The sequence below is a fragment of the Salvelinus alpinus genome, chromosome 8, assembly GCF_045679555.1.
Source record: "Salvelinus alpinus chromosome 8, SLU_Salpinus.1, whole genome shotgun sequence".
Taxonomy (NCBI): Eukaryota; Metazoa; Chordata; class Actinopteri; order Salmoniformes; family Salmonidae; genus Salvelinus; species Salvelinus alpinus.
The window spans coordinates 56,179,028-56,441,317 of NC_092093.1; the positions used below are offsets into that span (position 1 = coordinate 56,179,028).

The window sequence follows — 262,290 nt, forward strand, 5'->3', positions numbered from 1 at the left end:
GCATTTGGAAAGTTTGAGGTGAGGGAGCAAGAATTGTTAACATTGTTAAGTATATAGCTACAGTAGCTGTATCGAATTCTCCCTTAGCTAGCCAGAGAAATGTTGAGCAACTTGAGCTAACTTAGCTGATCGAATAATTTACTTTATGGTGTGAAAATTAGCTGGCTAACAAAGTCACAAGCTAACGTTACAACATCAGATGAGGTAACGTTAGCTCGAGGAACCAATTAAGTTGGCTATAGTGTTAACTGGTATACAACTCCTTGCCATTTCTCAAGCTGTAACGTTTGTTGCTCACTGGACACTGGTAATATGTGTGAAATGTTAACTAGCTAACAAACAAACTACTATCTATAAACTAATGTTTTCCATCTGTGGTTAATTTTCAGAATGAGAGAATTAGGTGAAAATGAGGCGTTGCTTGTTAACAAGTGGATTCAGGGATCAAGTGTAGCTGGAGCTGGGCCTGGCTTAAGCTGGAAGCCACTATAGAGGTGAAAGGGACACCATACACTTTTCCTCTTTCTCACTTTTTCAATAAGGTGGATTAAAAGGGATATGCCAGGTGTACCCTCTGCCTGAAAGAGATAAATTATGCCAACAAAGGGTATCATGCTCTACTGGCACATCGTAGAACAGATGTACACAGTCAGAAAGTGTACAATGTAATAACACGCAGTGTAGCCCAAAGATATTGCTTTTGTTGTGTTGAACTTCACATACTGTAACACTTTTGTGAGTATTTTATGTTTTACTCAGTGAACGTTATATATTTGTTTTGTTTTTACTTTTTACCCCTTTTTTGTGATATCCAATTGGTAGGTAGAGTACTGTCCCATCGCTGCAACTCCCATACGGACTCGGGAGAGGTGAAGGTCGAGAGCCATGCGTCCTTAAACAAGACCCAGCGAAACCGCACTGCTTCTTAACACACTGCTCGCTTAACCCGGAAGCCAGCCGCACCAATGTGTCAAAGGAAACACCATACAACTGGCGACCAAAAGCAGCATGCATTTACCCAGCCCGCCACAAGGAGTCGCTAGAGCGTGATGGGACAAGGACATCCCGGCTGGCGAAACCCTCCCCTAACCCGGATGACGCAGAGCCAATTGTGCACCGCGTCATGGGTTTCCCTGTTGCGGCTGGCTACGACACAGCCTGGGATCAAACCAGGGTCTGTAGTGAAACCTCTAGCACTGCGATGCAGTACTTTAGACCACTGTGACTATAATCGTAGTCACTGTAATAGAGCAGAAATAGAATGGATGTTTGTACTTTAAGATGTTTTTTTCCCAAGTGCAATATTTAGTGTGTGTGTGTGGTCACATGCGTTCTATTATAAAGGCTGTCATGTCTAACTGCAATATCAGTGTATTGTTTATTCTGTGGACTTGAGTGTCATTTGCGATAAAGTCTAGGCAACAAATAACATTTGATAGCTTTCCTTAACATTTTTAGCTATGAGTTAGGTTCACATTAACCACATTTTAGTTTACACAGAGACTGATCATGTCGATAATAATCTTTGTTGTTTAATTAGTACACAGTTTAAACCTGCATTTCAAGAAGGGATCCAGCCTGAAAGTCACTAGACTAGACTTCATTTTAAGCAGCATGTTTCTGTGCAAAAAAAATGTGTCACCTTTTTGGGCCCTCACCAGTTTGCATCCCTGAAGATGACTTCCCAAACAAAGTACAATTTCTTTAACTCCTCGACTTTAGAAGGTCATAGCTCAGCTTCTGTATGTTATAGAGACAACCAAATATTTCCCCATGTGCATCAGAGTTGTGCCTTTCTCTGGCTGTTTCTGCTTGTTTTCTAGCCTAAAGCATTGCGGATGTATGCGTTGTTTTAGATCAGTGTAACAATTGTGAATTGTGCCCTTCAAATCAAGGAAGGTCCCGTGCCCCCCCATGAAACGTTGGCACGGCATAGGGAACCCCTGTACTAAGATACTTAGTCTAATAATGCATATGCTCTGACCTTGAAGGTTCTTGTTCTCCCTCTTCATGGTCTCTAGATGATCCAGAGATTCCTCATAAGAGTTCTTGAGTTTGAAGAGTTCAGTGCTGAGAGATCTGGCCTCTTTCTGGGAGCTTTCCAGCTCAGTCTGAGCCTCTTCAAACTTCTGCTTCCACTCAGCCAGGACCTGGAAACGTAAGTGGTTTCAATACAGTATATGATTAGGATAAGATGTACTTTATTGTCCATTAACTTACAGAAGAAAGACACTCACAACCCAAGCCCCTGAGACACACAGGGGCAGGAAGCAATGGGTCAGCCGCAGTACTGCGCCCCTGAAGCAATTATAGGGGGTTAAGTGCCTTGCTCAAGAGCACAACTCTAGACGATGGTACGATGATATCAGCAAACCTCCGGTTACCAGCTCACTTCTCACCAGGTTTTCCAGTCTGATGTTGCTGGCCCACTTCTCTAACCACTAGGCTACCTGCTGCCCCTATCATGTACTATAATGAAGGCTAATAGGACTTGAGTATACCATTTATTTTCTTACCTTGTCGAAGTTCCTTTGCTTTTTGTCCAGAGCGGCAGCAGCTGCATTGGATCTCTCCACATCCACCATGAGATCTTCAATCTCATTCTGGAGTCTGTGTTTAGTCTTCTCCAGGGAGGAGCATTTAGCATTAACAGCTTCCACAGCTTCCTCTGCATCCTGCAGACGCTGAGCCAGCTTCTTCCTGGATTGACATAGATGAGAAACATTTAAGACATCTGCCTTTTTTCTGTCTGATTTTTAATGATTGTACAGTGCATTCGGAAAGTATTCAGACCCCTTGACTTTTTCCACATTTTGTTACGTTACAGACTTATTCAAAAATGTATTAAATTATATATTGTCCTCATCAATCTACACACAATAACCCATAATGACAAAGCAAAACAGTTTCTTTTTCAATTTTAGCAAATTTCTTACAAATTAAAAACAGAAATAACTTATTTACTTAAGTATTCAGACCCTTTGCTATGTGACTCGAAATTGAGCTCAGGTGCATCCTGTTTCCATTGATCATCCTTGAGATGTTTCTACAACTTGACTGGAGTCCACCTGTGGTAAATTCAATTGTTTGGATGTAATTTGGAAAGACACACACCTGTCTATATAAGGTCCAACAGTTGACAGTGCATGTCAGAGCTGAAACCAAGCCATGAGGTTGAAGGAATTGTCTGTAGAGCTCCGAGAGAGGATTGTGTCGAGGCACAGATATGGGGAAGGGTACCAACAAATATCTGCAGCATTGAAGGACGCCAAGAACACTGTGGCCTCCATCATTCTTAAATGGAAGACGTTTGGAACCACCAAGACTCTTCCTAGAGCTGGCAGCCCGGCCAAACTGAGCAATCGGGGGAGAAGGGCCTTTTGTAGGTAGGTAACCAAGAACCCGGTGGTCACTCTGACAGAGCTCCAGAGTTCCTCTGTGGAGATGGGAGAAACTTCCAGAAGGACAACAATCTCTGCAGCACTCCACCAACCAGGCCTTTATGGTAGAATTGCCAGACGGATGCCACTCCTCAGTAAAAGGCACATGACAGCCTGCTTGGAGTTTGCCAAAAGGCACCTAAAGACTCTCAGACCATGAATAAAAGATTCTCTGGTCTGATGAAACCAAAATTGAATGCCAAGCGTCAAGTCTGGGGAAAACCTGGCACCATCCCTACGGTGAAGCATCGTGGTGGGATGTTTTTCAGCGGCAGGGACTGGGAGACTAGTCAGGATTGAGGGATAGATGAACGGACCAAAGTTCAGAGAGATCCTTGATGAAAACCTGCTCAAGAGCGCTCAGACCTAAGACTGGTGCGAAGGTTCGCCTTCCAACAGGACAATGACCCTAAACAAACAGCCTAGACAACACAGGAGTTGCTTCGGGACAAGTCTCTGAATGTCCTTGATTTGCCCAGCCAGAGCCCGGACTTGAACCTGATCGAACATTTCTGGAGAGACCTGAAAATAAATGCGCAACGACGCTCCCCATCCAACCTGACAGAGCTTGAGAGGATCTACAGAGAAGAATGGGAGAAACTCCCCAAATGCAGGTGTGTCAAGCTTGTAGCGTCATACCGAAGAATTCTCAAGGCTGTAATCGCTGCCTAAGGTGTTTCAACGAAGTACTGAGTAAAGGGTCTGAATATTAATGTAAATCTGATGTTTCAGTAATTGTTTTGTTATTAATTTCTAAAAATCTGTTTTTGCTTTGTCGTTATGGGCTATTGTGTGTAGATTGATTAGGGGAAAAGACAATTTAATCCATTTTAGAATAAGGCTGTAACGTAACAAATTGTGGAAAAAGTCAAAGGGTCAGAATACTTTCCGATTGCACTCTATATCACGTAATACAAGTATCATTCATGTACTTTTGTGTGTCACTAATTCAGCCAATGTTGAATAGCCTTAAAAGTATGAAAACATCCTTACTTTGCATCTTCAAGCTCCTCGGTCTTCTGGATGGCATCGGTTTCATACTTGGTTCTCCACTGAGCCACTTCAGCATTAGCCTTGGACATGCCACGCTGCAGCTCAGACTTGGCCTCCTGCTCCTCCTCATACTGCTCCCTCAGCAGGTCTGAGTCATGGCGAGCAGACTGCACTGCATGGGCAAGTGCGTTCTTTGCCTGGTAAGGACATTTTGTAAAGAATCAAATTATGCCGGAGGTTAAATGAAGTTGATTATTGACACTGCATTTTTAGTATAAATACCTTGACTTCCTCCTCCAGTTGTCTCTTGAGGTCTTCAATCTGCTGAACGTTGGACTGCTTACCTCTGGTCAGTTGGGAGACCAGAGAGTCCTTCTCCTCCAGCTGTCTGGCAAGTTCACCTGTTTTAATGCAATTCTAATTATTTCAAATTATATTACTTATTTGGTTATTTGTTGTTGCTGTTCATGTGAATGTCCAGGTTTTTAGTTAATATACCATTCTCAGTTTGAAGCTTTGCTTTCTGCATGGTGAAATCATTGATGGATCGCTGTCCTTCCTCAGCTTTCGTTCTGTATTCACTCATCTGGTCCTCCAGAGTGCGGCACATTTTCTCCAAGTTTGTCTAAAAACACATTTGTTTTTTGAATGACAGAACACCTTCACTAGATTACATCTTTAAAAAGCATGTACAGATAACAATTTTTTTTATTTCTTAGTGATACCACATACTTTGGACTTCACAATCTGCTCCATGTTGGAGACCACATCATCCAACTCCAGCCTGAGCTCACTCTTCTCCTTCTCCAGCTTCTGCTTCACTCTCTGAAGGTTGTCAATCTGCTCTCCCAGGTCAGCCACACTGTCAGCATTTTTCTTCCTCAGAGTGGCAGCTGTAGCCTCATGCTGCAGAGTAGCCTCTTCAAGGTCTCTGCGCACCTTCTGGAACTCAGCCTCCCTCTTCTTGTTCATCTCAATCTGAGCAGCAGTGGCTCCACCTGCCTCCTCCAGTCTCTCACTGATCTCCTCCAGCTCTCTGGCCAAGTCTGCCCTCTGTTTCTCCACCTTGGCACGGGCAGCTCGCTCAGCCTCAAGCTCTTCCTCCAACTCCTCAATGCGGGCCTGAATTGGAGGGAATTACGATTTACAGAACAAGTGTCAAGTGTACAATGGTGGAAAGAGTACTGAAATATCCCTCTCAAGTAAAAGTAAACGGTAGATCATTTAAAAAGTACTCTGATTACTTCATTAAGCTTGATAACCTTAGCAAAATTAGCTAATTATCTGAATGTTGTTACACATAATTTCCATGCATTAAATTGAAAAAGTACTCGAGAAAATTAATGTACAGTAGGATCTAAGTTAGTTTATTTTATGAGTTTCAACAAGGCAACATTTTAAAATAAATTAAACATGCAAAGCAATTAAAATCAGGGGTGTAAGGATTACTTAAATATTTTACTTAAGTAGAATACTGTTACACAACATTTTACTCAACTAGAATAAAATTACTGACTTTGAAAAATACTTGGAAAAGCTACTCAATTGCATTAACGAGAGTAGTTGTAATTCGTTACTTTACAACTCTGCAAGTGTAACAGAAAGATTCCCTTTTCAATAATGCTATTGAAATACCTGCAGCTCCTTCAGTTTCTTCTGGAGTTGGGCACTCATGGCCTGCTCATCCTCAATCTTGCTGTTGAGTTGGCTCATTTCAAAGTCCTTCCTATTGAGAAGAACATGCTTTTTGAGAAAGCATTTTCTACTGAATAATATTCTATAAGCATTTTTTGATCTGTGATCTTACTTCTTCATTCTCTCCTCCATTTGTTGCTTGTCGTTCTCCAGGTCCATTAGGCTCTCCTGGGTCAACTTCAAGTCTCCTTCCAGCTTTCTTTTGGCTCTCTCAAGGTCCATCCTCACCTTCTTCTCTTGCTCCAGAGACCCTTCAAGCTGATGAAGGATATATCAAACAATATTCTATTGTAGCCTATTTTAGAATATTACTTATTTGTTGTAATTTTTATGAATTCCTATTTGGTACTCACATCATCAACTTGCTGTTCCAGTTTGGCTTTGGCCTTGGTCAGCGTGTTGACCTTGTCCTCCTCACTCTGCAGGTCATCCAACGTTTGCTGATGAGCCTCCTGCAGAGCCTTCTTCTCCTTGGTCAGCTTGGCAATGATTTCGTCCAGAGCTGCCATCTCTTCAGTCAGGTTTTTAACCTAAGGAAACAATGTCATTACGCTTTCATCCAAAACAATCAATTGGAGTTTTAACAATGAATGAATGAAGAACAACTTTTACCTTGTTCTCTGTGGCATGCTTTTCCTTCTCCACTTTAGCCAGAGTGAGCTCCAGATCATCAATGTCCTTCTTGAGTTCTGAGCACTCATCTTCCAGCTTCCTCTTCTTAGCAGTCAGCTCTGAATTCATCTCCTCCTCATCCTCCAGTCTTTCTGTCAGCTCTTTGGCTTTGGCCTCAAGCTGGATTTTGCTCTTGATCAGACTCTCACATCTCTCTTCAGCATCACCAATAGTGTCTTCTGACTGTGAATGTGTCAATATATTGTAAGTATATCAAATTCTCCAAAGCTCAGAAGTTTGTTTGGTGGCAAAATATTTGGAGACTACAAATGCTCCACTGATTGTACATACCTATTTAGCAAATCATGTCTCCTCTTTCTCTGTTTTTACATTTCTCTAGTTAACTAAGGCAATTTTGACAAAGGATGTGAGTGCAGAAACGTAACTGTAGTGCAGTTAAAGTTACTCACAGTTTGGACAGCTATCTGCAGGTCATTCTTCTCTTGGATAAGGGAGACCATCTTCTCTTCCAGCTCTTTTCTACGGGCTTCACTTTTAGCATAAGCCTCTTTAAGCTTCAGGAATTCTTCCTTCATGTTGGCCATCTCCTTCTCAGTCTCTGCTGACTTCAGCAGAGGTTTAATCTTGAAGTACATCTTCATCCAGGGCCAATTCTTGACACCCATGAAGGCACGAATGTTCCATTGGATCACAAGCAAGGCATCCCTGTGAAATGGAATAGAAGTAGCTTTTTATACACCCTTTTCCACCTCCACCATATTGTCTGCAGAAGTTGTATCTATTCTTATTCCAACCTGCGGTCAACGATTTTCTGGAACTCAATTCTGGCAAGAAGACCACGTGATCGGGCCTGCAGGCCAGTGATGATAAGGGCGAGACGGTCATCTCTCATCTCCTCAAGGGTACCCAGGAGACCAGCCTTGAAGAACACCTAATGATACACAAAGGCCATAATGTGGTGGTTGGATCGTCTTGTATTTCGTAGGATTGTATTTTTCTGCCAGTTGACCACAAATAACTTGAATGTGTTATCCCCATGTTTATAGTCATGTTTAGATTGTTTATGTCTTGCCTCTGTGCGAAAAAGCCACAAATTGACCATAAGGTGGCCCTAGAATGAGAAATTGATTTTACAACCTCAAACCCAGCATGTTGACCAAGATTTAAAACATTTGGCACAGTCTATCTCAAACAGTATGTGCACAATGCTTTTAATATTTTATATGTAGCCAGATCTGGATTTACTACATGGTGGCGCTACACCAAGTATATATTTGTATCTCTTGACTTGATCCATTTAGCCTAGAGACAGATGATATGTAGTTAGCATGATCAGTGGTATATCGGCAAGTGACATTGCTCCGGTTGACCTGATGGTGTTGTATTCGTAATATCATGCTTGGACCCTGTAATTGCTGCTATTGTTTTTCATCTATTTAGAGAACTTACCTTAGTGTGTCCTAATCTGTACTGGGTGTGGTCAATGTCCAGAGAGCCCAGCAGTTTTTCTGCTGCCTTCATGTTGTCAATGAACTGACCCTCAGGGATAGCATTTGGATTGAGGATGCGGTATCTGAATTTAAATCAGAAAGCCATTATCTTCAAAAATGGAACACCTGAATAGGTAAACAGTTGAATTTATGCATAATAAAAGCATAATAATTTGTACCTTTGTTTGAAGTCAGCATACAGGATCCTGTTGGGGAAGCCCTTTCTGCAGATCCTGATGCCTTCCAGCACACCGTTACAGCGCAGCTGGTGCATGACCAGAGGATTCTCCATGGCCCCAGGAGTCTTGGTCTCGTTGGGGATGAGGCAACGCACAAAGTGGGGGTGAGTAGACCTCAAGTTGGTCATGAGTTTACCCAAGTTCTCCTGTGAGTATGTCAAATGTAGAATTTTCCATAAATTACTTTCAGTACCTCACGAGTCATAACAGCATTTAATGCTAACATGCCAATCCACAACAAACTGACATCTCAAATTTAGCGCAAATATAATACATTTGTTATTTTCTGCCAATTGAAAACATCAGAAGTATATTGATTTAAAGTCAGATTTACCCTGTGCAATGCAGACACAGTCTGGAAGGAAGAGCCTTTCTTCTTCTTTCCTCCAGCCGCTTTTTCTTCAGCACCTGGATAATAATGATATCAATTAAATATATTATTGTCATGTACATTTGTATTTATTTTGGTGGTTTGTAGTCTTTGCCGATAAAAACACATAGTACCTCCTTCTGCTCCAGCATAGCTCACAAAGAGGTTAGCCAGGAACTTAAGACTTGACTTCTGGAACAGTCCGACCACAGTCTCATTCAGCGGGTCCTTGTTCTTCACCAGCCAGTTACCAATGTTGTAGTCAACAATGCCAGCATAGTGAACCAGGGAGAAATGGGCCTCTGGTCTACCCTTAATAATCCTAGGCTTCTGGAAGCATGCATTTTTGCCCAGATGGTTCTCATACAGCTTAGCTTTGAATGTAGAATCACTGGCCTTGGGGAACATGCACTCCTCTTCAAGGATGGACATGATACCCATGGGCTGAAAGGGAAAAATAAATGAATACTAAGGCAAAAGAATAGTGAATAAATATGAGAATAAATTGTTGTTGAAGCACATTTAGGAAGATTGCCCTTGTGATGTTTGAAATCATAAAGATTCAATCATATATATTAAACTTCTGCGAAAATGAAGACACCAACCCTTTCAATGAGGTCAATGCAGGCAGCCAAGTCCATGCCGAAGTCAATGAACTCCCAGACGATGCCCTCTTTCTTATACTCTTCCTGCTCCAGCACAAACATGTGGTGGTTGAAGAACTGCTGCAGCTTCTCATTAGTGAAGTTGATGCACAGCTGCTCAAAGGTGTTGAACTGAAATAGAAGTTTACAGTTACTTTATTTTGTCAGCTGTAATGTTTTAGATGAATCGTTTCATGACGTGGCTTTTCATCAAATCACTCACATCAAAGATCTCAAAGCCGGCAATGTCCAGCACACCAATGTAGTGCTGGCGAGCGTTCTTTGTGTCCAGAGTAAGGTTGATTCTTATCACCATCCAGAGGAACATGTTCTCGTAAATTTTCTTTGACAGTGCACCAATGGAGTAGTACACCTGCAAAATATTGAGAAAATAATTTGCCAAAACGTAGGCTCCACATAAACGCATAGGGACAGTTTCCCAGACACAGATCAGGTCCTGGACTAAATAGCATCGTCAATGGGGAATCACAGGCATGAAAATATTAGCAACTCTAAACAGAAGTTTTATGCTCAAAATTATTATCTCCTGGAAATGTACAACTTTCTTGAGACTCACCTGGTCGACACTCTGACCTTTGGTGACCCACTCATTTCCTACTTTGACCCTTGGGTGACACAGCCCCTTGACCAGGTCAGCAGAGTTCAGGCCCATCAGATATGCGGCTTTGTCAATATCTGGAAAGGCAAAGTTTTATGGTTGGAGGAGGCAATCTGACCGTCAGATTTTTCAGACATTACTTTATGTTAAAGTGAGAGGTTTTTAATCGGTGCTCACCCTCAGTGCCATCTGCCTCTGCTTGCTCCTCCCGCTGCTTATTCTTGAACTTCAGGTTGCCGTAGTGCATGATGGCCCCAGTCAGCTTATAAATGCCATTAATCTCTTCTTGGGAGAATCCAAGCACATTAAAGGCATCCTAGTTTCGAAATAAAAGCCATTGTTTTTGTATTGGAGAGAGAGAGTTGGATACAAGTGGATTATTACCACATACAGTGAGTGTACAAAACATTAGGAGCACCTGCTCTTTCCATGAAATAGACTGACCAGGTGAGTTCAGTGAAAGATTTCATCCCTTATTAATGTCACCTTCGATCGGTGTCGATGAAGGGGAGGAGACAGGTTAAAGAAGGATTTTTAAGCCTTGAAACAACATGGATTGTGTATGTGTACCATTCAGAGGGGGAATAGACAAGACAAAATATTTAAGTGCGTTTAGGACGGGGTATGGTAGTAGGTGCCAGGCGCACTGGTTTGACTGTGTCAAGACCTTCAACTGCTGCTGGGTTTTTCACACTCAGCAGTCTTCCGTGTTTTTCAAGAATACCCAAAGGACATCCAGCCAATTTGACACTACTTTCAGAAGCATTGGATTCAACATGGGCCAGCATCCCTGTGGAACGCTTTTGACACCTTGTTGATTCCATGAGTCCATCCTCCAACAAATTGTAGGCTGTTCTGAAGGCAAAAGGGATGCAACTCAATGTTAGGAAGGTGTTCCTAAGTATTTGACACAGTGTATACAGTATGAACATGTTTTACTCACATCAGTAGCCATTAGTTCATCTGCATCATTAATGGAAGTTACAGTAATCTCTCCTTGGGAGATGAAGGCGTAGTCATAGGGATTGCTGGTGATGAGTAGCATCTCTGAAAATAATCGAACAGCACAGTTTAATTTGTGTTCAGGCTGTGGAATAGGCCATAACATAACATACTATTAGGAAAGTTGGCATTATACAAAAAGAACAAAACAACAGTAATATTATAAATAAACAGGATGGCAAATTAGTCCTAAAACTGCACCTGGAGATTGTTTTTCGTGCATCAAATGTCAATGTTGTGTGCTTAAATGGCATTTAAATAATTGAAACTTTCTCATGGACAAAGGAAATGTTACTGCATAAATTACAATACATTATGTTGTGAGTTTTACGGTTGTGAATGAGGGGTAGCACACTGCATGCGCTGGCTGCACCATAAGAATTTGATTGGAATTCATCAGAAATTCTCAGTTTAATTCAGAATGGACCTCAAGCCCGCTCAGCACACAGTTTGATGATTTAATACTCACCCAGCAGTTCTGGTTTCTTTTGGGACAGGATCTGGTAGAAGATGTGATAGTCTCTCTCAGCCTTGAGCTGGAAAGTTACACGTGACTTCTCCAGAAGATCTGATCAGTATTGAAAAGTGCTTTTGGTATTAATGTGTTTCCTGTCAAAGAGATCTGTTCAATTCTGAGCAAATATACTATTGTACTCACAAGTCTCAATGTCAGCAGACGAAAGCTTTCCACTGACTCCAAAATGAATTCGGATGAATTTACCCTGTAAGTTATTGTCAAAAGCAGAGATTAATGAGCACACCAGATCTGGGTTCAAGTAGTAGTTGTTTTCTTTTTGAATACCTCCGGTGTGCTTGATTGAGCTTGAATGGCTTTAAATCCCACCTATCTGGTAGGCTCAATTAAACACTGAAAGTATTTGAAATAAAACAAATACTATTTAAACCCAGATCTGTTGCATACATACAGTCCCAAATGGGAAGATTAGCTGATGGACCCGAGGAAGATTAGCTGACGTCATGACATCAACTAATGGGAATCCTAATAAAAGTATTATCCTAATAAAATTCAAATACAGAAGATAGTGGATCAGATTAACATTTATGATAAGATTTGAATGGTCTTTGACTGCAAACAAAGACCAAACTTACGAATCGAGAGGAGTTGTCATTCCTGATGGTCTTGGCATTACCAAAAGCCTCCAGGGCAGGATTGGCCTGGATGATTTGATCCTCCAGCGTCCCCTAGAAACCAACATCCATACAGTGTGAAAATGCTGCAATGAACACCAAATACTCCATGAATAAAAATTGATTTTGTCATCTAATCAAATGGCTTTCCAGACTATTTGCATTGCCCCCCACTCCTCTCTCCCACTCTTTTTCAACCCTGCTACTCTCTGTTGCTATCATCTGTGTATAGCCACTTTAATAACTCTTCCTACATGTACATATTACCACATCTAACCGGTGCCCCCGCACATTGACTCAGTACCGGTACCCCCTGTATATAGTCTCACTATTGTTATTTTACTGCTGCTTTTTAATTACTTGTTACTTTTATTTCTTATTCTTATCTGTATTTTTTTAAACTGCATTGTTGGTTAGGGGCTCGTAAGTAAGCATTTCACTGTAAGGTTTACACCTGTTGGATTCTGCGCATGTGACTAATAAGATTTGATTTGATTTGATATGCTCAACCAGCCATGAAAAATGTTTAGTTTAGGATCGATAATGATGAACACAGGGCTTGACATTAACGCTTGTCCGCTTGCCCGGGGCAAGTAAAACAAATTTTAAAAAATTGGTTGGACAAGAAGAATATAGATTTAAGTTGTCCGTATTGGACAAGTAAAAAGAATCACTGAAAAATAAATCACAATGTGTGTCATCATGGATCAGTGTCCTCTGGATGCAATGTGTTGCACACTGTTCTCCCAATCTCTGCAGAGCAAATCAGAGTATAATTATTGTAGGCCTTCGTTGACAGGCATGAGCGGTCTTTCGATCATGCAGTCGTGAGAAAGCCACATTGCTAGTTAGTGAGTTATTTGCGCAATTATACCAACATTTTGGTCGGCAATGAAAATCCTGGAAGGGTCATGTTGTTTGCATCACCTGCATCTGCAGTGGGCCTTTGCCAGAGGAGAGAGAGAGACATTTGCGCAGTAGGTAAAGTAATTTTCTGTTTACTGTTTACCTTTTTTTCTTCTGCAGCGCTTTTCTTTCCACTGACAGCAGCAATGCTGGCAAAGTACTGAATGACCCTCTTGGTGTTCACAGTCTTTCCAGCACCGGATTCTCCACTGGGATTGAAAATACAAACGTCTCAGAATTTATCTTAATTATAAATAGCCTCAAATCAATATAACCTTTGGTTGATGTACTTACGTGATAAGAACAGACTGATTTTCCCTGTCTGTTGAAAGAGAAGTATCAGTAAATGTGTCATCACACAAAAATCTTTTGATATGTCAATGTAAATGTAAAGTGATATTTTACCTGACAACATGTACTGGTAGGCATTGTCAGAGATGGAGAAGATGTGAGGAGGAGCTTCTGTCCTCTTCTTGCCTCTGTATGCATTGACAACAGACTGATCGTACACTGGCAGCCACTTGTAGGGGTTGACAGTGACACAGAACAGCCCTGAGTAGGTCTGTGGAAGACGAGGGAGATGCAGATTTAGTTTCATTTGAATGAATGTTTGATTTAATGGAGATATTAGCAGGCAGGCATGACTTACGTAGATCATCCAGGCTGCGTAACGCTCTTTGAGGTTAAACAGCACAGCAGGCTCGTGCAGGAAGGTGAACATCGCCATGTCCTCAATTTTATCAAACTTTGGCGGGTTCTGGGGGTGAACGTCATCCTCCTTCACAGTAACAGTCTGAAAGATGGGCAATTTAAATGATTTTGTGTCATTTTCAAGGTGTAGAGGTATTCACTTTTGAGACAAATTGTAACTTGATTTTTCACAAGTTATTAATTGACATGTAATGCCTGAAGTTAAAGATCTCAAGTTAGAATTCTGCTCTTAGTTTTATATATACAGTTTATAACAATGTGGACACCCCTTCAAATTAGTGTATTCAGCCATACCCGTTGCTGACAGGTACATAAAATCGAGCACACAGCCATGCAATCTCCAGTAGAGCTCAGTGACTTTAAACGGGGGGATGCCACCTTTCCAACAAGTCACATTTTTGCCCTGCTAACGCAGCCCCGGTCAACTGTAAGTGCTGTTATTGGGAAGGGGAAACGTTTAGGAGCAACAACAGCTTATCGCGAAGTGGTAGGCCACACAAGCTTACAGAACGGGACCGGCGAGTGCTGATGCGGGTAGCTCGTAAAAATTGTCTGTCCTTGGTTGCAACACTCACTACCGAGTTCCAATCTTCCTCTGGAAGCAACATCAGCACGAAAACTGTTCTTCGGGAACTTCATGAAATAGGTTTCCATGGCTGAGCAGCCGCACACAAGCCTAAGATCACCATGTGCATCGCCAAGCGTCAGCTGTAGTGGTGTAAAGCTTGCCGCCATTGGACTCTGGAGCAGTGGAAACACGTTCTCTGGAGTGATGAATCAGGATTCACCACCTGGCAGTCCAAATGACGAATCTGGGTTTGGCGGATACCAGGAGAATGCATAGTGCCAACTGTAAAGTTTGGTAGAGGAGGAATAATGGTCTGTTTTTCATGGTTCGGGGTAGGCCCCTTAGTTCTAGTGACTGGACATCTTAACGGTACAGGAAACAATGTCATTCTAGATGATTCGGCGTTTCCAACTTTGTGGCAACAGTTTGGGGTAGGCCCTTTTCTGTTTCAGCATGACAATGCACAAAGCGAGGTCCATACAGAAATGGTTTGTTGAGATAGGTGTGGAAGAACTTGACTGGCCTGCGTAGAACCCTGACCTCAACCCCATCGAACACCTTTGGGATGAATTGGAACGCCGACTGCAAGCCAGCGCTAATCGCCCAACATCAGTGCCCGACCTCACTAATGCTCTTGTGGCTGAATGGAAGCAAGTCCCCGCAGCAATATTCCAACATCTAGTGGATAGCCTCCCCAGTGGACTGGAGGCTGTTATAGCAGCAAAGGGGGGACCAACTCCTTATTAATGGCAATCATTTTGGAATGAGATGTTCGACGAGCAGGTGTCCACATACACTACATGGCCAAAAGTATCTTTTAAGAACAATTTTAATAGTAAAATATTTACCTTTCCAAACTCAGTATCAACGGTGACTTTAGCCCCATCTCTGCTGGTGATTGTGGCCTTGACGTACTCAACCTCAGGGTCTGGCACATAGCACTCTCTCTTTATGTCAAAGGGTCTAGTCTGGCATTCCATACGCTCCTTGTCTGACTTACGCAGATAGGAAGCTGCGCCGCCAAACTCTGCCATCAACGCGTCCCCCATTCTTAAACCTGTGCAGGCAGAAACAGAGCATTGAATGCAGTATGAACATTATTTACACACAGTACCAGGTTTAAATTAATGCTGACCCCAAACTCTGCCGTCAACATGTCACACATTCTTAAATTTGTGGCACATAGCTTTGAATGCGCACAGTGGGGTTCGAAGTTGTTGACACCCTTGACTGTAGAAAATTAATTATATTATTTTTTACTGAAACAATTGCACAGAGGAAGAGATTTTGTTTAACAAGTGATATTTTTCCCTCAAAAAGGTAGGAGTCAAAATGATAGACACCTCCTAAAGATTCTTATAAATGAAGTAGTCAAAAGTTTAGTAATTTGTCCCATATTCCTAGCATGCAATGATTAAATCAAGCTTGCTACTCTACAGACTTGTTGGATGCATTTGCAGTTTGTTTTGGTTTTATTACAGATGATTTTTTCTACAATAGAAATTAATGGTAAATAATGTATTGTGTCATTTTGGAGTCACTTTTATTGTAAATAAGAATATAATATGTTTCTAAACACTGCAACATGAATGTGGATGCGACCATGATTATGGATAATCCTGAATGAATCGTGAATAATTGTGAGTGAGAAAGTTACAGAGGGTCCAAGATCATACCCCCAAGACATGCTAAACTCTCACCATTACCAATAACAGGGGGGTTAGCATGTATGTATGTATGTACAGGGATGGAAATTAAGCTAGGCTGGAAGTCTCCAGGATGCTAGCTGTTCCCATAGACATCCAGTCATTCCGCTAACGAAAGTTAGCAATTTTCATACTGAACGCAGAGACATAAAAAATGTATCCACAAGTTCATCTGACTGGGGAAGTAGATACAAGGCCTCACTGACAAAATCCATAACTATCCCTTTACTTTGGAACCAGTTTTGAAACATACATAAAGTGATACTAGTATCCAATATTCCAATTTATTTAGGTCTTTGGGGAAAATGTTTGGGACCGACTTAAAAAAATTAATTTAGTGAAGTATTAAGGCAAAATCAAAGGGCTAACTTACAGCCCTTTGATTTTGCCTTAATACTTCACAAAATTCATTTTAAAAACTCACTCCCAAACATTTTCCCCAAAGACCTAAATAAATTGGAAAATTGGATATTAGTATCACTTTATGTATGTTCTGTATATGAGCAGTATACTGTGCCAGCATGGCAGACCAATAGAAATGTAAAATATATGGAGTGGCTGTGGATCTGACTTTTTCAGGATTTTTTGTCCACTGCGCTAAAACATCTGGAGCTTCCCGAAGCCTCTGCGCATGTGCAGATCACGTCCTGCGCGTATGCAGAGAACATGCTACTCAGGCGAATGGTCACGGTGCTTGTTATGTGATCTTGCAGACACTGATTCAGCTTTGATCTAACTTTATTATTAAACATGCGCCATTCGCTTGAGTAGCCTGTTCTCTGCTCATAAAGTATAGAATATACACATTCGCAGAATGGGATCCGCACATGCGCATAAGCTTCGGAAAGCGCCGGATCTTTGAGTGAGGCCGAAAAAGTTGGATTCGCAGCCACGGCCTAAAATAATAGCCTAAAAAAGACATGAGGGTCGAGGCAGAACACCAGTAGGCTACCAGATTTAGAATCCTAGATTGATAAGACTTTATCTGAACAATATGAAGGTCAGCAAACCAATAGCACATTGAAAATAAACCAAAACATGTGAGGTTCACAGCAGACCAAAAGTAGCTAGGTCCACTATAGCTCAAATCTACAGCTTGTGTTAGTGATGACACTGACTACATGTAATTACTGTACGGGAAAGACGTATTATGCATCATATACAAGTTGACTAGATGAGTAGACAACAAAATAAAACATTAGTATAAAAATGTATAGTTTTCATGGAACACATTTAAAGACTTAATGCAAACCACTAAGAGGCGGGTTGTAAAACGTATATTTAAAAACCTATATACTAATAGAAGACTATTAGTCTTACCTGTTCTTGGTCACACCTTGAATACGTTTGGTGGAAAGGATCTCTACTGAGAATGAAATAGACAAATACAATGACCAAAATCAATCAACTGAACACTTATGTGTGGTAATGACTATTGTTAGGTCCTGTGATGATAATCTTTGCCCTCCTCAGCAGACTGCCTCTATATGCTTACCTTCAGGATGTCCAGTGCCTTGTGTCTCCCCCTGGTCTGTCTCCCCTGGTCTCCATCACTCTTTATAGAGTGTTGATCAGCCCTATATGGAGATGGGCCATCTATTGTAATAAATTAGTCTGATTATTTTAGAAGATCTGTATTTGGATGTAGAGGGTGTGTTTCTCAGACCAATGAGGTGGGAGGAGGGGAGCAAAATCCCACGGTGCATGTATAGCATCACCTTTTGCTGTAACTCCTTTTTTGGAATGTCACTTTACGAGATGGCTACATGACGACGTTAGGACATTTCAGAGACTATTTTTGCACCCTCCTTTATAGAGCAGTTTCAGGCACCATGTATATCCAACACTTATCAATCTGGTATGTTTGAGCATTGGAAATCCCTTGCATCTAGTGTTTTGGTGCAATATGTCAGCAATGCCAGTAAGGGGAAGTAGTCTTTATGAAGATTCATTTTTTGAGTTTTGCATTTTATGTTCTAGTAAATGTTTGGCAACAAAGTAGGATGTCTCTTATGAACAATTTTGTTGTTTGCGGGATGTGATTGCTTAAGGTCATTGAGATGACATGTTAGTCTTGCATGGTGTGAAATCATTGCAAGACAACTGCAGCTGTCCTCATTTGTTCACAAAGGCAAGGTCACTGTCCTATGTATTGTCGCCGAGATTCCCGTCTACTGTAAGCATAACCCTAGGCCCCATCTTGTTGACGTGGCATTGTCTACTTTTTATCCTTGAGGACAAATATAAACCTGTGAAATTCTTATTGGATTCCTTCTACTGTGGCCCTCACCATGTGACATTGTAATAGCTGCAACCTTTTCACATAAATATTTCCAGGCCACAAATTGAACACAAGCCACCTTCCTCAAGCAACTCATGTTGGGGGACTCAACATCAACATCAAATAAAATTGTATTTATCACATGCTTCGTAAACAACAGGTGTGGATTAACAGTGAAATGCTTACTTACATGAGTTGTTAACAAAACTTACACCCAGGGCGTCGAACTTACACCCAGGGCGTCATGCCTAAGTTTGAAAGAAAGAAAGATATTTTTTATTTTACAAATAATTATTTAGTGCTCCTTCAAGAAAAATGTGTCCAACAGTCCAGATACTCGTAAAACTTTCACTTTCAAAGACAATATCACATTTAAACCTTGGTAAATATCCTTTTATAGTTTTACCCCCTTATTTATTAGCATATTTCGTGTAAAGTATGGATCAACTCAGTCTTAATACAATTCTATTCTCACAAAAACATTTCATTCTATTCCATTCTCTCCCTTTAAATTTCCATTAGACTAAGTGGATATTTGATAAGGTGCTGAGACAAGGGGCATGGGGTCTTAGATTTGTAAGTGCCACACTTTTAAAGATCAAGATAGCTGTCAGGGCATCATGTACAATATGGGGAAAGTCAAGCTGTTAAGGTGATGATGTAGGGGTGACATAGCTGGAAAGTGTGTTACCTCCTTCAAGACCTGTGCATTATAGTATACTGGAGGCCTTTTGACTCTTTCAACTTCACACCTTGCTTCAGCCTTGAGGTTCTGCAATAGCTTCCAAAGCTGAACATACCATCTCCTGCCCTTCAATGACTTGCTAAGGGTCCCATTCCCAGCTGTCGTGTGTTTGTGTGGAGGGGAGAAGGGGTGGCTGTGCCCTCCACTGCCGTCTCAGTGTGTGTGGTGTGGGCTGCCGTCTCAGTGTGTGTGGTGTGGGGCCTGGTGGCTGGGTAAGTGTGTGTGTGTGTGTGTGTGTGTGTGTGTGTGTGTGTGTGTGTGTGTGTGTGTGTGAGGTCTTGCTATATGGTGTCAATTCCTGAATGGGTTTTAAGGGGGTTATTTGAATCTTGCTTGATGTACTTGAACACATGAACTCACCTTAACCTATTCTCCTGTCATCCTTTGTCTCCATAGAATGACAGACTGCCAGTCCATCTCCACGGCTCCCCCAGGCTGAGACCATCTCTTTCCTCACCAAGGCACGTGGGCTCCCTGACAGGGAGTGAGTGAAGGAGGTAGGCTAGTAATGCAGGAGCAGCCTCCACAAACCTTCTAACAAGATAATCAGCACTGACCAAGGTAAGTCATAATGACATTATCTGTAACTCGTACATAACTGTCAGTATGCGGTATTCAATGTGTAGGTGCAGGGATTTCATATTTTAAGAAATAAGTGTAGCTATTATTATCAAATTGGAAATTAGTGAGTGTCATGGTCTGTATCCCAAAGACGGAACAAAAAGCCTTTATTTTACAGGACCTTACTCCCATTTTGTTTTTGGTATAGATAATTTGTTGTGAGTTCTGATAACTTACCAGTAGTGGCATTAGAAGCCAGTAAAGAGGTGGATAATAGTTCAGTTTATTTTCTACCTTCCCCAAGTGGACAACATTGGAAGTACAGGGAGAACATTCTGAGTCTGCAGCCCAGGAGGTCACTTCACAGTCCCTGTACTTTCACCCTTACTGTAGGAAGGGTAACAGATGAAATATGACCTTCTTTTTGTTCAAGTATTAGTTATTATTTTTTAAAGATTTTTATTAAAGGTAAGTATAACACTTTTCAAAACTATACTGAACAAGAATATAAACGCAACATGCAACAATGTCAACGGTTTTGTTGAGTTAAAGTTCATATAAGGAAATCAGTCAATTTAAATAAATTCATTAGGCCCTAATCCATGGATTTCACATGACTGGGCAGGGGTACAGCCATGTGTGGGCCTGTGAGGGCATATGCCCACCCAGTGGGGAGCCAGGCCCAGCCAATCAGAATGAGTTTTCTCCAAACAAAAGGGCTTTATTACAGACGGAAATACTCCTCCGTTTTATCAGCTGTCCGGGTGGCTGGTTTCAGATGATCCCACAGGTGAAGAAGCCGGATGTGGAGGTCCTGGGCTGGTGTGGTTACACGTGGTCTGCGGTTGTGAGGCCAGTTACTTGGACATACTGCCAAATTCTCTAAAACGATGTTGGAGGTGGCTTATGGTAGAGAAATTAACATCAAATGATCTGTCAACAGCTCTGGTGGACATTCCTGCAATCAGCATACCAATTGTACGCTCCCTCAAAACTTGAGGCATCTGTAGCATTGCGTTGTGTGACACAAGTACACATTTTAGGGTTGCCTTTTATTGTCCCCAGCACAAGGTGCAACTGTGTATTGATCATGTTGTTTAATCAGCTCCTTGATATGCCACACCTGTCAGGTGGATTGATTTTCACGACAAAGGAGAAACGCCCTCTTATTATGGATGTAAACAAATTTGTGCACAAAATTTCAGAGAAATACGCTTTTTGTGCTTATGGAACATTTCTGGGATGTTTTATTTCAGCTCTTGAAACATGGGACCAACGCTTTACATGTTGTGTTTGTATTTTTGTTCAGTATATTTCATGTAAAATAAATTGTATATGAATCATCAAAACATTTACTACCATGAAAGTCCTTAAAATATGGTTAAACATACACGCAGAACCTAGGCTACTATAAAATAATCAATTACTTAACAGCTTTCCAAAATACAGGGTATTCATCAGAACTGCTCTGTGACGTAGTAATATTATCCTGTGATTACTTTATTGGTGAATTATTAAACAAACTAATTGGTCAATTAAACTTTTGCAGTTCACCATCAATAAACCAAGTTATTGAATACCAAAACTGTTTTCAGTGAGAAGTTAGGGCTGGTCAAAAGCCGAAAAAGCCAGGAAATTCAAAAAGCATCACAGCTCAACCTCACCCATGCAATACCAAGGTTTTCCAGCACACAGCTGTGATACTTGCTACATTAAAGTGTAGAATACTACTACTATTAGAGTAGGGGTATTCAAATCCATCCTTCCTGTCACGTTCCTGACCTTATTGCCTTTGTTTTGTCTTTATTTAGTTGGTCAGGACGTGAGCTGGGTGGGTATAGTCTATGTTCTATCTTTCTAGGTTAGGTTTGTCTTATTGGCCTGATATGGTTCTCAATCAGAGGCAGGTGTTTTACGTTGTCTCTGATTGGGAACCATATTTAGGTTGCCTGTTTTCACTATTGGTTTGTGGGTGATTGTTCCTGTTCGTGCGTTCATGTGTTCTATGTTCACTAGTTCAGGACTGTAGCTTCGTTGGTTTTCGTCTGTTTATTGTTTTTGTTCGTATTGAAAAAGTATTCCAATAAATATGGAAACGTACCACGCTGCGCTTTGGTCCTCCTCTCTTTCCACCGATGAAAGTCATTACACTTCCCTGGAGGTCTGCTGGTTTTATGTTGTACCTGATAATTAATTGCACCCACCTGATGTCCCAAGTTAAAGGGAAGAATTAAAAATAATAATAATAATTTAAAGCAGAGGATCTGGCTATGAAGTCCAGATTTTAATTAGAATGTACTAGAGCATACTACATAAAAAAGAAATATTGAATGAATAGACATGCATAATAAGTTTAAAGGTCCAATGCAGACATTTTTATATCGCAATATCAAGTCATTTCTGGGTAACAGTTAAACACCTTTTGATTGTTTTCAATTAAAATGGTCAAAAATAGATAAATAAAGCTTCTTAGAAAATAGTAATTTTTTAAGCAAGAATTTATCTAGGACTGTCTGAGAGTGGTCTGAGTGGGAAGGGGAAAACTGAAAACTAGTTTACTGTTGCCAATGTCAACAGGCAGGCCAAAACTCCATCCCACCAATACACACTGACATTTCAGCTCTTACACTAAAAGGGCATTATAATTGTAACAATTGTACAGTATAATTCCAACCTCATAGTGTGGAAATATATATAAAACACAGGAAAATATAGTTTTTGACTGCACTGGGCTTGAAGAGTAAATACTATTGTTGTGAGTAGTGTGGGCCTATAGGATTTGCATCTTCAAATCAAATTTTATTGGTCACATACACATGGTTTGCAGATGTTAATGCAAGTGTAGCGAAATGCTTGTGCTTCTAGTTCCGACCGTGAAGTAATATCTAACAAGTAATTTAACAATTTCACAACAACTACCTTATACACACAAGTGTAAAAGAATGATTAAGAATATGTACATATAAATATATGGATGACCGATGGCCGAAACGGCATAGGCAAGATGCAGTAGATGATATAGAGTACAGTATATACATATGAGATGAGTAATGTAGGGTATGTAAACATTATATAAAGTAGCATTGTTTAAGTGATTAATTGTTTAAGTGATATATTTATTACATCCAATTATTAATTATTAAAGTGGCTAGAGAATGTATGTTGGCAGCAGCCACTCAATGTTAGTGATAGCTTTTTAACAGTCTGATGGCCTTGAGATAGAAGCTGTTTTGCAGTCTCTCGGTCCCAGCTTTGATGCACCTGTACTGACCTCGCCTTCTGGATGATAGCGGGGTGAACAGGCAGTGGCTCGGGTGGTTGTTGTCCTTTATGATCTTTTTGGCCTTCCTGTGACATCGGGTGGTGTAGGTGTCCTGGAGGGCGGGTAGTTTGATATGTTGTGCAGACCTCACTACCCTCTGGAGAGCCTTACGGTTGTGGGCGAAGCAGTTGCCGTACCAGGCGGTGATACAGCCCGACAGGATGCTTTCGATTGTGCATCTGTAAAAGTTTGTGAGTGTTTTTGGTGACAAGCCAAATTTCTTCAGCCTGCTGAGGTTGAAGAGGCGCTGTTGCGCCTTCTTCACCACACTGTCTGTGTGGGTGGACCAATTCAATTTGTCCGTGATGTGTACGCCGAGGAACTTAAAACTTTCCACCTTCTCCACTACTGTCCCGTCGATGTGGATAGGGGGGTGCTCCCTCTGCTGTTTCCTGAAGTCCACGATCATCTCCTTTGTTTTGTTGTAGTTGAGTGTGAGGTTATTTTCCTAACACCACACTCCGAGGGCCCTCACCTTCTCCCTGTAGGCCGTCTCGTCGTTGTTGGTAATCAAGCCTACCACTGTAGTGTCGTCTGCAAACTTGATGATTGAGTTGGAGGCGTGCATGGCCACGCAGTCATGGGTGAACAGGGAGTACAGGAGAGGGCTGAGAATGCACCCTTGTGGGGCCCCAGTGTTGAGGATCAGCGGGGTAGAGATGTTGCTTCCTACCCTCACCACCTGGGAGTGGCCCGTCAGAAAGTCCAGGACCCAGTTGCACAGGACGGGGTCGAGACCCAGGGTCTCAGCTAGAAAGCATTGTTTAACGACTAATTACCAAAAAAACATTCAACAATGATATTACTCATAGTTACATTTTAATTAGCGTCTTTCAAAAGTGCAATGAAGAACTGAATAGAGAAGCATCAACAGAAGCAGAATACAGGTATGGTTGTGATTGAATTATAAGCCTTAATATAGGAGGTGCCTTTAATAATGGGAGTGTAGCTGTTGCTATCTCTCAAGTTGCTGGTTTGTGTGGTGTTGGTTTGGTTCACTATATTTAAACAAAATCTCAAATTTACATGTAAATGGCATGTAATAGAAGGGTCCAGACATTTTTTTTGCTATTTCACTTGGTTTCGAGAAACTTACCACTGTGCTGCGCAGGCTACTGGGAGAAACAGCACAGCTGGTAGGGGAAATCGCTCTATTCGCACAAAATCGCACAAAATGGAATATAACGTTGCTGAGTGCTTTTCTCTGATTGAGATGGACAGATTGTGAGGTACATTGATATCTGAGATTAGATAGTGGTCTATAAAAATGTCTGTTCACTGAAATTTGGTCACAGATAAATAAAGCAATTTAAGATCATTACTAATAATAATTACTACAATATTACTACAATATTCGTCCTTGAACGAAAGCATCACTAAAGGTGAATGGAGGGAATGTATTAATTATTTCAAGTTTACTATAACCAATGCATGCTTGTCAAGGCCATAGAGAGTAAACATTTCTGAGAAGCATTCACTTGGAGAACCAGCTGGTGCGTGTGATTGAACCGTAGTTGAGGATGGGAATGCGGATGCTAAGCTTGAGGGCAGGAGGCTACAACAGCAAGCAAATAGTTAAGTTTTAGGTCAGGGGTTAATAGCTGCAATGCCACCTTTTAGCACCATCTAAAAGGAGGGACTGCTTCAAAGTAAGTCGTTGAAGCCTTAGAAAGGTAAAGGGGGATACCTAGTCAGTTGTACAACTGAATGCCTTCAACTGAAATGTGTCTTCCGCATTTAACCTAACCCCTCTGAATCAGAGAGGTGTGGGGGACATCCACGTTAACTGCCTTGTTCAGGGGCAGAACGACAGATTTTTACCTTGTCAGCTCGGGATTCGATCCAGCAACCTTTCGGTGACTGGCCCAACGCTCTAACCACTAGAAGACCTCTTCACTGAGTAAATGTGGTTGTTTAAAAACAATGGATGAAAAAGAGACCATGGTTTCAATGGGACCCCTGCTTAAATAAAGGTTAAATTAGGTCTCTTGCCTTGTTTGAACCTACTGTAAGAATGTCTTAATATATCTTAAGTAATTAATGGTGCTGTCTAAAGTGTTCACGCAACCGTAGTATGCGGCTTAGGGAATTGGGAACAGCCCCCAGCTGTTCAGACCAGACTCCTCTTCCAATCAAACTGCCTTACCACACACACACAAGTCACACTCTGTTGCAGCGCTCCGTAACTTCATGCTTGTGTGGCCTTATTCATCTGTGCTTCCCCTATTGAAGGAGCAAGATGGCCTGCTGCCCCACTCTCACCTTTCTTTTAATGAATATGTCTGATCTGATTCCATTCCTGTAGGTGCAGCTCCACTGAGGACCGGAATTCTTATTGAAATCCTTATCATGAGGTGGGTCAACTTTACAAATCCTGTATTAGCCTGTTAATATGGATAGTAATACATAATGTGTGTTATTCCCTTTTTTGCTCATAAAGAAGGCGCTAAACATGGTGTCCGACATTAACATTTTTATTGAATTCTGGGTGGGGTTAATTCGGATTGCTTTGGCTGGACTGAAAGAATTATGAAAGTACCTTTTTCCATTACTTCCATGCTTCTCTCTACTAGTGTTACAGTGTATACTGGGAGCACGGTAATATCACGGTACCAAAACGTCATGATACTTCAAACATTGCAGAATACCTTAGTACCGTTTCATATTTTTCAGCCCTACTGATCTAAAGAACCTGCCTGGCGCCTTTTATTAAATGTTTATAAAGTCAGTTTTGTTTATAAATTCTGTTGAATTTAAGCAATAGCCACTAGTCCCCCGCACATTGACTCTGTACCGGTACCCCCTGTATATAGCCTCGCTATTGTTATTTTACGGCTGCTCTTTAAATATTTGCTTTTTTTATTTTTTTACTTATCTATTTTTTTGCTTAGCACATATTTTTCTTAAAACTGCATTGTTGGTTAAGGGCTTGTAAGTAAGCATTTCATTGTAAGGGCTACACCAGTTGTATTCGGCGCATGTGATAAATAACATTTTATTTGATGGTCTCTTGTATGCGCAGGTTGCATTCCCTACCAGCCCTCACTCACCTGCTTCTCTCCACTCTTCGTGCACATTTATTCCTCCGTCGGTTAAAAAAATATTTAATTTAGCAGTGGGGATGCAGACCCAGACCCTGCTGAGTCTTCTGCTGTTAGATTTGTACATGTGTTACATTGGAGCAGCGAGCAAAGCAAGCAATGTTGATACATTGTATAATTTCATCGCCTGTTTTAACCAAGAGCACAGGCCAATCTGAGTAGACTTTGCAAGTTCACTGTCGTGCAGCCTCTGAGTGTCAGAGAAGGACAATGGAGCACCGCTTCACAACAGCCATGCTTCCAGCTTTACAGCAAAGAAGATGGCTTGTCTCTAGTCTAAACGGTTAAAAACAATATGACCCATATGACAAAAATATGACCCATAATACCGGAGATGACTTTTTTTTATATATCTATCGGCATTCGCACGCATTTTTGAACATTTCACAAACCATGTTGCGGGCCGTTTTAAACTAATCCCGGGTAGATAATTATGGGTTTAATAACAAACAACGTTGTTCAGTCATGTTACCTAGTTAACAACCTGGTAACTTGTTGATTGACACAGGAAGAAAGGAAAAGTGTCTGCTAGTCATGAGATGTGCTTCAGACCCCTTGACTTTTTCCCAAAAAATGTACATTACAGCCTTATTCTCAAATTGATTAAATACATTATTTTACTCATTAATCTACACACAATACCCCATAATGACAATGCAAAAAAAGGATTTTAGACAACAGAAATGCCTTATTTACATAAGTATTCAGACCCTTTGCTATGAAACTCAAAATTGAGCTCAGGTGCATCCTGTTTCCATTGATCATCCTTGAGATGTTTCTACAACTTGACTGGATTTGGAAAGGCACACACCTGTCTATATAAGGTCCCACAGTTGACAGTGCATATCAGAGCAAAAACCAAGCCATGAGGTCGAAGGAATTGTCCATAGAGCTCAGAGACAGATCTGGGGTAGGGTACGAAAAAATGTCTGCAGCATTGAAGGTCCCCAAGAACACAGTGACCTCCATCATTCTTACATGGAAGAAGATTGGAACCACCAAAACTCTTCCTAGAGCTGGCCGCCCGGCCAAACTGAGCAATCGGGGGAGAAGGGTTTTGGTCAGGGAGGTGACCAAGAAACCGATTGTCACTGACAGAGCTCCAGAGTTCTTCTGTGGAGATGGGAGAACCTTCCAGAAGGACAACCATCTCTGCAGCACTCCACCAACCAGGCCTTTATAGTAGAATGGCCAGACGGAAGCCACTCTTCAGTAAAAGGTACATGACAGCCTGCTTGGAGTTTGCCAAAAGGCACCTAAAGGACTCTCAGACCATGAGAAACAAGATTCTCTGGTCTGATGAAACCAAAATTGAACTCTTTGGCCTGAATGCCAAGTGTCACGTCTGGAGGAAACCTGGCACCATCCCTACGGTGAAGCATGGTGGTGGCAGAATCATGCTGTGGGGATGTTTTTCAGCGGCAGGGACTGGGAGACTAGTCAGGATTGAGGGAAAGATGAATGGGAGCAAAGTACAGAGAGATCCTTGATGAAAACCTGCTCCAGAGCGGGGCAAAGGTTCACCTTCCAACAGGACAATGATCCTAAGCACGAAGCCAAGACAACGCAGGAGTGGCTTCGGGATGTCCTTGAGTGGCCCAGCCAGAGCCCGGACATGAGCCCGAACGAACATCTCTGGAGAGACCTGAAAATAGTTGTGCAGCGACGCTCCCCATCCAACCTGACAGAGCTTAAGAGGATCTGCAGAGAAGAATTGGAGAAACTCCCCAAATACAGGTGTGCCAAGCTTGTAGCCCAAGAGGACTCGAGGCTGTAATCGTTGCCAAAGGTGCTTCAACAAAGTACTGAGTAAAGGATCTGAATACTTATGTAAATGTAATATTTTAATACGATTGCAAAAACTTATAGAAACCTGTTTTTGCTTTGTCATTATGGGGTATTGTGTGTAGATTGAGGGAAAAAAATATTGAATCAATTTTAGAATAAGGCTGTAACGTAACAAATTGTGGAAAAGATCAAGGGGTCTGAATACTTTCCGAATGCACTGTAGGTCTAATGTAAGCCTAAACTATATACAAATTATAAATATATAAATTTGTTTCTTGTGCTCCTTAAATTCTGTTTGTTGCTTAATGTTTTAAAAGTTTGGAGTTGAGTAATGTCATTGTTGTGTGTGTGGGAGAGAGAGAGTGGCGTGTGTGTTTCTGAGAGGGAGGGAGGGAGGGAGAGAGTGGTGTGTGTGTTTATGAGAGGGAGGGAGGGAGAGAGAGGGATATGTATGTTTATATGAGGGAGGGAGGGGGGGAGAGTGGTGTGTGTGTTTCTGAGAGGAAGGGAGAGAGCACTGTAAGGTAAGGAGGGAAAGTGTGTCTGAAGAATAAAGAAGCTTTCATGCAATTTTCCCTTACTGACAATGACATGCAAATCATGATGCATATATATTCATTCCTCCAGCCAAATGTTTTTTTATTTGTTTTATTTAACCTTTATTTAAATAGGCTAGTCAGATGAGGACAAATTCTTATTTACAATGACGGCCAAACCCGGACGACGCTGGGCCAATTGTGCGCCGCCCTATGGGACTCCTAATCACAGCCGGATGTGATTCAGCCTGGAACACAGGTAGGCCTTTGCAAATATGAGCAAATCAGCCATTCTATGCAGCATTCTATTATACAGTGAACAGTGGGAAGTTAAATTCAATGTGTTGTATTGAGTAGAAGTGTGAATTTCAGTGACAGATTTTTTGAGAACGTTTAGAAAACGGGAACCAGTGTCCAGGGGACATAGCCAACAGGATGCTATGCCACTGATCTTTGATGATTTTATGTGTGTAAATTCACTTGCCACATAATTGTCGCTGTGTTGATTTCTTTCAAGAGAAAATCAACAAACGCTAAAACTCTAGCGCCTTTTTGTCAGTAGATAAAGATACTCCATGGATGTAATGTTGGGTCACATGCAAATATGATCTAATATTAATCAAATTCTCATGAAACCTCACAAATCCTAAGTTTTAGGCAAACAAAATATATTGTTCATCGGTGTGGGTAGTAGTTTCACTTTCTGTCTAATTAGGTATTTTCTGAACGATGTACCTGTCCATTTAGGGTAGTTCCCAACCTTTTTCGGTTACTGTACGACCAACTGAATTTTCCTCTGCCAGAATACTACTGAAGTACCCCCTAGTGCATTTTAACAGTAGGCCTATGGTCTCATGAGTCTTCCCAAGTACCCACTGTGGATAGGCTAAGTACCCCCAGGGGTCCTAGTACCCCTGGTTGGAAGCCACTGATTTAGGGGACACAATTTGGCTCAGGAACACCGCCAGAGATGTTTGTCTATTTTCCTGATCCTCTGTGGGGTAAATTATCAGTATATTCTATGAAAACCAGTGTTTACTTAATTTTGTTAAATAATAGTTGATTTCATGCTTATAAAATGTCTGGAATTCCTGTTTGTAATAGAAAAAAGCAAAACACAGAAGGCCTATTTTAACTTGACTTTATTCTTTATTCTGCTCATGTTACATGGAGAATATAGAAAACTATATCACTATAGTCAGGAGATGTTCAGTAAGGTCCATCCGAGAGCTTCACTCTTCATCATGACATTTCTGACAGAAGATGGATAAAGGTTCAAAGTGAATTAACTATTGTGAACACTAAAAACATTCTTAGAATATTCTGTGGGTCATCAACTATAAATGAAACAATGGGACACCTTGTTTGAGTTTACAGAATACACTACAAACATCATGCATTACACAAACTGTTTACTAGTAAATTAAAGATTTTACAAAAATAATGAAAGAAGCAACGATGTCTAGTGTTTATCTAAGTAAATGTCTAGTATTTATAAGTAAATAAAAATGCGTTGCTTGCCATCACAGTAAGTCACCACCAATAAATATTATGCTTTTGAAAAAACATTTTTTAACCCATGACAGGAAATATTATTCAAATGTATAGAATATAATAGAATAACACTTTATAGGTAGTCGTATGGTTATTGGACATCAAATACTTACAAAGCTATTGATGTTGGGGCCGTCGTCATACATGACAAATGAAAACCAATATCATTATTTTGATGGAAAGAACTGACCTGGGAGCCGACATCACAACTCTTGGCCTCACTCTTCATCCTTTCCTTTCTGTGACAGAGAAGATGGATTGATTATGAGAAAATGGTTTATACTGTGACCTCTGGTTGAAATTTTACAGTTGGGAATTTCAACAGGTATAGTTACTTAGTAACAATTTAACAAATAATTAATGTATTACTTATTTTCTTCAGGAATCAATGGGTGAATATAGAGAATTGAAAAGACCATTAAACAGATTCCCAGATCCCAGACTTTAGCTTTGAAGCTATTTAAGGTTGAGGATTTTGCCATACATTACAAATGGGAATCTGGTTAATTATAACCATTACAACTATGTATATTAAAAAGGTAACTTCACTGACCTTGGAGCCGGAATCACGACTCTTGGCTCTCATCTTGTTAACCTGAGACTCAGCAATATCAGCCCTCTCCTCTGCCTCATCCAGTTCATGCTGAATCTTGCGGAACTTGCCCAAACTGGAATTGGCTTGTTCCTCCTGTGAATAATGTTAAATATGAATGTTAAAAATCCTGTGAATAATGTTAAGTTTCTTGCAAACAACAATTTGAGAATTACAGATTCATCAGTTGGATGATGGAACGTTTTCTACTTACAGCCTCCTCTGAAGTTCTCTTGTAGGATTTGACCTTCAGCTGCAGTTTGTCCACCAGGTCCTGAAGACGGGACAAATTCTTACGGTCTTCCTCAGTCTGTAGCCAAAAAGAAAGGAAAAAATTGTCATTTGTGTGTCTTCAATTTATTCGTAGCATGTTAATAGTGCATTGTCAAATTAAAATATATGATGTACCTGGTAGGTGAGCTCCTTGATGCGTCTCTCATATTTACGGACTCCTTTCACAGCATCACTGCTCCTCCTTTGCTCCATTTCCACTTCACTCTCTAGCTCCCTCACCTAGAAAGACATGATGGATGTTAACACACTACTTCCAATTACGTTGTTATTACACTGCTTTTAATATTAAAGCTAGAAATATGAAAAATGATTTGGAATTAATAGAAGATTATGTAGCTGGGCCTCAGACACTTACTCTGGACTCCAGCTTCTGGATCTGCTTCTTGCCACCTTTCATGGCAATTTGTTCAGCTTCATCCAGGCGGTGCTGCAGGTCCTTGATGGTCTGCTCCATGTTCTTTTTCATGCGCTCCAGATGAGAACTGGTGTCCTGCTCCTTCTTCAGCTCCTCTGCCATCATGGCAGCATCGGTAATGGCCTTTTTGGCCTTTTCCTCAGCGTTTCTGCACTCCTGCACAGCTTCCTCCACTTCATTCTGAAGCTGGGATGTGTCACCTTCTAGCTTCTTCTTCTGGCTCAACAGGCTGGTGTTCTACACATATATATGACAAATTACTTTTAATATAACCTCAACAAGTCTCAAATCGCAGACATTTTAAGGAGAACACAAATTGTTATCTATTACCGTCTTACCTGTGAGTGCAGGAGCTGAACTCTTTCACTAACATCCAGCAGTTCCTGCTCAGCCAGTTTGCGGCCTCTCTCCGTCTGCTCCACCATGGCTCTCAGCTCATCCAGTTCAGCCTGCATCAGGTTGTTGCGTCTCTCTACAATAGCAATGTTCTCCTTCAGGTCATCATTGCCACGAAGAGCATCATCCAGCTGCATTTGAGAATCCTGTAGAGAGAATTGATTTTACTATATTTATTGTTTTACAGTGTGGTTTGGCTTTTTGTGAAGGCACAAGCAATATTTTTAATTCACAATGGTGTGGAAGTATTACCTTCAGATGGGAATGAAGACCCTTAAGTTGCTTCTGGGCCTCTGCTGCCTGCCTGTTAGCCTGGCTGAGCTGGATCTCCATCTCATTGAGATCTCCCTCCATCTTCTTCTTCAGCCTGAGAGCTTCATTCCTGCTGCGAGTCTCTGACTCCAGGGAGCTTTGCAGGGTATCCACCACTCTCTGCTGGTTCCTCTTATTCATCTCCATCTCCTCATCCTTCTCCACTAGCTTCCGTTCAATGTCAGCTTTGACCTGATTGAACTCCAGCTGTGCTCTCATGATCTTGCCCTCCTCATGCTCTAGGGAGCCCTATGAGAACACAGCCACCCATAGTTGAGAATATTTTACAATTCAATTCTGGTACTTTCACTATCAGTAAATGTTTTCTATTCTTACCTCAGCTTCCTCTAGAGCTGACTGTATCTCAGCCTTCTCCTGCTCCAGCTGTTTACGGATCTTCTCCAGCTCATGGATGCTCTTTCCCCCCTCACCAAGTTGCTCAGTCAAGTCAGAAATTTCCTCTGTGGAAAAATATAATTTTACATAAATCTTTTTGTGACAACTGGTAGGGTTGGGCTGTATCCAGATGTTCATACCGGGGTATACGGTATTACCGTTGGTGTATATTTATTTGGCACATCTTAGATAGTTACATTTATAGTATTGAAAATCATAACGTCGGTATTTCAAAATACCCCGGTATACAGTACATATGGAAAAACACCCAAGCCTAATAACTACAATATTTTTGTGATCTCTATAACATATTGATCTTTAATTAACTAAGTTATATAGGCAATAATGCACATGCTCTGACCTTGAAGGTTCTTGTTCTCCCTCTTCATGGTCTCTAGATGATCCAGAGATTCCTCATACGAGTTCTTGAGTTTGAAGAGTTCAGTGCTGAGAGATCTGGCCTCTTTCTGGGAGCTTTCCAGCTCAGTCTGAGACTCTTCAAACTTCTGCTTCCACTCAGCCAGGACCTGGAAACGTAAGTGATTTCAATACGGTATATTATTAGGATAAGATGTACTTTATTGTCCATTAACTTACAGAAGAACGATGCTCACAACCTAAGCCCCCGAGAAAACACGGGCAGAATGCAATGGGTCAGCCGCAGTGCAACTCCCCTGGAGCAATTATAGGGGTGAAGTGCCTTGCTCAAGGGTATGTAGGATGATGACAGCAACCTTCTGGTTGTCGGCTAATTCAACGCCAGATTTTCTCATCTGAGCTGGGATTCTCTAACCACTAGGCTACATGCTGTCCCTATCATGTACTATAATCAATCAAATGTATTTTTAAAGCCCTTCTTACATCAGCTGATGTCACAAAGTGCTGTACAGAAACCCAGCTTAAAACCCCAAACAGCAAGCAATGCAGGTGTAGAAGCACAGTGGCTAGGAAAAACTCCCTAGAAATGCCAGAACATAGGAAGAAACCTAGAGAGGAACCAGGCTATGAGGGGTGGCCAGTCCTCTTCTGGCTGTGCCGGGTGGAGATTATAACAGAACATCGCCAAGATGTTCAAATGTTCATAGATGACCAGCAGGGTCAAATAATAATCACAGTGGTAATGAAGGCTAATAGGACTTGTCTACAATTTATTTTCTTACCTTGTCGAAGTTCCTTTGCTTTTTGTCCAGAGCGGCAGCAGATGCATTAGATCTCTCCACATCCACCATGAGATCTTCAATCTCATTCTGGAGTCTGTGTTTAGTCTTCTCCAGGGAGGAGCATTTAGCATTAACAGCTTCCACAGCTTCCTCTGCATCCTGCAGACGCTGAGCCAGCTTCTTCCTGGATTGACATAGATGAGAAACATTTAAGACATCTGCCTTTTTTCTGTCTGATATTTAATGGTTGTATATCAGGTCATCTATGTATCATCATGTACATTTGTGTGTCACTAATTCAGCCAAGGTTGAATAGCCTTAAAAGTAAGAGAAAGTAAGAAAGAAACCTTGCTTCTTTTTTTTGTCAGCTTCAATATTGCAAATAGATTGTGGCTTCTATCAATGTAATTGTCTGCATACTTTCCAATCCCCCATATATATTTTTTTATAAAGATATATTATTAAATGTATATATTTTTTAAATATGTGTTCGTTTATTATTTTCCCCAAACCCTACCATCCCTCCCCTAATTGGAGTAAACTAATGGACGACAACAACAACACTCTTACTTCCATCTTATACATACTATATACATTTTACAGACGCAGTATATTTTACATGAGTTATCTTTTGTTTGTTTTTAGTCCCATTCTTCAGCTACCCTCAACCCCTCCCATCTATCTCTGAACACCATACAGTTGTGATGTTTCACAAAAGTTCTGAACCTTTCTTTCTATTCTCTTAGTTTCTACAGATTGTAAATTAAAGATAACCATTTTTGCTAAGTGTATTATTATTTTATTGATCGATTGACTATGACTTTTCAGATCACCCAGCAGTGCTATTTGCAGAGTTAACCAGGTAAATGTTGCAATTCTTCAGCCATTTCTGAATCTGTATCCCCCATATATATAAGATTCTATTGGTTACAATACTTTTGTATAATAATTTAAATTAAGCATCCTTACTTTGCATCTTCAAGCTCCTCGGTCTTCTGGATGGCATCAGTTTCATACTTGGTTCTCCACTGAGCCACTTCAGCATTAGCCTTGGACATGCCACGCTGCAGCTCAGACTTGGCCTCCTGCTCCTCCTCATACTGCTCCCTCAGCAGGTCTGAGTCATGGCGAGCAGACTGCACTGCATGGGCAAGTGCGTTCTTTGCCTGGTAAGGACATTTTGTAAAGAATCAAATTATGCCGGAGGTTAAATGAAGTTGATTATTGACACTGCATTTTTTGTATAAATACCTTGACTTCCTCCTCCAGTTGTCTCTTGAGGTCTTCAATCTGCTGAACGTTGGACTGCTTACCTCTGGTCAGTTGGGAGACCAGAGAGTCCTTCTCCTCCAGCTGTCTGGCAAGTTCACCTGTTTTAATGCAATTCTAATTATTTCAAATTATATTACTTATTTGGTTAATAGTTGTTGCTGTTCATGTGAATGTCCAGGTTTTTAGTTTATATACCATTCTCAGTTTGAAGCTTTGCTTTCTGCATGGTGAAATCATTGATGGATCGCTGTCCTTCCTCAGCTTTCGTCCTGTATTCACTCATCTGGTCCTCGAGAGTGCGGCACATTTTCTCCAAGTTTGTCTAAAAACAGATTTGTTTTTTGAATGACAGGACACCTTCACTAGATTCCATCATTAAAAAGCATGTACCGATAATGCATTTTATGATTGCTCAGTGATACCACATACCTTGGACTTGACAATCTGCTCCATGTTGGAGACCACATCATCCAACTCCAGCCTGAGCTCACTCTTCTCCTTCTCCAGCTTCTGCTTCACTCTCTGAAGGTTGTCAATCTGCTCTCCCAGGTCAGCCACACTGTCCGCATTTTTCTTCCTCAGAGTGGCAGCTGTAGCCTCATGCTGCAGAGTAGCCTCTTCAAGGTCTCTGCGCACCTTCTGGAACTCAGCCTCCCTCTTCTTGTTCATCTCAATCTGGGCAGCAGTGGCTCCACCTGCCTCCTCCAGTCTCTCACTGATCTCTTCCAGCTCTCTGGACAAGTCTGCCCTCTGTTTTTCCACCTTGGCACGGGCAGCTCTCTCAGCCTCAAGCTCTTCCTCCAGCTCTTCAATGCGGGCCTGAAATGGTTGGAATTCAAATGTTTTGGTAAGAACAAAACATAAACAAGTGTAACAAAAAGATGACCTTTTCAACAATACTATTAAAATACCTGCAGCTCCTTCAGTTTCTTCTGGAGTTGGGCACTCATGGCCTGCTCATCCTCAATCTTGCTGTTGAGTTGGCTCGTCTCAAAGTCCTTCCTGATAAGTAAAGCACACATTTTAGAGCTTTCTGTAAAGGAATTATTCATTAGATTTTGTGGGTTGTGATCTTACTTCTTCATTCTCTCCTCTAGTTGCTGCTTGTCGTTCTCCAGGTCCATTAGGCTCTCCTGGGTCAACTTCAAGTCTCCTTCCAGCTTTCTCTTGGCTCTCTCAAGGTCCATTCTCACCTTCTTCTCTTGCTCCAGAGACCCTTCAAGCTGATAAAGGATATATCAAACAATATTCTATTGTAGCCTATTTTAGAATATTACTTACTTTGTTGTCATTTTTTATTTCCTATTTGGTACTCACATCATCAACTTGCTGTTCCAGTTTGGCTTTGGCCTTGGTCAGCGTGTTGACCTTGTCCTCCTCACTCTGCAGGTCATCCAATGTTTGCTGATGAGCCTCCTGCAGAGCCTTCTTCTCCTTGGTCAGCTTGGCAATGATTTCGTCCAGAGCTGCCATCTCTTCAGTCAGGTTTTTAACCTAAGGAAACAATGTCATTACGCTTTCATCCAAAACAATCAATTGGAGTTTTAACAATGAATGAAGAACAACTTTTACCTTGTTCTCTGTGGCATGCTTTTCCTTCTCCACTTTAGCCAGAGTGAGCTCCAGATCATCAATGTCCTTCTTGAGTTCTGAGCACTCATCTTCCAGCTTCCTCTTCTTAGCAGTCAGCTCTGAATTCATCTCCTCCTCATCCTCCAGTCTTTCTGTCAGCTCTTTGGCTTTGGCCTCAAGCTGGATTTTGCTCTTGATCAGACCCTCGCATCTCTCTTCAGCATCACCAATAGTGTCTTCTGACTGTCAATGTGTCAATATATTGTAAGTATATCAAATTCTCCAAAGCTCAGAAGTTTGTTTGGTGGCAAAATATTTGGAGACTACAAATGCTCCACTGATTGTACATACCTATTTAGCAAATCATGTCTCCTCTTTCTCTGTTTTTACATTTCTCTAGTTAACTAAGGCAATTTTGACAAAGGATGTGAGTGCAGAAACGTAACTGTAGTGCAGTTAAAGTTACTCACAGTTTGGACAGCTATCTGCAGGTCATTCTTCTCTTGGATAAGGGAGACCATCTTCTCTTCCAGCTCCTTTCTACGGGCTTCACTTTTAGCATAAGCCTCTTTAAGCTTCAGGAATTCTTCCTTCATGTTGGCCATCTCCTTCTCAGTCTCTGCTGACTTCAGCAGTGGTTTGATCTTAAAGAACATCTTCATCCAGGGCCAATTCTTGACACCCATGAAGGCACGAATGTTCCATTGGATCACAAGCAAGGCATCCCTGTGAAATGGAATAGAAGTAGCTTTTTATACACCCTTTTCCACCTCCACCATATTGTCTGCAGAAGTTGTATCTATTCTTATTCCAACCTGCGGTCAACGATTTTCTGGAACTCAATTCTGGCGAGAAGACCACGTGATCGGGCCTGCATGCCAGTGATGATGAGAGCGAGACGGTCATCTCTCATCTCCTCAAGGGTACCCAGGAGACCAGCCTTGAAGAACACCTAATGATACACAAAGGCCATAATGTGGTGGTTGGATCGTCTTGTATTTGTACGAATGTATTTTTCTGCCAGTTGACCATAAATAACTTGAATGTGGTATCCCAGATTTATAAAACTTAGTAGTCATGTTTAGATTGCTAATTTCCTGACTCTGCGAAAATGGCACAAATTTACCACAAGTTGGCCCTGTAATGTGCAATTCATTTTACAACTTCTGTCCCCGCATGACTGAGAGTAAAAAAAAAAAATGGGCGCGTTTTTTAAAAACATGTACAGAAAGTCTATCTCAAACAGTATGGCCACAATGCTTTTAATATCTTATATATTGCCAGATATGGATCTACTACATGGTAAATATTTGTATCTCTTGACTTGATCCATTTCCCCTAGAGACAGATGATATGTAGTAAGCATGATCAGTGGTATATCATCAGTTATTTCAAGAGGCATTTCTCAGGTTAACCTAGTGGTAATATACTGCTTGGACCCCGTAATTGCTGCAGGTCCAACAGGTCTTATTGCTTTTCATCTATTTAGGGAACGTACCTTAGTGTGTCCTAATCTGTACTGGGTGTGGTCAATGTCCAGAGAGCCCAGCAGTTTTTCTGCTGCCTTCATGTTGTCAATGAACTGACCCTCAGGGATAGCATTTGGATTGAGGATGCGGTATCTGAATTTAAAGCAGAAAGCAATTATCTTCAAAAATGGAACACCTGAATAGGTAAACAGTTGAATTTATGCATAATAAAAGCATAATCATTTGTACCTTTGTTTGAAGTCAGCATACAGGATCCTGTTGGGGAAGCCCTTTCTGCAGATCCTGATGCCTTCCAGCACACCGTTACAGCGCAGCTGGTGCATGACCAGAGGATTCTCCATGGCCCCAGGAGTCTTGGTCTCGTTGGGAATGAGACAACGCACAAAGTGGGGGTGAGTAGACCTCAAGTTGGTCATGAGTTTACCCAAGTTCTCCTGTAAGTACGACAAATGTAGAATTTTCCATAAATGACTCCCAGTACCTCACGAGTCATAACGGCATTTAATGCTAACATGCCAATCCACAACAAACTGACATGTCAAATTTAGCACAAATATAATACATTTGTTATTTTCTGCCATTTGAAAACATCAGAAGTATATTGATTTAAAGTCAGATTTACCCTGTGCAATGCAGACACAGTCTGGAAGGAAGAGCCTTTCTTCTTCTTTCCTCCAGCCGCTTTTTCTTCAGCACCTGGATAATAATGATATCAATTAAATATATTATTGTCATGTACATTTGTATTTATTTTAGTGGTTTGTAGTCTTTGCCGATTAAAAACACATAGTACCTCCTTCTGCTCCAGCATAGCTCACAAAGAGGTTAGCCAGGAACTTAAGACTTGACTTCTGGAACAGTCCGACCACAGTCTCATTCAGCGGGTCCTTGTTCTTCACCAGCCAGTTACCAATGTTGTAGTCAACAATGCCAGCATAGTGAACCAGGGAGAAATGGGCCTCTGGTCTACCCTTAATAATCCTAGGCTTCTGGAAGCATGCATTTTTGCCCAGATGGTTCTCATACAGCTTAGCTTTGAATGTAGAATCACTGGCCTTGGGGAACATGCACTCCTCTTCAAGGATGGACATGATACCCATGGGCTGAAAGGGGAAAATGAATGAAAATAAATGAATACTAAGGCAAAAGCATAGTGAATAAATATGAGAAATAGTTGTTGAACACATTTAGGAAGATTGCCCTTGTGATGTTTGAAATCAGATTCAATCATATAAATTAAACTACTGCGAAACTGAAGACACCAACCCTTTCAATGAGGTCAATGCAGGCAGCCAAGTCCATGCCGAAGTCAATGAACTCCCAGACGATGCCCTCTTTCTTATACTCTTCCTGCTCCAGCACAAACATGTGGTGGTTGAAGAACTGCTGCAGCTTCTCATTAGTGAAGTTGATGCACAGCTGCTCAAAGGTGTTGAACTGAAATAGAAGTTTACAGTTACTTTATTTTGTCAGCTGTAATGTTTTAGATGAATCGTTTTATGACGTGTCCTATTTATAAAATGTACATCAAACACTCACATCAAAGATCTCAAAGCCGGCAATGTCCAGCACACCAATGTAGTGCTGGCGAGCGTTCTTTGTGTCCAGAGTAAGGTTGATTCTTATCACCATCCAGAGGAACATGTTCTCGTAAATTTTCTTTGCCAGTGCACCAATGGAGTAGTACACCTACAAAATATTGAGAAAATAATTTGCCAAACGTAGGCTCCACATAAACGCATAGGGACAGTTTCCCAGACACAGATCAGGCCCTGGACTAAAAAGCATCGTCAATGGGGAATCACAGGCATGAAAATATTAGAAACTCTAAACAGAAGTTTTATGCTCAAAATTATTATCTCCTGGAAATGTACAACTTTCTTGAGACTCACCTGGTCGACACTCTGACCTTTGGTGACCCATTCATTTCCTACTTTGACCCTTGGGTGACACAGCCCCTTGACCAGGTCAGCAGAGTTCAGGCCCATCAGATATGCGGCTTTGTCAATATCTGGAAAGGCAAAGTTTTATGGTTGGAGGAGGCAATCTGACCGTCAGATTTTTCAGACATTACTTTATGTTAAAGTGAGAGGTTTTTAATCAGTGCTCACCCTCAGTGCCATCTGCCTCTGCTTGCTCCTCCCGCTGCTTATTCTTGAACTTCAGGTTGCCGTAGTGCATGATGGCCCCAGTCAGCTTATAAATGCCATTAATCTCTTCTTGGGAGAATCCAAGCACATTAAAGGCATCCTAGTTTCGAAATAAAAGCCATTGTTTTGAATTGGAGAGAGAGAGTTGGATACAAGTGGAATAAATCAAAATCAAATCACATTTTATTTGTCACATGCCCTGAATACAACCTTGCAGTGAAATGCTTACTTACAAGCACATACAGTGTTCATGAACATATTTTACTCACATCAGTAGCCATTAGCTCATCTGCATCATTAATGGAAGTTACAGCAATCTCTCCTTGGGAGATGAAGGCGTAGTCATAGGGATTGCTGGTGATGAGTAGCATCTCTGAAAATAATCGAACAGCACAGTTTGATTTGTGTTCAGGCTGGTGTATAGGCCATAACATAATATAGTGTAAGGGCCCCCCCTCCCGACCAGGGCGCACCCCACAGTTTGGGAACCGCTGGTCTAAGATCCCTCCCAATGTGTTATCCAATGTCATTTTAGAAAAAGGCTCAGTGTCGTTGTCCTCACAAGGATTTTGATAAACAAAATCTCTTTCTCTGAGCAATTTAATTAGTATAAAATGTATATAATTTTTAAAAAATGCACAGTATTTGTATTATTTATTTTATACAGTATTTGTTTTGCTCATCTTTATCATGGGATCCAATAAATCTGTAATCAGAAGTTCTCAGTTGAGTTCAGAATTAGACCTTAACCCTGCTCAGTAGTGTTTGATGATTTAATACTCACCCAGCAGTTCTGGTTTCTTTTGGGACAGGATCTGGTAGAAGATGTGATAGTCTCTCTCAGCCTTGAGCTGGAAAGTTACACGTGACTTCTCCAGAAGATCTGATCAGTATTGAAAAGTGCTTTTGGTATTAATTTGTTTCCTGTCAAAGAGATCTGTTCAATTCTGAGCAAATATACTATTGTACTCACAAGTCTCAATGTCAGCAGACGAAAGCTTCCCAGTGACTCCAAAATGAATTCGGATGAATTTACCCTGTAAATTATTGTCAAAGCAGAAATGAATGAGCACACCAGATCTGGGTTCAAGTAGTATTTGTTTTCTTTTTGAATAGGTGTGCTTGATTGAGCTTGCGTGGTGTAATGGAACTGATGGAATAGTCCCAGAAGTTTAAATCACACCTTTCACACTCTAGGCAGGCTCGATCAAACACAAAGTATTTGAAAGAAACAAAGAACAAATTGTATTTAAACCCAGGTCTGTTGCACACATACAGTCCCAAAGGGAAGATTAGCTGATGGACCCAAAGAAGATTGAATTGGAGAATCGCTTTTTGGATCGGGGCTACAGCGTTCAGGTCCTGAAAGATGCAGGTATAAGGGCTGGATTACTTGACAGAGAGAACTTGTTACGAAGAGGAGTGCCTCGTGATACATCAGAGAGAGTGTATTTTGTTACAAAATACAGCACTGAAGCAGAGAACATTAAAAGAATCATTAAAAATAATTGGGGAATCATCCAAAGTGATACGCTACTACGCCAAGTCTTTCCTGAACCACCAGTCATAAGCTTTAAGAGATGTCCTACCCTAAATGACAAATTAGTCCACAGTTATCTTCCGGGTGACTCTCAAAAAACTTGGCTTGACCACAAACCCAAGGGCTCTTTTAAATGTTACCAGTGCAACCATTGCAGTAATATTGCACAGAAAAAGTATTTTGTTGACACATTACATTTTTACATTTAAGTCATTTAGCAGACGCTCTTATCCAGAGCGACTTACAAATTGGTGCATTCACCTTATGATATCCAGTGGAACAACCACTTTACAATAGTGCATCTAACTCTTTTAAGGGGGGGGGGTTAGAAGGATTACTTTATCCTATCCTAGGTATTCCTTAAAGAGGTGGGGTTTCAGGTGTCTCCGGAAGGTGGTGATTGACTCCGCTGACCTGGCGTCGTGAGGGAGTTTGTTCCACCATTGGGGTGCCAGAGCAGCGAACAGTTTTGACTGGGCTGAGCGGGAACTGTACTTCCTCAGAGGTAGGGAGGCGAGCAGGCCAGAGGTGGATGAACGCAGTGCCCTTGTTTGGGTGTAGGGCCTGATCAGAGCCTGAAGGTACGGAGGTGCCGTTCCCCTCACAGCTCCGTAGGCAAGCACCATGGTCTTGTAGCGGATGCGAGCTTCAACTGGAAGCCAGTGGAGAGAGCGGAGGAGCGGGGTGACGTGAGAGAACTTGGGAAAGTTGAACACCAGACGGGCTGCGGCGTTCTGGATGAGTTGTAGGGGTTTAATGGCACAGGCAGGGAGCCCAGCCAACAGCGAGTTGCAGTAATCCAGACGGGAGATGACAAGTGCCTGGATTAGGACCTGCGCCGCTTCCTGCGTGAGGCAGGGTCGTACTCTGCGAATGTTGTAGAGCATGAACCTACAGGAACGGGTCACCGCCTTGATGTTAGTTGAGAACGACAGGGTGTTGTCCAGGATCACGCCAAGGTTCTTAGCACTCTGGGAGGAGGACACAATGGAGTTGTCAACCGTGATGGCGAGATCATGGAACGGGCAGTCCTTCCCCGGGAGGAAGAGCAGCTCCGTCTTGCCGAGGTTCAGCTTGAGGTGGTGATCCGTCATCCACACTGATATGTCTGCCAGACATGCAGAGATGCGATTCACCACCTGGTTATCAGAGGGGGGAAAGGAGAAGATTAATTGTGTGTCGTCTGCATAGCAATGATAGGAGAGACCATGTGAGGATATGACAGAGCCAAGTGACTTGGTGTATAGCGAGAATAGGAGAGGGCCTAGAACAGAGCCCTGGGGGACACCAGTGGTGAGAGCACGTGGTGCGGAGACAGATTCTCGCCACGCCACCTGGTAGGAGCGACCTGTCAGGTAGGACGCAATCCAAGCGTGGGCCGCGCCGGAGATGCCCAGCTCGGAGAGGGTGGAGAGGAGGATCTGATGGTTCACAGTATCAAAGGCAGCCGATAGGTCTAGAAGGATGAGAGCAGAGGAGAGAGAGTTAGCTTTAGCAGTGCGGAGCGCCTCCGTGACACAGAGAAGAGCAGTCTCAGTTGAATGACTAGTCTTGAAACCTGACTGATTTGGATCAAGAAGGTCATTCTGAGAGAGATAGCAGGAGAGCTGGCCAAGGACGGCACGTTCAAGAGTTTTGGAGAGAAAAGAAAGAAGGGATACTGGTCTGTAGTTGTTGACATCGGAGGGATCGAGTGTAGGTTTTTTCAGAAGGGGTGCAACTCTCGCTCTCTTGAAGACGGAAGGGACGTAGCCAGCGGTCAAGGATGAGTTGATGAGCGAGGTGAGGTAAGGGAGAAGGTCTCCGGAAATGGTCTGGAGAAGAGAGGAGGGGATAGGGTCAAGCGGGCAGGTTGTTGGGCGGCCGGCCGTCACAAGACGCGAGATTTCATCTGGAGAGAGAGAGGAGAAAGAGGTCAAAGCACAGGGTAGGGCAGTGTGAGCAGAACCAGCGGTGTCGTTTGACTTAGCAAACGAGGATCGGATGTCGTCGACCTTCTTTTCAAAATGGTTGACGAAGTCATCAGCAGAGAGGGAGGAGGGGGGAGGAGGGGGAGGAGGAGAAGGTGGCAAAGAGCTTCCTAGGGTTAGAGGCAGATGCTTGGAATTTAGAGTGGTAGAAATTGGCTTTAGCAGCAGAGACAGAAGAGGAGAATGTAGAGAGGAGGGAGTGAAAGGATGCCAGGTCCGCAGGGAGGCGAGTTTTTCTCCATTTCCGCTCGGCTGCCCGGAGCCCTGTTCTGTGAGCTCGCAATGAGTCGTCGAGCCACGGAGCAGGAGGGGAGGACCGAGCCGGCCTGGAGGATAGGGGACATAGAGAGTCAAAGGATGCAGAAAGGGAGGAGAGGAGGGTTGAGGAGGCAGAATCAGGAGATAGGTTGGAGAAGGTTTGAGCAGAGGGAAGAGATGATAGGATGGAAGAGGAGAGAGTAGCGGGGGAGAGAGAGCGAAGGTTGGGACGGCGCGATACCATCCGAGTAGGGGCAGTGTGGGAAGTGTTGGATGAGAGCGAGAGGGAAAAGGATACAAGGTAGTGGTCGGAGACTTGGAGGGGAGTTGCAATGAGATTAGTGGAAGAACAGCATCTAGTAAAGATGAGGTCAAGCGTATTGCCTGCCTTGTGAGTAGGGGGGGAAGGTGAGAGGGTGAGGTCAAAAGAGGAGAGGAGTGGAAAGAAGGAGGCAGAGAGGAATGAGTCAAAGGTAGACGTGGGGAGGTTAAAGTCACCCAGAACTGTGAGAGGTGAGCCATCCTCAGGAAAGGAACTTATCAGGGCGTCAAGCTCATTGATGAACTCTCCAAGGGAACCTGGAGGGCGATAAATGATAAGGATGTTAAGCTTGAAAGGGCTGGTAACTGTGACAGCATGGAATTCAAAGGAGGCGATAGACAGATGGGTCAGGGGAGAAAGAGAGAATGTCCACTTGGGAGAGATGAGGATCCCAGTGCCACCACCCCGCTGACCAGAAGCTCTCGGGGTGTGCGAGAACACGTGGGCAGACGAGGAGAGAGCAGTAGGAGTAGCAGTGTTATCAGTGGTAATCCATGTTTCCGTCAGTGCCAAGAAGTCGAGGGACTGGAGGGAAGCATAGGCTGAGATGAACTCTGCCTTGTTGGCCGCAGATCGGCAGTTCCAGAGGCTGCCTGAGACCTGGAACTCCACGTGGGTCGTGCGCGCTGGGACCACCAGGTTAGAGTAGCAGCGGCCACGCGGTGTGAAGCGTTTGTATGGTCTGTGCAGAGAGGAGAGAACAGGGATAGACAGACACATAGTTGACAGGCTACAGAAGAGGCTACGCTAATGCAAAGGAGATTGGAATGACAAGTGGACTACACGTCTCGAATGTTCAGAAAGTTAAGCTTACGTTGCAAAAAATCTTATTGACTAAAATGATATAGTACTGCTGGCTGGTGAAATAGGCTAGCTAGCAGTGGCTGCGTTGTTGACTTTGTTTGAAAGTGTAGCTGGCTAGGTAACCTCTAACTGGCTAGGTAACCTCGACAATTACTCTAGACTACACAATTATCTTGGATACAAAGACGGCTATGTAGCCAGCTAAGATCAAACAAATCAAACTGTTGTACTGTAATGAAATGAAATGTAATACTACCTGTAATACTACCTGTGGAGCAAAGCGGAATGCAACTACTCGCTCCAAACCAAACCGGAAGTGCGTATCGTAGAGGGAGAGGCAATAGAAGTGTTGTTTCTTGTATTATTGTCTTTTGTGTCTTTAGAGGACTGCTTCACCTTAATGTCCCCTTTCCCTTTTCTTCTGTCCTTATTTTGTCCCACTTTGTCCCTTCTTTGTCCCTTCTTCTCTTCTGCCAACTAGACACTCCTTGTTAGCTAGCTAGCTTCTTTCAGGAATGTCCCTAGCAACTGCCTAGCAACATTTAAACAACTTAGCTAGCTAAGAAAACGGTATAATTTTATGAAAAATTGTTACTTTTTCAAAAGCCTTTCTTCTTTGTTTGCTGCTTGTTTGGTCTCCTATTCAGTTTGCAGTTTTCTTTAGATTTTTTTCGATGTACTTTACTCTAAAAAAACATTTAAATTTCAATATTTGTAGGAGCTCATCTTTTCAGCTGCTGCTGCTTAATTTGGAACTCACACTGACACAGCTTCTAAAATGGAGTATTACCTCAAGCATTTTATTAACTGCAAAACCACTCATGTCATCTATAGACTGGAATGTCCACAGTGCAAGGTGTTCTACATTGGACGGACAAAGAGACGCCTTCAAGATCGCTTGGCGGAACACAAGTACGCCATACGGGTAGGCAATGAAGACTACCCCATGGCAAGGCACTACAAGTCCTTACACCATGGTAACCCTGCCTCCCTACAAGCTATGGGTATTGATCATGTTCCGGCCTCTATTAGAAAAGGGGACCGTCTTAAACAGTTAAACCAAAGGGAAAGTTTTTGGATTTACAAACTACAGGCCACTAAGTACCCTGGTTTAAATGAAGATATGGATTTCTCACCCTTCCTGTAGGGTCGTGATGGATCCATTTGCTGACATTTTGCTCAATTGCCCTCTAGCTATGTTTGGACTGTTGTTCATGTTTTGCTGTGGTCTGGAGTACTGTGGAATATATTGCTTTCTTGTTCTGGACACTTCTCCCAGTCATGGTTAGGGTTGGAACTGCCTCTCTGGGTGTTCTGATGCTTCTAGCTTGGAGTTGTATGCTCATGATAACATAGCTACAGTATTTCACCTTTTCATGTGTATATTATTGCTTACTAGGTGTGTCCAATTTGGTAACCACTCCCTCTTCTAATTAGGGCTAATTGGAAAAGCCTTTCAAAAGAGGACATTGTATTCTTCTTTTTCTGTACTCCCTGACGAAGGCCATGCAGCCGAAACGCGTCGGTTTTTAAACAACTTTGTTTCTATTGAACATGCCATACTAATAAAGGCATTTTAATTAATTATATGAAGAGTGCCTTGGTCCTCCTTTCTTTTTGAAGATTAGCTGACATCATGACATCAACTAATGGGGATCCTAATAAAAAATGTATCCTAATAAAATTCAAATACAGAAGATAGTGGATCAGATGAACATTTATGATAAGATTTGAATGGTCTTTGACTGCAAACAAAGACCAAACTTACGAATCGAGAGGAGTTGTCATTCCTGATGGTCTTGGCATTACCAAAAGCCTCCAGGGCAGGATTGGCCTGGATGATTTGATCCTCCAGCGTCCCCTAGAAACCAACATCCATACAGTGTGAAAATGCTGCAATGAACACCAAATACTCCATGAATAAAAATGGATTTGGTCAACATATGCTCATCCAGCCATGAAGAATGTTTCATTTGGGATCGATAATGATGAACATTTGCATTCTATTTACCTTTTTTTCTTCTGCAGCGCTTTTCTTTCCGCCGACAGCAGCAATGCTGGCAAAGTACTGGATGACCCTCTTGGTGTTCACAGTCTTTCCAGCACCGGATTCTCCACTGGGATTGAAATATAAATGTTGATGTCTCAGAATTTATCTTAATCTTAAATAGCCTCAAATCAATATAACCTTTGGTTGATGTACTTACGTGATAAGAACAGACTGATTTTCCCTGTCTGTTGAAAGAGAAGTATCAGTAAATGTGTCATTACACAAAAATCTTTTGATATGCCAATGTAGATGAAAAGGAAAAGTTATATTTTACCTGACAACATGTACTGGTAGGCATTGTCAGAGATGGAGAAGATGTGAGGAGGAGCTTCTGTCCTCTTCTTGCCTCTGTATGCATTGACAACAGACTGATCATACACTGGCAGCCACTTGTAGGGGTTGACAGTGACACAGAACAGCCCTGAGTAGGTCTGTGGAAGACGAGGGAGATGCAGATTTAGTTTCATTTGAATGAATGTTTGATTTAATGGCGATATTAGCAGGCAGGCATGACTTACGTAGATCATCCAGGCTGCGTAACGCTCTTTGAGGTTAAACAGCACAGCAGGCTCGTGCAGGAAGGTGAACATCGCCATGTCCTCAATTTTATCAAACTTTGGCGGGTTCTGGGGGTGAACGTCATCCTCCTTCACAGTAACAGTCTGAAAGATGGGCAAATTAAATGATTTTGTTTCATTTTCACGGTGTAGACGTATTCACTTTTGAGACAAATCCAATCTTGAGATTGCACACAATGTTGAATTTTCACAAATCAACCATTTACATGTAATGCCTGATTTGCTTAAAAGTTAAAGATCTCAAGTCAGGATTCTGCTCTTTGTTATCTCTTGTGAGAAGAATGTTTATAGTCAACAGTAAAGCACATAACTTATATCAGTTTATAACTAACTGTTCATCAATCATAGAGTTATCCTAGTAGAAAATGTATTATCTTGTGATTTTCTCCAGGTCATATATTTTCAGAAATGCTTTTCACCAAAATATTTACCTTTCCAAACTCAGTATCAACGGTGACTTTAGCCCCATCTCTGCTGGTGATTGTGGCCTTGACGTACTCAACCTCAGGGTCTGGCACATAGCACTCTCTCTTTATGTCAAAGGGTCTAGTCTGGCATTCCATGCGCTCCTTGTCTGACTTACGCAGATAGGAAGCTGCGCCGCCAAACTCTGCCATCAACGCGTCCCCCATTCTTAAACCTGTGCAGGCAGGAAAAGAGCATTGAACACATACATATGTATATATTACACACAGTACCAGGTTTGAGTTGGAATAATATCATGTATTTGTTGTGGATATGTATGTATTTGTGTATGTATTATTAGGTTACATTTGCTAAACTACAGATTTACATGTGGCTGTCTTCTCACTGTTGCCAAGGTTTGTTGTATGTTAGGATTCTCATAACAAACTGTTCTCAAACTTAAAGCTGCAATATGTCACTTTTTGTGCGACCCAACCAAATTAACATAGAAATATGTGTTATAGATATGTCGTGATCATTGAAAGCCAGGCTAGGAAGCGGTATATCTGTTCTATATGCGCTATTTCTATGCTTCCTGTTCTTAAGTTTAGTTTTTGTGTATTTTACTTTCGGTTTTGTACAACAGCTTCAAAAAGCTGAAAATATAAATATTTGTGGTTATGTAAAAGTTATTTCACATCGTTTTAGAAGGTACAATGATTCTCTACACTATACTTGTAAATTAGCCTTAATACTTAAGTTATTATTTAAATTGGTCCCAAAAATGTTACCCACAAAGACCTAAATCAATTGAAATATTAGTTTCACTGTATGTATATACTGTTTATATGAGTAGTATTCTGTAGCATGGCAGACCAATAGAACTTTTAAATAATAGCTTAAAAAATCATGTCGAGGCAGAACACCAGTAGGCTACCAGATTTAGAATCCTAGATTGATAAGACTTTATCTGAACAATATGAAGGTCAGCAAACCAATAGCACATTGAAAATAAACCAAAACATGTGAGGTTCACAGCAGACCAAAAGTAGCTAGGTCCACTGTAGCTCAAATCTACAGCTTGTGTTAGTGATGACACTGACTACATGTAATTACTGTACGGGAAAGACGTATTATGCATCATATACAAGTTGACTAGATTGAGTACAGACCAAAATATAAAAATGGCATTAGAATAAGAATTTGTTAATAGTTTTCATGAAACACATTAAAAGACTTCACACAAACCACTAGGAGGCATGTTGTAGAACCTCTTTTAGAGGATTATGATTCTTACCTGTTGTTGGTCACACCTTGGATACGTTGGAAAGGATCTCTACTGAGAATGAAATAGACAAATATAAAGACCAATATCAATCAACTTGCCAGTTTAAATGTGGTAATGACTATTGTTAGGTCCTGTGATGATAATATTTGCCCTCCTCAGCAGACTGCCTCTATATGCTTACCTTCAGGATGTCCAGTGCCTTGTGTCTCCCCTGGTCTGTCTCCCCTGGTCTCCATCACTCTTTATAGAGTGTTGATCAGCCCTATATGGAGATGGGCCATGTCAGGACAAGAATTAGACTGATTATTTCAAAAGATCTGTATTTGGGGCTAGAGGTGTATACCTCTTTTGACCTATCAGGCTCGTTCTAACAACAGGCTATTCCAGGGTGGACAGAGGAGGGGAGAAATTGGCTGCATTGAAAGCCCACTTGATCATAGGGCAGTCTCAAGCACTGTAGTTATCTAAAAATGCCAAGCATGTATATTTGACCAATGGGAATTAATCCAATTATATATTTTAACGTGCAATGACACAAAGTAAGTTAGTTCCAAAAACAGTTTGAAACCATAAGTAATGTATGTCCATTATTTGTTAAGAAATACCCGGTTATGCTCATTGTGAACACTTGGGGGGGGACACGAGAAAGTGTTGTTGCAGTGCGTAAACTCACAATAGGGTTCTTATGACAAGTGCAGCTGTCTTTTGTTCACCAAGACAAGGTCACTCTTCTATGCATTGTAACAGCTACTGAAGTATTAAACTAGACCTCATCTTGTTGACGTGACATAGTTTCCTTCCCTTTGTCCTTGATGACAAAAATAACCCTGTGAAATTGTTCTTTGGGTGTACAGTTTATGAAGAGCCCATAATTCAATTAATTTAAGCCACAAATGGAGCAAAGTATGAAAATGTATGCACTTATGCACTGACAGCCATCTTGACCTTTAACAGCATGTTACTACAAATCTTCAGACCTTATTATGCCCCTTGGGTCAGCACCTTACATACTACTCTACACAGACGTTTCTAACCTGATTAGTCAGCACCTTACACAAGTTATTTAAAACATTTAACATTTTGAGTCCCCCTTGTTAAAACTAGCATGAGTTTCTTGAAAGTGACATGTACAGGTAACTGCCAAAATATCCAGTCGTTCTGGATAAGAGCGTCTGATAAAATGTAAACTGCCAAAATAAAGGAAACGCCAGCATAAAGTGTCCTAATAGGGGCGTTGGGCCACAACAACCTGCCAGAACATAGATTCTACAAATCTCTGGAACACTATTGGAGGGATGCGACAACATTTCTTCCATGAAAAATGACATCATTTGGTGTTTAGTTGACGGTGGTGATAAACTCTGTCTCAGTCGCTGCTCCAGAATCTCCCATAAGTGTTCAGTTGGGTTGAGATCTGGTGACTGAGACACACACAACCTTTAAATCCCCTATGCTCCTTTGAGACCCCTCTTTCAAAGTCACTGAGATCTTTTCTTCTAGCCATGGTAGCCTAAATAATGGGTAACTGGGCATTTTTAATACATGACCCTAAGCATGATAGGGTTTTAATTGCTTAACTAACTTAGGAAACACACCTGTGTGGAAGCACCTCCTTTCAATATACTTTGTATCCCTCATTTACTCAAGTGTTTCCTTTATTTTGGCAGTTACCTGTACATGTCACTTTCAAGAAACTCATGCTAGTTTTAACAAGGGGGACTCAAAATGTTAAATGTTTTAAATAACTTGTGTAAGGTGCTGACTAATCAGGTTAGAAACGTCTGTGTAGAGTAGTATGTAAGGTGCTGACCCAAGGGGCACAATAATGTCTGAAGATTTGTAGTAACGTGCTGTTAAAGGTCAAGATGGCTGTCAGTGCATTAGTGTGAAGCTGTCTACAAGTTGTCTACGAGGTGATAATACTGTATAAGTGGTTGTCATCACCAGAGAGAGTTTCCCTCCTTAGACCTCTTCAGGAGCACATAGAGGAGCACCTTTGACTCCTACAATTTCACACCTTGTGCATTCAGCCTTGAGGTTCCTTACTTTACTTCCACATGCTACTCCTCAATGACACTGTTAGGTGTCCAATTCCCAGCTGTCGGGAAATTAATTCCTGTCACTACAGGAGGGAACACATACTGATAATGACAAAACAGTGAGTTTTTACCCTAAAACAATATCAGTAGATGGTTAAAAACAAATTATGTTCTCTATCTCTCTCGAAGATGGATTTCAAAAGAAGCAACGTATTGTAAGCCAAGACTATCACTATTCTTTACCATGAGGATAATGTAACACCCTGCAACCCATCAGCTAATACATTTCAAGCCTATAAAATCGACCATGACCCACAACCCTCAAATGTTTGAATTAAGCAGTAAGGCCCAAGGAGGTGTGGTATATTGGCCATATACCACAAACCTCTGAGGTGTCTTATTGTAATTATAAACTGGTTACCAACATAATTAGAACAGTAAACAAGTAATTTTGTGTCATACACATGGTATATTTAATCAAGAAGGCCCAGGTGTGTGTAGTATATGGATAATATACCACAGCTAAGGGCTGTTCTTACGCAGTGCTGTGGGATATTGACCATATACTACAGGGTGCCTTATGGCTATTATAAATTGGTTACCAACGTAATCAGCACTAAAAGCAGTAAAAATAAATGTTTTGTCATACATGTGGTATACGTTCTGATATACCACGGCTGTCAGCCAATCAGCATTCAGGGCTTGAACCACCCAGTTTATAATGTCTAGTATACCATGGCTTTCAGACAATCAGCATCCAGGACCCAAACTACCTGGTTTATAATATAAAATATATGCAATTTAACAGACGCTTTTATCTACAGCAACTCAACGTGCGTATGCTCCCGGGAATCTAACCCCCCATTCTGGTGTTGCAAGTGCCATGCTCTACCAACTGAGCTACAGAGGACCACACTCCCTCTCATCAAGCTCCTTACTTAGTCTCAATACTTGAGCAGTCTATTCTAGGCTCAACCTTTCTTTATACGTCCCCATTCTCAGCTGTCCAGTCTTCTCGTGTTATCAACACTGTGTTCTGTCTGTCAGATAGAAGGAATGATGGCTGGACACCTTACCACTGTTCTGCTGTGTAACATGATTCTCCTTTGCATTTCAAGGACTGCACTATCTTTAGGATGTCCATGCATCTGTTGTGACACAAAGGTCGTTGAAAACTCACTCAACTCATATCTCAGTGTTTGTCATTGTCCTTGCATTGCTGTTAACGCTCTGATGCTATTGGGCTTGTGCTATTCCCATACTGTAGATGCTTTAACAGAAAAAACTGTCATCGAAATGTGTTGCACTATAAATGTAACTGATTGTTGGTTTTAGAATGATTTTGAAAGCTGAGCTTAAAGTTAAGATTGCAAGAAAGGTTGTTGTTTATCACTTGCATTTCTGTGTAAACCCGATACAATAGTGGACCTCCTTGTACAGTAAAGTAGCTATCTACATTTGTTCATTGACTGGCAAATTGTTTACTCTGTCACCCCGCAGATATTGAATATTAGACAGTTTTGCCGAATTTTGTCACACTTAGTTTTTTATTTGTGTGGTAACTGAAAACTCCCTTTTGAGTTGCTGGCTGTTTTAAAGTGTTGTACTACAGTATGGCTTACTAACAATTAACAGGATAACATAAGTGTCCTGTTTGGACTCAGGCAGTTACTGTGTAGTATTAACCTTATTTGTATCCATCATCAATCTCTCCTCCATGTGACTCACAGATGCAGGTCCAGCCTCTTGCATTGGGAGACCTCCTGCCAGGGACACCAAACAAGACCACATACAAGAGATGGTAAGACGTTATCAATCTTTAGTAGCATTAAATTGTTCACTATTACAGTGTCTATTGTTTTATTTACTCCTAATTAGATTTGTTATGTCTTTAATTTCTGTCTTTTGATACCATGAACGTACAGATGCGCTGGTTAACAAGTTACCTTTTCTGCTCACGTCACACTGCGGCAGCAAGCACAATTGCTAGTTTTATTTCCATCTATCGTTGCAAGCTAGTTTTGAAGAAAATACATTCAATTATTTTTATAGAATTTACCGTAGAACGTTAGATATTTATTTAATTCCCATCGGGACGGAGGATAACTTTTAAACCAGCTGATTTGTGTGATAAACTTTTATTTATTTTTCTCAATTTGATCTTACATCTCACTTTTCATCTCTTTCAGCTAATTCATTTTGCTTTCAAGTTCCTTCTCCCCTCTACATCTGTACATCAGCTCATTTCAAGTTCCTTCTCCCCTCTACATCTGTACATCAGCTCATTTCAAGTTCCTTCTCCCCTCTACATCTGTACATCAGCTCATTTCAAGTTCCTTCTCCCCTCTACATCTGTACATCAGCTCATTTCAAGTTCCTTCTCCCCTCTACATCTGTACATCAGCTCATTTCAAGTTCCTTCTCCCCTCTACATCTGTACATCAGCTCATTTCTAAATATTCTATCTGATTGTTGTCTCCATGTCTTCTAAACTTTAGATTGGACCCTTATAAATGTACTCTTTGTAACCGAATACAGTTCAGGTACCATTAACAGTTTTTAATGGGTAGGCCTCTAAGTAGCCTATGTAAAACAATTGCTCTTGTTTAGATTTTTTTAAATTGTATTACTTTTTATTTTTATACTTTATCCATGCATTTCTCCATAGAATTTGTAGGTTTTTCTCTGTTCAAGCTGTTGCACTACTTTGCTCATTTATATCTGCTGTAAGACTTTCCTCTATCAATAATTATTCTGTTTGATATACTGTATGCATCCATTATCATTTATAAAAAATAAAATAAAAAAGCTATATTATTTTGTATTTTACTAGGCAAGTCAGTTAAGAAAACATTCTTAAAGCTGGTGTACAAAACCAAAAGTAAAAGACTTTACTTGATTTGAGGGGTAACCCCCCCCCCCAAAAAAAAAAACCGCAACCCTGCTGCACATGGGGATATCTTCAGTTGGTCTTAAAGTGGAAATATGTAACTTTTTCCCCGACCTGACCAAATTCACATTTGTTATAGATCTATCATTCTGCTTGAAAGTCTAAGAAGCAGTAGATCAGTTCTATGTAAGCTATTTCTATGCTTCCCGTTATTAAGTTTTGTTTTTTGGTCTTTTGCTTTCGGTTTTGTACAAGTACTTCAAACAGCTGAAACAACAATATTTTTGGCTATGGAAAATATATTTCACAGCGGTTTAGATGGTACAATGATTTTCTACCCTATTCTGTCACATAAACTGAAATTAGGCAAACTATTAGAATTATAGCAACCAGGAAATGGCGGTGCGATTTCTGCATAGTGCAACTTAAAAAATATGGGTCCCTGGGGGGAAAAGGGACCCCTGATTAACTGATGTATCTGTAACCTACGAAATGTTGTGTTTGCTAGAGATTAAATCATTCATATTTTTTCAAGCCAATTCCAATTTGGGAAAGTTTTGCAAGATTCACATTTACTTATTTTCCACCATAATTTGCAAATAAATTCATAAAAAATCCTACAATGTGATTTTCTGGATTTTTTTTTCTCATTTTGTCTGTCATGGTTGAAGTGTACCTATGATGAAAATTACAGGCCTCTCTCATCTTTTTAAGTGGGAGAACTTGCACAATTGGTGGCTGACTAAATACTTTTTTGCCCCACTGTATATGATGAAAGGTTTTCCAATCAATGTTTGATTTAATTGAGATTTCAGCAGGCAGGTCATTACTTACGTAGATCATCCAGGCTGCGTACAGTAGATCTCTCTGAGGTTAAACAGCTCAGCCGGGCTCGTGCAGGATGGTGAACATCGCCATTATCAAACTATGGCGGGTTCTGTTGGTGGCAGTCAATCTCCTTCACAGTAACATTCTAAAAGAAGAATAAATTATGTTTCCACAGTTTATGTTGTCTCCAGCTTGAGCAACCTATTACTTTAAATGATATTATCAATTCAATCAACAAATGTTTTGTTTCATTTTTAATATCAGTAAAAGGAAAAGTGCATAACTCATTATACAGTGCCTTCAGAAAGTATTCATACTCCTTGACTTATTCCACATTTTGTTGTTTTACAGCCTGAATTCAAAATTGATTAAATATTTTTTTTAAATCTCACTCATCTACACAGAATACCCCATAATGACAAAGTGAAAATGTGTATATCTAATTTACATAAGTATTCACACCTGAGTCAATACATGTTAGAATCACCTTTGACAGTTATTACAGCTGTGAGTCTTTCTGGGTACGTCTAAGAGCTTTGCACACCTGGATTGTATAATATTTGCATTATTCTTTTTACATTTCTTTAAGCTCTGTCAAGTTGGTTGTTGATCATTGCTAGACAGTCATTTTTAAGTCTTGTCGTAGATTTATAAGCCGATTTAAGTCAAAACTGTAACTAGGCAACTCAGGAACATTCAATGTCGTCTTGGTAAGCAACTCCAGTGTGTATTTTACCTTTTGTTTTAGGTGTGTTGTGTTGGATTTGCCCCAAATATAACGTTTTGTATTCAGGACAAAGTAAATTTCTTTGCCACATTTCTTTGCAGTTTTACTTTAGTGCCTTTATTGCAAACAAGATGCATGTTTTGGAATATTTTTATTCTGAATAAGGGTTTTTCTAAGTCCCTGTCACGACTTCGGCAGTCGACGTCACCGGCCTTCTAGCCATCGCCGATCCACTTTAATTTTCCATTTGTTTTGTCTTTGTCTTACACACCTGGTTTCAATCCCCCAATTACTTGTTCATTATTTAACCCTCTGTTCCCCCATGCTGGTTTGTGAGTAATTGTTTATTGTATTGTGGTCCGTATTGTGTGGCCTTGTATTTACGACTTGTATTGTGATATATTTTGAGTAAAATTGTTTTCTTTACCTATATCTGCTGTCCTGCGCCTGACTCATCTCACCAGCTACACACAGACGCTTTACAGTCCCTTTTTGTGGCAGCTGACCAGACAACTGAACAGTAGTCCAGGTTCAACAAAACTAGGGCCTGTAGGACCTGCCTTGTTGATAGTGCTGTTAAGAAGGTAAAGCAGTGCTTTATTATGGACAGACTTCTACCCATCTTAGCTACTGTTGTATCAATATGTTTTGAGCATGACAGTTTACAATCCAGGGTTACTCCAGGCAGTTTAGTCACATCAACTTGCTCAATTTCCACATAATTTATTACAAGATTTAGTTGAGGTTTAGGATTTAGTGAATAATTTGTCTCAAATACAATGCTTTTAGTTTTAGAAATATTTAGGACTAATTTATTCCTTGCCACCCACTCTGAAACTAACTGCAGCTCTTTGTTGAGTGTTTCAGTCATTCCAGTCGCTGTAGTAGCTGACGTGTATTGTGTTTAGTCCTCGCATACATAGACACACTGGCTTTACTCAAAGCCAGTGGCATGTCGTTAGTAAAGATTGAAAAAAGCAAGGGGCTTTTCTTCCCCAGCTGCCCTGGGGAATTCCTGATTCTACCTGGATTATGTTGGAGAGGTTTCCATTAAAGAACACCCTCTGTGTTCTGTTAGACAGGTAACTCTTTATCCACAATATAGCAGGGGGTTAAAGCCATAACACATACGTTTTTCCTGTAGCAGACTATGATCGATAATATAGAAAGCCGCACTGAAGTCTAACAAAACAGCCCCCACAATATTTTTATCATAAATGTCTCTCATCCAATCATCAGTCATTTGTGTAAGTTCTGTGCTTGTTGAATGTCCTTCCCTATAGGCATACTGAAAGTCTTGTCAATTTGTTTACTGTAAAATAGCATTGTATCTGCTCAAACACAATTTTTTCCAAAAGTTTACTAAGCGTTGGTAACAGGCTGGTTGGTCAGCTCTTTGAGCCAGTAAAGGGGCCTTTACTATTCTTAGGTAGCGGAATTACTTTTGCTTCCCTCCGGGCCTGGGGCACACACTTTCTCGTAGGCTTAAATTGAAAATATGGCAAATAGGAGTGGCAATATCATCCGCTATTATTCTTAGTCATTTTCCATCCAAGTTGTCAGACCCCGGTGGCTTGTCGTTGTTGATAGACAACAATAATTTTTTCACCTCTTCCACACTCACTTTACAGAATTCAAAATTACAATGCTTGTCTTTCATAATTTGGTCAGATATACTTGGATGTGTACTGTCAGCTGCTGGCATGTCATGCCTAAGTTTGCTAATCTTGCCAATGAAAAAATCATTAAAGTAGTTGGCAATATCAGTGGGTTTTGGGATGAATGAGCCATCGGATTCAATGAGTTGGCTTTTTTCCCAAAAATGTAATTTAAGGTGCTCCAAAGTTTTTTACTATCATTCTTTATGTCATTTATCTTTGTTTCATAGTGTAGTTTATTCTTCTTTTTGTTCAGTTTAGACACATGATTTATCAATTTGCAGTACGTTAGCCAATTGGTTGTGCAGCCAGACTTATTTGCCATTCCTTTATCCTCATCCCTCTCAACCATACAATTTTTCAATTCCTCATCAATCCACAGGGATTTAACAGTTTTTACAGTTATTTTCTTAATAGGTGCATGCTTATTAGTAACTGCAATAAGCAATTTCATAAATGTGTCAGGTGCAGTGTCTGTTTGCGCCTCATTACACACCACAGACCAACAAATATTCTTTACATCAACAACATAGGAATCACTACAAATTGTATTGTATTACCTCTTGTACTCTATATTAGGCCCAGCCTTTGGAACATTGGTTTTCCTAGATATGACTACTATATTGTGATCACTACATCTGATGGATCTGGATACTGCTTTCAAGCTAATTTCTGCAGCATTAGTAAAGATGTGATCACGGCAGGTAGCCTAGTGGTTAGAGCATTGGGCCAGTAATTGGAAGGTTGCTGGTTCGAATCCCCGAGCTCACAAGGTAAAAATCTGTCATTCTGCCCCTGAACAAGGCAGTGTTCCCTGGTAGGCTGTCATTGTAAATAATAATTTGTTCTTAACTGACTTGCCTAGTTAAATAAAGGATAAATAAAATCAATATGTTGATGATTTCATTCCTGTACTGCTTTTAACTACCCTGGTAGGTTGACTGATAACCTGAACCAGGTTGCAGGCACTGGTTACAGTTTGAAGCTTTTTCTTGAGTGGGCAGCTTGATGAAAGCCAGTCAATATTTAAATCACCCAGAAAATATACCTCTCTGTTGATATCACACACATTATCAAGCATTTCACACATGTTATCCAGATACTGACTGTTAGCACTTGGTGGTCTATTGCAGCTTCCCACCAGAATGTGCTTTCAGTGAGGCAGATGAACCTGTCGCCATATTACTTCAACAGTATTTGAGATCTTTACAGATCTAAGCTTTACAGGAATGTGGTTCTCAATATCAACAGCAACACCACCACTGGCATTTCTGTATTTTCTGTAAATGTTATAACCTTGTGTTGCTACCAGCGTATTATCAAAGGTATTATCTAAGTGAGTTTCAGAGATGGTCATAATATGAATGTCATCTGTTACTAGCAAATTATTGATTTCATGAACCTTGTTTCTTAAGAGGTGTTAACGTGGGCTATTTTGAGAACTTTTCTACTGGGATTGCTTTACTGGTTTTCATTGCTTTACTGGGAAGCTTAGCAGAAGTAGATATTCTCATGTTATTTATGTTAGTGCAGTGTGAGCTGCACACAGTGGACTTCCTACTAGGGCACACCGCTTCAGTGCTAACAGTATAACTCTGGTTCATAGGCACATCATTACTGCATACAAAAGCTGTAGGATCAGCAGAGAGATTCAGGACAGTTAGAGGGACATAAATTAGGTTACTTACATTGTGTTTACCAACTTCCCTGGTATAATGTACATTTGCTGAAGCATCATGACAACTCAGCGTCACAATGGTAGGGTTTAACTGAGTTGGGCTTGGGTCATTGATAAGTCATTGTCCCAACGCAGCCTTATAATGCTGTGAAAGGATCCAGGAACCCAAATGATTTGGGTGGATCCCATCCTCCATATAAAATGTGTTTTGTTTCCAAAAGGTATCAAAATTGTCAACAAAAGTTACACCCATTGTGCTGCAATAATCACGTAGCCAGTTGTGAAGAGAAAGAATCCTGCTAAAGCGTTCAATTCCACGATTCAGAGAGGGCACAGTGCCAGATATGATCAGAGAGGTCACAGTGCCAGATATGATCAGAGAGGTCACAGTGCCAGATATGATCAGAGAGGTCACAGTGCCAGATATGATCGGAGAGGTCACAGTGCCAGATATGATCAGAGAGGACACAGTGCCAGATATGATCAGAGAGGACACAGTTCCAGATATGATCAGAGAGGACACAGGACCAGATATGATGGGTCTTTTATTAGTGTCTAGCAGAGAGTCAATCAGCTCTTTAAAATCCAGTTTCAACTCTTCAGAGCTGCCCTTCATAATATCATTAAAACCCACATGGACTACTATACAATCAATTTCCATGTAACGACATAGTACATTCGGGAGCAGCTTAGTAATGTAATTTACTCGAGCTCTAGGATAGGACATTGTTTTTGCACCAGGAATGGTCACATTTCTTACCATGGAGCTGCCCAAAATCACGGCTGGCGAGCAGTACGAGGAAATCCACCCACTCCCACGCTTCACAGGATTCGGAGAACCCTTTATGGACGGGTGAGAGGCAGGATAACTTGAGCCCGTTGCTCCCTGCGCCTGGTGCAGGCCTCCGACAGATGGAGAAGCCCCGCTCGATCCAGGGCAGGGACGGAAGGTTGCTGACTTGGAAATCGTAGGAGTAGGCACTGTGGCCGCAGACACAGGTTCCACGGCTCGTGACATGTGACCATCGTTGATTGTCTTGCTCCTCTTGCTGTGCTCCTTCGACTCTGCTATCAGATGGGGAAGCTCCGGGCAACACCGACCAGTCGGATAACGACAAACGACGAGGCGGAGATGCATCCAACAACCGCAAACGCCGTCCAGCCACCGGCGTAGAAAAGGTAAACATTCCACTCTGCGTTTTCCCCAGTTTCTTACGTAGGTTTGCGACCTGCGTGATCAAGGAAGGCACCTCAAGCCTATGATCCCCGGCAAGCAAACAATTTCCACATTGGAACTGAGTGATCCGGGTTATCCCGTAACGAAGTGTAGTAGTGTTCTTTCTTTTATTTCAGTGAATAGATTGAATTGGGGCCATTGTCAAGAGTGTGTGCCTACACTACAATCTTAGGGTGGAAGTTTACGATTCTTACCTGTTGTTGGTCACCCCTTGTTTGGTGGAACAGATCTCTACTGAGGATGAAATGGACAAATACTTCAGACCAACATCAGTCAACTGACCAGCTATGTATTTTCTGATTTGTGCCTAGTGATGTGTCAATGATAGTTGTTAGGTACTTTAATGTTTATCTTCCTCTGCAGACTTCTTCTACCTTCAGGATGTCCGTTGCATTGTCTATCTCCAGGCCTTCATCCCTCTTTATAAAGAGTGTTGTTCAGCCCTATATGGAGAGGGCCATAAAAAAGTAGTCCTCCTCCCATCTTGTTTACATGTCATTGTTCCTTCCTTTTATCCTTGAGGACAAAGATAAACCTGTGAAATTGTTTTTGGATTCCTTCAACTGACCATGAGGCACTTCAACGTGCGTGACTGTCTGGGCCTCACCATCTGACATTGTAATAGCTGGGGCCTGTTTGCAAAGGACTCACATAAATACATCTTGGCCATACATGAAAGAACACTTGTCACCTTCCTCAAGCAACTCATGTTAGACTCCATTTACCTTATGAGATGTTAACAAAACGTCCACCCCAGGGCATCATATAGAAAATATTGTTAATTTTACACATAATTACGTCAAATTTGATAAAATTTACTATCAGTGGCTCCTTTAAAAAAAAAAATGGGTGGATTACGCCTCTGCTTCCACCATGACAGATACCATTAGGGCTGGGCGATATGGCAAATAAATTATCACGATATCTATATATTTTTTCATTCGATAACGATAATTATCACGATATTAATCAAATCATGTTTAAAAGGTGCATGTCTGCTTTAAACTCAAGAATGCCTGAACAAACCGTGGTTAGAGCGTTGGGCCAGTAACCGAAAGGTTGCTAGATCAAATCCCAGAGCTGTCAAGGTGCAAATCTTGTCTTTCTACCCCTGAACAAGGCAGTTAACCCACTGTTCTCCGATAGGCCGTCATTGTAAATAAGTTGTTCTTAACTGACTTGCCTAGTTAAATAGGGCATAAACGCTGTCAGTGATGACTGCTTCGGGCAAACATCCCTAGATTGGCTGGTGCTTGAGGGGCGTTTATAAATACCGTGGCGCAAACTCAAACTTCCTGCATGTTCCAAAGAGTGATTTTGTTTCAGATGTTGAAAAATGTTTGTTGTATTACCAGACTTCGTAGCCACCTGTCTACGGCACAATTTGCACCGAACATTGCTCTGCTCTTTGTCGGACTTCAAAAAGCCAAACCACTTCCAAATTACTGAAACAGTTTAACCCTTTTTATCAACAATTTCTTTGTTGGAAGCTGCTCCTTCTCCATGGCTATCACTGCCACTGTTTTCGCCTACCACACAAATTTTTCATAGTTAATAGTGGCTACTCCATCACTCGAGGTGCTAAGTGGTTTTTAGTGGGCGTATACCTCTCCACGTGCATATTGTCACTTCTCCGCACGTTCCTGCTGTGTCACAGAGGTGAAATGGACTGCTGTACCTAATTATTCTATATCGACATTATCTCTTTAGCATCCTCTGATTAATGTATGCATTAACTCAATCTTGGTTACGACACTGATATTAACAAGTTATAGATGATCATTCTGTCTCTGGAGATAGGTGGGGATGTGCTAAATAACTTACAAGCGTAGATAAATCTGGCCATTCAAATAGTTTAAATTGAGCCAAAGTCAACATTATCCGGCCATATGACAATGGATAACATATTTTATAAAGTAATATAACTATGTAACTGCTTCCTGGGTAATGTAATAATACATTATGGTGAGAAACTATTTGACCTTTTTGATAAGGAAATACTTTTTGTTGGGGGGGTGGGGTGTTTCGATTGACAACTACCCAGATAAGTGCAACAGACATTGTGACTGAGACACGATGGCTGTGGTAAGACATTAGTGAAAGTGTGAAGCTGTCTACAAATGGATATATGTAGTGGTTGACACAGCTGGAAAGGAACTTATACACTTTTAGAAAAAAAGGGTATTATCTATAACTTAAAATGATTATTCGACTGTCCCCATATGAGAACCCCCCCCCCCCCCCTTTTGGGTTTCATGTGGAACTGTTTTCACAGACGGTTCTATGTGGAACCAAAAATGGTTCTCCTATGGGGACTGCCGAAGAACCCCTTTGAAACCCTTTTTTCTAAGAGTGTACCTTTTTCTAAGAGTGTTCTGTATCGTCTTCTGTAAACCATTAAAGCCATTTTGACAACTTCACACCTTGCACCTAGCACATACCAGTCTGTGTCCCTCAATGATTTGTTAAGGGTCCCATTCCCAGCTGTCTTGTGTGCGTGTGTGGAGGGCATTTGAGTCTTGCTTAATACACTTGATCAAATGTTCACTTACACTTATGGAAGGGGGTAAAGGGATTGTCCACCCAAATTAGGTTTCCTTAACTGGTAAGCAGTGTATGAACAAGGTAAAACCATGCTTTGGTTTTGTTTAACTAGCCATTGTCTCAAAATGCATTTCTGGCCCAAAATGCAAGTAAATAACCCCGATATTAGGAAACCAATATGTACATTTGTAATTTGGGTGAACTATCCCTTTTTGGGGTTATTTGAGCCTTGCTTGATGTACTTGAACACATGGACTCACCTTAAACTATTCTCCTGTCATCTTTTGTCTCCATAGAATGACAACTGGCTGAGATCTCTTTCCTAACCAAGGCACGTGGGATCCCTGACAGGGTGAGTGAAAAAGGAGAGGATGTGTAGTTGGCTAGCGTAGTGATGCAGGGGTAGCCTCCAATCCACACCAGGGTGCTGTGTGGGCTCTTAAAATGAGTTCCAACAAAATAATGTGTTGGCTAAGCATTTTTATCTCACTGAGACTTTCACCAGATTGAAAAACAAACAGAATTTATTGAGGTACTATTCAGCATGCGCTATTGCTTTCCAGAAGCATAGATCATTCCTCAGATATGATATGAAGATACGTTTGGCCATGTAGTGTATGTGGACACCTGCTCGTCGAACATCTCATTCCAAAATCATGGCCATTACTATGGAGTTGGTCCCCCCTTTGCTGCTATAACAACCTCAAATCTTCTGGGAAGGCTTTCGACTAGATGTTGGAACATTGCTGTGGGGACTTGATTCCATTCAGCCACGAGCATTAGTGAGGTTGTGCACTGATGTTGGGCGATTAGGCCTGGCTCGCAGTCGGCGTTCCAATTCATCCCAAAGGTGTTTGATGGGGTTGATGTCAGGGCTCTGTGCAGGCCAGTCAAGTTCTTCCACACCGATCTCGACAAAGCATTTCTGTATGGACCTCGCTTTCTGCACAGGGCCATTGTCATGCTGAAACAGGAAAGGGCCTTCCCCAAACTGTTGCCACAAATTTGGAAGCACAGAATCGTCTAGAATGTATGCTGTAGAGTTAAGATGTCCCTTCACTGGAGCTATGGTGAAGCGTGATTCATCACTCCACAGAGCGTGTTTCCACTTCTCCAGTCTCCAATGGCGGCTAGCTTTACACCACTACAGTCGACGCTTGGCATTGAGCATGGTGATCTTAGGCTTGTGTGTGGCTGTTCGGCCATGGAAACCTATTTCATTAAGTTCCCGACGAACCGTTCTTGTGCTGCCGTTGCTTCCAGAAGCAGTTTGGAACTCGGTAGTGAGTGTTGCAACCAAGGACAGACAATATTTTACACTCTACACGCTTCAGCACTCGGCGGTCGCGTTCTGTGAGCTTGTGTGGCCTACCACGTCGCGGCTGAGCCATTGTTGCACCTAGACGTTTCCACTTCTCAATAACCGCACTTACAGTTGACCGGGGCAGCTCTAGCAGGGCAGAAATTTGACGAACTGACTTGCTGCAAAGGTGGCATCCTATGACGGTGCCATGTTGAAAGCACTGAGCTCTTCACTAAGGCCATTCTGCCAATGTTTGTCTATGGAGATTGCATGGCTGTGTGCTCGATTTTGGCACTGACTAAAATACAGTAGAATAGAATACAGTATATACATATGAGATGAGTAAAGTAGTATGTAAACAGTATTTTAACATTATTAAAGTGACTCGTGTTCCATTATTAAAGTGGCCATTCCAAGTCTACGTATATAGGGCAGAAGCCTCTAAGGTGCAGGGTTTCGTAACCGGGTGGTAACCGGCTAGTGATGGCTATTTAACAGTCTTATGGCCTTGAGACAGAAGCTGGTTTTCAGTCTCTCGGTCCAAGCTTTGATGCACCTGTACTGACCTCGCCTTCTGGATGATAGCAGGGTGAACAGGCCGTGGCTCGGGTGGTTGATGTCCTTGATGATCTTTTTGGCCATCCTGTGACATCGGGTGCTGTAGGTGTCCTGGAGGGCAGGTAGTTTGCCCCCGGTGATAAGTTGGGCAGACCTCACTACCCTCTGGAGAACCCTGCGGTTGTGAGCAGTGCAGTTGACATACCAGGCGGTGATACAGCCTGACAGGATGCTCTCAATTATGCATCTGTAAAAGTTTGAGAGTTTTAGGGGCCAAGCCAAATTTCTTCAGCCTTCTGAGGTTGAAGAGGCGGTATTGCGCCTTCATCATCACACTGTCTGTGTGGGTGGACCATTTCATATCGTCAGTGATGTGTACGCTGAGGAACTTGAAGCTTTGCACCTTCTCCACTGCGGTCCCGTCGATGTGGATAGGGGCGTGCTCCCTCTGCTGTTTCCTGAAGTCCGCGATCAGCTGTTTTGTTGAGTGTCAGGTTATTTTCCTGGCACCACTCTCCCAGGGCCCTGACCTCATCCCTGTAGGCTGTCTTGTCATTGTTGGTAATCAGGCCTACTACTGTTGTGTCATCTGCAAACTTGATGATTGAGTTGGAGGTGTGCGTGGTCACGCAGTCATGGATGAACAGGGAGTACAGGAAGGAGCTGAGCACACACCCTTGTGGGGCCCCTGTGTTGAGGATTAGCGAAGTGGAGGTGTTGTTTCCTACCTTCACCACCTGGGGTGGCTCGTCAGGAAGTCTAGGACCCAGTTGCACAGGGCGGGGTTCAGACCCAGGGCCCAGAGCTTAATGATGAGCTTGGAGGGTACTATGGTGTTGTGAGCTATAGTCAATGAACAGCATTCTTACATAGGTATTCCTCATCCAGATATTCTTAGGTAGCGGATTTACTTTTGCTTCCCTCCAGGCCTGGGGACACACACTTTCTAGTAGGCTTAAATAGAAAATATTGCAAATAGGTGTCGCAATACAGTCCGCTATTATCCTCAGTAATTTTCTATCCAAGTTGTCAGACCCCGGTGGCTTGTCATTGTTGATAGACAACAATCATTTGTTCACCTCTTCCACACTCACTTTACGGAATTCAAAATTAAAATGCTACAATGTCTTTCATAATTTGGTCAGATATACTTGGATGTGTAGTGTCTGCGTTTGTTGCTGGCATGTCATGCCTAAGTTTGCGAATCTTGCCAATGAAAAAATCATTAAAGAAGTTGGCAATATCAGTCGGATTTGTGATGAATGAGCCATCTGATCGTGGTCTATAGCAGCTTCCCACAAGAATGGGCTTTAGGTGAGGCAGATGAACCTGTAGCCATATTACTTCAACAGTATTTAACATGAGATCCTCTTTAAGCTTTACAGGAATGTGGTTCTGAATATAAACAGCATTGGCATTTCTGTCTTTTCTGTAAATGTTATAACCTTGTATTGCTACCACTGTATCTTCAAAGGTATTGTCTAGGTGAGTTTCAGAGATAGTCAGAATATGAATGTCATCTGTTACTAGCAAATTATTGATTTCATGAACCTTGTTTCTTAAGCTACATATGTTAATTCTTATGGCTGCAATCGCGTTAACGGGATGATATGACAACAGCCAGTGAAAGTGCAGGGCGCCAAATTCAAACAACAGAAATCTCATAATTAAAATTCCTCAAACATACATGTATCTTATACCATTTTAAAGGTAATCTTGTTGTTAATCCCACCAAAGTGTCCGATTTCAAATAGGCTTTACAGCGAAAGCACCACAAACGAGTATGTTAGGTCACCACAAAATCACAGAAAAACACAGTCCTTTTTCCAGCCAAAGACAGGAGTCACAAAAAGCAGAAAGAGATAAAATTAATCACTAACCTTTGATGATCTTCATCAGATGACACTCATAGGACTTCATGTTACGCAATACATATATGTTTTGTTCGATAAAAGCTCATATTTATATTGCGCCATGTTCAGAAATGCCTCCAAAATATCCGGAGAAATTGCAGAGGCACGTCAAATAACATAAATACTCATCATAAACTTTGATGAAAGATACATGTTTTGCATAGAATTAAAGATACACTTGTTCTTAATGCAACCGCTGTGTCAGATTTCAAAAAGCTTTATGGCAAAAGCACAATATTCAATAATCTGAGAACAGCGTTCAGCCACAAAAGGAAGCCATACAGTTACCCGCCAAATTGTGCAGTCAACAAAACTCATAAAAAGCATTATAAATCTTCACTTACCTTTGCTGATCTTTGTCGGAATGCACTCCCAGGACTCCCACAAGAAATTTTCGTTTTGTTCGGTAATGTCCATCATTTATGTCCAAATAGCTATTTTTGTTAGCGTGTTTGGTAAACAAATCCAATGTCAGAAAGCGCGTTCACTAAAAGCTGACGAAATGTCAAAAAGTTCCGTAACAGTCAGTAGAAACATGTCAAACGATGTATTGAATCAATCTTTAGAATGTTTTTAACATAAATCTTCAGTAACGTTCCAACCAAAGAATTACATTGACTTCAGATATGCGATGGAACAGAGCTCCCTCTCATGTGAATGCGCATGGTCAGAGCATGGCCAGGTCATGGTAGACCTGACTATTTCCTGTCTCCTTCGGCCCCACTTCACAGTAGAGGCATCAGACAAGGTTCTACAGACTGTTGACATCTAGTGGAAGCGTTAGGAAGTGCAAACTCATCCATATCCCACTGTTTGTTCAATAGGGGCTGTGTTGAAAATCTACCAAACTCAGAATTCTCACTTCCTGTTTGGATTTTTTCTCAGGTTTTTGCCTGCCATATGAGTTCTGTTATACTCACAGACATCATTCAAACAGTTTTAGAAACTTCAGAGTGTTTTCTATCCAATACGAATAATAATATGCATATATTAGCAAATGGGACTGAGGAGCAGGCAGTTTACTATGGGCACCTCTGTGCACCTTTCACCCAAGCTATGGGCTATTTTGAGCACTTTTCTTCCGGGATGCTTACTTGTTTTTATTGCTTTACTGGGAAGCTTAGCAGAAGTAGATATTCTCATGTTATTTATGTTAGTGCAGGGTGAGCTGCACACAGTGGACTTCCTACTAGGGCACACCGCCTCAGTGCTAACAGCATACATCTGGTTCATAGGCACATGATTACTGCATACAAAAGCTGTAGGATCAGCAGAGGCATTCAGGACAGTTAGGGGAACATAAATTAGGCTACTTACATTGTGTTTACCAATGCCTCTAGTATTATGTACATTTGCTAAAGCTTTTTGACCACTCAGTGTCACAATGGTAGGGATTAACTGAGCTGGGCTTGGGTCATTGATAAGTAATTGTCTCCACGCAGCCTTATAATGGTGTGAAAGGATCCAGGAACCTAAATGATTTGGGTGTATCCCATCCTCCTTATAAAACGTGTTTTGTTTCTAAAAGTTATCAACATTTTTAACAAAAGTTACACCCATTGTGCTGCAATAATCACGTAGCCAGTTGTGAAGAGAAAGAATGCTGCTAAAGTGTTCAATGCCACGATTCAGAGGGCACAGGGGAGCATCGCTGGGGAGTTTCTTCCATTATTTTCTGAAAATTCTCTCAAGCTCTGTCAGGTTGGATGGGAGTGTCGCTGCACAGCTATTTTCAGGTCTCTCCAGAAATGTTTGTTGGAGTCCGGGCTCTGGCTGGGCCACTCGAGGACATTCAGAGACTTGTCCTTAAGCCACTCCTGCGTTGTCTTGGCTGTGTGCTTTGGGTCACTGCCCTGTTGGAAGATGAACCTTCGTGTCCGGTCTGAGGTGCTGAGCACTCTGAAAAACATCCCCACAGTTTGATGCTGCCACCACTATGCTTCATCGTAGGGATGGTGCCAGGTTTCCTCCAGACGTGACGCTTGGCATTTGGGACAAAGAGTTCAATCTTGGTTTCATCATACCAGAGAATCTTGTTTCTCATGGCCTGAGAGTCCTTTAGGTGCCTTTTGGCAAACTCCAAGCGAGCTGTCATGTGCCTTTTACTGAGGAGTGGCTTCCGTCTGGCCACTCTACCATAAAGGCCTGATTGGTGGAGTTCTGCAGAGATGGTTGTCCTTCTGGAAGGGTCTCCCATCTCCACAGAAGAACTCTGGAGCTCTGTCAGAGTGACCATCGGGTTCTTGGTCACCTCCCTGACCAAGGCCTTTCTCCCCCGATTGCTCACTTCTTCCATTTAAGAATAATGGAAGCCACTTTGTTCTTGGGGACTTTCAATGCTGCAAAAATATTTGGTACCCTTCCCCAGATCTGTACTTCAACACCATCCTGTATCGGAGCTCTACGGACAATTCCTTCGACCTCATGGCCTGGTTTTTGCTCTGACATGCACTGTTAACTGTGGGACCTTATATAGACAGGTGTGTGCCTTTCCAAGCCATGTCCAATCAATTCGTAGAAACATCTCAAGGATGATCAATGGAGACAGGACGCACCTTAGCTCAAAAGGTGTGAATACTTATGTAAATAATATATTTCAGTTTTTATTTTTAATACATTTGCATACATTTCTAAAAACATGTTCTCGCATTGTCATTATGGGGTACTGTGTGTAGATTGATGATAATTATTTTTTTAATCCATTTTAGAATAAGGCTGTAACGTAACAAAATGTGGGAAAAGGGAAGGGGTCTGAATACTTTCCCGAATGCACTGTACATCTGTAATTGAGCTGTTCTTGTCTATTAATGTTCTGTATTATGTCATGTTTCATGTTTTGTGTGGACCCCAGGAAGAGTAGCTGCTGCTTTTGCAACAGCTAATTGGGATCCTAATAAAATACCAAATATGTCTGGAGAAAACCAGGCACATCTTGTCACCCGTCTAACACCACACCTACCGTGAAGCATGGTGGTGGCAGAATCATGCAATGGGGATTATATACAGCAGCAGGGACTGAGAGATTGGTATGGATAAAGGGAACAATGAATGGAGCCAAATACAGGAAAATCCTTAATGAGAACCTGCTTCAGAGGGCAAACGACCTTAGACTGGGGCAGTCAAAGCAATGCCGGAATGGCTTCAGAACAAGAACATGAAAGTCCTTGAGTGGCCCAGCCAAAGCCCAGACTTGAATTCCATTGAAAATCTGTGGAAAGACTTGAAGATTGCTGTTTACCTCCGCTCCCCATCTAACTTAACAGAGCTTGAGAAAATCTGCGATCCAGATGTGCAAAGCTGATACAGACATACCAAAGATGTCTCAAAGCTGTAAATGCCACCAAAGGTGCTTCTACAAAGTATTGACTCAAGGGTGATAGTTCTATTTTTCATTTTCAATACATTTGCAAACATTTCTAAAAACATGTTTTCACTTAGTCATTATGGGGTATTGTGTGTAGATGGGTGAGAAGAAAACAAATATTGAATCCATTTTGAGTTCAGGCTGTAACACAACAAAATGTGAAATAAGTCGAAGGGTATGAATACTTTCTGAAGGCACTGTGTACATCGAAAAGTAATATACTTCCTAAAAATACTATTTAAAATTGAATTAAAATAGCTAATTGTTTTGCTTTTAGTTTGAATAAAGTGTCAACTATATTGTGTTTTAATCCTACGGCATAAAGATACTTGAAGCATAATATGGTAGCTTACTGCATGTGATATGACAATGGTGTCTTCTGCTTAATGTACATTAGATCCAAGTCATGTTTATAATTTTTGAACTAGTACACTATTACCAGATTGCCCAAACATGGTTAGTTGGATTCCTGGGTATTCCTAGGGAATGAGTGGGTTTCATGGTCTGTGTCTCAAAGACTAAGAAAAGAAAGCCTTGATTTTACAGGCTTTCACTTCAATGTTTATGTTATCTCTTTTGTGTTTTTAATTCAATATACAAAATAGTGTATGTTATCAGTTGAAGACATTCAGTTGTACAACTGGCTGGGTATCCCCCTTTCCCTATCTTAATGCTTACACAATGCATGAGTTCTGATAACTTACCAGTAGTGGCATGAGAAGCCAGTAAAGAGGTGGGTAATGGTACAGCTTATTTTCTACCTTCCCCAAGTGGACAACATTGGAAGTACCCAGGAGGTCACACAGTTTTCACGCTTACTGTAGGCGGGGGAAACAAGAAAGGGAAAGGGGGATACCTAGTAAGTTGTCTAACTGAATGCATTCAACTGAAATGTGTCTTCTGCATTTAACCCAACCCCTCTGAATCAGAGAGGTGCGGGGGGCTGTCTTAATTGACATCCACATCTTCGGCACCCGGGGAATAGTGGGTTTAATGCCTTGCTCAGGGGCAGAACGACAGATTTTTACCTTGTCAGCTCGGAAGTGTTAGTTGTTTCCTTTTTTTAAATTTAATTTTGAATTACAAGTAAATAAAACATTTTACTCCTTAGTGGGAAATGGAGGTTCCTGTATTTACCATCTGCAATAATATTTGGTTGATCAGTACAGTAATGTAATTAATTCCAAATATGAATAAAGCATAAAACTGTTTCAGTAGCCTACATGTCTCATTCATATTTGTGCATTGATGTGACACACAAAATGAAAACATGTATGGTGTCTTTATACAGTAAGATATGTAGCCATGACCTCTTGCTTAGGTTAGTTGTCCACCATTTATAGTTATAAACCTCCCATTGACATTGACGCGCCTAAAACAGTTGGCCTTTATGTTGAAACAGACGTCATGTGTTTGAAAGGGTAGCAAGGCTCTTCTGAGACACTTGTTTCATGCTTTGACACTCCCTCCAGTGTTATGGCAAGGTACAGCAATATGGCAAGACGAAAATGATTTTTATTTTACTAGGCAAGTCAGTTAAGAACAAATTCTTATTTACAATGACGGCCTACACCGGCCAGACGACGTTGGGCCAATTGTGCGCCGCCCAATGGGACTCCCAATCACGGCCGGTTGTGATACAGCCTGGAATCTAACCAGGGTGTCTGTAGTGACGCCTCAAGCACTGAGATGTAGTGCCTTAGACCGCTGCTCCACTCGGGAGAAGTCACTTTGATATTTCTGCAGTGACGCATGGGAGTGAAGTAGCCCAGGTATGGGCTAATTTTACAGTGGTAATAATTACATTGACCTCTCAGACTGAAGTGGATCCCTTGCAAGTAGAACTTGTGTTTTGCATGCAGAAAAGCAAGCACAAATTCAAAGGATCAATGCAAATAGGAGACGTGCGCGCGCACACACAACCGTCAAAATATGCTAACGAATTTGACAGAATTGATGAATTCCCCAGCCCCATACCTCAACTGGTGGTGGAGCTGCACGTTTTAATGAATGATCCTTTAGGATTGTTTAAAGTGCTAGTTAAGATTCAGCTTCATCCTAGTACTGTATCAAAGCACCACAGCATTTTCAATTTAACTGCTTTTGATTATTGGCAGAAAAATAACAGCTTCTACATTTACATTTATGTTATAAAATCTGAGAGAGAAAATGTCATCTGATGTCAGAATCCTAAAATATTCAAAACAATTGAATATAGATAAGGGCATTTTACCTCCAGTGGCTAACGAGAGCAGCCTAGCTTGTTCTGAGTAGCCTAATTGCTGTGGAGAAGTATTTTTATTTGCTGTAGAGGAGCCTGCTAATAATAGGACCTGATTCACGTCACGTCTGCAAGTAAAGACAATAATCAAACACTCCCATGAAAGTCCACAATTCCTCATAATATGGTAAATACACGCAGAACCTGCTACAATAAATAACATACACAAAATGCTTTATTGTTGTGAATAGTGTAGGCCTATATTGATTGCGCTTGTCCAATTCATTTAAAGTTATCTTGAATATATGATTAGCTAACTCATTAGGGAAGGGATTTTGTTACCTGAAGAATGCAGAAATGCAACATGTCCTGAACAATTCTTTCCTTTGCAATCACGATGTGATGACAGATACTGTGCTCAGAGCACTGGCCTCTCTTTATAAAGAGCACTGGTGTAACTTTTAGTGCTGGTATCTCAGGAATCCCACTGCCTCAGTTATTGCAGTTGAGTGACTTTGATTTGATTCATTAATTGCTTACAGTTTACAGAAAAACCGATGAAATGCATAATTTACATAATAAAAAAATTGCATCGAAAATAGTGTGTGTGTATGCCAAAGGTAGAATGTGGGATGTAAAGAATAATGAGGCGTAGGCCTAGCTGTTGCTGTCTCACAAGTTGATGGATTGTGAGGTGTAACCTTAGCTGGGACGTTCCACAATCTTTATCGAGGGTGCCAATAATTTTGTACCTGACTATGTGTAGGAGGTGTCTTAAATAATGGGGGTGGGGGTGTAGCTGTTGCTGTCTCTCAACTTGATGGTTTGTGAGGTGTAACCTTAACTCTGTCTTATTTACACCACATTGTTTCCCTTCCTTTGTCCTTCGGTACAAATATAACCCAGTGAAATTCCTGCTGAGTGCCTTTCTCTGATTGAGGTGGACAGTTTGTGGAGTACATTGATATCTGATCTAGATTAGGTGCTATATGTTTTATCAGAGATGAATTCTACCACCTGCCTTATTGTCCAGGTCATGGAAATGAAACTCTTTTTGAAAAATTAGCTTTTAGAATTGGAAAATATTCTCTCAGCTTCATGTCAAAATGTGTAGCATAGCAGGAAACAGCAGGGGGGGGCTTGCTCGAACCTTTCGGGGGGCTCGTGAAACGCCACTGTCTCTGATGACTAAATTACGGTAGATAACGTTAGCTAGCATTTGCATTTACATTTACGAAAAACGTAACATTACATACATGGCTACCGGTAGGTAACGTTCAAAGACACAGCTCACAGTGAGTGAATATATATTTTTGGGGCATAACTTAAATTCCTTACTGTCATCTCTGCAGACCATGACTAACGTCCGATAACCATACAACGTCTTGAGTGGCACCTTTCGAAATCCCCATTTCTCATTGGTTCCTTTTGAAACTCCCACTTTTCCTGAGAGATGTTTGATATGGACCCCAATCTGGGTTAAAGAGACCTACATCTCCGCTAAAACCATTGACACCTGCGTGCCGTTTTCAAGGGATTGTTAAATGTTAACTATTTGGTTGTAATATAACCTCTTGAAGAGCATAGTCAGACCTACACATTTCAGATTATTCCATGCAAAAATTATTGCGCACATTGAACTCTATCATGAGAGTTATACAGCAAGTAACTGCATGCTATTCGTGATGAGTAAACATCAATGATCATGTCATTTCAGATACGGATATCTCTCAATATTGGCCATCATTGATTGGATATTTGAGTGATATAAAAAGTTAACTATACTTGACAAGTATGAGTGATTTTGCTAAATTTCCCATCTTTTGTCGGCTCTGCCTGTCAAGCAGCAGAAGGGCGCATTTGCAGTGGTAACGTTACTGTTAGCTGATGTTTACTTTGCAAGCTACCGGTAGAAACTTTGTACAGTTGGCTAATAGTGGTAAGTGGACCTAATGTAGGCCTACCTAGCTAAGTTAGCTAAAATGTTCCCCTTTTCAACATTGTGTTTAATTACGATTGCTGCTGACACATGATATAAGGCTACATTGTTTGATGGACCACATCAAATAGCTAGCTATCTAAAAGATCACGTCAGTATGGCTAGTTAACAAGCCAACTTTCAGGAGATAAACTTGCCATCTATAGTGGTGATGACAGTAGACTGACAACTTTACCAGGACGAGGATTTGCCGATGTCAAGCTATTTCCCAAATCCTGTAATCTCTGATGAAGCAAACTAAATGAAGTTGTTTGCTTAGCTTCACGTATCTGAAATTACATGATCATTAATGTTAACTGATCATGAATAGCATATAGCTAGCTACTTGCTGTATAACTCTGATGATGGAGATTGTTTTGCATGGAATAATCGGAAAAATGTGTAGTTCTGACTATGCTCAATAGATGAGGATATTATAACCAAATAGTTCTAACATTTATTTAACAATCCCTTGAAAACGGCCAACCTGGTCTCAGAGCATTTCGTATTATTCTGTACGTAAATCCGAGACACTCAATCTAGTATGATATGATATGTTATGTTTGGCATGGTTACATACAGTGGCGATTTTAGCATGTACATCTCGGTGGGGCAAAAAATAATAATTGTGGGATGCATGCCAGCAAAGCCACTACACAACACTAAACAATACATTAATTGCACTATAACTGTGACAAACGGTGCCCACAAACTGTTAGGGCCTAGATAAACCTGTCCCAACAGCAGTCCATAAGGGGACGACATGCAGATAAGAGGCAATCCAGAATTTCGAATAAGACATTAATGAGCGAGCTAGGACGGACATAGTCAATATAATTATTTGTTCAGCACTTTTGAAATGTACAGCAACAGAATTCAGAACATGGGCCGTTCTTACAGTGTTCTCCCTGTACACCAAGTCAGAACCGTAGGATAAATAAAGGAGGCATATAAGCAGGCAATGAAAGCTCTTACAATATTCGATGGTTACATTTCTCAAAAACAGGTTATAGGCTACATGTGCACCACCAAATCAGAACAGTAGGTGAAATTAAGAGGTGAAAGTAGACCAAATTATTAGGGTGAGGCACATGGGCTACTAACAGCTTACTACACAGCATACACTAAGTATTACTTTCTTAGCTACAGTATACATATCTCCCTGGAATATTACGCCATTTATGCAGCAGCATACAATACATTTTGGGACTTACCTTGCTGTGCTGTGCTCACTTGAACAGGAAGGCGGCGCGGCGGTCCTTCGTGGGCAAAATTTGTCATCAAACTTTGTCATCAAAGTCTGGCATTCTCTGGATTTATGGTGCTTTCAAGACAACTGGAAACCAGAGGGGGAAAAAAGGTTGATTCATGATGACGTCAGATCTTCAGGTCGTAGCTGTAGAAAGAGGCCCGAGTTCCCGAATTTACAATTCCGAGTAGGATGAAAGTTCAAAACGTATCAGCACACTATTCTCATGCTTAATTTCAAGGTCAAAATACGCATAAAGGGAAAAGTACATTAAAAGGGAATTATGTTTTGTGAAGTAAATAAGATATTGCCATTCCTGTCGGACAAATAATAACATTAAAATGACGTTGCTGTTTCAAGTTTTATTAGTCATATGTACAGGATACACATGGTATAGGTATACACTGTCCAACAAAATGCTTACTTGCAGGTTCCTTCCGACAATGCAACAACAATAAGAAATAAAAAAAATAAGAATTTGAACATAAAGTCATTGGCTCAGTAGAACAGAATAAACATTTTAGCATAAGTATAATACAGGAAGGCACATTTTATATTTACACATGTATCAGGGAAGGGGTGATTGGGGGGCAAGTGTTTAAATCGTGCAGTATTAGCAATAGTACATAGTAGTCTGGTAGCAGCAGTTGTGATGTGTGTGTCTGATGGCTTGTAGATAGAAACTGTCTCTAAGCCTGTTGGTGTCAGACCTCCAGCTTCAATACCGTCTGCCCAACAGTAAGGGAGTATGAACAGCTCATGGCTGGGGTGTGTTGGACTCCCTGGATGGGAGCATGGTGATGGTGATGTACTGGGCCGTCTTCACCACCCGCTGGAGAGCCTTTCGGTCGTGGACAGAGCAATTCCTGTACCAGGCCGTGATGCAACTGGTCAGTACGCTCTTGATGGTGCAGCCATAGTATTTGGAGTAGACCCCGGATGGCATGCTACATTTCTTCAGCCGCCTGAGGAAGTAGAGGCGTTGTTGCGCCCTCTTGACAAGAGGGGTGGTGTTGTTGGTCCATGTTAAGTCATCGGTGATGTGGACGCCGATGAACTTAAAACTGCTGACTCTCTGCTGCAGTCCCGTTTATGTGGAACGGGGCGTTCCCTCTACTTCCTCAAAACAACAATCAACTCCTTTGCTTTGCTGACTTTGAGGGAGAAGTTATTGTCCTGGCAACACAATGCCAGTTCACTTACTGTCACGAATCCCACCGAAGATGGTGCCTCTTCCTGTTCGGGCGGCGCTCGGCGGTCGTCGTCACCGGCCTACTAGCTGCCATCGATTCTTTTCCTTTTTTGTTTCTGTTAGTTTGGGCTGATTGGGTGCACCTGTTTTGAGTTTAGTTTTGTGGGTAGGCTATTTAAGGGCAGTCAGCCCGCTGGCTGTTGTGCGGGCTTGTTAATCTGTTATTTGGTGTTGGATTGTTTAGTGGATTTATTATTTGTTCTGGACAGTTTAGTCCTGTGTTTTTGGACTCGTTTTTTTCATGCGCCCGTGTGTTTAGGGCATGATCGTTTTCCCTGTCTACTGGAAAATAAATACACGTTCTTGAATCCCTGCTCTCTGCGCTTGACTCCTCCACCCAGTACTCCTAGCAGCTCTGACACTTACCACCTCCTTAAAGGTTGACTCGTTGTTGTTGATTATCAGGCCTACAACCGTTGTGTCGTCAGCAAACTTGATGGAGTTGATGTTGTGCAAAGCCACACAGTGGTGGGTGAACAGGGAGTACAGCAGAGGGCTGAGGACAACCCTGGGGGGACCCCTGTGTTAAGGGTCATTGTGGAAGAGGTGTTGTTGCCAATCCGCACAGCCTGGGGTCTGCCCGCCAGGAAGTCCAGGATCCAGTTGCAGAGGGTAGGGTTCGGACACAAAGCTAAGAGCTTGGAGGGTACAACAGTGTTGAATGCTGAACTATATTTACTCTTTTGAGAGTTTTCCTCACGTTTCCTCACGTCAACCTTGGGAGAGTGAAAACACCTAGTCGTCCGGAGCAGCGAGAGTCTTCCTGGATGGGTCGGTATTGTCTGCCTCAAAGCGAGCATCGAATGTGTTCTGCTCGTCTGGGAGGGAGGCTTTGGTGGGAACCACACAGCTGGATTTGCCTTTGTAGTCCATGATAGCCTTGTAGTCCTTGCCACATGCGGTGCGAGTCTGAGTTGTCAAACATCGATTCAAGTTTGAGTTTGTATAATTTTTTTGCATCCCTAATGGATTTGCGGCACTCGTACCATCTTTATCAGAAACACTTTGAAAAATCTCTACGTTGTTTTCTGGGGGGAAAGGTGTGCATAACAAAAAGTAAATTATACAATCTTAAAACCAATATACAAGATCAATAGGATGATCTGTTAGCTTCCTGACGACAAGACCCTCTTCATCCATCAACACAGACAAGACACACAACAACCCATTGTTTACTTAACATTTTATTTTCGATTCAATCAGGTTATTAGAGTTATTAACAATTACATTGCTGTTATTGCTTAATAGATCATCTTAAGGACCTAGCAATGTCTAACAACGTATTACTGTTGTCAAGTTATTCATAGTTATTATCATCATTAATAATATCCATATTATTATTAGATTTGTTTAGTGCATTTTAAATAAACTACCAAAGACCTGCAGCGGGAGGTGTCTCTTTTCCCCTTCCTAACTCCCCAACTTCAAGCCCCATTCAGCCCCCCCCCCCCCCCCCCCACACACACCTCTGCCCAGAGAAGGTTCTGGAGCAGATCCAATCAAAAACCTGTCAAAAAAACCATCAAACAGCTAGGTCCTCAATGTTTCAAATAAACATACAGTACCAAATCCTGGCAACAAGGTGCCTGGCAACAAGGTTCCTGTTATGCACGTCACCATCACTCTATTATAGTGAGTTCCTGTATTCTAAAAAGAGAATAGCCCAGGTCTGGAAACAGCCCTTAGGCCTTCCCCCCCTAGCCTAGGGCCAAGATGCTTGTGGAGATCTGAAAGGATCAGAAAGGTATAAGCAATATCGTAATAGCTTCACCATGCTGCCTGATAAGCTGGATGGATTGTTTGTACCTAGCCAATCCTTTCAGATCAGTGCCTAAGGGGTGGGGGCTTGGGCTGGTTTCTGGGCACGGCTATAATTCAATGCTGCAAACTCTTCAGGGCATTGCCCCACAATAATATTTAGCGTAGAACTGATATAATATATAAATGTGTGTCCATTTTCTACCATACATTTCTATCTACCCAAGGTTTTCAGCTCTGAATGCACAGGCACACTCCCTATGTCTTCAGTGAAGCCCAGAGGAAGACAGGTCTGACAGCCCAGACGATCAAGATGAATGACCCATAAACAGTACTGGCTCCAAGTCACATCTGGAAATTGAATTCATATCATTTCATCACATCCAACCAAGTCTGTGGAACTACAGTACATTTAAATGTTACTTTCTCTATCTTTTTTTATTAAACTGATTGTAAGGACTCTTGGGTTTGGGGAGGGAGCCTATTAGTATTTATTTAATGCAAGTTCAAAGTTTCACCAAACTACCCTCAAGTGTAACGTTTGCTCAAAGAATCTTCAATTAATATAATTTCCCCCGATGTCTTTAAGAGCAGTAGACAAAATTGCCCTCATCTTGTCTTAGTACGATGTTTTTGCACAATACAAAGTACCCTTCCAAAAACTTCCAGAAACAAAACTACTGTTTTTTATAAATAGATAACCTAGCATTCATAAAGTTAAAGAAACTAAGTTGTAGGTATTTACAGGACCGTTTCCATAACATTCCTGCCTCTGCCTCCGTGAGCTGTGTGTGATGCCATACTCTGCCAGATAATACACAAATCAAAAGGGTCTCTCTGATGGTGGCAGTCGGGAGCATGGGCAGAAAGCATCTGCTCCCTTTACTGACACACAGGCCTTATGGGAAAGGTGAGGGGGGTGGGGGTCCCTTCAACCACCCTCCTTCATTGGCTCGGCACAACCATTTTCAGCAGACAGCTGACCCTCTTGTTCCTCTCCCATCTTCCTCTCCGCGACCTGCTGACACTCTGGGCTGGCGTTATGACATGCTAGGTCTCTGGGTTGGGGGTGGCCAGCAGGGGCACGTTGTCCCTCCTCCTCCGGCCCAGCGAGGGGCGTCGGTACTGCTCCCCGTCGGCCAGCGTCTGGGGCAGCGGTTTCCTCTTGCTCTCGGGCAGAAGCAGGATGGAGAGCACGGCCAGCAGAGCCAGGGAGGAGTACACCACATGGTGAAGGAAGTAGCCATAGTGGTTGCGCAGGTCCATGAGCGGCGAGGTGAGCCGACCCACACAGCCCAGGGCCAACACCGTGCCCACGCCAATGCCCCTGGACGAGAGGCAAAAGTTCAAAGGTTAGTGATCTCCAAGAGGAAAGATCAGGGAAGAGAGATAACATGAGGATCAAGCCAAAAATGACACCCATTAATATGAATATTAGGCCTAATAATACGTCTAATATACGGAACAAGCCTAGATGGGGAAGACTCGTGTGACAGTCTATGAGTTGCTGGTCCTTACCTGATGATGGTGGGCATGATCTCTGCTGTGAAGAGGACACAGAGAGAGGCAGCCGCCTGGGAGGAGAAGAGACCCATCACTGAGAACACAGTGATGGCAGCCTCACTTAGATCTGAGAGAATGATAGGAGGGAGAGTTAACTTAGGACTGAACTCCACAGACTGGCTGACGATTACATCTGAAACTGAGACACGACTTTGACTTTACTGCCACGGCAGTGTCCTTCATGAACTGATATACCACCATTCAGCCACAAGGTGGTGCCATGCAAAAAATAACCTGTGCTTCCTGTATTCAATGTCAATTGAGAAAATGATAGAGTCGTAACTACTTCATGACACGTGGTCTCCTATGAACTGAATTACATTTACCCTCTATGTATTCCAGGTGAGGACTATCTATGTGTATTCTATCTATGTGTATTCTATCTATGTGTATTCTATCTATGTGTATTCTATCTATGTGTACCTAACTATGTGTATTCCAGGTGAGTAGGTAGAATTTGGCCCCTAAATCTGTGTATTCCAGGTGAGGGGTAGGTAGAATTTGGCCCCTAAATCTGTGTGTTCCAGGTGAGGGGTAGGTAGAATTTGGCCCCTAAATCTGTGTATTCCAGGTGAGGGGTAGGTAGAATTTGGCCCCTAAATCTGTGTATTCCAGGTGAGTAGGTAGAATTTGGCCCCTAAATCTGTGTATTCCAGGTGAGTAGGTAGAATTTGGCCCCTAAATCTGTGTGTTCCAGGTGAGGGGTAGGTAGAATTCGGCCCCTAAATCTGTGTGTTCCAGGGGGGTAGGTAGGTAGAATTTGGCCCCTAAATCTGTGTATTCCAGGTGAGGGGTAGGTAGAATTTGGCCCCTAAATCTGTGTGTTCCAGGTGAGGGGTAGGTAGAATGGCCCTTAAGCACTGACACAGGATTATATGTTTTAGTGGATGAAAACATATCTGATCCTATATCAGTGGTTAAGGGACTATTTCTACAAAGCATTATGCCAATCCGTATTTGAATCAATTACAAAGTGGCCACCCCATCTCTGTTTTGGTAAAAAGCTGAGGGATAGGCCTGGATAAATGTAACCACTCAAATGCATAGACAGAGCTATGAATGCAAGGACTGACCATCAGTGACATCAACATTATAGTTTTAACCATGTTTTAAGGTTATACAGTGATTGTTTACAAACATTGAAGTAAAACAAGCTTATATTTTGGTTTCTGATGGGGTATAACAGTTGAACTAAGCTCATGAGGCATTTTAGTTATATTCTTCAAGAATCAATGGATATAAATCATAAATTTACAAGTCCAAAAATGGGTGTAGTAAATAAGGATTCTACCTTGAACGTCAACTTACACTCCATCAGTCCGAGGAGAATCAGAGATGCCAGCCCCGTCATCGTCATGGCGAGGAGCAGGATACCACGTCGACCACACCTGTTCACGGTTGCCCATAACAACAGCCAGGCCCCTCCTCCCGCACAGACAGAGAGTAGATAGGTCCAATAGAAGCTGGGGGCAGTGCCTCTGACATCACCGCGGAACGAGCTGTAACAGTGACTAATGCCATGGGAAATGAACCTGACAGACAACGGGAGAAGATGGGGAGGGAGAATCATGGTCTGATTGGCAACTACTGTATGAATCCTATGGGTGCCAACCTGTAAATGTTGATAGAAGCCAGGGCAAACCTTTATATTACACTATATGTAGCATATATACTACTATGTTTGGTTACCAAAATGTCGTTACATCTTATTAGTAAACGGTGTAGTTACTGTGTAGAAACACAAAGAAGTTAAACTTTCATGTACTGTATTTGTAATTGTATTTCTTATGGATCCCCATTAGCTGTTGCCAAGGCAGCAGCTACTCTTCCTGGGGTCCAAACACATTAAGGCACTTACATATAAAACAAAATATAGAACAGTACATCATATAACATTATTACACCACTGTATATCTACTACTGGTAGACCTACTACTATTACTATGTGTGTAGCTAATTAAAGTCTGACCAAACATATGAGGGCAAACTTCAAACAGCACAGTTAGGTGACTTACGAGGTGAAGCCGAGCACACATATATTTTTCCAGATGTTCCTGCTGTGTACGAGCTCTGGGAAGGACAGGTGTGGGCGAGTAGAGGGAGATAGCTCGGAGTCCAGCTCTGAAATAATGACAACACCACAAGTCACACTGGAGGCATCAGCAGAGAATAGTTTTTCTAATAAAAGTCATAAACCTCATGAAAAGACCCACACAAAAAGACAAAATGGTTCCCACACACCTGTGAAGCTCTCGTCATCCCTCCCTCTATCTCTTCTTTCACTGAAGGAATTCAGATCAGCTGATCTCTCAGAGAGGAGGAGCCAGCGAGGAGACTCAGGAAATACCCCTGGAATACTGAAACAAAACAAACATTTTCATGTCATTTTCTCCGAGCTTCCTTCTAGGTTGAAGATAACAACAGTTAAGACAAGAGGGTTGTAATTAAGCTATAAGGCATGAGAATCCAGGGATTACCGTATGATAACTCCTGATTAAGGGCTGTTCTTAGGAAGAATTTTAAATAATGGGACCGGCAATGCTAGTTAGCTTCTACGTGGAATTATTAGGTTCTTCAACCTAGGATCCATACCAAGCTATTCTCTCCCCTGGAACAGCAAAGTTCATATTTCATTTGCTCAGTGTTCAATTTACTATTTGCAATAAAAGGTCATGAGGAATGTGGGAGGAACACTGCACCTTGAAGCCAAATGCTAATGTATTCTGACTTGAGTTAATGGCTGAAATCAATACAAAGCCGGGATGCTCTCAGCAAGTCAGTTTGCATTTACTTCTTTAATGAAATGACTACCATATTCCCCTTCCGTTGTCCATAAGCTACTATCCCCCAACACACTCACTCACCCATAGGTGAGGAACAGAGAGAGAGGTAAGCTACTATCCCCCAACACACTCACTCACCCATAGGTGAGGAACAGAGAGAGAGGTAAGCTACTATCCCCCAACACACTCACTCACCCATAGGTGAGGAACAGAGAGAGAGGTAAGCTACTATCCCCCAACACACTCACTCACCCATAGGTGAGGAACAGAGAGAGGGGTGCAGCCCCAGTTCCAAGTAAGCCTCTCCAGGACTGGTAACCCAGAGCAAAACCCAGCAACAGCAGCTCCCCAGCAACTGTAGTTAGTCCTGCCACCATGGTGACTAGCAGACGTAGTGAGGGGTCACAGAGTTCAAGACCTGTCAATCAAACACAAGACAAAACAATGAATGATTACAGACACACCGCTGAACAATTAGTAAACAAGTTTGGTCTTTAAGTATACTCAAAATAGTTTTAAGATGCTATTGCCTGTGTGGTGTCAGGTTTCAAAAGCTTAGCAGTGGTCATGGCAGTAGTCTTTTGATGCTATTGTTAGAGCCTTTTGTACTATGGCTCTGTGTTTTGACCAATCATGTGACGTGCCTGGATTTGAACTTTTATTTTTTTGATCAAACTGTCCCTTTTTTCTCTCCGTATGTCAGATGGTCCAGCACCATCCTCAGGAAATTGCTTTCATTTTTGGAGTTATTCTCATTTCTGGATAAGGCTTGAAATACAGAATAAAATCATGATATGTCATATGACTGCGCAATACACATGGCCCTAACTATGACACCAGTATCTGAGACTACTCACGTGTGATGTAAAGGCCCTAACTATGACACCAGTATCTGAGACTTCTCACGTGTGATGTAAAGGCCCTAACTATGACACCAGTATCTGAGACTACTCACGTGTGATGTAAAGGCCCTAACTATGACACCAGTATCTGAGACTACTCACGTGTGATGTAAAGGCCCTAACTATGACACCAGTAGCTGAGACTACTCACGTGTGATGTAAAGGCCCTAACTATGACACCAGTATCTGAGACTACTCACGTGTGATGTAAAGGCCCTAACTATGACACCAGTAGCTGAGACTACTCACGTGTGATGTAAAGGCCCTAACTATGACACCAGTAGCTGAGACTACTCACGTGTGATGTAAAGGCCCTAACTATGACACCAGTAGCTGAGACTACTCACGTGTGATGTAAAGGCCCTAACTATGACACCAGTAGCTGAGACTACTCACGTGTGATGTAAAGGCCCTAACTATGACACCAGTAGCTGAGACTACTCACGTGTGATGTAAAGGCCCTAACTATGACACCAGTAGCTGAGACTACTCACGTGTGATGTAAAGGCCCTAACTATGACACCAGTAGCTGAGACTACTCACGTGTGATGTAAAGGCCCTAACTATGACACCAGTAGCTGAGACTACTCACGTGTGATGTAAAGCGTGAGGTAGACACCGGCGCTAGCAGCAGCCAGGCAAAAACGCATGACAATAAAGAATGGGGGAGTGGTAGAGACGCACACAAGCACGCCAAATACCACTGAGAGGGTCAGAGAGGTGAGTAGTGTCTTCAACCTGCCCAGTCTGAGGAAAACATAGAGAAGAGAAGATACAAAGCTCTGTTTTAGTCGTGCATAAGCACTGGCCGGTTTCATGGAAATTAAATCCAGATATAGGCCTCTTAAAAACAGGTTTAAAAACCAAGTTAACAGTCCTGGTTTATGGAGTCCAAGAATAAAGCAAGTAAATAACCAGGGTCATTTCCATGTAAATACATAGTTATTTAGGGACATCTAGTCTAGAGTCTAGAAGTATATGGAAACAGTGTTCATTCAACCACATTTCTTGATTCAAGTGCAGCCCAGGCCTGAGTCTGGATTCAAGTGCAGCCCAGGCCTGAGTCTGGATTCAAGTGCAGGCCTGAGTCTGGATTCAAGTGCAGCCCAGGCCTGAGTCTGAAACTGTCGTCGAAAGCTTAATTCGATGATCTTAATGAACTGAATCGTGTTGGCTAATTACATTTGCTTCATCTCACTTTAAATCCTGAAGAGGTCTCCTCCCCCCACTCTAACCCTTTGTATTTCTCAGCTCGTCTCACCTGTCAGCTGCAAAGCCCAGTCCCAGGCATCCTGTCAGAACGCCCAGGATGAAGGACACCTCTTCGACTGGAACCAGCCAGTACTGACCACACACCAAATCCCACTGGGAGAGGAGAGGAAAACAACGAGGTGGGAAACCAACAGAAGAATACAGAAAGGGAAGAGACAGTTAAACATTTTATGTTATGCACAACAACTCCATCGTTAGGACATTTTTCCAGATCATACAGAAAAAGTCATTTCAACCAAACTACAGTATATTTAAATGTAATTTCAAATATTTCCTTTAAGTGTTTGTTATGACTTGTGCGTGACTTTGTTATTACATCTGAAGAGCTCTGCATTTTCTACTGTTGAAAGCTAAGTGATTATAATTATCTACAGAGATAGCATCGTTTTTTGGGCAGTCAGGAAGCTGCTGCTAACAATACCTTATGTCATTGGAACCTATGCAGGGACGCATAAAAGCCTGTCAAATACTATCACTCATCCTCACTGGTCGGCATAGCTGCACTGTATAGTAACCTCACAAATGAGAGCATAGCAAAACGGCACAAAAACAAGTTCACAAACTGCCCAAACCGGTTCTAAACATGACTCGAAAGCATTATAATGCCCTTGGCCAAAACCTTTGCCTTGCATTTTTTTCCCCCTCTTACAGTAAACGTCCTCATGTCAAAGGAGCATATAGGCTGACATGGTGTTACAAGGCAGCTGCTTAAAGGTGCTTAGTTCAGTATTCCACTGAAGCCTTATTGAATAAAGGCGTGTACTGATCAGAGCTTTTCTGGCCTCCGTGAGAAGTCGCTGAAGAAGCACCGTGGTGTTATACTGGTGGATCATGACATGGTAAAAATACACTCTGAAACCAACCACTGACTCAGGCCTTGTGTCTATGAAAAGAGTAACTGAATGATATTCCTGCCGTCTATAGGTGCATGGAAACCGCTGCTGTAGTCTGTCTCTTCAGTTAGAGTGACTCCTTGAGACCAGTGTATGTTCAGTTAACCACAGAGGGCAACAGGCCCACAGAACAGTTTACAGAAGAAGCATTGGGTATGCCATCCGCGTCACCACGCATTGGAATTCAAAACAAATAGAGCGTCGGTCCACAGCGCGCCGAATGAGAGCTTAAGACCTCCGTAGAAAAATTGGGTGTGGTGGACATTTGTCAAGAGTTCTGCCAAAGACATTAGGCCTGGTGCGTCATAAGGCATTGTAGAACAAGTACACACATCAGTAAATGAAGAAAGGCAGGATGAGTTTGGTTGTACATTTCCCATTACCTCCCTCTACGTGACTGTTTATAACATAGGCCTACTTCATCAAAGCTGTGTTAATAGTGAAAGCGTTTTTTACCGTTGCCGTGAATTTGACAGTTACTTACTGGCAGCTCATTGGCAAGTAAGTTTCCGTTTAAAAAAAAATATTACAGTACACCTACTGTAATCTAATTACGGTATCAAAGCAAGTACCGTGTAATGACACACAGTACACTACTGTAAAATGTATTGTATTATACCGTAAAAAAAAGTAAATACAACTGTAATCGGAATGAATGGATCAATGGATGAAATTCATTGAGGGGAGGGGTTTGTATTTCACAGTATTTTTATGTAATTACAAGGGATACACATTACAGCATATCTATAAATATGTGGGGTAATATATCACTTGAACTTCTTGAGGCCTTAACTTATTCGGGATCGGTGTCTCATCCACAGGACGGTTGAGATAATGTAGGCTAATGCGATTAGCATGAGGTTGTAAGTAACAAGAAAATTTCCCAGGACATAGACATATCTGATATTGGCAGAAGGCTTAAATTCTTGTTAATCTAACTGCACTGTCTAATTTACAGTAGTTATTAGTGAAACAATACCATGCTATTTTTTGAGAGTGCACAGTTTTGAACTTGAAAAGTTATTAATAAACAAATTATGCACATTTGGGCAGTCTTGATACAAAATGTTGAACTGAAATGCAATTGTTCATTGGATCAGTCAAACATTGCACGTACACTGCTGCCATCTAGTGGACAAAATCTGAATTGCACCTGGGCTGGAATAATACATTATGGCCTTTCTCTTGCATTTCAAAGATGATGGTACAAAAAAATATATAATCTTTTACCAAATCTAATGTGTTATATTCTCCTACATTCCTTTCACATTTCCACAGACTTCAAAGTGTTTCCTTTCAAATGGTACCAATAATATACATATCCTTGCTTCAGGGCCTGAGCTACAGGCAGTTAGATTTGGGTATGTCATTTTAGGCAAAAATGTAAAGAAAGGTGCGGATCCTTAAGAGGTTTTAACAAAGGCTTCCAAACTGACAGTGACTACAGGGCAAATCAGACCAAAAGAACATGTTAAAATGCTCAACCATTTCATGTTTTAAGACTTGCTGCCACTCCAATTATGTCCCCTATACAAATTGATGGGGCACTATAACCACATAGGAGTTAAATTGGTACAGCATTCTCACTAACGGGTGCTACAAATATAGCCTCTTACAAGGCACGCCTCAAAATATGGTAATGAGTCAGAAACAACAATACCATGTACACACTTTTGGTCAAAAGGTTTTTGGCACTCCAAAGATACGGTACGTTACTGTATTCTGTTGGGTGGATTACAGTACCATTCTAAATACAGCCATTCTTACCCAACCCACAACATTTTCCCATAATGCACCATAATTTACATTACGCTGCAGTTAAATATTTCAGAGTATTTTACTAATGCTAATACCAAAAATCACTGTATAAATTACAGTTTTCTGTTACAGTGCATGTAAGGATATCAGAACTTCACTGAAGAATGCATTATATCATTGTTAAACAATCATTCCCTGTTCCACTAGGAACCACTTGGATTCTGAGACCGCGAATTACAAACTAATCAAGAAAACAATGAAGCCGACAAAGTTCCTTGAGGTACCTCAGTAACAATGTTAATCCTCAATCCTTCTGTGACGTTGTAGTCCCAGCCAGCTTCACAGTTTTCCACCCCGGACTGGGTACCGTTGATATACTGCTTGCACTGAGACAGCCCCCCGCTGTCCCCCACTCTGCCCCCCTTCTCCCAGGGCAGGGAGGTGTTAAGGATCTGGGCGGCGGGCAAGGGTCCCGGGAGGCGGCAGTGGTGGGGTGAGGTGAGGGTAAGCAGGGCGTCCGAGGAGAGAAGGAAGGCCAGGAAGAGATTGGGCAGGATGGAGAGACCGATGAGCATCCTCTGCTTCTTCCTCCCCAGGGCCAGGACCATCACCTCCCCTGTGGGAGTCAGCGAGGGGGGAGGTGGGAGGGGGGAGGGAGTGGGAGAAGAGGGGAGGGAGGAAGGGGGAGGCGGACAGGGGGAAGGGGAGGGGACGGGGGACTCAGGTGATGTCATGACTGAGGGCCAGAGAGGCTGTGGTCACTTCTTAGACAGACTGGGAAATATGGGAAATATCTGTGGTGGGAAAACATACACAAATATTAACAAGCTTGGATTTACCATTGCTACTTTCTCCAAAAGATACTATTAGCTACAGTATACAGTTCACCTGCAGAATAAGAAGAAATAGCTCCGTGAATAGATCTGCTTTCTTATTTATCTACAGACTTGAACAGTCAGTTTTACAACTGTTTACATACTTAATTAATCATAAAGCCTGGCAAAATGATATCTCCAATCAATCCCTTAAAAGAGTCTAGAGGGAGCAATGCCAACCGCATGACATAATGTTTAGCCAATTATTCAATTGGTGGACATACCCATTCTATTAGTTTGTTTTTTTTAAGACACGTTTTTATCTGTAGCAGGACTATACACGTGTAAGAAATACGTTGTACAGTTATATTTTATAGCCCAAGATCATGGAAGGTTTTTGGACACGTCTATACTATCCGCCATAAGGGCATGGTCCATTATACTGGCAAGGCCATGAACTAGGCTACTGCTAAAGGAATGAAGTTACATAATAGGTTTTTCAGACAGGGGAAAGTACTGCATTGAAGGAAAAGAGCCAACGCATATTTTAAGAGGTAACACAGAGCAACACACACAAAGCACCAGAAAATAAAAATTCCTAACATTATTGTGTAACATTGTAACATGAATAAAACTGACATGGTGGTGACATAATCGGTTACTGAAACAAACGCATCTGCCCGGGGCAGACAGCAAAACACATTATTTTGTAAATAAACAATATTGTCACAGGCTGTGTGGCATGGGGACAGTTGCAGCAAAATTAATGACGTACCCCCTTTCCAGTATTATTATAGTCGTCGGATATTATAATAAATCCACTGGGTTAACGATTGCCCATTGTCACTTTCCAACGTCCGTTTAGGTAAAGCCAAAACATTGAAGGGGATAAAGGGAACAGTTCCGAATTGAGTTGAAATTTCACCGCATTCCCTTAACTCTTCCTATGCGTCTTCTCTCTGCCGGCTTTGGCTATTATTCCATCCTGTGACATATAGGCTTCTGTCCCGGGGTGGTGTTATATGAAGCACTGGAAACTAAAGTCCTGTCAGAGAAGATAGCGCAGGGCTTCAATTGACACCCACTGAAACCTACTTTAGGAAGCAATCCGTTTTGCTGTATTGGCAGAAAGGTTGATGCTCGACTTCTACCGTCCCTGATTTCTAACGTTGTTGCTCGACCGAAATATATGTCCGCCGACATGAAACAAAGAAATTAAATATTAAATTATTATTTCTGACATCATCTTAAAGGGGACGGGTCACATAACTGCTGGCTGGCTGAACAAGGCGAACCGATCATTTCTGTCTCTGGGACAAAGAGGGGGTGGAAACTGCATTGGTAGAAGCGATCTCCAGACTCGTGAAAAATCGGGTGTAATCGTTGAGGAGACGTCCCCAGCTTTCACTGCAAATTGAGTCATCTACCGCATGGTGGGGCCATACATCAAAAATGTGAATGTTTAATTTTTAATGCGCACATATCCAGTAAAAAAATGTGGGATTACATAATAAAAACAGTTTAATTGCATAATTTCTTTAAATTGTTTATTCATTTATTTGCCAAGTATATTATTTATTCGATGACATCCACAAATGAACTGTGAGAGCCTTTAATATAATTTCCCTCCAAAATGCAGTTTTGGAGCGAAACGCAATAATAAAGTCAAGATAGCAGAGTAGGCTCTTTCAACAATGAGACCAACGTTGAGGAAGGTGGTCTTGATCGCGCTGTTGGGCCGGGACCAGCCCCGCCGAAAGCGCAGGTCCGTGTGGGTCCAGAAATGGTTAACCCCTTCCCTCTCCCATTAACGTCAGTATGATACACACCTGGCATGGTACATCAGGTGAGCAGGAGCACTTATTAAGGTTATATGACATACAGTTAGTATGATAACAAAGGGAAAGGTTAACCTAGGGTCCATACAAATAGTACAGTTTACCACCATGTTCACTGCCCTGACAAAATACAAGTGGAAAAAAAACTAATTAGGAAGAGAATGTGTTTTTTCTTTCATCTTGTCTTAGATCTGCAAAGGTGTAGGGAAGAAATAAGCAGATTAAGTCTAAATGAGATATTAATAAACAACTGACTGAAAACATAATTTAATAAGTATTCAAGTACAGGAAAGAACATGACAGGTACAGTGGGGAGAACAAGTATTTGATACACTGCCGATTTTGCAGGTTTTCCTACTTACAAAGCATGTAGAGGTCTGTAATTTCTATCATAGGTACACTTCAACTGTGAGAGACGGAATCTAAAACAAAAATCCAGAAAATCACATTGTATGATTTTTAAGTAATTCATTTGCATTTTATTGCATGACATAAGTATTTGATCACCTACCAACCAGTAAGAATTCCAGCTCTCACAGACCTGTTAGTTTTTCTTTAAGAAGCCCTCCTGTTCTCCACTCATTACCTGTATTAACTGCACCTGTTTGAACTCGTTACCTGTATAAAAGACACCTGTCCACACACTCAATCAAACAGACTCCAACCTCTCCACAATGGCCAAGACCAGAGAGCTGTGTAAGGACATCAGGGATAAAATTGTAGACCTGCACAAGGCTGGGATGGGCTACAGGACAATAGGCAAGCAGCTTGGTGAGAAGGCAACAACTGTTGGCGCAATTATTAGAAAATAGAAGAAAATAGAAGAAGTTCAAGATGATGGTCAATCACCCTCGGTCTGGGGCTCCATGCAAGATCTCACCTCGTGGGGCATCAATGATCATGAGGAAGGTGAGGGATCAGCCCAGAACTACACGGCAGGACCTGGTCAATGACCTGAAGAGAGCTGGGACCACAGTCTCAAAGAAAACCATTAGTAACACACTACGCCGTCATGGATTAAAATCCTGCAGCGCACACAAGGTCCCCCTGCTCAAGCAGGCGCATGTCCAGGCCCGTCTGAAGTTTGCCAATGACCATCTGGATGATCCAGAGGAGGAATGGGAGAAGGTCATGTGGTCTGATGATTCAAAAATAGAGCTTTTTGGTCTAAACTCCACTCGCCGTGTTTGGAGGAAGAAGAAGGATGAGTACAACCCCAAGAACACCATCCCAACCGTGAAGCATGGAGGTGGAAACATCATTCTTTGGGGATGCTTTTCTGCAAAGGGGACAGGACGACTGCACCGTATTGAGGGGAGGATGGATGGGGCCATGTATTGCGAGATCTTAGCCAACAACCTCCTTCCCTCAGTAAGAGCATTGATGATGGGTCGTGGCTGGGTCTTCCAGCATGACAACGACCCGAAACACACAGCCAGGGCAACTAAGGAGTGGCTCCGTAAGAAGTATCTCAAGGTCCTGGAGTGGCCTAGCCAGTCTCCAGACCTAAACCCAATAGAAAATCTTTGGAGGGAGCTGAAAGTCCGTATTGCCCAGCGACAGCCCCGAAACCTGAAGGATCTGGAGAAGGTCTGTATGGAGGAGTGGGCCAAAATCCCTGCTGCAGTGTGTGCAAACCTGGTCAAGAACTACAGGAAACGTATGATCTCTGTAATTGCAAACAAAGGATTCTGTACCAAATATTAAGTTCTGCTTTTCTGATGTATCAAATACTTATGTCATGCAATAAAATGCTAATTAATTACTTAAAAATCATACAATGTGATTTTCTGGATTTTTGTTTTAGATTCCGTCTCTCACAGTTGAAGTGTACCTATTATAAAAATTACAGACCTCTACATGCTTTTTAAGTAGGAAAATCTGCAAAATCGGCAGTGTATCAAATACTTGTTCTCCCCACTGTATGTGTGTTGTAAAAATAAAATAATGTGTAGCCTGTAATCTGTAAGAGAACAACAAGAGCATGTATTTTTGGCACAACTGCAGACAGATACAGGGGAACTTCAGACATGGCCATACAGAGAGAGAGGGCAGGGCTCAGGAGATCTGAGGTACAGAGAGGAGTGGAGGAGAGGTGTGTGTGTCTCTCTGTCTGAAAAAAGAAAATAATATGTAGCCATAACACAGCTAAACAAACAAATGGCCCCTGGACGTCATGGACCAGTCGATGGAACATACGTTCACAAAAAGTTTCAACACCCTGGTTTTCAAGTGGTTTTAAATGAAATAAATAAATTCACCTTTAGTCTCGTAAAAGATCAACAAGAGCATCTGTGAATTCTCCGGTGTATGAGTTTCAATTCTGTCAATTCAGAAATGTATGTAACACTAATAATGAATGTTATCCTAAGACTTTAAAAACAAATGACTTTATGAATTGACTGAATTTAAACGGAACTGACGTGTGTGAAAAGAAAGGTACAATGAGAGAGGTCAAAACAACACCCAGACAACTCCTCTTCCTGTCCTTCCTGTCCTTCCTCTCCTCTTCCTGTTCTTCCTGTCCTTCCTCTCCTCTTCCTGTCCTTCCTGTGAGCTGGTCGGCTAAATTGACTCCATCTCTGAAAGGAAAGAGAAAAACAACACATACAAGCTTAACATAATAGAACACCATAAAAGGTGAGATTTATGTTAACTAAATACTGCTTGTATAGTGTAGTTAGAGGCATAAATATAGGAACAGTGCGGTAAAGTTGGTAATACTCGCTGTTTACTCATGGAATTTATATTTCAGATCAAAAGATGAATATGACAGGCAAATATTTAGACAGCAAACTGTTTTAGGATATTTTCTAACCCAGAAACAACAGCTATACATTTGCCTCATATTAATCCTTTGATCTGAAATACCAACTAGCCTACATGAGTATACTGTAAAAATGACCTACTTTACTTCACTGTCACAACACTTATGACAGTACCTGTGATGTGGAGAGAGAAAAAATTTACCATTGAACTCGGCTTCGAAAAGCAGCTGATACATTTTAACCTTGACTGCTGCTTTTCTTTGCTGAGGCAGCCTCTTCAGTGTTGGCACCAGGGTCATGGCAAAGAGGGTCTCTTCATCCTCCTTCCTGTGAGCATCAGGTTGGGCTGCATCCCTCTCGACGGCTTGGAGGAGCCTCTGCTGAAATGAGTTGAGTGGATCTGGGGGCTGGTACCTCCGATGACGCCTGGTGTGACGTTGTTCCTCTTCATTTCTCTCTCTGTTTCTCTCCACAGCCACATCCTGTTCAACGGGGTCCTCAGTGGTCACTTCCGTGAGGCTCATAATAATCTCAGGTGGTCCCAGATCCAGAGGTGCTTCCTCCATTTCATCATCTTCCATGGCTGCACAGGTGGTGGTCATACTCGTGGATGATGTAGACGTTGTAGAGGGTCTCGCTGCACCGGTGGAGGCGATGGTCGCACTTGTAGGTGACGTTGAGGGTCTTGATGCACCGGTGGGGACAACACTTGTGGGTCTGACTGTAAAATTGACACTCGTTGCCATAGGCACAAGACATGGATCCAGAAAAGAAAGAATGTAGCAGAAGCGCCAAGGCTGCTGGCCTGAAGCTGCTGACCCAGACCTCTTCTTCTCTTTCTCTGCCCTTCTCTCTCTCTGATACCTGTCCCTGAGTCCTCTCCACTTCCTCCTACAGTCTTCTTCTACATAGACATGGATATGATAAGCCAAACCATTACCTAGCATAACTATAGTTGTTAGATAGTAATCATGGACATGTCACCTACTGTACAAACGGTTATCTGACCAAATTATCAGGGGTGCAGTAGTATCTACCATTTCTATTACTATTTATCTGACACTCACACTCTTTCAAAGATGATTATTTGGTAAAGTTATCAGGGGTAGTAACTAGCATAATTTATATGACTATTTCTTTCACACTCACGCACCTCATTGGCTAGGTTAGCTAGCCACGTCTAGCACAAGCTCACTACTAAACTGACCTGGCAATCCTACTATCGTAGACACTTGTCTCCGAGCAGCATTTTTTTGTGTTTATGTCCCTGTAGCTGTCAGCAGTTGTGTCAAAAAGACACGGTTTTGAGGATACTGCGAAAATGATTCTCTCCTCCATGTGTCCAACCGCATGCGATCATCTGCAAAAGATACTTGCATCAGTATAGTTGCCTAGCTGCGCAAAGCGTTAGGGGAAGGTTTCGCTGGCCGGGATTTCCTTGTCCCATCGCGCTCTAGTGACTCCTTGTGGCGGGCCGGGTGCCTGCAAGCTGACACCGGTTGCCAGCTGGAAGGAGTTTCCTCCAACACATTGGTGCGGCTAGCTTCCGGGTTAAACGAGCACTGTGTCAAGAAGCAGTGCGGCTTGGCAGGGTTGTGTTTCAGACGCATGGCTCCCGAGTCCGTAGGTGAGTTGCAGCGATAGGACAAGACAGTAACTACCAATTGGGGAGAAAAAGGGGTAAAAGTAAAAAAATTAAAACTGAATTAAATAAGTACTTACTGGGGTGTAGCCTACTATGTCGGTCCGCAATGGAAATTTATGAATGCCCACCGTTTGTAAAACAGGCCATTAGTCCTGATTCCTGTGACTAATCAATTTGGCTATTTAAGTTCTGAATATCAGCTACCCAACTATATCAGGAGTTAAATCGAACCTACTATACAGAAGTATTTCTTTTTCACTATGATCAGCTTGTCAAAAATTGACAGATACAAACTTGAAACCACGGATCATGAAAATAGGGTGAAACTCCTGAACAACAATTGTGATTGTCCATTTCACTTTGTCCTGTCCTGTTTTTAGGATATGTTGTTTGTTAACATGACAGCGCATTTCTTATTTGATTTAGCGCCATTTAGGTTAGGCTATTTGATTGGAGAAAGCTGCATGGTGTAAAAAGTGTCCGTCTCATTACATTGTCATACATGTTATCTCCAGCCTGTAGGCGAAAAGGCCACATACTCTTTCTACCATATACTCTCTGCTACATGATTTATGTTAGATTATTTTTCTGATGGAACGTTGGTGGAGGGCTGCAGAGATGCGTCTCTCCAACAGCACGCTGGAGAGGCGCGCTGGGAATGGACAAGTAAAATATTTTGTGGGCCTGCCTTTGACAAAGTGGGCACTGCTTATCAAAGGGCATTATCAGCGCTCACCAAAAATGGCCATATGCCACTGGTTGAGAGAAATTGTCATTGTTTTGGGTAGATTTACAGTGCATTCGGAAAGTATTCAGACCCCTTCCATTTTTCCACATTTTGTTACGTTACAGCCTTATTCTAAAATTATTTAAATAATTTCCCCCCCCTAATCAATCTAAACAATATCCCATAATGACAAAGCGAAAACAGTTTTTTAGAAATTTGTGCACATTTTTTAAGAATAAAAAACTATTCAGACCCTTTGCTTGAGGCTCGAAATTGAGCTCAGGTGCGTCCTGTTTCCATTGATCATCCTTGAGATGTTTCTACAACTTGATTGTTCATGATTTGAAAAGGCACACACCTGTCTATAAAAGGTCCCACAGTTGACAGTGCGTGCCAGAGCAAAAACCAAGCCATGAGGTCGAAGGAATTGTCCGTAGAGCTCTGAGACAGGATTGTGTCGAGACACAGATCTGGGGAAGGGTACCAAAATATTTCTGCAGCATTGAAGGTCCCCAAGAACACAGTGGCCGCCATCATCATGAGTCATGATGGCGCCGGAGGGGAGGGCTGCCTTCTTATTGGCTCTCAACCAACCATGCTATTTTGATTGTTTTTTCACGTTGTTCGTAACTTGTTTTGTACATAATGTTGCTGCTACCGTCTTTTACGACCGAAAAGAGCTTCTGGACATCAGAACTGCGATTGCTCACCTCAAACTGGAGGAAGAGTTCTTCTTCAATGAGTCGGATGGGAGGGATATACTACTACAGACACCCGACCAGGCCCAGATCCCTGTGATTCGCTGGAGAAGGAAACAGAGATTTAGTGGAAAAAGATCCGGGTGCCTTGTGAGGACCAGGCGATGAGTGTCTAATCTGCCCTTGCCTTCCGTCCTGCTAGCTAATGTTCAATCGCTGGAAAATAAATAGGACGAGCTGAAAGCACGTATATCCTACCAATGGGATATTAAAAACTGTAGTATCTTATGTTTCACAGAGTCGTGGCTGAACGACGACATTAAGAACATACAGCTGGCGGGTTATACACTCCATCGGCAGGACAGAACAGCATTCTCTGGTAAGACATGGGGCGAGGGCCTATGCATATATGTGAACAACAGCTGGTGCACGATATCTAAGGAAGTCTTGAGGTTTTGCTCGCCTGAGGTAGAGTATCTCATGATAAGATGTAGACCACACTATCTACCTAGAGAGTTTATCTGTATTTTTCGTAGCTGTCTACCTACCACCACAGACCGATGCTGGCACTAAAACCACGCTCAATGAGCTGTAAACCGCCATAATCAATCAATTAAATTTATTTATGAAGCTCTTTTTACATCAGCCGATGTCACAAAGTGCTGTACAGAAACCCAGCCTAAAACCCCAAACAGCAAGCAATGCAGATGTAGAAGCATGGTGGCTTGGAAAAACTCCCTAGAAAGGCCAGAACCTAGGAGAAACCTAGAGAGGAACCAGGCTCTGAGGGGTGGCCAGTCCTCTTCTAGCTGTGCCGGGTGGAGATTATAACAGTACATGGCCAAGATGTTCAAACCTTCATAGATGACCAGCAGGGTCAAATAATAATAATCGCAGTGGTTGTAGAGGGTGGAACAGGTCAGCACCTCAAGAGTAAATGTCAGTTGGCTTTTCATAGTCGATCATTCAGAGTTAGAGACAGCAGGTGCAGTAGAGAGAGAGAGAGTCGAAAACATTAGGGCCGGGACAAGGTAGCACATCCGGGGAACAGGTCAGGGTTCCATAGCCGCAGGCAGAACAGTTGAAACTGGAGCAGCAGAATGGCCAGGTGGACTGGGGACCGCAAGGAGTCATCAGGCCAGGTAGTCCTGAGGCATGGTCCTAGGGCTCAGGTCCTCCGAGAGAAGAGAAAAGAGAGAGAGAGAGCGAGAGAGAAAGTTGGAGGGAGCATACTTAAATTCACACAGGACACCAGATAAGACAGGATAAATACTCCAGATATAACAGACTGATCCTAGCCCCCCGACACAAACTATTGCAGCATAAATACTGGAGGCTGAGACAGACAGGAGGGGTCGGGAGACACTGTGACCCCGTCTGACGGGGATTGAGGAGTACACCACATAGGTCACTGGCTTCATCAACAAGTGCATCGAGGACATCGTCCCCACAGTGACTGTACGCACATACCCCAACCGGAAGCCATGGATTACAGGCAACATTCACACTGAAAGGGTAGAGCTGCCACTTTCAAGTAGCGGGACTCTAACCCGGAAGTTTATAAGAAATCCCACTATGCCCTCCGACAAACCATCAAACAGGCAAAGCATAAATACAGGACTAAGATCGAATTGTACTACACTGGCTCCGACGCTCGTCGGATGTGGCAGGGCTTGCAAACTATTACAGACTACAAAGGGAAGCACAGCCGAGATCTGCCCATTGACACGAGCTTACCAGACAAGCTAAATAACTTCTATGCTTCAAGGCAAGTAACACTGAAACATGCATGAGAGCATCAGCTGTTCAGGACGACTGTGTGATTACACTCTCCGCAGTCAATGTGAATAAGACTTTCAAACAGGTCAACATTCACAAGGCCACACTGCTACTCTGTTATTATCTATGCATAGTCACTTTAATAACTCTACCTACATGTACATATTACCTCAATTACCTCGACACTGGTGCCCCCGTACATTGACATTGACTCTGTAGCGGTACCCCCTGTATATAGTCCCGCTATTATTATTTACTGCTGCTCTTTAATTATTTGTTATTCTTATCTCATACTTTTTTGGGGGGGGGGGGGTATTTTCTTAAAACTGCATTGTTGGTTATGGGCTTGTAAGTAAGCATTTCACTGTAAGGTCTACACCTGTTGTATTCAGCGCTTTTTAAATGGAAGAAGATTGGAACCACCAAGAGGCTTCCTAGAGCTGGTCGCCCAGCCAAACTGAGCAATCGGAGGAGAAGAGCCTTGGTCAGAGAGGTGACCAAGAACCCGATGGTCACTCTGACAGAGCTCCAGAGTTCCTCTGTGGAGATGGGAGAACCTTCCAGAAGGACCACCATCTCTGCAGCACTACACCAATCAGGCCTTTATGGTAGAGTGGCCAGAAGGAAGCCACTCCTCAGTAAAAGGCACATGACAGCCCGCTTGGAGTTTGCCAAAAGCCACCTAAAGGACTCAGACCATGAAAACAAGAATCTCTGGTCTGATGAAACCAAGATTGAACTCTTTGGCCTGAAGGCCAAGCGTCACGTCTGGAGGAAACCTGGCACCATCCCTACGGTGAAGCATGGTAGTGGTAGCATCATGCTGTGGGGATGTTTTTCAACGGCAGGGGCTAGGAGACTAGTCAGGATCGAAGGAAAGATTAACAGAGCAAAGTACAGAGAGATCCTTGATGAAAACCTGCTCCAGAGCGCTCAGTACCTCATACAGGGGCAAAGGTTCACCTTCCAACAGGACCACGACCCTAAGCACACAGCCAAGACAATGCAGGAGTGGCTTTGGGACAAGTCTCTGAATGTTCCTGAGTGGCCCAACCAGAGCCCGGACTTGAACCCGATCGAAGATCTCTGGAGAGACTTGAAATTAGCTGTGCAGCGATGCTCCCCATCCAACCTGACATAGCTTGAGAGGATCTGCAGAGAAGAATGGGAGAAACTCCCCAAATACAGGTGTGCCAAGTTTTTAGTGTCATACCCAAGAAGAAGTGAGGCTGTAATCAATGCCAAAAGTGCTTCAACATAGTTCTGAGTAAAGGATCTGAATAGTTATTTTTTATTTATTTCACCTTTATTTAACCAGGTAGGCTAGTTGAGAACAAGTTCTCATTTACAACTGCGACCTGGCCAAGAGAAAGCAAAGCAGTTCGGCACATACAATAACACAGAGTTACACATGGAATAAACAAACATACAGTCAATAATACAAATGTGTAAATGTATAAATGTAAATGTGATGTTTATTTTTTAATATATTTGCAAAAATTTATACAAACCTGTTTTTGCTTTGTCATTATGGGGTATTGTGTGTAGATTGATGAGGGGGAAAAAACAAGTGAATACATTTTAGAATATGGGTGTAATGTAACAGAATGTGAAAAAAGTAAAGAGGTCTGAATACTTTACGAATGCACTGTAAATGTTGTGTTAGTAAAAATAAAAAATCCCTCTTTTTGTACCTTGATTTGAACTGTAAGTCATATGACATAGAATGTTGAGAAATAGCCATCAAAATACTTATTTAAAAGAAATTGAATTGCACAATTACTTAACTTTTGCCTGATATCTACTAAATAATAACATGGTAACAAGGTTATTTCTGGAACTGGTAATTTCTTTCCTTTTAACAAAATTGGTGACAACAGTCTTATACGTAGTGGTGACAACAGTCTTACACGTAGTGGTGACAACAGTCTTACACGTAGTGGTGACAACAGTCTTACACGTAGTGGTGACAACAGCCTTACACGTAGTGGTGACAACAGCCTTACACGTAGTGGTGACAACAGTCTTATACGTAGTGGTGACAACAGTCTTACACGTAGTGGTGACAACAGTCTTACACGTAGTGGTGACAACAGTCTTATACGTAGTGGTGACAACAGTCTTATACGTAGTGGTGACAACAGTCTTATACGTAGTGGTGACAACAGTCTTACACGTAGTGGTGACAACAGTCTTACACGTAGTGGTGACAACAGTCTTACACGTAGTGGTGACAACAGTCTTACACGTAGTGGTGACAACAGTCTTACACGTAGTGGTGACAACAGTCTTACACGTAGTGGTGACAACAGTCTTACACGTAGTGGTGACAACAGTCTTATACGTAGTGGTGACAACAGTCTTATACGTAGTGGTGACAACAGTCTTACACGTAGTGGTGACAACAGTCTTACACGTAGTGGTGACAACAGTCTTACACGTAGTGGTGACAACAGTCTTACACGTAGTGGTGACAACAGCCTTACACGTAGTGGTGACAACAGTCTTATACGTAGTGGTGACAACAGTCTTACACGTAGTGGTGACAACAGTCTTACACGTAGTGGTGACCAGTCTTACACGTAGTGGTGACAACAGTCTTATACGTAGTGGTGACAACAGTCTTATACGTAGTGGTGACAACAGTCTTATACGTAGTGGTGACAACAGTCTTATACGTAGTGGTGACAACAGTCTTATACGTAGTGGTGACAACAGTCTTACACGTAGTGGTGACAACAGTCTTATACGTAGTGGTGACAACAGTCTTATACGTAGTGGTGACAACAGTCTTACACGTAGTGGTGACAACAGTCTTATACGTAGTGGTGACAACAGTCTTATACGTAGTGGTGACAACAGTCTTACACGTAGTGGTGACAACAGTCTTATACGTAGTGGTGACAACAGTCTTACACGTAGTGGTGACAACAGTCTTACACGTAGTGGTGACAACAGTCTTACACGTAGTGGTGACAACAGTCTTATACGTAGTGGTGACCAGTCTTACACGTAGTGGTGACAACAGTCTTATACGTAGTGGTGACAACAGTCTTATACGTAGTGGTGACAACAGTCTTATACGTAGTGGTGACAACAGTCTTACACGTAGTGGTGACAACAGTCTTACACGTAGTGGTGACAACAGTCTTACACGTAGTGGTGACAACAGTCTTATACGTAGTGGTGACAACAGTCTTATACGTAGTGGTGACAACAGTCTTACACGTAGTGGTGACAACAGCCTTACACGTAGTGGTGACAACAGTCTTACACGTAGTGGTGACAACAGTCTTATACGTAGTGGTGACAACAGTCTTATACGTAGTGGTGACAACAGTCTTATACGTAGTGGTGACAACAGTCTTACACGTAGTGGTGACAACAGTCTTATACGTAGTGGTGACAACAGTCTTACACGTAGTGGTGACAACAGTCTTACACGTAGTGGTGACAACAGTCTTATACGTAGTGGTGACAACAGTCTTACACGTAGTGGCGACAACAGTCTTACACGTAGTGGTGACAACAGTCTTACACGTAGTGGTGACAACAGCCTTACACGTAGTGGTGACAACAGTCTTACACGTAGTGGTGACAACAGTCTTACACGTAGTGGTGACAACAGCCTTACACGTAGTGGTGACAACAGTCTTACACGTAGTGGTGACAACAGTCTTATACGTAGTGGTGACAACAGTCTTACACGTAGTGGTGACAACAGTCTTACACGTAGTGGTGACAACAGCCTTACACGTAGTGGTGACAACAGCCTTATACGTAGTGGTGACAACAGTCTTATACGTAGTGGTGACAACAGTCTTATACGTAGTGGTGACAACAGTCTTACACGTAGTGGTGACAACAGCCTTACACGTAGTGGTGACAACAGTCTTACACGTAGTGGTGACAACAGTCTTACACGTAGTGGTGACAACAGTCTTACACGTAGTGGTGACAACAGTCTTACACGTAGTGGTGACAACAGTCTTACACGTAGTGGTGACAACAGTCTTATACGTAGTGGTGACAACAGTCTTACACGTAGTGGTGACAACAGTCTTACACGTAGTGGTGACAACAGTCTTATACGTAGTGGTGACAACAGTCTTACACGTAGTGGTGACAACAGTCTTATACGTAGTGGTGACAACAGTCTTATACGTAGTGGTGACAACAGTCTTACACGTAGTGGTGACAACAGTCTTATACGTAGTGGTGACAACAGTCTTATACGTAGTGGTGACAACAGTCTTATACGTAGTGGTGACAACAGTCTTACACGTAGTGGTGACCAGTCTTACACGTAGTGGTGACAACAGTCTTATACGTAGTGGTGACAACAGTCTTACACGTAGTGGTGACAACAGTCTTACACGTAGTGGTGACAACAGTCTTACACGTAGTGGTGACAACAGTCTTATACGTAGTGGTGACAACAGTCTTACACGTAGTGGTGACAACAGTCTTACACGTAGTGGTGACAACAGTCTTATACGTAGTGGTGCTTATTTCAGTGAATATTTTTGATACCATATAAAGTATTGGGTAATCAGATTCGTCAATCATTCTTGCCACGTCATTTCCAAAGGAAAACATTGTAAGTAGATAGTGTACTGAAATCTGTGTCACATTTAACCATAGATTTTTTTTTAAATGTCCTACTGTACCTTTTAAAGCACTTGGAACGTTTTGTTCTTTGACTCACAACCTTTGTTGACTTTACACTTTAAATATATTTAGATAGATATGCCAACACTTCCAGATGGTGTGTGAGTGTACAGTTGAAGTCAGAAGTTTACATACACTTAGGTTGGAGTCATTAAAACTTGTTTTTCAACCACTCCACAAATGTCTTGTTAACAAACTATAGTTTTGGCAAGTCGGTTAGGACATCTACTTTGTGCATGACAAGTCACTTTCCCAACAATTGTTTACAGACAGATTATTTCACTTATAATTCACTGTATCACAATTCCAGTGGGTCAGAAGTTTGCATACACTAAGTTGACTGTGCCTTTAAACAGCTTGGAAAATTCCAGAAGAATAGGCTAATAGGCTAATTGACATAATTTGAGTCAATTGGAAGTGTACTTGTGGATGTATTTCAAGGCGTACCTTCAAACTCAGTGCCTCTTTGCTTGACATCATGGGAAAATCAAAAATAAATCAGCCAAGACCTCTGGAAAAAGAAATGGTGGACCTCCACAAGTCTGGTTCATCCTTGGGAGCAATTTCCAAACGCCTGAAGGTACCACGTTCATCTGAACAAACAATAGTACGCACGTATAAACACCATGGGACCACGCAGCCGTCATAGAACGCGTCCCCTTCCTGAGCGGTGTCTCTTAGAGATGAACGTACTCTGGTGCGAAAAGTGCAAATCAATCCCAGAACAAAAGCAAAGGACCTTGTGAAGATCCTGGAGGAAACAGGTACAAAAGTATTTATATCCACAGTAAAAACGAGTCCTATATCAACATAACCTGAAAGGCCGCTCAGCAAGGAAGAAGCCACTGCTCCAAAACCGCCATAAAAAAAGCCAGACTACAGTTTGCAACTGCACATGTGGACAAAGATTGTACTTTTTAGAGAAATGTCCTTTGGTCTGATGAAACAAAAATAGAACTGTTTGGCCATAATGACCATTGTTATGTTTGGAGGAAAAAGGGGGAAGCTTACAAGCCGAAGAACACCATCCCAACTGTGAAGCACGGGGGTGGCAGCATCATGTTGTGGGGGTGCTTTGCTGCAGGAGGGACTGGTGCACTTCACAAAATAGATGGCACCATGAGGAAGGAAAATGATGTGGATATATTGAAGCAACATCAGTCAGGAAGTTAAAGCTTGGTCGCAAATGGGTCTTCCAAATGGACAATGACCCCAAGCATACTTCCAAAGTTGTGGCAAAATGGCTTAAGGACAACAAAGTCAAGGTATTGGAGTGGCCATCACAAAGCCCTGACCTCAATCCTATAGAAAATTTGTGGCCAGAACTGAAAAAGCGTGTGCGAGCAAGGAGGCCTACAAACCTGACTCAGTTACACCAGCTCTGTCAGGAGGAATGGGCCAAAATTCAGCCAACTTATTGTGGGAAGCTTATGGAAGGCTAACCGAAACGTTTGACCCAACCTTTTCTCAATATAGGGGGTGCTGTTTCAACGTTACCATTTATCGTTCCCAAATTAAACTGCCTCGTACTCAATTCTTGCTCGTACAATATGCATATTATTATTACTATTGGATAGAAAACACTCTCTAGTTTCTAAAACCGTTTGAATTATTTCTCTGAGTGAAACAGAACTCATTCTACAGCACACTTCCTGTCAAGAAGTGAGATTTCTGAAATTGAGGTCTCTGTTCCAGGGTCGGTTTATAAATTCCCTTATAAGCTATGGGGCTACATGCACTGCATACGCCTTCCCCTAGATGTCAGTAAGCGGTGAGACTTTGAATGGAGCGGATAGCACCATCTGGGGGAGTATAAAACCTCTTGGAACGGAAGTACCGACCTTTTCGACGAGGCGCCTGACGCATGAGGGACACCGGCATGGCGTCTTCAAAAGCTTTCGGTTTAGCAGTTCTATATCTCCGGCTCTGATTTAATTTGTTTTTTGTCTTAAAAACTTCATACGGTAGTTAATTTAAACCGACTTATAGCAGTTTATAGCAGTTTATTGCGATTTTCTGGAGTTTCTTTGTCAGGCGTTATCACGAGTTGGGCACCTCTCCGGTACATCGGCGTTAGCAGCTAATTTCTACAGGAGTAGAGGACATCTTTCAACCAAAAGACGATTGTTCTGGACAAAGGACCACTTGCCCAAGATTCTGATGGAAGATCATCCAAAAGTAAGAGCTATTTATGATGTTAATTCGTATATCTGTGGAAAGATGTAAGATTATTAGTCCGCCATTGATTTAGGCATGGTCTCGCTGTAACGCACGCTGAATGTCGAGTAACGTTAATTTTAAAAATCTAACACAGCGGTTGCATTAAGAACTAATGTGTCTTTCATTTGCTGTCCAACCTGTATTTTTTAGTCAAGTTTACGATTAGTTATCGATTAGATTAGGTGCTTCTCCAAGATGGCGCCGGCCAGATTGCCTGAAATGTTGCTACTAATCACATTGTATAACCACGATTTGTGCTGCTAAATATGCACATTTTCGAACAAAACCTATATGCATTGTCTAATATGATGTTACAGGACTGTCATCTGATGAAGTATATCAAGGTTAGTCAAAAATTATATATATTTTGCTGGATTGTTACGATCGCTAACCTTTGCTGCTGGTAAATTGCTTGTGTTTCTGGCTATTGTGGTAAGCTAATATAATGCTATATTGTGTTTTCGCTGTAAAACACTTAAAAAATCTGAAATATTGTCTGGATTCACAAGATGTTGGTCTTTCATTTGCTGTATGCTGTGTATTTTTCAGAAATGTTTTATGATGACTATTTAGGTATTTGACGTTGGTCTCTGTAATTATTCTGGCTGCTTCGGCGCTATTTCAGATTGCAGCTGCAATGTAGAACTGTGATTTATACCTGAAATATGCACATTTTTCTAAAAAAACATATGCTATACAATAAATATGTTATCAGACTGTCATCTGATGAAGTTGTTTCTTGGTTAGTGGCTATATATATCTTTATTTGGTCGAAATTGTGATAGCTACCTATGCAGGAAAAAAATGGTGGGAAAAAAAAGTTGTGTCTTTTGCTATCGTGGTTAGCTAATAGATTTACATATTGTGTCTTCCCTGTAAAACATTTTAAAAATCAGAAATGATGGCTGGATTCACAAGATGTGTATCTTTCATCTGGTGTCTTGGACTTGTGATTTAATGATATTTAGATGCTAGTATTTACTTGTGACGCTATGCTAGGCTATGCTAGTCAGCTTTTTTACTGATGGGGGTGCTCCCGGATCCGGGATTGTGTGCAACTAGAAGTTAAACAATTTAAAGGCAATGCTACCGAATACTAATTGAGTGTATGTAAACTTCTGTCCCACTGGGAATGTGATGAAAGAAATAAAAGCTGAAATAAATAATTCTCTCTACTATTATTCTGACATTTCATATTCTTAAAATCAAGTGGTGATCCTAACTGACCTAAGACAGGGAATTTTTACTTGGATTAAATGTCAGGAATTGTGAAAAACTGAGTTTAAATGTATTTGGCTAAGGTGTATGTAAACTTCCGACTTCAACTGTATATGACTGTTTCAATGTATAGGAATGTACAATTTCCAACAACAAAATAACATGTTTTCATATAGAACCTCACTGAACAAAACATTGTTGCTGTAATTCTCTACCACTAAACTCCTGCTGTAAGTCCCTCTGGATAGCAGCTTCTGCTAAATTATTTAAATGTAAAATGTACACTCCCCAACACACTCAACAGCCCTCTTCCCTGGCTACATTCTCACCCCTGGGCCGTAGGTGACGCTGTGACAAGATGTGTTTGAGATGTGTCCAATTGCTGGGTGATTTTCCCCACGAGTATCTGCAGCCGGTGGTTCTCCTCTTGCAGCTGCAGAGCCCTTTGGTGGGTGAGCTGTATGTGCCGCCTGGACTTGTCTCGGCTCTTCCTCATAGCAATGTTGTTCCTCTCCCGCCGCATTCAATACTCCATGGTGTACTTGGCTTCGCAGGGGGGCCGGGAGGAAGGGAGAAAAGTTCTGTAGGAGAGGGAGTTGGGATGTAAGGGTTTGGAGGGAGGAAATAACATTCCCTTTAAGAAGGAGAAAATAGGATGCAAGAAATTAGAAAGATTTTCAACATTGAACTGCAACATTATGCATTCTGATGAACACAGAAACATAGCGGAGTATCCACATACCTGTTGCAGTATGAGACTCTGTGGGCCAGGTGTCTCTGTGGAAGGTGCGTCGGACAGGTATGACAATCCCATCATCTGCACTACTATTCTGTTACTGCCAGTCCTGACCAATCCCTGAGCCCTCAGCGACTGGCTGTATGGAATCTCCTCCATCTGGGGCATATGATTGGTTAAGGGTGCCGGGGTCGATGGGTCTGGTTTTGAGGCCAGGGTTGTAGTAGCGTGGGTGGTAATGTGACTGAAGGTTGTGAATGGGACAGAAGCAGGACGACTGAATCACAGAAGACTGAGACAACTGTTTGGGATTCAGACTCATTTTAGAATCACGTCCAGACACATTAATCATCACGTCTATTGTGAATTAATAACTTTAGAACTGTAGGGCTATTGAAATGTTTTAAAATGTTATAAAACAAGCCGAATAAATGCAAACATTCATTAAATGCGAACATTCACTAACATTTAGTCAACATTTCTTTCCATCTCTGATGCAAATGTCTTTTTGCACACGTAGCCTACATTGTTATAAGTGTGTTTCAATATATACACCAGAATACTGACTGACTCACCTCTCTTTTACACCACACATGGGCTGGTATGTATTTTCTTTTAATCTTGTTTTCAATTTGCTTCTCCCTTTTTAGCATCACATCCTGTCATTATTACATGTTTTCTGACATTTTAAAAGTGACGTGGCTGTACCTGGGAATCTTTAAAGGAACATTCTGGGATATTTAATGCTGTACTGAGTTACAGTTCATATAAGGAAATCAGTCAGTTGAAATAAGTTAAATCAGGCCCTAATCTATGGATTTGACATAACTAGGCAGAGGCGCATTCATGACAGGTGTGGCATATCAAGAAGGTGATTAAACAGCATGATCATTAGAGAGGTTCACCTTGTGCTGGGGACAATAAAAGGCCACTCTAAAATGTGCAGTTTTGTCACACAACACAATGCCACAGATGGCTCATGTTTTGAGGGAGTGTGCAATTGGCATGCTGACTGCAGGAATGTCCACCAGAGCTGTTGCCAGAGAATGTCATGTTAATTTCTCTAGCATAAGCCACCTCCAACGTCGTTTTACAGAATTTGTCAGTACCAACCGTCCTCACAACCGCAGACCATGTGTAATTGCAGACTGATTTCCTTATATGAAGTGTAACTCAGCAAAATCTTTGACATTGTAGCATGTTGCGTTTATATTTTTGTTCGGTATATTTTGAACAGATTCTATCATTGCTTTAGCATAAAAATGGCTTATCAGGGATGTAAAAAGAAAGCGAAAAACCAAGCAAACTATCTAACAGGGGGGTATAAAAAGATGACAATAGCCAGGTATACTGAGAAAGAAGCTTTGAAGGAATTTCTTAGTGAGTCAGACAGATACTGGGAGCAACCTGGACCAAGATCACTATGACTCGGGTGGAGGAAAATGTTTTCTAGAAGGACTGGATTCAGTTTTAGATCTGTAAGTCAATTATTTTGTATAACTTTCTATAGTTTACTATATGTTTTTAGTATATTTTATATAGTTGTAGTCTGCTTCTTTTTTTATTTCCAGTATAGTGGTGTCCTGTCCTGTCCATCAGGTGTCCTGTCCTGTGTAGCCTATATCCTGTCTATTAGGTGCCCTGTCCTGTGTAGTCTATATCCTGTCTATCAGGTGTCCTGTCCTGTCCATCAGGTGTCCTGTCCTGTGTAGCCTATATCCTGTCTATTAGGTGCCCTGTCCTGTGTAGTCTATATCCTGTCTATTAGGTGTCCTGTCCTGTGTAGTCTATATCCTGTCCATCAGGTGTCTTGTGTAGTCTATATCCTGTCTATCAGGTGTCCTGTCCTGTGTATCAGGTGTCCTGTCCTGTGTAGTCTACATCCTGTCTATCAGGTGTCCTGTCCTGTGTAACCTATATCCTGTCTATCAGGTATCCTGTCCTGTGTAGTCTATATCCTGTCCATCAGGTGTCCTGTCCTGTGTAGTCTATATCCTGTCCATCAGGTGTCCTGTCCTGTGTAGTCTATATCCTGTCCATCAGGTGTCTTGTGTAGTCTATATCCTGTCTATCAGGTGTCCTGTCCTGTGTATCAGGTGTCCTGTCCTGTGTAGTCTATATCCTGTCTATCAGGTGTCCTGTCCTGTGTAGTCTATATCCTGTCTATCAGATGTCCTGTCCTGTGTAGTCTATATCCTGTCTATCAGGTGTCCTGTACTGTGTAGTCTATATCCTGTATATAATTTCAAAGGAGTTACATATTGTATATATTTCACATTAGTTTGCTGGTAAAAGTTGAATATATTCTGTGGAACTTTGGAGAGGCCATTGTTACTCTGTCTCTAAAGGTAGCCTACCTGTGTCCCACTGTTTGCATTGTTTAGGCTAGTATATTGCTTTTACATTACAGTAATGTTTTGTTATAGTTGTGGTCTGCTTTTTTTGTGTTTTGGACTGTATGTATAGCCTACACCCAGAATAGGCCTGTGTTACTGTGTCCTGTTTGTACAATATTTCTAATTAGTCTTCCACTGGGAGGCAGGGATGTAGGCATGGGTGAACACAGGCCCTGGCAAGGCCCACCCAAACAGCAAAAACCAAAACAATAATACATTATTACTACAAGAATACTCATGTGGAGGCTGGTGGGAGGAGCTATAGGAGGATGGGCTTATTAATGGCTGGAATGGAATAAAAGGAACGGTCTCAAACACATGGAAACCACAGACTGTTCCATTCCATCTATTACAATGAGCCTGTCCTCCTATAGCTCCTCCCACCAGCCTCCTCTGGTCTATAGTAAATGTGTATTTTGCATTTATGAAATTATTTTTGATGTGATATGAAAGTACAGTTCTTTATATTTCTAGAACCATACTGCACTTGAGAATCGATTCACGTTTAGATGGAGTATTTGGCTGTTTTGGCTGCCAGAGCCAATTCACCTCTAAACTGAACATTTAAGGTCCTTATAAGGATTAATGTTAGGCTCCTTTAGTCCATTCTTGGGCTAATAGCTAGCTAGCTATTTGTCTTCTGTAACCTTCTTGCTAATAATATGATATAGCTACGGTAGTGTTGTTTAACAGTTATACTGTATATATATATATATATATTTCTACTTACTGAGATCTATTACCAGTCACACAGATGTATAAGGTCTGTACACATTCAATCCTATACTTCAGTTACAGTGCATGTTTGAGATTTGCGCGAGGGTCCAAAACAGAACATTCTAAACATCCAAGGTAAGTACTGTACTATGTCATTGAAAGTTCACAATGGCGTGGACTCACAGGCAACATTATGTCTCTAAAATTATTAATGAAACTGTTAATTTATGAAAAAGTTAATTTCCCATTATCTTGTAGGGTTTGTCTTTCCTGGACGTGCGATAGCAGCTGCTGCTGTTTACCTAAGATGTCACTCACCTGATCAGTCTCAAACGAGAGGAGGGAAGTGTTAAAGACAACGGCGCCCTTCAGACTGGCCACCGTTGGAACGGTAAGATGCCCTCATTTCCAAAAATGCGATTAAAAAAAAATCAAAAAAGAGAGACGCCGTTTCTCATTTTGTGATGTTTTGTTGTTGCATTTCTGTGCATCTTGGGACCGTATAAAAGTTCAGTAAAGAACAGTAAAATGCCCTCCTTTCCACTTCTAATCTCCTGGCATCTCAATCTGTGTCAAATGAATACAATTATATCATTATTGTTCATTTTGTTTCACTGCTCCTTTTCGCTTCTGAATGTCTTCACCTTACGTCTTATTTAATTCCAAAGCTAAATGAATCAGAAGACCGAGGGTAAAAATGGAGAAGGCTGAAGGCGCAAAGTTCCATCTAGTGGCAAGAAACATGTTCCCCCAAGATTGCTCCAATGCACTGATGGTAATGTCAATATAACACCATTTCCTCTTCCTGTTAAATCTTATATACTCACCCCCCTCTTAAAAACCATACCCAAATCTTCCCAAAGCTGCCATATCTCTGTGGTGTGATTTTACATAACCATGGCTGTGATGTATATTTATTTATCTTTACCTGACCCACAGAGGAAGACATGAACGATGCAGACGAATATAAAGCAGAGACTTGCCGCCCTCCTTAGTTCTGTGATCCAAAATCTCCGGTACAGCGACGCTCCCGTAGAGATCCGCCACCACAGGGACTTCAAGACAGCGCCGAGAGCAGGTCAGTGCATTCATCACACAATCAATCAGATTGTTATTGATACCTTTCTCATTTAAACTGTATAGTACTACAGTAGTTTGTCCTCTCATTTAAACTGTATAGTACTACAGTAGTTTGTCCTCTCATTTAACTGTATAGTACTACAGTAGTTTGTCCTCTCATTTAACTGTATAGCACTACAGTAGTTTGTCCTCTCATTTAAACTGTATAGTACTACAGTAGTTTGTCCTCTCATTTAACTGTATAGCACTACGGTAGTTTGTCCTCTCATTTAACTGTATAGTACTAGAGTAGTTTGTCCTCTCATTTAACTGTATAGTACTACAGTAGTTTGTCCTCTCATTTAACTGTATAGCACTACGGTAGTTTGTCCTCTCATTTAACTGTATAGCACTACGGTAGTTTTTGTCCTCTCATTTAACTGTATAGTACTAGAGTAGTTTGTCCTCTCATTTAACTGTATAGTACTAGAGTAGTTTGTCCTCTCATTTAACTGTATAGTACTAGAGTAGTTTGTCCTCTCATTTAACTGTATAGCACTACGGTAGTTTGTCCTCTCATTTAACTGTATAGTACTAGAGTAGTTTGTCCTCTCATTTAACTGTATAGTACTACAGTAGTTTGTCCTCTCATTTAATTGTATAGCACTACGGTAGTTTTTGTCCTCTCATTTAATTGTATAGCACTACGGTAGTTTTTGTCCTCTCATTTAACTGTATAGTACTACAGTAGTTTGTCCTCTCATTTAACTGTATAGCACTACAGTAGTTTTAGTCCTCTCATTTGGTCCCTTCATGTAATTATTTTCCTTTACGAAAAACTTTAAAGAGTCAATGATGCGTCTGCAAGTGCCCCAAAATGAGAGAAACACTTCAAATGAGGCATGCATGCTAGGAAAGTCTGGTCAGCTAAGTGACATCCCACAGTTCAGTGACATCACAGTCCTGAAGGGCAGAGGGAGACAGGTGAGTTGGACACATTTCAGTGACATGCCACTCCTTACTGCCATGCAGTGATCAATAATAGTGTACAAATCATTAAGAACACCAAGTTGCACCCCGCTGTTTCCCCCCTCAGAACAGCCTCAACTCGTCAGGGAATGGACTCTACAAGGTGTCAAGTCAAGCGTTCTACAGGAATGCTGGCCAATGTTGACTCCAATGCTTCCCACTGTTGTGTCAAGTTGGCTGGATGTCCTTTGGGTGGTGGACCATTCTTGATACACACAGGAAACTGTTGAGCGTGGAACAGCCATCAGCGTTGCAGTTCTTGACACACTCAAACCGGAGCGCCTGGCACCTACCATGACCCGTTCATAGGCAATTCAATATTTTGTCTTGCCCATTCACCCTCTGAAGGGTACACATACACAATCCATGTCTCAAGACTTAAAAATCCTTCTTTAACCCGTCTCCTCCCCTTCATCTACACTGTTTGAAGTGGATTGAACAAGTGACATCAATACGGGATCATAGCTTTCACCTGGTCAGTCGGTCATGGATGAGCAGGCATTAATGTTTGTACAAGTTCGCCATTTATCCACCTCTTTTATCCAAAGTGTCTTAGTTATGCGTGCATATCCTGGGAATAATTGGCACGCTTAGGATTTATTCTCCACAGGGACGCTGGCCCATGTTCAAATCAAATTGTGTCACATGCCGCGAATACAACAGGTAGATACAACTAAGTAGACCTTAGTGAAATGTTTACTTAAAAGCCCTTAACCAACACTAAAAAAAAACTAAAGAGCAACAAAATATACAGGGGTACCGGTATTGAGTCAATGTTCGGGGGTACAGGTTAGTTGAGGTAATATGTACATGTAGGTAGGGGTGAAATGACTATGCATGTTGGATAAAATGAACCCCAATGTTTTCTGTCCCTCCCTTCAGTACAGAGATAACCCTGGGCCCAAGAAGAAACTAATGAAAAACTAAAACCTGTTGTGTGGACATAGCCAGGACGTCAGTGATTTCTTTCCTCTGGTGTTTTTAATGATACATTGCGAATTCAGTTTCAATTACTTGAGAGTGCAGTGATTATGCATCGTTCTTTACCTGCGACTTTCAGAAGATCAATAATTGAATCCTTAAAAAGACAAAAGCAGGATGAAGATTTAGGTTTTCGTGCTAAATGAGACGATTCACTTGGAATAGCTTTTCGCAATAATTTAGTGATTGAGGTGCTAAAACTGTGTACTAGAGGATGAATTTAAAAAATATTTCTCATTAGTCCATGTTTGAGTCTCATGCAGTCCAAGTTTTCAATATCACGATCCCTAAAATCCATTTGAATAGCCAAATTCCCCCAATTTAGAATGCAGAGCGGATTCATTTTCCTTGGGCATTACCTAAACGTTACTAGCCACACCTTTTCAGGATAGAGAATGGGATTACTTTAAAAAAAATAATAATAATTTTTACACGTGAATTACATTTTAGGGACTGAATCAAACATGGTCTAATAAAAATATGTTACATATTTATCCCTAGCTAATTCACTCTTGCGCAAATAGTATTGTTGAACTATGTCATCTCAAACATGAACTCATTGTTTTCTAAAGACCTTATTTGTGGTATAAGAGCCTATTAGCTGAATGTGTTTTTGATTGTTTCATCCTAAGAAAATCTAATTCACTGCTTTGTAATAATAATAATAATAATAATAATAAATAGTGGAAGGTATGAACACTTTAAAAATGCAGTTGGCTTGGACACGTTACAGTAAATCATTTACAATGGTTACAATAGTAATTGTACCTCGTGGGGGTGTTAGGCTCCTGCGTGTTATTAAAGAGGGTACTGGAGAAGACAAGCCTAAGACTCCAACACTCAGAGCTGCAATATGTAACCATTTGGGCAAGCCGGACAAAGTCACATCAAAATGTGAGCTACAGAGCTGTAATTCTCATTGAAAGCAAGTCTAAGAAGCGGCAGATCTGTTCTGTGCGCTATTTCTGATTCCCGTTTTGTTACATTTTACACCAGCTTCAAACCGCTGAAAATACAATAGAGTTATGGAAAATATATTTCACAACCGTTTAGACGGTACAATGATTTCTGCATTTTGCACCTTTAAAGAACTGAAAGACATTTGAAACTATACTGATATTAAAAATACTGCAGAATGTCAGTCATTAGGTTCAGAATTCTCCCAGCTTTACTTTCAAGAACCGATTTTAAAATGCTTTGTAACTAGGGACAAAATTCACAAACAAAATTATAATTTTTACACAACGTCTTTATTTAATTTTTATTTTTTTTCTAATTACAGACTAATGGGTTAAAAATAAAAAAAAGCAAAACATCTTAACCCACTCTCCCGTTTCAAAAATTCAAACCTCTCCACACAAACCCACCCCCCCTAAAATAAAAGCTCCGCCCCCCCCGGCTATTAAATTAAATCGATGCCTTTAGCCCCACTCCTAGTCCTCGACAAGCCGTGGCTGCACTACGCACTGTTAAAGACAGGCCCTGGAACCCCCCCCACCCCTCATCTGGTCCGGTCTTTCTCACTCCCAATTAAAACATCTTCTGCCATCTTGACTAGCTCTCGCTATATAAATATGTGTGGTTGTTTGGTTGTGTGGTGTCTGAAGTGTGTGGGTCTAGTATGTGTGAGTGCGTGCCGGGTGAGTAAGTCAACTCAACGCTTGTTGTAGTAAACGCCCCCTGCGGTGGCCCTGTGGTCGCCCTGACCCCCTCCCCCCCACACAGACAGGATGGGGTGAGTGTGCATAGCAGGAGCAGAGAGAGAAAGAGACCCTGCCGAGACATTGGGGGGCGCCGCGGCCGGAGGAGGGGTTGTCAGCCTCCACTGGTCCTGAAACCTGAAACGACAAGAAGTGGTCTAATATACACAGAGAGGAGAGAAGGAGAAAGAGATGAGCAGAAGAGGTGAAGGACAAAATGGTAGGAGCAGCAGCATAGAAAGGCAGAGGGGTGCAAGAAGAGGGGGGAAAAGTTTGAGGCCTACAAAAAAAAAACGAAACAGAAAAGTTGGCAGAGCTCTGGCCATGCCTTCTTGGGGTGAATGCTACAGACTTAAAAGGAAAGGTACAATAGACAAATAAACAAATAAACTAAAAAATATATATAAAAAAATAGCCCACTGAACAGAAGTCACAGCTGTTAAGATACTGAACACAAGAGAGCGTGAGATGGAACCAGAGGGAGAAGATGGTAGCAAAAGTAGTGAGAGTTAAGGAGTGGGGTGAGTTGTAACTGATCAGAGAACAGAGAGAAAATGACAACTCCCAACACCACAACTTAAAAAATAAACAATATTCTTGCTCTTGGAAGTTTAACATATACGGTACATAAAAAAACAAAAAAACCTCCTCGTTGACGTTTGCTTTTTCGAATGCAAGCATTTGGGGGCTGTGTTGGGTGTGAGGGTCACAGCCAGACAAAGGAGACAAATCTGCAGCCTGAGATAACATCTTCTCAAAAAAGAAATGCCACCAAATCGCCGACGGCCATCAGATACATTACCAGGGTGACCGCACCACCTCCGCACACGCACGCTCACACACAATCACACACTGTGGCCAGTCAGTCTGTCTGTCCAGGAGAATACTGTTATTTTTTTTTTTTCATCTTTTTTTTTTTTCTTCTCAGTGTTTTTTTCCTGGGACTTTTTTTTTTTTCATTCTTTTTTTTGTATGGGGACATGGGGTGATAGTAGGGGGTGGGGGTATTAGTAAGGGGAATACCACGATGTTGTTCGCCCTCGGCCCCTGGAAAAGAGAGAGAAAAAGAGGGTGAGTTTCTTGATTGGCTTAAAGACGGACACCAATTTTAGGGTGTGTAGTGTGCAGGTAGAAAAGGGCCTGATGAGTAGTCAATCCGAGGTAAACTGAGGGGTAAGATATATGTATGAATAATAGTTTTAAGTATACACAAATTGTTGGTAGGATGACATGTATACCATCTTAATGGTATTGTGCCTTTATTTGATAAGTGTTGAATTCCCACAATTTCGAATTATTACGATTACGAATTAACAGTACAGAAAGAAGCAGAGAACAGCTTCGCCAACAGTAAAATATCTGATTCTCAGATTATACAGGACTATAGAAATAATGGTGTGGGGTGTGTGGGACAGTGAGGCACTCTCTCCCTCTTTCTCTCTCTCTTTCTCTCTGCGAGAGCGGCCCCCCCGAGGTCGCTGTTGGGAGAGACCCTGAGGACAGAAGCCTCCATCTCACCCCACAGAAGAGTCAAAGTCATTCACATGGCACATGCTAGGAAGGGCAACACATATAGCTTCAGCACGCAGACTTGACTGACCCCTTCTCCTGACAACCTGGACTGCACCATCACTCAAACACAGCATCAAAGCTCAATCACCACACGTTGCTTTTCCACTCACACAAAAGGGTTTCCATTAGGAAAATGTGGAGCCGGACATTTGACCAGAAACATTTAAAACATTTTTACCGGATGTTTGAGAACTATACTGGACCCATATGCATTGGGTGAGTGACCTAATTAACACAGTGCTCAAAATGACCGAAAGCACATTTTGAACACGGTAATTCATATCAACAAGACAAATAACTAACAGCAAAATCCCCAGCCTGTGTCAATCTACTATGGTAGACAGGTTTAGGCAACCTACTCTATTGGTCAGCTTGTCAAGAAAGAAACAGCCTATTACAAACAGATCCTGGGACAGTTCTGGGACGATAGATCCCAAATTCATACAACCAGTAAGCCTAGGATACATAATACAAACATTCAAAGCAACGAGTCTGATGCAACAGATCAGAACATTTAGCTTAAAATGTTGATGAACTATTATATCCTCACATTATAAAACTCAGCAATGCGCACAAGGCAGTAAGCTATACATGAATGTTCATCCCATAATGCAACTGGCAGGAAAACGCTGTTGTAAAAATGGCAATGCACAAGCGAGCGGTTTGATGTGACAGATGAAAATCTGGTAGAGCTTTAGAGAGAGATCTAATAAGCTCATTTGAAGCAAGGTAAAACACCCCTCATAATACGTAGCAAAACATTCAGGTTTCAAACAATTGTGTGTTTTCAGAATGCATCCTGCCTCGAGGCCATCGCGAAGTGGAGCGACACACCGCTGAATCCTGCCTTTCGTTGCCGTTTGACGAAGCGTTTAAAAACTGGGGGAAATACGACCGCCGAAAAATCATTTTGAACGGTCATCCAACTCGGGAATTCCAACTCAGGAACTGAGGAGTCTTTCTATGACATCGTCTTGAAAGCACCACAAGATGCAGCATCTCGCTCGGTCCGACAGATTTTACACTCAAAGGCTCTGTATAGGCAGACGTGTGATAAATAAGATACATAAATATACTGTACACGTGCCAATTTAATTCCACTAAATTATACAAATTAACCTATAGACCAATAAGAATGACCAGTCAAATGCATTTACATCAATTAATAGGCAAAAAAAATAATGCATTATCCCACAATGTGATATTTTGTTCTCCCGGACAATTGGTCAACACCAATTTTATTTCTCACCTTTTTTCTAAAAAGAATAACAACCAGACAAAAGCTGCCTATTACCAGCTAACAGAAACCCCGCCTCACACACACACACCATGACCATCAAACCCAGGCATCCAGTACCCACAAACACACAGGTCATATGAGTAGAAACCAGTGGTTAGAATGCTGTGGTCAAAATCAGGCTGCAGGAATGAACCCTCCATTCTGGAAGTGAAGGCAGTGGGTGGGAACGTCTGACCAAGGGGACATCTAGCCTGTGTGTCTGATGCACCAATGTGTAGTTAACACCGTTGGTTTTAGGAGCAAGGCAAAGCATCCGGACTCATGCTTTTCATCTCCCTATAGTGGGCCACCTGTTCCCAGGCTAGTCTATGTCTGAGCTATGTATATGAGTGTGGTGGGCATACGATTGGGACTGGAACCAAATCATTTACACTCACCAGGATGTCATCCTTACAAAATGTGTTAAATAGGACTTCAAAAGTTGAGCCCCTCTAAAAGATCTTATCGTTCAGTGATTGACGATCATATCAACTCCCATAGAGTTGCCAATGAGGTACTACTACATAGGACTAAACTGACACCATTGGTCTAGTAGTGAGTGGAAAAGTTGGTCCATTGGTCAGAATCTGTCAGTTGGTGAGGATGCTCATTGCACTTGCTCTGCAGCCCCTCTTCTCAGCAATGCTTATAAAAAAAACAATTAAAAAAAACAGGACATGGGCCCAGAGACAGAGCTCCAGCGTGAGGCCCACTGTGAGCGCTCAATGAGTCATCACGGGAACCCCCCTCTCACCTCACACTGAGAGACACAGCAGGACACACACTCCAGGGAGACACACCAGACTCCCAGTGCACAGCGCTTTGATCCACTCCAGGTTTTACATACATAGGGGGCAAGCTTTTGTACAGATTGAAAACAAATCCAGATACCAGGGGTGTTGCTTTTGAAAAAGGTCACAGGCAAAACACGGCTCTGGAGCACCTGGCCCAGGACAGGTGAACACACGGCTGGCCCAGGACAGGTGAACACACGGCTGGCCCAGGACAGGTGAACACACGGCTGGCCCAGGACAGGTGAACACACGGCTGGCCCAGGACAGGTGAACACACAGCTGGCCCAGGACAGGTGAACACACAGCTGGCCCAGGACAGGTGAACACACAGCTGGCCCAGGACAGGTGAACACACAGCTGGCCCAGGACAGGTGAACACACAGCTGGCCCAGGACAGGTGAACACACAGCTGGCCCAGGACAGGTGAACACACAGCTGGCCCAGGACAGGTGAACACACAGCACTGCGTTGATGAGATGGAACACAGGATGGATAGAGGCTACTGCTCAACACTGGTACATCATTAGAACAACTGAACTATAGATACACATGCCAATTAATGTTTAAGCAACGCATCTACAAAGATGAATGTGTTTGCATTTAAATCTTCACGACATCTTAATGATCAAATTATAAAATAGAATCCGACCATTAGCACTGAACAAATGAGAACAAACTGACATTTAAGTGAAACTCTTTGCCTGTCACCTTTAGCATTAATGAGCAGCACTGTGGGAGAGATGCCCACTCACAGTCAGTGTGTATATGTAATGTAGCTCCAAGCCATACAAACAGCCTGCCTCCCATACATGTACAGCCTGGGAGGACCTCACTGCTGTGGGCTGAGAGTTTAGCTGCCTCCTCTGAAACAGTTATAGGTGGTGCATGCAACAAGACCACACACACACCCCAACTAACCTACCCGAATCCCTCCCACCGGTCTCTCTCTCTCCACAACCCCACTAAAGGAAACCACTCAACATAACCCCACTCTAAAGGAAACCTTTCCTCCACTCTGCTGTGGAAACACCTTCACTGATATGGCTGTAGTGATGTTCATCAATGTCAGCCACAGATTCAGTCTCCTCCCACTACAGACATGCCTTCTCAATGATTCTCTATATGGCCAGTTTCAGCCAATAGACACTTCTTGATGGACAGAGTCTAGGACAGGGGATGCTATGAGCATTCACCCCACGGGGCTAGCCACCCCCCCCTCCCCCCGCCCGGGGCTAACAACACTTCGGGGGGTCCTCTTCTCTCCCCCCCCCCGCTAACCATCTCCTGTTCTGATCATCCCCCACTACTTCTATAATCTCACTACTCAGTCTTCTGCCCCTTCACTTCTCCATATTCCTCCTCCCTCCGGTAATGGCCAGCTGTCTCCCAATCTCAGGGTGCTCACCTGAAGGCCCGTCCTCTGCCTCTGGGCGGTGCGTAGCCACTGTAGTAACGTGCACGTGACGAGTTAAAGTTGCCTCCTCGTGAGCGGAAGCGGGCCCGGGGGAACCCGCGGTCTGTGGTGCTGATGCCTGGCCTGTTGGTCCTCTTCACCCCCACCTGCCAGAACCAAGAGCGAGGGGAAACAGGACTCCACAGGTCAGACACTAGCACAGGGTCATATCAGTCTCAGTCAATGTAGGAAATCTAACGGAAATTCACTTCATAGACAGATACATGGGGCAAAATCCTGATATTATCCCAGTTCTTTAGTTGAATTGACACCGGCACTTGAATTTTTCCTACTAGTGCTGACATTGCTGATAACTACTGGAGGAAAATGTACTTACCATGACAGTTTGGTTACACAACCACATCTATCTCAAGATGAATACACTAACTGTAGGTCATTCTGGATAAGAGTGTCTGCCAAATGACTCAAATGGAAAATGCCATCACAGGAGGCTGGTGGCACCTTAATTGGGGAGGGGTTTGCGGTAATACCGGGAGCAGAATGATCTCAAATTCATGGTTTCTCTGTTTGATGCCATTAGGTTCCAGCTACTGTGAGCCGTCCTCCCCTCAGCAGCCTCCACCTAATGTGTAGACATTGTCGCGTCCTTACCTTAATCTGCCTTCCTCTGAACAGAGACTCGTCCAATGCCATGGCCGTCCTCACAGACTCCTTGTCTGAAAACTCGATATAGGCAAACCTAAAACAGCAGCAGAAATATAAAAATGTGTCACAAACGACAATCGCAGAGAACAGAAATATTGACGCTAAAAAAAAGTCTCAAAGCACAATCCACTAAACAAACGTAGATCTCCTTTTTCTCAATTCCCTTAACGAGAATAAACTGTGTGATTAACAACGCTTAAAAGTTGAAAAACCAGCTCACCAGTTTCTACGCACTTCAGAATAGACCCCTCCAGGCTATTAGAATAAGCTGTAACTCAACTAATGTAACATTACTGGGAATTGGGAGTCACACAGTGTGCAATTAACTTATTTATTTGCAGTACTTCAGCAGTGGTGGCAAAGGCCATCATTGTAAATAAGAATTTGTTCTTAACCGACTTTCCTAGTTAAGAGGTAAAAAAAATAAAAAATAAACAGTAAGGTCGAAGCGCCGACACAATGCGTAATTTCCATTGCTTGTTCTGATCCTCTGGGAATAATGAATGCTGAGGGTAGCAGTGCAAGACCTCTTTATTTTGATTATTAGCATATGAACGACTTGCTAGACGATCGAAGACATCAATCTAGTCTTTTTTTTCTTGTAATGTCAGCCTTTTACCAGATCAATCCCCCCCCCCGCATGAAATGTTTTATTTTCACAACTGATCAAAATTCAGTATGCTATAATCTACAGAGGCATACAAAAGTATGTGGACACCCCTTCAAATTAGTGGTTTCGGCCATTTCTGCCACACCCACAAAAATCGAGCACACAGCGATGCAATCTCCACAGACAAACATTGGCAGTAGAATGGCCCGTACTGAACAGCTGTGACTTTCAACATGGCACAGTCACAGGATACCACCTTTCCAACAAGGCAGTTTCTGCCCTGGTCAACTGTAAGACCGCACCTGCCCGCCCATCTAGCATCACTACTCTGGACGGTTCTGACCTAGAACATGTGGACAACTACAAATACCTAAGTGTCTGGTTAGACTGTAAACTCTCCTTCCATACTCAAATTAAGCATCTCCAATCCAAAAATAAATCTAGAATCGGCTTCCTATTTCACAACAAAGCAGCCTTCACTCATGCTGCCAAACATACCCTCGTAAAACTGACTATCCTACCGATCCTTGACTTTGGCGATGTCATTTACAAAATAGTCTCCAACACTCTTCTACTAGGCAAATTGGATGCAGTCTATCACAGTGCCATCTGTTTTGTCACCAAAGCCCCATATACTACCCACCACTGCGACCTGTATGCTCTCGTTGGCTGGCCCTCGCTTCATACTCGTCGCCAAACCCACTGGCTCCAGGTCACCTATAAGTCTTTGCTAGGTAACTCCCCACCTTATCTCAGCTCACTGGTCACCATAGCAACACCCACCCGTAGAACGCGCTCCCGCATGTATATCTCACTAGTCACCCCCAAAGCCAATTTTGTCTTGCTGCTTTTTGTTCTATGTTGCTCTGTCTGTATGCTACGTCTTGCTTGTCCTATGTTGCTATGTCTTGCTTGTTCTATGTTGCTATTGTCTATATTGTAATTGTTTTTAATAACCTGCCCAGGGACTGCGGTTGAAAATTAGCCGGCTGGCTAAAACCGGCACTTTTACTGAAACGTTGATTAATGTGCACTGTCCCTGTAAAAATAAAAATAAACTCAATTCCTCCTTTGGCCGCCTCTCCTTCCAGTTCTCTGCTGCCAATGACTGGAACAAATTGCGCAAAAAAATACTCACTGAATCTGGAGACTCGTATCTCCCTCACTAGCTTTAAGCATCAGATGTCAGAGCAGCTCACAGACCACTGCACACAGCCCATCTGTAAATAGCTCATCCAACTACCTCATGCCCATACCGTTAGTTATTTTTTGCACCCCAGTATCTCTACTTGCACATCTATTACTCCAGTGTTTAACCTTTTGTCAATAGGGGGAGCTGTTAGCATTTTTTTTTTTTTTACATTTCCAAATTAAACTGCCTCGTACTCAATTCTTGCTCGTACAATATGCATATTATTATTACTATTGGATAGAAAACAATCTCTAGTTTCTAAAACCGTTTGAATTATGTCTGTGGGTGAACCAGAACTCTTTCTACAGCGAAACTCATGACAGGACATGCGAAGCTCTGGAAAATAGTCTCTGATCTCGGATCAGTTAAAAACTCTGTGTGTGCCCTATGGCTTGACATGAACTGCACCCGCCTTCCCCTGGATGTCAGTAACCAATGAGAAGTGGAATGGTGTCTCTACGTGTTTCTCAGAGTTTATAAAACGGAATGGAGTGAGATGTCCCTTCTTTTCGACGCTCGCCAGGACGCAAGGGAGGACATCAGAATCGCATGCTCAAAAGCTCTCGTTATTGATCAAAGATATATCCGTCTGATTTAATTCGATATAGGTGTTAGAAACATCATAACGAAGTTATTTGAAACCGATTTATATCAGTTTATGCGAGTATATTGCTATTTTTCTGAATTTCCTTAGTATTGCGTTTGAGGATTTGGGCATGTGTGTGCCGTGTAGCTATCGTTAGCTGCTAGTTCCGAAGTTGAGGAGGTCGTTTTACAACAAAGAAAACGATTCTTTTGGACAAAGGACACATTGCCCAAGATACTGATGGAAGCTCGTCCAAAAGTAAGAGTTATTTATGATTTTATTCCGTATTTATGTGGAAAAATGTAAACGCAGTTGTCAGCCATTTTTTTGCGGCACTAGTCTGGCTGTAACTCACAATGTATGTCTAGTAACGTAAATTTTAAAAATCTAAATCAGCGGTTGCATTAATAACCAATGCATCTTTCATTAGCTGTCCAACCTGTATTTTTTTAGTCAATCTAATCAATAAATAATCGTAAACTTAGGTGCCTTTCCAAGATGGCGCCGGCCAGAATGCATGCCATGTTTTGACAGATTACATTACCACGATTTGTGATGCTAAATATGCACATTTTCGAACAAACTCTATATGCATTGTGTAATATGATGTTACAGGACTGTCATCTGAAGAATTCTGAGAAGGTTAGTGAAAAAATTAATATATTTTGGTGGCGATAACGTTATCGCCCCTTTTGCCTTGATTTAATGCTGGTGTGATGTTAGCTCATGTGGTATGCTAATATAACGATATATTGTGTTTTCACTGTAAAACACTTAGAAAATCTGAAATATTGTCTGGATTCACAAGATCTGTGTCTTTCGATTGCTGTAGGCTGTGTATTTTTCAGAAATGTTTTAGGATGAGTATTTTGGTAATTGACGTCGGTCTCTGTAATTATTCCGGCTGCTTCCAACGCTATTTCAGATTGCAGCTGCAATGTAGAACTGTGATTTATACCTGAAAAATGCACATTTTTCTAAAAAAAACATATCCTATACCATAAATATGTTATCAGACTGTCATCTTATGAAGTTGTTTCTTGGTTAGTGGCTATATATATCTTTATTTAGTCGAATTAGTGATAGCTACTGATGGAGTAAAAAACTGGTGGAGTAAAAGAAGTGGTGTCTTTTGCTAACGTGGTTAGCTAATAGATTTACATATTGTGTCTTCCCTGTAAAACATTTTAAAAATCAGAAATGATGGCTGGATTCACAAGATCTGTATCTTTCATCTGGTGTCTTGGACTTGTGATTTAATGATATTTAGATGCTTGTATTTACTTGTGACGCTATGCTAGGCTATGCTAGTCAGCTTTTTTACTGTGGGGGGTGCTCCCGGATCCGGGATGAGTACCAAGTAAAAGTTAATTACTAATTTGTAATTATTTCGCAACTATGGCCTATTCATTTCCTTACCTCCCTAATCTTACATTTGCACACACTGTATATAGACTTTTTCTATTGTTTATTCCACGTATAACTGTTGTTTGTCACACTGCTTTGCTTTATCTTGGCCAATCACAGTTGTAAATGAAAGTTACTCTCAACTGGCCTACCTGGTTAAATAATTTTTTGTAAAAAGTGCTGTTATTGTTAAGTGATAACTTCTAGAAGAAACAACGGCTCCGCCGCGAAGTGGTAGGCCACACAAGCTCACAGAACGGGACCACCGAGTTTTGAAGCGCATAAAAATTGTATGTCCTCAGTTGCAACACTCACTACCAAGTTGCAAACTGCCTCTGGAAGCAACGTCAGCACAAGAACTGTTCGTCGGGAGCTTCATGAAATGGGTTTCCATGGCCGAGCAGCCGCAGATAATGACCAACTGCCCAGGTGAATACAGGCCAAAGCTACGATCCCTTGTGGATTTAACAAGTTACATCAATTTCAAATCAGTGTAGATGGAGAAGAGAGAGTGAGAAAAAGAGCCTCACATCAATGATGTGTGCCATTCAGAGGGTGAAAGGGCAAGACAAAAGATTGAAATGCCTTTAAAACAGGGTATGGTAGCAGGTGCACCGGTTTGAGTGTGTCAAGAACTGCAACGCTGCTGGGTTTTTCATGCTCAAAGGTTTCCCATGTGTATCAAGAATGGTCCACCACCCAAAGGACATACAGCCAACTTGACAACTGTGGGAAACATTGGAGTCAACATGGACCAGGGATGCTGGACCAATACTTCCCACAGAACACCTTATAGAGTGCATGCCCCGACAAATTGAAGCTGTTCTGAAGGAAAGGGGTGCAACTCAATATTAGGAAGGTGTTCTTAATGTTTTGTTCATGTGGTAATATGTGTGTGTGTATATTTATTTATTTATTTGTACTTATTTTTGGCGGTGGTAAGAAATTTATATAGAGGAATTAAATTAATATAGGGAAAACACTGACACTAGTCATGAATTGTGCATGGCTTGTGTCAGAAAAGAAAACATTTGTGCTCCATTACAGCTGGGACAATAAACCGGAAATTATTGACACCGGCCACTTACCGCAGGCATTTTGCTGATATCGTTCATTGCGATAAGATGCCTAGACTAGATAAATGTGAAGTTCGAAACGATTACACATGGTCTGCAGTTGTGAGGCCAGTTGGACATACTGCCAAATTCTCTAAAACAAAGTTGGAGGTGGCTTATGGTAGAAAAATTAACAATCAATTTTCCCGGAAACAGCACTGGTGGACATTCCTGCAGTCAGCATGCCAATTGGGCACTCCCTCAACTTGAGACATGTGGCTTTGTGTTGTGTAACAAAACTGCACATTTTAGAGTGGCCTTATTGTCCCCCAGCACAAGGTGAACCTGAGTAAGGATCATGCTGTTTAATCAGCTTCTTGACATGCCACATCTGTCAGGTGGATGGCTTATCTTGTCAAAGGAGAAATGCGTACCATTGAGATGTAAACTAAATTGTGCACAAAGTGAGAGAAATAAGCTTTTTGTGCATATGGATCATTTCTGGGATCTTTTATTTCAGCTCATGAAACAAACACTTCACATGTTGCGTTTATATTTTTTCTGTTTAAAGGATCATTAAAAAAAATTACAAAAAGCTGGTGCGGTTTAGTGTTAGAAACTGGTTCTATTTATCGTTATTGCATAAATTCAGGGAATTTGTGAGAATTAGTGATTTACATAAACAAATATTCGCAACAGGAGTTTGATTTTGGTCACTGTGTCAATTCATCCATGTCTCAAGATTGCACCTTTGTGTTGGAGAATGAACTAGCTTGCTGCTGGTTTTCCCAGTTAGACATTCCTCAGCATTGTGCAGTGCGCATGGCTCAGGCGGTGAGTGACGGCTGGCATAGCAGCAGTTTTGCTATGTAGAGAGACTATCAACAAAGCAGATATTCTAGAAAAAGCCAATATTGGCCCGGCCGATTAACAATCGTTCTCTAGCTGTAGTCGCTGCCAAAAGGTGATTCTAACATGTATTGACTCAGGAGCTTGAATACTTGCCGTTTTATTTTCCATAAAAAATAAAAATCCACCACTATTGCTGACAAAAATAAATAAATAATTCAATTTTATTAGTATTTTGTAACAATCAAAGTCAACGGGTGTGAATACTTTCTGAAGGCACTGTACATCCATGTGAATTAAAGTGGGCTACTTTGCTAACCTGCACATCGAGTGTAGACAATTACAATCTAGTAAAGTAGGTTGTGTATACTCATTCCTCTAGACTAGGTATGTCCAAATTGGGGTACGCAATGCCGTCGGGGGTACGCCAAATAAAAATGTGATTCACATTCATTTGTTGAAAAAAAGTTTCACATTATCTAACAGCTCATTTATATTTTCCAACGGGGCTATACATTTGGGTGAGGTTTTTCGCTCGCCTGAGTATCCTCGTTTCACTGCCAAAAATAAAATAATATCCATCTAGTGTTCAGCAAAACACCACCACAATGTCAAAAACAAGTAGCCTAGTCAAACAATTAACATCCAATCACATTAACCGTTACTCTCTTGCGGGAATTCCACTCACTAATGTAGCCAAACGTAGCTGCTGCTCATTTAGTTTGCTCAAATTGATAAATAAAAAAATTGTAAGGGCCGCGTCTACAGACATATACCAGCTCTACTGGTAGTACTGCTACTACCAGCAGTACTACACCTGCACCTGTCAACGACACAAGTTGTCTTGCTTCCACGAGCACATTCAATGCTAGCATCAGTAATTCTACATTTGTTGTTAGCCCAGCTAGCATCGACACTGACAGGGGTGAATCTGATGCAGCAGAAGAGCTAGTAACCCCTCACCCGGAAAAACACCGAACAGATACGGACGTTGGACCATCGAAGAGACGCAAATATGATGAGAACTACATTGATTTGGGTTCACTTATATAGGGAGTAGTGCCTTTCCTCAGCCACAGTGTGATATATGTGCCAAAGTACAATCTCACAACTCAATGAAGCCTTCACTGTTGTGCAGATATTTAGAAACAAAACATGCCAATTTGAAAAATAAGCCACGGGAGTGAGCGAGAATTAAGATAACTTTCGAGTAGTAAGACATGCATAAAAGCAACAGATACCACTAATAAGAAGGGGCTAGAAGAGTATTATATGGTGAGCTACCGAGTGGCTAGGACAGGCAAGCCCCATACTATTGTGGAGGACTTAATTGTTCCTGCTGACGTGGATATGGCTGGGGGAAAAGGCCAATAAAACTATACAGACAATGCCTTCATCAAACACTGTTTCACGACGCATCAGTGACATGGCAGGAGATGTTTTGAAGCAATTACGGCTCTTCTGTAAAGCACTGGAAACCAGGAGAGGATATTTTTTAAAGTACTGAACAGCTTTGTGACATTAAAAGGACTTGTGGTCAAGATGTGTTGGTACCTGTACTGATGGAGCAAAAGCCATGACAGGGAAACATAGTGGAGTGGTAACACGCATGCAAACAGTTGCTCCCGACACCACTTGGGTACACTGCAGCATCCACCGAGAGGCTCTGCTGCCAAGGAAAAGCCTGACAGCTTGAAAGACGTTTTGGACACAACAGTGAAAATAGTTAACTTTGTTAATGCAAGACCCCTGAACTCTCATGTATTTTCTGCACTATGCAATGATATGGGCAGCGACCATGTAACACATTTACAACACAGAAGTGCTCTGGTTATCAAAGTATTGAAATACAATTTATAAAAACGAGCTTAATGTTACATTTACATTACATTTAAGTCATTTAGCAGACGCTCTTATCCAGAGCGACTTCTTTAATGACCATAATTTTCACTTGTCTGACCGCTTGCATGATGACGAGTTTCTCACACAACTGGCCTATATGGGTGATGTTTTTCCAAGCCTGAATGATCTGACTTGAGGATTACAGGGATTCTCCGCAACTATATTCAATGTGCGGGACAAACTTGAGGCTATGATTAAGAAGTTGGAGCTCTTCTTTATCGGCATTAACAAGGATAACACACAGGCTTACAGACAATGTCAAATGTGATATAGCGAAGCACCTGAGTGAGTTGGGTACGCAAATAAGCAGGTTCTTTCCCAAAACGGATGACAAACAACTGGATTCGTTATCCCTTTCATGCCCTGCCTCCAGTCTACTTACCGATATCTGAACAAGAGAGCCTCGTTGAAATTGCAACAAGCGGTTCTGTGAAAATTGAATTTAAAAGCAGAAGCCACTGCCAGATTTCTGGATTGGGCAGAGAATCCTGCCTTGGCAAATCGCGCTGTTAAGACACCGATACCTTTGGCAACCATTTACCTGTGTGAGAGTGGTTTCTCGGCACTCACTAGCATGAAAACTAAATACAGGCACAGACTGTGGAAAATTATGACAGACGCTCTCCAATATAACATTGCAGAGTTATGTGCACCTGTGGTGAGTTATTCACAATTTGATGAACAAATAAGGTTTTTTAATGTAAGATGATTAAATAAAGAACATAATTATTGATTGTTATTATAATAATATTTGTGCCCTGGTTCTATAAAAGCTCTTTGTCACGTCACACGAGCCGGGTTGTGACACAAACTCACACTTATTCTTATGTTTTATAAATGTATAATGTAGTGTTTGTGTGGCAGGCTTACAATGATGGCAAAAAAAACAAAAAACATTTGAGAGTGCACTGACCCTGGAGGTTGAATGTTTGAAGGGGTAAGGGACTATAAAAAGTTTGGGAATCACTGCTCTAGGTGACTGATAGAAGACGCAGGTCTGTAGTGAAAGAGCACATGGAGGAACGTGGTGTAGATACGTACCCTTTGGGATGCCCTGTGAACTTGTCGCACAGGATGGTGACTCTGTTGACGGAGCCGCACCCGTGGAAGTGGGCTTCTAGCTCCTCCGCAGTGGCGCCGTAATCCACCTGTCCACAGAGAGGGAGAACAAGTGAGATACCTCTGACAAACACAGAGTGGCTAGTCGATTCCATATAGAGCCAAACCCCAAATTAAAAGTTTCTGCACAAATGCATGTGAAAATCATGCACTACGGGACATCATGGTTGCACTAATGTCAACGAGACATTTGTGGAAATTTGAGTCTGCCCTTTGAAACTGATAGTAAATGCAAACTGATAGGCCTGACAAGGAGAATCACCACATACACATCCTTGGTTGCTCTGTTTGCATGCATCTCCTTTCATGAACTATTCGATAAATATCTAGATACATGGCCTTAAGTTTGAAATGAACGTGTGATTCGGTTTGATTAGGGGAACGAATTGATGCGATTTAGTTCAATAGGAGTCTATGCACTTTTGTGTGGAATGAAGACATTTATTTTCCATTTTTAATTAAAAACTGCTGCAGATGGGAGCTCAGGAGCTGGGCCTCTGAGCTGGATCTGTCAGCTTACTTCTCTAAACTAAATGGCTGTGTGTGTCTCAATATCAATGGTGTATGTAGGTACCTGAGCTGACCCATACAGCAGACTGAGCATCTACCACCCAACTATCAGATTAGGGGTGGGGAATGTATGCTTTTTGTCCCCCCAGCTTATCTGAAATCACCATCACCGACTGATTAAAATTGTGAGCTGGTACTACGGCAATATTTATTAGCAAAAAAAAAGAAAATTACCCTGCTCATGAAAAAATGACCAAACACACTGACTGTTTAAAGCAAAACTACCAAAACGATGTATTGTGTGAACCTGGACAATCTGAATGATTGAAAACCCCAATCAGCAGCTGCGTCCACTCGGTTAGACTACACAACTCGGGTAAAACTATTTTCTACAGGCTACTTGCTAACTATTAGTTGAGTGACAAGCAAATGACATTGCGAAAGCCAATCGAGAAGCATCTGAATGCTTTAGGTGCCGCACAGATGTTCGAACAGCCTATCAGAAGAGAGAAAGGCCTACCTCTTGTTGGCGCGAGCAGCTGTGTCTCCCGCACAGTTGTTATGTGACAGTCATACACAGTGACATGCATAAGAGCTTGATAGGTTACTGAACTGAAGGAGAGGACGCATCAATTCCGTCACAACAGATAAAACAATGAGTAAAAACATTAGTGAATTGGGCGATTTGTAAAAGTGAGAATAGGTTTTCTGATCGATGCATGCTTGTATTTGGATTGGTTTGGGGATCCCCCTGACCAAATGCATTGGTATGTTAAACATTTTTACCTGGGACCGATGCATATTGGTGAATCGTTACATCCCTAAGAGCAACCCAAACAACATGCAGGGAGGTTAAGGGGCGGCGAAGCCTTACGTTTCCAACGTAGATTGATCTTGCGTCGGCTTCCATTTTCTCCTCGATGGACATGATGACGGGACCGGCTATTGAGAGCAAAATTGAGCAATGAGTGAAATTTAAAATGGTGAACTAAAGAACAAACAGATATACATTTGGATGAGTCTGATAATAATCTCTGTCTTGCATCTGCTCTCTGGAAACCTCAGTGAAATACAACATTCAGTCGGTGTTCTCAAACGTATTTTTGGAAGACATTCTCCGAGGCACTTCATTACTATTTCCTCCCACAAACTCACCTGGTGGAGGGCTAAGGTTCATCTGTTTCTCCACCTCGTTCTGTAACTCCTTCAGCTTTTCTGCTTCCTCCTCCATCTCTCGCACCCGGGCTTTGATTGCCTCCAGCTCCTGAAAAAATAAAAACACATATATATATATATATATATATATATATATATATTAATAAAACAAAGAGACACCCATCAATTACAAAGAACATCACATCAGTCAGGACAGAAATCAGCTGAAAAAAAGAAACCAAAGGAATATATTCATCATATCCATCCGTGACTTGCATGCACATAACACAATTTATATTTCAGTAGCCTGAGCTGACCCCGTTTCTACACTGGCTTCTGAGTGGAACAGCCTGGCACATGACCACTGGCTGGGTCTTTGTAACAGGCAGGATTTATTCACCATTCATTTCAGACACAGCTGCATTCTCGTTCCACATCCTCAACTAGATAACGATAGACATGCACTCACTGAATGACAACATTTGCATTGCAGTGAAATCCATTCCAGGTCTTGGGGGTGTCATACATGACACCCACAACCAATAGACGAATTCAACAGCTCTGACAGGCTTCAAAATGACACTGAAATTCATGGAAACATGGCTTATTTGACTCGGTCATCACTGATACCCGTCTGTATTTTGTTGCATATTTAGTGTCTCTTACCTCCCTCCCCCTTCTGAAAATATTTTAGGACGCAAGCCCAGCCCTAAAAAAAAATACCCGAAGGATGCGGGCCCAGCCCTAAAAAAAATTAATAAAAAATAAACACTTCACCCCACAACTGCTTTCGAACAAATTCTATGTCAACGAACACAATCACGTGCGTATAAAATCTTAAATATTGTAGCTATAAAAACATTCAAACGCAAACCAAAAGCTTTAATTTCAAAGTATTGGCAATCCGTATCTTTGCACACAACTACAGTAATATCCATGACCCACAAATGTATTAACAGAATACTTGTACTCAAAGAGTACATCAAAGACTAACCGTTCGCACAAAAGTGCTTGTGTTGTGCATATCCCTCTAACGTTAAATTCCTTAAGTGGGAAGATGAACGTGTGTCAAGGGGCATGTCATGATCGTCCCAATTAGCGATGTTAGCGAATCGGATACCTCCACTATATCAAGCCTAAATGTCCATATCAAATCGTCCTACAATAGCGCAAGTGCCACATACCCTTTGCTAGCATTTTAGCTATATGCGGTTAGAAGGATGGCTAACAGCACATTACAACGCTTGCTTGTAGCTAGCAATGACTGTTAATTGACTATCATATTATGTATACGCTTCTATTTCAGCAGCTGTCAGCGTATGAGAAAATAAAAGAGGCGTGTTTACCGTGAGCTCTCTCCGTGTCTGCAGATAGACTCGCAATGCCGCGGCTAATGGCGCCTGTCCTACCCTCGCCCCTGTCCACATCTCGGTCTCGCATTTTAGCGACGAATATTTTTTCCCCCCCACTAGGTTGACAACTCTGCTGCAGAGAAACTACCACCGCTGCTGCGCCAACATGGCCGCCAAAACCACGCATGTCACCACCCATTTATACTGCACTGCGTGAGCCACAATGGCGGTTATATCGACCAAGAGATAAGTCACAGTCGCATACCACCACGGGGTAAATAAATATAGCTAAATCCATCTTAAAATAACGTGTTTACATCCGCAATACATACCGTACAATACACACATCTCAACTTTAGAGAGGCTTTGGGCATAAACTATGCCCTTCACTTACCGGGTCCTCAATTGCAGCTTCTCCTTCCTCTAATCCCGGCTCCTCATCGCCAACACCCGGGTCTTCTAGTTCTGGGTGCCCTGGGTCTGAGTCCAGTAGGGATTCCTCCGTCATTCCTGAGTCCAGTCCGTTACCGAACTCCGCCATCGCCCAATTCCGGTTGATCCGACCCGCCTCGTGGCTAAATCAACGTTACAGGCCACTACTCACACAGGGGGGAGAGTGAGCCGGGCAAAGGAAGAAAAAAAAAACGGCTGAGCACGCCGCTTAGGAAAGTTAAACGTGAAATAAAAGGCGAGCTTCAACTTTTGCCTCTGTCCGAACGGGTTCAACGGATAATATATGCTACTATTTCACAGACTAGTGGCTACTTTAGTTTTATGTCGCGAATTTTCTGAAGATAATCTACAGTGATATACATGAAGAAATATACATAAAATCGAGGATTCTCTTCGCTAGCGCCGTGTCCCTCAGTTCAGAAATGGATGCCGGGGGGTGGAGTTACGTTTCACTGCGGGCGTAAACTCGCAATTTTATTAGTCAGTTGATGATTGTAGACACACATCCCTGCGTCTATTGGATATCTGGCAGCACATTATCTCTTTTTAACAATTTTGTCTTACACTTCAAAATCTGATTCGATTAGAAATCTGTCAATCACAAAGCCCACTCCCCCATTTGTTTTGCGACCTATGATTGCATTATCATCAATGGCGTCTTTTTGTAGGCACTAACTCCGCAATGGATCGTTGGACAAAGGCTATGAATGAGGAAAATTGTGTTTTTGGAGGGTTTTTGGCTAAATAACGAAAATGAAGGTGATAAGCACAGGCTTTGGAGATCATATTCGTTTTGTTGAGAATCTTCATCAGCTAAAGTCACTTTTTGTGAATTTTGAAAAATTTATGTAATAAAAAAAATCTTAGGCTTTGTTAACTGACTGCTATTATTCCTACATCTGTGTTAACCTCAGACCTTACTTTCATTTATTCCCAAATCCTATTCTTTCCCCATTAATTTTTCCCATGGGGATGGCTGAACAAATATGGTGGTGGTTGATGTTATTGCAAGAAAAATGTAGTGAGATAAGGTGTTCCATTTACAGAGTAACTTCTACAATTTGTTTTTATTATATTAGCAGATCAGGTTGGGTAGCAGATTAGGTTGTAATCTAGAAACTAAATGTCTGGCTGCTTAACTAAATATCTAACTGTAAACATGCATATTGAGAGCTCCTCAGGGAGTAGAACTCTCATCACCCTATTCTACTGTATTCCCCTCTAGAAGCATCCACACCACATAGGCATATCCAGTGAATTTGCAAATACTCTTGGTTATGATAACATGTAGACAATCACAAGTGATTGGTGAGATTCATTTAACAAGCTGAGTTGCAATAAACCCAACTAACATACCAATAACATGGTAATTAGACCAGTTTTGTTGTTCAATTAAATGTATTTATTTTCTGTATACCAAAGAAAACCAAATGGCGATCCAACACAAAATGAAAGTACAAGTAAGGAAAAAAGCTTAATCAATATGCTAACACACTTATAACACACTGCCACCATTATTGTTCAATATTCATACCAATAAAAATTCTCTTTCTTGAGTAAAGAGACATCATTAAAACCGTTATGAGTCAATAATCAAAACAGTGATGAATAATGATAAAAATAGCAGAAGTAGTAGTTATAACAATAGTGATAATCAAGTGACAATGAAAAGTGAATAGAATAAAAAGCAGATCTCCATAAAACTACCTTGGACAGATCCCAGACTTTGAGCACAGCACTGCAACCCAGTCCTTGTTTTAGACACAAGCTACAGCTCGACACCATACATTTTTTTTTTTTTTTAAGATTAGTAATTATGAAGGATATTTTAAAACTTGTAGTCTATGAGCCAAATCAAGTGCCTGCCCCATGTTGTGAAGGCTGAAATGCATTCATCTGTAGCTCATGGTAAACATCTTGGACTGGCTCAAATGTCAAGCCATGGGAGTTCCTTTACAGTCTACATGAAGAACATCTCTGCTGCTCTGTCAACCTCAAGATTGCTTTTTGGTTTTTTTAAATGACAGAAAGCATAGGAAGGATAACTTTGGAATATCATTTTTTTCTTAATATATTTCTTAAAAAAAAAAAAAAAGGTGTAATTTGTTGTTTTGCATTTTGTCAAAACTATTAATAGTAACATTATTATTAATAATATACAACTTAAAACAGAAGGAAAAACATCTTTAGTATTATATGTGTCCTTCAAAACAGCACCTTTCATAGTTTGTGCGGTCTTGACTTTTTGCATGTCCCAATTGCTTACAGAAGTATCCCCAGTAAGACAAAGGTGACGACTAGAGTACCCAACTGACTCCCTTCTCCTGGTTTCTGGACTTGCATTGTTTCTACCCATAAACAGATAAGTACTAGCTTGCAACCACATATGTTTCAAGACAGAAAAAAAAAAAAATATTAAAACCCCGTTCTTTTCGATTTCTTGTTGTCAAGTCTGTTTCATTTGACCTCCCCAGGAAGTTGATGTATCTCTGAACAAAAATATAAAACGCAACAATTTACTGTTTTACAGTTCATATGAGGAAATCAGTCAACTTAAATAAATTCATTAGGCCCTAATCTATGGATTTCACATGATTGGGAATACAGATATGCATCTGTTGGTCAATGATACCTTAAAAAAAAAAGAAAAAAAAGAATGGGCCTCAGGATCTCGTCACGGTATTGCTGTGCATTCCATAACCCCACCATGGGGCACTCTGTTCACAACATTGACATTAGCAAACTACTCGCCCACAAGACGCCATACACGTGGTCTGCAGTTGAGGCCAGTTGGACGTACTGCCAAATTCTTGAAAACAACGTTGGAGGTGGCTTATGGTAGAGAAACTAACATTAAATTGTCTGGCAACAGCTCTGGTGGCCATTCCTGCATTCAGCATGCCAACTGCACACTCTCTCAAAACTTGAGACATCTGTGGCATTGTATTGTGACAAAACTGCAACAACAAAAAAATATTTAAGTGGCCTTTTATTGTCCCCAACACAAGGGGCACTTGTGTAAGGATCAGCTTGTTGATATGCCACACCTGTCAGGTGGATGGATTATCTTGGCAAAGGAGAAATGCTTACTAACAGGGATGTAAACACATTTGTGTGTGTTTGGACAATTTCTGGGATCTTTTTTTCAGCTCATGAAACATGGGACCAACATTTTACATGTTGCGTTTATATTGGTGTTCAGTGTATTGTTTGTTATAAGGAATATCACTTGTTTCAATCTTACACTTGAAATGATTTGTTGTGGATATTTTTCATTGACCAAAAATGGAAAAGTTATTTTCTTGCTCCACATTCATTCAATAGATCTTAAAAACACCATAGTGAATTAATAAATTTAGAAATAATTTAACAAGTATCAGGACTAAGACTTTCCTTGCACAGCAGTAAGGTCTGATCCGTTTTGTATGGTGTATGGTGAGTTAATGTAGATATTTTTTTTGACAGACTGCAAGTACCAAAAAAACAATGTTTCCAATGTTATTAATGTAACTTACAATAACACATCCAACATGCAACACGCACATCTTTCATTAAGTAGAAAGACACTCTGCATAAGAATGCTTAAGAATAAAAACGTTTCATACAATGTGAAACGCATCAAAGTGCCGTATAATGAGAGTCTGCCCTCTTCAGCCTCTCTTTTCCCTGTCTATAGAGGATTGTCACGAGAACAGTGATTGGGTGCATCTGAAATGGAACCCCATGGAGGATTCCATTTCAGCCACAGCCAGTGTGTTTACAGGAGGGGATAATCTGTTCAGTTTAACAGGCCAAATTCTAGTCACAAGCAGTTAAAAGTACCTTTCGATTCCATGTGAAGTAGCATACACCATCTGAACACACGCCACCTGTATTCTAACAGAAAGCTTGTCGTGACACAGACACAATCAAGATGGCAAGTTCAACGCCACTAAAAACAGAGCTACTTCTCATTTCTGGTCCAAATCTATACAGTTACAGGTAATCCCAGCAGTCTTTTTTAGTCAGTCAGATAATGGCCTAATTGTTTTTGCATAAGCACAGTCTTTAGGGATAATACACAAGTATTATAAGAGCGATTTAAAAACTGGGCCAGGATGGTTAAGGACAAGATTATAACCGCAGCCCAGGACAATATAAGGGACTGGTAAATGTTCACTCATTTGATAACTTTTGGTGAAGCAGTGTGACAACAGTGTATCCAGTTTGGACACAAGAACTCGGCAGAAAGACGTCCAATGTGAGGGAGCAAGTGTGGTAGGTGATTGGGCCTTTCCATCACACATGAAAGAATATTAGCTTGGAGGACCAGTGCCCAATGTGTTTATAAACATTTAAGGAGCCCAATGGGTCCAGTCTTTACCAGCACTGATGGGTGCCTTAGCTGGTGCTGCTGGGTAGGGGTGGGGAAGCTGAAGGGTCCTCCACACAAGACCCGGAGGCGGAAACAGAAATAGACCCGCTATCAGATTTATTGTTGATGATGGTCGCTGGCTGGCCAAAGTTAGTGGTTCTCAGAGTGGCTAAATGTCGAAGGGAAAAGACATGGGATCTTGCTGCTGCTCTGGACTCAAAGCCTGTGTTGCAGGCCTGGCACTTGCCTCTCAGCGTCTCTCGGCCTGCAGGCTGGCCCCCGGCTGGGGGAGAAGAGGGCTCCAGGACAGTCAGCTGAACCGGTTTGGGAAGGATGGGACGGTGGGCTCGCAGAGCGTTGTACTGCAGGTAGCTGCCCGAGCTCATGTCAACCGTCTTGGAGGGATCTGAGGACACAGGAGACTACAAAAGGCAGAGAGAGAAAAGTGTCACTCCAACACAGGCTTCTGACATACATGTTCAACAAAAGGTCACTGGTGTATTACCTCAACATACATATATACAATTCTAGACAATAAGCTAAGTTTTAGAGCTGGTTTCCCAGACACAGATTCAGCCTAGTCCTGGACTAAAACGCATGCACAATGGAGATCTCCATTGAAATAGATTTTTTTGTCCACAACTGGGCTTAATCTCTTTCCTAGATAGCTGCCTGTAAAGTAAAAAATAATAATATCTCCACAGACCAATTCATTGCATAGTGTACAGTAAAATGTCTGACCAGTTTCTCCTGCTGCAGCCTCCAGCGTTTCTCCTTGGCGCGGGTATTCTGGAACCAGATCTGGACCACCTTGAGCGGCAGCCCCAGCTCCGTCCCTACCGCCTCACACTCCATCGCGTTAGGGTGGGCGCACGTCTCATAGCATGACTGCAGGATGGACAGCTGCAGACAGGACAGGTGTGTGCGTGGCCTGCGGGTGGTAGAGTGGTGCAGGAAGCTGCTCTCCGATGGAGAGGTCTTAGCGATGGTGACAATGCTGACGGTGGTTTGATTACTTGCGCTTGCTGTTGTGGTAGTTGCTGTGGCAGCAGAGGCAGGAGCAGAGGCCATGGCAGCAGCAGGAGCAGAGGACGTGGCAGAAATGGTGATGGCAGTGGGGGCAGCAGCTGCACCGACAGCTGTGAAGGTACGGGGTGCTGACAGACCCAACTGTTCCCTAGACAGTGTGTTGATCTTAAAGGGGCCCTTGGCCGACCAGTAATTGAGCCCATTTTGTTTTTGTGACGTCGCAGCAGGAGACTTGCTAATTGGCGTCGAGGGCAGTTTTGGCACCATGCGGTTGGTGGATCCAGGCCTGGCTAGTGGCTTCGCTTGGTTACGATCATCCACTTCCTCATCATCTTCCCCAACTTCCTCTTCAGGCGCATGTTTGGGAAGGGGGCGAGGTCGGGGTTCCTTGTGGACGACAGGGAGAGCTGGAGCGATGCTTTTGGGGGCGATTTTGACCATTGTGACATTGTTTGTCAACTCCATTTTGGTCTTTGGCACTGCAGACACACTGTGGCTTACGGAGGAAAGAGAAGAGGCCACCTCCTTGGGCCTGTTTGGAACTGGTTTTTTAACATTTTCCTCCTTCACCTCCATCTTTGGGATGGCCCGTACTGGATTGGCTACAGTTGAGACGCTGCTGTTGGAGTTTGATTTGGGGGTGCTGGAGAAGATGGGTTGTGACAGTGGCCAGGTGAACTTGATGAGCGGTTTGCCCACTGCTGCCAGAGTGCCATCACTGATGAAGCGAACCTCACCCTTGCGCTCCCTAGCCCGCATGTTCTGGAACCAAATCTGTACAACTTTCTTTGGGAGATGGACCCACTCTGATATCTGCTCAAACTCGTGTTTCCCTGGATTTGGGTCTTTGAAATAGCAGCCATAAAGCACATTTAGCTGCTCAGCCTGGATGATGGTCCTGGAACGTCTCATGTCCCGGTACCGCCGTGCTTTCGGCCTGCCTTTCTGGTCCCTCTCCTCTTTCTCCCTCATGTAGACAGTGCTGGCCTTGGCCATGCCACTGACAAAGCCACTGCTGTTGGAAGTCACTTGCTCAGGTTTGACCTTGACCACAATGAGTCTCCCTTCCCCAGGTACCCCAAAAGCTGTGGGCCTTAGACCGAGTCCGTCAAGCAGACGGCCCTTTTGTGCTGAAGTCTTGTCACCCGTGAGTGACGTGGAGGAATAAGATGTTGAGCTGTAGCTTTTCCCAATGCTGAGATCTAAAGCAGCCTCACAGTCTCCTCCATTAGACATGTAGTGGGAGGTGTGGGTATGGGAGGAGAGGGATGATGTAATGACAGGGTCAGAGAACCGGGTGATGTTAGGGGGGTTTGGAAAGGCAGGTACTTTGCCTCCATCTCCTTCTGCAACTCCGAGCCCAACCACTGAGGGAGGGAGAGAGAGAACATAAGGGCTATGGAACTGAGTAGAGAATGGAGTGAGGGACAGAGACAGAGGGAGGGAGTGTAGAATGCCACTCGGAAGCCGTTGATGGTCAATGGTGACGGGAAGGTGGGAAGGAGGATCAGCTTGAGCCTCTAGTTGTAAATCCACGTCGGGGTCTAGTCTCTCCTTCTTAACCTCTACCTCCTCCCGCTCCAACTCCCTCTTTCTCTTTCTTCTCTTTGCTCTCTGAGCTGCTGCCTCCTCGGCATCATCGTCATCCTCAGCGTCTGAGAGGAACACAGTGGTGGAGCGCAACACCTTTCCTCCTGAACCCATGTCTCCTGACAGTTCTACCAGAGCCTCCTCTTTAGCAGGGCTGCCTGGCCCCTCCCTCATGGAGCCACTCAGGCTGTCCTCATCACTCACAATGACAGAGGTGTAGAATTCTTCATTGTCTGAGGTCAGACACGAGTCCCCTTGGCTCTCCCTCCCCATCTCTTTACGCCCCCCACTATTTGACAAATCCATCGCGTGACTGCCAGAGGCCTCGTCGCTGACCCCACCCTCGGTCTCATCTATTGTAAGACAACCTTCCTCCTCGTCGTTATCAAGACCCTTGTATTTTTTACCATAGCATGCAATGCTGCTCATGTGCTCTGTTCCCCCAGCTTTCTGCCTCTCTTTGGCTCGTCGGGCGTCGGTGAGCCACTTGCGAACCTCCACCTCGGTGAGCCCCACCTCCCTGCCCAACGACTCGCAGTCATCACGGGGAGGACTGGCTGCATCAGCCTCGCTACGCGACTCCAGAAACGCACGCATAACCTGTATCTGGAACTCTGACAGTATCGGGGGGCCTGAGAAGTGGCGAGCCCTGAAATGAGCATGGGGACGAGTTGGATCATGGGAATTTAAGGTGCGTTTAGAGGGGCTAGATTCTGGGGAGCAGACAGAGGCATAAGGGCTTGTGCCAACTTCAGATTTTTGAGGGGTAGAATCAGGGCTAAGCATAAGATTTAAAGTGGTAGGACTTAGGCTTGAGTTGCTGGTAACAGACGGTGAGCGGTCACTACACTTGTCATTGTCCCCCCCTTTCTCATCTGGCCACATGTGACCTGCTGAGTTCCTGCTCTCTGTTGTGCTCTCGTTCATTTCAAAATCTCCATCTATCATACATGACTCAGCCCTGTTATTTTTGCTTACTAAGGCACCGAGATGCTCTTGTGCATATCCCTTAGCATCCTCCTCACAAATCTCTCTTTGTCCATCATCACATTCCATGGACCAACTTTCCTCCTTCTCAGCCTTAAGTGATCCTTTCTCCTCAGCTGTCGCCTCGTTTGTGTCTTGCTTCACTTCGCTCTTGTTTGTTTGGCTGTCTTCTGAACAGGCTTGTGAGATTGCTTGGAGACCGACAGCTGGCCACTGGTTCTGTAAGCTACTGAGTCTTTGGGCCAGGATAGCTTGCTGGGCAGCATTGAGACCTAGTAGGGGTATTGACTGGGTCAGAAGCTCTGGGTTTAGTCTCTGGCTTTGTGTTTGGAGCCCATTCAGGATAAAGGGGATGAGCATCTGAGTCTGGGTTATGAGCTGAGGTGAGGCCGTGGCAGGGGACGCGCCAGCCGCAAACAGAGAGGGGAGGAGGGTGTGTGAGATAGAGCTTGGGCTGGACGTGAGGAGGGTGAGAAAAGCAGAGACTGCCTGAGCAGAGGTCACAGGGGAGGAAAGCAGTGAGGGAGCCGGCTGGGTTTGAATTGCTTCTCCGTCTTTGTTAGTCATTGCTGCAGCAGCCAGGCTTGCCGGGTTGACACAATTGCTGCTGGTGGTGCTAACCAACTGTGCAGCACTGCCCCCAGACGTAACAACTAAGTTAGTAGCCATATTGGTCCTTCCTGAATTTCCACCTGCACTGTTGGCAGAGATTCCTGCATTTCTGCTACGAGTCTGGTGCAAAACAGATTTCAAATGACTCTCCAGGGTGATGGCATGGTTGTAAGAGACTCGACACACAGTGCACTGGTAGGGCTTGTTTGATAGATATGGCCGAGACAGAAAAGGGACTGAGGGAGCGGCTGGGGTGCCATTTTCACCACCCTGTTTTAGGGATCCTGTTCTCATCCGTTGCACATGGGATGCAGAGTTGTAGTGAACACTTAATGCGGTCCTGGTAGGAAAAGCCTCTAAGCACGCATTACACTTGAATGGAGGACTGTCATCGCCTTCAGCCATTACACAATGTGTACCCGTTGACTCTTCATTGTTGTCAGGTGTTTCTGTGGACTGACTTCTCTCCTGATGCGTCTCAAAGACAACTCCACCTCCCTCCGGGTCTCTAGCTCTCTCTGCCTCCTTATCCATCTCTTTATCTTTGTATCCAGACCCAATGAGAGTGTGCCTACTGTCGGAATTATGTTGGGGTCCGTCAGTGTTCTCATTATTATGACACGGGTCTGAGAGGGAGGCTTCTAAAAGCTTCAGCTGTAATGACGGGGCATCTGATGTAAAGGAGAAAGGCAAGATATTTCAACAGCTTTTTTTGGTAAATGGAACCCTGACAGCACCCGATTCATTTATTACCTGACAACACAAATACAGTCATAGCAAAAATGTATGCTTGTAGGTTTAACAATACCCTCTTAGTAACAGGTGTTTAAAATTAGCACAAGCTAGATGTTTAGGTTACTCTGTCAATGTGCTTGTATCCTCTATTCAAATAAATTCATAAATACAATATTGATAAACTAATCCACAGTGCAAAATGGTGGGTACTGCGGTCATTCAAAGGAGAAACTCACCTGCGTCATGCTGAACATCGGTGTCCCCGTCCACTCCACTCGCCCCCTGTTTGGGAGCAGCCTGGTAAAGAAAACGTGATTAATTCATTCTGAAAAACACGTCAAGGAAACTTTACCGTAAGACTAAATTCTGCTGACACAGGAACCAACTGCTTAGCTTTGCAGTCCAACAAGAGAGCATCTTAGTACAAATTGGTGACTCATTCTGCAATATTTCACATAACCAGTGATCCACTACTAATAATGCCCTAAGGGGGTAAATAAAGTTCTATTGAACGGTCTTAAGTCCCACAATTATGTACACACACAATGTACAATAATTTATCATGTACACACATAGTACAATCATTTATCATGTACACACATAATGTACAATAATTTATCATGTATACTGTTTAACATCCAAGTATCATTCATGAAACACATCACCATAATAACAGACACCCAAGTCAAGTTTTGTAGACCCATGTAGCGTAGCACTACTTACAATGTCCAGCAGCTTGTCGACACAGTTAGGGAGCACACTATGACTGTCAGACAGGTGCAGAGAAAGGGAGCCCCTGTCTGGTAACCCTTGTTGACACAGTGGGCACAACCACACCGCCACCTCGTTGCTTTCACTGCACACCGTCTCTCCAGACTTCTCCTGCAAGATCAAAATGTGTTTCAGTGGATAGAAAAATATTGCTTTGAAATTAGAACCATATCCAGGGGTGTTTCTTTGTATTGAAAAAAAAGTCATAGGCTGCACAGTGCAAATGTTATTTCAGTACGTTGGAAATGGAAATCTACATAAACCTAAATAGTGAGAGTAATCCAAGTTAAACCTCAATATAGATAACTATCAGAAGAAACACATACAGCCTATCGCTAGTCTAATTGTTTAGGCTACAGACAAAATAGTATGACTTGAACTTGGTCCAAATAAATAAATACAGACAAATAAAAATACAGAATATTTTCTGACTTGAATGCAATGTCACTTCACTTGGCACGAAGAAACATTTATTCCACTTCAATTAAATCGTTGTGAATGGCCTGATTATTGACCTTGACCAGCATACATTTAGCACATTTCAGAGACAAGTACGATATCTAGGGTCATGCAAAACATAACATGTCGCTTCATTGTAACTAATGAGCGAACCATGGGCCATTTGAACGTTATCACACACACCAATATAATAGCCTAGTAAATGGCCAGCATACCCAACCACGAGACAATGCAGTGTTGTCCTTTTCCAAAGCTACTCGGCAGAAATTGAATTGTGTAATTAGACCAAAGGACCCTATTATTAGGCTACAACTTTCAATACCGGTACTTCTAAATTAATCGATGAGCGATAAAAAGATACATGCCGAATACCAACACTCTGCTGTATTGCCCACTTCCGTCCTCACCAATTAGCTAGCTAGCCGTGCCCAGAAAATATCGTTTTACCAGCAAGGTTGCATGATTATTATGGTTGAGAGAGTGCAGTGCGTTATAAACCATAGTTTAAGGATTTATACAACGGTATTGATAAATTCCCATTGTTCTTCATTCTTTAGCTAATTAAGGTACAGATTAATTAGATACGCGGAACAGTGATGAATCAATTAGCTAGCAAGCTAGTTAGCCAAGCTATCAACGTTGTGATGCTAACTAATGTTATGAAATGCAACAAACACCAGTTCCTCTGCTCTGCAATTATAAAGACGGTTAAAACAGAGAATCGAACCTACCGCATTGATTATTCATTAACGTTGCGAAATTAAACAAAAGGATCAAACAATCGTGCCAGCCTGCTAGCTGGCAAGATAACCCGTCGCACTCTCAACCGTCTTTCAACTAACTAGTCCAGTAGACAAAAAAATAACTTATCCCAGGTGTACATGGCTACACATCCTGAAGCATAGCGTTCCACTACAAATTGATACATAGACTGAGTCGCTAGGCTTTTGGTTCCCATCCGAAACCTCGGCCTTGAGTGGTTCCCTTACCCCACAGATTGTGGGCTTCCAATCGGGCATCCAGTATTACTCCACCCGCTGCCTGCTCAACAGCGCAAATTGAGGCCTACATGGACTAAGCTATTTAATTAATGAATATGGCTTCCCTTCACAGATGTGTAAAAAAAAAAAAAAAATCGCACCCCTCCCTCACCATTCCACAAAACCCAGGACGCATTTTAATGATCAGTTTCATTATCCAAGAGTTTTAGTATTCATGAACATCTTAACAATCATTGTAGATAGCTTCGTGCAATAATTGACCAAATAAATCAAACGCTAAACTACTTGAAACAGAATACTTGCACACTGCGCACGGCGAAGGGGGGTGAAGAGAAGGGGAGGCAGAAAAGTTTTGGACATTTATGTTCGAATTCGGTGCATAGAACTATTTGATATACAACAATTCATCGTTCGATTGTTGTTCAAATGATAGTTTCAATCTTCCAACCATAATCGCAATTAAGACATCGACAATATCGTTTAATTAACTTCTGAGCAATTAGTTAATGCATTTACCTGCATGGTCGCCGCTCCAGCACACGCTTTCTCTCGCTCTTTAAAACTGAAAAGTTTTCCTGCTCGCCCTCCCTCGCCTGTTCTCTCTCTCTCCCCCCTTCGTCTCTCTCCCTCCCTCTTCTCTCTAGTAAACACACGACAGCTCCCCCCCAAGGCTGATCGCTGACATTCAGCAGAGACGCAGACGTGTCGTCAATATAAAACCTTTATGTAACAATATGAGTTGATTCAAATACTATTTGTCTCGTCGAACCAGTTTTGCTGTTTAATGTAATGAAGCATGCTGAGTGGGCTTTACCAGAGAGTGGGCTTTACCAGAGCCATGGCGACTGATCTGAATAAGCATTTGTAAAATTCAATCAACCGGATTGAATCAGATTTCATACCCAACATCCTGATCCTGTATGGGGTCATCAGATTAGGATTAAAATAACTAAACAGAGTGAATAGTTTACAGATTGAAACTTTAAACTACTGTATAGGACATTTATCTAGATAAAACGTTACATTTATTTCGAATTATAGTATAGAATTTTTGTATTCGATTAAAGCTATTTGGTTACTGTTTTGTTTCTGAGTCCAGCAATTGTAGGCTATTCAATGAGATTGGCACTTTTCACTTGGGCCTAATATGATCGACCCCTATCTAATTAGGTCACTTCTTCTACTGCTTCTATTATATCATGCGGTACACAAACAAACGTTTAAGTCACTTCTTATTTCACCACACACTTTCATATTACTGTACATTTTATTGCATAGTGGTGCGTCACAATAGTTGCATTAGTCACGGGGGATTAAGGTTATAACAAAAATAGAAAGAGTATATTGTATATGTTTAAAAACTGCTACAGTTGTTTTCCAATCTCTGTAATGTACCTTTTCTGCGTTATTATGACGGGCTATGATGCCCGGGAATGCAGTAATCACCTAGGTGCCCACACTGCGCCTTTCTAAAATACTTGCAGCTGTCAGGGATTTAGGAAAACTCAAACTCCAACCTATTTTGCGTGATTGTTGATCGGTAATAACTTGTTACCATATCCGTACCACTATATTCCGTGCTTTAATGTCCGATAATTGTGTATTTATGTTATAAATATTTTATTTATTTTTTCCCCTCACCTTTAGTTCTGTTTGACGATCAGAGGGTTCAAGGAAAAATAGTTGTCTACCTGCAAAGATACCGCCCAGAGCACCATGTAAAATTACTAAATGCACATACAGCTAGCTGTACATTGTAACAAATAGTTGCTGACTAATGTCAGAGAAAATACTGCACATTATAATACTTTGTTTTAGTTTGTCAGGTCCTTAACTTTGTCTAATTAAAATGGTTAACACTAAAAATGATGGTCTAATTTTGTTATTACAAGCATGTAATGAAAAGTTATTATGATTGGTTTCCAGGTATGTCCTGCTGTGCTGTCTAGGTGGCGCCTTTCTTATTCCCACCGCAGTTAAGCCAAAACCACGCCCCGTTATTCAGAGAGGCGTTCTACAACGCTTTGAGCGCTCTCCAAGTCCGGAAGTGAATATCACGTAGCGCGAAATTTCAGTCACTGATTAATAACATTTTCCCTTGTATTTAAAGATTGAAAAATGTAATAACATAATGTCGTGGACCGAGCTAGCCATTAACATCCCTTTACGCTCAAAGACAGATTCAATGGCTGTAAAATAGCGTATTCGACTGAATGATTAGCTAATAAATATTTAGAAATTATGAATAATAAGCATTTGCTTTTACCTGATAGTAGACTACTAATGATAATAACAACTTCAAATACCGACCTATGTTAACTTAGAACTAATTGAAACTCTGAAAATAAATACATGGGCAAATGTTACCAAACATGATAATAATAGGCCTGCATTATTAAGGTAGGCAGCTAATTGTTAAATTACATTTTCCATCCTTACCTTGAAAGGTCACTGTCTCTGCGCTGATCGCCTGTGAGTGAGACAACGCTAGCTAGCCAATGGGAGCATAATAGAACGCCGGGGGCGTGGTTTTAGCTTAACTGCGTTGGGGGAAAGAAAGAGGCGTCTGGGTGTCATTGGCCTAGTACATGGTAATTCAACCACTTCTAAAGAATAACGAACTACCAACCTGTCCATATGTGGAGTCAGTCAAATCAGAGCAATCACTTCCAGTGTCACTGAATGATACTTCCATCTGCCGTTCAGCAAGTTTTGGATCCACTCTGGCTGGGGATGTTGGATGATTGGGAATGGGAATGTGTCTATCACCACACTAGGTGTGTTTGGTCTTGGTCCAACCTTTAAAAAACCAAAACAAATAACATTGAGTTAGTATAATTACCTTACAAATGAAATACAAGATACAAAAAAAAAAGATCCTGCGCAATCATCATTTTTAAATACATTTTTTAAAGAGATTTTAAGGCAAGTTTATAGCAACCATTTGATATTTAGAAATCCAAATGTTACCCTATAAAATGGGTAACAAACTTTTTCACTCAGGCCCCACTTCCAGCATTGTCATGTCTTGTGTGTGTTCATGTGATATTTGAGTGACTCAAACAATACAACAAAATCAATGGGCAAAATAAATTAGCTAAAAAATGTTAGTTGACATGGCCTAGTTGATTTGGACATTGATGACAAGTTATATATAACTCAGTCTGCAATGACTGACATGACAAGAGGAAAATTGATGATGTATTATCCAATTTTGAAATTGCACCTTGTGCATTCTACTTTAACTACTTTCAGGAGTAAATTGAAATCCAGATCATGTCAGAAATCACATTTTAGATCAAAAATAATTATCTTGTTATATAGGTACCTATTTGGAATTGTGAATAGTCACGGTTTTTGTATTCCTTGGTTATTTGCACATGGTTTGTAAGAAATCAATGCTAGGCACTGTCACAATAGGCTAGCTTGGGGGATGAACTAAGTTAGCCACCCTCGACAACCACTGTGATTATTATTATTTGACCCTGCTGGTCATCTATGAACATTTGAACATCTTGGTGATGTTCTGTTACAATCTCCACCCGGCAGAGCCAGAAGAGGACTGGCCACCCCTTATAGCCTGGTTCCTCTCTAGGTTTCTTCCTAGGTTCTGGCCTTTCTAGGGAGTTTTTCCTAGCCACCGTGCTTCTACACCTGCATTGCTTGCTGTTTGGGGTTTTAGGCTGGGTGTCTGTACAGCACTTTGAGATATCAGCTGATGTAAGAAGGGCTTTATAAATACATTTGGTTTGATTTGAGCTGGAGTACTACACTCAGTTGCTACACTTTATCAGACATGATAGCGCCGACGGAGATGGCAGCATCGCGACTAGCTCTTAAGCAACTCTGCAATATTTTGCTTGTTTATGTACTATTTTTTACGTTATTAGCTCAGGAATTGTTTTGTGTCATTACATACAGCCCGGGAATAACTATTGTTAATCAGCCAAGACCTCATAAAAAATATTGTAGACCTCCACAAGTCGGGTTCATCCTTGGGAGCAATTTCTAAACGCCTGAAGTTACCACATTCATCTGTACAAATAATAGTACGCAAGTATAAACACCATGGGACCACGCAGCCGTCATACCGCTCAGGAAGGAGACGCGTTCTGTCTGCTAGAGATTAACGTACTATGGTGCGAAATGTGAAAATCAATCCCAGAACAACAGCAAAGGACCTTGTGAAGATGATGGAGGAAACAGGTACAAAAGTATCTATATCCACAGTAAAACGAGTCCTATATCGACATAACCTGAAAGGCCGCTCAGCAAGGAAGAAGCCAACGCTCCAAAACTGCCATAAAAAAGCCAGACTACGGTTTGCAACTGCACATGGGGACAAAGATCGTAGTTTTTGGAGAAATGTCCTCTGGTCTGATGAAACAAAAATAGAATTGTTTGGCCATAATGACCATCTTCATGTTTGGAGGAAAAAGGGGGAAGCTTGCAAGCCGAAGAACACCATCCCAACCCTGAAGCACGGGGGTGGCAGCATCATGTTGTGGAGGTGCTTTGCTGCAGGAGGGACTGGTGCACTTCAGAAAATAGATGGCATCATGAGGTAGGAAAATAATGTGGATATATTGAAGCAACATCTCAAGACATCAGTCAGGAAGTTAAAGCTTGATCACAAATGGGTCTTCCAAATGGACAATGACCCCAAGCATACTTCCAAAGTTGTGGCAAAATGGCTTAAGGACAACAAAGTCAAGGTATTGGAGTGGCAATCACAAAGCCCTGACCTCAATCCTACAGAAAATTTGTGGGCAGAACTAAAAAAGCGTGTGCGAGCAAGGAGGCCTACAAACCTGACTCAGTTACACCAGCTCTGTCAGGAGGAATGGGCCAAAATTCACCCAACTTATTGTGGGAAGCTTGTGGAAGGCTACCCGCAACGTTTGACCCAAGTTAAACAATTGAAAGGCAATGCTACCAAATACAAATTGAGTGTATGTAAACTTCTGACCCACATTGAATGTGAAGAAAGTGTCACGAATCCCGCCGAAGATGGTGCCTCTTCCCGTTCGGGCGGCGCTCGGCGCTCGGCGTCTCCGGCTTACTAGCTGCCACCGATCCCCTTTTCTGTTTCATTTAGTTTTGTCTGATTTGTTGCACCTGTTTTGTGTTTAGGTTTATTGTGGGCTATTTAAACCCAGTTGGCCCGCCGACTTTTGTGCGGGCTTGTTTTTCTGTTTGTGGTGTCTGTTCCGATTAGATTTAGTCCTGTTTGTTTTGGACTGGGACTTGACGCGCCCTTGTGTGTGTGGCGTAACCGTCTCGCTGTTATTTTTGGAATATTAAATCCACGTCCTTCTGAACTACCCTGCTCTCTGCGCCTGACTCCTTCAATCACCACTTATGGAACTGTGACAGAAAGAAATAAAAGCTGAAAGAAATAATTCTCTCTGCTATTATTCTGACATTTCACATTCTTAAAATAAAGTGGTGATCCTAACTGACCTAAAACAGGGAAATTTTACTCAGATTAAATGTCAGGAATTGTGAAAAACTGAGCTTAAATGTATTTGGCTAAGGTGTATGTAAACTTCCGACTTCAACTGTAAATTAGGAATCACTGGCCACTTAATAATAATGTTAATGTGTCTAGTATTACTCATCTCATATTTATAAACCGCACTCCACACTATTCTACAGTATCTTAGTCACTGTTAATTGTGTTTACATATTGCATCACCCATTTCATACGTATAGACTGTATTGTATTCTATACTACACCACTGACTGTTAAACAGCCATCTCCAGCACATCAGAGGGTGCTGCCTACAGACATAGATTAGGAATCACTGGCCACTTTAAGGACATGAAACATGAGCCACTTTAATAATGTCTCCGTATCTTGCATTACTCACCTCATATGTGTAAACTGTACTCTATACTATTCTACGGTATCTTAGTCCAATGCCGCTCTGGCATATATGTATATATATTCTTAATTCATTCCTTGCTTCGATTTTCGTGTATTTTGGCTATATGTTGTGAAACTGTTAGACATCACTTGTTAGATATTACTGCACTGTCGGAGCTAGAAGCACAAGCATTTCGTTACACCTGCAATAAACACGTGTATGTGACCAATACATTTTGATTTGAATGTCATCCACAAAGCAAGTCCCGCAGGCGCTAGTTTGGTCTTATCTTGATTATTGTCCAGTCATATGGTCAAATGCTGCAAAGAAGGAACTAGGTAAGCTGCAGCTGGACCAGAAAATGCTCTTCATTGTAATCAGAGGGCTAATATCAACTATGCATGCCAGTCTCTCTTGGCTAAGAGTTGAGGAAAGACTGACTGCATCAATTCTTGTTTTTATAAGAAACATGAATGTGTTTGAAATTCCAAATTGCTTGCATAGTCAACTTACATACAGCACTGACACACACACTTACCCCATCAGGGGTCTTTTCACAGACCGCAGGTCCAGAACAAATTCAAGGAAACGTACAGTATTATACAGAGCCATGATTGCATGGAACTCCCTTCCATCTGATATAGCACAAGTGAACAGCAAACCTTGTGTCAAAAAAACAAATAAAGCAACACCTCATGACACAACGCCTCTCCCCCATGTGACCTACTTGTTGTGTATGTACTGACGTGTATGTGTAACTCATAGATGCATACACACACACGCACACTACATGTAAATTGTAAAGTATTTGGTCTTTTCCGTTATGCAGTGGCGATTTTAGCATGTAAATCTTGGTCTGGCAAACAAACAAAAAATGTTGGGGGATGCATGCCAGCTAAGCCACTACACAACACAACACTAAACTATTGAAATTACTAGGGTGAGGCACATGGGCTACTAACAGCTTACTACACAACATACACTTAGTATTACTTTCTTAGCTACAGTATACATATCTCCCTGGCATATTACATAATTTATGCAGCAGCACACAATACATTTTTGGACTCTCTTTGTTGTGTTGTTCTCACTTGAACAGGAAAGTGGCGCGTTACTTCTTGTGGGCTCTAGAAAGAGCCCCGAAATCCTGATTTACAATTCCGAGTTGGATGACCGCTTAAAATTATTTTCTGTATTTTCCCAGTCGGAGCTAGTTTTTTCTGAGTTCCTAGTTGTCTTGAACTCATTGAAGTCTGAGATTTCCCAGTTCCGAGTTTTCAGTTGTTTTGAAAGCGGCAGAAGTCATGCTGGATTGACGGCATGGCCATTGTATTACAACTTTTCTTGCCCATTGTTTACCCCCTTCATCGTGATATTCAATTGGTAGTTCCGATCTTGTCTCATCGTTGCAACTCCCCTACGGACTCGGCGAAGGTCAAGAGCCAAGCCGCACTGCTTCTTGACACACTGCTAGCTTAACCCAGAAGCCAGCCGCACCAATGTGTTGAAGGAAACACTGTCGGACTGACAACTGAAGTCAGTTTGCAGGCGCTTGGCCTGCCTCAAGGAGTCGCCAGAGCACGATGAGACAAGGACATCCCGGCCTGCCAAACCCTCCCCTAACCCAGACGACGCTGGGCCAATTATGCGCCGCCTCAGGAGTCTCCTGGTCACGGCTAATTGTTGAATTTGCAATTTCCAACTTGTTGTATAATGTTTATGTTCAATGGCCGATGAGCACCGACACGTTTTATCAATAAATTATCTTCATATTTATCCTTTATTTAACTAGGCAAGTCAGTTAAGAACAAATTCTTATTTACAATGACGGCCTACACCGGCCAAACCCGGAAAACGCTGGGCCAATTGTGCGGCGCCCTATGGGACTCCCAGTCACGGCCGGTTATGATACAGCTGGATTCGAACCAGGGTGTCTGTAGTGATACGTCTAGCACTGAGATACAGTGCCTTAGACCGCTGCACCACTCGGGAGCCATATGACAAGGATTGAAAATAATTTGCCAGTAGATTGCCAACTTGATGCATGATGATGACTGCTTGTCTAACTTGCTAGCTAAGATTTTGAAAGTGTGATGTTGACATGATCAGTCCAATCAAAACTACGATAGATATAATGTGATTTGACTTAATTTTATCTGTGGCCAATGACCTTGAGCCTTCTCGGATGGGCACTTCTAATGTAAGTATATGGCAGCACCCAAGGGGCTTGAATTGTTTAGCTCTACCCGTAGTTTTTATGGTGAAGTAGTGTCCCTTTGAGAGACAGAACACTGAGCCAATCACGGCGCAACTAGAGAACATTACCAACCCCTACGCTCCGTATTTTCCACTGGCTGCCCCACCACCACAGAAAGCACTGAATTAACATGCAAAACGGGCAACAACAAAAAAAAAGCATGTGGTGCTCTGCCTGAATGACGCATCGCCACTGCCGTTATGTGTCAGGACCCAGTAACTAGCTGTCGCCATTGGTGTCTACTAATGGGGATCATAATACAATTTTAAATAAAATCCTTGTAATTTGTTGCTATCCTTGCGGTTTTATGGATGTCCTCGTTTCAGGGTTTTCCTGTCGAGAATGCTATCCATATATAGAGTTTTATAGACATGACTTGAATTTTATAAGGTCTACACATCCACGTTTCAACATGCACTGGCACAATTTTAGTGGGTCATGTGACAGCAAAAGTGCACAGGCCACTGAGGTTTAAGTATGGACAAAGATGTTGTCATCTTTCTGTGGTATATACTAACAAGATACGTCTCTCCGAGTTCGCTCACAAATGGAGTCGTTGTCGTCAAAACGGCATGGCGGGATCTCTAGCTCCCGCCTATCCTTTCTGTGGATTGGTGGATACATCTCATTATTGTAATCTTGTTTGAATATTCGATGAGGGTTCTTGACATCAACCCCCTGTATTCAATGGTGATCGCACATTGTTACAATACTATATACATAATATGACATTTAAAATGTATTTATTCTTTTGGAACTTCTGTGACTGTAATGTTTACTGTTAATTTTGATTGTTTATTTCACTTTTGTTTATTATCTAATTCACTTGCATTGGCAATGTTAACATATGTTTCCTATGCCAATAAAACCCTTAAATTGAAATGGAATTGAGATGCCGCGGATAGAACAATGGGTTAGTTATAAACATTTTTGGAGATGCTATGCTACTAGCCTCATGCCATGAACATGCATAGCCATCTCTAGACAACTCTGATATAGTGTTTTTCTCTCAAAGTTGCCGGGAAGTCATTGCTAAAACAAGTGAAAGCTGATGTTTTATAAATCGTTCAATTTAATAGTTTCAACTTGTTTACGTGAATAAAGCCTTATCGATCAGATCATTGACCTGAATATTGACAGGTGAGGAGGAGCCTGTTGTCATAGAAATGTGTTAATGTTCCGTTTGCATTTCTCCTCAGTTTTCTGCCCAATCACGTGGCACACAAGGACACATACCAGCAGAAAGCATTCTGTGGTGTGTACAGTAACGATGGCAACATGTTCCCCTCAGCTGGCCAAGGTAAGGACGTGGGTTGTGACAGTGGTGTGAGAGAGGAAGTGGTCTCCCCTCAGTTTGGAAGCTCGTCGAGACCCAGTTTTTGTTTGTAGTAAAAAGTGTGTACTTTAGCCGTGTCTCAGGATCAACCACTATTGGATCTACTTATGTCTATTGTTGGACTACTGATCTATGTTGGTCTCTGCTGTTTCTTCATGGCCTTTCCCCCGCTGGAGATCTGTTGGAGGATTGTCTGACTTACTACAACTTTTTGCATACGATATTTAATTTGTTGTGATGTATACCGTGATTGATGTGTTCGGTTGTAGTGAAGACTACAGAGATGTGACACTATAGTAAAAGAGTTGATTGCAATCTGATTGGCTTAATGAGAGTGGGATTACACATCACTTTATGAAAGGACAAGGTCACTTGGGTTCACTGAACTCCTTTGACGGGCTGGACTCTTTCAGGACCGAGGTACGGGACCTTTCCTTGAGGAACCAGAAACTCATTTTTTTATTTTTTATTTGTGTGTGTGATCATTTATTTGGGTAATATAACCAACGCAAAATAAGTTATTTCAAATGTTTTAAGGGTTTATGAAAGGTTATTTTCATACTGATTTATTTATTTTTAAACACGAGTCCTTTGTATTGGTGTAGACTTGACGGACTCATTCCCTTCCAAACCAAAAAGAGAAATCAATATTTTCTGTTAGGCACAATCTACCTGGCACCCCTACAAACAATAACCTCAAGTCAAAACCAGTACATAGAAAATGGCACCCCAGATGGGACCTCCAACATTGAGAAATAACCAAAGCAAATCTCTTGTGTGGAATTAAAACAATGGATTCACCCCAAGAAAATGTGCTCATCCATATCATACCTGTCAATGGGAATTACACAGGGCCATTCTGGCAATGGGGCTGACCATACAAATCATAATGTGAATGGATCTGATTTGGGCCAGAGCCCTGGGTATCTGCATGCTCGGTCTGGACCACAGGTGGTCTAACCAGTTACTCTTATTGACCTGGACCTGTGTGGACGTACTGAGCTAGCCCTCCCTCTGATACTCAACCTTCCTCCATCGTCTGGTTTATCACCAGAGGTTGTGGTCCTACAACTTCAAGGTGACATACTTGATATTCGTCAGACTCAACAACATCTCCAAACTCTAATCCATCATTAATGTCTAAGTGAAGAGCAACAGCGCGCAATGGAATTCTGAGACTCAGTGAGCACTCTAACCCACATGCTGACAGAGCTCCGTGAGAGTGGAAGAAGGAAAGAACACAACCATTACAGTGGAATGGCAAAACTATTGAAATTCCTTTTAGTTCTTAACGACATCGCTGTGTTTACATGGCCAAATACATATTAAAACAATGTCACTTTAAAAAAATTATGTATCGGTAGTGACTTCTGGTTCCTAACACATGCATCCCTTCCCTGTCTTTCTTAGACCAGACCTTCTGTCTGTATGACACCAGTAGGGGGCGCTTTAACCTGAAGCAGTCACCCCTGAATCCCACAAGATGCTCTATTCCAGCTGGTCTCACTACACACACTGCTATTTAAAAAAAAAAAGCCAGCTTGACTTTAGCACAGATGAACTAATGTGTAGGATTCTAGCTTAATTTGAAGATATGGAGGTGGGATGACAGAGCTTTAAAGTAATGGACCAGTGTTTCAACATTTCTATGAAATATGGCCTATAATTCCTTTATGAGTTAAATAGCATTTTTGTTGTAAAACTATTTTAAGTATGTTAAAAAGCAGCTTTTCTGTATTTGAGTGGTGTGAGCGTATACTGGTCACAAATATTTATGCAAGAAAAATAAAATTTTTGAACCGGTCTGTTTTAAAAGAAAAATTTGTGGTGGGGTATTCTTTATTTTTTTTAAATCTCCAATTAATGCTTTGGCCACATACGAATATAGGATGCGTCAATAACATTATTTGGTTATGAGTTAACAGAATATGAGCTTTTCACTGGACATTTACTTTAACCAGTCAATCAGAGGAGCTTTGATAAATAAATTAAAAGCTAAACTCTTGCTAATTTTGAAACGAGTGATTTCAAAATCACTAGATTTCCATCACAATATTCACCAGAATATAGGCTCAGAATCTCTCTTGGGCTTCTTGTTAGGATGTTTCATTGTGTAGTTTGTACTGACGTGTGTCCTCTTGTATCCCTCTAGTTTATGTCTGCAGTGTAGATGGTGACAGTGAAACTCACACCGACCTGAACCTCAAGTTGGTGTTTCTCCTCATAGTACTTATAGCTTAACCAATGAGGAAATGAACCATTCTACCTGCAATCCTCTTGATTCACAAGGATGCATGACATTAGAGCTAGTCATCTCAGCCATCTATTACTGGTTTTGTTTGCCACTGATGGAGCAACAGGAAACGTTTTAAATTAGATCAATTCATCGTCCAGAACATCAATTACATGGATAGCTGAGTACTTCAGTTCATGTGATTTCCCATTTAATTACTGCTTTTTAGGCAAACTAAAAGTGTGTGTCTCTCAAACTTTTACTTAGGAATTGATGTCAAAGTGAGACTTACACAGATTTTCCCTCAAGTTAGGATTCAAACTTTTAAAGGTGCACTATGCAGATATCGATCCACCATTTCTCGGTTGCTAAAATTCTGATAGGCTAACTAATTTCAGTTTGACAAAACAAGCAAGTGTAGTGTACAGAATCATTGTACCATCTTCAACGCTGTGAAAAATATTTTTGGAACTAAAACATTGTATTTTCAGCTGTTTTGAAGCTGGTGTACAAAAGACAAAACGAAACTTAAGGGAAGCATTGAAATAATGCACATAGAACAGATCTACTGCTTCTTAGACTTGCTTTTATAACCCACTTTTCTGTGTGAATTTGGTCCGGTTGTTCAAAAAGTAACATACAGTGGGGATAACAAGTATTTGATCCACTGCCGATTTTGCAGGTTTTCCTACTTCCAAAGCATGTAGAGGTCTGTAATTTATCATAGGTACACTTCAACTGTGAGAGACGGAATCTAAAACAAAAATCCAGAAAATCACATTGTATGATTTTTAAGTAATTCATTTGCATTTTATTGCATGACATAAGTATTTGATCACCTACCAACCAGTAAGAATTCCGTCTCTCACAGACCTGTTAGTTTTATTTTTTTAAGAAGCCATCCTGTACTCCACTCATTACCTGTATTACAGCTTTAAGCGCAGGCCTATTCTTTCCATGGGTTGTAGATGTTCCGTAGTTGGACTTGTCTCTCAGTGTAGGCTGGTTAATGTTCTGTTCTTCCCTCGTAACCCAGACGAGAGGAGGTTCAAGTTTTCAAAGTTTATTTGCCATGCGCACAGGATACAGCAGGTGTAAAACGGTACAGTGAAATTCTTACCTTGAGAGCTCTTTCCCAACAATGCAGTAATAGGAAATAGAATAAAACATTGATGTAAGAATAAAAACCACACAAGAACTATGATGAGGGTTAAAGGTTGTTTCTGAGCAGTATATACATGTAAAACGGAGCTGAAAAGTGACTTGTAGCAGGAATACATAAATACTTATGGTAAAATACAGTGCCTTCATAAAGTGTTCACGCCGCTTGACTTTCTCCACATTTTGTTGTTACAGCCTGAATTTAAAACGGATTATATTGAGATTTTGTGTACATAGCTCAAGTTTCCATCCAGTTTTCATGCAAATATTCGTATACATAGTTCCACCAAACTGACTTGTTGCTGATAAAAACCAGTACGTGATGATGCACACAATGTACTTTTTCCACTTACGTTTTCATGTAACGACTAAAAATGAAATGTGCAATGTGTTTCCATTGCATTTTTAACTCTACCGATTTTAGTGTTGTCACGAACGGTCGCAATAGCAAATGTGCCTACTTTGGTCTCGGCTACAGTGTGGGTAGGCTAGTCTACGTGATGAGATTTATTATGGATAAGAGCAAGAATATTTTAGATTTGTCAAGCATCGATCATCATGTCACCAGAATAAGACCCTCAATATTTATTGGAAAGGAGCATCAGGCTCATCACCGTGCACTTTCACCACCCCTGTGAAGTTCATCAGAATGTATTTAACCTGTAGCCTAAAACTGCATGGTTTCGCTGAGTCGTAGTGGGACGACCACACATGTCATCGTGTGACAAGTTTACTTCTATATGATGGTTATTATATATATATATTTGCGCATAAGTCTTTCCACGAATTTCTCGCATAATTAATTTAACCGACATCAAAAGATCCCACTTTGTCTGGCTTGTTTTGTCTACATTTAGAAAGTTTACATTAACATTTTCTGTTTCCATCAGGCTTGTCATGACTCTATATTTATCAGACATGTACTTTACGCGTGTAAAAAGGTTGGCTGGAAACCTGGTTATTGGACTACACACAATACCCCATAATGTCTTGAGTCAGTAAGTATTCAATCCCTTTTTATTATGCTAAGCCTAAATAAGTTCAGGAGTAAAAATGTGCTGAATAAGGTGCATGGACTTACTGTGTGCAATAATAGTGGGCTATTGTCTCTGTACCCCACACATACAATTATCTGTAAAGGTCCCTCAGTCGAGCAGTGAATTTCAACCACAAAGATCAGGGAGGTTTTCCAATGCCTCAAAGATGGGCACCTATTGGTAGTTGGGCATTTAAAAAATAAAATAAAGCAAATATTGAATATCCCTTTGATCACGGTGAAGTTATTAATAACACTTTGGAAGGTGTATCAATACACCCAGTCACTACACAGATACAGGTGTCCTTCGTAAATCAGTTGCCGGAGAGGAAGGAAACCACTCAGGGGTTTCACCATGAAGCCAATGGTGACTTTTTAAAATGGGTACAGAATTTAATGGCTGTGATTAGGAGAACTGAGCATGGCTCAACAGTATTGTAGTTACTGCACAAGACTAACCTAAATGACAGAGTGAAAAAAATCTATGGCAAGACTAGCAATGGCTGTCTAGCAATGATCAACAACCAACTTGACAGTGTGAAGAATTTATAAAATAATAATGTGCACATTTTGTACAATCCAGGTGTGCAAAGTTCTTAGACTTATGCCACGTCAAAACAACTGGGAACTCAGCAAAATAGGTGGTCAAATCATGACTTCAGTGATCTTCAGTCGGAGATCTAGAAAGAGACCTGAGATTCCGAGTTGGATGACCGTTCAATTTTATTTTATTCCCCCAGTCGGATCTTGTTTTTATCCGAGTACCCAGTTGTTTTGAATGCTCGGAAGTCGGAGATTTCCAAATTACCAATTGTCTTGAACACGGCATTAATCAGACTCGCGGCTGTAATCGGGGTATTGTGTGTATTTAATACATTTTGAATTCAGGCTGTAAACAATGTGGAATAAAGTGCATCAATACTTTCTGAAGGCACTGTTACATGTAAACAGAAGTCATAGTGACCAGTAGCATGATAAATGGTAATTGCAATCAATGGACAACAGCGTAATGGAGTAACACATCTAATCATTTTAGCAGCAGTGTAGGTTGTCTGGATGACCGTATAGTCTGTGGGAGAGCAGTAGTTAGCCATTTTAACGGTCTTATGGCCAGGGGATAGAAGCTGTATAGGAGGTTTTTTTCACCTTTATTTAACTACATTTACATTTACATTTAAGTCATTTAGCAGACGCTCTTATCCAGAGCGACTTACAAACTAGGCAAGTCAGTTAAGAACAAATTCTTATTTTCAATGACGGCCTAGGAACAGTGGGTTAACTGCCTTGTTCAGGGGCAGAACAACAGATTTGTACCTTGTCAGCTCGGGGATTTGAACTTGCAACCTTTCGGTTACTAGCCCAACGCTCTAACCACTAGGCTACCCTGCCGCCCCGACGGCAGCATGGAGAACTGTCCATGTCTCGGGTGGCTGGAGGCTGGCAATTTTTCAGACCTTTCTCAGTCACCGCCTGGCATGTATGTCCTGGATGGCTGGGCCGTCCGCACCACCCTCTGTAGGGCCTTCCGGTCACGGGCGGTGCAGTTGCCATACCAGACTGTGATACAACCAGTCAGGATTCTCTCAATGGTGCAGCTGTAAAAGTTCCTAAGGATCTGAGGGGCCATGCCAAATAATTTCAGCCTCCTGAGAAGAGGTGTTGCCATGTGACGTGTGTTCTTCACAATTGCTGGTGTGAGAGGACAATGTTAAGTCCTTAGTGATGTGGACAACAAGGAACTTGAAGCCCTTGACCCTCTGCTGCTTTGACCCCCCCCCCCCTGTTTCCTATAGTCCACAATCAGCTCCTTGGTCTGTCTGATGTTGAGGGAGATGTTGTCACCACAGTGCCAGTTATCTAACCTGTGGCCTACTCTCACCACATGGGGTCGACCCGTCTGTCTTCTCTCTGGCTGAGGCTGGTTAATGTTCTGTTCTTCCTTCTTAGCCCAGATAAGAATAGGTTCTGTGTCTTCTCTCTGACTGCCTCCACAGATGGGAAAGAGGTCATTGGAGAGTGAGTGCACCCAATTTTATTCATCCCAATTTTACATTTTCCGAGACATTTGAAAATAAAAATAGTTTGTTGCGTTTTATAGCCTAGCACTGTTTTTTTCTTCTTCACAGAGCAAACGATGGCTGCTTCTATGTCATCGATCGGGAACAGAATAAGAGAACTCTTAAGGTGTGTGTGTCTGCCCGCCTATGGACATTGGCATTGCAAATATTCAGTCACAACCTGGTCACCCTCTGTCTCCCCACTGTAAGCTTCACACCATCGCCTCTGGTTTTAGCTGACGATACAGAGCAACCCTCTTCTCTTGGGACCCTTTGTCATGACCCACATCACTGTGTTGTTGGCCTCTGCCATCTGTCTCTCTCTCCTCCCTCCCCCCCGCCCCTTCTGTCTCCTCAGATCAAAGCTCACGGCGACGATGTGAACACAGTGGCGTTTGCCGACAGCTCGTCCCAGCTGCTGTTCTCAGGCAGTGACGACGTGCTCTGCAAGGTGTGGGACAGACGGACGCTGCGGGAGGACAGACCCCAGCCCATGGGCCAGCTGTCTGGACACAGAGACGGCATCACCTTCATCCACAACAAGGTAATAGAGGAGAACCACTACTGTGTGTATGCGTCCAGCATGTGCAATCACCCTCTTACAATCGTAGCCAACAGTTTTGAGAATGACACAAATATTAATTTTCAAAGTCTGCTGCCTCAGTTTGTATGATGGCAATTTGCATATACTCCAGAATGTTATGGAGAATGATCCAATGAATTGCAATTAATTGCAAAGTCCCTCTTTGCCATGCAAATTAACTGAATCCTCCAAAACCATTTCCACTGCATTTCAGCCCTGACACAAAAGGACCAGCTGACATCATGTCAGTGACTCTCTCGTGAACACAGGTGTGAGTGTTGCCGAGGACAAGGCTGGAGATCACTCTGTCATGCTGATTGAGTTCAAATAAGACTGGAAGCTTCAAAAGGAGGGTGGTGCTTGGAATCATTGTTCTTCCTCTGTCAGCCATGGTTACCTGCAAGGAAACACGTGCCGTCATCATTTCTTTGCACAAAAAGGGCTTCACAGGCAAGGATATTGCTGCCAGTAAGATTGCACCTAAATCAACCATTTATCGGATTATCAAGAACTTCAAGGAGAGCGGTTCAATTGTTGTGAAGAAGGCTTCAGGGCGCCCAAGAAAGTCCAGCAAGCGCCAGGACCGTCTCCTAAAGTTGATTCAGCTGCAGGATCGGGGCACCACCAGTACAGAGCTTGCTCAGGAATGGCAGCAGGCAGGTGTGAGTGCATCTGCACGCACAGTGAGGCAAAGACTTTTGGAGGATGGCCTGTGGTCAAGAAGGGCAGCAAAGAAGCCACTTCTCTCCAGGAAAAACATCAGGGACAGACTGATATTCTGCAAAAGGTACAGGGATTGGACTACTGAGGACTGGGGTAAAGTCATTTTCTCTGATCAATCCCCTTTCCGATTGTTTGGGGCATCCGGAAAAAAGCTTGTCCGGAGAAGACAAGGTAAGCGCTACCATCAGTCCTGTGTCGTGCCAACAGTAAAGCATCCTGAGACCATTCATGTGTGGGGTTGCTTCTCAGCCAAGGGAGTGGGCTCACTCACAATTTTTCCTAAGAACACAGCCATGAATAAAGAATGGTACCAACACATCCTCCGAGAGCAATTTCTCCCAACCATCCAGGAACAGTTTGGTGACGAACAATGCCTTTTCCAGCATGATGGAGCACCTTGCCATAAGGCAAAAGTGATAACTAAGTGGCTCGGGGAACAAAACATCGATATTTTAGGTCCATGGCCAGGAAACTCCCCAGACCTTAATCCCATTGAGAATTTGTGGTCAATCCTCAAGAGGTGGGTGGACAAACAAAAACCCACAAATTCTGACAAACTCCAAGCATTGATTTTGCAAGAATGGGCTGCCATCAGTCAGGATGTGGTCCAGAAGTTAATTGACAGCATGCCAGGGCGGATTGCAGAGGTCTTGAAAAAGAAGGGTCAACACTGCAAAAATTGACTATTTGCATCAACTTCATGTAATTGTCAATAAAAGCCTTTGACACTTATGAAATGCTTGTAATTATACTTCAGTATTCCATAGTAACATCTGACAAATATCTAAAGACACTGAAGCAGCAAACTTTGGAAATGAATATTTGTGTCATTCTCAACTTTTGGCCACGACTGTACATTCTATACATTCTATCTTACTGTGTATGTAATCATCGACATCAAAGCCCTAAACACATACATGGGACTATTTACTGTTTATACACAAATGCACTGTTCTGATATAACTGGACATGTGAAAGTTACGCAGTGCCGTTTCACCAATCAGCAAGGGCTTCGATAGTGAGGAAGGATGCATTTTTAGTATTTGGACAGGGTCTAAAACTCTAACCACTCCATCCTGATATTGTGCACATTAAGGTATAAACCTCCTCTGTGTGCCTGTTGACTCCACTAATCACTGTCAGGAAGATACAGGTTCATTATAAACATCCTCTCTTCACCTTGCAGGGCGACGCACGTTATCTGATCAGTAACTCAAAGGACCAGTCCATCAAGCTGTGGGACATGAGGAAGTTCTCCCCCAAGGAGGGCCTGGTGGCCTCGCGGCTGAACATCATCCAGCAGGACTGGGACTACCATTGGCAGCAGGTTGTCCAGAATGGTGCTGGGGATGCCATGAGGTTGTTGTACATCTGTACCGTGTCCTAGTCTAGATCACCTTAAGATTAGCAAGTGGGCCAGAAACACTAGTTGAAAAGGCCACTCCAATCCGACTGTAATTTACTCTAGATTGCTCTCAGAAAATCTCATATTTGCTATATTAAGTATTGATGACATAGGTATACAGTATGTTTAATCATTCGTCTCCTACTACCCCTCCCATTTGTTGTTCAGCTGTACTTGCCTGTCCAATAGCTGGTTGTGTCGACTGACCTGTCGTTTGCCTGCTGTCTGTTTGTCGTTCTGTCCTCCCAGCCCAGGAGAGACACAAGCTGGCAGGCGACACCTCAGTGATGACCTACAGGGGTCATGGTGTTCTGCACACGCTGTCGCTTCTCCCCGGAGTTCACCACCGTACAGAAGTTCATCTACACTGGCTGTTCCACTGGGAAGGTCATCGGTGATTCGCTATGCTCGGGGGGGGGGAGGGGGTGCATGCGTGAGTGGAGTCAAGAGCAGTGTAATGTGCGCTAACTGTGTGTGTGTGCGTGCCCAGTCTATGACGTGTTGACGGCCAGCGTTGTGACCCGACTCTCTGACCATGACGCCTGTGTGAGGGATGACAGCTGGCATCCCTTCCAGAACAACATCATCAGCAGCTCTGTAAGTCTCTGTATCTCTGCTCCACTCTACTGAGGAGCTGTGCTCAATTCCATTTCAATTCAGGAAGTTAATTTTTTAAAATGTATATGAAATATGAAAAGTCTCCATAGACTATTTAGAATACTATTCTTATTAAACCAATGTGCTTGTAAGTTCGCTCATCCTTCCTGTCAAATGACATCTCTCTCTTTCTCTCTTCAGTGGGACGGAGCAGTGTGCGTGTTTGGGAGCACAGGAAAAACCCACTCGCTGGATGAGGAGAGGTACTGGGGGGGTGGAAACAAGCAAGGAAAAGGAAGTGATGTCATAAGTGTGGGACAGCCTGACGGTGTCAGTCTGACTTCACTACGGGGAGAGGCAGGACAGCAACAGAGGGAGGAGAACAAGCGGAGTGAACTGTGAAATTGCATCGTTTCAATGCTGGATAACAATAAATATAGTGTAAATTCTTACCTCTGTGTTTGGTGCAGAAGCCTTTATTACCCCCTGTATTCACCAATCTGCAGAGAAGGGATACAGTTGAGGCATTGTCTTCTTTCAGGGGCCGTTACTCCTACACAGACCTAGTCCCTCCAGCGACAGTGTAGACGGAGCCACGCTATCTTGTGTTATAAAACAATGACATTTAAGGAGAGTGGTCTCTTCTGATGCACCCCAGTGTACAGTAAGAATAGGATAAAGGAGACGAAAGCCTCTGAAGTTTGGCTGGAGCCGTTTATACAGAACTTATTGAAGCTCACTAGCACTTGCTCCAAGAGCCCCCAACAAGCCTCATGCCCACAGTGTTTTTATTGCTTAGAGTAAAAAGCAGCACCTAAATAATGCATATGTAGACTAAAACAATTTCATAAATCACAGGATGATAATTCAGTATAAGGTATATTGTAATGGTATTAATGTCCAGCGGTAAGAAGACGGTGTACAAAACATTAGGAACACCAGTGCTTTCCATGAGACTGACCAGGTGAATCTAGGTGAAAGCTATGATCCCTTATTGATGTCACTTGTTAAATCCAATTCAATCAGTGTAGATGAAGGGGATGAGACCGGTTAAAGAAGGATTTTAAAAAATAAAGCCTTGAGACCATTGCGACATGGATTGTGTATGTGTGCCATTCAGAGGGTGAATGGGCAAGACAAAGTGCCTTTTGAACAGGGTATGGTAGTAGGTGCCAGGTACACTGGTTTGGGTGTGCCTGGCACTGCAATGATGCTGGGTTTTTCCCACGGTCAACAGTTTCCTGTGTGTATCAAGAATGGTCCGCCACCCAAAGGACATCCAGCCAACTTGACCCAACTGTGGGAAGCATTGGAGTCAACATGGGCCAACATCCCTTTGCAATGCTTTTCACACCTTGTAGAGTCCATTCCCTGATAAATTGAGTCTGTTCTGAGGGCAAAGGGGGTGCAACTCCAATATTAGGATGTTTTGTACACTCAGTGAATGTTGTAGTCCAATGTAAACAATTCCAATCAAAGATCTAAATGATGTGTTCTGGGCTTTAAGACACAGTAAAGGGTTTGGGGGTGTGAGTGTGCTTTGAACATCAACCTTGATATAATCTCTGCTAATTGTCTCACAATAAAACTTTTTATTGTGCATAAAACCTGGCAAATACAGTCATCAAAAATCCAACGAAGGGAATTGCCAGATATCTGCAAAAGTTATGATTGCTCAACATTAATTGTGACTACCTGTCCAACCTCTGCAGTAATGGGCTTTACAGATGGGGTTTCTATAAAATTCACTGCTTGAGCAATAGGAAGCAAAACATTTGAACACAATCAACAGCTTTAAATTAGTGGGTTGCCCCCCCGCAGCTAACAGACAATTAGTTGCCATAAAGCCACAGCAGAGTTCCAGGGGGGTATTGTAATGGCAGGAATGCTGATAGTGCTCTAAAATTAGTCGGATTCCTTGGCACCCTCCGAGAGTGAGTGAGCAAATAACCCAGATAGAGGATGGGAGCTGTCTGTCTGGAGACTAGCCTCCAGGGCTATTAGTACGTCTATCTGTGTGAGAAACCCTCAGGGGCTCATATCGGAATGAAGACAGGCAGATGCTAAGTGGTAGGATACATGGAGCAGCATGTAAAGGGATGTTAAGTGGTGGAATGGGCCTTAGAGAACGCTCTGTGAGGCAAGTGTTGCTAGTGACAAACACAGACAACAGGGATGGACTGAAATATACTTTGGCATCAACAGCTGAGCCTGTGAATGGAGGGCCTAGTGGAGAGGACTTTGCCAAAAAAGGTGACAGGCTTTTTTCAAAATGTAGTGACTTGGGGGGGGGGGGTGGGTATAAATCATCTCTGACAGAGAGATAAAGGAACACAGGGTAGGAGTGTACAGCACAGCACTGGACAGATACAAATACAGTACACACTCGATGACAAGACCATACTCTCGGCCCGTAGGAAGAGAACGATAACATAAGAATTGAAAGATGTAACTCTTAAGAAAGTTGGATAAAAGCAATGGATCCAAAGATTAAAAACAACTCGAACAGAACTATAGAAAATGACAAGGGAGAAACTACACGAATGGCTAAGGACCAAAGCCGACCGGTGAAGCTTGCCATGATGGTCCTAAACTCTGTTCTGGTGGTTGTTACCGACCTTTGGGCTGGACTACTTGGCAGTGCCCTATTCAGACGCCATTTTCACCTCCTGTTGTCAGGCGTGGTTCTGTTTGGACCAGCCCTGAGTCTGTGGGTGTCCAAGTACAGCATCTTTGCAAACAGGAACCACTACCTCTACAGGTGAGGTCTTTTTTTTGTTGACTACGCCCATCAGTATTAAGGAAAGCCACTATTCATGTCGATGAAATGGGCATTAGCATGATATAGAATATTGGAGAGAGTAGATAAAAGTTCCGTTCTTTCAAAGCTCTGTTATTGTTGGTTTGTGATAATGAATGTGTTGTTTATGTTTTCCTGATTTCACACACAATATTCTCCCAATGACCATACCACCTAGTTCTGTCCCAAGCAGGCGCGGAGACTGGTACAAGAATTTGGCCCTGGCACATCACTGTGTGCACCGCGATATATTGGCCATATAGCACAAACCCTAAGGTGTCTTATTGCTGTTATAAACTGGTTACCAATGTAATTAGACAAGTACAAATAAATGTTTTGCCATACACTGATATACCATGGCTGTCAGCCAATCAGCATTCAGGGCTCGAACCACCCAGTTCATAATGCAAATTAGTGCTTGTCATATGTGTTTCCCTGAATCAACACCTACCCTAAGTGTTCATTACTATTACAGGGCTCCAGACTAACATTTCCCCCTGGTGTCACTTAACTTTTACAGTTGGTGGCACCAGCCCATGACTTGGTCTGACCCAATTCATCATGAAGTCATTCATTAAGAAGTATAATAGAGTACTGAGGTATTTCATCGAGCATGTCCAAGCAGGAATGTATGATTAAAGATATTTTGATGTGCAGTCACTAACCTAATCCAGTGATCGTTGTGAATTTTCAGTTGACAATTAGACTATAGATTCACTTTTTGTTCAATAGAGATGAATCACATACATCTTTATGTGCACTAACTAATATCATAGGCAAATTCATTTGGGGTTCAACACCTGACAAAGTGGAAACTCAAAGCACATTAACTAGATCGCTAACTCTGAGTATAATACCCACTGCTAGTAGCCATGTATTCATCCAACAGTAAATGTAATGTCCTTAAAAAACGAGCAGTTGTGGGCTAATACCCATGAGACCTATAGGCAGGCCTGTGCCCTCGCGTGCATGACGCTCCATATCTCAAAGCCAAATCAAATATCTTGGTTGTAAAATAGTTGCTATTGAGATCAATATTGAGAGTTGAGAAATAAAAAGTATAGCTACAGAAATCTGAGACCCTCCTCTCTTCGTCAGGGACAAAGGGATGAAGCTTCCAAAGCTGTGTTAAATGATCATAACAAATGTTTCTGTTGAGCTCATGGGGGGAGAGGAGAGTGACTTGCTCATCACAGGAGCAGGCCCCAGCGAGGACACAGGCAGAGCAGACACTTTCATTAGAGGAATCATCAGGATATTGCACTTTACTGTATGACCAAATCATGGTTTTAGATGATTCCGCCTTTGAATGTGAGTTGAGAAAACCGGGTCAGACCAACTTGGTAGGGGGGCCGGCCGTTTCCCACTGAGCAACCAAAGGCTCATTATAGATTAGTATAACAGAGAAAATGTGCAAAAAAATATACAAAAACACACAAAAAATTGCCCATGGGCCACATAACCTTTTTCCATATAATGTTTTTTTTGTGTGTCAATTTCGACCAGCCCACCCAACAAAAAAATGGTCCAGCCATCTGGCATTTGCCAGAATTGCCAGATGGCCAATCCACCCCTGGTCCTGAGCCATTTAGCCATCTTACATTTATACTGGATACCTCTGCTTTATATTCTCTTTCAGGATGTTCCTGCGATCGGGCTGGGGCTGAACCTGTGTTTTCACTGGCTCCTTCGTCTTCGTCCTCTCCTTCTCCATCCGTCGATCCCTCTCTCTCTCCGTTCGCCATCTCTCACGGATAGCCACCGTGGGAGCACTGTGGTGGGGCTCTCGCAGTCTCCTGACTCTGCTGGAGAACATGGCAGGCAGCTGCTACGAGCCCATGCCTGCTACCCTGGTTGGGGGCCTGAACCTTGGCCAGGGAGCCAGTGTCCCAGGGCAGTCCTTACTCCTGCTCCATGAGGGCGAGCGCAAGGCCTCCTGCCTGAAAGCGGGCATGCTGTGGCAGGGCTGGGAGGTCTCGGAGGACACTCTCCTCCTCTGCCTCTGCTGCCTGCTCCTGGCCGAGGAGACTGCCGTGTTGGTGCCCTACCTAGCCCTGGGAGGGCCCTCGGGGTCCCCGCTGCGCCTGCTCTTCCTGCTCTGCGTCTCCCTACTGGGTCTGTGGCTGTTTCTGCTGCTCTGTCTGCTGGCTTACTTCCCGCAGTTCCCCTCCCAGCTTCTAGGGGGAGCTCTAGGGTGTTTGGGCTGGAGGGGGCTGTATCAGGGTTGGTATCGCCTGAAGCCCAGCTGGTGCTGTCCTGGGTGGCCTGGAGAGGGACTTCTCACCACAACTCAGAGAGAGCCGTACAGTGAAAGGGGTGTTCATGACATGTGGCCAAAGGATTGATGTCTTTGGCTAGAATATTATTTGCACCCTAGATCAAAATAAGAATGGATATGACTCCACATCAAAAAGGGCTCTGCTTGATATTTTATAAAAACTAAAATAGTTACATTTTTGTTTGCTTTATATTCAATGTGATAACTCCTAACATCAAGAACATCGAATTGGATAATAACAGGAAGATTATGTACATTACCACAGAATTGAGAAAGTCAAACTTTCATAAGCAAAATATTGAAATACTTTCAAATCTCACCATGAAGCATAAAAAAAATACTCACTTGATGTTATGCCAGTTAACGCTACTTTAATTTGAAATCGGAATAAATTGATTGTGTAATACAGCAGGTTTTTTTGTTATGAAAATGAAAACGTTTTTAAATGCAATGTGTCTGAAGGTATTCAGTTACCCAACAAGCGTTTTAACATGTTACACTACACGATTTGTATCATAACATGTGAATGGGTGAGTAAGAGTGTGTCGCTATATTGCTGTCTCTAGTGGATGTACACAAGAATCAGTAGATGAGGGCCTTGCAGTCCCCCCTGGGCTTCTTGATCTTGTCATAGTTCTTGTTGATGATGTCAAACAGCAAGGCCTGGTGAATGGGTGACAGAAATAGTAGGGTAATTACATCACTGAAAGCCTTTCATCATTAGATAAGATAGATATTTTATTTGTCTGTTTCACACAGATATTTTGCTTTACGTCAAGAAAATACACTGCGATAGACCCATCAAACATACAAATTCATCATCATCGCCACCTACAACGACCCTTTTTTGACAAGGGCATCAAACAGAGTAAGACACGTAGGTAAGTACAATGTGAGGAGCAGGAGAGGCACTGGTAATTATAAACTCAATTTGTTCGCTTGATAACAGGGTTTGGTTTCCATTCACAACTCTTGAAGTCGAGGTAAATACTTGTTCACACTGGGGAAATGTATTTAACTTGGGGGTGCTGAGCACGTCTAAAGAAGGACAGAGAGGTATGATACATGAGGTGTCTTAGCTTACATAGGTGTTGCGGATCTCCAGAACCACGATGCGCAGCTCACAGTACTGGTACTGGTCCAGCTCATGCACCAACTGCCTGTAGTCTCCCTGGAGGTAGAGTTACACCAAATATGGTCAACGCGCACACACACAAATGAAAGCGAGCACACACACGGATACTAACCACATGAGGTTGTTTTGAGGCCTTGGCAACAGCATCCCCTCTCTCACTGTAGTACCTGACAACACATCAGAGATAATGAAGGTGTTTGTTAGTCACATTAACACAACAACTACATAACGAATTAGATAGGAATGTAAACAGTGATCTTTTGGTTACGGCCTCTTACTTTGAGATCTGTGTCTGGAATTCCTCGATCTTCGTGCGAGTGTTGGTCAACAATTCAAACACTTTTTCCTGTGAAACAAAATCATGAGCGTAGGACCTACCAACAGTATTATCAAGGTATGACTGATATGACAATCATCATTTTATTAAGATCAGAAAGTCTGACCTGTACAGCCACCCCAAAGTTGTTCCCATCTTCAATTTTGGGAATCTGAAGTTGCACCCACATTGACACCTGCCAGAGTAAGAGATCATAGTATTTATGTATTTCTCTAGACACTTCTCACCTATTTTGGAAAAGATGTGCTAGCGAATTTGAGATGTAAAATAACAGTTTGGCCCACACAGAGACTAACAGAGGGACAAAGGGCTGACTGACTGTGTTGAGTTTCTCCTTCAGTATCTGGATCTGAGGCTTGATCTCCTTCAGAAGACTTTCCACTCTCTCGTTGCAGGGGATCGGACCACAGGGAGGCCCTTAGGGAGAAACACCATGAGAAAACTCAAAGAGTAGGATGAAGTTATACAAACGCATTGGTCTAAGATTCTATTTGTGTGTCCTCTCTAATGGTTAAGGTTAGGATTAGTGGAAGAGTGAGCTGATCCTAGATCTGTGCAATTTGACAGCTAACTGCAGTTGTAAATCGGTGGTATTGTGTCTTAACTACCTGCGTCTTCATCTTCTTTCTCGCTGTCCTTGTCTTTCTTCCCTTCCTTTGCCTCTTTCTGCAAAACAAGTGAGAAGAGGGGTGGGCGAAGGATTTTGCATGATTCCTTCATGTGTGTATGCATGGTCGATACTACTTTAAGTGATTCCAGTGTAATCCAAGGGGTTAATCATGATAGAACGCTGAATTGGGTGAAACGTCTGTACCTCCTCTTTCTTCTTTTGCTTAGCCTCTTCTTTAGCCGGGTCTGGTATTGGGATGTCCAGAGGGGCCTTCAGAGCTGCCAGGCCATCAGTGCTTAAGGATGTCTGGGGACCATTTCACATAAACATTTTTTTTTTTATATATTTGCATACTTATGTACAATAGCTTTGCATCGATGTATTTGGACTGAGATTGAAAGGTGTGCTTGTGTTTTTCCACAGCCTCACCTTCAACAGCGTCTCCATCTCTGTAATCTTCTGAGGGAAGAATGATGTGACCAGGGTCTCTGCCTGTAATACACCAGTTACCAATGTTGAACACAGTTATGATTAACATCTTAAATGTGGTCATTTGGTTATTATTCAAGTAGTCCTGCACCACTAAGGGCCTACCTCTTTAGTGAGCTGAGTGCAGAAATCATCAACCTAGGAAATTGAAACCAAACACAGAAAAAAGGTTTAGAATTCACAGCAGAAAACCCAACTCCCAGTGTCTCTATAATGTTTGGACAGTTACTTTCACCTGGACTGTGGCTCACCTGATGCAACACAGTGAATTTACATTTGGACACTCCAATCAGCGTGAAAATGTTACGTTTCCTAAGGTATGTATTAATTTGTGGATGTACATCATCCATTTCCTATGATATTGTAATGAAACAGCAGGCAGCAGGTCTCGAACCCTCGCGGCGCGCTATCGACTGTGCCGCAAAAGCATGCTCGTGCGGCAGAGTCGATTTCCGTGCTTATAAACCCAGGGTCGTTACACTACTCCCTCCTTTCAAAGAGCGCGTCCTCGCGCTAGCTTGCGACTCTACGTCTTACAGGAACGCGCTCACCGGCCAAGCACACGCACTGTCGTGGATGCAAGGTCCGATCACTTCTGACACCAATGTAATGAAACAGCAGGGAGCAGGTCTCGAACCCTCGACCTTCTAGCCCGAGGTCCGGCGCGCTATCGACTGTGCCGCAAAAGCATGCTCGTGTGGCAGAGTCGATTTCAGCGCTTATAAACCCAGGGTCGTTACAATATGTTAGCAATTACAGTTTATTGTGGCTAACGTTAGCTAGGTGACTGGGTGTCTAACGTTAGCTAGGCTAGGGGTTAAGGTTAAGTTAAAGGGTTAGCTAACATGCTAAGTAGTTGTAAAGTGGCAAAAAAGAAGTTGCAAAAATGAAAAATTTGTCCTTGATGAGATTCAAACATGCAACCTTCGGGTTGCTAGACGTTTGCGTTATATGCCCACCCTTTGCCTTAAGTAACCTGTCTTATCTAACCATACCAAACATCGTACGCGAGCGCGCACACACACACACACACAAACACATAATAGTAATTTGATCGCCCAAGATTTACGTTTACTATGCTACGTCTAGTCTATGAGACTAGGCTGTGATGACATGTGAACTCACATGGCCCTATTGTTGGTCTAAATATTTAAACGCCTTGAAGATTAACAGGGCTGCTTCAAGAGTTATCTGACACAAAGTATATTGATAGGCTATAGTCAAATTATTATATTAGACAAAATTCGAAAAAAAAATTACAAATTTACCTGTTTCTTCGACTCCGGGCGAATGTCTATGGAAGTCATCTTGTGATGGGTATTTATTTACTTGATATGCAAAAATGACCTTTTGCAATGCAAAAATAGAAAGCAACTAAATAGTTCACAGAATGCGCGGATTTTCCTAAATGTCTGATAGTGCACAACGCTGAAAATAGTCACCCGTTAGTCAGCTCAAAAAGTGAAAATGAAAGTATCTGAACCCTTCTCACGGAGACGTAATTTCCTGTTTAGAAGATCAAGCTAGAGCATCGTGGGATTTGTAGTTTGATTATGGGACCGTAGCGTACCACAGTGTAGCCCATTGATGGGTATGGGGTAAACACAGGTTTTGTTCTATGAGATAATCTTCATCATCTAACGTCACTTTTTGTGAATTTTATAGCATTTATGTATGACTAATGGCAGAGAAATGATTACGTAACTGCAGTTCTGAGTGTGTCCTATAGATGGCAATGCTGCTTCTGTCATTTTGAGTGATATGCTCGTGGTCAGTTGTCTGTCTGATGTCATATGACTAAGTAGGTCTCATCAATGAAAAAACGATATATAATTTTTTATCCAGAATGCTTTCTGATTTCCAATTTTGTTTGAATTCATAATAACCATGGATAGCCTAATAACTCAGAAGACAGAATACTAAACTGTAGCTCCCAGTGTGCAAGTGCACATGACATTACATTTACATTTAAGTCATTTAGCAGACGCTCTTATCCAGAGCGACTTACAAATTGGTGCATTCACCTTATGATATCCAGTGGAACAACCATTTTACAATAGTGCATCTAACTCTTTTAAGGGGGGGGGGGGGGTTTAGAAGGATTACTTTATCCTATCCTAGGTATTCCTTAAAGAGGTGGGGTTTCAGGTGTCTCCGGAAGGTGGTGATTGACTCCGCTGACCTGGCGTCGTGAGGGAGTTTGTTCCACCATTGGGGTGCCAGAGCAGCGAACAGTTTTGACTGGGCTGAGCGGGAACTGTACTTCCTCAGAGGTAGGGAGGCGAGCAGGCCAGAGGTGGATGAACGCAGTGCCCTTGTTTGGGTGTAGGGCCTGATCAGAGCCTGAAGGTACGGAGGTGCCGTTCCCCTCACAGCTCCGTAGGCAAGCACCATGGTCTTGTAGCGGATGCGAGCTTCAACTGGAAGCCAGTGGAGAGAGCGGAGGAGCGGGGTGACGTGAGAGAACTTGGGAAAGTTGAACACCAGACGGGCTGCGGCGTTCTGGATGAGTTGTAGGGGTTTAATGGCACAGGCAGGGAGCCCAGCCAACAGCGAGTTGCAGTAATCCAGACGGGAGATGACAAGTGCCTGGATTAGGACCTGCGCCGCTTCCTGACATGAAGTTGGCACTCAATTAGCAAAGAAACCATGATTACAAAGACTACAGTGTGCAAGCTGGGCCAGTCTTGGTCATAGGGGCTTTCTCACTTGAAATTTCCATCACCTGAAACAAACTAATTCAAGTAGCCTAATTGCTGCCCTACGCAGATCAATTACAAGCCTTTCTACAGATTAAAAGTTGCTCTCTGCTCAGAGAGCTTGAAAAAGCCATGAAGGGTTGATCAACTCTGCTTCTCTGAGAGGTAATATTGCTTTTTGAGGGCAAGTCAAACCTATTATTGATATTTTATGTTACAGTATAGTAATTTTGACCAACGTTGATGAACTGTTGAATCTTGACAAAAAAACGAAACAAAAAAATTCATTGGCATATTATACACTTAGAAAAAATTGTTATCCTTATATAAACAAAAAGGGTTCTGTCGCTTGCTTCATATATGGAACCCATAAAAGTTCTGTATAGAACCCTTTTATAGGGTTATTTGATTAAAATCCCAAGGCTTCTTCTTCACTGAACCAAAATTGGTTCCATATTGAACCCTGTATGGTGCAATTTATGAATTATGGCTACTACTAATAAATTGTAATATTTTTTAGCCAAGAATATAATATAATAAACATTAATGGACCAAATAATACCAGCATAGTTTTGACATTTTATTGTCATTATATGCAAATATAGTTTGGAAATATGCACTGTTGGCCAGGGTAGAATCTGTTTGCTTAAATGATGACTCACGTCAATCTTGGTACCAACTCTGTGGCGTTATGGAACAGTACAGTAGGGGTTGTTGCCCGCTGGGTCTGGAGAACAAGAAATAAGATGCAAAAACATGAGTTAATCTACAGAAATAAGCATGAGTTAATCTACCAAACTAAAGATAAATTGCAATGCAGACATATAATCATTATGATTTAGAAGAACACCTTACATAGAGTTGTTGTCAGCAGCAGCCTCTGATGGGTTACTGCCAGACTGAGCAAAACATAATGTGTCAAAAGCCATGTAATGATTAGCTAGCCTATTGAATCACCAAGACAAATATATATAAATAATTTAGATAAATACTTCCTCTGTCAGCCCACTGCCTATCAAGTGCATTCAACAGTCAACAACAATCTTGTAATAGCTTCATGAAACATAGTCCCCTCATCTGACTCCACACTGAAATATTGAAATAAAAGTAACAATTAGCTAGTAGCCATTGTCAGGCTGGGCCTGTTTGGCATATTCCATAATACAAAATCATGTTTATTTGTAAGAGCTGGCTTGTAAAGTGGCTAATTAAAGAAGCCTAGCTTTGACCTGTCTAGCTAGTTAGCTTGCTAGCTTACAAACAGTGCTCAAATTTTTTATCTATCTAGTTTAGCTATAGTTTATCATATGACTGACTTCATATATTCAACCACCGTCCTCTTGCATTGTCATGTTGGGAATGGCAGTTGGTTTTTTAATCAGAATGGCAGTTGTTTTTTTAATCAGAATGGCAGTTCAAATTTGAATAGACCAAAAGGTTCTTTAGAATCCCCTTTTTTATGTAAGAGTGTATGCTTTTATTTCCTCTTGCTTCTAGCTAGCATTAAGTTTGCAACAGCACAGATTTGTATGAACCTTGCTGTTTGCCACTCAGACCTTTGCAACAATGTTGCAAAATCGTGAATTCGATCTCCCCCTGCTATAGAGAGTTAATGTTATCAAGGTTATTTGCCTAGAATCCCCCTTTTTTTTAAATAAATGACCTAAATATAGCAACACCATTGTTTCAATATTAGACACATGTTGTTTGATCTGCAGTATGTCTTCGGACTCTTACACGCTAGCAAAACTCATACAAATCTGTGCTGTTGCAAACTTAATGCTAGCTAGAAGCAAGAGGAAATAAAAGCATACACTCTTACACATTAATGGGGCTCAGCAACTTCATGATAAATGTAATTGATTTCATTTATCTACTTAAGTAATGTAGTAATGTACATGTTAAATGGGTTCAACATCTCAGTTTGAAATCAGCCATAATTGATAAGATCCATTTGAGTTATCCAAACAACTTACTGCAAATCAATCTGATTGTTTTGTCTGATTACTCAAATTATTGAATTGACAATCGTAATCTGAATATTTAGCTGTCAATGAATCATCCACTTGTTCAAGTAATGACCTGTGCAAACCGCAGTAATGATGTCAGTGGAGATATTCAAAACATGATTGTGGGTATGTTGGGTGGAAGTTGGCCTAGTGGTTAAGAACATTGTGCTAGTAACCAAAAGGTTGCTGGTTCAAATCCCAGACTGGCCTATGTGAAAATTCTGCCAATGTGCCCTTGAGCAAGCTGCTCCAGGGTAGCTGTCAATAATTGCTGATCACTAGCCATGACCCCATGGGATATCCAAATAGGATAACTGTAAGCGACTAATAATATATATTATTATATCAGTGTTGCAGACATCCAGTACAGCCAAAAGAACGACTCTAAAATAGCTGTCACAGCGGTAGACATTAGTTATTAATTGAGTGAGTGATTTAAACTTAAGTTGTTTTCCATTTCTGCCTAGTTGCGAAATATACTGACCAAAGGTCTTTCCTCAATGGAGGACAGACGATAAAGGGGAGGGGAGCGTCTAGGAGAGAAACATGGTAGCAAAGGTTGCCTGACAAATTAATAGTGGTCCATGAAATGGTATTAGTTCTAACTACAAATACAAGTCTGAATCAAGTTCATTATTGACATATTAGTTACGATTATAAAAGAACAAGCATCAAGAGATCTTGTTTGATCCTCAGTCAAATAATTTTCCTTTCGGTTCTAGAACATTTAAACCAACCTAGAAGTAAGACTCATTATTGCATTGTCTGCCTTCTATTCTTGAATGTGCATTTAAAGATTACATTTCAGTTTCCATCCTGGTTCTGTAACCTGATTTGAGAATGTAAAAAATGAACAACAAAATAAATAAAAAATCTAATCAAACAACCCACATTACTTGGTGTCAAATCAAATCAAACAACCCACATTACTTGGTGTCAAATCAAATAACCCACATTACTTGGTGTCAAATCAAATCAAACAACCCACATTACTTGGTGTCAAATCAAATCAAACAACCCACATTACTTGGTGTGAGAAGGGTCTGGTTGAGACCTTACTTTTTTCAGTTGTTCCCTTATCAGCGTACGTGTAACCTATGATAGGCCTCTCTCATGGACTCTCAATGTAAGATAACAAGACTAAGTCCACATTCCAACCATGATTTGAGCTTCAAATGCCTTTTTTTTTGCCAGCAGCAGCATTTCTGAATGTTCTCTTTGATAACCGAGGACTGCATCTGTGGGCGGGGGAGTGAATGCATTAGTAGTGCATGGTGTTCTCCATAATATGTCGTCTGATTCTGCTGGCCATATCACAGTTTATAGAAGTTTAACCAGTGGCACTGGGGGCTCATCTTCCTTTGAACTCTGTCTACCCTACTGTCAGTATCTCTCTCTCTCTCTCTCACTGTCCACACAACTTCCCCTTGAACTTTTCCTCTCTCTTTCCCTCTCTAACTTGGAAACATTAACAGGAAATCTGCAATTTGCATCTCTCAGACCAGGCTCAGACATTGAATTGCTTGGTAGATTCTGGACAGAACTGGTCAACAGATCAGAAGCTTTTTGTCCCATCCACGAATACAGCTCAGGCCTCCTACACATTGAATGAAGGTACAATGAAAAATAGAAAGAACATAGCGGTATCACAGATAGCAAATATCTTTAGATGAATCCCATATACTTTCAGCCTAGTATGCTTCATACTGCTCATAGTTGCCCTTATCAAAATCAAACTAAAGATGCCCAGAAGTCATGATAGGTTATGGTATCTACTCATAACGCAGGTGTCAATCATGATGACATAGTCTCGGTAATTTGTCAGGCCTATTTGTCCTATGGCAGTGTGTAATAATTTAGGTAGGCCTACTAGTTTATGTAATAACACTTTTGTTGGATAACCTGCATTGCACCAGCTGGCTCAATAGAATTTACGGAGCCAATATTGTCATTTTGAGATATCCTTCCGCTGTACTATTCTTTTTCAATGACTTTGCATTTATTCAGCTGACTCTGCATGTCTCTTTCGAGCACACACCAAAAGCGAACAACTATTTCCCTCAACATTGATTCTCCATAGGCCGTACGTGCCTTACATCCACCACCAGTCACCATTGCTGAAGTATATATGAGGGTCACCAGGGCGGCTGTTGTGTCTTAGCGGATACAGGAACTTCAGAACTTGCATCACCCGGTAGAGGCGGTTTGGTTGGCTGTGAAGGAGGCAGGAGTAGGGATAGGATAGTTGTATGAAATGCTCCTCTTAGTTGTTTCATGTTTTATTGAAAGCGAGTAATTTTAACAAAATCAGACACCTCGCGGTCCTTTTATTAGTTTTCTGATTGTCCGGTTTTATAACCTTTTCTGAACGGATATAACGAAGATCTAGCTACATCAATAGCCTACTGCTGGATTACTTGACGAAATAAATATACATTTGCGTATATATATATATATATATATGCAATCGGTAGGCTATTCGTTTGCATTAAATTTATCAACCTAAGCATCATCGTCGACTGCGATGCGCAGAACCTAGATTCAGTCAATGTGTATGCCTCCGATAAATTGTTACACGTGTTGCAAAGTGCAAAGTTCTTTCATTAGCCTGTACTGGGCTACCTCACATTGCAGTTCGTCTTCATAGACCAATCCGATATGAGTTGTAGTTGGTGCTAAAGGGCACACGACGCTCTTATTCTCTCTCTCTATATATTTATTTTTTTAGACTTTTATATTTCATTACCCCATTTTAGTATTTTACAAGATGTCGTGCCTTTTGCTTGGACTTATCAGAAGGTGAGTATCTAACATTTTGCCATTTAAAACTCAATTTATACTGAACAAAAATATAAACAACATGCAACAATTTCAAAGATTTTACTGAGTTACAGTTCAAATAAGGAAATCATTCAATTGAAATGGATTCATTAGGGCCTAATCAATGGATTTTTAATGATTGGGAATACAGATGTGCATCTGTTGGTCACAGATAAAAATGGGCCTCAGCATCTCTAAACGGTATTTCTGTGCTTTCAAATAGCCATTGAAAAATTCAATTGTGGTCTGCGTTTGGATGTACTGCCAAATTCTCTCAAATTACATTGGAGGTGGCTTATGGTAGAGAAATTAACATTCAATTCTGTGGCAACAGCTCTGGTGGACATTCCTGCAGTCCGCATGCCAATTGCACATTCCCTCAACTTCTGTGGCATTGTGGTGTTTGACAAAACTGCACATTTTAGAGTGGCTTTTATTGTCCCCAGCACAAGGGGCACCTGTGTAATGATCATGCTGTTTAATCAGCTTGTTGATATGCCACACTTGTCAGGTGGATGGATTATCTTGGCAAAGGAGAAATGCTCCCTAAAAGGAATGTAAACTAATTTGTGCACAAAATTTGAGAAATAGGCTTTTTATTTGTATGGGAAATTTCTGTGATCTTTTATTTCAGCTCATGAAACGTGTAACCAACACTTTACATGTTGCGTTTATATTTTTGTTCAGTGTATTTCCTTATTGACCAACCATGGCAGAGTATAGTGTAGCCTACTCAGCAACATTATGGGTTTTCAACATTTTATAAACTGCAATGGTAGCCTAAAGATGGTATTAAATTAGTTTTCATGAATTAGTAATATCCCTATCGTGGATAGGATACTTTAATCAGTTGTTATTGCTATCTCACTCAAGATACTGTATGTCTGTTGGCAGAAATCCTAGGCAAACATCCTTCTTATGATAGGGTATATGTTTATGGCGGCAAACTCTGGGAATACACACGCCCTGCAATATCAGAGATACATCGTAACCAAATATCAAGGATACATAAACAACAGATTAAATGTCCACAAACTAAGCATTTAAATGTCCCCATTGTAGAATGGAAGGTCCTATTGAAGAATTTGCGAAGCACTGAAATGCGAAGCAGTGAGCCATTTATCATCTACATCTTGATTGTCAGTTATGAAATAGTTTCAGACGTATAGCACAGCACACCCCGACATCTCTGTCTGTGTCTTGGTTTGTGTCAGGCAGATTTGGAAGTGCACAAATCTGACCAAACATATTTCAAAAGCTGTTTGCCTCTGAGATAGAAAATGATGGAAAGAATTTTCAAGATCCTGTTATAATAAGTGAGAGACAGGACTGCCCAAAGAGACGTGCTCAATGTCCCTCATTTTGAATCTCTTACGTTCCCCGTCACAACTCTTTCTCTAGGCTTTGGCGACGTCACACGGAGACAAAAAAAAGTAAACGTGAGCAGTCTTGAGTGCATCTTGTCTGGAGAGGATCTATGTGTCTGTGCATTTGTGATTGGTGCATGAGTGTTGATACACAATCAAAGTGCATTATATTTTTTTAGATTGTCAAGAGAGTGCACTGTCAGGATTTGTGTAGCTGCGTAATTGACATAGGAGTTTTAATGACTTCTGCATGTATATGCATGGTGAATGAATGTATTTCCAGTATCCATGTGCTACATGCATTTCTCCTCAGTTCCTGAAAATTCCTTCTGGACCAAGCTATTAACATTCAATATGGTGGGGGGGGGGTGACTGTGGTGCATGGTGATTGGTCTACATTTTTGTCCTGGTGTAAATGAGACAATGCAAAGCTCAACTGGGACCCAAAGAGAAGGCCACAGGCGGTTGAGAAATGATACATTGTTATGGTTATCGTTGTGCTCACATGTTTCTCTCCCTGACTAAGTCAGGATAATACTGTAGCCTGTTCCTTGTTTTACATTCGGTTTCACAGAAATGTCTGTGGGCGCCCCACAATGGGAAAGCCGGGTGCGCTCGTAATTAAATATAGCTTATGTTTGGTGAGCTACATTGAAAAATTACACAGGCAGATTTGTACTCTTTAAGTTGAACTGTGCTGCTATGGTACTTGTAGTGGGAGCTGGGACTTTTGCCATACCCTAAAATGGAAACATATAGAGCTTATACAGTACATATGAGCTCATGTTACATGTTGAGCACATTCTCTTTCCTTTCATTTTTTTTCTTTCTTGTAATATTGTGCAGCACGTGTATAGTTTAGATGTTTGCATGACAGAACAAAAGCTCAATAGATTTTCAGTGAAGTCTGTTTTTTTTTTCAAGTGGCCTGAAGCATGGCATTCTACACTGAGGAAAAGGTGTAAAGCCTAACCTTTCTCCTCTCCTGGTTCATATTTCTTTTTTTTTGTCTGCTTGCTTGCTCTCTCCCAGTCTGAACTTTCTCAACACACATCTGGTCGACTGCATGCAGAAATGTGTCACTTATAAGAGACTTCATGAACTGGAGAAGTTCTTTAAGATGATGTATCATCACGTAAAGGGTTAAACAGTGTTTTAAATAACACTTGTTCCCTGTGATGTTGGGCAAGAATTGTTCTTGGCAATATGCCATTTTTCCATCAACAACATGTTATCTTCTCAGTTTGCACCTAGGGCACTGGGCAGCCTTTAACCCTTCCTTTAGAAATGGCCGTTATGTACACGTCAAGTTTAATGACACCGATGATGCAGCCAATTGGGACTGGCTGCGTGCTAGCACTTTTACCAGGTAGCCTAGTGGTTAGAGCATTGGGCCAGTAACCGAAAGGTTGCTAGATCGAATCCCCGAGCTGACAAGGTAAACATCTGTCGTTCTGCCCCTGAACAAGGCAGGTAACCCACTGTTCCCCAGTAGGCCGTCATTGTAAATAAGAATTTGTTCTTAACTGACTTGCCTAGTTAAATAAAAAATAATCTTTCAACTCGTAGAAAAGTGTGATTTTTGAATTTCAAGCCAAATAGTCAATGGACCTATAGCCATGAGTTGGAAAGTGAGTTCAATTGTAAATCAGTTCCCAGAGCCAAAGAGAGAGCCCAAATCAGTTCCTAGACATGTCAATAAAATGAGTCTTACACTCTTCAATTGAACTTTTTATCTGAGAACCCATATCGTCATTCTCAGCCTTATTTTTTTAAATGTCCGTTTTTTTGTAAAACCATCAGCCATCGTGCCTGGTTTTTCTAGTCAGCTCGTCAGATTGCTCACACATGTTGTAACTGATTGTGTTCTGCCCTTGTTTATGAACACTGCTGTTAACAAACAACAGAAAGCCCCCCCCCTACGTGCCCCTGCCATTATAAAGAGCTCTGAGCTGAAGTCTCCGGTTGCACTGCCCTGGACACAGTTTGCATTAGATTGCCCACTTCCTGCTACTTACTTACATTCTTACTTAGCCTGAGGAAGAGCAGCAGAACCAAACCGCTTAGGAAGATGGCTGCTCTGTCAATGGCCTTTCCTCATGAAAGTCATTTGAGTCTTGAAGGTATGGGATATGTCTCACAGACTTTTAAATCATGGGGAACATGTATGGATCATGAAATGCTATTCTACAATATGTTCAGAAGTAACACATTCACAGTGCCTGCCTTTGTTTGAGGAAACCCTAAAAAGTGCGATCTGAGAAGTGACAGTACATTAGTCCATTACCCCTATGTATTATTGATGTGTGGATTATTCACTAGCACTAATAGTAGGATTATAGTGACACATTGTCCTCTAATCTGCTCTCCATAGAATTTGCATCCCTGAAACCATACTGAAGAGGTTGATTGTGTGTCTTGCTACCATTATGCATCTCGCTACCCAGTATTTAAATGTTGTTTGTATTGTTGCCTATTTTGACACCAGATTTAAATTTGATATCCATTTGGGGTATCTTTAAAAAAAATAAAATAACTGCAAGTTGTTAAATGATCGTAGTACTGCTCCTCTTACAGCTGATATTATGGTACAGTATGTTTTTGAATACAGTTCCCCTTCCTGTCAGCCTTCGTAACACAACCACTCTTTACCTCCCTGTGTCTTGGTACAGACGGGGTGGAGTGGGGACATCCGTGGGGGTCCGCTCCCTAGCCTCGATCCCCTCCCTGCCTCCAGCGGTGGCTGACTTTGTGAAGAGGGCCGTGGATGAGTGCAAGCCTGCCAATGTGCATGTGGTGACGGGGAGCGCAGAGGAGTCTGCTCACATCCTAGCTGGCCTGGAGAAAGATGGCATGGTGAAGAGGCTACCCAAGTATGAGAACTGGTGAGTGTTGCTGTGGTCCCCTACGTACTCTATCACCGCTGTGAATGGTGGGAATCTGGCTCTGTATGTCACGAAGCAGGAAGCAGTAAGATAGTGAGCTAAGGTAATGTAGAGAAGAATATAATACATTAACTGTGATTTTTCTGGTTAGTAAAGAATGCTTACGTTGAATATATACGTTATTGAGAGTACTAAGTCTGTCAAACTAAGTCATCTGGCTGACTGTCATATTAATTTACAACAATATCAGTCTTTTGGGTCACTTTTTCCACTGTGGCCCTGAAGCTCATCAAAAGCCTGTTATTCTCACTCTACCATAAAGAATGATAAGATAATTTAATAGTCTGTTTATGGCCTTTATCTCTGTGCAGCTGGCTGGCACGTACAGACCCCAAGGACGTTGCTCGGGTGGAGAGTAAGACTGTGATCGTTACCAAGAACCAGAGGGACACCATCCCTATCCCTGATGGGGGGGCTAAGAGCCAGCTGGGCAGCTGGATGAGCGAGGGTGACTTCCAGAAGGCCAGACAGGACCGCTTCCCAGGCTGCATGGCAGGTACTGGACTGTACACAACCCTCCTCTCCTTCTGGCCTCTCTGGAGGTTTTACACCATCCCGTCTATAGTTTCAGCTGTCTACACTAAATGAATTGTCTGTAATGGAGTATTATTCTTCAGTCAAATTGGGTTCATCACTTTTTTTTTTATGCCTATTTTTGCCTACCAGAAAACCGGGCTTAAACCTCAACGTGGAGTCGAGTGTTATAGTGTCATACCACTGAAGTCTAATTAGACAGTGAGAGGGCCAGCAGTCATTAAAAGATAGAATGGTTGAATTTAGGATTAAAATGTAGAGTTAAATAATTATCTGAAAAGGGAGAATTTTTTGGGGGAGACACCAACTCTTTTAATCAGCTAACTGAGACTTGTCTCTAATGAAAAATAATGTCTAACTCTCAATGTTTATTTAAATTAACTTCCTCATTCTTCCTCAGGTCGAACCATGTATGTGATCCCCTTCAGCATGGGCCCGGTGGGCTCTCCGCTGTCTAAGTTTGGCGTGCAGGTGACAGACTCGCCCTACGTGGTGGCCAGTATGGGCATTATGACGCGCATGGGCACCCCCGTCATGGACAAACTGGCACAGGGGGCAGAGTTTGTGCGCTGCCAGCACTCCCTCGGTCGACCCCTCCCACTCAAAGGTACCATTTCACAGAGGCCCTCTCTCGATCTGCTGTCATGCATCACATCCCTTACATAACCATACACATCCAGCTGTATGCCATACGTGACGTTCAACCACCAGTTGCCTCATTTCATTTAGTCTCACCATTTACTCTAATTCCATTCACTGCTTCTATATTCATTCATCCCTCCCATCACCATTATCCTCCCATGGTCCCCCTCCCAGCTCCCCTGGTCAACTCGTGGCCGTGTAACCCAGAGAAGGTACTCATCTCCCACCTGCCAGACACCAGGCAGATCCTGTCGTTCGGCAGTGGCTACGGAGGCAACTCCCTGCTGGGGAAGAAGTGCTTCGCCCTGAGGATTGCCTCGCGCATCGCCAAGGACGAGGGCTGGCTGGCCGAACACATGCTGGTGAGAACGGGGAACTGATAGGGGTGCACTGAATTCCCTTTTTTGGAGGGGTTCCAACAGGAATACTGTATCGCAGACAGGAAGAGCAGACAGGAATATCTGTGCTGACCTGCAATATCAGGAGATGGGTTGCCAGATCCATAGTCGGTACCTCATACAGTAGCAGGGAGTAGTTAGTTAGTCTCTTGTGATATTCCTACGTTATGGGAGAAACTACTCAATGCATTACTCTGTCTCTCGGTCTCTCTGTCTCTCTCTTTTCTGTCCTCTCTTTTCTGTCACTCCTCCCCCACCAGATCTTGGGCATCACCAATCCTCAGGGAGTAAAGCGCTACGTGGCGGCAGCATTTCCCAGTGCCTGTGGGAAAACTAACCTGGCCATGATGAAGCCTGCGCTGCCTGGCTGGACTGTGGAGTGTGTAGGAGATGACATCGCCTGGATGAAGTTCGACAGTCAGGGTGAGGGGAGGGATACACAGTCAACACACACTGACTAGTAAAGACTCGACCCGTAACATACTCAAGCTTTGAATTTACTGTCAGGCTATTCATTTCATGGTCAGACATTTTGTACAACCCATTGAAGCTATAACCATCAACTCCCTCCTGTTTTAGAGTTCATTGTGCTTCCTTCAGGAAACAAATCCATACATGCATCTCTGTCACTCACTGTCCTTGTCACTTTGTTCTCAGGTAAACTCAGGGCAATCAACCCAGAGAACGGATTTTTCGGTGTGGCTCCCGGCACGTCCCTGAAGACCAACCCTCACGCCATGGCGACCATCGCCAAAAACACTGTGTTCACCAATGTGGGCGAGACCAGCGACGGAGGGGTGTGGTGGGAGGGACTGGACCCCCCTGCCGCAGGGGTCTCCCTGACCGACTGGCACGGCAAAGCCTGGAAAACAGGTAGAGTTGACTCACTGTAGTGCAGTGGGAACGAACCTGTGTTGGTCCTGTGGTCGTTTTAAATTATTATTTATTTAATACAAATAAAATATATCTTGGGAGTATTAATTGTATTATAAGCAATTTTACATAACTTTTCACAATGCAAATTGTTTATCATAGGAATAATAATAATAATAATAAGCCTTTTAAGCTGGAATCTTTAAATGAAACAATGTTTTGGTAAAAAGCTGAGTGATGGACCTGTAGAAATGTAACCACTCTTAAATTCAAAGCAAGAGCTATGAATGCAAGGACTGTCCATCAAATATATCAAAAACTTGTTTTAACCTTGTGTTGAGGCAGTGTTTGTTTCCATTTACTTTGTTTACAAACATTGGACAAGCTTCTACTGTATTTTCGGTTCTGATACTCCCAGTCGATTGTCACGGCCCTGACCGGCTGTGGGGAAAACAACCTGTGGTTACCTAGGTTACCCCATTGGCTCACAGCAAATACTTGACCTTTTTAAATGCAGTTTTTTTGTTATCTGCTTGTTTTAGTCAATTACAAAACTACATTTAAGAGAAGTACAAGATGACTTTTCAACATTGCTTGCTCCTGAGCATTCTCACTACTTAGAATAATGTAATCTTGACTGTAGGGCTTCCTTCATGCCCCTTTTCATGAAGGTGCTAGCAGCCACGTGAGTGGAACATTGAGCTAGACAAGACCAACAACACAAACAGACTATACAGCTAGTGAGTGGAGTTACAAATCGACTAAAACAAGTGAAATGTCTTACCTGTGATGAAATGTTTCCCACACCCATAGCAACGTGTAGTCTACTTGGACATCGGGTCCCCACATTTCCCACGCCGAATAACCTGTAGCCACAGGACTCTTCTCGCAGGCTTTATTTCCCTACGTGGGAGCATTGTGAACCGTAGGTCAGGGTTTTTGACCTGGTTACATGTGCATTGGACAATGAAGTTGTCTCTTTTGGAATGGGGGTCAATGGGAAATAGTGTTTGTTTTCCCCAATTTGTGGGTTTGGTCGAGGGAGAATTACTTCTTATGACGGGAATATCGACTTGGAGTATGGGGTATGACAGTTGAACAAAACTCATGAGGATTATATTCTTCAGGAATCACTGGGTATATATCATTCATTTATAAGTCCCAAAATAGATGTAGCAACTAAGGATTCCAGCTTTAATTTGTTACATTCACTGCTAAAATGGGCCAAATTTGACTACTGAGAAAGTTGATGTACATTTTTTTTTTTTTTAAATCTGCGACTCTGCAAATGGTGGTCCTTGAGCTTTTGGCTGTGATTTGGTGGTCCTTGAGCTTTTGGCTGTGATTTGGTGGTCCTTGAGCTTTTGGCTGTGATTTGGTGGTCCTTGAGCTTTTGGCTGTGATTTGGTGGTCCTTGAGCTTTTGACTGTGATTTGGTGGTCCTTGAGCTTTTGACTGTGATTTGGTGGTCCTTGAGCTTTTGACTGTGATTTGGTGGTCCTTGAGCTTTTGACTGTGATTTGGTGGTCCTTGAGCTTTTGACTGTGATTTGATGGTCCCCCGAACCGGAAAGGTTGGAAACCTCTGCTGTAGTCTTAATAGTGACACCTGGTGACACGGCATGATACTATCCTTTTATTGTCATTGGTTTGAGAAAATACTGCAACACTTTAGTACTGCTGTCTCTTTGTAAATCACTACATAGCATTTATCCATGAATCTATTAGTGTTAATTATAATGTAATGTTTCTAAGTGATTTTATATGCATACAATCAAATCAAAATGTAATATAAATGTTAATGTCCTAATACTATTAATTTCTAACAGTAATAATATTTTCCAATCATATTCACCCTCTTGCTCTTCCTCACAGGAGACTCTGGCCTGTGTGCTCATCCCAACTCCAGGTTCTGTACCCCGGCGGCCCAGTGCCCCATCATCGACCCCCAGTGGGAGAGTGACGAGGGTGTGCCCATTGACGCCATCATCTTCGGGGGCAGGAGGCCAGAGGGTGAGTGGCCTCTACTGATCCAATGACTAAAACATTGGTTTAGTAGGTCATATAAGATTACCACTATATATTTTCATACTAGCATCTAGTGTTGTAAATGATACAGCTTGGTTAATGTAACGAGAACAATACAAATGATTCCCTATGATGACTGATTTGACATTCTTATCCAATGTGTCACTTTGGGACACTGTTACACTGTTGCTCTGACTTCTGTTTCCCAGGAGTCCCTCTGGTGTACGAGTCGTTTAACTGGCGCCACGGTGTGTTTGTAGGAGCCTCTATGAGATCTGAGGCCACAGCAGCTGCTGAGTACAAAGGTACAGTACCTCATTAACCACATTTAAAGAGCTTGTCATAGAATTAAATCGAAGTTAATCAAATCATTTAATTAATGTTTCGGGCTCCCGAGTGGCACAGCGGTCAATGACACTGCATCTCAGTGCTAGAGGAGTCAGTACAGACACACTGGTTCGAATCCAGGCTGTATCATAACCGGCCATGATTGGGAGTCCCATAGGGTGGTGCAAAATTGGTCCGGCTATGGCCGGTGTAGACTGTCATTGTAAATAAGAATTTGTTCTAAACTGACTTGCCTAGTTAAATACAGAACAGTTCTAACATTTAAGTGGATAGGAGCTGTCTATAGAGTAGACAGTAAAAACCTCTCTAAGGTTAATTGTACCTGATATGATGGTATACTGTTTTCCCTGATTCCTCTCAGTGATAATGAAGAAAACCATGACCTTTTGAATAAAATGGTTTTTTTCTTCTTCTCCAGGCAAGGTTATCATGCACGACCCCTTCGCCATGCGCCCCTTCTTCGGCTACAATTTCGGTGACTACCTGGCCCACTGGCTGAGCATGGAGACCCGCAAGGGCGCCACCCACCTGCCCAAGATCTTCCATGTCAACTGGTTCCGGAAGGACCCCACGTCGGGCTCCTTCCTCTGGCCGGGTTTCGGCGACAACGCCCGCGTTCTGGAGTGGATCTTCAAGCGCTGCAGCCGTGAGAGAGAGGACGAGGCGGCCAAGAAGAGCATGGTGGGCTGGGTGCCACTGGAGGGAGCCATCAACCTGCAGGGACTGGGCAGCAAGGTGGACATGGGTGCCCTCTTCGATCTGCCCAAGGCCTTCTGGGAGAAGGAGACCCAGGAGCTGAGGGCGTACTTTACCCAGCAGGTGGGAGCCGACCTCCCCCAACAGGTGGAGGGAGAGCTGAAGGCTCTGGAGGACAGGGTCAGAGATTGAGAGGCAGAAGGACCATATGATTCAGAGAGAGAAGAGAGAAAGTATTGACTATTGGACATTACACTACGCTGATGCTGCAATATGGTGGGGATGGGGATATGGTGGGACTGACAAAAAATTACTAACAAGCTAATTTCAGTTTTGTGGAAACTGCTTTGCCTATATGTGGGTAGATGTAAACCAAAGTTTCTAAATTGTAAGAAAATACAATGAGATGATGCGACTGCATCACTGACGAATGCAGTTCATGCTACCACACACTGTCAGTGGCTATATCAGTAGGTGTAAGGTGATGGAGCAGAATCAGTGTTTTAACAGTACCTTACTGACATCTTGCAATGAAGTATAAAGGCATTGGATGTTTACAAGCTTTAGCCCAAAGAATCATATCTAATCAGGACAAGCTTAAATATCCACATTCATTTAAACATTTTTAAACAGAATGTTAACACCTCAATATATTTGTATTTGCTCGCTAGTACCTGGGATTACTGAATAGCCATTGGCTTGGAGCGTGATGAGGAAATACTTCTGGTTGGCTCAGGGGGAAAGATTCATTAGAATTTTCTGTCACTTTTGTATTGTTTTCAATAAAAATGATTATGATCTAATGTTTACACATGAGATATGTAACATGTTGGACCAATAAAACTGAGATTTAATGTGAAGGTTTTTATTACAGTGCAATTAATAAACGACCTTAAATTCAGCCTCAATTGTGTCTGTTGATTAACACCAAACATAACTGACATAACTCCCCAAAATATATAAATAAAACATTAATAAGTATTGGTAATATTTAAGATGAGTTAAGTTCAGATTCAGTTTAGAATGATTCATATAATGTTCAGCATATTTATATATTTGACCTTTCTGTAACATGATTTCCAGTGTGCTGTTTGTAACACTTGGGTTGATGGTCACCAGACTCAATGCTGTAGTGGATTGTCAATCAAATTGATTTAGAAATCCCTTCTTACATCAGCTGACGACACAAAGTGCTGTACAGAAACCCAGCCTAAAACCCCAAACAGCAAGCAATGCAGGTGTAGAAGCACGGAGGCAAGGAAAAACTCCCTAGAAAGGCCAGAACCTAGGAAGAAACCTAGAGAGGAACCAGGCTCTGAGGGGTGCCAGTCCTCTTCTGGCTGTGCTGGGTGGAGATTGTAACAGAACATGGCCAAGATGTTCATAGATGACCAGCAGGGTCAAATAATAATAATCACAGTGGTAGTAGAGGGTGCAACAGGTCAGCACTTCAGGAGTAAATGTCAGTTGTCTTTTCATAGCCGATCATTCAGAGTATCTCTAAACTCCTAAATGTTGAAAGGGATTGACGCCAGACTGGAGGTACAAGGACCGAGGACACACAGTTTGTTATTGTATTCTGTGAAATATTGATTCTGTAATAGCTAACAAAGCCACTGCCTTTTGTTTTGACTTCCTACAAGCCTCTCAGGCTGGTGTTTACAGAACATTTGTTGGTCTGATTAGGAAATAAAGGGACTGTCTCCAATAGATGTTTACAGAACATTTGTTGGTCTGATTAGGAAATAAAGGGACTGTCTTCAAGAGGATGGTGTTTACAGAACATTTGTTGGTCTGATTAGGAAATAAAGGGACTGTCTCCAATAGATGTTTACAGAACATTTGTTGGTCTGATTAGGAAATAAAGGGTCTGTCTCCAAGAGGATGGTGTTTACAGAACATTTGTTGGTCTGATTAGGAAATAAAGGGACTGTCTCCAATAGATGTTTACAGAACATTTGTTGGTCTGATTAGGAAATAAAGGGACTGTCTCCAATAGATGTTTACAGAACATTTGTTGGTCTGATTAGGAAATAAAGGGACTGTCTCCAATAGATGTTTACAGAACATTTGTTGGTCTGATTAGGAAATAAAGGGTCTGTCTCCAAGAGGCTGTTGTTTACAGAACATTTGCTGGTCTGATTAGGAAATGAAGGGACTGTCTCCAATAGATGTTTACAGAACATTTGTTGGTCTGATTAGGAAATAAAGGGACTGTCTCCAATAGATGTTTACAGAACATTTGTTGGTCTGATTAGGAAATAAAGGGACTGTCTCCAATAGATGTTTACAGAACATTTGTTGGTCTGATTAGGAAATAAAGGGTCTGTCTCCAAGAGGCCAGTAAGACATTGTCTCTGCTTCTATGCTGGCTGTTGTCTCCCTGTTGCAACTTGTATTAAACCTGATTTATGATTAACTTTATCAACAACTTTTGTTCATAGACGCGCAAATATCATACCCCCAAGACATGCTAACCTCTCACCATTGCAATGACAGGGGAGAATATGGTACAGGTTACAGGTTAATTGAGGTAATATGTACATGTAGGTAGGGGTAAAGTGACTATGCATAGATAATAAACAACAGCATAAAAAAGGGGGGGTCAATGGAAATATTCTGGGTAGCCATTTGATTAGCTGTTCAACAGTCTTATGGCGGTAAAAGCTGTTAAGAAGCCTTTTGGAGGACTCCCGAGTGGCGCAGGGGTCGAAGGCACTGCGTCACAGTTGTTAGCTGTGCTGCTAGAGATCCTGGTTTGAGTCCAGGCTCTGTCGCAACCGGGAGACCCATGGGGTGGCGCACAATTGGCCCAGCGTCGTCTGGGTTAGGGGAGGGTTTGGCCCGCAGGGATGTCCTTGTCCCATCGCGCTCTAACGACTCAAGTGGCGGGCCAGGTGCATGCATGCTGACACGGTCGCCACGGTGTTTCCTCCGACACATTTTTTGTGGCTGGCTTCCAGGTTAAGCAGGCATTGTGTCAAGAAGTAGTGCAGCTTGGTTGGGTCGTGTTTTGAAGGACGCACGGCTCTCGACCTTTGCCTCTCCTGAGTCCGTAAGGGAGTTGCAGCGATGAGACAAGACTGTAACTACCAATTGGATACCACAAAATTGGGGGAAAGAATTGGTAAAAAAAATGTAATAGAAGAAAATAAATATATATCATTAAACAACAAAAAAATAAACAAACATTTTAGGGCATTCCTCTGACACCACGTGGTGTAGAGGTCCTTGATGGCTGGAAGCTTGGCCCCAGTGATGTACTGGGCCGTACCCACTACCACCTGTAGCGTCTTGAGTTCGGAGGCCGAGCAGTTGCCATACCAGGCGGTGATGCAACCAGTCAGGATCTTCTCAATTGTACAGCTGTAGAAGTTTTTGAGGATCTGAGGACCCATGCCAAATCTTTTCGGTCTCCTGGAATAGGTGTTGTTGTGCCCTCTTCATGACTGTCTTGGTGTGTTTGGACAATGATAGTTTGTTGGTGATGTGGACACCAAGGAAATTGAAGGTCTCAACCTGCTCCACTACAGCCCCGCTCGGCCCTCCTTTTCCTGTAGTCCACGATCATCTCCTTTGTCTTGATCACGTTGAGGGAGAGGTTGTTGTCCTGGCACCACACTGCCAGGTTTCTGACCTCCTCCCTATAGGCTGTTTCATTTTTGTCGGTGATCAGGCCTACCACTGTTGTGTCGTTGGCAAACTTAATGATGGTGTTGGAGTCGCGCAGTCATGGGTGAACAGGGAGTACAGGAGGGGACTAAGCACGGACCCCTGAGGGACCCTCGTGTTGAGTATCAGAGAGGCAGATGTGTTTTTGCCTACCCTTACCACCTGGGGTGCGGCTCATCAGGAAGTCTAGGATCCAGTTGCAGAGGGAGGTGTTTAGTCCCAGGGTCCTTAGCTTAGAGATTAGTTTTGAGGGCACTACGATGTTGAACGCTGAGCTGTAGTCAATGAACAGCATTCTCACGTAGGTGTTCCTGTTGTCCAAGTAGGAAAGGGCATTTTTGAGTGCAATAGAGATTGCATCATCTGTGGATCTGTTGGGGCGGTATGCAAATTGGAGTGGATCTAGTGTTTCTGGGATGATGGTGTTGATGTGAGCCATGACCAGCCTGGCTACAGACATGAGTACTACGGGTCGGTAGTCATTTAGGCAGATTATCTTGGTGTTCTTGGGCACAGGGAATACGGTGGTCTGCTTGAAACATAAAGGTATTACAGACTCGGCCAGGGACAGATTGAAAATGTCAGTGAAGACACTTGCCAGTTGGTCAGCGTATGCTCGGAGTACACATCCTGGTAATTCGTCTGGCCCTGCGGCCTTGTAAATTTTGACCTGTTTAAAGATCTTACTCACATCGGCTATGGGCGAGCTTGATCACACAATCGTCCAGAACAGCTGGTGCTCTCATGCATGCTTCAGTGTTTTTTGCATCGAAGCACGCATAGAAGTAATTTAGCTCATCCGGCAGGCTTGTGTGAGCTCGCCGCTGGGATTCCCTTTGTAGTCCGTAATGGTTTGCAAGCCCTGCCACATCCGACGAGCATCGGAGCTAGTGTAGTAGGATTCAATATTAGTAGGATTCAATCTTGCTAGGGCCGTGGCTTTAGTGGTGCGATGGGTAACGATGCTTTGTGGGTGTCAGTTGATGATTTGTGCAAAGGTCCCTGGTTCGAGCCCAGGTAGAGGCGAGGAGAGGGACAGAAGGTATACTGTTACATTGATGCTGTTGACCCGGATCACTGGTTGCAGCGGAAAAGTAGGAGGTCAAAAGGGGGGTAAGTTTAACCGATGTGAAATGGTTAGCGGGGTACGCGCTAATAGTGTTTCCATCGGTGACGTCCCTCGCTCTGAGACCTTGAAGTAGTTGTTCCCCTTCCTCTGCAAAAGCCGTGGCTTTTGTGGAACGATGGGTAACGATGCTTCGTGGCAGGCAGTTGTTGATGTGTGCACAGGGTCCTTGGTTCAAGCCCAGGTAGGGGCGAGGAGAGGGACGGAAGTGTAGCTGTTGCATTAGAATCAGCTCTGGCAGCGATTACAGCTGTGAGTCTTTCTGGGTAAGACTAGAAGAGCTTTGCACACCTGGAATGTACAATATTTGCACATTATTCTTTAAAAAATTCTTCAAGCTCTTTCAAATTGGTTGTTGATCATTGCTAGACAGCCATTTTCAAGTCTTGCCATAGATTTTCAAGCCAATCAAAACTGTAACTTGGACAATTAGGAACATTCAATGTTGTCATAGTAAGCAACTCTGGTGTATATTTGTCTTTTTGTTTTAGGTTACTGTCCTTCTATAAGGTGAATTTGTGTCCCAGTGTCTTTTGAACATCTGAACCAGGTTTTTCTCTAGAGTTTTGCCTGTGCTTAGCTCTATTCCATTTATTTTTATCCTAAAACACTTGATGACAAGCATAACCATAACATATTGCAGCCATCACCATGCTTGAAAATATGAAGAGTATACTAAGTTATTTGTTGTGTTGGACATAGAGGGAATTTCATTGCCAAATGTTTTGCAGATTTACTTTAGTGCCTTATTGCCAACAGAATGCATGTTTTGTAATATTTTTATTCTGTACATGTTTCCTTCTTTTCACTCTGTCATTTAGGTTAGTATTGTGCGGTAAGTAAAATGTTGTTGATCCATCCTCAGTTTTCTCCTATCACAGCCATTAAACTATGGAACTGTTTTAATGTCACCATTGGCGTTATGGTGAAATCAGTGGAGCCTGCTGAGGGGAAGACAGCTCATAATTATGTCTGGAACGGAGAAAATGGAATGGAATAAAACACATGGAAACCATGTGTTTAATTACCACGAGCCCGTTCTCCTCAATTAAGGTGCCACCAACCTCCAGTGGGTGAAATCCCTGAGCGTTTGCTTTCCTCTCCGGCGACTGAGTTAGGAAGGACGCCTGTATCTTTGTAGTGATTGGGTGTATTGATAAACCATCCAAAGTGTAATTAATAACTTCACCATGCTCAAAGGGATATTCAATGTCAAATGTATGTTATTTTTACCCATCTACCAACAGGTGCTCTTCTTTGTGAGTCATTGGAAAAGCTCCCAGTCTTTGTGGCTGTATCTGTTTGAAATTCGCTGCTTGACTGAGGGACCTTACAGATAATTGTATGTGTAGGGTACAGAGATGAGGTAGTCATTCAAAAATCATGTTAAACACTAGTATTGCACACAAAGTGAATCCATGCAACTCATGTGACTTGTTAAGCAAATCTTTACTCCTGAACTTATTTAGGCTTGCCATAGAAAAGGTGTTGAATACATATTGACTTGAGACAATTCATATTTTCAATTTTATGTCTAAAAACATAATTCCACATTGTGTGTAGACCAGTGACACAAAATCTCAATATAATCCATTTTAATGAGGTATGTAAAATGTTGGACCAAAAAGACCAAAAGATTTCACGGAAATTGAATGTAAAGGTTTTTATTACAGTGCAATTAATAAACAACCATAAATTCAGCCTCAATTGTTTTGTTCATTTAATACTCAATATAAAAACTGACAAGATAAATTCTAAATAGACACAGTTGAAGTCGGAAGTTTACATACACCTGAGCCAAATACATTTAAACTCAGTTTTTCACAATTCCTGACATTTAATCCAAGTAAAAATTCCCTGTCTTGGGCTAGTTAGCCTCACCACTTTATTTTAAGAATGTGAAATGTCAGAATAATAGTAGAAAGAATGATTTATTTCAGCTTTAATTTCTTTCTTCACATTCAAACTGGGTCAGAAGTTTACATACACTCAATTAGTATTTGTTAGCATTGCCTTTAAATTGTATAACTTGGGTCAAACGTTTCGGGTAGCCTTCCACAAGCTTCCCACAATAAGTTGGGTGAATTTTGGCCCATTCCTCCTGACAGAGCTGGTGTAACTGAGTTAGGTTTGTAGGCCTCCTTGCTCGCACACGCTCTTTTAGTTCTGCCGACAAATTTTCTGTAGGATTGAGGTCAGGGCTTTGTGATGGCCACTCCAATACCTTGACTTTGTTGTCCTTAAGCCATTTTGCCACAACTTTGGAAGTATGCTTAGGGTCATTGTCCATTTGGAAGACCCATTTGCGACCAAGCTTTAACTTACTGACTGATGTCTTGAGATGTTGCTTCAATATATCCACATAATTTTCCTACCTCATGATGCCATCTATTTTGTGAAGTGCACCAGTCCCTCCTGCAGCAAAGCACCTCCACAACATGATGCTGCCACCCCCGTGCTTCAGGGTTGGAATAGTGTTCTTCGGCTTGCAAGCCTTTCCCCTTTTTCCTCCAAACGTAAAGATGGTCATTATGGCCAAACAGTTCAATTTTTGTTTCATTAGACCAGAGGACATTTCTCCAAAAAGTACAATCTTTGTCCCCATGTGCAGTTGCAAACCATAGTCTGGCTTTTTTATGGCGGTTTTGGAGCGTTGGCTTCTTCCTTGCTGAGCGACCTTTCAGGTTATGTCGATACAGGACTCGTTTTTACTGTGGATATAGATACTTTTGTACAGCATCTTCACAAGGTCCTTTGCTGTTGTTCTGGTATCGATTTGCACTTTTCTCACCAAAGTACTTTCATCTCCAAGAGACAGAACGCGCCCCCTTCCTGAGCGGAATGACGGCTGAGTGGTCCCAAGGTGTTTATACTTGCGTACAATTGTTTGTTCCGATGAACGTGGTACCTTCAGGCATTTGGAAATTGAACCAGACTTGTGGAGGTCTACATTTGTTTTCTGAGGTCTTGGCTGATCTCTTTTGATTTCCCCATAATGTCAAGCAAAGAGGCACTGAGTTTGAAGGTACGCCTTGAAATACATCCACAGGTACACCTCCAATTGACTCAAATGATGTTAATCAGAAGCTTCTAAAGCCATGAAATAATTTTCTGGAATTTTCTAAGCTGTTTAAAGGCACAGTCAACTTAGTGTATGTAAACGTCTGACCCACTGGAATTGTGATACAGTGAATTATAAGTGAAATAATCCGTCTGTAAACAATTGTTAGAAAAATTACTTGTGTCATGCACGAAGCAGATGTCCTGACCGACTTACCAAAACTATAGTTTGTTAACACGAAATTTGTGGAGTGATTGAAAAATGAGTTTCAATGACTCCAACCTAAGTGTATGTAAACTTCCGACTTCAACTGTATAAACTGAAAATAGATTATATTGTTATTCTGGTAACTGCACAAAATATTAAGATAAACAGTGACTAGTAGATGTTAACACCATTCTGTCATCATGTAGACTTACTGTCTAGTATCAGACCACTGTCTCTCCAACTACCTGTGTCTTCTCTCCTCAGTCATCATTCACTTTATATGGTCCTAAACTGCCTTCAGTAGGCTAGTTGAACTCAGCAGTTCCTCTATACTGGAACCCATTAAACAGATGCTCTGTGAACTCAACACTCAAAATAAATGGTCTGAAATAAAGAGTATCCTACATCATCATATCAACACTATAGTAACAGTTAAACACTTTTCATCCCAGCAAATTCTACAAATACGCAGATAATCAAAGAGCACATAATTATAAATGTAACAAAAGTACCAATAGAAAACTAATACACAATGACAATACTGTACACAAAAACACTTAATACCCATTGGAAAATTAACATGCACCTCTTTTATTCACTTGTGCATAAAGCCCATCTAGGTTGTTAAGTGGTGGTTCCTGGACCCCTCTCCCGGTCACATTGACTTCAGCGTACTCACTCTCCTGTCCCTGGACCCTGTCCTGGGCTGCAGCTGGGGTCTCTTTGGGCCGTAGTTTGGAGAAGTCTATGTCACCATAGTGGATCTCTTCAGGCTGGTCTTCTGCACGTTCCTCTGGTTCCTCTCCGGCTGTGGCCTGGTTAGAGCACACTGTCCCAACCGGGGAGTTCTGTGGAGAGAACACAGAGAGAGGAACAGGTGGAAAGCTCTAAGCTCAGTCATGTGTAAAACTGTAAGGTCAGCAGGTTACACAACACATACTGAGTGGATGTCAATGAAAATGTAAATTCAACTGACAGGAGTAAAGAATTAAATTTTGTCAACAAATGAGCTCCAATCTAAAGAAAACACTGTCAAAGTCCAACAGCTATTCTGTTATCATTCCATGTTCTTACAGGATGTGGCATTGCTATCGATGTGGTCATCTCCCCCTGAACTTGCTATAAAATGATGTTAACCTCATGGCTTTAAATCGTTTCTGCATTAATTCAGTACTTCCTTAGATACACTTTGTAGATGGTTTTGAAAGTGTAGCCTTATTCCCACCTGTCCCCGTGGATTGTCTGTCCTTTCAAGTCCATCGTGAAGCCTCGAGTTTCTCCTCCTGGAAGACATTTAGAAAGGCCTTCTGAATGCACTGAGAGGGTTTTCATATGCAGAAGCACAAACACAGGATAAATAATAGTTTGTATTGAATCCAGGAATAGTTTTTACCATCCAATAACACTGATCAGGCTGATAAGCAAAAGGACCCCCAAAGTTCCTGCTGCAATCCCAAAAACCATTGTGTTAACAGTCTCTTCTTGCCCTGAAAATGCAGCACATATTAGGTCATTTCTCACATAAAAATCTGCATTGTACACTACACGACCAAAAGTATGTGGTCACCTGCTCATCGAACATCTCATTTCAAAATCATGGGCATTAATGTCAATGTCATTAAATAGCTGAATCCACGCATTTGAAAGGGTGTCCACATACTTTTGTATATATAGTGTATATCTGCCCTACGTGCCCGTTTTACCTTTAATAGCCAGCTGCACTTCCTTTGACTTGCCACAGCCTTGACTATTTCTTGCTTCACAGAAGTACAGTCCTCCATCACCAACAGTCACATTGAGGGAGTAGCTCTGTCCAGATGCTACCTGTGCTGGTTTACCCTCACTGATCTGGAACCAGGTGAAGTTTGTCACAGGAGGGTTGGCTGTACTGCTGCAGGTCAGATTAACACAGCTGCCCACTAATACTGGATCAGCTGGACTGATGGAGGCCGAGGTGTCCTTAGGAGAGACTGAGGGAGAGGGGTTCATTTAGAATGTATCTGATATGGTATATTGAATAGTCTCATCAAAACCACTCTATGACAATCATCAGTGAAAACATGATAGAATGATCTATTCTACAGGAACCGGTGACTAAATCTTACATGAAACGTTAAGCATCATGTTATGTTCAGCTGTCTTGTTGCTTGTCCCTACTGGGTAGACTGCAGTACAAGTGATGTTCTTCTTATGATGAAGGTATGACGGAGTGAAGGTCACCGTGGAGAGAACTGATTTGGTTTGGTCTGGATTCTCCTGCAGTTGGTTCTCAGGTGTGAATTGTGTTGGGAGAGTCCATGTCAGCTCAGGGGGGTGTTCGGGACAGGGAGCGACAGCAGAGCAGTTCAAACTGACAGGGGTCCCTTCCTTCACCTCACCTGAGACAGTAAGGATGGGACTGGAAGGCAAATCTGTAATACATTGTAGATAAATATATTTTACACTAATAGTTAAATTATCCACTTGTTCTACTCTTATCTTTGATGAAAGGAATATGAACTGAGAAAAATTGTTGGTTAAAAGTTAAATTGTCTCTTACCTCTGACAACTATATCAACAGACTTTTCAGTGTCTGTTGCACGGAATGGTTGACTCTCAATCCTGAAGAAGTATTTATTCGTGTAACTGGTGGTTACATTGAAGAGGACTGTGGTGCAGTTCTTCTGGGACATGTTTCCAGTTATCTTCCCTTGATATCTGTTGACCGTCTTACTACTGTTAAATATCACATTGTACGGACGCCCACCAAAGTATGGATTTTCTTTAATCCAGACTCCAGAGGTTAGTATTGTGCTGTTAAATGTATCCTTATGTTGGCCAGGAATATCAAATGAACATGGGATTTGCACACAGGAGCCAGTCAGTACATCCAGTCTATCTGGCATTGTGGCGATCAAATCTCGTTGACCAAAGCAGGCCAGAACACCTGCAACATAAAAGACAACATCAGGGAGGTTCTGATATATTTTCAGTTCAGTCCAATGATATGTATTAACCCTAGATGACTGACAGGGGACGCTGTTTGGAAGCAACTGCACAGCCATCTCCTCCTCCAATGTAAAAAAAGATGTTGGAAGCTATAAAAATGTATTTATTAATGTCCACATCCATTTTGACAAGTATATTCTATTACAGACACCTTAATGCAAACTTTTAAATTATATTTTGTAAAACTGCAACGCTTCCTTCAACAGAGAGACCCTACCCTTGATTGCATCTTGTAACTCACTGAACTGGTATTATCCAATAACTACTTCATCTTTGAGTCAGAGCTTTTCCTTCAAATTCGGGGTGTAGCCATGGGCTCCCCCTTTGACCCCAACTATGCAAACCTGTATGTGGAACAATTTGAGGAAGCACTCATTTACAAAACAGAGACACACCCCCTACTTTCTAAAATCCTCTCATGGAAGAGATACATAGATGATGTCTTTGTGCTCTGGGAAGGAAGTCAGCAGGAACTAAATTAATTCCAAACTCTGCTAATCGAGAGCTCTGAATATCTCAAATTCACCATGCAGACTGATGAGAGAAAAATAAACTACCTGGACTTATGGATCATCAAAGGGAATGACGCATTACATACAGACCTGTACACAAAGCCAACAGACCGCAATACCCTGTTATGTGCGGATAGTATGCATCCCCTACCATGTAGCCAGTTATGCAGGGCTAAACGAATTTGTTGCCAACAGTCAGATTTTGACAGCAATGCTCAGAAAATGAAAAATAAATTCAAAATCAGAGGCTACAATGAAAAAAGTATTGATGCTGCAATGAAGAAATATCTCAAAAACCAAGAGAGGAATTGCTAAAAACTAAACCAAAGAAGAAAAACAAGTCTTTTGCACTAAGTACACCAAGTGTTCAGAGAAAATGAAAGCAATCCTGAAAAAGCACTGGCGTATTCTGCAATCAGACACACCAATTGCACTCTTCTTCAAGGACCCCCCACTGGTGGTCTATAAGTGTGGTTGCAATATTGTAGATAGCTTAGTGAGATCTGACCTGCCCCCTGAGCCCACTCAGACACTCTTGACACCCATTCCAAATGGGAACTACAAATGTGGCTCATGTTCACAGTGCAATAGCACTACAAAAACATCCTTTTTCAGATACCCACATACAGGTGGAAAAATCCCTGTTAGGGGTATCATCTCTTGCAAGATAAAGGTAGTAAATTATCTCATCACATGTTCATGTGGAAAAGCCAACGTAGGACAAATGAAAAGACAATTAAAACAATGCAGAGCTGAACACCGCAGCTCAATCAGGTGTAAGAACACTGACTATCCAGTAGCAGCTCACTTTGTTGAAGCTAACCATCCCATCTCCTCCCTCAAATACACACTCATATACACACGCATTGAGCATGTTGGTCTACCAAGGAGAGGAGGCATTTTAAAAACATTGACCCCTAGTGTCTTAAAATTGAATTTGGTCTCAGTCCCTTCTAATGAACAATTCTTTTTTATAAAGAAGTATTATAAATGAATATATTCTTTTTACAGCTTATCAGCTTATAATGTATTCTTTCTACAGTTTATGAGCATACAACCAATATGTTCCCCCGTTGATGATGCTTATTATGCATTATGGATGAACCAAAATATAACATTTTAACAACATTTAATGTAATTGGAAACAATTAAATATATGTGAAATTAAATTAAACAATACTGTATGTTGATGCTAATCTTATGCTAATTTTAATGATAACAATAGGCTAATATATTTAATATGCTGTAAACTATTGTCTTTTAACAGTTTCACTCAATTCACTCTAATTAACCTCATAATTATGACACACCCCTCATGATTGTCATTGGTTGCACTAATTGCACTGTTTGTCTACATAACCTGGTTCAAACATTCATGACTTTACCCTGAAGAAGGCACAGTGATGCTGAAACTTAGGTGTTTTACCCAATAAATGACTGGGAGCTTCTATAGATAGAGTGTGCAACTCTCTTTGTTTTTATAGCTTACAGTGTATTCACTGTTCGTCAGAACCTCTACAATAAGTCATTTTCTCTGGGTGTGCTCCAGCTCATGCTTTTTATATGACCTGAACATAACAAATAAAAAAATAAACATGTAAAGATATTCTTCTGGGGAGTACCATATATAGAGACCGGTGGATTTAAAGTCTCTCATTGGCCGTTACATAGCATCAGCGATCCAGGGTTTATACACATCATTGGTACAGTCTCTCTCAATAATAATAATATGAACTTATTTCTATGTACAGGTGCTTTTTCAATTGGTTGGTATGTTGTCAAGGAGTGAGGTGACATGTGTTTGTGAGCAGAGGACCACTAGTTTGAGCCCGGTATGGGGATGGGGACAGTGGTGGAAGCTATACTGTTAACCGCACACTGACGTCGGTTTCACATACACATACAGTGACATGAAAAGGTATTTACCCCTTTCTGGTTCTCTATTTTTGCTTTTTTTTTTAACTGAATGTTATCAGATCTTCAACCAAAACCTAATATTAGATAAAGGGAACTTGAGTTACCAAATAACACACTTTTTATTAGTTATTCATTTGTTTCATTAACAAAGTTATGCAACACCCAATTCCCCTGTGTGAAAAAGTAATTGCCCCCTTTATACTCAATAACTGGTTGTGCCACCATTCCAAAACACACAATCAGGACTACATGAAAATTGATAAAAGGCAACAAATTTAAAGTTTTGGAATGTCCTAGTCAATGTCCAGACCTAATCCCAATTGAGATATTGTGCAGGACTTGAAACGAGCAGTTCATGCTTGAAAACCCACAAATGTCGCTGAGTTAAATCAGTTTGCATGGGAAAGTGGGTCAAAATTCCTCCACAGCAACGTGAGAGACTGATCAACAACTACAGGAAGTGTTTGGTTGGAGTCATTTCAGCTGAAGGAGACACAACCAGTTATTGAGTATAAAGGGGCAATTACTTTTTCACACAGGGACATTGGGTGTTGCACAACTTTGTTTATGAAATAAATGAAATAAGTATGTAATTGATGTGTTATTTGTTCACTCAGGTTCCATTTATCTACTATCAACTTTTGTTTGAATATCTGATAACATTCAGTATCAAAAATATGCAAAATAGTTTTTCACAAGACTGTTTGAATCCAGACTATTAAAATGCAATAATCAGGAATTAACTGTAGACTTTTCAACACAGTTATATAGCACATCCCATAAAATATAATGACTTGTGGTTATTCCTTTATGTCTGATTCATAACTAGTTGTTGTTGTGAGGAAGACTCACCTGACATAAAGAGGACAATGAGAAAAAACATGTTCTCAGGACAAGTCATGTGAGAACTCACACACTACTGATCACCTGAAACAGTACAAACATACACTTACTGGTAGAGTAGCTTAACTCACACAACACATTGCATTGAACCATCTCCATATCAATACACTATGTCCTTCAGTTGTGAAGATAATACATGAACAAACAGCAGTACTTTAGAACATATTGAATCTCATTACTCATAATTCATTTCCTTTAATGTATTTTGAACATTCAAATTTACATATAATATATTGAAGAAGTCGATACTTGCCTTAGGCGGTAACGTAAACTGTCTACAGTAGAGACTGTCACACCCGTAGTGTAGTCTGACAAACTAATGTAGTGAAATTCATGTGGCATATCTCACATCTCATCAGTGACGTACTTCCTAATAATTGTATGAGATTTTATTTTAAAAGAATACTACGGTATTTAATGTTCCTCTTTCGGGGTAGGACAGGTCACCACATTTTGATACAGGCCCCCAGTCTGCCCCCAATAAATTGTGAAAAGAAACTTTTGGCAGCATAACCATCTCCCTCTCCCGTATCTCCCTGGCTTGAATGGGAATATCTGTGGGATTTTAAAAATATAGTTAAATTATTAACCAAAATCCACTAATAATTTATTCAAATAAAAAAAGGAAAAGTTTATTTTGAGTTCTATACAAAACATATGGTTGTCACATTATTTGCAACATGAAAAACAGACTTGGTATGAAACAGAGTAACTGTAATTGTATCTGACTGATTCTCACACACCACTCAACTTCTCCTACACCAACTTCCTCTTTGAAGTCTATTTGCCAAAAAGAGCCCGGTGGGCTGGAAGCCACAGAGACGCTCTTTTCACTCCACTTTGATACGGAATTGACTTTTTTGTAGCAGTTTATGAGAATTTATATAGCAGGTTAGGAGAATTAACGCAGCATGTTAGGAGACTGAGGTTAAGGTTAGGTAAAAGGGTTAGTGTTAGGGAAAATGCTCTCCTAACCAAGGTTGCACAACCACATTTTGGACCCTGCGCTTACTTTCCTGCATTTCAACACATTTTGCCATTGTGCAGAGGAAAATTTGCAATTTGATAATGCTATTCTACACATTTTGCAATGAGGCAGTTATAAAGCTAATTCCCTGCTATTCAACACATTTTTCCATGAAGTCGATTGAAAAGGTTTCAGTTTTAATGCTAATTTCCTGTAATTCTACTCATTTTGCAATCATATGCTATCTGGGGCTGTTTGGTAATCTGTCCCTGCTCCTAACCTGCAACCAAAATGATTTGGTGTGAAAATAGTGTGTCCCGTGTGCAACAGGAGAGAGCCAGCGACCTGCAGGGCAATGGGTGGCAGGGTAGACATGGGCCCTGTCTTCGACGGTCAAGTCCAGATGGGATAAAGCTTTTGTCAAATTTAAGTTGTATTCTTTTAGCATTTTAGCTAATCCTAACCCTTTTCCATACTTTCATCTAATCATCATAACCTGATACGTTAATTATCCTAATCTGCTGCATAAATTCTGCTAAACTTGCTAGAAAACAACATTTTGACAAAAGCTGTATCCCTTCTAGACAAAACCATCTTCGACCTGCCCAAGGTCTTCTGGGAGAAGGAGACCCAGGAGCTGAGGGCGTACTTTACCCAGCAGGTGGAGGGAGAGCTGAAGGCTCTGGAGGACAGGATCAGGGATTGAGAAGCGGAGGGACCAGATGATTGAGAGAGAGAAGAGAGAAAGTATTGACTATTGGACACTACACTACGCTGATGCTGCAATATTGTGCGGATGAGAATATGGTGCGACTGACAAAAAAGGGACAAAAATTACCATTTCAGTTTTATGGCAACTGCTTTGCCTATATGTGGGTAAAATGTATTAAAATGTCATGTCTGCATGCAGTTTAGGCTGCCACTCACTATCAATGGATATGTGAGTTGGTATTAGGTAATATTTGTATTTTACTTAACTAGGCAAGTCAGTTATGAACAAATTCTTATTTATAATGACAGCCTAGGAACAGTGGCTCAACTGCTTTGTTCAGGGGAAGAACAATAGAGTTTTTTTTATTTATTATTATTATTTTTTCCCCCCACCTTTATTTAACCAGGTAGGCTAGTTGAGAACAAGTTCTCATTTACAACTGCGACCTGGCCAAGATAAAGCATAGCAGTGTGATCAGACAACAACACAGAGTTCCACATGGCGTAAACAATAAACAAGTCAATAACACAGTAGGAAAAAAACAAAATGAGTCTATATACATTGTGTCCAAAAGGCATGAGGTAGGCAATAAATAGGCCATAGGAGCGAATAATTACAATTTAGCAGATTAACACTGGAGTGATAAATCATCAGATGATCATGAGCAAGTAGAGATACTGGTGTGCAAAAGAGCAGAAAAGTAAATAAATAAAAACAGTAAGGGGATGAGGTAGGTAAATTGGGTGGGCTGTTTACAGATGGACTATGTACAGCTGCAGCGATCGGTTAGCTGCTCAGATAGCAGATGTTTAAAGTTGGTGAGGGAAATAAAAGTCTCCAACTTCAGCAATTTTTGCAGTTCTTTCCAGTCACTGGCATCAGAGAACAGGAAGGAAAGGCGGCCAAATGGGGTGTTGGCTTTTGGGATGATCAGTGAGATATACCTGCTGGAGCGCGTGCTACGGGTGGGTGTTGTTATCGTGACCAGTGAACTGAGATAAGGCGGAACTTTACCTAGCCTGGACTTATAGATGACCTGGAGCCAGTGGGTCTTGCGACGAATATGTAGCGAGGTCCAGCTGACTAGAGCATACAGGTCGCAGTGGTGGGTGGTATAAGGTGTTTTAGTAACAAAACGGATGGCACTATGATAAACTGCATCTAGTTTGCTGAGTAGAGTATTGGAAGCTATTTTGTAGATGACATCGCCAAAGTCGAGGATCGGTAGGATAGTCAGTTTTACGAGGGTGAGTTTGGTGGCGTGAGTGAAGGAGGCTTTGTTGCGAAATAGAAAGCCGATTCTTGATTTGATTTTGGATTGGAGATGTTTAATATGAGTCTGGAAGGAGAGTTTACAGTCTAGCCAGACACCTAGGTATTTATAGATGTCCACATATTCTAGGTCGGAACCGTCCAGGGTGATGATGCTAGTCGGGCGGGCGGGTGCAGGCAGCGAACGGTTGAAAAGCATGCATTTGGTTTTACTAGCGTTTAAGAGCAGTTTGAGGCCACGGAAGGAGTGTTGTATGGCATTGAAGCTCGTTTGGAGGTTAGATAGCACAGTGTCCAAGGAAGGGCCAGAAGTATACAGAATGGTGTCGTCTGCGTAGAGGTGGATCAGGGAATCGCCCGCAGCAAGAGCAACATCATTGATATATACAGAGAAAAGAGTCGGCCCGAGAATTGAACCCTGTGGTACCCCCATAGAGACTGCCAGAGGACCGGACAACATGCCCTCCGATTTGACACACTGAACTCTGTCTGCAAAGTAGTTGGTGAACCAGGCAAGGCAGTCATCAGAAAAACCGAGGCTACTGAGTCTGCCGATAAGAATATGGTGATTGACAGAGTCGAAAGCCTTGGCCAGGTCGATGAAGACGGCTGCACAGTACTGTCTTTTATCAATGGCGGTTATGATATCGTTTAGTATCTTGAGCGTGGCTGAGGTGCACCCGTGACCGGCTCGGAAACCGGATTGCACAGCGGAGAAGGTACGGTGGGATTCGAGATGGTCAGTGATCTGTTTATTAACTTGGCTTTCAAAGACCTTAGATAGGCAGGGCAGGATGGATATAGGTCTGTAACAGTTTGGGTCTAGGGTGTCTCCCCCTTTGAAGAGGGGGATGACCGCAGCAGCTTTCCAATCCTTGCGGATCTCAGCGATATGAAAGACAGGTTGAACAGGCTGGTAATAGGGGTTGCGACAATGGCGGCGGATAGTTTCAGAAATAGAGGGTCTAGATTGTCAAGCCCTGCTGATTTGTATGAGTCCAGGTCTTGCAGCTCTTTCAGGACATCTGCTATCTGGATTTGGGTAAAGGAGAAGCTGGGGACGCTTGTGAGAGTAGCTGCGGAGCTGTTGGCCGAGGTTGGAGTAGCCAGGTGGAAGGCATGGCCAGCCGTTGAGAAATGCTTGTTGAAGTTTTCGATTATCATGGATTTATCGGTGGTGACCGTGATACCTAGCCTCAGTGCAGTGGGCAGCTGGGAGGAGGTGCTCTTGTTCTCCATGGACTTTACAGTGTCCCAGAACTTTTTGGAGTTAGAGCTACAGGATGCAAATTTCTGCTTGAAAAAGCTAGCCTTTGCTTTCCTGACTGACTGCTTGTATTGGTTCCTGACTTCCCTGAACAGTTGCATATCGCGGGGACTATTCGATGCTATTGCAGTCCGCCACAGGATGTTTTTGTGCTGGTCGAGGGTAGTCAGGTCTGGAGTGAACCAAGGGCTATATCTGTTCTTAGTTCTGCGTTTTTTGAACGGGGCATGCTTATCTAAGATGGTGAGGAAGTTACTTTTAAAGAATGACCAGGCATCCTCAACTGACGGGATGAGGTCAATATCCTTCCAGGATACCCGGGCCAGGTCAATTAGAAAGGCCTGCTCGCAGAAGTGTTTTAGGGAGCGTAACCCATAGCCATAATTCTCCTAACCTGCTGCATAAATTCTTCTAGCCTGATACGAAAAAGTCAAATCTGTATAGAAGTGGTGTGAAAATGTGTCATCCAGCCCACCAGGGTTTTCTTGGCAAATAGACTTTAAAGAGGAAGTTAAGCAAGAAAAAGAGGAAGTTGGTGTAGGAGAAGTTGAGTGGTGTGTGAGAATCAGTCAGATACAATTACACTTACTCTGTTTCATACCAAGTCTGTTTTTCATGATGAAAAAATTATGTGACAACCCTATGATTTGGCATGGGTCCCAAGATCCTCAAAAGGTTCTACAGCTGCACCATCGAGAGCATCTTGACCGGTTGCATCACCGACTGGTATGGCAACTGCTCGGCATCTGACCGTAAGGCGCTACAGAGGGTAGTACGTACGGCCCAGTACATCACTGGGGCCAAGCAACCTGCCATCCAGGACCTTTATACTAGGCGGTGTCAGAGGAAAGCCCCAAAAATTGTCAGAGACTCCAGTCACCCAAGTTATAGACAGCAAGCGGTACCAGAGTGCCAAGTATAGGACAAAAATGCTCGTTAACAGCTTCTACCCCCAAGCCCTAAGACTGCTGAACAATTAATCAAATGGCCAATGGACTATTTACATTTACCCCCCCCACCTTCATTTGTTTTGTACACTGCTGCTTCTCACTGTTTATTATCTATTCATGGTCACTACACCCCTACCTCCATGTACAAATTACCTCGACTAATCTGTACCCCCGCACATTGACTCGGTACCGGTACTCCATGTATATAGCCTTGTTATTGCACATTTATTGTGTTTCTTTTTATAATGTTTTACCTTAGTTAATTTAGTAAACATTTTCTTAACTCTTTCTTGAGTTACACTGTTGGTTAAGGGCTTGTCAGTAAGCATTTCACATTAAGGTCTACACTTGTTCTATTCAACGTTTATGGTCTATTAACTCGATAAGAAAAAAATCACACACACATTCCCATTGAAGCCTGGGAGACCACCTGTTGGGGGAGGTCGGCTCCCACCTGCTGGGTAAAATACGCCCTCAGCTCCTGGGTCTCCTTCTCCCAGAAGGCCTTCAGGAAGGTTGAGGGTTTTGTCTAGAAGGGATACAGCTTTTGTCAAAATTGAGTTTTCTAGCAAGTTTGGGAGACTTTTTGCAGCAGGTTAGGAGAATTAGCATAGCAGGTTATGAAAATTAAATGAAAGTACGAAAAAGGGTTAGGATTAGCTAAAATGCTGTAATAATTATACTTTTAACATCATTTTGACAAAATCCCATCTAGACTTGACCACCGAAGAGGGCACCCATGTCCTCCTTGCTGCCCAGGACCTGCAGGTTGCTGGCTCCCTCCTGTGTCACCCGCGATATTCTTTTCACGGCACTTCAATAAGAAGCGATTTTGGAAGCAGGTTAGCAGCAGGGCCGGATTACTGAACGGCCCCAGATAGCATATGATAGCAAAATGTGTAGAACTGCATGAAAATTAACTTTAAAACCGCAACCTTTGATATCAGCCTCATGGCAAAATGTGAACACAAGCATGAGGTGCTATAAAACAGCAAAAATATAAAAAATAATTATCTCTGCACCATGGCAGAACGTTTTGAAATACAGGAAAGTAAACTCAGGGTCCCAAATGCAGTCATCCAACCCTGGTTAGGAGAGCATTTTCCATAAACCTAACTATTTTACCTGACCTTAACCTCAGGCTCTTAACATGCTATGATAATTCTCCTAACATGCTACATAAATTCTCATAAACTGCTACGAAAAAGTCAATTCCGTATCCAAGTGGAGTGAAAAGAGCGTCTCTGTGGCTTCCAGCCCACCAGGCTCTTCTTGGCAAATAGACTTCAAAGAGGAAGTTGGTGTAGGAGAAGTTGAGTGGTGTGTGAGAATCACTCAGATACAATTACAGTTTCTCTGTTTCATACCAAGTCTGTTTTTCATGTTGAAACATAATGTGACAACCATATGTTTTGTATCAAACTCGAATTTAACCAATGTAACTCTTGAATAAATGAATAGTGGATTTTGGTTCATGATTTAACTATATGTTTAAATCCCACACACATTCCCATTCAGGCTGGGAGATAGAGGAGAGGGAGATGTTATAATGCAGAAAGTATCATTTGTTTAATTTAACAATGTGTCGGGGGCGGACTTAGCGATTTGGGGGCCCGTTTTCAAAATGCTGCTGACCTGTCCTACCCGGAGAAAGGGACATTAAATACTGAAGTATTGTTTGAAAATAATTTCTCACACACTTATTAGGAAGTACGTCACTGATGAGATGTGAGATATGCCACATAAATTTCAGCACTTTAGTTTGTCAGACCTCACTATGTGTGTGACAGTTTCTCCTGTAGACAGTTTATGTTACCGTCTAAGGCAAGTATCGACTTCTTCAATATATTTTCTGTAAATTTGAATGTTCGAAATAAATTAAAGGAAATTAATTATGAGTAATGAGATTCAATATGTTCTAAAGTACTGCTGTTTGTTCATGTATTATCTTCACAACTGAAGGACATAGTGTATTTGATATGGAGAAGGTTCAATGCAATGTGTTGTGTGAGTTAAGCTACTCTTCCAGTAAGTGTATGTTTGGACTGTTTCAGGTGATCAGTAGTGTGTGAGTTCTCACATGGCTTGTCCTGAGAACATGTTTTTTCTCATTGTCCTCTTTATGTCAGGTGAGTCTTCCACACAACAACAACTAGTTATGAATCAGACAGAGGAATAAGCACAATTGATTATATTTTATGGGATGTACTATATTCCGGCTTTTTAACTGTGTAGAAAAGTGTACAGTTAATTCCTCATTAGTGCAATTTAATAGACTGGATTCAAACAGTGCTGTGAAATTATTTTTCATATTTTTGATACTGAATGTTATCAGATAGTCAATCAAAACCGTATATTAGATAAATGGAACCTGAGTGAACAAATAACACAACAATTACATACTTATTTCATTTATTTCATAAACAAAGTTATGCAACACCCAATGTCCCTGTGTGAAACAGTAATTGCCCCCTTACACTCAATAACTCGTTGTGCCTCCTTCAGCTGCAATGACTCCAACCAAACGCTTCCTGTAGTTGTTGATCAGTCTTTCAGGTTGCTGTGGACAAATTGTGTCCCACTCTCCCATGTAGAACTGCTTTAACTCAGTGACATTTTGTGAATTATATAAGTTAATTAACTATACATTTATTTTGTTATTTCTAAACTCATGTTCCCTTTATCTAATAGTAGGTTTTGGTTGAAGATCTGATAAGTCAGTATAAAACAAATCAAAAATAGAGAACCAGAAAGGGGGTAAATACTGTTTAGTTTCACTGTATGTGCATGTGAAACCGACATCAGTGAGCGGCTAACAGTATAGCTTCCACCACTGTTCCTATTACCATACCGGGCTCAAACTAGTGGTCATCTGCTCACAAACACACATCACCTCACTCCTTGACAACACACCAACCAATTGAAAAATCACCTGTACATAGAAATAAGTTCATATTATTATTAATAGGAGAGACTGTACCAATGATGTGTATAAACCCTGGATCGCTGATACTATGTAATGGCCAATGAGAGACTTTAAATCCACCGGTCTCTATATATGGTACTCCCCAGAAGAAGCAGTCCTCCATAATAATTAATGGAATTCTACAGCATTTCAATCAAATGTTTTAAGGACAAAATTACATGTTTTTTGTTGTAGAGGGGGACAGTAAAGATAGTACGCTATAAAGAAAATACTTTAATGTCTTTAAATGTTTATTTTTACATGTTAATGTTCAGGTCACATAAAAAGCATGAGCTGGAGCACACCCAGAGAAAATTATTCAGTGTAAAGCTGCTGACTAACTGTAACGCCTGTCGTCGGAAGGAGTGGACCAAAGCGCAGCGTGAAAAGTGTTCATGACTATTTATTTATCAAAAAACACTCGAACAAAGTAACAAAACAAAAGCGAACAGATCTGTCAGGTAACAGAGACTAAACAGAAAATAACTACCCACAAAACACAGGTGGGATAAAGGCTACCTAAGTATGATTCCCAATCAGAGACAACGATAGACAGCTGCCTCTGATTGGGAACCATACTCGGCCAAAAACAAAGAAATAGAAAACATAGAATGCCCACCCAAATCACACCCTGAACCAACCAAATATAGAAATAATATGGCTCTCTAAAGTCAGGTTATGTAGACATACAGTGCAATTAGTGCAACCAATGACAATAGTGAGGTGTGTGTCATAATTATGAGGTTAATTGGAATTAATCGAGTGAAACTGTTAAAAGACAATAGTTTACAGCATATTGAATATATTAGGCTATTGTTATCATTAACATTAGCATACGATTAGCATCAACATACAGTATTGTTTAATTTAATTTCACATATATTTATTGTTTCCAATTTCATAAAATGTTGATACAGGTAATCTTTTGGTTCATCCATAATGCATAATAAGCATCATCAACAGGGGGAAGATATTGGTTCTACGATGATAAGCTGTAGAAAGAATATATTGATTTATAAGACATCTTTATAAAAAAAATGTTCATAAGAACGGACTGAATTCAATTTTAAGACAGTAGGGGTCAATGTTTTTAAAAACCTCCTCTCCTTGGTAGACCAACATGCTCTGTGTATTTGAGGGAGGAGATGGGATGGTTAGCTTCAACAAAGTGAGCTGCTACTGGATAGTCAGTGTTCTTACACCTGATTGAGCTGCGGTGTTCAGCTCTACATTGTTTTAATTGTCTTTTCGTTTGTCCTACGTTGGCTTTTCCACATGAACATGTGATGAGATAGATTACTACCTTTATCTTGCAAGAGATGATACCCCTAACAGGGATTTTTCCACCTGTAGGTGGGTGTCTGAAGAAGGATGTTTTTGTAGTGCTATTGCACTGTGCGCTAGAGCCACATTTGTAGTTCCCATATAATATAACATATACTGTTTACAGGAAACTCACTCTACATCCTTAGATGAAGTTGCGTGGAAAATGGAATGGGGTGGTGAAATAATTTTCAGTCATGGACAAAGGAATGGAAATTAACAAAAATTTCGATCTGAATGTGCAAAAAATCCGGAATGATTTGCAAGGAAGGTGGATCCTTTTGAATATGAAAGTGGACGAAAAAGAGATTTGGCTCATTAATCTATATCGTCCAAATCATGATGATCCACTTCTTCGAAAACATTTATACCAATTTATTGAATTTACAGGCAACAAATGATCTAATCATAATGGTAGGAGACTAATACACAGTGTTAAGTACCTCAATGGACCGTAAAGGTAATCACTCTAGAAACTATCATTAAGGAAATCACAAATATTATGGACACATTAGAAATAGTGGATATTTGGAGACTAAAAAACCCTGACCTAGTGAGATTTACATGGAGGAGACTTAATCAAGCTAGTCGTCTTGACTACTTTCTTGTCTCTTTCTCTCTTGCATCAAAGGTTAAAAAAGTTTTAATAGGAGATAGAATGCGATCGGATTATCATCTAATTGGCATTCACATAATGCATTCACATAATTCACATAATCTTATAGATTTTCCACGTGGACGGGGATATTGGAAATTTAATCAAAGTTTACTGGAGGACAACTTATTTTTAACTAAGACAAAATAATTTATAACTGAATTTTTCCAGTATAATATAGGTTCAGCAAATCCCCTTATTGTTTGGGATACCTTTTAAATGTACCTTCAGGGGTCATTCAATTCAATAGTCATCAATAATAGAAAGCAGTTTCTGGCTATTGAAACAAGACTAACAAGGGAAATCCATGAACTAATAGGTACAGGTAGATAGCAATAAAAATGATAATACAGAGATACAAAATAAGTTAGAGGAAAAACAAAAAGAACTTGAGGAACTTATTCAAGAACGATCTAATGTAATCTATTACAAAAATAAAGCAAACTGGATGGAATATAGAGAAAAATGCACAAAATTCTTCCTGAATCTCCAATACAGGAACGCTAACAAAAATAATTTACAGAAACTCGTTACAGAAGACGGAGTCATCTATGATTCCCCAAATGATATTTTAAAAGAGGAAGCTAATTATTTTAGGCAGATGTTCTCTTTTCCGTCTCATCCTCTCCCAATGAATGAAGATTACGGTAAGGAATTCTTTCAAATAATATAAAAAATGGAAATTAGCAAATGTACAGAAAGACCAGTGCGAAGGCCAAATTACAGAGGAATAACTTTTTGAGGATATTAAATCCTTTCAATCTGGAAAAACCCCATGGCTTGATGGCATACCGGTAGAGGTATATCAAGTATTTTTTGATATACTAAAAGCTCCATTGCTAGATTGTTTTAACTACTCCTATAGAATTGGTAGTCTGTCAGGTACTCAGCAGGAAGGACTGATTTCCCTATTATTAAAACAAGACCCAGATGGCAACTATAAAGACCCAGTCTATCTAAAAAACTGGAGGCCCCTTACACTTCAATGTTGTGATTCAAAAATACGAGCAAAATGCATCGCACCCAGAATTATACCGGGTTTTACCAGGTATTGTTCATCCTGATCAGTCAGGTTTTTACATGGACGATACATTGGAGATAATATACAACAACTACTAGAAAAAATAGAACATCATGAAATATATAAGAAGCCAGGAATGGTATTTATAGCGGATTTTGAAAAGGCATTTGATAAAGTAAGACTGGATTGCCTGGAATTTTTTCAAATTCGGTAATTCTCTTATAAAATGGGTAAAAATAATGTATAGCAACCCCAGGTGTAAAATACTAAATAACGGCTACTTCTCAGAGAGTTTTGAACTGTCAAGAGGAGTTAAATAAGGATGTTTGCTGTCACCATATCAATTCGTTATGGCCATCGAAATGCTAGCTATTCAAATCAGATCCAATAACAACATTAGAGGATTAGAAATCCAAGGCTTAAAAACAAAGGTGTACATGTATACCGATGACTCAAGTTTTATGTTAAGTCCGCAAGCTAGATCCCTGCAATGTCTCATTAAAGATAACTTTTCTGGACTCTCTGGACTAAAATCTAATTATGATAAGTGTACAATATTACGTATTGGATCCTTAAAAAATACACATTTTACATTACCCTGCAGCTTACCTATAAAATGGGCTGACGGTGAAGTAGACATACTTGGTATTCATATCAGAAAACATATCAATACGCTCTCCACAATGAATTTCGATAGAAAACTTGTAAAAATAGACAATATCCTGCAACCATGGAGAGGTAAATACCTGTCTATTTATGGAAAAATTGCCCTGATTAACTCCTTAGTCATATCTCAGTTTACTCACTTACTTATGGCGGTGCCTACTCCTGACGATTCGTTTTTCAAATCATATGAGCAAAACATATTTATCTTTATCTGGGATGCTAAACCAGACAAAATATAACGAGCCTATCTATATAATGAATATGAATTGGGTGGGTTGAGATTATTAAATATAAAAGCACTAAACCTCTCTCTAAAAGCTTCACTCATTCAAAAGTTTTATTTGAACCCTAAATGGTTCTCAAGTAGAAAGAAAAGCTCATCCATTGTTTAAAAATTGCCTTTTTGCCTTTGTGCAGATTGTCATGTCTCATTTTCGATTAATTGAAAATGATACTTTTTTAAAAGTATCTGTCTTTTTCAAACAAGCATTGCAGAGCTGGGTACAATTTCAATTTTATCCCCCTGAAAAGATAGAACAAATATTACCACAAATATTATGGCTGAACTCAAATGTGCTGGTTGATAAAATACCTGTATTTATGGGAAAGATGTTTGAAAAGGGTATTTTGTTCTTAAGTGATATAGTAAATTGTAATGGTAGAGTTATGTCCTTCATGGGAAGGTCTGCTCAATCCAAGAGTACAGCCAATTGATTACAGTATTGCCCCAAAAATGGAGGAGGCAGGTGGCAGCGGGAGGAGGTAGGGAACTGGTCTGTCTGCCCAATATAAAGGATCAAAACTGGCGGAGGAATAAAAATAGCATAAATAGGAAAGTATACCAGTTTCATTTGAGGACCAGGATGTTGACAACTGTGCCATACAGATTGCAAAATAGTTGGGAAGAGATTTTTGATGTACCGATTTCATAGTACAGGGTGTATGAGTTGATATATAAAACAACGCAAAATTCAAGAATTCGTGCTTTTCAGCTAAAATTATTTTATAGAATTCTTGCCACCGACAAAATGTTGAATATTTGGGACATAAAATCATCGAAGCTCTGCAGATTTTGTTGTGAGGATACAGAATCAATAGACATTTATCATTTATTTTGGTATTGCCCTCAGGTAGCCTGTTTCTGGTCTCAGGTTCAGGAATGGCTGAAAATGCATAGCATTGATCTAAAATTGACCCTAGAAATAGTACTGTTAGGAGATCTGAAGAGACCGGGTCAGTCAATTACCACTATACTAATACTCTTAGTAAAAGTATTTATCTTCAACACGTAATCTGTAGATTATATTCGATTAGATAGATTGAAATTGTACGTTAAACATCATAGCATAGTTGAAAGATATGTGTTGCGTAGAAACACGAAGTGGGTGGCCAGCAGAGATAGATAGGATGGGCTGAGGGAAGGTGAGGGTTGGTATGTAGAATTGTTGACAAGTGGGAGTGGAGTTGCTGTGTGAGAGAGAGAATGATGGTCAAAAGATAAAGGGGGGAAAAAAGTCTAAATTAAACATAATAAAAGTACATTTGAATGACACTAAGTGGCAGTGTTTTCACAACTAATGCCGGTTTGCCTGAGGCTGATGCCGTGCAGGTGGTTATACACATGCATATACACACACTCTCATTCAAATAAACACATACAAGAACACACACGTACATGTAATAGTGCCAGACATGTGTAACAGTATAACTTTAAACCGTCCCCTCGCCCCGACACGGGCGCGAACCAGGGACCTTCTGCACACATCAACAACGGTCGCCCACGAAGCATCGTTACCCATCGCTCCACAAAGGCCACGGCTCTTGCAAAGCAAGGGGAAACCCTACTTAAAGTCTCAGAGCAAGTGACGTAACTGATTGAAATGCTACTAGCGCGTACCCGCTAACTAGCTAGCCATTTCACATCCGTTACACATGCACATAAACATATACAGTTGGCATTGCTGTTATGATTTCAGTTGTCCGTGATGTCCTTTGTTTTATATGTATTACTAATGTCATTAGTTTAAGCACACTGTGTGTGTCTATTGTTGTGACTCAGATGAAGATCAAATTTTATGACCAATTTATACAAAAATACATGTAATACCAAAAGGATCACATACTTTTTCATGCCACTGTACTTTCCTAAATTTCAACACATTTTGCCATGGTGCGGAGAGAAATATTAGCAATTTTATAACTGGGTGCCTGGGTGTCCCGGGTGGCGCAGTGGTCTAGGGCACTGCATCGCAGTGCTAGCTGCGCCACCAGAGTCTCTGGGTTCACGCCCAGGCTCTGTCGCAGCCGGCCGCAACCGGGAGGTCCGTGGGGCGACGCACAATTGGCATAGCGTCGTCCGGGTTAGGGAGGGTTTGGCCGGTAGGGATATCCTTGTCTCAGTATGTAAATGTAATAAAATGTATGCACTCTACTGTAAGTCGCTCTGGATAAGAGCGTCTGCTAAATATGTAAAATGTAATAACGCTATTCTACACATTTTGTCATGAAGCTTAGACAAAAAATGTCAGTTTTAAAGCTAACTTTTTGCCATGAAGCAGAGATTTATTTTGGTGTTTTATAGCTCATCATGCTTGTGTTCACATTTTGCCATGAGGCTGAGACAAAGTGTTGCAGTGTTAAAGCTAATTTCCTACTATTCAACACATTTTTCTATCATATGCTATATGGGGCCGTTCAGTAGTCCGGCCCTGCTCCTAACCTGCTACTAAAATCCCTTCCTTTTGAAGTGACGTGAAAAGAGAGTCCACAGGTACCACAGGACCTGCAGGGTCTGAGCGGCAAGGTGGAAAGTCTAGGTGGGATAAAGCTTTTGTTAAATTTCTGTCAAAAGTTGAATTATTATTGCATTTTATCTAATCCTAACCCTTTTCTGTACTTTAATCTAATTATCATAACCTGCTACGTTAATTATCCTAACCTGCTGCATCAATTCTCCTAAACTTGCTAGAAAACTATTTTATTTTTACAGAAGCTGTATACCTTCTAGACAAAACCCTCTTTGAACAGCCCAAGGTCTTCTGGGAGAAGGAGACCCAGGAGCTGAGGGTGTACTTTACCCAGCAGGTGAGAGCTGACTTCCCCCAACAGGTGGATGGAGAGCTGAAGGCTCTGGAGGACAGGGTCAGGAATTAAGAGGCAGAAGGACCAGATGATTCAGAGAGAGAAGAGAGAAAGCATTGACTATTGGACACAACACTACGCTGATGCTTCAATATGGTGGGGATGGGGATATGGTGGGACTGACAAAAAAGGGACTAACAAGCTCATTTCAGTGTTGTGGAAACTGCTTTGCCTATATGTGTGTACAATTTATGAAATTACGATTAAACAAAGTGTCTGCACGCAGTTCAGGCTACCACTCACTGTCAATGGATTTATGAGTACTGTAGGTATTAGGTGATAGATCAGAATCAGTGTTCAACTGTATCTTACTGCTCTTTCCATGACATAGACTGACCATGTGAAAGCTATGATCCCTTATTGAAGTCACTTGTTAAATCCACTTCAGCGTAGATGAAGGCGGGAGACAGGTTAAAGAAGGATTTTTAAGCCTTGAGACAATTGAGAAGTGTATTGTGTATGTGAACCATTTAGAGGGTGTTTGGGCAAGACAAAAAATGTAAGTGCCTTTGAACGAGGTGTGGCAGTAGGTGCCAGACACACTGGTTTGTGACAAGAACTGCAACACTGCTGGGTTTTTTAACACTGTTTCCCATGTGTATCAAGAATGTTCCACCACCCAAAGGACATCCAGCCAACTTGACACAAGTGTGGGAAGCATTGGAGTCAACATGGGCCATCATCCAACGTGGAACACTTTCGACACCTTGTAGAGTCCATGCCCCGATGAATTGAGGCTGTTCTGAAGGCAAAAGGGGGTGAAACTCAATTCATTTACTCAGTGCCTTCAGAATGTATTCATACCCCTTGACTTAATAAACATGTTGTTGTGTTACAGCCTGAAATTAAAATGGATTAAATATATGTATTTTATCACCCATCTACACACAATACCCCTTAATAACAAAGTGAAAATATGTTTTTAGAAATGTTTGCAGATGAATTGAAAATGAAATACAGAAATATCTAATTAACGTTAGAATCACTTTTTGGCAGTGATTACAGCTGTGAGTCTTTCTGGGTAATTCTGTAAGAGCTTTTCTGGATTGTACAATATTTTTACATTATTCTTTAAAAAATTATTAAATCGATGTCAAGTTGGTTGTTGATCATTGCTAGACGGCCATAACATGGTGCAGCCATCACAATGCTTGAAAATATGAAGAGTGGTTGTAACGACTTTCTTCCTGGGATGAAGGAGAAGACCAAAATGCAGCGCGGTTAGTGTTCAACATGTTTAATTAGACAATAAACGGTGAACACTTACAACCATACAAAAACAACAAAGCCGAGACAGTCCTATCTGGTGCAGAACACAAACACAGAGACAGGAAACAATCACCCACAAAATCCCAACACAATATATATATTGGGGCGGCAGGGTAGCCTAGTGGTTAGAGCGTTGGACTAGTAACCGAAAGGTTGCAAGTTCAAATCCCCGAGCTGACAAGGTACAAATCTGTCGTTCTGCCACTGAACAGGCAGTTAACCCACTGTTCCTAGGCCGTCATTGAAAATAAGAATTTGTTCTTAACTGACTTGCCTAGTAAAATAAAGGTAAAAAAAAAAATAAAAAAAATATTAAATTCTCAATCAGGGACAACAATTACCAGCTGCCTCTGATTGAGAACCATATTAGGCTGGACACAGAAACAGACAAACTAGACACACAACATAGAATTCCCACCCAGCTCACGTCCTGACCAACACTAAACAAGCAAAACACATAATAACTCTGGTCAGGACGTTACAGTGGTACACAGTGATGTGTTGTGTTGGATTTGCCCCAAACATAACACTTTGTATTCAGGACATAAAGTTAATTTCTTTGCTCATTTTTTTAGCAGTTTTACTTTAGTGCCTTATTGCAAACAGGATGCATGTTTTGGAATATTTTAATTCTGTACATGTTTCCTTCTTTTCAATCTGTCACTTAGGTTAGTATTGTGGAGTAATTACATCATTGTTGACCAGTCCTAAGTTTTCTCCTATCATAACCACTAGACTGTGTAAATGTTTTAAAATCACCAGTGGACTCATGGTGAGATCCCTGAGCGTTTTCCTTCCTCTCCGGCAACTGAGTTAGGAAGGACAACTTTATCTTTATAGTGACTGGGTTTATTGATATGTCATTAAAAATTGTAATTAATAACTTCCCTGAAAGGGATATTCAACTATTAATGTTTTACCCATCTACCAATAGGTGCTCTTCTTTACGAGTCATTGGAAAACCTCCCCAGTCTTTGTGGTTAAATCTGTTTGAAACACACTGCTTGACTGAGGGACCTTACAGATAATTGTATGTGTGGGGTACAGAGATGAAGTAGTCATTCACTAGTATTGCACACACAGTGAGTCCATGCAACTTATTATTACTCCTGAACTTATTAATGATTGTCATAAGAAAGAGGTTGAATACTTATTGATTCAAGATATTTCATCTTTTAATTTATTTTTTAATTCAAGACATCATTCCACATTAATGGGTATTGTGTGTAGGCCAGTGACACATATAAATGTAATCCATTTGAATGAAATATGTATAATGTTGGACCAATAAGACCAAAATATTTCATGGAAATTTAATGTAAAGGTTTTTATTACAGTGCAATTAATAAACAACCTTAATTTCAGCCTCAATTGTTTATTTGATTTAACGTTCAACATAAAAACTGACACAATAAATACACAACCTTTCTAAATAGATATAAACTGAAAATATATAATATTGTTATTCTGGGAACTGCACAAAAGTTGCAGAGAAACAGTGAATAGTGGATTTTAACACCATTCTGCCATCATGTAGACTTACTTCACCAACTTCCTGTCTTGTATCAGACCACTGTCTCTCTAACTTTGTCTTCTCTCCTCAGTCATCATTGACTTTATATGGACTTAAACTGCCTTCAGTAGGCTAGTTGAACTCAGCAGTTCCTCTATACTCGAACCCATTAAACAGATGCTCTGTGAACTCAACACTCAAAATAAATGGTTTAAAATAAAGAGTAGCCTATATCATCTTATCAACACTATAGTAACAGTTAAATACTTTTCATTTAAGCAAATTCCACAAATATACAGATAATCAAAGAGCACACAATTGTAAATGTAACAAAGGTATCAATAGAAAATGAATAGCCAATGACAATACTGTACATAAAAACACTTAATACCCATTGGCTAAATACTTCAAATGCACCTCTTTTATTGACTTGTGCATGAAGACCATCGAGGTTGTTAAGTGGTGGTTCCTGGTTCCCTCTACCGACCCTGGCCTGGTTAGAGCACACTGTCCCAGCCGGGGAGTTCTGTGGAGAGAACACAGAGAAAGGAACAGTTGTCAGGACCGACACTTCAGAAGAATAATGACTTCATAGTTACAGTTGGTTACACAACACAGTATTCATTCAATTATTCCTTAAACACACATTCTAGATGGGTTTTAAAAGTTGAGTCTAACATTCCCACCTGTCCCTGTGAAAGGTCTGTCATGTCAAACCCACTGGGGAGTCTAGATGTTCTCCTCCTCCTGGAAGGCAAGAATAAAGGTATTTTGACGTCATTTAGGTTTTCATATACAAAAGCACAATCAGCATGATAAATATGTTTGCATTGAGGCTGGGAATATCTTTTTACCATGCAAAGAATACGACCAGGCAGAAAAGGAAAATCAACATCAAGGTTTTTCCTACAATCTCATAAACCTTTGTGTTAACAGGCTCTTCTTTCCCTGTAAATAAAACACATATTATGGTCATCTGTTCCTAAAAGAGGAAACATTTTGCACATTGTCTAACATTACAATTTACACATATACTGTAGATGTACAGATGTAAGATCTTAATTTATTACATTTACGTATTGTTACAGGAAAATAATCCTCCTGCAAAAGGATTTGAACGTTTCCTCCGTAATGTTGTTCCATTGGTGGTGAGGCTAGTAGCTGGACAAAATAAGGTTACATGAAAAGTGCAATACTGTTAATATAACCACGTTTTAGTGCAGATTTTTGGTGAATTTATGCAAATCACAAATCCTATCTGTATTTCACGCAGCGCAAGAAACTTCTCAGCAACAAAATAGAGATCAAATTAAGATCCTAAAACCGTATCATACCGAGACACATATAGCAGGCATGTAGAAGTATATCTCTTCTACATCTATCTATATCTATATTATTGTAAATGTTGTGTCGTATAGAATCTGCCAATGCTTCTACCTTTAATAGCCAGCTGCACTTCCTTTGACTTCCCATAGCCGTGACTATTTCTTGCTTTACAGTAGTACAGTCCTCCATCACCAACAGTCACATTCAGGGTGTAACGCAGTCCAGTTGCTACCTGTGTTGGTTTACCTCCACTGATCTGGAACCAGGTGAAGTTTGTCGCTGGACGGTTGGCTGTACTGCTGCAGGTCAGATTAACACAGCTGCCCACTAATACTGGATCAGCTGGACTGATGGAGGCCGAGGTGTCCTTAGGAGAGACTGAGGGAGAGGGGTTCATTTAGAATGTATCTGATATGGTATATTGAATAGTCTCATCAAAACCACTATTACAATCATCAGTGAAAACATGGTAGAATTATCTATTCTTCAGGAACCGGTTACTAAATCTAACATGAAACCTTAAGCATCATGTTATGTTCAGCTGTCTTGTTGCTTGTCCCTACTGGGTAGACTGCAGTACAAGTGATGTTCTTCTCATGATGAAGGTATGATGGAGTGAAGGTCACCGTGGAGAGAACTGATTTGGTTTGGTCTGGATTCTCCTGCAGTTGGTTTTCAGGTGTAAACTGTGTTGGAAGAGTCCATGTCAGCTCAGGGGGGTGTTCGGGACAGGGAGCGACAGCAGAGCAGTTCAAACTGACAGGGGTCCCTTCCTTCACCTCACCTGAGACAGTAAGGATGGGACTGGAAGGCAAATCTGTAATACATTGTAGATAAAGATATTTTACACTAATAGTTAAACTGTCCACTTGTTCTTCTCTTATCTTTGATGAAAGGAATCTAAACTGGAAAAATAGTTGGTTAAAAGTTAAATAGTCTCTTACCCCTGACAACTATATCAACAGACTTATAAGGATCTGTTCCACGAAATGGTTGACTCTCAATCCTGAAGAAGTATTTATTAGTGTAACTGGTGGTTACATTGAAGAAGACTGTGGTGCAGTTCTTCTTGGACATGTTTCCAGTTATCTTCCCTTGATATCTGTTGACCATCTTACTACTGTTAAATATCACACTGTCCGGATGCAAACCAAAGTCTGGGTTTTCTTTAATCCACACTCCAGAGGTTAGTATTGTGCTGTTAAATGTATACTTATTTTGGTCAGTAATATCAAATGAACATGAGATTTGCACACAGGAGCCAGTCAGTCCATCCAGTTTATCTGGCATTGTGGTGATCAAATGTCGTTGACCAAAGCAGGCCAGAACACCTGCAACATAAAAGACAACATCAGGGAGGTTCTGATATATTTTCAGTTCAGTCCAATGATATGTATTAACCCTAGATGACTGACAGGGGACGCTGTTTGGAGTTAACTGCACAGCCATCTTGTTACTCCTGCATTGTAAAAAAGTTTTTGGAAGCTATGAAAAATGCATTTATTAATGTTTACATTTGTTTATATTTATATTCTATTCTATTACAGACACCTTAATTCTAACTTTTAAATTATATTTTGTGATCTGCAACACTTCCTTCAACAGTGAGACCCTGCCCTTGCTCCAGCCAATGATCGCATCTTGCATCTCACTGAACTGGTATTATCCAATAACTACTTCATCTTTGAGTCAGAGTTTTTCCTTCAAATTCGGGGTGTTGCTATGGGCTCCCCCTTTGACCCCAACTATGGGAACCTGTATGTGGAACAATTTGAGGAAGCACTCATTTACAAAACAGAGACACACCCCCTACTATCTAAAATCATCTCATGGAAGAGATACATAGATGATGTCTTTGTGCTCTGGGAAGGAAGTCAGCAGGAACTAAATGAATTCCAAACTCTGCTAATCGAGAGCTCTGAATATCTTAAATTCACAATGCAGACTGATGAGAGAAAAATAAACTACCTGGACTTATGGATCATCAAAGAGAATGATGTTTTACATACAGACCTGTACACAAAGCCAACAGACCTCAATACCCTGCTAGGTGGGGATAGTATGCATCCCCTTCCCCTCAGGAATGGTCTACCATATAGCCAGTTATTCAGGGTTAAATGAATCTGTTGCCAACAGTCAGACTTTGACAGCAATGCTTAGAAAATGAAAAATACATTTAAAATCAGAGGCTACAAGGAAAAAAGTCTTGATGCTGCAACGATGAAAATATCTCAAAAACCAAGAGAGGAATTGCTAAAAACTAAACCAAAGAAGAAAAATATGTTTTTTGCACTAAGTACACCAAGTGTTCAGAGAAAATAAAAGTAATCCTGAAAAAGCACTGGCATATTCTGCAATCTGCAAAAGCTCTGACGAAGGCCGTGTGGCCGATACGTAAGCTTATTAAATATCGGTGATACTATCAAGAGCAGTGTGCGGTTTCCTTTTCCTTCATATTCTGCAATCAGACAAAACAATTGCACACCTCTTCAAGGAACCCCCACTGGTGATCTATAAGCATGGTCACAATATTGGGGACAGCTTAGTGAGATCTGACCTGCCCCCTGAGCCCACTCAGACACTCTTGACACCCATTCCAAATGGGAACTACAAATGTGGCTCATGTTAACAGTGCAATAGCACAACAAAAACATCTTTCTTCAGACACTCTCATACAGGTGGAAAAATCCCTGTTAGGGGTATCATCTCTTGCAAGATAAAGGGAGTAATCTATCTCATCACATGTTCATGTGGAAAAGCCAACGTAGGACAAACGAAAAGACAATTAAAACAATGCAGAGGTGAACACCGCAGCTCAATCAGGTGTAAGAACACTGACTATCCAGTAGCAGCTCACTTTGTTGAAGCTAACCATCCCATCTCCTCCCTCAAATACACACTCATATACACACGCATTGAGCATGTTGGTCTACCAAGGAGAGGAGGTATTTAAAAACATTGACCAATACTGTCTTAAAATTGAAATTGGTCTCAGTCCCTTCTTATGAACAATTATTTTTTATAAAGAAGTCTTATAAATGAATGTATTCTTTCTACAGTTTATCAGAGTACAACCAAAATGTTCCCCATGTTGATGATGCTTATTATGCATTATGGATGAACCAAAATATTACATGTAACAACATTTTATGAAATTGGAAACAATTAAATATATGTGAAATTAAATTAAACAATAATGTATGTTGATGCTAATCTTATCTTATGCTAATGTTAATGATAACAATAGCCTAATATATTCAATATACTGTAAACTATTGTCTATTAACAGTTTCACTCAATTCATTCAAATTAAACTCATAATTATGACACACCCCTCACTATTGTTATTGGTTGCACTAATTGCACTGTTTGTCTACATAACCTGGTTCAAGAATTCATGACTTTACCCTGAAGAAGGCACAGTGATGCCGAAACGTTGGTGTTTTACCCAATAAATGACTGGGAGTTTATATAGATAGAGTGTGCAACTCTCTTTGTGTTTATAGATTACAGTGTATTCACCATTAGTCAGCACCTCTACAATAAGTAATTTTCTCTGGGTGTGCTCCAGCTCATGCTTTTTATATGACCTGAACATAACAAATAAAATAAAGAACATGTAAAGACATTAAAGGATTTTATTTATAGAGTACTAACTTTTCTGTCCCATCTACAACAAAATACTTGTAATACATGTAATTTTGTCCTTGAAACATTTTATTGAAATATTGTAGAATTCCATTAATTCTTATGGAGGACTGCTTCTTCTGGGGAGTATCATATATAGAGACCGGTGGATTTAAAGTCTCTCATTGGCCGTTACATAGCATCAGCACTCCAGCATTTTTGATACACATCACAAGGATTGAGGTGACATGTGTTTGTGAGCAGAGGACCGCTAGTTTGAGCCCGGTATGGGGATGGGGACAGTGGTGGAAGCTATACTGTTAACCGCACACTGACGTCGGATTCACATGCACATACAATGACATGAAACAGTATTTCCCCCTTTCTGGTTCTCTATTTTTGCTTCTTTATTACTGAATGTTATCAGATCTTCAACCATAACCTGTTAGATAAAGGGAACTTGAGTTTACAAATAACAAACAAATAGTTTTAGTTATTTAATTTATTTCATTAACAAAGTTATGCAACACCCAAATCCCCTGTGTGAAAAAGTAATTGCCCCCTTACTCTCAATAACTGGTTGTGCCACCATTTCAAAACACACAATCAAGACTACATGAAATGGGACAGTGGGACACAATTCCTCCACAGCAACATGAGAGACTGATCAACAACTACAGGAAGTGTTTGGTTGGAGTCATTTCAGCTGAAGGAGACACAACCAGTTATTGAGAGTAAGGGGGCAATTACTTTTCCCCACAGGGACATTGGGTGTTACATAACTTTGTTTTAGTAATACATGAAATAAGTATGTAATTGTTGTTTTATTTGTTCACTCAGGTTCCATTCATCTAATATCAGCTTTTGATTGAATATCTGATAACATTCAGTATCAAAAATATGCAAAAAACTTTTTCACAGGAGTGTTTGAATCCAGACAATTAAAATACAATAATCAGGAATTAACTGTACACTTTTCTACACAGTTATATAGCACATCCCATAAAATATAATGACTTGTGGTTATTCCTCTGTCTGATTCATAACTAGTTGTTGTTGTGTGGAAGACTCACCTGACATAAAGAGACCAATGAGAAAAAACATGTTCTCAGGACAAGCCATGTGAGAACTCACACACTACTGATCACCTGAAACAGTACAAACATACACTTACTGGTAGAGTAGCTTAATTCACACAACACATTGCATTGAACCTTCTCCATATCAATACACTATGTCCTTCAGTTGTGAAGATAATACATGAACAAACAGCAGTACTTTAGAACATATTGAATCTCATTACTCATAATTAATTTCCTTTAATTTATTTTGAACATTCAAATTAACAGAAAATATATTGAAGATGTCGATACTTGCCTTAGACGGTAACGTAAACTGTCTACAGGAGAGACTGTCACACCCATAGTGTGGACTGACAAACTCATATACTGAAATTCATGTGGCATATCTCACATCTCATCAGTGAAGTACTTCCTAATATGTGTATGAGAAATTATTTTAAAAGAATACTACAGTATTTAATGTTCCTCTTTCGGGGTAGGACAGGTCACCACATTTTGATACAGTCTGCTCCCAATAAATTGTTAAAATAAACTTTCGGCAGCATAACCATCTCCCTCTCCCGTATCTCCCAGGCTTGAATGGGAATATCTGTGGGATTTTTAACAAATAGTTAAATTATGAACCAAAATCCACGAATAATTTATTCAATTAAAAAAGGGAAAAGTTTAATTTGAGTTCGATACAAAACATATGGTTGTCACATTATGTTTCAACATGAAAAACAGACTTGGTATGAAACAGAGTAACTGTAATTGTATCTGACTGATTCTCACACACAACTCAACTTCTCCTACACCAACTTCCTCTTTGAAGTCTATTTGCCAAGAAGAGCCTGGTGGGCTGGAAGCCACAGAGACACTCTTTTCACTCCACTTTGATACGGAATTTACTTTTTCGTAGCAGTTTACAAGAACTTATGAGGCAGGTTAAGAGACTGAGGTTAAGGTTAGGTAAAATGGTTAGGGAAAATGCTCTCCTAATCAGGGTTGAATGACCGCATTTGGGACCCTGAGGCTGAGACATAATGTGTCAGTTTTGAAGCTAATTCCCTGCTATTCGACACATTTTGCCATGAGCAGGTATATCTCACTGGTCACCCCCAAAGCCAATTCTTCCTTTGGCCGCCTCTCCTTCCAGTTCTCTGCTGCCAATGACTGGAACAAACTGTAAAAATCAATAAAGCTGGAGACTCTTACCTCCCTCACTAGCTTTAAGCACCAGCTGTCAGAGCAGCTCACTGATCTCTGCGTCTGTACATAGCTCATCTGTAAATAGCCCATACAATCTACCTCATCCCCATACTGTATTTATTTATTTATCTTGCTCCTTTGCACCCCTGTATCTCTACTTGCACATTCATCTTCTGCACATTCTACCATTCCAGTGTTTAATTGCTATATTGTAATTACTTCGCCACCATGGCCTATTTATTGCCTTACCTCTCTTATCCTACCTCATTTGCTGTATATAGATTTTTCTACTGTATTATTGATTGTATGTTTGTTTATTCCATGTGTAACTCTGTGTTGTTGTATGTGTCGAACTGCTTTGCTTTATCTTGGCCAGGTCGCAGTTGCAAATGAGAACTTGTTCTCAACTAGCCTACATGGTTAAATAAAGGTAGAATATATATATATAAAAATAATAATAAATGAGGTCGATAGGAAAGGTTTCAGTTTTAAAGCTAATTTCCTGTAATTCTACACATTTTGCTATCACATGCTATCTGGGGCCGTTTGGTAATCTGTCCCTGCTCCTAACCTGCAACCAAAATTATTTGGCGTGAAAAGAGTGGGTCCCGTGTGCAACAGGAGAGAGCCAGCGACCTGCAGGGCAATGGGTGGCAGGGTAGACATGGGCCCTCTCTTCAACGGTCAAGTCTAGATGGGATAAAGCTTTTGTCAAATTGAAGTTGTATTCTTTTAGCATTTTAGCTAATCCTAACCCTTTTCCGTACTTTCATCTAATCATCATAACCTGATACGTTAATTATTCTAACCTGCTGCATAAATTCTGCTAAACTTGCTAGAAACAACATTTTGACAAAAGCTGTATCCCTTCTAGACAAAACCATCTTCGACCTGCCCAAGGTCTTCTGGGAGAAGGAGACCCAGGAGCTGAGGACGTACTTTACCCAGCAGGTGGAGGGAGAGCTGAAGGCTCTGGAGGACAGGGTCAGGAATTGAGAGGCGGAGGGACCAGATGATTAAGAGAGAGAAGAGAGAAAGTTTTGACTATTGGATATTACACTACGCTGATGCTGCAATATTGTGGGGATTGGGATATGGTGCGACTGACAAAAAAGGGACTAACCTTCTCATTTCAGTTTTGTGTTAACTGCTTTGCCTATATGTGGGTAAAATGTATTAAAATTACATGTCTGCATGCAGTTTAGGCTGCCACTCACTATCAATAGATATGTGAGTTGGTATTAGGTAATATTTTTATTTTTTATTTAACCAGGCAAGTCAGTTATGTATGAACAACAACAATTCTTATTCACAATGATGGCCGAGGAACAGTGGGTTTACTTCGGGGGGGAAAACGACAGATTTTTATCTTGTCAACTCGGGATTTGATCTTGCAACTTTGCAGTTACTGGCCCAATGCTCTAACCACTAGGCTACCTGCTGCCTCAATAGCTCAGAACCAATGTCTAGCAGTATCTTCCCGACATCTAGTATACAAGTATACTGTACATTGACATCAGAAGGTTTTCATACCCCATAATAACAAAGTGAAAATGTGTTTTTGGAAAATGTTGCAGATTTTTGGAAAATTAAATACAAAAATATCTGATTCATATACAGTGGGGAGAACAAGTATTTGATACACTGCCGATTTTGCAGGTTTTCCTACTTACAAAGCATGTAGAGGTCTGTAATTTTTATCATAGGTACACTTCAACTGTGAGAGGCGGAATCTAAAACAAAAATCCAGAAAATCACATTGTATGATTTTTAAGTAATTAATTTGCATTTTATTGCATGACATAAGTATTTGATCACCTACCAACCAGTAAGAATTCCGGCTCTCACAGACCTGTTAGTTTTACTTTAAGAAGCCCTCCTGTTCTCCACTCATTACCTGTATTAACTGCACCTGTTTGAACTCATTACCTGTATAAAAGACACCTGTCCACACACTCAATCAAACAGACTCCAACCTCTCCACAATGGCCAAGACCAGAGAGCTGTGTAAGGACATCAGGGATAAAATTGTAGACCTGGACAAGGCTGGGATGGGCTACAGGACAATAGGCAAGCAGCTTGGTGAGAAGGCAACAACTGTTGGCGCAATTATTAGAAAATGGAAGAAGTTCAAGATGACGGTCAATCACCCTCGGTCTGGGGCTCCATGCAAGATCTCACCTCGTGGGGCATCAATGATCATGAGGAAGGTGAGGGATCAGCCCAGAACTACACGGCAGGACCTGGTCAATGACCTGAAGAGAGCTGGGACCACAGTCTCAAAGAAAACCATTAGTAACACATTACGCCGTCATGGATTAAAATACTGCAGCGCACGCAAGGTCCCCCTGCTCAAGCCAGCGCATGTCCAGGCCCGTCTGAAGTTTGCCAATGACCATCTGGATGATCCAGAGGAGGAATGGGTGAAGGTCATGTGGTCTGATGAGACAAAAATAGAGCTTTTTGGTCTAAACTCCACTCGCCGTGTTTGGAGGAAGAAGAAGGATGAGTACAGCCCCAAGAACACCATCCCAATCGTGAAGCATGGAGGTGGAAACATCATTCTTTGGGGATGCTTTTCTGCAAAGGGGACAGGACGACTGCACCGTATTGAGGGGAGGATGGATGGGGCTATGTATCGCGAGATCTTGGCCAACAACCTCCTTCCCTCAGTAAGAGCATTGAAGATGGGTCGTGGCTGGGTCTTCCAGCATGACAACGACCCGCAACACACAGCCAGGGCAACTAAGGAGTGGCTCCGTAAGAAGCATCTCAAGGTCCCGGAGTGGCCTAGCCAGTCTCCAGACCTGAACCCAATAGAAAATCTTTGGAGGGAGCTGAAAGTCCGTATTGCCCAGCGACAGCCCCGAAACCTGAAGGATCTGGAGAAGGTCTGTATGGAGGAGTGGGCCAAAATCCCTGCTGCAGTGTGTGCAAACCTGGTCAAGAACTACAGGAAACGTATGATCTCTGTAATTGCAAACAAAGGTTTCTGTACTAAATATTAAGTTCTGCTTTTCTGATGTATCAAATACTTATGTCATGCAATAAAATGCTAATTAATTACTTAAAAATCATACAATGTGATTTTCTGGATTTTTGTTTTAGATTCCGTCTCTCACAGTTGAAGTGTACCTATGATAAAAATGACAGACCTCTACATGCTTTGTAAGTAGGAAAACCTGCAAAATCGGCAGTGTATCAAATACTTGTTCTCCCCACTGTAAGTATTCACACCCCTGAATCAATACATGTTAGAATCCCCTTTGGCAGCGATTACAGTTTTGAGTCTATTTGGGAAAGCCTCAGAGCTTTTCACATGTGGATTGTACAATAGTTGCACATTATTTTCAAAATTCTTCAAGCTCTGTCAAGTTGATTGTTTCATCATTGCTAGCCAATTTCAAGTCTAGACATAGATTTCCAAGCCGATGTAAGTCAAAACTGTAACTAGGCCACTTAGGAACATTCAATGTCATCTTGGATAACAACGTCGCTGTATATTTGGCCTTGTGTTTTACTGGGAGATTGGTTTGGTGAAATCCTTAATTGGTTTATTTCCTCTCCGGCAACTGAGTTAGGAAGGACACCAGTATCTTTGTAGCGACTGGGTGATACAGCATCATAAGTGTCATTTATAACTTCACCATGCTCAAAGGGATATTCAATGTCAGATTTGTTTTCTTTTTACCCATCTACAAATGGTGCCTTTCTTTGTGAGGCATTTGAAAAGATCCCTGGTCTTTGTGGTTGAATCTGTTAGAAATGCGCTGCTTGACTGAGGGACCTTACAGATAATTGTATGTGTGGGGTACAGAGATGAGGTAGTCATTCAAAAATCATGTTAAACACTAGTATTGCACACAGAGTGAGTCCATGCAACTTGTGACTTGTTAAGCAATTCTTTACTCCTGAAATTATTTAGGCTTGCCATAATAAAGGGGTTGAATACTTATTGACTCCAGACATTTCAGCTTAAAATATTAATTTTTTCAAATTATATAGTATTGGGTGTAGGCAAAGTGACACACAATCTAAATATAATCCATTTTAATGAAATATGTAAAATGTTCGACCAATAAGACCAAACGATTTCATTGAAATTCAGTGCAAATGTTTCAGTTGTTTCTTTGATTTAACACTCAACATAAAAATTGACACAATAACTTCTAAATAGATATAAACTGAAAATAGATGATATTATAATTCTGGTAAAAGCACAAAAGATGCAGATAAACAGTGACTAGTAGATGTTAACACCATTCTGCCATCATGTAGACTTAGCTATTCTGTTATATTTCGATGGCATTGCAATCAGTTTGGTCATCTCCCCCTAAACTTCCTCTAAAGTGATGTTAACTTCATGGCTTTGGGTAGTTTCAGCATTAATTCAGTACTTCCTTAGATACACTTTGTAGATGGTTTGAAAGTGTAGCCTTATTCCCACCTGTCCCTGTGGATTGTCTGTCCTTTCAAGTCCATCGTGGAGCCTCGAGTTTCTCCTCCTGGAAGACATTTAGAAAGGCCTTCTGAATGCACTGTGAGGGTTTTCATATGCAAAAGCACAAACACAGCAGAAATAAAATAGTTTTGCGTTGATGCCAGGAATAGTTTTTACCATCCAAAACACTGATCAGGCTGATAAGCAGAAAGGCCCCCAGAGTTCCTGCTGCAACCCCAACAACCATTGGGTTAACAGGCTCTTGTTGCCCTGAAAATACAGCACATTTGATGGTCAATTCTCACAAAAAGATCTCTAAAGTACACTACATGACCAAGTGTATGTGGACACCTGCTCGTCGATCATCTAATTTCAAAAGTCAGGGGAATTAATATGGAATATAGAACGTCATTGTATGCTTTAGCGCTAACTTTACAGTTGGCACTATGCATTGGGGCAGGTAGCGTTCTCCTGACATCCGCCAAACCCAGATTCCTCCGTTGGACGGCCAAATGATGAAGCGTGATTCATCACTTCAGAGAACTAATTTCCAGTGGCGGAGAACTTTACACCACTCCAGCCGATTCTTGGCATTGCGCATTGTGTGTGGCTGCTCTGCAATAGGAACCAATTTCATTAGGCTCCCGACGAACAGTTCTTGTGCTGATGTTTCTTCCAGAGACAGTTTGAAACTCGGGAGCGAATGTTGCAACTGAGGACTGATAATGTTTACGTGCTTCGAGCTTCAACACTCGGTGGTCCCATTCTGTGAGCTTGTGTGGCTTACTACTTCCCGGCTGAGACGTTGTTGCTCCTAGAGGATTCCACTTCACAATAACAGCACTTACAATTGACCTGGGCAGGGTAGAAATCTGACAAACTGACTTGTTGGAAAGGTGGCATCCTATGACTGTGCCACGTAAAAGTCAATAAGCTCTTCAGTTAGGCCATTCTACTGCCAACGTTTGTCTATAGAGATTGCATGGCTGTGTTCTCAATTTTATACACCTGTCAGCAAATGGGTGTGGCTGAAATAGCCGATTCTAATAATTTGAAGGGGTGTCCACGTACTTTTATATATACAGCGGCTTGCGAAAGTATTCACCCACTTCACATTTTTCCTATTTTGTTGCCTTACAACGTTGAATTAAAATGATTTTTGGGGGGGGTTTGTATAATTTGATTTACACAACATGCCTACCAATTTGAAGATGCAACATTTTTTATTATTTTTTATTGTGAAACAAACATGAAATAAGACAAAAAAAACTGACCACTTGAGCGTGCTTATTTATTCACCCCCCCAAAGTAAATACTTTGTAGAGCCACCTTTTGCAATAATTACAGCTGCAAGTCTCTTGGGGTATGTCTCTATAAGCTTGGCACATCTAGCCACTGGTATTTTTGCCCATTCTTCAAGGCAAAACTGCTCCAGGTCCTTCAAGTTGGATGGGTTCCGCTGATGTACAGCAATCTTTAAGTCATTCCACAGATTCTCAATTGGATTGAGGTCGGGGCTTTGACTAGGCCATTCCAAGACATTTGAATGATTCCCCTTAAACCACTAGAGTGTTGCTTTAGCAGTATGCTTAGGGTCATTGTCCTTCTGGAAGGTGAACCTCCGTCCCAGTCTCAAATCTCTGGAAGACTGAAACAGGTTTCCCTCAAGAATTTCCCTGTATAAACATGTATTTAGCACCATCCATCATTCCTTCAATTCTGACCAATTTCCCAGTCCCTGCTGATGAAAAACATCCCCACAGCATGATGTTGACACGACCATGCTTCACTGTGGGTATGGTGTTCTCGGGGTGATGAGAGGTGTTGGGTTTGTGCCAGACATAGGAGTTTCCTTGATGGCCAAAAATCTAAATTGTTGTCTCATCTGACCAGAGTACCTTCTTCCATATGTTTGGGGAGTCTCCCACATGCCTTTTGGCGAACACCAAACGTGTTCGCTTATTTTCTTCTGAAGCAATGGCTTTTTTATGGTCACTCGTCCGTAAAGCCCAGCTCTGTGGCGTTTATGGCTTGGTGGTCCCATGGACAGATATGTCAATCTCCGCTGTGGAGCTTTGCAGCTCCTTCAGGGTTATCTTTGGTCTCTTTGTTGCCTCTCTGATTAATACCCTCCTTGCCTGGTCCATGAGTTTTGGTGGGCGGCCCTCTCTTGGCAGGTTTGTTGTGGTGCCATAGTCCTTCCATTTTTTAAAATAATGGATTTAATGGTGATCCGTGGGATGTTCAAAGTTTCACATGTTTTTTTATAACCCAGCCCTGATCTGCACTTCTCCACAACTTTGTCCCTGACCTGTTTGGAGTGCTCCTTGGTCCTCATGGTGCCTCTTGCTTGGTGGTACCCCTTGCTTAGTGGTGTTGCAGACTCTGGGGCCTTTCAGAACAGGTGTATATGTATATATACTGAGATCATTTGACAAGATCATATGACACTTAGATTGCACACAGGTGGACTATATTTAACTAATTATGTGACTTCTGAAGGTAATTGGTTGCACCAGATCTTATTTAGAGGCTTCATAGAAAAGGAGGTGAATACATATGCACGCACCACTTTTCTGTTTTTTTAATAAAAAATAATAATTTAAACAAGTAATTCTTTTCATTTCACTTCACAAAATGTGACTATTTTGTGTATGTCCATTACATGAAATCCAAATAAAAATCCATGTAGATTACAGGTTGTAATGCAACAAAATAGGCAAAACGCCAAGGGGGGTGAATACTTTTGCAAGGCACTGTATGGTGTATATTTAACCTAAGACTGTGCCCGACATTCCTGTTTTACCTTTAATAGCCAGCTGCACTTCCTTTAACTTGCCACAGCCTAGACTCTTTCTTGCTTCACGGTAGTACAGTCCTCCATCAACAGTCACATTAAGGGAGTAACTCAGTCCAGATGCTACCTGTATTGGTTAATCTCCACTGATCTGGAACCAGGTGAAGGTTGTCACAGGAGGGTTGGCTGTACTGCTGCAGGTCAGATTAACACAGCTGCCCACTAATACTGGATCAGCTGGACTGATGGAGGCCGAGGTGTCCTTAGGAGAGACTGAGGGAGAGGGGTTCATTTAGAATGTATCTGGATATGGTATATTGAATAGTCTCATCAAAACCACTCTATTACAATCATCAGTGAAAACTTGATAGAATGATCTATTCTACAGGAACCGGTGACTAAATCTTACATGAAACGTGAAGCATCATGGTTTGTTCAGCTCTCTTGTTGCTTGCCGATACTGGGTAGACTGCAGTACAAGTGATGTTCTTCTCATGATGAAGGTATGACGGAGTGAAGGTCACCGTGGAGAGAACTGATTTGGTTTGGTCTGGATTCTCCTGCAGTTGGTTGTCAGGTGTAAACTGTGTTGGGAGAGTCCATGTCAGCTCAGGGGGGTGTTCAAGAAAGGGAGCGACAGAAGAGCAGTTCAAACTGACAGGGTACCTTCACTTCACCTCACATGTTTACAGTTATCTTCCCTTGATGTCTGTTGACTGTCTCACTACTGTTAAATATCACAGTGTCTGGATGCTCACCAAACTGTGGTGATTCTTTAATCAACACTCCAGAGGTCATTATTGTGTTTTTAAATTTAAAGTACGGCATATCAAATGAACATGGGATTTGCACACAGGAGCCAGTCAGTACATCCAGGTTATCTGGCAAATCTCGTTGACCAAAACAGGCCAAAACAACTGCAACGTTAAGAACATCAGGGAGGTTCTGATATATTTTCGGTACAGTCCAATGATATGTATTAACCCTAGATGACTGACAGGGGCCTCCGTTTGGAAGCCATTGCACAGCCATCTTGTTACTCCTCCTGCACTTTAAATAAAGATGTTGGAAGCTATAGAAATGCATTTATTAATGTCTACATCCATTTTGACAAGTATATTCTAATACAGACACCTTAATGCAAACTTTTAAATGATATTTTGTGAAACTGCAACACTTCCTTCAACAGAGAGACCCTACCCTTTCTCCAGCCAATGATTGCATCTTGCAACTTGCTGAACTGGTATTATCCAATAATTACTTCATCTTTGAGTCAGACCTTTTCCTTCAAATTCGGGGTGTAGCCATGGGCTCTTCAAAGGAGGAGACACTCTAGACCCAAACTGCTACAGACGTATATATATTTTCTACCCTGCCTTTCTAAGGTCTTTGAATGCCAAGTTAACAAACAGAATACCGACCATTTCGAATCTCACCGTACCTCCTCTGCTATGCAATCTGGTTTCAGAGCTGGTCATGGGAGCACCTCAGCCACGCTCAAGGTCCTAAACGATATCATAACCGCCATGGATAAGAGACATTACTGTGCAGCCGTATTCATTGACCTGGCTAAGGCTTTCGACACTGTCAATCACAACATTCATATTGGCAGACTCAACAGCCTTGGTTTCTCAAATGATTGGCTCGCTTGGTTCACCAACTACTTCTCCTATAGAGTTAAGTAAGTCAAATCGGAGGGCCTGTTGTCCGGACCTCTGGCAGTCTCTATGGGGGTGCCACAGGGTTCAATTCTCGGGCCGACTCTCTTCTCTGTATTTGTCAATAATGTCGCTCTTTGATCCACCTCTACGCAGACGACACCATTCTGTATACCTCTGGCCCTTCGTTGGACACTGTGTTAACTAACCTCCAGATGAGCTTCAATGCCATACAACTCTCCTTCCGTGGCCTCCAACTGCTCTTAAATGCAAGTAAAACTAAATGCATGCTCTTCAACCGATCGCTGCCCGCACCTGCCCGCCCGTCCAGCATCACTACTCTGGACGGTTCTGATATGTGGACAACTACAAATATCTAGGTGTCTGGTTAGACTGTAAACTCTCCTTCCAGACTCACATTAAACATCTCCAATCCAAAATTAAATCTAGAATCGGCTTCCTATTTCACAACAAAGCATCCTTCACTCATGCTGCCAAACATACCCTCGTAAAACTGACCATCCTATCGATCCTCGACTTCGATGTCATTTACAAAATAGCCTCCAACACTACTCAACAAATTGGATGCAGTCTATCACAGTGCCATCTGTTTTGTCACCAAAGCCCCATACACTACCCACCATTGTGACCTGAATGCTCTCGTTGGCTGGACCTCGCTTCATACTCGTCGCCAAACCCACTGGCTCCAGGTCATCTACAAGTCTCTGCAAGGTAAAGCCCCGCCTTATCTCAGCTCACTGGTCACCATAGCAGCACCCACCCGTAGCACACGCTCCAGCAAGTATATCTCACTGGTCACCCCGAAAGCCAATTCTTCCTTTGGCCGCATCGCCTTCCAGTTCTCTGGTGCCAATGACTGGAAAAAACTCAAAAAATCTTTGAAGCTGGAGACTCTTACCTCCCTCACTAGCTTTAAGCACCAGCTGTCAGAGCAGCTCACAGATCACTGCACCTGTACATAGCTCATCTGTAAATAGCCCATCCAATCTGCCTCATCCCCATACTGTATTTATTTATTTATTTATCTTGCTCCTTTGCACCCCAGTATCTCAACTTGCACGTTCATCTTCTGCACATCCTACCATTCAGTGTTTAAAACTTCTTTGCGACTGGGGGGCAGTATTGAGTCGCTTGGATGAATATGGTGCCCAGAGTAAAATGCCTGCTACTCAGGCCCAAAAGCTATAAGTTAAACTGTTTGAATGATGTCTGTAAGTATAACAGAACTCATATGGCAGGCAAAAAAAACAGAGAAAAAATCCAACCAGGAAGTGGGAAATCTGAGGTTTGTAGTTTTTCAACTGATTGCCTATCCAATATACAGTGTCTATGGGGTCAGATTGCACTTCCTAAGGCTTCCACTAGATGTCAACAGTCTTTAGAACCTTGTTTCAGGCTTCTACTATGAAGGGGGAGCGAATAAGAGCTGTTTGAATCAGGGGTCTGGCAGAAAGCCATTAGTTAAATCAAATCAAATCAAATCAAATTGTATTTGTCACATACACATGGTTAGCAGATGTTAATGCGAGTGTAGCGAAATGCTTATGCTTCTAGTTCCGCGCGCAGTTCCGCGCGCAGCCGTGAGAGCGAGCTCCGTTCCTTTTAATTTCTAAAGACAAAGGAATTGTCCGGTTGGAATATAATTGAAGATTTATGATTAAAACATCCTAAAGATTGATTATATACATCGTTTGACATGTTTCTACGAACTGTAATGGAAATGTTTTGACTTTTCGTCTGAACTAAGTGCCTGCGCCTTGTGAATTTGGATTTGTGAACTAAACTCGCGAACAAAAAGGAGGTATTTGGACATAAATTATGGACTTTATCGAACAAAACAAACATTTATTGTGGAACTGGGATTCCTGGGAGTGCATTCCGATGAAGATCATCAAAGGTAAGTGAATATTTATAACGCTATTTCTGAGTTTTGTGACACCTCTCCTTGGTTGGAAAATGGCTGCATATTTTTCTGTGGCTAGGCGCTGACCTAACATAATTGCATGGTGTGCTTTTACCGTAAAACTTTTTTAAAATCTGACACAGCGGTTGCATTAAGGATAAGTTTATCGTTAATTGTGTGTTTAACACTTGTATCTTTCATAAATGTTTATGATGACTATTTCTGTAATTTAATATGGCTCTCTGCACTTTCACCTGATGTTTGTTTGAGACAATGCATTTCTGAACATAATGCACCAATTTTAAATTAGGTTTTTGGACATAAAGATGAACTTTATCGAACAAAACACACATCTATTGTCTAACATGGAGTCCTGGGAGTGCCATCCGGTGAAGATCATCAAAGGTTAGTGATTCATTTTAATGCTATTTCTGTCTTTTGTAACACCTCTCCTTCTTTGGAAAATGTCTCTATGGTTTTCTGTGGCTAGGAGCTGACCTAACATAATCAAAGGTGTGCTTTCGCCGTAAAGCCTTTTTGAAATCAGACACTGTGGCTGGATTAACAAGAAGTTTATCTTTAAAATGGTGTCTAATACTTGTATGTTTGAGGAATTTTAATTATGAGATTTGTGTTGGCGCCCTGCAAGATTTGGCGCCCTGCAATTTCACTGGCTGTTGGCGAGGTGGGACGCTAGCGTCCCACATATCCCAGAGAAGTTAATTGCTATATTGTAATTAATTTGCCACCCTAGCCTATTTATTGCCTTACCTCTCTTATCCTACCTCATTTACACATGCAGTATATAGATTTTTCTACTGTATTATTGATTGTATGTTTTTTTATTCCATGTGTAACTCTGTGTTGTTGTATGTGTCGAACTGATTTGCTTTATCTTGGCCAGGTTGCAGTTGCAAATGAGAACTTGTTCTCAACTAGCCTACCTGGTTAAATCAAGGTGAAATAAATAAATATAAAATGAAAGACAGTTAAAACAATGCAGAGCTGAACACCGCAGCTCAATCAGGTGTAAGAATACTGACTATCCAGTAGCAGCTCACTTTGTTGAAGCTAACCATCCCATCTCCTCCCTCAAAAATACACGCATATACACACGCATTGAGCATGTTGGTCTACCAAGGAGAGGAGGTATTTAAAAACATTGACCCCTAGTGTCTTAAAATTGAATTTGGTCTCAGGCCCGTTTTATGAACAATTATTCTTTATAAAGAAGTCCTATAAATGAATATATTCTATCTACAGCTTATCAGCGTACAACCAATATGTTCCCCCTGTTGATGATGCTTATATTGCATTATGGATGAACCAAAATATTACATTTTAACATCATTTTATGAAATTGGAAACAATTAAATACAAGTGAAATTAAATTAAACAATAATGTATGTTGATGCTAATCTTATGCTAATTTCAATGATAACAATAGGCGAATATATTCAATATGCTATAAACTATTGTCTTTTAACAGTTTCACTCATTTAATTCCAATTAACCTCATAACTATGACACACCCCTCACTATTGTCACTGGATGCACTATTTGCACTGTTTATCTACATAACCTGGTTCAATCATTAATGACTTTACCCTGAAGAAGGCACAGTGATGCCGAAACGTTGGTGTTTTACCCAATCAATTACTGGGAGTTTATATACAATATAGAGTGTGCAACTCTCTTTGTTTTTATATAAATAGAGTGTGCATGTACATTCTACCTCAATCAGCCTGACTAACCGGTGTCTTTATGTAGCCTCGCTACTTTTATAGCCTCGCTACTGTATTTAGCCTCGCTACAGTTATTTTTCACTGTCTTTTTACTGTTGTTTTTATTTCTTGATGTCACGCCCTGACCATAGAGAGCTGTGTATTCTCTATGTTGGTTGGGACGTGATAGTGACTAGGTCATCTAGGTGATTATTGGTTTATGTTGGCCTGGTGTGCTTCCCAATCAGAGACAGCTGTTTATCGTTGTCTCTGATTGGGGATCATATTTAGGTAGCCATTTTTCCCATTTGTGTTTGTGGGATCTTGTCTACAGATAGTTGCCTGTGTGCACACCAGTAGCTTCACGTTTCGTTCGTTGATTTCTTTGTTCGGTGTTCATTTATTAAAAGGAATATGTACGCCTACCACGCTGCACCTTGGTCCATTCCTTGCGACGATCGTGACAGAAGATCCCACCAACAAAGGACCAAGCAGCGTGCGCAGGGGAGTCGCCTAGGAGCATGAGAGGACAGCAACGACGTCGGGGAGGAAGGCCACAGAAACCCACATTTCTTTTTTGGGGGGGGGGGAACATGGAGTAGTCGGCGGAGCCGAGGAGTGAACCAGAGCCAGTTAGGGAGTCGAGTGAGGAGCTCGACGCAAGATTCCGGAGAGGGGTGCTGGCATTGAGAGCGCTGCAGAGCGGGCGTGGTGCGTGTCATCAGCTCGGTGCCACCTGTACCGGTCCCACGCATCAGGTCTCCAGTGCGCCTTCACAGCCCAGTGCGTCCTGTGCTAGCTTCCCGCACTTGCAGGGCTGGAGTGAGCATCCCGTCAGGAAGGGTTGTGCCAGCTCTGCACTCTAGACCTCCAGTGCGCCTCCACAGTCCAGTACGTCCTGTGCCTCCTCTCCGCACTCGCCCTGAGGTGCCTGTCATCAGCCCGGTACCACCTGTACCGGTCCCAAGCATCAGGTCTCCAGTGCGCCTCCACAATCCAGAGCTTCCGGTGACAGTTACCATTCCAGAGCTTCCGGCGACAGTTCCCAGTCCAGAGCTTCCGGCAACGTTTCACAGTCCAGAACCTGCAACGACGGGCCACAGTCCGGAACCTCCAACGACGGTCCGCGGTCCAGAACCTCCAGCGACTGTCGGCTGTCCGGAGCCTCCAGCGACGGTCGGCGGTCCGGAGCCTCCAGCGACAGTCAGCAGTTCGGAGCCTCCGACGACGATCCACGCACCAGAGCCGCCATGGAGGATGAAGTATCTGCGAGCGGAGTGGGTACTTCGCCCCGCACCAGGGCCGCCCGCGACGTCCTGTGTCATTCATCGTAGATGCCCACCCGGACCCTCCCCTATTGAGTCAGGTTTTGCGGTCGGAGTCCGCACCTTTGGGGGGAGGGTACTGTCACGCCCTGACCATAGAGAGCTGTATATTCTCTATGTTGGTTGGGGCGTGATAGTGACTAGGGTGGGTCATTTAGGTGATTCACGCTGCAGCTTGGTCCATTCCTTGCGACGATCGTGACACTTGACTTACCTATTGTTCACCTAATACCTTTTTTGCACAATTGGTTAGAGCCTGTAAGTAAACATTTCACTGTAAGGTCTACTACACCTGTTGTATTCGGAGCACGTGACAAATAAACTTTTATTTTATTTTATTTTGTTTGCAACTCTCTTTGTTTTTATAGCTTACAGTGTATTCACCATTAGTCAGCACCTCTACACTAAGTAATTTTCTCTGGGTGTGCTCCATCTCATGCTTTTTATGTGACCTGAACATAACAAATAAAAAATAAACATGTAAAGATAAAGTATTTTCTTTATAGAGTAATAACTTTACTGTCCCCCTCTACAACAAAATACTTAAATACATTACATTTTGTCCTTGAAACATTTTATTGAAATAATGTAGAATTCCATTAATTCTTATGGAGGACTGCTTCTTCTGGGGAGTACCATATATAGAGACCGGTGGATTTAAAGTCTCTCATTGGCCATTACATAGCATCAGCGATCCAGGGTTTATACACATCATTGGTACAGTCTCTCTCAATAATAATAAGATTAACTTATTTCAATGAACAAGTGATTTTTTTCAATTGGTTGTTATGTCATCAAGGAATGAGGTGACATGTGTTTGTGAGCAGAGGACCACTAGTTTGAGCCCGGTATGGTGACAGGGACAGTGGTGGAAGCTATACTGTTAACCGCACACTGACGTCGGTTTCACATGCACATACAGTGACATGAAACAATTTTTTTTATACTGAATGTTATCAGATGTTCAACCAAAACCTAATATTAGATCAAGAGAACCTGAGTTAAAAAATAACCTCAAAGTATTGTTATTTTATTTATTGAATTAACAAAGTTATGCAACACCCAATTCCCCTGTGTGAAAAAGTAATTGCCCCCTTACACTCAATAACTGGTTGTGCCACCATTTCAAAACACACAATCTACATGAAAATGTAATAAAAGCAACATATTGAAAGTTTTGGAATGGCCTGTCAAAGTCCAAACCTAATCCCGAATGAGACATTGTTACAGTTCATGCTTGAAAACCCACAAATGTCGCTGAGTTAAAGCAGTTCTGCATGGGAGAGTGGGACACAATTCCTCCACAGCGATGTGAGAGGCTGATCAACAACTACATGAATTGTATGGTTGGAGTCATTGAGAGTAAGGGGGCAATTGCTTTTTCACACAGAGGCATTGGGTGTTGCATAACTTTGTTAATGAAATAAATGAAATAAGTATGTAATTGCTGTATTATTAATTTATTCAGGTTGCATTTATCTAATATTAACCTTCCTTTGACACCACGTGGTATATAGGTCCTTGATGGCTGGAAGCTTGGTCCCAGTGATGTACAGTGCCGTACGCACTACCTCCTGTAGCGCCTTGCGTTCGGAGGCCGAGCAGTTGCCATACCAGGCGGTGATGCAACCAGTCAGGATTCTCTCGATTGTGCAGCTGTAGAACTTTTTGAGGATCTGAGGACCCATGTCAAATATTTTCAGTCTCCTGAGGGGGAAAAGGTGTTGTTGTGCCCTCTTCATGACTGTCTTGGTGTGTTTGGACAATGATAGTTTCTTGGTGATGTGGACACCAAGGAACTTGAAGCTCTCAACCTGCTCCACTACAGCCCCGCTCGGCCCTTCTTTTCCTGTAGTCCACGATCATCTCCTTTTGTCTTTATCACGTTGAGGGAGAGGATGTTGTCCTGGCACCACACTGACAGATTTCTGACTTCCTGTCTCATTTTTGTCGGTGATCAGGCCTACCATTGTTGTGTCATCGGCAAACCTAATGATGGTGTTGGAGTCATGCAGTCATGGGTGAACAGGGAGTACAGGAGGGAACTAAGCACGGACCCCTGAGGGACCCTCATGTTGAGAATCAGAGAGGCAGATGTGTTTTTGCCTACCCTTACCACCTGGGGTGCGGCTCATCAGGAAGTCCAGGATCCAGTTGCAGAGGGAGGTGTTAAGTCCCAGGGTCCTTAGCTTAGTGATGAGCTTTGAGGGCACTACGATGTTGAACGCTGAGCTGTAGTCAATGAACAGCATTCTCACGTAGGTGTTCCTGTTGTCCAAGTAGGAAAGGGCCTTTTTGAGTGCAATAGAGATTGCATCATCTGTGGATCTGTTGGTGCGGTATGCAAATTGGAGTGGATCTAGTGTTTCTGGGATGATGGTGTTGATGTGAGCCATGACCAGCCTGGCTACAGACATGAGTACTATGGGTCGGTAGTCATTTTGGCAGATTACCTTGGTGTTCTTGGGCACAGGGACTATGGTGGTCTGCTTGAAACATGTAGGTAATACAGACTCGGCCAGGGACAGGTTGAAAATGTCAGTGAAGACACTTGCCAGTTGGTCAGTGTATGCTCGGAGTACGCATCCTGGTAATTCGTCTGGCCCTGCGGCTTTGTAAATGTTGACCTATTTAAAGATCTTACTCACATCGGCTATGGGCGAGCTTGATCACACAATCGTCCAGAACAGCTGGTGCTCTCATGCATGCTTCAGTGGTTCTTGCCTCGAAGCGCGCATAGTAATTTAGCTCATCCGGCAGGCTTGTGTGAGTTCGCCGCTGGGCTTCCCTTTGTAGTCCGTAATGGTTTGCAAGCCCTGCCACATCCGACGAGCATCGGAGCTAGTGTAGTAGGATTCAATATTAGTAGGATTCAATCTTGCAAGGGCTGTGGCTTTGTGGTGCGATGGGTAACGATGTTTCGTGGGTGTCAGTTGTTGATTTGTGCAGAGGGTCCATTGTTCGAGCCCAGGTAGAGGCGAGGAGAGAGATGGAAGTTATACTGTTACATTGATGCTGTTGACCCGGATCACTGGTTGCAGCGGAAAAGGAGGAGGTCAAAAGGGGGGTGAGTGTAACTGATGTGAAATGGTTTGCGGGGTGCTCGCTAATAGAGTTTCCATCGGTGACGTCACTCGCTCTGAGACCTTGAAGTAGTTGTTCCCCTTGCTCTGCAAGGGCTGTGGCTTTTGTGGAGCGATGGGTAACGATGCTTCGTGGGAGGCAGTTGTTGATGTGTGCAGAGGGTCCTTGGTTCAAGCCCAGGTAGGGGCGAGGAGAGGGACGGAAGTGAAATTGTTACATTAGAATCAGTCTTTCTGGGTAAGTCTAGAAGAGCTTTGCACACCCGGAATGTACAATATTTGCACATTATTCTTTAAAAAATTCTTCAAGCTCTATCAAATTGGTTGTTGATCATTGCTAGACAGCCATTTTCAAGTCTTGCCATAGATTTTCAAGCCGATCAAAACTGTTACTTGGACAATTAGGAACATTCAATATTGTCATAGTAAGCAACTCTGGTGTATATTTGGCTTTTTGTTTTAGGTTACTGTCCTTCTATAAGGTGAATTTGTGTCCCAGTGTCTTTTGAACATCAGACTAAACCAGGTTTTTCTCTAGAGTTTTGCCTGTGCTTAGCTCTATTCCATTTATTTTCATCCTAAAACACTTGATGACAAGCATACCCATAACATATTGCAGCCATCACCATGCTTGAAAATATGAAGAGTGTACTCAGTGATATGTTGTGTTGGACAAAGAGTGCATTTCTTTGCCAAATGTTTTGCAGTTTTACTTTAGTGCCTTATTGCAAACAGAATGCATGTTTTGTAATATTTTTATTCTGACATGTTTCCTTCTTTGCACTCTGTCATTTAGGTTAGTATGGTGGGGTAAGTAAAATGTTGTTGATCTATCCTCAGTTTCTCCTATCACAGCCATTACACTATGTAACTGTTTTAAAGTCGCCATTGGCCTTATGGTGAAATCAGTGGAGGCTGCTGAGGGGAAGACAACTCATAATAATGTCTGGAATGGAGCAAATGGAATGGAATAAAACACATGGAAACCGGGTGTTTAATTACCACGAGTGTCACGAACTTTGTAATCCTCCTCGTCTGTGGAGTAAGGATCGGACCAAAGCGCAGCGTGGTTTGATGAATACATACTTGATTGATTAAACGAAGACAAAACACTAAACAAACTTACAAAACAACAAAACGAACGTGACGCTATATAACGAAAGTGCAGACACAGGCAACCAACGTATAGACATAGACAATAACCCACAACCCACAATACAAAACAGGCTACCTAAATATGGTTCCCAATCAGAGACAATGACCAACACCTGCCTCTGATTGAGAACCACATCAGGCCAAACAAGAAACCCCACATAGTAACAGACAACATAGATAATACCCACCCAGCTCACGTCCTGACCAACTAAAACAAAGACTAAACAAAGGAAATAAGGTCAGAAACGTGACAACGAGCCCGTTCTCCTCAATTAAGGTGCCAACAACCTCCTGTGGGTGAAATCCCTGAGCGTTTGCTTTCCTCTCCGGCGACTGAGTTAGGAAGGACGCCTGTATCTTTGTAGTGATTGGGTGTATTGATAAACCATCCAAAGTGTAATTAATAACTTCACCATGCTCAAAGGGATATTCAATGTCAAATGTATGTTATTTTTACCCATCTACCAACAGGTTCCTTTCTTTGTGAGGCATTGGAAAAGATCCCTGTCTTTCTGGTTGTATCTGTTTGAAATTCGTTGCTTGACTGAGGGACCTAACAGATAATTGTATGTGTGGGGAACAGAGATGAGGTAGTCATTCAAAAATCATGTTAAACACTAGTATTGCACACAGAGTGAGTCCATGCAACTCATGTGACTAGTTAAGCAAATCTTTACTCCTGAACATATTTAGGCTTACCATAGAAAAGGTGTTGAATACATATTGACTTGAGACAATTCATCTTTTCAATTTTATGTCTAAAAACATAATTCCACATTGTGTGTAGACCAGTGACACAAAATCTAAATGTAATCCATTTTAATGAGATACGTAAAATGTTGGACCAAATAGTCCAAAAGATGTAATGGAAATTGAATGTAAAGGTTTTTATTACAATGCAATATATAAACAACCATAAATTCAGCCTCAATTGTTTTGTTCATTTAACACTCAATATAAAAACTGACAAGATAAATTCTAAATAGATACAGTTGAAGTCGGAAGTTTATATACACCTTATTCAAATACATTTAAACTCAGTTGTTCACAATTCCTGACATTTATTCCAAGTAAAAAATCCCTGTCTTGGGTTAGTTAAATGTCAGAATAATAGTAGAGAGAATGACTTATTTCAGCTTTTATTTCTTTCATCACATTCCCAGTGGGTCTGAAGTTTACATACACTCAATTAGTATTTGTTAGCATTGCCTTTAAATTGTTTAACTTGGGTCAAACGTTTCGGGTAGCCTTCCACAAGCTTCCCACAATAAGTTGGGTGAATTTTGGCCCATTCCTCCTGACAGAGCTGGTGTAACTGATTCAGGTTTGAAGGCCTCCTTGCTTGCACACACTTTTTCAGTTCTGCCCACAAATGTTCTATAGGATTGAGGTCAGGGCTTTGTGATGGCCACTCCAATACCTTGACTTTGTTGTCCTTAAGCCATTTTGCCACAACTTTGGAAGTATGCTTGGGGTCATTGTCCATTTGGAAGAGCCATTTGCGACCAAGCTTTAACTTCCTGACTGATGTCTTGAGATGTTGCTTCAATATATCCACATAATTTTCCTACCTCATGATGCCATCTATTTTGTGAGGTGCACCAGTCCCTCCTGCAGCAAAGCACCCCTACAACATGATGCTGCCACCCCCGTGCTTCACGGTTGGGATGGTGTTCTCCGGCTTGCACGCCTCCCCCTTTTTTCTCCAAACATAACGATGGTCATTATGGCCAAACAGTTCTATTTTTGTTTCATCAGACCAGGGGACATTTCTCAAAAAATAACGACATTTGTCCCCATGTGCAGTTGCAAACCGTAGTCTGGATTTTTTATGGCAATTTTGGAGCAGTAGCTTCTTCCTTGCTGTCGATATAGGACTCGTTTTACTGTGGATATAGATACTTTTGTACCTGTTTCCTCCATCATATTCACACGGTCCTTTGCTGTTGTTCTGGGATTGATTTGCACTTTTCTCACCAAAGTACGTTCATCTCTAGGAGACAGAATGCATCTCCTTCCTGAGCGGTATGAGGGCTGCGTGGTCCCATGGTGTTTATACTTGCGTACTATTATTTGTACAGATGAACGTGGTACCTTCAGACGTTTGGAAATTGCTCCAAAGATGAACCAGGCTTGTGGATGTCTACAATGTTTTTTCTGAGGTCTTGGCTGATTTATTTTGATTTTCCCGTGATGTCAAGCAAAGTGGCACTGAGTTTGAAGGTAGGCCTTGAAATACATCCACAGGTACACCTCCAACTGACTCAAATGATGTCAATTAGCCTATCAGAAGCATCTAAAACATGACAATTTTCTGGAATTTTCCAAGCTGTTTAAAGGCACAGTCAACTTAGGGTATGTAAACTTCTGACCCACAGGAATTGTGATACAGTGAATTATAAGTAAAATAATCTGTCTGTAAACAATTGTTAGAAAAATTACTTGTGTCATGCACAAAGTAGATGTCCTAACCGACTTGCCAAAACTATAGTTTGTTAACAAGAAATTTGTGGAGTGGTTGAAAAACGAGTTTTAATGACTCCAACCTAAGTGTATGTAAACTTCCGACTTCGACTGTATGTGCAGATAAGGATGTGCAAGTAGAAATACTGGTGTGCAAAAGAGCAGAAAAACAAAAACAAATATGGGGATGAGGTAGGTAGTTGGTTGGATGGGATATTTACAGATGGACTGTGTACAGCTGCAGCTATCGGTAAGCTGCTCTGATAGCTGACGCTTAAAGTTAGTGAGGGAGATATAAGTCTACAACCTCAGGGACTTTTGCAATTCGTTCCAGTCATTGGCAGCAGAGAACTGGAAGGAAAGGCGGCCGAAGAAGGTGTTGGCTTTGGGGATGACAAGTGAAATATACCTGCTGGAGCACGTGCTGCGGGTGGGTGTTGCTATGGTGACTAGTGAGCTGAGATAAGGTGGAGCTTTACCTAGCAAAGACTTATAGATGACCTGGGGCCAGTGGGTTTGGCGATGGATGTATAGCGAGGACCAGCCAACGAGAGCATACAGGTTTTAGTGGTGGGTAGTATATGGGGCTTTGGTGACAAAACAGATGGCACTGTGATAGACTGCATTCAATTTGCTGAGTAGAGTGTTGGAGGCTATTTTGTAAATGACATCGCCGAAGTCAAGGATCGGTAGGATAGTCAGTTTTACGAGGGTATGTTTGGCAGCATGAGTGAAGGAGGCTTTCTTGCGAAATAGGAAGCCGATTCTAGATTTAACTTTTGATTGGAGATGCTTAAGGTGAGTCTGGAAGTAGAGTTTACAGTCTAGCCAGACACCTAGGTGTCAGAACCGTCCAGAGTAGTGATGCTCGTCGGGCAGGCGGGTGCAGGCAGCGATCGGTTGAAGAGCATGCATTTCATTTTACTAGCATTTAAGAGCAGTTTGAGGCCAGGGAAGGAGTTTTGTATGGCATTGAAGCTCATTTGGAGGTTTGTTAACACATTGTCCAAAGAAGGGCCAGATGTATACAGAATGGTGTCGTCTGCATAGAGGTGGATCAGAGAATCACCAGCAGCAAGAGCGACATCATTGATATATACAGAGAAAAGAGTTGGCCCACGATTTGAACCCTGTGGCACCCCCATAGAGACTGCCAGAGGTCCGGACAACAGGCCCTCCAATTTGACACACTGAACTCTTCAGAGAAGTAGTTAGTGAACCAGGCGAGGCAGTCATTATAGAAACCAAGGCTGTTAAGTCTGCCGATAAGAATACGGTAATTGACAGTGTCGAAAGACTTGGCCAGGTCGATGAAGACGGCGCACAGTACTGTCTTTTATCGATGGTGGTTATGATATTGTTTAGGACCTTGAGAGTGGCTGAGGTCCACCCGTGAACCAGCTCGGAAACCAGATTGCATAGCGGAGAAGGTATGGTGGGATTCGAAATGTTCGGTGATCTGTTTGTTCACTTGGCTTTCGAAGATTTTAGAAAGGCAGGGCAGGATGGATATAGGTCTGTAACAGTTTGGGTCTAGAGTGTCTCCCCCTTTGAAGAGGGGGATGACTGCGGCCGCTTTCCAAATCTTTAGGAATTTCAGACACCACTATAGTGGTGATAAGATGATGTAGGCTACTGTTTATTTTAAACAGTTTATTTTGAGTGTTGAGTTCACAGAGCATCCGTTTAATGTGTTCCAGTATAGAGGACCTGCTGAGTTCAACTAGCCAACTGAAGGCAGTTTAAATCCATATAAAGTCAATGATGACTGAGGAGAGAAGACACAGTTAGTTGGAGAGACAGTGGTCTGATACAAGACAGGAAGTTGGTGAAGTAAGTCTGCATGACGGCAGAATGGTCTTAACTCTATCTACTAGTCACTGTTTATCTTAATATTTTGTGCAGTTCCCAGAATAACAATATTATATATTTTCAGTTTATATTTATTTAGAAGATGTTGTGTCAGTTTTATGTTGGATGTTAAATCAAAGAAACAATTGAAACCTATTTGAAAAAATAAATAATTAAAAATATTAAAAGCTGAACTGTCTGGAGTCAATAAGTATTCAACACCTTTTCTATGGCAAGCCTAAATAATTTCAGGAGTAAAGATTTGCTTAACAAGTCACAAGTTGCATGGACTCACTCTGTGTGCAATACTAGTGTTTAACATGATTTTTGAATGACTACCTCATCTCTGTACCCCACACATACAATTTTCTGTGAGGTCCCTCAGTCAAGCAGCGCATTTCTAACAGATTCAACCACAAAGACCAGTGATCTTTTCAAATGCCTCACAAAAAAAGGCACCATTTGTAAATGGGTAAAAAGAAAACAAATCTGACATTGAATATCCCTTTGAGCATGGTGAAGTTATAAATTACACTTATGATGCTCTATCACCCATTCACTACAAAGATGCAGGTGTCCTTCCTAACTCAGTTGCCGGAGAGGAAAAAAACAATTAAGGATTTCACCAAACTGCCAAACATTGGGTAAAGAAATTAAGTCTGTGGCCTAAATACAAAGTGTTATGTTTGGGGAAAGTCCAACACAACACATTACTGATTACCAGTCTTCGTATTTTCAAGCATGGTGATAGCTGCACCAGGTTATGGGTATGCTTGTCATCGGCAAGGGAGTTTTTTAGGATAAAATTTAATGGAATAGAGCTAAGCATTAAAAGAACTCTAGAGGAAAACCTGGTTCAGTCTGTTTTCCAAAAGATACTGAGAGAGAATCACCTTTCAGCAGTACAATGACCTAAAACACAAGGCCAAATATACAGCAACGTTGTTATCCAAGATGACATTGAATGTTCCTAAGTGGCCTAGTTACAGTTTTGACTTCCATCGGTGTAGAAATCTATGTCAAGACTTGAAAATGGCTAGCAATGATGAAACAATCAACTTGACAGAGCTTGAAGAATTTTGAAAATAATGTCCAACTATTGTACAATCCACATGTGAAAAGCTCTGAGAGGCTTTCCCAAAAAGATTCAAAGCTATAATCGCTGCCAAAGGTGATTCTAACATGTATTGATTCAGGGGTGTGAATACTTACATGAATCAGATATTTTTGTATTTCATTTTCCATAAATCTGCAAAAATGTCTAAAAACATATTTTCACTTTGTTATTATGGGGTATGAATACCTTCTGATGTCAATGTATACTTGTATGCAAGATGACGGTAAGATACTGCTAGACATTGGTTCTGATCTATTGGGGCGGCAGGTATCCTAGTGGTTTGAGCGTTGGGCCTGTAACCGAAAGGTTGCTAGATCAAATCCCCCAAGTTGACAAGGTAAAAATCTATTGTTCTTCCCCTGAACAAAGCAGTTAAGCCACTGTTCCTAGGCTGTCATTATAAATTAGAATTTGTTCATAACTGACTTGCCTAGTTAAATTAAATAAAAATATTACCTAATAACAACTCACATATCCATTGATAGTGAGTGGTAACCTAAAATGCATGCAGACATGTAATTTTAATACATTTTACCCACATATAGGCAAAGCATTTGCCACAAAACTGAAATGAGAATGTTGGTCCCTTTTTTGTCAGTCCCACCATATCCCCATCCCCACCATATTGCAGCATCAGTGTAGTGTAGTGTCCAATAGTCAATACTTTCTCTCTTCTCTCTCTGAATCATCTGGTTCCTCCGCCTCTCAATCCCTGATCCTGTCCTCCAGAGCCTTCAGCTCTCCCTCCACCTGTTGTGTAAAGTACACCCTCAGCTCCTGGGTCTCCTTCTCCCAGAAGGCCTTGGGCAGGTCGAAGATGGTTTTGTCTAGAAGGGACACAGCTTTTGTCAAAATTTTGTTTTCTAGCAAGTTTAGCAGAATTTATGCAGCAGGTTAGGATAATTAACATATCACGTTATGATGATTAGATGAAAGTACGGAAAAGGGTTAGGATTAGCTAAAATGCAAAAAGAATACAACTTCAACTTGACTAAAGCTTTATCCCATCTAGACTTGACCGTCGAAGAGAGGGCCCATGTCTACCCTGCCACCCATTGCCCTGCAGGTCGCTGGCTCTCACCTGTTGCACACGGGACAGACTATTTTCACGCCAAATCATTTTGGTTGCAGGTTAGGAGCAGGGACAGATTACCAAACAGCCCCAGATAGCATATGATAGCAAAATGAGTAGAATTACAGGAAATAAGCTTTAAAACTGAAACCTTTTCCATCGACTTCATGGAAAAATGTGTTGAATAGCAGGGAATTTAGCTTTATAACTGCCTCATTGCAAAATGTGTAGAATAGCATAATCAAATTGCAAATTTTCCTCTGCACAATGGCAAAATGTGTTGAAATGCAGGAAAGTAAGCGCAGGGTCCAAAATGTGGTTGTGCAACCTTGGTTAGGAGAGCATTTTCCCTAACACTAACCCTTTTACCTAACCTTAACCTCAGTCTCCTAACATGCTGCGTTAATTCTCCTAACCTGCTATATAAATTCTCATATACTGCTACAAAAAAGTCAATTCCGTATCCAAGTGGAGTGAAAAGAGTGTCTCTGTGGCTTCCAGCCCACCAGGCTCTTCTTTGCAAATAGACTTCAAAGAAGAAGTTGGTGTAGGAGAAGTTGAGTGGTGTGTGAGAATCACACACCACTTACAGTTACAGTTACCAATTACAGTTACTCTGTTTCATACCAAGTCTGTTTTTCATGTTGAAACATAATGTGACAACCATATGTTTTGTATCGAACTCAAAATAAACTTTTCCTTTTTTAATTTGAATGAATTATTAGTGGATTTTGGTTCATAATTTAACAATTTTTTAAAAATCCCACAGATATTCCCATTCAAGCCTGGGAGATACGGGAGAGGGAGATGGTTATGCTGCCGAAAGATTGTTTTAACAATTTATTGGGAGCAGACTGGGGGCCCGTATCAAAATGTGGTGACCTGTCCTATCCCGAAAGAGGAACATTATATACCGTAGTATTCTTTTAAAATAAAATCTCATACAATTATTAGGAAGTACGTCAGTGATGAGATGTGAGATATGCCACATGAATTTCCCTACATTAGTTTGTCAGACTACACTACGGGTGTGACAGTCTCTACTGTAGACAGTTTACGTTATCTAAGGCAAGTATCGACTTCTTCAATATATTTTCTGTAAATTTGAATGTTCAAAATAAATTAAAGGAAATGAATTATGAGTAATGAGATTCAATATGTTCTAAAGTACTGCTGTTTGTTCATGTATTATCTTCACAACTGAAGGACATAGTGTATTTGATATGGAGATGGTTCAATGCAATGTGTTGTGTGAGTTAAGCTACTCGACCAGTAAGTGTATGTTTGTACTGTTTCAGGTGATCAGTAGTGTGTGAGTTCTCACATGGCTTGTCCTGAGAACATGTTTTTTCTCATTGTCCTCTTTATGTCAGGTGAGTCTTCCACACAACAACAACTAGTTATGAATCAGACATAAAGGAATAACCACAAGTCATTATATTTCATGGGATGTGCTATATTCCAGCTTTTTAGTTGTGTGGAAAAGTGTACATTTAATACCTGACCACCTGACTATTTTATACTATTTTATACCTGACTATTTTAATAGTCTGGATTTAAACTCTGCTGTGAAAAACTATTTTGCGTAATTTTTGATACTGAATGTTATCAGATATTCAATCAAAAGCTGATATTAGATCTATGGAACCTGAGTGAACAAAAAATACAACAATGACATACTTATTTCATTTATTTCATAAACAAAGTTATGCAACACCCAATGCCCCTGTGTGAAACAGTAATTGCCCCCTTACACTCAATAACTGGTTGTGCCTCCTTTAGCTGAAATGACTCCAACCAAACACTTCCTGTAGTAGTTGATCAGTCTCTCACGTTGCTGTGGAGGAATTTTGAACCACTCTCCCATGCAGAACTGCTTTAACTCAGCGACATTTGTGGGTTTTCAATCATGAACTGCTCGTTTCAAGTCCTGCCACAATATCTCAATTGGGATTAGGTCTGGACATTTAACAGGACATTCCAAAACTTTAAAATTGTTGCCTTTTATCAATTTTCATGTAGTCTTGATTGTGTGTTTTGGAATGGTGGCACAACCAGTTATTGAGAGTAAGGTGGCAATTCCTTTTTCACACAGGGGAATTGGAGGTTGCATAACTTTGTTAATGAAATAAATTAAATAACTGTGACTATTTTTTTTATATTTGTAAACTCAAGTTCCCTTGATCTAATATCAGGTTTTGGTTGAAGATCTGATAACATTCAGTAAAAAAAAAAGCAAAAATAGAGAACCAGAAAGGGAGAAATACTGTTTCATGTTACTGTATGTGCATGTGAAACCGACGTCAGTGTGCAGTTAACAGTATAGCTTCCACCACTGTCCCTGTCACCATACCGGGCTCAAACTAGTGGTCCTCTGCTCACAAACACATGTCACCTCACTCCTTGACAACATACCTACCAATTGAAAAATCACCTGTACATAGAAATAAGTTCATATTATTATTATTGAGAGAGACTGTACCAATGATGTGTATAAACCCTGGATCGCTGATGCTATGTAATGGCCAATGAGAGCCTTTAAATCCACCGGTCCTCCATAAGAATTAATGGAATTCTACAGCATTTCAATAAAATGTTTCCAGGACAAAATTACATGTATTTAACTATTATGTTGTAGATGGGGCAGTAAAGTTAGTACTCTATAAAGAAAATACTTAAAAATATTTACATGTTTATTTTTTTATTTGTTATGTTCAGGTCATATAAAAAGCATGAGTTGGAGCACACCCAGAGAAAATGACTTATTGTAGAGGTGCTGACTAATGGTGAATACACTGTAAGCTATACAAACAAAGAGAGTTGCACACTCTATATATATAAACTCCCAGTCATTTATTGGGGAAAACACCAACGTTTCGGCATCACTGTGCCTTCTTCAGGGTAAAGTCATGAATGTTTGAACCAGGTTATGTAGACATACAGTGCAATTAGTGCAACCAATGACAATAGTGAGGGGTGTGTCATAATTCTGAGGTTAATTAGAGTGAATTGAGTGAAACTGTTAAAAGACAATAGTTTACAGCATATTAAATATATTAGCCTATTGTTATCATTAAAATTAGCATAAGATTAGCATCAACATACGCTTATAGATCACCAGTGGGGGTTCCTTGAAGAGGTGTGCAATTGTTTTGTCTGATTGCAGAATATGCCAGTGCTTTTTCAGGATTGCTTTCATTTTCTCTGAACACTTGGTGTACTTAGGGCAAAAGACTTGTTTTTCTTCTTTGGTTTAGTTTTTAGCAAATCCTCTCTTGGTTTTTGAGATATTTTCTTCATTGCACCATCAATACTTTTATCCTTGTAGCCTCTGATTTTGAATTTATTTTTCATTTTCTTAGCATTGCTGTCAAAATCTGACTGTTGTCAACAGGTCTGTATGTAATGCATCATTCTCTTTGATGATCCATAAGTCCAGGTAGTTTATTTTTCTCTCATCAGTCTGCATGGTGAATTTGAGATATTCAGAGCTCTCGATTAGCAGAGTTTGGAATTAATTTAGTTCCTGCTGACTTCCTTCCCAGAGCACAAAGACATCATCTATGTATCTCTTCCATAAGAGGATTTTAGAGAGTAGAGGGTGTGTCTCTGTTTTGTAAATGAGTGGTTCCTCAAATTGTTCCACATGCAGGTTCACATAGTTGGGGGCAAAGGGGGAGCCCATGGCTACACACCGGATTTGAAGGAAAAAGTCTGACTCAAAGATTAAGTAGTTATTGGATAATACCAGTTCAGTGAGACACAAGATGCAATCATTGGCTGGAGCAAGGCTAGTGTCTCTCTGATGAAGGAAGTGTTGCAGTTTTACAAAATATAATTTAAAAGTATGGATTAAGGTGTCTGTAATAGAATATAATTGTCAAAAAGGGATGTAGACATTAATAAATGTATTTCTATATCTTCCAACATCTGTTTTACAATGGAGGAGGAGTAACAAGATGGCTGTGCAGTGGCTTCCAAACAGCGGCCCCTGTCAGTCATCTAGGGTTAATACATATCATTGGACTGATCTGAAAATATATCAGAACCTCCCTGATGTTGTCTTTTATGTTGCAGTTGTTTTGGCCTGTTTTGGTCAACGAGATTTGATCACCACAATGCCAGATAGACTGGATGGACTGACTGGCTCCTGTGTGCAAATCCCATGTTCATTTGATATTCCTGGCCAAAATAAGTATACATTTAACAGCACAATACTAACCTCTGGAGTGTGGATTAAAGAAAGCCCATACTTTGGTGGGCTTCCGGACAATGTGATATTTAACAGTAGTAAGACGGTCAACAGATATCAAGGGAAGATAACTGGAAACATGTCCCAGAAGAACTGCACCACAGTCTTCTTCAATGTAACCACCAGTTACACTAATAAATACTTCTTCAGGATTGAGAGTCAACCATTCCGTGTAACAGACACTGGAAAGTCTGTTGATATAGTTGTCAGGGGTAAGAGACAATTTAACTTTTAACCAACTATTTTTCCAGTTTATATTCCATTCATCAAAGATAAGAGTAGAACAAGTGGACAGTTTAACTATTAGTGTAAAATATATTTATCTACAATGTATTACAGATTTGCCTTCCAGTCCCATCATTACTGTCTCAGGTGAGGTGAAGGAAGGGACCCCTGTCAGTTTGAACTGCTCTGCTGTCGCTCCCTGTCCTGAACACCCCCCTGAGCTGACATGGACTCTCCCAACACAGTTCACAACTAAGAACCAACTGCAGGAGAATCCAGACCAAACCAAATCAGTTCTCTCCACGGTGACCTTCACTCCGTCATACCTTCATCATGAGCAGAACATCACTTGTACTGCAGTCTACCCAGTAGGGGCAAGCAACAAGACAGCTGAACATAACATGATGCTTAACGTTTCATGTAAGATTTAGTCACCGGTTCCTGTAGAATAGATCATTCTATCATGTTTTCACTGATGATTGTAATAAAGTGGTTTTGATGAGACTATTCAATATACCATATCAGATACATTCTAAATGAACCCCTCTCCCTCAGTCTGAATTGGACATAAAGGAATAACCACAAGTCATGATATTTCATGGGATGTGCTGTATTCATTCCATTTAATTGTGTAGAAAAGTGTGAGGTTAATTCCTGATTAGTGCAGTTTAATAGTCTGGATTCAAACAGTGCTGTGAAAAAGTATTTGTCCCCTTTACATTTATTCTACTTTTGCATATTTTTGATACTGAATGTTATCAGATATTCAATCAAAAGCTGATATTAGATCAATGGAACCTGAGAACTGTATCTTACTGCTCTTTCCATGACATAGACTGACCATGTGAATCCAAGTGAAAGCTATGATCCCTTATTGAAGTCACTTGTTAAATCCACTTCAGCGTAGATGAAGGCGGGAGACAGGTTAAAGAAGGATTTTTAAGCCTTGAGACAATTGAGAAGTGTATTGTGTATGTGAACCATTTAGAGGGTGTTTGGGCAAGACAAAAAATGTAAGTGCCTTTGAACGAGGTGTGGTAGTAGGTGCCAAGCGCACTGGTTTGTGACAAGAACTGCAACACTGCTGGGTTTTTTAACACTGTTTCCCATGTGTATCAAGAATAGTCCACCACCCAAAGGACATCCAGCCAACTTGACACAAGTGTGGGAAGCATTGGAGTCAACATGGGCCATCATCCAGGTGGAACACTTTCGACACCTTGTAGAGTCCATGCCCCGATGAATTGAGGCTGTTCTGAAGGCAAAAGGGGGTGAAACTCAATTCATTTACTCAGTGCCTTCAGAATGTATTCATACCCCTTGACTTAAAACTTATTTGGGATAGGGGGCAGCATTTTCACTTTTGGATGAATTGGTGCCCAAATTGAACAGCCTCCTACTCTGTCCCAGATGATAATATATGCATATTATTATTACTATTGAATAGAAAACCCTCTGAAGTTTCTAAAACCGTTTGAATTATGTCTGTGAGTATAACAGAACTCATTTGGCAGGCAAACTTCCAAACAGGAAGTGAAAATTCTGAAAAGGGTCGATGTGAAAGTCATCGCCTATTCAAATCCCTGTAATTTATGGATCTGTTTAAACTTCATACGCCTTCAACTAGATGTCAACAGTCAGTAGAACGTGGAATGAAGCCTCTAGTGTGATGTGGGGCAGGATGGGAGCTATTTGAGTGACTAGTCTGGCAGATTGCCAGTTCCTGGCCACGCACGCTAGCCATGGGATGGGCATGTGTGCCATGAGTTATACAGACATGAAGAAATGCTCCGGTTGGGACGTTATTGGATATATATGATAACATCCTAAAGATTGATTCTCTACTAATTTTGACCAGTTTATTCGACTTGTAATATAACTTTTTGAAGTTTTTGTCCGACGTTTGCCTTCAATGCGCCGGTGTTTGGACATGTGTACTACACATGCTAGCTAAAGTTGCTAATATGACATAAGTAATGGACATTGTCGAACAAAAAAAACGATTTATTGTGGAAATAGGATTCCTGGCATTGCATTCTGATGAAGATAATCAAAGGTAAGGGAATATTTATGATGTAATTTCGTATTTCTGTTGACGCCAACATGGCGGAGAAATGTTATTTATATTTGAGCGCTGTCTCAGATTATTGCATGGTGTGCTTTTTACTAAAGTTTTTAAAAAAATCTTACACAGCGGTTGCATTAAGAACCAGTGTATCTTTAATTATATGTAAAACATGTATCTTTCATCAAAGTTTATGATGAGTATTTATGTTAGATGACGTGGCTCTCTAAAATTTCTCCGGATATTTTGGATCCATTTCTGAACATGGCGCCAATGTAAACCGAGATTTGTGGATATAAATATGCACATTATCGAACAAAACATAAATGTATTGTGTAACATGATGTCCTATGAGTGTTATCTGATGAAGATTATCAAAGGTTAGTGATTAATTTTATCTCTATGTCTGCTTTTGTGACTTATCTTTGGCTGGGAAAAATGGCTGTGTGTTTTTTGGATTTGGTGGTGATCTAACATAAATATATGTTATGTTTTCGCTGAAAAACATTTTTAAAAATCGGACACAATGGATAGATTAACAAGATGTGTATTCTTTCATTTGCTGTATTGGAAATGTGTGAAAGTTAAATATTTCTAAAAAATATTTTTGCCTTTTCAGCGGAATGTTGTGGGTGTTCCGCTAGCGGAACCCCTGGGCTGTAAAGGTTAATAAACATTTTGTTGTGTTACAGCCTAAAATTAAAATGGATTAAATATATTTATTTTCTCACCCATCTACACACAATACCCCTTAATAACAAAGTGAAAATATGTTTTTAGAATGTTTGCAGATGATTTGAAAATGAAATACAGAAATATTGAATTAACGTTAGAATCACTCTTTGGCAGTGATTACAGCTGTGAGTCTTTCTGGGTAAGTCTGTAAGAGCTTTCCTGGATTGTACAATATTTTTTACATTATTCTTTAAAAAATAAATAATACCTGTCAAGTTGGTTGTTGATCATTGCTAGACGGCCATAACATGGTGCAGCCATCACCATGCTTGAAAATATGAATAGTGGTACTCAGTGATGTGTTGTGTTGGATTTGCCCCAAACATAACACTTTGTATTCAGGACATAGAGTACATTTATTTTGGCACTTTTCTTGCAGTTTTACTTTAGTGCCTTATTGCAAACAGGATGCATGTTTTGGAATATGTTTATTCTGTACATGTTTCCTTCTTTTCAATCTGTCACTTAGGTTAGTATTGTGGAGTAACTACAAAATTGTTGATCCGTCCTAAGTTTTCTCCTATTATAGCCATTAGACTGTAAATGTTTTAAAGTCAACACTGGACTCATGATGAAATCGCTGAGTAGTTTCCTTTCTCTCTGGCAACTGAGTTAAGAAAGACACCTGTATCTTTATAGTGACTGGGTGTATTGATACGTCATCCAAAGTGTAAATAATAACTCTCCATGCAAAAAGGGATATTCAATTATACATTTTTTTACCCATCTACCAATAGGTGCTCTTCTTTACAAAGCATTGGAAAACCTCCCCAGTCTTTGTGGTTAAATCTGTTTGAAACACACTGCTCGACTGAGGGACCTTACAGATTATTGTATGTGTGGGGTACAGAGATGAAGTAGTCATTCACTAGTATTGCAGACACAGTGAGTCCATGCAACTTATTATTACTCCTGAACTTATTCATGATTGTCATAAGAAAGAGGTTGAATACTTATTGACTCAAGATATTTCATCTTTTAATTTATTTTTTAATTCAAACATCATTCCACATTATGGGGAATTGTGTGTAGGCCAGTGACACATCTAAATGTAATCAATTTGAATGAAATATGTAAAATGTTGGACCAATAAGACCAAAAGACTTAATGGAAATTTAATGTAAAGGTTTTTATTACAGTGCAATTAATAAACAACCTTATATTCAGTCTCAATTGTTTCTTTGATTTATCATTCAGCATAAAATCTGACACAACAACTTCTAAATAGATATAAACTGAAAATATATTATATCGTTATTCTGGTAACTGCACAAAAGATGCAGAGAAACAGTGACTAGTAGATGTTAACACCAGTCTGCCATCATGTAGACTTCCTGCACCAACTTCCTGTCTTGTATCAGACCACTGTCTCTCCAACTAGCTGTGTCAACTCTCCTCAGTCATCATTGACTTTATATGAACTTAAACTGCCTTCAGTTGGCTAGTTGAACTCAGCAGTTCCTCTATACTGGAACCCATTAAACAGATGCTCTGTGAACTCAACACTCAAAATAAATGGTCTAAAATAAAGAGTAGCCTACATCATCGTATCACCACTATAGTAACAGTTAAACACTTTTCATCCCAGCAAATTCTACAAATATGCAGATAATCAAAGAGAGCACAATTATAAATGTAACAAAAGCACCAATAAAATACTAATACACAATACTGTTCATAAAAACACTTAATACTGTTAGGTTCTTATTTTTCAGAGTAAATAACCCACGGACACTAGAGAAGCTTTAACCGAGTTGAATTCTTCCCAATGGTTCTATACAGCTGTAATCAGACAACCCAACATTTGTCCCATCAGATATTTACATCCCACTTAAGACACTCCTCCTCATCTCCAATCCTTACATGTTATGGCTCTACAGGAAGATAATAAAGAGGGTAACAGGATACCAAACATTTATTACTCCCTTAAGAGAATCTGTCCTCACCTCCTGACCTCAACCCCTCCTTAGAGAGATTAAAGTAGATGTGACGCGTCAAAATTTGATTGATGACCCTATGTGAACTCTATGTGAACCCTATGTAGTGATGACGTGTGCATGTCTTCTGGTCAGGCAAGCCTGGTTAGGTGGGGGCTATGGGGTGAGTAAGGGTCCATTTGACAGGTCAACCGTTAATGATTGATGACCCAAGCCTGATTTATGACCCTATGTAATGATTTATGACCCTATGTCATGTAGAAGGGTGCATGCCCAGGGGGGTCGGGGGGGTTGAGTAAGTGACCATGTGTCAGGTCAACCTGTTACTGTTTCTCACGGTTTGGGTTGGTTAATGCCCCTTATAAAGCACCTGAACAATTCCTGTTTAAGACTGTACAAGATAACCCCCTGAATATTAAACAAAAATGACACCTATGCCAATTTTAGGGATGTTATGCTCGGCTTGTCATGAACCCAGTGACCAAAGCCTTGAAGAAGTTCTGTGTGAAGCTCCAGAATGTTTTAAAGGATTTTTGGGTACGAGTGAGGGCCCTATGTCTTACATATTCCACCCTGAGGATTCTACGGTAAAGATATTCACAGACAGTGGATCCAAACCCATTTATCAGGCAAAACCTGGGATTTTTTCTCCGGCTCTGGGGATGAGAGAATGGCTAAAGATCAGGCTGGCGCT

The 262,290-nt window shown here is 41.5% G+C and overlaps 13 protein-coding genes, 2 long non-coding RNA genes and 2 pseudogenes across 21 annotated transcripts in view; 5 read left to right on the forward strand and 12 right to left on the reverse strand.

Annotated features, from left to right (window-relative positions):
- Window positions 1-15,514, reverse strand: part of LOC139583307 (myosin-6-like) — a 21,128-nt gene extending 5,614 nt beyond the window's left edge. The window contains exons 1-29 of the mRNA XM_071414234.1: window positions 15,308-15,514; window positions 13,830-13,973; window positions 13,586-13,742; window positions 13,475-13,502; window positions 13,284-13,389; window positions 12,236-12,328; window positions 11,784-11,847; window positions 11,595-11,693; window positions 11,067-11,170; window positions 10,301-10,439; window positions 10,082-10,200; window positions 9,728-9,877; window positions 9,466-9,636; window positions 8,995-9,304; window positions 8,825-8,898; window positions 8,431-8,636; window positions 8,211-8,334; window positions 7,556-7,692; window positions 7,211-7,466; window positions 6,741-6,983; window positions 6,482-6,658; window positions 6,241-6,386; window positions 6,069-6,159; window positions 5,166-5,555; window positions 4,932-5,058; window positions 4,716-4,834; window positions 4,434-4,630; window positions 2,517-2,700; window positions 1,985-2,150 (exon numbers count right to left, since the gene is read on the reverse strand). Of these exons, the coding sequence (XP_071270335.1) occupies window positions 1,985-2,150; window positions 2,517-2,700; window positions 4,434-4,630; window positions 4,716-4,834; window positions 4,932-5,058; window positions 5,166-5,555; window positions 6,069-6,159; window positions 6,241-6,386; window positions 6,482-6,658; window positions 6,741-6,983; window positions 7,211-7,466; window positions 7,556-7,692; window positions 8,211-8,334; window positions 8,431-8,636; window positions 8,825-8,898; window positions 8,995-9,304; window positions 9,466-9,636; window positions 9,728-9,877; window positions 10,082-10,200; window positions 10,301-10,439; window positions 11,067-11,170; window positions 11,595-11,693; window positions 11,784-11,847; window positions 12,236-12,328; window positions 13,284-13,389; window positions 13,475-13,502; window positions 13,586-13,742; window positions 13,830-13,973; window positions 15,308-15,508 (4,522 nt within the window). The 5' untranslated portion in view covers window positions 15,509-15,514. The remainder of the gene's footprint in view (window positions 1-1,984; window positions 2,151-2,516; window positions 2,701-4,433; window positions 4,631-4,715; window positions 4,835-4,931; window positions 5,059-5,165; window positions 5,556-6,068; window positions 6,160-6,240; window positions 6,387-6,481; window positions 6,659-6,740; window positions 6,984-7,210; window positions 7,467-7,555; window positions 7,693-8,210; window positions 8,335-8,430; window positions 8,637-8,824; window positions 8,899-8,994; window positions 9,305-9,465; window positions 9,637-9,727; window positions 9,878-10,081; window positions 10,201-10,300; window positions 10,440-11,066; window positions 11,171-11,594; window positions 11,694-11,783; window positions 11,848-12,235; window positions 12,329-13,283; window positions 13,390-13,474; window positions 13,503-13,585; window positions 13,743-13,829; window positions 13,974-15,307) is intronic.
- A 14,111-nt stretch (window positions 15,515-29,625) lies between these two features.
- On the reverse strand, window positions 29,626-49,572 carry LOC139583306 (myosin-6-like). Of its 2 annotated transcripts, none has more exons than XM_071414232.1 (40): window positions 49,499-49,572; window positions 49,327-49,368; window positions 48,056-48,264; window positions 47,565-47,708; window positions 47,321-47,477; window positions 47,204-47,231; window positions 47,008-47,113; window positions 46,765-46,857; window positions 41,076-41,139; window positions 40,887-40,985; window positions 40,372-40,475; window positions 40,064-40,202; window positions 39,845-39,963; window positions 39,492-39,641; window positions 39,219-39,389; window positions 38,746-39,055; window positions 38,575-38,648; window positions 38,181-38,386; window positions 37,961-38,084; window positions 37,278-37,414; window positions 36,933-37,188; window positions 36,463-36,705; window positions 36,208-36,384; window positions 35,968-36,113; window positions 35,802-35,892; window positions 35,320-35,709; window positions 35,086-35,212; window positions 34,870-34,988; window positions 34,588-34,784; window positions 33,619-33,802; window positions 32,820-32,985; window positions 32,399-32,523; window positions 32,003-32,311; window positions 31,693-31,896; window positions 31,295-31,591; window positions 31,054-31,158; window positions 30,860-30,955; window positions 30,607-30,741; window positions 30,244-30,292; window positions 29,626-29,752 (listed from the first exon to the last, which is right to left on the reverse strand). In XM_071414232.1, the coding sequence occupies exons 3-39, from the start codon at window positions 48,254-48,256 to the stop codon at window positions 30,272-30,274; spliced, it is 5,814 nt and encodes a 1,937-aa protein (XP_071270333.1). In that variant the 5' UTR covers window positions 48,257-48,264; window positions 49,327-49,368; window positions 49,499-49,572; the 3' UTR covers window positions 29,626-29,752; window positions 30,244-30,271. The 2 variants fall into 2 exon arrangements, with proteins under 2 accessions (XP_071270333.1, XP_071270334.1); XM_071414233.1 differs by having other exon boundaries at window positions 49,327-49,365; window positions 49,499-49,552.
- A 28,642-nt stretch (window positions 49,573-78,214) lies between these two features.
- Window positions 78,215-89,802, reverse strand: LOC139583308 (solute carrier family 22 member 17-like). Its single transcript, XM_071414235.1, has 10 exons — window positions 89,276-89,802; window positions 87,970-88,479; window positions 85,024-85,127; window positions 84,355-84,509; window positions 83,113-83,278; window positions 82,319-82,434; window positions 82,093-82,198; window positions 81,386-81,609; window positions 80,033-80,144; window positions 78,215-79,841 (listed from the first exon to the last, which is right to left on the reverse strand). Exons 2-10 carry the CDS (start codon window positions 88,417-88,419, stop codon window positions 79,565-79,567), a joined length of 1,710 nt encoding a protein of 569 aa, XP_071270336.1. The 5' UTR covers window positions 88,420-88,479; window positions 89,276-89,802; the 3' UTR covers window positions 78,215-79,564.
- A 2,464-nt stretch (window positions 89,803-92,266) lies between these two features.
- LOC139583309 (uncharacterized) lies at window positions 92,267-98,200 on the reverse strand. Its single transcript, XM_071414237.1, has 2 exons — window positions 93,309-98,200; window positions 92,267-92,920 (listed from the first exon to the last, which is right to left on the reverse strand). The coding sequence occupies exons 1-2, from the start codon at window positions 94,051-94,053 to the stop codon at window positions 92,904-92,906; spliced, it is 762 nt and encodes a 253-aa protein (XP_071270338.1). The 5' UTR covers window positions 94,054-98,200; the 3' UTR covers window positions 92,267-92,903.
- On the reverse strand, window positions 94,498-104,507 carry LOC139582310 (proteoglycan 4-like). The gene is made up of 4 exons (XM_071412306.1): window positions 104,446-104,507; window positions 100,992-102,254; window positions 99,866-100,530; window positions 94,498-94,763 (listed from the first exon to the last, which is right to left on the reverse strand). Exons 1-4 carry the CDS (start codon window positions 104,505-104,507, stop codon window positions 94,498-94,500), a joined length of 2,256 nt encoding a protein of 751 aa, XP_071268407.1.
- Window positions 104,508-106,361: 1,854 nt separating this feature from the next.
- LOC139582311 (uncharacterized) lies at window positions 106,362-111,005 on the reverse strand (annotated as a pseudogene).
- Window positions 111,006-114,213: 3,208 nt separating this feature from the next.
- On the reverse strand, window positions 114,214-133,092 carry LOC139583311 (polyadenylate-binding protein 2-like). Of its 4 annotated transcripts, none has more exons than XM_071414242.1 (7): window positions 132,578-133,092; window positions 130,832-130,940; window positions 130,551-130,618; window positions 129,089-129,195; window positions 120,393-120,480; window positions 119,733-119,887; window positions 114,214-115,729 (listed from the first exon to the last, which is right to left on the reverse strand). In XM_071414242.1, the coding sequence occupies exons 1-7, from the start codon at window positions 132,722-132,724 to the stop codon at window positions 115,690-115,692; spliced, it is 714 nt and encodes a 237-aa protein (XP_071270343.1). In that variant the 5' UTR covers window positions 132,725-133,092; the 3' UTR covers window positions 114,214-115,689. The 4 variants fall into 4 exon arrangements, with proteins under 4 accessions (XP_071270343.1, XP_071270341.1, XP_071270342.1 ...); XM_071414240.1 differs by having other exon boundaries at window positions 114,214-114,820; window positions 132,578-133,082; XM_071414241.1 differs by lacking the exon at window positions 132,578-133,092 and adding an exon at window positions 132,178-132,315 and having other exon boundaries at window positions 114,214-114,820.
- A 3,778-nt stretch (window positions 133,093-136,870) lies between these two features.
- LOC139583310 (zinc finger homeobox protein 2-like) lies at window positions 136,871-144,823 on the reverse strand. Of its 2 annotated transcripts, none has more exons than XM_071414239.1 (5): window positions 144,691-144,823; window positions 142,667-142,825; window positions 142,180-142,240; window positions 137,732-141,879; window positions 136,871-137,412 (listed from the first exon to the last, which is right to left on the reverse strand). In XM_071414239.1, the coding sequence occupies exons 1-5, from the start codon at window positions 144,694-144,696 to the stop codon at window positions 137,017-137,019; spliced, it is 4,770 nt and encodes a 1,589-aa protein (XP_071270340.1). In that variant the 5' UTR covers window positions 144,697-144,823; the 3' UTR covers window positions 136,871-137,016. The 2 variants fall into 2 exon arrangements, with proteins under 2 accessions (XP_071270340.1, XP_071270339.1); XM_071414238.1 differs by lacking the exon at window positions 144,691-144,823 and adding an exon at window positions 144,163-144,273.
- A 550-nt stretch (window positions 144,824-145,373) lies between these two features.
- LOC139582312 (DDB1- and CUL4-associated factor 11-like) lies at window positions 145,374-163,980 on the forward strand (annotated as a pseudogene).
- A 1,783-nt stretch (window positions 163,981-165,763) lies between these two features.
- LOC139583314 (fat storage-inducing transmembrane protein 1-like) lies at window positions 165,764-168,961 on the forward strand. Its single transcript, XM_071414248.1, has 2 exons — window positions 165,764-166,193; window positions 167,872-168,961. Exon 2 carries the CDS (start codon window positions 168,047-168,049, stop codon window positions 168,575-168,577), a length of 531 nt encoding a protein of 176 aa, XP_071270349.1. The 5' UTR covers window positions 165,764-166,193; window positions 167,872-168,046; the 3' UTR covers window positions 168,578-168,961.
- LOC139583313 (proteasome activator complex subunit 1-like) lies at window positions 168,860-174,679 on the reverse strand. 2 transcript variants are annotated; one of them, XM_071414247.1, is made up of 12 exons: window positions 174,636-174,679; window positions 174,443-174,507; window positions 171,187-171,219; window positions 171,022-171,084; window positions 170,797-170,898; window positions 170,591-170,648; window positions 170,302-170,399; window positions 170,089-170,157; window positions 169,924-169,991; window positions 169,758-169,812; window positions 169,595-169,681; window positions 168,860-169,173 (listed from the first exon to the last, which is right to left on the reverse strand). In XM_071414247.1, the coding sequence occupies exons 4-12, from the start codon at window positions 171,037-171,039 to the stop codon at window positions 169,093-169,095; spliced, it is 636 nt and encodes a 211-aa protein (XP_071270348.1). In that variant the 5' UTR covers window positions 171,040-171,084; window positions 171,187-171,219; window positions 174,443-174,507; window positions 174,636-174,679; the 3' UTR covers window positions 168,860-169,092. The 2 variants fall into 2 exon arrangements, with proteins under 2 accessions (XP_071270348.1, XP_071270347.1); XM_071414246.1 differs by lacking the exons at window positions 174,443-174,507; window positions 174,636-174,679 and adding an exon at window positions 172,350-172,581.
- Window positions 174,680-177,943: 3,264 nt separating this feature from the next.
- LOC139583312 (phosphoenolpyruvate carboxykinase, cytosolic [GTP]-like) lies at window positions 177,944-189,340 on the forward strand. Its single transcript, XM_071414244.1, has 10 exons — window positions 177,944-178,588; window positions 182,649-182,861; window positions 183,233-183,417; window positions 183,856-184,062; window positions 184,272-184,459; window positions 184,756-184,918; window positions 185,153-185,368; window positions 187,243-187,380; window positions 187,605-187,700; window positions 188,162-189,340. Exons 1-10 carry the CDS (start codon window positions 178,557-178,559, stop codon window positions 188,629-188,631), a joined length of 1,908 nt encoding a protein of 635 aa, XP_071270345.1. The 5' UTR covers window positions 177,944-178,556; the 3' UTR covers window positions 188,632-189,340.
- A 5,545-nt stretch (window positions 189,341-194,885) lies between these two features.
- Window positions 194,886-203,020, reverse strand: LOC139583330 (sialic acid-binding Ig-like lectin 13). The gene is made up of 7 exons (XM_071414289.1): window positions 202,775-203,020; window positions 199,045-199,431; window positions 198,611-198,916; window positions 198,209-198,475; window positions 197,899-197,992; window positions 197,731-197,788; window positions 194,886-197,353 (listed from the first exon to the last, which is right to left on the reverse strand). Exons 1-7 carry the CDS (start codon window positions 202,821-202,823, stop codon window positions 197,081-197,083), a joined length of 1,434 nt encoding a protein of 477 aa, XP_071270390.1. The 5' UTR covers window positions 202,824-203,020; the 3' UTR covers window positions 194,886-197,080.
- Window positions 203,021-210,040: 7,020 nt separating this feature from the next.
- LOC139583336 (uncharacterized) lies at window positions 210,041-219,594 on the forward strand. The gene is made up of 3 exons (XR_011676527.1): window positions 210,041-210,122; window positions 217,371-217,439; window positions 217,613-219,594. It is a non-coding gene; the product is annotated as an uncharacterized lncRNA (long non-coding RNA).
- A 1,348-nt stretch (window positions 219,595-220,942) lies between these two features.
- Window positions 220,943-221,583, reverse strand: LOC139583338 (uncharacterized). Its single transcript, XR_011676529.1, has 3 exons — window positions 221,401-221,583; window positions 221,233-221,293; window positions 220,943-221,072 (listed from the first exon to the last, which is right to left on the reverse strand). It is a non-coding gene; the product is annotated as an uncharacterized lncRNA (long non-coding RNA).
- Window positions 221,584-221,902: 319 nt separating this feature from the next.
- Window positions 221,903-223,205, reverse strand: LOC139582386 (myelin-associated glycoprotein-like). The gene is made up of 3 exons (XM_071412350.1): window positions 222,817-223,205; window positions 222,384-222,689; window positions 221,903-222,250 (listed from the first exon to the last, which is right to left on the reverse strand). Exons 1-3 carry the CDS (start codon window positions 223,160-223,162, stop codon window positions 221,940-221,942), a joined length of 963 nt encoding a protein of 320 aa, XP_071268451.1. The 5' UTR covers window positions 223,163-223,205; the 3' UTR covers window positions 221,903-221,939.
- A 30,233-nt stretch (window positions 223,206-253,438) lies between these two features.
- LOC139582387 (myelin-associated glycoprotein-like) lies at window positions 253,439-257,366 on the forward strand. The gene is made up of 3 exons (XM_071412351.1): window positions 253,439-253,755; window positions 256,460-256,846; window positions 256,974-257,366. Exons 1-3 carry the CDS (start codon window positions 253,707-253,709, stop codon window positions 257,288-257,290), a joined length of 753 nt encoding a protein of 250 aa, XP_071268452.1. The 5' UTR covers window positions 253,439-253,706; the 3' UTR covers window positions 257,291-257,366.
- The last annotated feature ends 4,924 nt before the right edge of the window (window positions 257,367-262,290 follow it).

Bases quoted from the DNA above. Each gene is read 5' to 3' on its own strand.
- LOC139582386 (XM_071412350.1), bottom strand. From the start codon at position 223,162: ATGCCAGATAAACTGGATGGACTGACTGGCTCCTGTGTGCAAATCTCA. The intron at 222,690-222,816 runs GTAAGAGACTAT...AATGTATTACAG, and splicing joins TGTTGATATAGTTGTCAGGG to ATTTGCCTTCCAGTCCCATC. The intron at 222,251-222,383 runs GTTAGATTTAGT...CCTCTCCCTCAG, and splicing joins CATGATGCTTAAGGTTTCAT to TCTCTCCTAAGGACACCTCG.
- LOC139582387 (XM_071412351.1), top strand. From the start codon at position 253,707: ATGGCTTGTCCTGAGAACATGTTTTTTCTCATTGTCCTCTTTATGTCA. The intron at 253,756-256,459 runs GTGAGTCTTCCA...TTTATGTTGCAG, and splicing joins CATTGTCCTCTTTATGTCAG to TTGTTTTGGCCTGTTTTGGT. The intron at 256,847-256,973 runs GTAAGAGACAAT...AATGTATTACAG, and splicing joins TGTTGATATAGTTGTCAGGG to ATTTGCCTTCCAGTCCCATC.
- LOC139583312 (XM_071414244.1), top strand. From the start codon at position 178,557: ATGTCGTGCCTTTTGCTTGGACTTATCAGAAG. The intron at 184,063-184,271 runs GTACCATTTCAC...TCCCCCTCCCAG, and splicing joins TCGACCCCTCCCACTCAAAG to CTCCCCTGGTCAACTCGTGG. The intron at 184,460-184,755 runs GTGAGAACGGGG...CTCCCCCACCAG, and splicing joins GGCTGGCCGAACACATGCTG to ATCTTGGGCATCACCAATCC.
- LOC139583313 (XM_071414246.1), bottom strand. From the start codon at position 172,388: ATGACTTCCATAGACATTCGCCCGGAGTCGAAGAAACAG. The intron at 170,158-170,301 runs GTCAGTCAGCCC...TTACTCTGGCAG, and splicing joins TGAAGGAGAAACTCAACACA to GTGTCAATGTGGGTGCAACT. The intron at 169,682-169,757 runs GTTAGTATCCGT...CTCTACCTCCAG, and splicing joins CCTCAAAACAACCTCATGTG to GGAGACTACAGGCAGTTGGT.
- LOC139583311 (XM_071414240.1), bottom strand. From the start codon at position 132,724: ATGGCGGAGTTCGGTAACGGACTGGACTCAGGAATGACGGAGGAATCC. The intron at 130,941-132,577 runs GTAAGTGAAGGG...TTATTTTTTCAG, and splicing joins AAGCTGCAATTGAGGACCCG to GAGCTGGAGGCAATCAAAGC. The intron at 119,888-120,392 runs GTAAGGACGCGA...TGGTTCTGGCAG, and splicing joins TCAGAGGAAGGCAGATTAAG to GTGGGGGTGAAGAGGACCAA.
- LOC139583310 (XM_071414238.1), bottom strand. From the start codon at position 144,192: ATGCCCGATTGGAAGCCCACAATCTGTGGG. The intron at 141,880-142,179 runs GTGAGTTTCTCC...CCTTTACATCAG, and splicing joins CGATGTTCAGCATGACGCAG to ATGCCCCGTCATTACAGCTG. The intron at 137,413-137,731 runs GTCAGACATTTT...TGCCTTTTGTAG, and splicing joins GGCTGCAGCAGGAGAAACTG to TCTCCTGTGTCCTCAGATCC.
- LOC139583314 (XM_071414248.1), top strand. From the start codon at position 168,047: ATGGCAGGCAGCTGCTACGAGCCCATGCCTGCTACCCTGGTTGGGGGC.
- LOC139583308 (XM_071414235.1), bottom strand. From the start codon at position 88,419: ATGACATCACCTGAGTCCCCCGTCCCCTCCCCTTCCCCCTGTCCGCCT. The intron at 85,128-87,969 runs GTACCTCAAGGA...CTCCTCTCCCAG, and splicing joins GGATTAACATTGTTACTGAG to TGGGATTTGGTGTGTGGTCA. The intron at 82,199-82,318 runs GTGTGTGGGAAC...TCATTATTTCAG, and splicing joins GGATGACGAGAGCTTCACAG to AGCTGGACTCCGAGCTATCT.
- LOC139583309 (XM_071414237.1), bottom strand. From the start codon at position 94,053: ATGCTAGGTAATGGTTTGGCTTATCATATCCATGTCTATGTAGAAGAA.
- LOC139583330 (XM_071414289.1), bottom strand. From the start codon at position 202,823: ATGACTTGTCCTGAGAACATGTTTTTTCTCATTGTCCTCTTTATGTCA. The intron at 199,432-202,774 runs GTGAGTCTTCCT...TTTATGTTGCAG, and splicing joins CATTGTCCTCTTTATGTCAG to GTGTTCTGGCCTGCTTTGGT. The intron at 197,354-197,730 runs GTGGGAATAAGG...TTCTCTCCACAG, and splicing joins CAGACAATCCACGGGGACAG to AACTCCCCGGTTGGGACAGT.
- LOC139583306 (XM_071414232.1), bottom strand. From the start codon at position 48,256: ATGGGGGACGCGTTGATGGCAGAGTTTGGCGGCGCAGCTTCCTATCTG. The intron at 36,114-36,207 runs GTGAGTACCAAA...ATCCTTTATCAG, and splicing joins TGGAACAGCAAGTTGATGAT to CTTGAAGGGTCTCTGGAGCA. The intron at 34,785-34,869 runs GTATTTATACAA...TGTCCTTACCAG, and splicing joins AACTGGAGGAGGAAGTCAAG to GCAAAGAACGCACTTGCCCA.
- LOC139582310 (XM_071412306.1), bottom strand. From the start codon at position 104,507: ATGCCGGTGTCCCTCATGCGTCAGGCGCCTCGTCGAAAAGGTCGGTAC. The intron at 102,255-104,445 runs GTTTTATACTCC...ACTACGTGTAAG, and splicing joins CGGTACTTCCGTTCCAAGAG to ACTGGTCACCACTACGTGTA. The intron at 100,531-100,991 runs GTATAAGACTGT...ACTACGTGTAAG, and splicing joins AAGACTGTTGTCACCACTAC to ACTGGTCACCACTACGTGTA.